This window comes from Ochotona princeps, chromosome Y (assembly GCF_030435755.1).
Source record: "Ochotona princeps isolate mOchPri1 chromosome Y, mOchPri1.hap1, whole genome shotgun sequence".
NCBI classification, from domain to species: domain Eukaryota; kingdom Metazoa; phylum Chordata; class Mammalia; order Lagomorpha; family Ochotonidae; genus Ochotona; species Ochotona princeps.
The window spans coordinates 10692005-10980362 of NC_080866.1; the positions used below are offsets into that span (position 1 = coordinate 10692005).

Below are 288358 nucleotides of genomic sequence, written 5' to 3' on the forward strand. Positions count from 1 at the left end.
TCACTGAACCCTAATCTTCTTTGGCCATCAGCCTCTGTCACCCACACCAAGATTCAAAAACTCTACAATTCCCCACCTACGTAGCCCTTTGAGAATAGCTAGTAAGATGAATGAGTGTATTAAAGGAACTGCCTGAGAAGAGAATATTGAACACCAACCTATGAAAAAAAAGGTCCTGGATCCATGATAATGTGGTGATTGCCAAGTGAAATATTCCGTATTACACAGAACACTGAATCCTACAGATGACACTACTATTACATATGATTGTATTAAACGTTACAAAGGAAAAAGCCAGACTTTGATGAAAGTGTGAATGGATGTCTAGATGGGTCCAGAGGCAAGGTCCAAACCTCAACAGTTTAAGAAGAAATTCCCTAATCAAATATTTAAACTGAACTTCAAAGGATCAATGAGTACCAGATGAATAACAGTTGCTCTAGTGGTTAAGACACTGGTGGAGGGGTCAGCACTGTGGCCACTACGTGTACCTTAACCTGTACTTTAAGCCATTACCTGTGATGCCCACATCCTGCATGAGCATGGGTTGGAGTCCTGGCTGCTCTACCTCTGATCCATTTCAAATAAATATTGGTAACAAAAAATCGTTGAGACATCACACTCCGTGTCAGAGTTCCTTCAGTATGACACAGAATGAATCATCCAGACAGATAGCCAATAAACCTAAATTCAAGTCAAATCATGCTATCCAGCAGATGGGCTTCACAGACAGTTTGCATAATATTTGACCTAATATCTACAAACTACACACTCTTCTCATCAGCATTTGGAACCTTTTCAGAATTAGACCACGTATCATGCTCCAAATCTAGTCTCAGCAAAAGTCAAAAGTATTTTCCCACCCTAACCATTGAAAAGCTGCCATGTAATACTGTCCAAAGCTTCTCTGGGTAGCCAAATGAGTACTGCTTCCCAAGCCCTTGCACGACCTGAGAAATTCTCCACTTAGACCTGGAACTGGCACCAACTCATCTGTAGTTCTGTGCAGCCAATCCTGGGAGCCACTGGTGTCCCTGTACTGGGTGTAGCATCTGTGTAGATGGATTCATAATTGTAGTATGTCTACCCATGACTGGTCAGGCCCTGAAACTTTGGACCTTTTCTCACTGTTTCTCCCCAGCCCCATCAGACACAATATGAATTCTCTACCCTCAGATACACCCAGCCAGCAAATGTTACTGGGGTCCTTGCAGTCTCAGGAGCATCGGCTTCTCCTATAATTAGCACATAGGGGAGAAACACACATGAATATGTGTTACTCATGATCACAGGCACATACATACATATGTCATTACAATTCCCTGACATGCACACAGGTGCACATTTCCATGACACCCACATAGTCATGCAAACACCTACATGTAAGTGCACCATATATCTGTTGGTCTTCAACCCTGAGGCTATAGAGCCTGGAAACAGCAAGTGGAGGTACCAGAAGATGCCATTTCTTGCAACAATATCAGAGCCAAAGTCAAAGAGAGGCCATCAAGCTTCACCGGAGATAAGATTCCTCTCCTAAACCCAGTGTGTGTTTAACAACAGGTTTCTCTCCCACAGTCCGTGAACAGATCCGCCTTTCATATACTCAAAAGAAATACAGGTTTACAGCTCCATCAAGTCTTAAGGAAACCTGATCTAGAACCTCTGTCTTAAACAGTAGTAGCTGTGGTGGCATGTAACTTGGTCTTCAGGTGTGTATGCAGACAACATTCATTAGCATGAAGAAAACAGGTTGGTGAAAGATGTGTCTAAGGGTCACAAGTCAACATCCCCCAAAAATCTCAGCAACACTCCTCTGATTCTCTAAGTCATTTCTCATGAGAGTGGAAACGTGCTTAAACATTTCTTCAGTCTGTATACTGTTGGAGAAATTCATGACTTTAATGTCTCAAGACTTCTCTGAACTAAAGGCTGCTGGCTTGTGTTGGCTGTTAGATGATTTTATCTCTCTTTCACTCTCCTTCTCCACAAACACGCTGCTTCCTCTCACATGTGTTCTCTAGTAAGCTGATGAGTGTAGTCTCAACCACACTCCCTGAAAGCATATGGCTTCTACCTTCTATGTCCTCTGGTGTGTGATGAAATGTAACTTCTGTGTGAAAACCCTCCTACACTCCCTTCAAATTGAGAGCTTCTCCCTTGTGAGTCTCTTGGTGCCTGGTGAGGTGTGATTTTTGTGTGAAGCATTGCCTGCATTATTTACACTCATTGGGTTTCTTCCCACTTTGCAAACTCTCTGGTGACAGATAATAATCTGTGACATATCACTGATGCCCTACAAACAATTGCCATACTCAGTCCCTACTCTGGGAATGCTACCTCTCACAGAAGATTTGAATGCTTCCTCTGCATTCACTGCCTAGCCTCTTGTGGGATCATCCTCTTTTTCTCACTCTCACTCGAGGCCTCCACTGACTTTTGGGTGGAGGCTGGAAGAAAAAAAGAATGGCCCTTATTTCTCCCTCAACATTTTTGTTTTTGAAATGGGTTTGGAATTTTTATGGACCTCTCGTCCTTAACTGTGTCATGGCATCTATGTGGATCAGATGGTGCCCATCCCCTTGAGAATGGTTCCCTGGTTACAGGAGCTGTCTTGCAGATGTTTCTGAGAAGTCCTAAGAGCAGGAACTAAGGATGGCATGTTGAATGAGGGACTTGTGACTGAAAACGACAAGCGAGCATAGGTAACCAGGATGGATCTCGGACTACATTGTGTCTTCCAAAATAAGATGGTTTGAGATTAGGACAGATACAGACAAACAGCCTGGCTACCTGCTTTCACTTGGGTTAAGCCTGTCCTACTATTTGTTCCTCATGTACTAGAAACAGCTGGCATCCACCAAGTGATCCTGTGTGATACGTCAATTATCTTCTTTTTTTTTTTAATTTCTATGACAGCTTTAGAAATCCAAAAGTTCTGTATCAGCAGATCTTTTCACAAATGAACCAGTCCAATGCAACCCAACTACCATTCTGTAGTTTCACTCTTAGACTTCCTTCATAGCTTAGACCTCAGGGACCTCTACCACATCTGTTGAGGATGTCCTCTTCATTCATGTTTCCCTGTACTTCTCTGTCCCCAAAGCCTTCACTTGGATCCCTGACACTTTGTCTGAAAAGTTACTTGAGGCTATCTTTTTGTGTTGAAAAGAACTCTGATCACTCAGGGTAGAATTTCCTTCTTGACACTCTTTATGAACAGGAAGAGCTCTATGAAGGAAGAAGCCACACAACAGAAGATCCACAAATTTGGAAGACACATTTTGTTTAAGATGAGAACCTATGAGTAGATCTGTGTTTCTCAATCCAAAATAAGTGCAACTTGATGTTTTGTGTTACTGCTCTGGCTAGGCAAGGGACAGTAATGCCCGTTTCTGAGTCTGAGACAACCTAACTACCACTGCCTCATGCCTACGCCAAGGATTGCTTTTCCTCCCTGTCACACAAATCATGTGAAAGACTATCGTCAGGTGTCATGCCTCTCTGTATTGACCAATCTCAGCGTTTGCCTATTTTCTATGCATTGGACCTTCCCACTTCCAAGATTACTCCATCCATTGACTGACTAGTTCTCTGAACCCAATTTCAGATACCCACTGCCCTCTGATAGATTTACACATAAGACTCTATCAACCTCAGTGAGATGACCCAAATCTCCACAAGAGTCTTTTTTTTTTTTTGAACTTTTATTTTATTTTATTTTTTTTATATATTTATTATTTAACTTCAGTAATTACATTGTATTATGTGACACAATTACATAGAGTCTTTTTTTACTCAGGAAAATCTAGACGGGGGAAAACAGCGTGGTGGTGAGGTGCGTTAAGCTTCAGACTGAAGTGCTGCCAGCCTGTATATATGATTGCTGGACTCGTAGCTATGCTGCCAGCCTGTATATATGATTGCTGGACTCGTAGCTATGCTGCTTCGGATCAACCCCCCTGAGAGTACATCTGGGAAAACAGCAGACTATGGCCTTAGTTTGTAGATGCCACTATGTGGGAAACCTGAAAGAAATTCTTTGGCCCTGACCTAAATCTCGTCCAGCCCTTGTTGTTGGGGCTATTTGGGAAATGAGCCAGCAGATAATGGATTTCTCTCTTCCCTGTTTGTAGCTTTTCAAGTAAATAGAAAGGTGTTTCTAAAGAGGCAAACAGACATGAAAACCAGACCTAATCTGAAACACTTGGCTGTGCTCATACTCATATTTCACTCAATTGTATTATTCAGCAAATCTCCATTTCCATGGACAGTCTTAAGCACAAAATTCACATGACAACATCCCATTGAAACAATGACTAAATAGAAACATATGCCTTTTTTTTGGAGGGGGCAGGGAGCATGGAGAAAATGTAAAATAAACTGTTCATGATCCAGAGGGAACTTCCATAGTAGAAGAGCTGCAAAGTGACCAAGACCTTGTTTTTTGTGTTGGGCCCTCTCCAAAGGGGGTGTTGTGGGATACTTTTGTGCACCAAGTATTTAACAAATAAAAGAACTAAATGAAAACGGTATCAATTGTTCCCAGGAGTCAAAGACATAAAAAATGTGTCAGGATTTGGTTACACTGGTTTAAGTCACTGACTATGACACTAGTATGCCGTAGAAGCATTAGATTGAGTTCTGGTTGCTCCATGTTCAATCTCCTGTGTGTTACTGTACCCAGGGAAAGAGCACAAGATGGTTCAAGTGCTGAAATACATGGGAGACCTAGATGCATTCCAGACTCCTGGCTCAAGCCAGAGATAGTTTTGGCAGGTGCAGCATTAAATCTAATTGCATTTATATATGTATATATATATATATATACATATATATTGTATTACATATTTATATATATCATATGCAGATACATGATTGGTGTAGAGACAGAGAGAAAATCTTCTGTCTTTTGATTCACTCCCCAGTGGCCACAATAACCAGAGATGTGTCCATTCAAAGTCTTGAGCCAGGAACTTCTTCCAGGGTCCCCCATGTGGGTGTAGTATCCCAAAGCTTGAAGCCATCCTCACGTGCTTTCCCAGACCACAAACAGGATTCTGGAAGGGATTTGGAGCAGTCAGGACATGAACCGGTGTCCATATGGGATCCCAGCATGTCCGAGGTGAGGACTTTAGCCATAGGATGCCAACTATGCCCTAGTGCAGCTTTTGGGGAATAAAACAGTAGGTGGTGATCTCTCCTTTCTATCTCTCTCTCTCTATCTCTGTGCTTGAGTCTCTTATAACTCTTCCTTTTATTTGATAAGTAAGTCTTTGTTTTTGCTAAATGGAAATCACATTTGAATTGAACTTTGGCAGCACTTACAATACATTTGACTCCTTAGAGTTGAATCACAAATATTCCCAAGGGGACTCCTTTGCTTATTTCAACACAACAGTGCTACTTACCTCTCACTGTTGTGAGCTCTTCCTTTTTCTTCCCTTCTTTTTCTTCTCGTTGCTTCCCTTGATACCCAGCTTCTGGCCATACTCATCCCCATACCATATTAGCAGCTCACAGCCTGGTTTGATGACCTGGCAGGTGTGGTAAAATATCTGCCTGTGGTACTGGAAGGCCACCAAATTCTGCTCCTCATCATTGAGGGCACAGTTCACATACCTGGAGTGGAGATAAATGCTGAGTTTGCATGCTCTGTCACGTTTAAATCTCATGTGTTCTGTAATAGCCTCCACCCTGCTTGAATCCCAATTCTGCAAGAGCTCTCCCTGCAAACATATACCTCTCTCATGAGATCACTGAATTCCCAGGTGCAAGTTGTAGATACAGTGTTCATTGTGATAAGTATGCTTTCTTCCTTCCTTCCTCACTAGTCATCCTCAAAACCCAAGCCCACCTTACTCCCACCTTGACTGCCATGAAGCACACAGAGTTTCCCTAAACTCCAAATTTCATTCAGTTTTCTGCTACAGAATTGGATGAGTGGACACACTCCTTACATCTAGCTTTCCACACATGCTCCACAACTCAGCTTTCCCAAAGGCAATCCTTTGGAGTCCTTTCTCTTGGATCTTTCTCCTGGATCTTGGGAGTCCAAGATCCAGATCCAGAAATGTAGAGGAGTCTTCATTGTTTCTTATCCTCTCACAAAATTGCTCACAGAAACCCTTGTCCAGATGCAGCTTCCTTCTCTCATCCACATCCCAGGTTTGGTTTTGTTTTGCTTAATTGATAAAGTGTAGTGTTTTATTTTTATTTGAGAGGCAGAGAAGCATACAGGACAAGGGGAAAAAGACAGAGATGCCAGGAGAATGGGTGGAATGGGGACACAGAAAGGACACAGTGGCAGGCAGGAGCTTCAACCAGGTCTTCCACATGGGCACAGAGGTCAAAGATTGAGGACATTCTCTAAAACTTACCTGGATGCATGGGGAAGCCACTGGTTTGGCAGTAGAGCAACCAGTACTTGGGATGCAGGCTTCACAGTCACTGCCTTAGCCCACTGCTTGTCAATGCCTGTCCCCAGAACCCAGCTGTTTACTCTTTTTTTTTTTATCTTTCACTGTCTCATCGATTGAAGGTCTTATGTCTGAAGTTGTTCTGACATTGTATAATTGTCAAAAGACTAAGAAACATTACTGGCAGGCGCCAATTACATGGAATCTCCATGTATTTAAGAAAATTTTGACAATGGAAGGGCTTAATCAATGCTAATTAGAGAAAGAGTGAGTCTAATGGCCCCAGTTGATCTAGATTCCTCAAGGCCCATCTTTGTGTTCTGTTTATTAGACATTGTGATTTATGTTATGGTAAGAAAGCAAGAATTAACAGCATCAAAGATGAAAAAGGCAACATAACAACAGACACCGCAACCATTAAGGACATAATTAGAAATTACTACAAAGCACTGTACTCCAACAAATCAGAAGACCAACAAGAAATGGAAAAGTTCTTAGGCTCACACCACCTGCCAAAACTTAGCCCAGAGGCAGCAAACGAACTGAACAAACCCATAACTGAAGCAGAGATTGAATCAGTGACTAAAGATCTCCCATCAAAGAAAAGCCAGGCCCTGATGAAAACGCTACAGAATTCTACAAAACATTCTGTACACAACTAACCCCAATCCTCTACAAACTCTTCAAAACAATAGAAAAGGAAGCAACCCTGACAAACTCGTTCTATGAAGTCAACATTACCTTAATCCGAAAACCAGACAGAAAACCAACAGAGAAAGAAAACTACAGACCTATCTCTTTGATGAATATTGATGCTAAGATTCTCAACAAAATCCTAGAAAATAGACTTCAAAAACACATCGGACAGATCATTCATTCAGATTAGGTAGGATTCATCCCTGGTATGCAGGAATGGTTCAACATCTGGAAATCCATAAATGTGATACACCACATCCAAAAACTGAAAAACCAGAATCACATGATCGTATCAATAGACGCAGAAAAAGCTTTCGACATAATCCAACACCACTTCCTGCTAAAAACCCTAACCTATGTAGGCATTGATATAATAAAGCACAACATAATCAAAGCGATATATGAAAAACCCAACGCCAGCATCATACTGAATGGAGAAATACTGGAAACCTTCCATTGAGATCTGGAACAAGACAGGGATGTCCACTTCCTCAAATACTACTCAACATAGTCCTAGAGGTACTCGCTGAGGCCATAAGACAAGAAAAAGCAATCAGAGGAATCCAAATGGGAAACAAGTCAAGCTCTCACTGTACACTCTCACCATACACTAAGATCAAATCTAAATGGATAACAGATCTAAACCTACATCAAGAAACCTTCAAACCTTTGGAAGAAAAGGTTGGAAATACTCTGCAAGATCTGGGGGTAGGTCCATACATCCTAAAAAGGACACCAAAGGCAATAGCAATCAAGACCAGAATAAACAAATGGGATTTCATCAAACTAAGAAGCTTCTGTACAGCCAGGGAAATAATCAACAAAGTAACAAAGCAACCCAAAGAATGGGAGAAGATATTCACGCACTACATAGGTGATAGAATATACAAAGAGCTACAAAACAACCAAAATGTCAAAACAAACAAGCCACTCAAGAAATGGGCATGGGAAATGGGCAGACACTTCACAAAAGAACAAACCCAACTGGCAAATAAACATACAAAAAAATGCTCAAGTTCCCTGGCTTTTAATTGATTGGGATGATACTCTGCTGGCTCTGCCTTCCGTCCAGAGAGGGTATGCCTAAGAAGCTGTTGAACTTGACTAGACAATAAGACGCTGGACTCTATGTTTGGTATATTCTTGCAATGGGGGATCTCAACTGAACTTGAACTGTGGTTATGCAACAAGGTGGAGGAATCCACCATGGTGGAAGGGTTTGGGGAGGGGTGGGGAGAATACCAGTACCTATGAATCTGTGTCACATAATACAATGTAATTAATGAATTTAAAATAAAATTTAAAAAAAAATGTAAAAAAAAATAAATAAAGCTATCTGGAGCGCACCAGATTATACTAACATGCATTCTGTCAGAAGAGCTCTAAATATGTTTCATACTGTCAAAGATCTGCATAGAAAGCTAATCCAACCCTCATGTGTGAGCTTTCATTTAATGCCCCCACAAAAGATCAAAATCAGTTTCCTCAGGACCAGCATGGTAGCATACTGGCCAAAGTTCTCACTTTGTATGCTCTGGGATCCATAGAGGTGCCATTTCTCATCTGAGCAACCCTGTGTCCCATCCTGCTCCCAGCTTGTGGCCTAAGGCAATGCTCAAGGATGGTCCAAGCCTTGAGATCCTGCACTGACTTAGGAGACCCGCAAGAGAATCCTCCTTTTTGGCTTCTGATTTTGTCACCTACGGCAATTGCAGCCACTTGGAAAATGAATCATTGGATTGAACATCTTACTCTCTGTCTTCCTCTCTGTATATCTGACATTCCATTAAGAAAAAAAAAAAAGCTTAAGACTGATGTAACTGAGGGTTCTAAAATTGAGGGACAGGAACAGTCTGAACTGAGCCTGAGAAGAAAGAACCGCGAGGAACACTGTGGGAAATTCCCCACAATCCCCTGGACTGAAAAAAGCGGCACACAGCAGAAAAAAGAACGCAAAATACTGGGATCAGAAACATGAGAAGGACAAAGAAGGAGCCACGGGCTGCAGAGACTCAAGTGAAATTGGTGAACAAAATTTGGGGAGCAAACCCTGGTGAGTTGTTAACACAGGAAAATGTCCACCATTAGCAGGAGGCCAAATCAGGTGACCGAAATTCTCAGGCAAACATAGATGAGTCACCAACACAGGGAAGTGCCCACCCATAGCAAGAAGAACCTGGGACAAAAAACACGGTGAAATTCAATCGAATCTGGGCAGGTTTGGATCTGGGCAGACAGGTCGGAGAGGGCAACAAAGCACAGAAACAGAGAACTTGTTTGATCCTGGTAGCTGGAGCTCCCAGCACTGGGTGGTGCCAATCCCAGGACCACAAGAAATTCACAGAAGGGACATTCAAAAGCTACTGTAATACCCGGCGATGTGGCCTAGCAACTAAAGTCCTTGCCTTGAATGCACCAGGATCCCATATGGACACCAGCTCTAATCCCGGCAGCTCCACTTCCCATTCAACTCCCTGCTTGAGGCCTGGGAAAGCAGTTGAAAATGGCACAAAGGTTTTGGAACCTGCACTCACATGAAAGACCCGGAAGAGTTTCCTGGTTCCCTAGCCTCAGATAGGCACAGCACCAGACATTGCAGTTCACTTTGGGGAGTGAATCATTGGACAGAATATCTTCCTCTCTATTCCTTCTCCACTCTGTATACCTGACTTTGTAATATAAATAAATAAATCTTTCCAAGAAAAAAAAAAAAAAGCTAACATAAATGCCAGTTTTAAAGAGCCCACAAAATCACAGACCTAAGTAGGGGGAGGGGAATTCAGACGCCACAAAGAAGAAAAAAGCAATCTAGGTCTACAAGACCTCAGGTCACCCAGTAGGTGGCAGTAGAGGTCAACCGATAGAAACCAGCAATGTCCATTATCACATAGACATGAGGCGAGGTCACAAAAAAATAAATGAGTCAGAGGAAGGAGCCAGTGCCACCTCAAAAAGTCACTGAAAGGCCTGGTCAATCACAGAGATTACAGATGAAGACTTTGAAGACCTATCCAAGAAGGAGTTCAGCAAAGTAATGATGAAACTCTTCAGAAACAATGAGAAACGATGGGAGGAAATTAAGGAATTCAAAAACCACATAATCACAGAAACAAAATTAGTCAGAGATCTGATCTTTGACCTGAAGCACAAAATTGAGAGCTTAGTCAACAGAATTATAGCAGCAGAAGGCAGGATATCCAAATTGGAAGATTCCCAGAATGAAAGCAGGAAGATTATTAACCAACTAGAGATACAACTGAGCAAAACCAACGAGGCAATGCAGGAGATGAATGCCAACATCAAGAAGTCAAATATCAGAGCTATAGTCCTTCCAGTAGGAGTAGAAAGAGAGACAGGCATACAATCGGTGCTCAATGAAATTATACAGGAGAATTTCCAAAACACTTGGAACATGAACCAAGTCCAAATCCAAGAAGGGCAGAGAACATCCCACAGATTTGACCCAAAAAGATCTTTACCCATATATGTGGTAATCAAGCTCCCGACTAACGAATACAAAGAGAGAATCCTAACGTTAGCATGAAGGAAAGGCTAGCTTACATTTAGAGGCAGGCCCATCAGGATCACTGCTGACTTCTCAGAACCGACACTCCAAGCAAGAAGGGAATGGAATAAAGTCTTTCAAATCCTGAAACAGAACAATTGTTAATAAACAATAATGTACTCAGTCAAGATCTTATTTACATTCGAGAATGAAATTACATACTTCTATAGAAAGGAGAAATTAGAAGAATGTGCCAGCACAAAACCAGCTCTACAAAATCTCTTTAGAAATGTGCCTCAGCCAGAGAAAAAGCAAGAAAACCATAAACAAGGATGGCAAATGGGAAGACATCCCCACCAAAGCCCAAGCAAGGAAGGACAATTAGATACCAACAACCTGAAAAACACACAAAACTCAGGACAAAACCGTAATCTCTAAATATTAACCCGAAACACAAATGGCCTAAATGCATCAGTCAAAAGACATAGATTAACAGATTGGATCAATAAACAGGACCTAATTATATGCTGCCTACCAGAGACGTATCTAAGCAGAAAAGATGCTAAGAAACTGAAAGTGAAGGGATGGAAAAAGCTATGTCATGCCAACCCATGAGAAAAAAAGGCAGCTGGTGTGGTACTAATTTCAGATGATATAGACTTCAACGTGACAAACATCAAAAAGGACACACACAGGCATTTTATACTGTTGAAAGGAAAGATCCATTAGGAAGTGATTATCATGCTTAACATTCATGCTGCAAGTCCAGATGCACCCAGCTATGTGAAACAATTACTTATAGTCACAAAGGAGATAGAGATGAACATGCAATAATCCTGGGAGATCTGAACACCCCATTGACACCAATAGATAGATCAAGGAGTCATAAGCTCAACAGAGAAGCTACAGAGCTCACACAAACAATAGAACAACTGGACGTAGTAGATATATACAGAACAGTTCATGCTAAGGCCACAGATTACACAATTTATTCAGCAGTGCATGTCACCGTCTCCAGCATAGACAACATGATAAGACACAAAGCAAGTCTAATTACCTTCAAAAATCAAAATTATACCATGTACCTTCTCAGAACATCACGGAATGAAACTGGAAATCAACAATTCAAAATGCCCCAGGAAATACATAAACTCTTAGAGATGGAATAAATGTTATTAAAGGATCAATGGGTTAGAGAAGAAAGTAAAGATGAGATACAAAATTATGGAAATCATTGAAAACTCACATACAGCAGCCCAAAACTTGTGGGACACCGCCAAACACTGTTACAGTAAGCTTATTGCAATTGGTGCTCATGCAAGGCCCAAGAAAGACATCAAATACAGGAATTAAGCACACACCTCCAAGAATTGGAAATACAGCAGCAAAATGACCCCACAAGCAACAGCAAACAAGAAATTTTCAAAGGAAGGGAGCAAATTAATCAAATAGAAATAAAAAACTATACACAAAATCCATGAATCAAAAAGCTGGTTTCTTGAGAAGATAAATAAAACAGACACCCCACTGGCCTGACTGACAAAGAAAACGCAAGACAAAGCAAGAATTAGCAGCATCAAAGCTGAAAAAGGCAATATAACAACAGACAATGCAACCAATAAGAAAAATATTTACAAATCACTACAAAGAACTGTACTCCAACAAATCAGAAAACCACCAGGAAATGGAAAGGTTCCCAGATTCCCACCACTTACCAAAATGAGCCTGTGAGGAAACAGAAGATCTGAATAAACTCATAACTGAAGCAGAGATAGAATCAGTGATTAAAGATCTCCTAACAAAGAAAAGTCCAGGTCCAGGTGGCTTCACCGTAGACCTCTACAAAACATTGCAACCAGAACTAACCCCAATCCTTTACAAGCTCTTCAAAACAATAGAAAAGGAAGCAACCCTGACAAACTCAATCTATGAAGCCAACATCACTTTAATCCCAAAACCAGATAGAGAATTAACCCAAAAGGAAAACTACAGACCAATCTCCCTGATCAACACTGATGCTCAGATTCTCATCAAAATCCTAGCCAATAAAATTCAAAAGCACATCGGACAGAGCATGCATCCACAGCAAGTAGGATTTATCCTGGGAATGAAGGGATGGTTCAACATACGGAAATCCATAAATGTGATACACCACATCCAAAAACTGAAGAACAAAAACCATATAATATTGTCAATAGATACAGAAAAAGCCTTTGACAAAATTCAAAATCACTGCATGTTCAAAATTCTAACCAGGGTAAGCATAGAAGGAGCAATCCACAACATAATCAAAGCAATATATGAAAAACCCAATGCCAGCATCATACTGAATGGAGAAAAACTGGATCCCTTCCCACTGAGATCTGGAACAAGACAAGGATGTCCACTATCACCACTGCTATTCAACATAGTCCTAGAGGTACTCGCCGAGGCCATAAGACAAGACAAACAAACCAAAGGAATCCAAATTGGACGTTCAAATGGGAAAGCAAGAATTCAAGCTTTCACCGTTTGCCAGTGACATGATCCTCTACATGAAGAACCAAGAGACTCAATACAGAGACTCCTAGAACTTCTGCAAGAATTTGGTAAAGTGGCAGGTTACAAAATTAATGAACAAAAATCAACAGCCATAGTGTATATGAACAGACCCAAAATGGAAGAAGATCTAACCAGCAAGATACCATTCCAAATAACAGAGAAAAGTATGAATCATCTAGGAATAAATCTAACCAAAAATGTAGGAGACCTTAATGAAGAAAATTATGAAATGCTTAAAAAAGAAATTGAGCAAGACCTCAAAAGATAAATCACCTCCCATGCTCCTGGAAGGGCAAAATCTATATCTTTAAAATACTTATACTACCAAAAGCAATATATACATTCAATGCAATCCCAATCAAATTGCCCAAAACAGTCTATATTGAACTGGATAAAAATGATACAAAGGTTCACCTGGAAACACAAAAAACCACGAATAGCTAGAACCATTCTTAAGGATAGGAACTTAACAGGGGGAATCCCAGTCCGGGACTTCTGGACATACTATAGGGCAGTGGTTATCAAAACAGCCTGGTACTGGCACAAAGATAGAGAGGAGGATCAATTATACAAAACAGAAACACCAGAAGGGAACCCACACAGATACAGCCAAATAATCTTTGACAAAAGACAGAGGACAATCCAAGCAAATGGGAAGGTCTCTTCAATAAATGCTGTTGGGACAACTGAATGATAGAATGTTAGGAGCCAGACTTATGGGCCTTGGACTTATAGCTGCTTAGTTCTTTCACTGCTTCAGTGAAGATAATTACTTCCAGGACAGCCCTCTCTTTTATTCCCTCCCCTAGAAAAGAAAGCATATATACGAGAAGTAACAATAAGGTAGAGGTATAATGGTCCGTGTGTGTCTTAGTCCAGCAGCCAGGGGCTACCAGCCCAGCATTCCCAATCCGCCCTCAGGGTTTTTGCGTTGCGTCCTGCAGGTTGGGACAATAGCTTGTAGAAACAAGAAGATAGACCCACATTTGTAACCATGCAGCAATTTCAAATCTAAATCCATAGAAGAATTAAACCCACACCCAGAAATCTTCAAACTTCTGGAAGAAAATGTTGGAAACACATTGCAAAATTTAGGTGTAGGCCCTGACTTCCTAAAAAGGACAGCAAAACCACTAGCAGTCAAGGCCAAAGTAAACAAATGGAACTTCAAAAAAACTAAGAAGCTTCTGTGCAGCAAGGAAAACAATCAACAAAGTAAAAAGCAACCCACAGAATGGGAGATCTTTGCACATTACATGGATGATATGGGGCTAATCTCCAGAATATACAAGGATCTCCAGAACAACCAAAACAGCAAAACAAACAAACCACTCAAGAAATGGGCAGATGTTTCACAAAGGAACAAACCCAAATGGCAAACAAACAAACATATGAAAAAAATACTGAAGTTCCTTGGCAATAAGGGAAATCCAAATTAAGGCAACAATGTGGTACCACCTGTCACCAGTAAGGATGGCACACATACAAAAACACCAACAGCATTTGCTGGCAAAGAAGTGGGGAAAAGGGAACCCTACTCCACTGCTGGTGGGGCTGCAAACTTGTACAACCTCTGTGGAAATCAGTATGGAGAACAGTCAAACAAATGAAAATCTGCATACCATACGATCTAATAATAGCACTCCTAGGAATATAACCAAAACACTTGCTACACAAGAAACCAACATGCATCCCTATGTTTATAGCAGCACAATCAATAATTGCAAAAACGTGGAAGCAATCAAAATGCTCATCAACAGAAGACTGGATAAGAAAGCTATGGCTCATTGACTCCAGCGAATACTACTTAACTATTAAAAGAACAAAATGGGTTTTTTTTTTGTGGCCAAATGGGTCCAACTGGAAACCATTATGCTAAGGGAAATGAGCCAATCCCAAAAGGTTAAATACCACATGTTTGCCTTACTATAAGGGTGTCAATCCAGAAAATGATACCCCTGTATTATAATATTATTATTAGTTTTTAAATTGTGCTGTTTTGGCTTCACCTCTTGATTTTTTTTAAGATTCATTTATTTTTATTGCAAAGTGAGATATACAGAGAGGAGGAGAGACAGAGAGGAAGATCTTCTGTCCGATGATTCACTTTCCAAGTAGGCTCAATGGCCAGTGCTGCGCTGATCCAAAGCTGGGAACCAGCGACCTCTTGCTTGTCTCCCACATGGGTGCAGGGTCCTAAAGTTTTGGCCCATCCTCAACTGCCTTCCCAGGCCACAAGCAGGAGGTTGGATGGAAAGTAGAGCGGCCAGCATTAGAACAGGAGCCCATATGGGATCCTGGGGAGTTCAAGGTGAGGACTTTAGCCACTAGGCCACACCACCAGTCCCTGTAACAGTGTTTTAACTTCAAGCAGTCTGTGTATCTAATGCATTAGGTCCAGGTGGCTTCACCGTAGACCTCTACAAAACATTGCAACCAGAACTAACCCCAATCCTTTACAAGCTCTTCAAAACAATAGAAAAGGAAGCAACCCTGACAAACTCAATCTATGAAGCCAACATCACTTTAATCCCAAAACCAGATAGAGAATTAACCCAAAAGGAAAACTACAGACCAATCTCCCTGATCAACACTGATGCTCAGATTCTCATCAAAATCCTAGCCAATAAAATTCAAAAGCACATCGGACAGAGCATGCATCCACAGCAAGTAGGATTTATCCTGGGAATGAAGGGATGGTTCAACATACGGAAATCCATAAATGTGATACACCACATCCAAAAACTGAAGAACAAAAACCATATAATATTGTCAATAGATACAGAAAAAGCCTTTGACAAAATTCAAAATCACTGCATGTTCAAAATTCTAACCAGGGTAAGCATAGAAGGAGCAATCCACAACATAATCAAAGCAATATATGAAAAACCCAATGCCAGCATCATACTGAATGGAGAAAAACTGGATCCCTTCCCACTGAGATCTGGAACAAGACAAGGATGTCCACTATCACCACTGCTATTCAACATAGTCCTAGAGGTACTCGCCGAGGCCATAAGACAAGACAAACAAACCAAAGGAATCCAAATTGGACGTTCAAATGGGAAAGCAAGAATTCAAGCTTTCACCGTTTGCCAGTGACATGATCCTCTACATGAAGAACCAAGAGACTCAATACAGAGACTCCTAGAACTTCTGCAAGAATTTGGTAAAGTGGCAGGTTACAAAATTAATGAACAAAAATCAACAGCCATAGTGTATATGAACAGACCCAAAATGGAAGAAGATCTAACCAGCAAGATACCATTCCAAATAACAGAGAAAAGTATGAATCATCTAGGAATAAATCTAACCAAAAATGTAGGAGACCTTAATGAAGAAAATTATGAAATGCTTAAAAAAGAAATTGAGCAAGACCTCAAAAGATAAATCACCTCCCATGCTCCTGGAAGGGCAAAATCTATATCTTTAAAATACTTATACTACCAAAAGCAATATATACATTCAATGCAATCCCAATCAAATTGCCCAAAACAGTCTATATTGAACTGGATAAAAATGATACAAAGGTTCACCTGGAAACACAAAAAACCACGAATAGCTAGAACCATTCTTAAGGATAGGAACTTAACAGGGGGAATCCCAGTCCGGGACTTCTGGACATACTATAGGGCAGTGGTTATCAAAACAGCCTGGTACTGGCACAAAGATAGAGAGGAGGATCAATTATACAAAACAGAAACACCAGAAGGGAACCCACACAGATACAGCCAAATAATCTTTGACAAAAGACAGAGGACAATCCAAGCAAATGGGAAGGTCTCTTCAATAAATGCTGTTGGGACAACTGAATGATAGAATGTTAGGAGCCAGACTTATGGGCCTTGGACTTATAGCTGCTTAGTTCTTTCACTGCTTCAGTGAAGATAATTACTTCCAGGACAGCCCTCTCTTTTATTCCCTCCCCTAGAAAAGAAAGCATATATACGAGAAGTAACAATAAGGTAGAGGTATAATGGTCCGTGTGTGTCTTAGTCCAGCAGCCAGGGGCTACCAGCCCAGCATTCCCAATCCGCCCTCAGGGTTTTTGCGTTGCGTCCTGCAGGTTGGGACAATAGCTTGTAGAAACAAGAAGATAGACCCACATTTGTAACCATGCAGCAATTTCAAATCTAAATCCATAGAAGAATTAAACCCACACCCAGAAATCTTCAAACTTCTGGAAGAAAATGTTGGAAACACATTGCAAAATTTAGGTGTAGGCCCTGACTTCCTAAAAAGGACAGCAAAACCACTAGCAGTCAAGGCCAAAGTAAACAAATGGAACTTCAAAAAAACTAAGAAGCTTCTGTGCAGCAAGGAAAACAATCAACAAAGTAAAAAGCAACCCACAGAATGGGAGATCTTTGCACATTACATGGATGATATGGGGCTAATCTCCAGAATATACAAGGATCTCCAGAACAACCAAAACAGCAAAACAAACAAACCACTCAAGAAATGGGCAGATGTTTCACAAAGGAACAAACCCAAATGGCAAACAAACAAACATATGAAAAAAATACTGAAGTTCCTTGGCAATAAGGGAAATCCAAATTAAGGCAACAATGTGGTACCACCTGTCACCAGTAAGGATGGCACACATACAAAAACACCAACAGCATTTGCTGGCAAAGAAGTGGGGAAAAGGGAACCCTACTCCACTGCTGGTGGGGCTGCAAACTTGTACAACCTCTGTGGAAATCAGTATGGAGAACAGTCAAACAAATGAAAATCTGCATACCATACGATCTAATAATAGCACTCCTAGGAATATAACCAAAACACTTGCTACACAAGAAACCAACATGCATCCCTATGTTTATAGCAGCACAATCAATAATTGCAAAAACGTGGAAGCAATCAAAATGCTCATCAACAGAAGACTGGATAAGAAAGCTATGGCTCATTGACTCCAGCGAATACTACTTAACTATTAAAAGAACAAAATGGGTTTTTTTTTTTGTGGCCAAATGGGTCCAACTGGAAACCATTATGCTAAGGGAAATGAGCCAATCCCAAAAGGTTAAATACCACATGTTTGCCTTACTATAAGGGTGTCAATCCAGAAAATGATACCCCTGTATTATAATATTATTATTAGTTTTTAAATTGTGCTGTTTTGGCTTCACCTCTTGATTTTTTTTAAGATTCATTTATTTTTATTGCAAAGTGAGATATACAGAGAGGAGGAGAGACAGAGAGGAAGATCTTCTGTCCGATGATTCACTTTCCAAGTAGGCTCAATGGCCAGTGCTGCGCTGATCCAAAGCTGGGAACCAGCGACCTCTTGCTTGTCTCCCACATGGGTGCAGGGTCCTAAAGTTTTGGCCCATCCTCAACTGCCTTCCCAGGCCACAAGCAGGAGGTTGGATGGAAAGTAGAGCGGCCAGCATTAGAACAGGAGCCCATATGGGATCCTGGGGAGTTCAAGGTGAGGACTTTAGCCACTAGGCCACACCACCAGTCCCTGTAACAGTGTTTTAACTTCAAGCAGTCTGTGTATCTAATGCATTACAATATTGTGATGTATAAAGGAACATACAATTAATGTGAGTCAGACTGCTTATGTTCTACATGAAAGAATTGTAAAATCAAATATACTTTTAAGACCCTAAGCTACTCAGAAATGGGGTGGAAAAACAGGGAAATCTTCCATCTCCTTAGAGTGTCTGAAGAAGGCATAAAGCATAACCTGTCAGAAACATAGCAGGTCATTCATAGACAATAGACTCAAATCAGCATTTAGCCATAGTTAAATTATAAAGATATATAGGGGAATCAAGAGCGATCCTGACAACCTCTTAACAGAGGTTGCACAGAGCAGGGGGGACCCCAGAGTAGAGTAGGTGGACAAGAGGAGGCTTGTATCCCAACCCTGAAACTCGGATTCTCACCAAAGACTATCAGTATGGGCACCAAGGACTACATCCTAACAGACTAGGAACACATGGGGCATTGGATTGTATTCTGAGGCTGAGAACTCCAAGGTCACCCAGCCCCATCTGGATCTATCACATGGGATGAAACAGGCCAAATTCCTTCCTCAACAGACCCAAGGTCATTGGAACAACAGGACCCAAGGAGTCCTGAGTGATTTGCAGAAACAGAAGAACAGCAAAGTTCCTTTGGGACTAGGAAGAGGAGCTTCTTTTGGTCCTTACTTAGTTCCAACATTGGATCCCCACCCTCTCTTGCAATGACCTTCAGGATTGCCCTGGAGCCTCACGCCACAAAATTCAATCAATCAATCAATCAATCAATCAATCAATCAATCAATCAAATAGAATAGAGAGTCAGAAAAATACAAGGAAAGCTTAAAACCAAACAGGATATGATCAGCGTGAATCCACATACACCTTACTAGATGGGATGCAAAGATTACTTACTCCTCACTAGGGTATGAATGATTTCTCTGCACACCCCTACTAAAATAGTTCTACACCTCAACTGTAAACAAAGGCCTGATTAGAATTATAAGCCAGTTTAAAACTTTCCTAAAATTTACCTAAAATTTTTGCTTCAGCAAAATTATGCATCAACACAATAAATAGCTAAATAATAAAATGAAAACAGATATGAAGCAGCTGAATAGTAGCCTATAGACACTTTTTTTGGCAGTTCTCAATGAGCCATGTTTATTTTGTCTCAACTTTACAATGGACAAGTGGGTGCTTCCAATAATTCTGCAAATTGTTTTATCTTTAGGCAGGGTATTATCCATTCTGACGCTGTAGCCTAGAATTTATCAGTAATACACTTATTTTGCAATTCTTTTCTTTTTTTTAAATAAGGCAAACATTTATTAAATTGTGATAAAAGCATTCCATCAAATTACAAAACCTGAGTAAGAAAAACAAGCGGCACATGCTTAACTGTAGTTGACATTCAAATAAAATTTGCATTCCCATAATATTATACAGTAATTAGAAAATACCAGCCAAAGTAATATTAGGATACTTTTACGTGCGGTCTCAACAAATTTGAACAGAAGCAAATTTTAACAAATGTAAATTTTGCAGTGAAACATAGCAGTAGATTAAGGATCTCAACATGTTTATTTTACTGCTATTTGACACTATGATACAAAAATAAGAGGATTTACTTGACATTTTTAATAAATATCTCATGGGCTGTTGAGTGCCTTACTGGTGAAAAGATTTAACTGGCTAATCTCTTCAATCCATTTTGTACATTTAGTAAGCATCAACTCTGCCCTACATAACTCTTAATGCAATTCACAGCACACAAATTGTTATCATATTAAATACATAATCAACTCGGACTTCTGAACAACGAGGAAATTAGTAAACCATCAAATGGACTGCTTACCATACACTTTCCTCATAACTAAATAACACACAAAAAATCAAAATAAGATTTGTCATCACTCTAAACTATTGCCAGCAACTGACGGAAACTGCCAATTTGCCATATTCATGTTCACAACATGCTAAATGTACTCTGCTGTTACTTCATCCATGGAATGCCTACATGCCTAGAACAGAGAATTCTCACCATCTCTTGCTGTGGGACCTGACTTGCAGCAATCTATATTTTAGATCAGAACTAATTATAAAGAAGTACAATAATTTTAACAGTAACATCAACCATCTTCTCAATAATTCCCATCTTTAACACTGCATATGCACTTTTACACATGCTGATTAAACTAAATGCACAGCTCTTTCAGCTACCTATAAATCATAGCATTTTACAAGGAAAATGACTGACTAATGCAAATTTAACAAATCAGTCACCGAATGAATAACAGCAGCAACAACGTCAACGACAAATTGTAACACCTTGATTAAGTAATGTGTCACTGAGTAGGAAGCACATGCTTAACTAAAAGGAAACACAGAAGTCTCTTAGGAACTATGTTTCCATCGCATACTCCATGGGCACTTGATGAACTCCACCTTTCCATGCTGGCTTCCTTATATGAGAGAGAATATATGGTATTAATTCTTTTGTGATTGACTCATTTCGCTGAGCATAATAGTTTCTAGTTGGGACCACATGGTTTTGAATAGAATAATATCATGCTTCTTGACAGCTGAATAATATTCCATTGAGTAGATGTACCACAGTTTTTTTTAACCACTCTTCCTTGGACGCACATCTGGTTTGTTTCCATGACATTGCTATTGTGGATTGTGCTGCTCTGAATATAGGATTACAGATCCCCTTTTCGTATGCAGATTTTACTTCTGTTGGGTATATTCCTAAGAGCGGGATTGCTGGGTCATATGGCAGGTTTATTTTCAATTTTCCAAGCACTCTCCATATGTATTTCCACAATGATTGTACTAGCCTACACTCCCACCAGCTGTGAAGGAGGGTGCCTTTCTCCCCACATCCACGCCAGCAGGTGTTGTTTTTCGAGTTCTGAATGTAGGCTAGTCTCACTGGAGTTAGGTGGTACCTCAAGGTGGTTTTCATTTGTATCTCTCTGATGGCTAGAGAGACTGAGCATTTTTCATATGTTTATTACCTATTTGTATCTGTTCTTTTGAGAAACATCTGTTCATTTCCTTTGCCCATTTTGCTACAGGGTTTATTTTTTCACTACCCTTGGGTTTCTGAAGCTCTTTGTAGATCCTAGATATTAGTCCCCTGTCACTTGTGTAGAATGCAAAATTTTTTTCCCATTCTGTTGGTTGTTTCTTCACTTTTTAAATTGTTTCCTTTACTGTACAGAAACTTTTTAGTTTGATATAGTCCCATTTGTTCATTTTGGATTTGATCGCCGTTGCTTTAGGCGTCTTTTCTAAGAAGTCTTTCCCTGTTCCTATATCTTGGAGTGTGCTTCCTATATTTTCCTTTAGTAGTTTAAGGTTTTCTGGGTGTAGGTTTCAATACTTGAGCCAATTAGAGCTGATTTTTGTATAGTGCGACAGGTACGGGTCCTGCTTCTTTATTCTGCAAGCTGCTATCCAGTTGTCCCAACAGCTTTTATTCAATAGACCAGGTTTTTTACCTGGATTGTTTTCTGTTTTCTTGTCAAAGATTAGTTGGCTATACATGTGTGGATTCCCTTCTGCTGTTTCTATTCTGTTCCATTGATCTTCTTCTCTGTCTCTGTACCAGTACCAGACTGTTTTGATAACCACTGCTCTATAGTATGTCTTGAGGTCTGGAATTGTGATTCCTCCAGTTTGATTTCTATTTTTCAGGACAGCTTTAGCTATTCGTGGTCTTTTGTGGTTCCAGATGAACTTCTGTATCATCTTTTCTATTTCTGAGAAGAATGTTGCTGGGATTTTTGATTGGGATTGCTTTGAATCTATATATTGCTTTTGGTAATATGGCCATTTTGATAATGTTGGTACTGCCAATCCAAGAACATGGTAAGGTTCTCCATTTTTCAAGATCTTCTTCTATTTCTTTTTTAAATGATTTATCGTTTTCATCGTAGAGGTCTTTCACATCTTTAGTTAACTTAATTCCTAGGTATTTAAGATTCCTTTCCTCTATTTTAAAGGGAACTGTACTTACAATTTCTTCCTCAGTGGCGGAATTATTTGTATACACTAGTACCATCGATTTGTGTTCATTAATTTTGTATCCTGCTACTTTGCCAAAGTCTATCATGAGTTCCAATAGTCTTTTGACTGAGTCTTTTGGTTCTCCTATATAGAGAATCATGTCATCTGCAAATAGTGATAATTTTAATTCCTCATTTCCAATTTGTATTGCTTTAATTGCTTTTTCTTGTCTAATAGCTCTGGCAAGGACTTCCAAAACTATATTGAAGAGTAGCAGTGAGAGTGGGCATCCCTGTCTAGTTCCAGATTTTAACGGGAAGGCTTCTAGTCTTTCCCCATTTAGTATGATACTGGCTTTGGGTTTATCGTAAATTGCTTTGATTATGTTGTAGAATGTTCCTTCTATGCCTATCTTATTTAGGGTTTTTAACATGAAGTGGTGCTGGATTTTATCAAATGTCTTCTCTGCATATATTGAGAGGATCATATGGTTTTTATGAGTCAACTTGTTGATGTGACGTATCACATTTATTTCAGATACCTTAGAAATACAAAGAATCATCAGGAACTATTATAAGCAACTATATGCGAAAAAATTAGAAAACTTAGAGGAAATGGACAGATTTTTGAACATATACAATCCACCAAAATTGAATCAAGAAGCAATTAACAATCTAAATAGCCCAATAACATGCACTGAGATTGAATCAACAATTAAAGCCCTCCCAACCAAGAAAAGCCTGGGACCAGATGGCTTCACTGCTGAATTCTACCAAACGTTTAAGGAGGAAATAGCCCCAATCTTACACAAGCTTTTTCAAACAATAGAAAAAGAGGCAATTCTTCCAAACTCGTTCTATGAACCTAATATCACTTTAATACCAAAGCCAGAGTGAGAAACAACAGAAAAAGAGAACTACAGACCGATATCCTTGATGAACATAGATGCAAAGATCTTCAATAAAACACTAGCCAACAGGATCCAACAATACATTAGGCAGTTTATTCACCCGGACCAGGTGGGATTCATCCCAGGTATGCAGGAATGGTTCAACATTCGCAATACAAGTCTTATTCTACAACTTATCCATCACTTAATGGGAGAAATACATCAAAGGATAAAAAAACTTAAAGTCCTAAGACAAAAATTTTAAACATTAAATCACCCTATAGCTGCAGGCTCTGCAACCTCATAAACAATCAAATAATCAAAAGTGTATCTTTATGATGTTAGTAAAATCATCCTATATTTCCTCCTGTTAAAAAATTATGAAACAGCTAAAACAACTACATTTTCTATGTTCTAAAGACTTGCAAAGACAGGTTAACCTTTAAGGTCACAGTGACTATATTTTTTTTCCCATAGCAGGATAGCCTTTAGGGTCACAGTAGCTATATTTTTTGTCATATCAGGAGGGCTTTTAGGGTCACAGTAACAGGATGGCCTTTAGAGTCACAGTAACAGGACAGCCTTTAGGGTCATAGTAGCTGTATGTTTTTGTCATAGCAGTTTCAGCCCATATTCCCATCACTTCCATTAGTTTGCTTTTTTTTATTTTATCAATTTCATTGCATTATGTGACACATTTTTTAATGCACTAGGATTCCCTCAACCCCTCCCGAAGCCCTCCCCCCACGGTGGATTGCTCCACCTTGTTGCATTTCCATAGTTCAAGTTCAGTTGAGATTCTTTCATTGGAGGTTTTGATCAATCATAAAGCTCAGCATCTTATTGTCCTGGTAGGTTCAATGGCTTCTTGGTGAGACCATCTCTGGTCTGAAGACAGAGCCAGCAGAGTATCATCCTAATCAGGTAAAAAACCCAACATAATATTTACAACCATTTATGACATTATGGCATTTATTGACATGGTATTGATTAACCAATATGTTACTAGGGAAATGCAGGTTCTCAACCACAACCTGTGGCTTCTTCATAGACATTTCAATTTTGGTTTATATTCAACCATGTTCTATATACCTTAAAATGGCTATAGATTGCTATTCAGCTCTCTTGTCTATTTTAATGTTAGTATTTAGCATCTTATAGCATTGAAGCATGATTTTGCTGACCCTAGTTCGTTTTTGGGTAGTCTAACTCTATAACTTTAACAGGACATATGTCAACAGTTAAGGTGAACGTTTTTGGGAGGGGTGTGCAGAGAAATATTCCATACCCTAGTGAAGAGTAACTGATCTTTGTGTCCCACCCAGTGAGGTATAAGTGCATCCTGGCTGACCACTACCTGTCTTTTTCTAAGCTATCCTAGTTGTTCTCTGTCTATCTGTTCTAGTTTGTTCATTTGTTTGTTTGGGGTTTCTGGAGCGATCCTGACCGTCCTTACGAAAGAGGGTGGGGACCCAAAGTTGGAAGCAGGAAAGGGCCAGAGAAAGCTCCTCTCCCTAGTTCTGAAGGAAGTTTACTGTTCTTCTGTTTCTGCGGACTGCTCAGGGATTCTGGCTGTCGTTCCAATGACCCTGGATCTTGCAAGGCAGGAATTGGTTTTCTTCCATCCCACATTGTAGATCCAAATGGGGGTGGTTGACCTCAGAGTTCTTGGCCTAAGAAGGCACTCCATTTCCTCCGTGGTCTCCTTGGCAGTAGGAATGTAGTCCTCGGCGCTCATACTGATAGTCCTTAGTGAGGCTCTGGGTGTCTTCAGGGTTGGGATACATGCCTCCTCCTGTCCCCCTGCTCCACTCTGGGGTCCCCCCCTGCTCTATGCGTATGACTTCCTGTTAAGAGGCTGTTAGGATTGCTCCTGATTCCCCCCACATGTCTTTGTAGTTTTGCTATTGTCTAATGCTGACTCAAGTCTGCTGTCTATGAGTTACCAGTTATGATCCTGATAGGTTATACTCCCCGTCTGCCTCACACCTACTAGGGTGATGTTAGATTTCTGTGCTCTCCCTCCTCATTTCCAAGTATCATAGGGCCTTACAAGTTTATTAGGTTTTACTATTCTTGATGTAGATCATAAGCAATCTGACTCATATCGATTGTTGTTTCACTGGTTACTTCACAAGGTCTTATTGCATGAGATACAGGCTGTTTGGGGTTGAAATAGTATTACTGTTTTCTGGATCAACATAATTTCATAACAGCTACATCAATCACAACAACAACAACACCAACAACAGATTATAGCACCCTGATAAAATAATGCGCCTCTGAGTAACCAACACATGCTTAACTAAAAGGAAACATAGAAGTCTTTTGGGAAAAATGATGCCATCATCTACTTCATGAGCACGTGATGAATTCTACTAGCGAAAAGAGATTATTTGGAAGCAACCATTCTGACATAAAAACATCAAAACATATCAGAAAGTGTTGCAGTCTGGCCTGACCCTGTGCGTCTTGTCCCAGTGCATACTTGTGCCAAGGGAGACAACTCTATCCTGACTAGATGCAGCCCCTTTCCAGCTCACGTGCCCCTTGGTGGGAACCTCCACCCAGCTACAGTGTTCCCTTAGACCCTCAACCGCAGCCTGTTCCCAGCCAGGGATCTGCCTGCCTGTGGTTGCTCTGAGTCAGCTTGGCCTAGCCCTTCAACTGTTACAAACTTAGCCTTAGACACTGTGGATCAGCGTCCGTGGCTCATGTAGACCAGTTGGCATAAAAACTTAGTCGGGCATGTCCTGTGCTTCACCCTGGTTACCAACCTTAATTGTGGGCTAAGGTGTGCTCTGTATTGCCCAGCGCACCCATTCCATTGGCATTTTAATACATTAACCAGCTGTTGATGCAGCTTTTCCCAGCCTTTCCGACCCCCAGTTCACCAGTGGGAGATATAATTCTCCTGGGGAACTTCACGTTTCTCCCCCTTTGAGCTCCTCCCGGATCCCGTTCACCTACATGCCACTGCGCTTTGGGCCAGTGCCGGTGCAATCAGCCCTCCCCTTTGCCCTGCTTGAGCTGGTGAACGTTGTAGTCCGGCCCACCCCACACCCCCTCAGAATGCACACTGTAGTGCCGCTGCCCAAACTAGTCCAGATTGCCGTCGGTTCTCAAATCTGTGGTCAAAGGCATGCTTCCCAGTCACACCTAGTTTAGTCCATCACCATTCCATCTCTAAAAGTGACCTGTGGGGCTGGAATTTCTATAGTGTTTGACCCTCGCCTCCCCAACTGAGTCTTCCCCCGATATGTTTCTCTGGCATGTTGTTAATGTCACAGTCCTGCTTAAGGTGACCGGACTCCGCTGGGTCAGTTCTGTTTCCAGCTCTGTCATCCACCTGGACCAACGGGTATTGTGTTCCAGCTCAATCCTACCGACTTCACACTCATTCCCACATAAATCAATGTGAGCTGTAGCCCTGTTGGGATGAATCGGCACAACCTCCACCCGATCTACACCAGTCCCTGCTTTCCATGCATGTGAGTGAGTTACCGCAGTCTTGTTCAGTCTGTTCTACCTCTCATTAAACTTTGGAAATTATTGATACATTTTGAAGCCCAACTCAACCGGACCAACCCTCTACCCATCCAGATAAATGCTGGCATGTGCGTTTCTGTTTAGCTACCTACCTCTATCTTGGTTTTGTGTTCATTAGAGGGGTAGTTACCTAAGAGGAAGATGCCTACTATCTCCTACTAGGCCACTCGAGCTTCTGGGTCTTAGTTTGGTTGGCCAAGGTTCCAATCCCTCCCCAATTCGTCCCACCTCTACCTTAAGGCAGAGGGGCGGAGCTAGCCCTCTAGCCCCGTTCCGAGGTTCCCTCATGGTGGGCTTACCCGGGGGGAGGTGGTAGCTCTTTGGCCTGGGAAATAGCCAGGGACCCCCTCACTGCCTTGCAGCAGTGGTCTTGGCATGCTGAGTCCTCGTTCTTGGATCCGGCCTGGCTGGGCCGCTCTCCCAGGGCCGTCCCGAGCCCTGGGGGGCAGCCAGCTGCCTCTACGCCAAGAATCCAATTCCTCCCCCACTCGCCCCACCTTTAGCTTATGGCCGAGGAGCGGAGCTAGCCCTCTAGCCTCATTTCGGAGATTCCCTCATGGTGGACTTAAAGGGGGCAGGTGGTAGCGCTTGGGCCTGGGAAATAGCCAGGGACCCCCTCACTGCCTTGCTACGGTGGTCTTGGCATGCTGAGTCCTCGTTCTTGAATCCGGCCTGGCTGGGCTGCTCTCTCAGGGCCGTCCCGAGCCCTGGGGGGCAGCCAGCTGCCTCTACGCCAAGATTCCAATCCCTCCCCCACTCTCCCCACCTCTACCTTATGCCCAAGGGGCGGAGCTAGCCCTCTAGCCCTGTTCCGGAGGTTGCCTCATGGTGGGCTTACGCAGGGGGAGGTGGTAGCTCTTGGGCCTAGGAATTAGCCAGGGACTCCCTCACTGCCTTGCGGCTGTGGTCTTGGCATGCTGAGTCCTCGTTCACAGATCCGTCCTGGCTGGGCTGCTCCCCCAGGGTCGCACTTCCATTAGTTTGTAAAATTCTTATCAAGCCATTTTTCTGAAAGCATGCTATATGTCTGGGTCAGATTTCAGAGCACTGGGTAGGCACACAATAAGGTGTCCAGAAATGACATGGGTTTAATTGTACTCCTGTGTACAGTTAAATGCCCCCTCACCAAGACATTATCAATAACATTAACTCTCAAGTGCATGTTGGTTACAAAAGCCATGGCACAGAGGCAAACAATGCCTCAATAGATTACAAAATTCTTAGTGGGGTGGTTGAGTGTCCATGTAGAAAGGGGGTGGAACTGTGTCAAGGTGGTCAGAGAGAAATCCACCAGGCCCTGCCAAGCAGGGGAGCTGTTCTCTTCACATCTTCGTGTTATTCACATCTACTGCACGGACCCCAGCAGGAAGGGGTCGATATTTGAGAGCATGATTCATTCTCTGTTTATAATCCCTCTTTCTTCTTTTAAGAAATGTGCACAAGCATCTAATAAATGCATTGCTTTTCTTCTGTTGCTGCTGTTGCAGATGCATTATTTCAGAAGCTTATATACACTTGATACATGCAGATTCAAACTCAATTAATCACGTTCAAATATTTTCTTGCATTCTCTCAATTTCTTCTTCCCTTGAATAGTTGTTCAAAATTTATATATGTTACAATATGTAATATATAATTAAAAATACATATATTTTAATATATACACATACACATATATAATGTATATGTATAAAGTATGTATGATATATGTATATATGTATGTGTATATCTATATATGTATATGTTATGTGTATATGTATATATGTGTGTGCATACGTATGTATTTATTTATAAATGTATATAATGTATGTATAACATATGTATAATATAAACATATAATGTATATGTATACTGTGTATGTGTAATGTATATGTATACATGCATATATAATTAAAATATATAACTCATATGGACCAGTAGGAGATAGTGTCACATTGGTGTGCCCTGGTTTATTCAGGAGAAACCACCTCTTTGAGATCAGCAGGGATTGTAGTGGCTGTGGTGCACACCTAGTTCTACAAGAGCACTGCTAGGTGATTGTATTATAAGGATAATGCATGTTCCTCTCTGACTTTGAGCCCAGTTTCTTGGGCACAAACTACGAAGGCAGGCCATTAATAACTGGTGCTGGGAACACCACTCCTCACCCTGCAGGAGGGGCAGATTCACAGAAACGAGAGAATTCCCAACATTTTGTGACTGTTGGAGTCTTCTATGCAAAGACTATGGGAATGCTGTGACTGCATGACAGTGTATGGTGTAAAGCTGGGTCTTTGGGCATTCAACATGTCTGACATCAAGGCTAAAAGATCTCTATGTATCCAAGGTGGATCATTGCAGGGCTCTGCACTTACAGGCCTACACTGAGGTTCTGTGTGCTGCAAGTGCTGATAGTTGTAGCCACTATGGGCTAATCATGGCTGTTGCTCTTCTGGAAAGAGAGGATGTGATACTGTGATTATGCCTTGATAATTCCCTCGATCGATACACCCCCAGATCTTCACTGAAGAAGTCACGCAACCAAGTCACAGAGAGTAGTTCAAAGATAAAAGCCATCAGAGGAAAAACCAAAAAGTACTTCTAGATATGCCTAAAAATAAATACAGAAATACAAGAAACAAAAACACAGAAGTGAGTAAGACTCCCTAAAAAGAACACAGCAATTCTTCAAAACTAGAGTATGAAAAGAGACATGAAATGCCTGATAGTGTCCCATTCACAAAGCTGAGAGAACTCTGTAAATACCTTGAAAAAAACTTAACCATGGAATTAAGGGATCTTTACAAAGCAAATTTTACAAACTAGGCACTGATTTTTTATTTAACCTCAGAGTTTGTTAGACTTTAATCTAATGTTTCTCACTTTGTTAAGATTCTCCTATATATTATCACCCTATACAGAAGATCATCTCGACAACAAAGGATCCTAAGGTGTTCTTCGAATATAGAATATGATGATCTGATAGAAACCCACAGCATGCTTTCATATCTTTCTGAAATATTTGCCATACAGTTTAGCTTATTGGCTGTGAGAAATCTGAGTGGAGAACATTTTACATTTCTCAGACTCATTCAACTATGTCATGAATCAGAGTAACTAGCAGAATTGAACTTACTCAAAACACACTTACAAGTCATTCCACTTTACAAGAAACCTAATTTTTTCAGATTTATCCCCCTATTTGTATGTCTGAGTAACAGAGCAAAGACCTGTTGGCTCTAAATTTCTTAGTCTTCAAACTAAACCAAAACATGGGTCCTCAAGATCCTGCATACTGCTACACACTCTTAGGGATGAAGAGAGAATTAACACATGGCAGCCTCTCAAGAAAACAGATAATTCTGGAGGGGTAAATGACTCTGTTAATTAAAAATTAACATATAAGGAAGTAGGGGGAGATAAAACGTAAAATAAATAAGGTGAAATATTTTGTAAGTTGTTGGGCGGATCCTCACTAATAGGGTAACCAAAATGAGATTAAAATAAAGTAAAGCAGAGTTAACATGAATAATTATCAGATGAATGTTGTAATCCTGGATTCAGAATTTTTCTACAGAAAATCCCTATGTTAGGAAAAAGGTGGATGGTGGATAATTTTAACTGATATGATATATGATTACATATAACAGAAGCAGAGAAATTGTTGCAATTTAAAATACTGCATAAATTATATGTACTTATGGTTTTGCCAGGAAAAAATCTCAATAAAAATTAAATGTTTAAAGTATAAAATATAAATATATAATTAAAAATACATAGATATACTATACAAGATATAACATGTATTATAATATAGTATTTATAATGGTTCCTTTTAAGGCATTGTTCATATTAAATTGTCAGGATATACTTAAATAGCAGAGTAATGAACTTAATGACTATTTTGGAAGGACAACACTATTGTGATGATAGAGGCAAAAATAGGCTGTGGAGTAGGGGTAAGAGGGAAAGTAAATCCTAGAGCCTATGGAACTGCATCACACACACAAAAAATATTAAACTGCATTTTTAAAAAAATTGTGTATGAAAACAAGTCTATCAGGTTGCTTCTCCCAGAAGTGAATATGGTACTGCAATGTGACTATTGGGCTGCCTCTAAGAATATGCCAAACACCAGGGACAGACGTGTGTAAAGATGACCACAGTTGGCCCCACTTTGAGAGATGGGAAATCTACTCTGTGTGTTCCTCCAAAGGAAAACCAGAGATGTGCATCTGCAGTCAGCCCTGCAGATGTTCTGTGACCTGCTCAATACAGACCTGTTCTCCCTGTAGCTGAGCTTCTGTGTGGCACTATTTCACTCTCAAAATATGTGCAACATCCACAGCTACGATAAGCCAAAGGCTGGAATCAGGATTCCATTTACATTTCTCAGGCAGGAGACAGACATCTAGACTCAGGAGCCATCACCTGCTGCCTCCCAGTTTATGTGTTAGTAGATATGTTGAAGCAGGATCAGAGGGAAACTAATATCCCTTCACACAAAAGGACATCCTCCCCAAGTGCATGTCCTCTCTTGTTAATAATTGGTTGTAGGATGTTAACGCACAGTATTACTCTATGCATCATGCTCCACTTGGCATGACTCAACACTGTGTGGGGTTATATGACAAAGCATCTATAGAAAATGTGAAATGACATATGTATCTCCAGGGCCAGGTCTGGCTTCAGTAAAGCATCACCCAGAATCCTAGAATTTCATTTGGGACATGATTGGAGTCTTGGTGCTCCTCTTCTGATCAAGCTTCCTGCTAATGTGACAGAATAGTGGACGAGAGCCAATGTGTTCTGGCACCTACACACCTGCAGGGAACATCATAATGGCCTACTCCTGGTTTTTGTAGCAATTTCAGGCTAAATCAGCAGATGAGAGACCTACTTTCCTCTATACTACCCCATCCCGTCTATTCCTTCCCACTCTCCCATTCTCCTTACCTATGTTATTCTTCCTCCTCCCTTTCCAGTCCCCACGTTACTCCTTCTAATAAAAATAAATGGCTTTAAATTATACACAGATTCAAAAATGTATGGCACCATAAAATAAAAAGCTTTCAGCTCCATTCCCAATGACATTATTTTTCTATACTCTTACGCAGATATGCCATAATTGGTGCACCTGCTCACACACTAACAAACCCTAGAAGAGTGTCCATCTTTTTGTTGCAATGGATAGGGTTTTTATATGGATATGCATGCACATGGTTGAGTATAGCAAGCAACTTAGCAAGCACAGCATAACACAATTTAGCAAGTTCTCAGAAAAGAGTGATCCCATCACCCACAAACATTGCAATCATCTTAGTTTGAGCACACAGCATGGCATTTATACACACAGAAAACTGCATGAGAATGTGTTTCTCAGGAAGTAAGCATTCTCACGAAGCAAGAAGTTACTGTATTGGGTTAGACCTGATTTGGTAATTACGTAGATTAAAGACAGCTGGAAAACAAAGTCATTCTGCATTTACCTTTGAAAATTTCACAAAATAAATTTGACAGAACCAGAAATCTATTATGATATATATATATATATACAAATAATATATATATTAGTATCTTTTTCAAAAGATATTTTTATTGGAAAATCAGATATACAGAGAGATGCAGAGACAGGGGAGAAGATCATCGGTTCACTTATTCACTCCCTAAGCAGTTGCAATGGCTGGAGCTAAGGCAACCCGAAGCAAGCAGCCTGGAGCTTCTTCCAGGTCTCCCCCATAGATCAAGGTTCCCAAGTCTTTCGAATGCCTTACCATGCTACAAGCAGGGAGCTGGGTGAGAAGCAGTGCCATTGAGATTAGAAATGGTGCCCAAATGGGTTCCCAGTGTAGGTCAGAGATGAAATTTTGGTGATTCCCAGCAATAGTAGACATAAACATTGGTGCAAGAAAAAAAAAAAAAAAACAAGAAAACTAAACCTAATGTACTTGTAAGGCCCCATGATACTTGGAAAAGGGGAGGAAGAACAGAGAAATCTACATCACCCTAGAAGGTGTGAGGCAGACGGGAAATATAACCTATCAGGATCATAACTGGTAACTCATAGAAACAGATTCGAATTAGCATTAGACAATAGTAAATATACAAAGGCATATGGGGGAATCAGGAGTAATCCTCACATCCTGTTAACAGGAGGGCATATGCATACAGCAGGGGGAACACCAGAGTGGTCAGGCAGACAGGAGGAGGTTTTTATCCCAAACATGAAGGCTCCCAGATACTCACCAAGGATTATCAGTACCAAGGAGCACCGAGGACTACATCCCTACTGCCAAGGAGACCATGAGGAAATGGAGTGCCTTCGGAGACCAAGAACTCTAAGGTAAACCACCCCCATTTGGATCTACCACATGGGACGGAAGAAGCGCAAATTCTGACTTGCAGGATCCAAGGTCATCGGAACAACAACCAGGAACCCTGAGTGGTCCGCAGACACAGAAGAACAGTAAACTTTCTTCGGGATGAGGGAGAGGAGCTTTCTCTGGTCCTTGCCTGCTTCCAACTTTGGTTCCCCAACCTCTCTCGTAATAACCATCAGGAGGGCTCCAGAAACCACTCAAAACAAACACATAAACAAACCAACAAACCAAACTAGAATAGTTAGACAGAGAAAAACAAGGAAAGCTTAGAAACAGACAGGAAACGGTTAGCATGGATGCACTTATAACTCACTGGGTGGGACACAAAGATTAGTTACTCCTCCACTAGGGTATGGAATATTTCTCTGCACATCCCTGTTAAACATGCTCACCTAAAATGTTGACATATATCCAGTAAGAATTATAGCGTTAGACCACCTGAAAAGCAGCCAGGTTCAGCGAAAACATGCTTCAATGCTATAAACTGCTAAAGACTAAAATGAAAATAGGCATACAGCTGAATAGCAATCTAAGCCATTTCAAGGTGTATAGAACACGGTTGAATATAAACCAAAATTGAAATGTCTATGAAGAAGTCACTGGATGTCGTTGAGAACCTGCATTTTCCTAGTAATGTATTGATTAATCATTACCATGTCAATTAATGCCATAATGTTCTAAATGGTTGGAAATATTATGTTGGGACTTTTAATTGATTGGGATGATACTCTGCCGGCTCTACCTTCAGCCCAGAGATGGTCTCATCAAGAAACCATTGAACTTACCAGGATAATAAGATGCTGGACTTTATGATTGGTCAAAAGCTCCAATGAAAGAATCTCAACTAAATTTGAACTGTGGAAATGCAACAAGGTGGAGCAATCCACCGTGGGGAGAGGGTTTGGGAAGGGGCAGGGAAAAATCCCAGTGCATAAAAAAAAAATGTATCACATAATGCAATGTAATTAATTAAAAAAAGGAAATGAAATAAAAATATGTTTTTTAAAAAATTAGCATTTGTTATATTAATCTATGCTCATTGTGACATTTAATACATCTCTTGAATTTAATTGTTCTCTTCTGCTAAACACTTTGTGGTTATTCAAGGCAAAGACATTCAAATTTGTATCTTTCTCTAAGTTGACGTTATTTTTTTCTGTCACTAATACTTTATCTACCCCTTCAGCTATAGATTCAAGTATTAAATATATGTATTTCCTGCTTTGATTCTGTACTGTAAAGTTCTCCCTTATTTTGCTTCATTGTTTTGTCATTTTTCTCCTAGCAATACAATTTCATTTCTTTATCATTTTCATTTTTAATGAATTGATTCATCAGGGTTAGCAAAGGTACACATTCACTACAACACAGACCAGGCAATGTGATATTAACAAAGGGCCCCTTCACCCTGAGCACCTAACAATCTCCTCAGGGTGATAGAGTATGGGTCCTTTGCAGTTGAGAGACCATGTCCACTAGCCTGAGAGAGCCCTTTGCCCTCAAGCCTGGTGTGCTGCAATAACCAACACTCAGCATGTCACCAATCACAGAGTTGCCCTTTGAATAAAGTCCAGGGCCAGTCCTAAACTGCCCAGCTTGAGAGATCCCAAGCCTCATTCACACAAATGCTCAGCCACTTTCCCAGGATTCAGTAACCTCAAAGTACCAAAGGCACATACTCTTCAGTCAGGTTCATAAGCTTCCCATCTTAGACTCCAACCCTGTTTCACCTGAGACCGCAAACTTTACCCACCTGTGGGGAAGCCCATCATTCTTCAGTACAAACCTGAAGGTCTGAAAGTTGACATGCTTGGCCCCCTCCTCACCCCCAAGGAGCCCTGAATTCCAGTATTCCATTAACTGCCTGTCTGCCCCACATTCTGGTTTCCATGACGATGCACCTCTCTTTGTTGAGACAGCAGATGTCTAGAGCTGTAGGAATTCAGTGAGGGCAGAGCCTGCCTGTTGATCACCATCCTGCTGGTACTTCAACCCATGGCTGGGTTCCGGGTTTTTCAGACCTAGCTCACAGCAAGCCCCTGCACCTTCCCTCTCTCAGAATTCTTGCCTGATGACAAACTCAGAGGAGTTGGAGTGGGATACCAGAATCACATGTGTCAAGGTTCCTGCCAAAGCAAGCTTGGACATAACCAGCTTCAGCACTGGGAAATCTGGAGGTGAGAGCCTTGGGCACAGTGCTGTGTTAGTGAGGTTGGCAAGGGAGGTTCAGGACAGATGTTTAGCATTGGCAGAGTAGACAACTGTATTTAGACGAGAGGACATGGCTGATACCTTGTTCTTCTGTAGCCACTGTGATTACACAGCAACCTCTCATGTCTTCTAACATTCCAAGATGCCTTCAAAAAATTTCCATGTAGTTCTCCAAAGAATAGGGTGCAAAGACTGGCAAGTCAGAGAAGACCTACTTTCAAAAAATGAAGTGGAAATATAGCATGTAAGTCACAAAGACCTATGCAGCATCAGCCCATTGTGCCTGTGTGTCTCCTCCCCTTGTCCCACCTGTTCAGGGATGAATATGGACAAGGATGTTTGTGTTCTGAATATACAGACCTCTCACCTGTACTCAATACTCCCAGTCCATCCTGGGAGTGCTATGAATCGCTTTTCCTTCCATTTCTCCTTCTAGGTGTATTGCCTAAAGGGAAGATTTTGCTTTAATCTAACTCTGAGAGCCCCCTCAACTGGCTTTCTTATGAGTGCTGGCACTCACAGCCCCTGGACAACACTGATGCTTTTGAGAATAGAGACCTAGTCAAGAAAGTGATGGCCAGGAGAAATAAGCAGCAACTGAAAACCATTCTTGGCATCAAACTCAGCAATATTTGATTAACACCATTTACTATCTTGAAAACAGTGCCCATCAGAGGCTGCTGACATAAGATCCTAGAACAGTAACTATGTTATTAATCAGACAAAAAGTGGAAAATGTATGAATGATCGACTGTCAACATGAAATAACTAATTCAAGACGAAAGTACAACCAAGCTTGTACATAAGTGGTTTGTGTATGTTGTTCAAAGTCAGAGAAAGGGAGAGAAAATGAGACAGAGAGATCTACCCATTTATTCACTCCCTAGTCTGTGCAGATGAACCTGGTCAACATTAGAGACTGGAAGCTTTCATTTGGGTAGAAGAAACCCAAGTATTAGGGCCATTGCTTCCTACTTCCCCAATTGCACCACTAGGTGAAGAAGTGAAAGTGACAGATGAAACTGAAACCAGTGCTCAAGAATGGGGTTGCTGATGTTGTAGACTACTTAAGCTGCTGTCCAAGGATTCATTGGAAGTGTTGATTTTTTTTCTTTCTGATGACAATGCTAGTTTTTCTTTTATTAACTCTCACAGGTTGTTAATGGAATTTTCAGGGTTTTCCCTGTGTAAGCTCATGCCAAATGCAAATGTAGAAAACATGTTGCTTTATTTCCAAATTGGAGAAGCTATTTCCTTGCCTCATTGTTCTGTCTAGGAAAAGTTTCAGATCAAATAATAGTAGCAAGTATGTAGAAACCATTCCTTGATCTGATCTTAGAGAAAAAAATTTCAATTTCTAAAAACTAAGTATGTAATTAATTACAGATTCTTCCATATTTTTATTTTCTTTTCAAGGAAATTTCCTTCTATTCCTAAATTGTTCATCAGTTACATTCTGAAAATCAAATTACTTTATTTAATTGAGCACAATAGACATAAGTCAGAGTGGAGGTGGAAATGAAGGATTTCTTTTGCTTTTTTGGGTCTGTTTTAAAGAAAAAATCTTCAACACATACACACACATCTTAGTGATAGTTAAAAGATATTTTCATGTCACATCTGGATCACAGGTAGAATCCTTACTCTCTGATCCAAAATTCTTTTCTGCTAAAAGTTTGCAAAGTTTTGAAATATTTATCAATGCTTTCTTGTCACCTTCTAGTCAAACCTCGTCGCATGACCTGCAAAAAAGAAACACACCAGACAGCAGAAGGTGAGTAGCTCTTAAAACCCTTTCACTAAAAGAAAATAATAATAAATCAATAAATAATGATCCTCCTAATTCCCTCACAGGTAAGAGAAGAAAGGACACCGTATACTATTAACTGTCTTCTTCCTGTGATGATCTTTGATAATAGCTTTCATAATAGATCTTTCATAATAGATCATGAACATTAAACAAGACAAGCCAAATAATCACTACTTCATCTGTTGTTTTCACGGTATTTCAGATTTTGTAAGGTTTATCATCAACACACACAGTTAAACCTTCCAACAACCCTATGAATCAGTTACTGAAATACTCTCCTTTAAACGTTGAGGAATGTGAGGTATAGTACTGTTAAATGTTTGAGATAAGAGTGGTGTCCACAAATTCATAGGGACTTTACTTAGAGCAGAGAAAGTCTGCAAGGGCCTAGTTGCTAAATCCTTACCTTGCACACCCTGAGGTCCCATGTGGAAGCCAGTTCATTTCCCAGCTGTTCCACTTCCCATCCAGTTCCCTGCTGATGGCCTGGGAAAGCAGTGGAGGATGGCCCAAAGCCTTACGACCATGGCACCACGTAGGAGACCTAGAGGAGGCTCCTGGTTCTGGGCTTCAGATTAGCCTGGCTCTGGCTGTAGCCATCACTTGGGAATGATCCAGTGGATTGATAATATTTGTCTCTCCTTCCCTCTGGAAATGTTCCCTTAGAAGAACCATACAATTTTAAGGGAGAGAGAGAGAGAGAACATCTAAGCCTGAAGACTCCAGGGTTTAACGTGGAGAATGTATCAAACAGGCAGTAACTTAAACTTCCCTCTGTGTTCACTCATACATTAAAAAGAATTGTATCTTAAACTCATGTCCTCATTCTTGTAGGACAAAACAACCTCCTCTTTCTCTGGGTACTAAGTAAGCAGTCCTTTCAATGTTTGCAATTATTTTTGTTTCCTGTTGCTTCAGCAATACAATGTGACTTATGAGTTTCCAGTTGATTACAGATACTTCTCCAAAATTTTGGCAGAGTTTAGGTCATGAAGAACTTCCCGATATTTTCTGGAAAATTCATTCAACATTTTCTTTTATTTATTTATTTATTTATTTATTTATTTATTTATTTATTTATTTATTTATTTAATCATTTATTTTTTATTACAGCCAGATATATACAGAGGAGAGACAGAGAGGAAGATCTTCCGTCCGATGATTCACTCCGCAAGTGAGCCGCAATGGGCCGATGCGCGCCGATCCGATGCTTGGAACCTGGAACCTCTTCCGGGTCTCCCACGCTGGTGCAGTGTCCCCATGCATTGTGCCTTCCTCAACTGCTTTCCCAGGCCACAAGCAGGGAGCTGGATGGGAAGTGGAGCTTCCGGGATTAGAACCGGCGCCCATATGGGATCCCGGGGCTTTCAAGGCGAGGACTTTAGCCGCTAGGCCATGCCGCCGGGCCCCAACATTTTCTGATGAAACAGAAAAGCAAGTCCATGGAATTCTAAAAATATATATATCTTATATACATCTGCTATATATATTATATGTGTGATATATGTATGTATGACTTGGGTTTCAGCTATAAAAACATGGTAAAATGGTCGTAGCACTATAGATATTACTAAATCAAATAAATGAGTATGTAATATCTCAAAATGAACTTTAGCTACATGTATGCAAATTTGCAGGTCAAGAAGAGTAGCTGTGGAGAAGTATCTAACAGTACACCTGGGCTCAAGTCAATTGATATAGGCACCAGCTTATCCAATCCCCAAATCAAATATGCTCAGGATATTGTCATTTTCAGCTTTTTTCACCATCTTACTTTTTGAACAATCATCTGATTTCACCTTTTTCTAAGCTCATGTATGCCACCAAATTCTCCAGTTGTATTTCATCCTGTCTTTGCTTTCCTATATTTTCCCTTCACGTTCCACAGGTTGATAAGACAAACTTTTCTTTTATTATTATTATTATTTATTATTTAACTTCATTAATTACATTGTATTATGTGACACAGTTACATAGATACTTGGGTTCTCCCTACTCCTCCCCAAACCCTCCCACCATGGTGGATTAATCCACCTTGTTGCATAACCACAGTTCAAGTTCAGTTGAGATTTCCTCATTGCAAGCGTATACCAAACATAGAGTCCAGCATCTTATTGTCCAGTCAAGTTCAACGGCTTCTTAGGTATACCCTCTCTGGTCTAAAGACAGAGCCAGCAGATTATCATCCCAGTCAATTGGAAGCTCCAACATAAAATCAGCAAAAATTTACATCATTATGGAATTAATTGACATAGTAATCAGTAACCAACATGTTAAAAGTAAATGCGAGTTCCCAGCCAACTTCGGTGACCACCTCACCTATACTTCAATTTTAGTTTATACACAACATATAATATTCAAAACATAACATCTTATACGTAACATCATATCATCTTAAATTAAGGAAAACATGTGGTATTTAACCTTTTGGGAAGACATACTTTTCTAAAGAAGCCCTACCGACATGCTTCACAAATTTTGTTCTCCAGATTATCTTTCTAAATGTTCACTCCTTTTCCACTTTCACTTATGCAGAGGAAATTGAAAACCATCTGGAGAGAAACAGCCTCAAATGATGTGATCTATCCCCAAATACACTAGAAACACAGACATAGCTTTTCCCTTCAGTATTCAATCACCTCACATAGTTCCCTTGTTTGCTGATACTTTAAAGAATGCCATGTACCTGAAAACACTTTGCAATCCCAAAGGACAACTGGACTAAACAGTGAGTTTAAGAAAACATGCTACTTTCTCATTAAAGGGAAAGTCCAGCGGGCCTTTACATAATGAAATCAGTACGAAGGAATCATCAGGAACAGAAAATTCACTAAACACAACTGGCTCAAAGAAGGGCTGGAAAGCAGTGTTCCATCCTAAGGAATCAAACAGCTCAGGACAGCACTCTACACAAAAACTTGGTAAGAAAATAATTTCAGGAGTTGTCTCTCTAGGCCCACTAGGAAGCCCAAGGAGGGTGAGGCTTGATGAGGATGGTCAAGCTGTGAGGGATGCAATTGCATGCTTGGGTCACACTCAACACAAAACAAATAGAGCCTCTAGAAACATGATTATATTTTAAGCTCTTTGGGGATTATCCAAAAAAAAAAAAAAAAAGGTGGGATCAGGTTACTTAGCCTATATGCAAAACCTTTACAGAGAGAAAGTCAGTTGTCCTAGGAGTGAAGATGCCAGTTACTATGCCTGTTTCCTATGGCAGAGTGCCTGGGTTCCAGAACTGACCCTATCTCTGACTCTAGCAAATTGTTGATATACAACTTAGTAACACTTAGTGAGGAGATAAGTGCTTGAGGTCTTACAACCCCCTGGGAAAACTGAATAAAGCTTTCTGATCTGAGACTGATTTGGGTGCTATCCAGGTTACTCAAAAAGTGAACCTCCCCACCTCTCTCTGCCTTCTGTATGCTCTGATTCCCTCAACTGCTGTGTCAATCTCTAGATGTGTCTTTCTTTGCTGTTTAAATAAACAGATATTCAAACCTCAGGGGAAATGAATTAAAACCAGAGATTGTAATGAAAAACAAATCTCCATGCAGTTTTTCCTTGTCTTGAAAGCCTTTTATTTTATTAGAAACATTAAACCCAAAAGAACTGATAACTTCACTGACTTAGTCTCTCCATCTCAGAACTCAGAAGAAAGGATGAGAATGAAGAATTTCAGATGTACAACTTGAAAGGAAGAAAAGGTCAGACATACAAAGAGTTCAGTGAGATTGAGGATGATGACTACCTGTGTAAGTGACCCTTTGGCACATCCACAAAGAAAAAACCCATAGTCTGAATTGAAATTCCACTTGTAATTTGGTCTTACATCATTCTGTCTTCTGGTAACTTGGGGTGCAAGACTGAGACTGAGTGATGTGAGCAATTGGCTGCTTCTGATGTTCTCTATACCCAGCAACGTTTGTTGTTCTTTCCTAATCCCTTCTACTCTCATCTTTAGATTGTGAGAAGTGTCAGACTTACTTCCCGAAGAGCTGTGCTGCTCATGGACCCCCCATGTTTCTATAGCACAATCCAGTGGAAAAGGGACATCCTAGTCATGCTCTCCTCAGTTTGCCTACTAGACGTCGAGTTGGCCCATATAGCATTCCAGAGGCTGGGCTTGGAGTATTTAATGAAGCATCTGATCTGCCTTTGGGGCTGCACTTTGGTCCTTTTGATGGCAAGATCACAAAAGTGGAAGAGGAAGCCGACAGTGGGTACAGTTGGCATGTAAGAAGCACATCCCTTTCCAGTCTGATGGCTTTTCAACTGCCTAGCATGAGACTGGTTCATGTGTCCTTCTACACATTTATGGCATGAGTTGAGCCAACATGATCAACCAGGCTGTAAAGATTAGCATAGGGCTCGGCGTCGTGGCCTTGTGGCTAAAGTCCTCACTTTGAACCTGCTGGGATCAAACCTGGGCACTCTTTCTAATCCCAGCAGTTCCACTTTCCATCCAGCTCCCTACTTGTGGCCTAGGATAGCAGTTGAGGATGGCCCAAAGCCTTGGCACCCTGCATCTGCATGGGAGACCCCAAAGAGTTTCCTGGTTCCCTGCTTCAGATCGGCACATTTCTGGCTGTGGTGGTTAGTTGGGGGAGTGGCTCATCAGATGGTAGATCTTTCTCTCTCTCTGTCTCCTCCTCTCTGTACATGTTACTAATAAAACCAAATAATTCCAAAAATAAATAAATATTAGCCTAGAGAAAATCACTTGTCTGTTAACAATACAGCAGTGGCAATCTCCTCTATGGGCTTCTACTGTAGGGAAATAAACCAGAATAAATGTGTTCCAACACTATGTAAAGTCTCAACATGTGTTGGAGTCATGTAATGTCACAGAACATGAGGATAGAGTTGTTAATAATTCTGCTGAACTGCACCCATTTCAGAAACATATTAACCTATTTTTTTGAAACTCAGATAGCCAAGGGCAGGAACAGCTATGAGTACGTGGATGGGAAGGATACTTCTTTGGCCAATTGGATGAGGTAAGAGCCATGGCATGTTACAACTAGAAGAGGATATTTCTTTCCAAGACAAGATCACTTTCCTTTCTCCTTTACTTTCCTCCGTGACTTTTGCATCATATGTCCTCTTTCATGTTTATTCTAATGACCTGTGAATGTCATGACCTGTTTCTAAAAGCATATTCTATATAAATACTATTTCTTTTTTTATTCATTAATTACATTGCATTATGTGACAGTTTCATAGGTACTTGGATTCTCCCCACTCCTCCCCAAACCCTCCCACCATAGTGGATTCCTCCACATTTTGCATAACCACAGTTCAAGTTCAGTTGAGATTCCTCCATTGCAAGCATATACCAAACATAGAAACCCACATCTTATTGTCCAGCCAAGTTCAATGGCTTCTTAGGCATACCCTCTCGGGACGGAAGGCAGAGCCAGCAGAGTATCATCCCAATCAATTAAAAGCCAGGGAACTTGAGCATTTTTTCGTATGTTTATTTGCCATTTGGGTTTGTTCTTTTGTGAAGTGTCTGCCCATTTCCCATGCCCATTTCTTGAGTGGCTTGTTTGTTTTGACATTTTGGTTGTTTTGTAGCTCTTTGTATATTCTATCATCTATGTAGTGCGTGAATATCTTCTCCCATTCTGTGGGTTACTTTGTTACTTTGTTGATTATTTCCCTGGCTGTACAGAAGCTTCTTAGTTTGATGAAATCCCATTTGTTTATTCTGGTCTTGATTGCTATTGCCTTTGGTGTCAACTTTAGGAAATATGGACCTACCCCCAGATCTTGCAGAGTATTTCCAACCTTTTCTTCCAAAGGTTTGAAGGTTTCTTGATGTAGGTTTAGATCTGTTATTCATTTAGATTTGATCTTAGTGTATGGTGAGAGTGTACAGTGAGAGCTTGACTTGTTTCCCATTTGGATTCCTCTGATTGCTTTTTCTTGTCTTATGGCCTCAGCGAGTACCTCTAGGACTATGTTGAGTAGTATTTGAGGAAGTGGACATCCCTGTCTTGTTCCAGATCTCAATGGGAAGGTTTCCAGTGTTTCTCCATTCAGTATGATGCTGGCATTGGGTTTTTAATATATTGCTTTGATTATGTTTTGGTTTATTCCATCAATGCTTACCTTGGTTAGGGTTTTTAGCAGGAAGTGGTGTTGGATTATGTCGAAAGCTTTTTCTGCGTCTATTGACACGATCATGTGATTCTTGTTTTTCAGTTTTTGGATGTGGTGTATCAAATATATGGATTTCGGATGTTGAACCATCCCAGCATCCCAGGGATGAATCCTACCTAATCTGAATGAATGATCTGTCCGATGTGTTTTTGAATTCAATTGGCTAGGATTTTGTTGAGAATCTTAGCATCAATATTCATCAAAGAGATAGGTCTGTATTTTTCTTTCTCTGTTGGTTTTCTGTCTGGTTTTCGGATTAAGGTAATGTTGACTTCATAGAACGAGTGTGTCAGGGTTGCTTCCTTTTCTATTGTTTTGAAGAGTTTGTAGAGGATTGGGGTTAGTTGTGTTCAGAATGTTTTGTAGAATTCTGTAGTGTTTTCTTCAGGGCCTGGCTTTTCTTTGATGGGAGATCTTTAATCACTGATTCAATCTCTGCTTCAGTTATGGATTTGTTCAGTTCGTTTGTTGCCTCTGGGCTAAGTCTTGGCAGGTGGTGTGAGCCTAAGAACTTTTCCATTTCTTGTTGGTCTTCTGATTTGTTGGAGTACAGTGCTTTGTAGTAATTTCTATTTATGTCCTTAATGGTTGCGGTGTCTGTTGTTATGTTGCCTTTTTCATCTTTGATGCTGTTAATTCTTGCTTTCTTACCATAACATAAATCACAATGTCTAATAAACAGAACACAAAGATGGGTCTTGAGGAATCTAGATCCACTGGGGCCATTAGACTCACTCTTTCTCTAATTAGCATTGATTAAGCCCTTCCAGTGTCAAAAATTTCTTAAATACATGGAGATTCCATGTAATTGGCGCCTGCCAGTAATGTTTCTTAGTCTTTTGACAATTATACAATGTCAGAACATCTTCAGACATAAGACCTTCAATCGATGAGACAGTGAAAGACAAAAAAAACAAAAAAAAAAAAAAAGGAGGAAACAGCTGGGTTCTGGGGACAGGCATTGACATGCAGTGGGCTAAGGCAGTGACTGTGAAGCCTGCATCCCAAGTACTGGTTGCTCTACTGCCAAACCAGTGGCTTCCCCATGCATCCAGGTAAGTTTTAGAGAATGTCCTCAATCTTTGACCTCTGTGCCCACGTGGAAGACCTGGTTGAAGCTCCTGCCTGCCACTGTGTCCTTTCTGTGTCCCCATTCCACCCATTCTCCTGGCACCTCTGTCTTTTTCCCCTTGTCCTGTATGCTTCTCTGCCTCTCAAATAAAAATAAAACACTAAACTTTATCAATTAAGCAAAACAAAACCAAACCTGGGATGTGGATGAGAGAAGGAAGCTGCATCTGGACAAGGGTTTCTGTGAGCAGTTCAGTGAGAGGATAAGAAACAATGTAGACTCCTCTACATTTCTGGATCTGGATCTTGGACTCCCAAGATCCAGGAGAAAGATCCAAGAGAAAGGACTCCAAAGGATTGCCTTTGGGAAAGCTGAGTTGTGGAGCATGTGTGGAAAGCTAGATGTAAGGAGTGTGTCCACTCATCCAATTCTGTAGCAGAAAACTGAATGAAATTTGGAGTTTAGGGAAACTCTGTGTGCTTCATGGCAGTCAAGGTGGGAGTAAGGTGGGCTTGAGTTTTGAGGTGACTAGTGAGGAAAGAAGGAAGAAAGCATACTTATCACAATGAACACTGTATCTACAACTTGTACCTGGGAATTCAGTGATCTCATGAGAGAGGTATATGTTTGCAGGGAAAGCTCTTGCAGAATTGTGATTCAAGCAGGGTGGAGGCTATTACAGAACACATGAGATGTGAACGTGGCAGAGCATGCAAACTCAGGATTTATCTCCACCCCAGGTATGTGAACTGTGCCCGGAATGATGAGGAGCAGAATTTGGTGGCCTTCCAGTACCACAGGCAGATATTTTACCACACCTGCCAGGTCATCAAACCAGGCTGTGAGCTGCTAATATGGTATGGGGATGAGTATGGCCAGAAGCTGGGTACCAAGGGAAGCAACGAGAAGAAAAAGAAGGGAAGAAAAAGGAAGAGCTCACAACAGTGAGAGGTAAGTAGCACTTTTTTCCTGAGGAAAAAAGACACTTGTGGAGATTTGGGTCATCTCACTGAGGTTGATAGAGTCTTATGTGTAAATCTATCAGAGGGCAGTGGGTATCTGAAATTGGGGTCAGAGAACTAGTCAGTCAATGGATGGAGTAATCTTGGAAGTGGGAAGGTCCAATGCATGAAAAATGGGGATACGCTGAGATTGGTCAATACAGAGAGGCATGACACCTGACGATAGTCTTTCACATGATTTGTGTGACAGGGAGGAAAAGCAATCCTTGGCATAGGCATGAGGCAGTGGTAGCTAGGTTGTCTCAGACTCAGGAACGGGCATTACTGTCCCTTGCCTAGCCAGAACAGGAACACAAAACATCAAGTTGCACTTATTTTGGGTTGAGAAACACATATCTACTCATAGGTGCTCATCTTTAACAAAATGTGTCTTCCAAATTTGTGGATCTCCTGTTGTGTGGCTTCTTCCTTCATAGAGCTCTTCCTGTTCATAAAGAGTGTCAAGAAGGAAATTCTACCCTGAGTGATCAGAGTTCCTTTCAAACACAAAAAGATAGCCTCAAGTAACTTTTCAGACAAAGTGCCAGGGATCCAAGTGAAGGCTTTGTGGGACAGAGAAGTACAGGGAAACATGAAGGAAGAGGACATCCTCAACAGACGTGGTAGAGGTCCCTGAGGTCTAAGCTATGAAGGAAGTCTAAGAGTGAAACTACAGAATGGTAGTTGGGTTGCATTGGACTGGTTCATTTGTGAAAAGATCTGCTGATACAGAACTTTTGGATTTCTAAAGCTGTCATAGAAATTAAATAAAAAGAAGATAATTGACGTATCACACAGGATCACTTGGTGGATGCCAGCTCTTGCTAGTACATGAGGAACAAATAGTAGGACAGGCTTAACCCAAGTGAAAGCAGGTAGCCAGGCTGCTTGTCTGTATCTGTGCTAACCTCAAACCATCTTATTTTAGAAGACACAATGTAGTCCGAGATCCATCCTGGTTACCTATGCTCGCTTGTCGTCTTCAGTCACAAGTCCCTCATTCAACATGCCATCCTTAGTTCCTGCTCTTAGGACTTCTCAGAAACATCTGCAAGACAGCTCCTGTAACCAGGGAACCATTCTCAAGGGGATGGGCACCATCTGATCCACATAGATGCCATGACACAGTTAAGGACGAGAGGTCCATAAAAATTCCAAACCCATTTCAAAAACAAATAAGCAGAGGAAGAAATAAGGGCCATTCTTTTCTTCTTCCAGCCTCCACCCAAAAGTCAGTGGAGGCCTCGAGTGAGAGTGAGAAAAAGAGGATGATCCCACAAGAGGCTAGGCAGTGAATGCAGAGGAAGCATTCAAATCTTCTGTGAGAGGTAGCATTCCCAGAGTAGGGACTGAGTATGGCAACTGTTTGTAGGGCATCAGTGATATGTCACAGATTATTATCTGTCACCAGAGAGTTTGCAAACTGGGAAGAAACCCAATGAGTGTAAATAATGCAGGCAATGCTTCACACAAAAATCACACCTCACCAGGCACCAAGAGACTCACAAGGGAGAAGCTCTCAATTTGAAGGGAGTGTAGGAGGGTTTTCACACAGAAATTACATTTCATCACACACCAGAGGACACAGAAGGTAGAAGCCATATGCTTTCAGGGAGTGTGGTTGAGACTACACTCATCAGCTTACTAGAGAACACATGTGGGAGGAAGCAGCGTGTTTGTGGAGAAGGAGAGTGAAAGAGAGATAAAATCATCTAACAGCCAACACAAGCCAGCAGCCTTTAGTTCAGAGAAGTCTTGAGATATTTAAGTCATGAATTTCTCCAACAGTGTACAGACTGAAGAAATGTTTAAGCACGTTTCCACTTTCATGATGAGAAATGGGTTAGAGAAACAGACGAGTGTTGCTGAGATTTTTGGGGGATGTTGACTTGTGACCCTTAGACACATCTTTCACCAACCTGTTTTCTTCATGCTAATGAATGTTGTCTGCATACACACCTGAAGACCAAGTTACATGCCACCACAGCTACTACTGTTTAGGACAGAGGTTGTAGATCAGTTTTCCTTAAGACTTCATGGAGCTGTAAACCTGTATTTCTTTTGGGTATATGAAAGGCGGATCTGTTCACGGACTGTGGGAGAGAAACCTGTTGTTAAATACACATTGGGTTTAGGAGAGGAATCTTATCTCCAGTGAAGCATGATGGCCTCTCTTTGACTTTGGCTCTGATATTGTTGCAAGAAATGGCATCTTCTGGTACCTCCGCCTGCTGTTTCCAGGCTCTATAGCCTCAGTGCTGAAGACCAACAGATGTATGGTGCACTTACATGTAGGTGTTTGCATGACTATGTGGGTGTCTGTCTGGATGATTCATTCTGTGTCATACTGAAGGAACTCTGACACGGAGTGTGATGTCTAAATGATTTTTTGTTACCAATATTTATTTGAAATGGATCAGAGGTAGAGCAGCCAGGACTCCAACCCATGCTCATGCAGGATGTGGGCATCACAGGTAATGGCTTAAAGTACAGGTTAAGGTACAGGTAGTGGCCACAGTGCTGGCCCCTCCAAAAGTGTCTTAACTAGAGCAACTGTTATTCATCTGGTACCCATTTATCCTTTGAAGTTCAGTTTAAATATTTGATTAGGGAATTTCTTCTTAAACTGTTGAGGTTTGGACCTTGCCTCTGGACCCATCTAGACATCCATTCACACTTTCATCAAAGTCTGGCTTTTTCCTTTGTAGCGTTTAATGCAATCATATGTAATAGTAGTGTCATCTGTAGGATTCAGTGTTCTATGTAATACGGAATATTTCACTTGGCAATCACCACATTCTCATGGATCCAGGACCTTTTTATTCATAGGTTGGTGTTCAATATTCTCTTCTCAGGCAGTTCCTTTAATACATACGTTCATCTTACTAGCTATTCTCAAAGGGCTACGTAGGTGGGGAATTGTAGAGTTTTTGAATCTTGGTGTGGGTGACAGAGGCTGATGGCCAAAGAAGATTAGGGTTCAGTGATTTGGGAAGCAAAAAGTGAGTGAGGCGGAAATTCTCCGAACAGTCATGGAATGAGGCTGCCCCCCACCTCCCACTACTACAACGTTCTATCTCCACCCTAAAGTAAGTCATGGGACAATCATGTATTCATAGATGGAATCATTTCACTAGGCAATTCATTCTATTAGGTAAACATCAACTCACAAACCCAGTACCAGAATGATTTTGCAGAATGAGAATGCTGAGGAGAACTGTCACATTTTAATTGCATGAGGCTTCAGCATGGAGATGACTGTGTTCTCCCAAGGCACGTCACTGAGTACCAGGAACATCCTCCAACGTGGACAAGAACTACAAATGCTCCTTTCAGTCTCTGCAAAGGAGGTTCCCTCTGCATAGGCCAACACTATTTCTTTTTGTTACTTATTTCCCTTCTTTTCCTTGGCTTCCATTTCCATGCAGCTTCTTTCCATGCACTTGCTCCTCCTTCTAAATAATCCTGATGCTCATCTCTGTAGGGGCCATGAAACCAGAAAATCGCCATGGGGGCAAAGTGCATGTTATGATTGAACTGTCAGTTGTAAGTTTCCTTCCTCTTGCCTAACAGCTGTGCACTGAACAATCTCACAGATTTCATAGAATTGGAGCCAGACGATTTGTGTATAAGGCATATTGTGAAAGCAAAGAGATTTCTTCCTCCCAAAGACACTCTGGTTTTGGAAGGCCTGCCCACTGCTCCACCCGCATGCTGGTCCATTGAGAGCAGTCAAGGCATATGCTTTTTTCTTTACTGTGGAAGAATCTTCATTTTTACAAAACAAAGCCAGGCCCAGCACGGTAGCCTAGAGTCCTCACTTGCACAGGCCAGGATATCATATGGGTGCTGGCTCTAATACCAGTGGTCCACTTCACTTCCCATCCAGCACCCTGTGTGTGGCCTGGGAAGCAGTCAAGCATAACCTAAAGCCTTGGGACCCTGCATGCACATGGGAGACCTAGAAGAAGCTCCTGGCTCCTGGTTTCAGGTCAGCTCAGATCTGGGCATTGTGGTCACTTTGAGACTGAATCATTGAACAGAAGATCTCTGTCTTTCCTCCTCTCTGTTTATCTGCCTTGTCAATAAAGGAGGCTGAATGTGACTTCTCTCCTTGACTACTCCCTTCCTGCAGATTCAGCAATAAAAACAAAAAAAAAGAGAGAATGTGGAAATTGTGATCTCACCTAATGTCCTGTAGCCCTTGACCCTATTCATCCTAATCACCTATGTAAAAAATCACCAAAAATAGGAGAATATAAATAAAAATCCAAAACTAGGAGAAGATGACAAAGGAAAGCTTTGCTGAGATGTTATCCTGAACTCACAATCTTTGCTTTCAGAATTTGGAATATATCACACCATTCTCTTCTGGCCTATAGTCTGCTGTGAGAGATCAGCTATGAATTTAATTGTACTTCCTCTATATGTCAATTGATCTTTTTTTTTTTTTTTCTTGACTGCATTGAAGGATTTCTTCTTTGTGTTCCATTGACTAGAGCTTGATTATCTTGCACTGTGGTCAAGATTACTTTTGGTCAAAACACCTGTAGGGTGTTCTGTGCCCTTCCTGGATGTTAATGTCCATTCTTTCTGCAGTTTATGAAATTTCTCATTTGTTATTTCATTGAATTTGTTGTTTAAAATAGATTTATTTTATGTTTATTGGGAAGTCAAATATATAGAGCAGGAGAGTCAGAGGAAGATCTTCTGCCTGTTGACTCACTTCCCAAGCATCAGTGATGGCAGGAGCTGAGTTGATTCGAAAACAGGATCCGGGAGCCTCTTCTAGGTCTCCAGTCTGGGTGCAGCATCGCATGGTTTGGACCATCCTTCACTGTTTTCCAAGGACACAAGCCAGGAGCTGTAGGGTAAGTCAGGTCGTGGGTATTAGAACTAGTGTCCTATGAGTTCTTGATGCATGAAAAATGATGATTCTGAACGCTAGACTACCATGCCAGGCGCATTGAATTCATTTCTTTGATAAAGATTTATTTATTTTTGTTACAAAGTCATATATACAGAGAGGAAGAGAGACAGAGAGGAAGATCTTCCATCCAATTATTTACTCCACAAGTTAGTGCAACAGCTGGAGCTGAGTCAATCCATAGCCAGGAGCCAGGTGTTTCTTCTGGGTCTCCCACATGGCTGCAGGATCCCAGAACTTTGGACTGTGCTCGACTCTTACCCAGGCCACAAGCAGAGAGCCGGATGGGACGTGGAGCTGCCAGGATTAGAACCAGCACCCACACGGGACCCCGGGCGCCACCAAGATGAGGAACCCAGCTGTTAGCACATGCTGCTTGGCCCATTGAATGCATTTTTAAACAGAACTTCTCTTTCTGCACCTTCTAGGATTTCTATAACTCTTCTATGTGGGCCTTTTAATAGTGTGTCTTACTTCTTAAATATATTTTCTTCTTTTATAGCTTTACCCAGCTCTGCTTTCACCTTTTAATTGTTTTCCCATTGTAATAAGAAATATCTTTGAACTCTGAGATTATTCTTCTGCCACTGTCATTCTGTAGCCCCATTTTCTCAATGTAGTCCTCAGTTATCACTGAGGGAGCTAAAGGCTTTTCTTCCTTGGCAGGGGAGTCTTCAGTTATCTATGTTGTGATTTGGTCTCTGCTTTTACTCTTGAGCATTGTACTTCTCATTAGCTGATTCTTTTGCTTTTTTGTATATATTTTTATTTTGAAAATTTTGAATTTTGTGGTTCAATATTGTATAGACTGGGATTCTACCACACAGCACAACAAAAGCTTCCCCATAATTCCATAATTATGTCATAATTGCATCAGTCTCTTATTGAAGTGTGCCCAAGCGTTGCTGGTACAGACAATGTCAAACAGTTCAGCAACCCATTGTCTACATATTTCCAACAATTTTATTGGGAGCCCACCTTTTGTTTGGAAGCAAGAATGAATGTTGCATTGTTCCTCTCATTTCCATAAATGAGAAGCCATAAAACAAAGTCAAATACTGGTATGAATTAGAATAACAGCAACCAGGAATCACCACAGCAATTACAACACCATGGAAAAACCATCACTGATTAAACAACACAATTGTGACAAATCAAACCAACCAACCAACCAACAAACAAACAAACAAACCCGCGAAAGTCTCTTATGGCCTAGCAGCATGGCATAGCGGCTAAAGTCCTCACCGTGAGCGTGCCAGGGATCCCATATGAGCAACGGTTCTAATTCTGGCAGCTCCGTGTCCCATCCAGCTCCCTGTTTGTGGCCTGCAAAAGCAGTCAAGCATAGCCCAAAGCTTTGGGATCCTGCACCCGTGTGGGAGACATGGAGGAGGTTCCTGGCTCCTGGTTCTGGATCAGCACAGCATTGGCCCTTGAACTCACTTGGGGAATGAATCATCAGACGGAAGATCTTCCTCAATATCTCTGCTCCTCTTTGTATATCTGACTTTGCAATAAAAATTAACCAATCTTTATCAAAAATAAGTCTCTTGGGAAAAATGATGCCACCATGTAATCCACGAGGCAATGAGGAATTCAAATAAAGGAAAGAATGTATTTGGGATAATGAAACTGAAATCTAAAACATCAAAAGATGGGATGCAGCAAAAAAAAAAAATCTATAAATAAAACAGTCAAAAACTAACAAACTAACAAACAAATAAAACCCAGTATGAATCAGGTCACTGAAGTTATACTTTCCATGATGGCTTCTTTTTTTATTTATTTATTAATTTTGATTCATTTATTATATTGTATTATTTGACACAGTTTCATAGGTACTTGGATTCTCCTCACCACTCCCCAAACCCTCCAACCATGGTGGATTCCTACACCTTGTTGCATAACCACAGTTCAAGTTCAGTTGAGTTCCCCCATTGCATGCATATACCAAACATAGAGTCCAGCATCTTATTGTCCAGTCAGGAAAAGAATGTATCTGGGATAAATGTAACTGAGTTCTAAAACATTAAAAGATGGGATGCAGCAAAAAATTATAAATAAAATAGTCAAAAACTAACAAACTAACACATAAAAACCAGTATGGATCAGGTCATTGAAGTTATACTTTCCATGATGGTTTCTTAATATTAATGAGAACTATGTATTTGCTCTTCTGGGATTGATATATTTGACTGAGCATAATGGACTCTCCTTGGGACCACCTGGTTGTAAATGGCATAATTTTGTTCTTCTTAATAGATAATACTATTTCATGGAGTAGAAGCAGCACAGCTTCTTTAACTGTTCTTCTTTGGGAGCACATCTGGATTGTTTCCATGTCTTTGCCAGTGTAGATTTTGCTTCTGCAAATATAGGCCTATAGATCCCCTTCACATATGCAGATTTCATCCCTATTGGGTATATTCGTAGGAGCAGGAGAACTGTATCATATGGCAGACTTGTTTACAATTCTCCCAGCACTCTCTATACTGATTTCCACAATGGTTGCATTAGCCTACACTGCCACCAGCAGTGAAGGAGACTACTTTTCTCTCCACATCTTTGCCAGCAGGTATTGTTACTTGAGTTCTGAGTGTAGGCCAGTCTCACTGGAGTTAGCTGGTACTTCAACATGGCTTTCTTTTTTTTTTTTTTTTCATTTTTTTTTAATTATTTATTATTTAACTTCAGTAATTACATTGTATTATGTGACACAGTTACATAGATACTTGGGTTCTCCCCACCCCTCCCCAAGCCCTCCCACCATGGTGGATTCCTCCACCTTGTTGCATAACCACAGCTCAAGTTCAGTTGAGATTTCCCTATTGCAAGCGTATACCAAACATAGAGTCCAGCAACTTATTGTCCAGTCAAGTTCAACGGCTTCTTAGGTATACCCTCTCTGGTCTGAAGACAGAGCCAGCAGAGTATCATCCCAGTCAATTGAAAGCTCCAACATAAAATCAGCAAAAATTTACATCATTATAGAATTAATTGACATAGTAATGAATAACCAATATGTTAAAAGTAAATGCGAGTTCCCAGCCACCTTCTGTGACCACCTCACCTATACTTCAATTTTAGTTTATACACAACTTATAACATTCAAAACATAACATGTTATACATAACATCATATCATCTTAAATTAAGGCAAACATGTGGTATTTAACCTTTTGGGATTGGCTCATTTCCCTTAGCATTATGGTTTCCAGTTTGGTCCATTTGGCCACAAAGAACTGCATTTTGTTTTCTTTAATAGTTGAGTAGTATTCCATGGAGTAGATGAACCATAGCTTTCTTATCCAATCCTCTGTTGATGGGCATTTTGGTTGCTTCCATGTTTTTGCAATTACTGATTGTGCTGCTATGAACATAGGAGTGCATGTTGGTTTCTCATAGAACAAGTGTTCTGGATATATTCCTAGGAGTGCTATTGCTGGATCATACGGTATGTTGAATTTGAGTTGTTTGAATATTCTCCATACTGATTTCCATAGAGGCTGTACCAGCCTGCAGCCCCACCAGCAGTGGAGTAGGGTTCCCTTTTCCCCGCAACCTCGCCAACAAGTGTCGTTGGTGCTTTTGTTCATGTGGGCCAGTCTTACTGGCGTTAGGTGGTACCTCATTGATGTTTTAATTTGGATTTCCCTTATTGCCAGGGAACTTGAGCATTTTTTCATATGTTTATTTGCCATTTGGGTTTGTTCCTTTGTGAAGTGTCTGCCCATTTCCCGTGCCCATTTCTTGAGTGGCTTGTTTGTTTTGACATTTTGGTTGTTTTGTAGCTCTTTGTATATTCTGGAGATTAGCTCTCTATCACCTATGTAGTGTGCGAAGATCTTCTCCTATTCTGTGGGTTGCCTTTTTACTTTGTTGATTGTTTCTCTAGCTGTACAGAAGCTTCTTAGTTTGATGAGGTCCCAATTGTTTATTTTGGTCTTGATTTCTACTGCATCTGGAGTCTTTTTTAGGAAGTGAGGGCCTACCCCTAAGTGTTGCAGTGTGTTTCCAACATTTTCTTCCAAAAATTTGAAGGTTTCTGGATGTAGGTTTAGATCTTTTATCCATTTAGATCTGATCTTAGTGTATGGTGAGAGATGTGGATCTATCTTTTTGTTTCTGCAGGCTATCAACCAGTTCTCCCAACAGCATTTACTGAACAGACCTTCCCATTTGCCTGGATTGTCGTTTGTCTTTTTGTCAAAGATTATTTGGCTGTATCTGTGTGGGTTTCCTTCTGGCGTTTCTATTCTGCTCCATTGATCTTCCTCTCTATCTTTGTGCCAGTACCACGCTGTTTTGATAACCACTGCCCTATAGTATGTCCAGAGGTCCGGAACTGTGATTCCCGCTACTAAAACCCTGTTCTTCAGGATGGTTCTAGCTATCCGTGGTTTTTTGTGTTTCCAGATGAACCTTTGGATCATTGTTTCCAGTTCCATGAAGAATGTTTTGGGCAATTTGATTGGGATTGCGTTGAATGTATATATTGCTTTTGGCAGTATAGACATTTTAATGATATTGATTTTACCTATCTAGGAGTATGGGATGTTACTCCATCTTTTGAGGTCTTGTTCAATTTCTTTTTTAAGCAGTTTGTAGTTTTCTTCAAATAAGTCTTCTACATTTTTGGTTAGATTTATTCCCAGATATTTCATACTTTTCTCTGTTATTTTGAATGGTATCTTGCTGGTTAAGTCTTTTTCCATCTTGGGGCTGTTCGCATACACTATGGCTGTTGATTTTAGTTCATTAATTTTGTACCCTGCCACTCTACCAAACTCTCGTACAAGTTCTAGCAGTCTCTGTATTGAGTCTCTTGGCTCTTCTACATAAAGAATCATATCATCTGCATATAGTGAGAGTTTGACTTCTTCATTTCCCATTTGGATTCCTCTGATTTCTTTTTCTTGTCTTATGGCCTCAGCGAGTACCTCTAGGACTATGTTGAATAGTAGTGGAGAAAGTGGGCATCCCTGTTTTGTTCCAGATCTCAGTGGGAAGGGTTCCAGCTTTTCTCCATTCAGTATGATGCTGGAGTTGGGTTTTTCATATATGGCTTTAATTATGTTGTGGATTTTTCCATCTATGCCTACCTTGGTTAGGGTTTTTAGTAGGAAGTGGTGTTGGATTTTGTCGAAAGCTTTTTCTGCATCTATTGATACTATCATGTGATTCTTGTTTTTCAGTTTTTGGATGTGGTGTATCACATTTATAGATTTTCGAATGTTGAACCATCCCTGCATTCCAGGGATGAATCCTACTTGATCTGGATGAATGATCTGTCCGATGTGTTTTTGAATTCTGTTGGCTAGGATTTTGTTGAGAATCTTAGCATCAATGTTCATCAAAGAGATAGGTCTGTAGTTTTCCTTCTCTGTTAGTTCTCTGTCTGGTTTTGGGATTAAAGTAATGTTGGCTTCATAGAATGAGTTTGTCAGGGTTGCCTCTTTTTCTATTGCTTTGAAGAGTTTGTAGAGGATTGGGGTCAGCTCTGTTCGGAATGTTTTGTAGAATTCTGGAGTGAAGCCGTCTGGGCCTGGGCTTTTCCTTGTTGGGAGGTCTTTAATCACTGATTCAATCTATACTTCAGTTATGGGTTTGTTCAGGTCGTTTGTTGCCTCTGGGCTAAGTTTTGCTAAGTGGTAGAAGTCTAAGAACTTTTCCATTTCTTGGTGATCTTCTGATTTGTTGGAGTACAGTGCTTTGTAGTAATTTCTAATTATGGCCTTAATGGATGCGGTGTCTGTTGTTATGTTGCCTTTTTCATCTTTGATGCTGTTAATTCTTGCCTTCTCTTGTTTTTTCTTTGTCAGTTGGGCCAGTGGGGTGTCTATCTTGTTTATCTTCTCAAAAAACCAGCTTTTTGATTCATTGATTTTGTGTATGTTTTTTTTAATTTCTATCTGGTTGATTTCCTCCCTTGTTTTGATGATTTCTTGTTTCCTATTGTGTGGGGGGCTCTTCTGCTGTTGTTTTTCCAGTTCCTGGAGGTGTGTGTTTAGTTCCTGTATTTGGCGCCTCTCTTGGGCCTTGACATGAGCTCCAATTGCGATGAGTTTACCCCGTAGAACTGCTTTGGCAGTGTCCCACAAATTTTGGAATGTTGTGTCAGAGTTTTCATTGGTTTCCATAAATTTTTTGATCTCATCTTTAATTTCTTCTCTGATCCATTGTTCGTTTAGTAGCATATTGTTCAGCCTCCAAGTGTTTCTGTATTTCCTGGGACATTTTGAATTGCTGATTTCCAGCTTCATTCCGTGGTGGTCTGAGAGGGTACATATTATGATTCCTATCTTTTTGAAGTTATTTAGGTTTGCTTTGTGTCCTATCATGTGGTCAATCCTGGAGAAGGTGCCATGCACTGCTGAAAAAAATGTATCATCTGTGGCCTTAGGGTAAAAAATTCTATAAATGTCAACCAAGTCCAGTTGTTCTATTGTTTGTATGAGTTCTGTTGTTTCTTTGTTGAGTTTTTGTTTTGTTGATCTGTCTATAGTTGTTAGTGGGGTGTTAAGATCACCCACTATTATTGTGTGCATATCTATGTCTCCCCTTAAGTCCGTGAGTAATTGCTTCACGTAGCTAGGTGCGTTTGAATTTGGTGCATATATGTTCACAATGGTAATTACTTCCTGATGGATCAGTCCTCTTCACCAATATATAATGTCCTTCCCTGTCCTTTTTGATGTGTGTCAGATTGAAGTCCACATCATCTGAAATTAAGACAGCTACCCCAGCCTTTTTTTCTCGTCCATTGGCATGAAATATCTGTTTCCAACCTTTCACTTTCAGCTTCTTCGAATCTCTTCTGGTTAGATGTGTCTCTTGTAGGCAACAGATAGTTGGGTGCTGTTTGATAATCCATTCTGTTAATCTATGCCTTTTGATTGGTGAGTTCAGGCCATTTGTGTTGAGAGTTAAAATTGAGAGGTTGTGATTTTGCCCTGCCATACTTGTTTTTGTGGGTGTTGATATCTGTGTTATTGCCCTTCCTTGTGTGGACTTTAGTGGGGAGATCTTCCTGTTTGCCATCTTTGCTTATGATTCACCTCCTTTTTTTCTGGAATTAGTGCATTTCTAAGGAGATTTTGTAGAGCTGGTTTTGTGCTGGCATATTCTTCTAATTTCTCTTTGCTGTGGAAGTATTTGATTTCGTTCTCAAATACAAATGAGATCTTTGCTGGGTACAATAGTCTTGGTTGACAGTTGTTCTGATTCAGGATTTGGAAGATCTTTGTCCATTCTCTTCTTGCTTGTAAAGTCTCTTCAGAAAAGTCAGCCGTGATCCTGATTGGTTTTCCCCGGTATGTGATCTTTTCTCTGCTTCGTACTTGTCTCAGGATTCTTTCTTTGTCTTCGTTGGAGTGGAACTTGAGCACCATATGTCTGGGTGAAGATCGCTTTGGGTCATATCTGCTGGGAGTCCTCTGACCGTCCTGGATTTGAGCTGGATTCATGTTCCAAGTGTTTTGAAAGTTTTCCTGTATAATTTCGTCGAGCACCATTTGCATTCCTGATTCTTTTTCTGCTCCTTCAGGAAGGCCAATAATCCTAATATTTGATTTTCTGAGGTTGTCTTTCATTTCTTGTATGGTCTTATTGGCTTTGTTCAGACTTGTCTCCAGCTGTTTAATGAACTGGGTGTGTTCGTTTTGTGTGTCTTCCGTTTCAGAGATCCTCTGTTCTGCTGTATTTGTTCTGTTGGTTAGGCTCTCAATTTTGTGCTCTAAGTCAAGGATTTTACTTTTCATTTGTTGTATTTCTGAGGCTATGTGGTTCTTGAATTCCTTGAAGTCCTCCCAATTCTTCTCATTGTCTCTGACATATTTTAACATTATTTTTTTGAATTCCTTGTCTGGTAGATCTTCTATGTCTTCATCTCGCATCTCCGAAATAGACATTGGCTTTCGATCCTTTATTGGTAGGGTGTTGGCACTCTCATCTGGATCATTACCTTTTCTGGTATTTCTTCCCATTGTGTTAGTGTTTCTTTTTTGAGAGACCTAGGCACCAGTGTGCTGAGGGGTCTCCAAGCACTATCCTGTAGAGATCGGAGTCTGCAAGCATGGAGTAGCAGGGTGTGGGAATTTTCAAGGCACTTTTGGTGCGTCTCCAGAACACTGGACCTCAGGGCGCCACTTCCAGGGCCCAGAGGATTCAAAGCGCACTCTCAGCTCGTCCCCTACAGGTATGCTACCTCAGGACGTGGGTAGTGAAGGCACTCTCTGTGCGCGCCCCCTGTGCACTGGATCACAGGGCTCGGAGCAAGGGACTATAGGGCGTGGGGTGTTCCAGGTGCTCTCTGGAAGCGCCTCCTGCGCAGGCCCGCCCACCCCAGCACTTGCAGGGGACCGACCGCCCCGGCGCTAGCAGGGAACTGCCCAGCCCAGAGGCGTGCTTGGGTTCCAGCTGAGTGCCAGACCGCAAAGTCACAGGGGAGTATCCAGTGTGCCTTTTGCCTTTCTCCCAGACACAGTTTTGGCAGTTTCAAGGCACTCGCTCTGTGTCTCTAGAAGCTGGAGTCTGGGGGGGGGGAGGGGCGGGGAGACGAGCACCAATTGTGTTCAGGCCCTGTGCGTGTCCCTGGGGGGCCAACTCCCGAAGCCTCCAACCCACCACTGTCCCCACCCAACTCACTCAAACCTCAGGTTCTTGCAGTCTGCCTCTTCCTCTGGTGGGAATCCTGGCCAACGGTGCGTCTCCCGACTGCTGCGTCTCGGCGGGTCGCGATGGAGCCTGGAGGGTGCGGCTGGTGCAGGTCCCGGGGCTTGGCGACCAGGGTGGGCAGATGCCAGCGGGTCCCGGTGATTCAGGGTCCTGGTGTCCACAGCGGGGCAGGTCTTGGCGAGTCCTGGTGACCAGAGTGAGCAGATGCCAGCGGGTCCCAATCACCGCCGGTCCTCACGGCCAGAGCGTCTGTGGGTCGGTCTTTGGGTGGGTCGGCGGCTTTCAGTGTCTGCACTCAGAGGTGACTCAGCAGGTCAGGAGCGGAAAGTCGTCTTCCCTGTCCTTTGCTTTGTTTTTCCCTGGTTGCTCTTCCGAGTTGTGTGGATTTTCTTGGCTCCACACTGTCCAGGGAACTTCATGTTCTTCTCCCTGTAGTTCTATGCTGCTCCACTTACGCTTTTGTCGCGTTCTAGCCCTCTTTGTCTGTGAGCTCTCTCACAGTCTTCCTCCTGTGTTGGCGATCTTGCGAGTCTCCTCCAACATGGCTTTCAATTAGATCTCTCCGATGGCTTGAGAGCCTGAGTATCTTTTTATATGTCAGTTAGCCATTTGAGTCTGTTCTATTGAAAAATGTCTGCTCAATCCTTTGCCCATTTCTTTACAGGCTTGTTTGCTTGTTTGCTTTTTATTGTCTCTGGGATTCTGTAGCCCTTTGTAAATCCTGGATATTAGTCTCCTATCACTTGTGTGGTGTGCAAATATTTCTCTGTTTCTGTTGGTTACTTCCTCCCTTTGATAATTGTCTCCTTTGCTGCACAGAAATTTTTTAGTTTGATGTAGTCCCATTTAAGGCATTTAAGGTTGCTCTCTTCTATGTTAAAGGGATCTGTACTTACAATTTCTTTCTCAGCCTTGAAATTGTTTGCGTACACAGTACCATTGACTTGTGCTCAGTAATTGTGCATCCTGCTTACTCTACCAAAATCTCTAATGAGTTCCAACAGTCTCTTGACTGAGTCTTTGGTTCTCGTATGTAGAGAATCATGTAGTCTTCAAGTAGGAATAATTTCAGTTCCTCATTTCCAGTTTGGATTCCTTTAATTCTGTTCTTTCTTGCCTGATGGCTCTGGTAAGGACTTCCAATACTATGGTGAAGAGTAGTGGTGACAGATGTCATCCCTAATTCTTGATTTTAGTGGATAGGTTTCCAATCTTTCTCCATTTAGTATGATGCTGGCATTGGTTTTCTCGTATATTGCTTTGATTGAGTTGTGGAATGTTCCTTCTATGTCTCTCTTACTTAGGAGTTTCAGCATGAAGTGTGTTGGATTTTATCCAATGCCTTCTTTGCATCTATTGAGAAGATCATATGGTCTTTATTTTTAATTTGTGTATGTGCTGTATCATATTTATTGATTTGTGGATGTTGAACCATCCCACATGGTCCAGGTGAATGATCTGATGTGTCGTTGGATCTGGTTGGCTAGCATTTTGTTGAGGATCTCTGAATCTATGTTCATCAAGGATATCGGTCTGTAGTTCTCTTTTTCTGTTGTTTCTCTCTCTGGCTTTGGTGTTAAAGTGATATTGGATTCATAGAAAGAGTTTGGAAGATTTGCCTCTCTTTCTATTATTTGGAAAATCTTGTGGAGAATTGAGGAAAGTTCATCTTGAAACATTTGTTAGAGTTCAACAGTAAAGCCATCTGGTATAGGACATTTCTTGGTTGGAAGGGCTTTAATTACTGACGCAATTTCAATGCAATGGGATAGGTCTACTTAGGTTGTTAATTGCTTCTTGATTCAGTTTTGTTGGATTGTATGCGTCCAAAGATCTATCCATCTCTTTTAGATCTTGTGATTTGCTGCATATAGTTGCTTGTAATAGTTCCTGATGGGCTAGTGGGGAGTCTGTTTTGTTAAGTTTCTCAAAGAACCAGCTCTTTGATTCATTGTCTTATGTCTAGTTCTTTTATCTCTTGTTTGTTTATTCCTTCCCTTATTTGTTGTTTTTTTTTGTCTTGCTTCTAATATCAGGATTGAGTTGCTGTTGTTTTTCTAGCTTCTTGAACTGTAGGGCTATCCGATCTATTTGATGCTTTTCTAGTTTCTTGACATAAGCACTGATTGAAATGAACTTTTCTCTTAGCAACACATTGATTTCCCTTTGATTTCCTCACTAACCAACTACTCATTTAGTAACATATTATTTAGTGTGCATGTGTTAGCAAGTCTTGTTTGGTATTTTGAATTCTTAGTTTCTAGCTTCAGTTGAAGATTGTCTGAGAAGATGCTTGGTATAAGTTTAATTTTTAAAATTTGCCGAGGCTTATTTTGTGGCATGAAACATGGTCAATTCTGGAGACAGTTCCATGCTCTGAATAAAAAAAAAAGGCTTATTCTCTGTCTGTATGATGGACTGTTTGAGAGATATAAGCTAAGTCCATTTGCTTTAGAGTTTGGGTGAGTTCTGCTATTTCTTTCCTTAGTTTCTGTCTCCTTGACCTGTTCATTGATGCTAATGGAGTATTAAGATCCCCCACTATGATCATCTTGGAGTCTGTTTCTTCCATTAAAGCCATTAATATTCATTTCACATAGCTAGATGCTCTGGCATTTGGCACATATACATTTGTTATGATGATCTTCTTGCCGAATGGATCCTTGGATCATTATGTGTTGTCCATCTTTATGTCTTTAATGTTCTTCACATCAAAGCCTATGTCATCGGACATAAGAATGGCTACCCCTGCACATTTTTCCTTATGATTCACTTACAATATCTTCTCCCATCCTTTCACTTTCAATTGCCTCTGATCCTTGTTGGTGAGATGTGTCTCTTGTCAGCAGCAGATTGATGTATTTTGTTTTTTGATCTGGTCCTCTAATCTATGCCATTTGACTGATGAGTTTAAGCCATTTAAGTTCAGAGTTATTATGGTAAGGGGCAGTTTGGTCCTGTCATTTTAGCGATGGGTTGTTCCTTGAGTGAGTCTTCTTTAAGCCTTTTAGTGGGATGTTCTCCACATTTGCTTTTGCTTTTTGTAGTTGCTATCCCCTTTGACTTTCATCGGAACTTCTTTGAGTATCATTTGTGGGACATGTATAGAAGAGGCAAATTCTTGAAGTTTTTCTTTATTGTGGAAGAATTTTATTTCATTTTCAAAGACAAAGGAGAACTTTGCAGAGTACATTATTCTGGGCTGAACTTGTTTGCTTTTAGAATCTGGAATATGTCATTCCATTCTCTTCTGGCCCTGTGAGGTCAGCTGTGCTGATTGATTGATTGTGCTTCCTGTATAGATCACTTCATTTCTTTAAAGGTGAACACTTAAGGATTTTTTCCTTTTTGTTCAAATGAAGAGAGCACGATTTTCATATATTGGTGTGAAGTTCATTTTTAATCAACCCTGTTGAGAGTTTGGTGACCCTCCTGTATGTTGTTTTCCAATTCTGTCTCCAGATTAGGTTAGTTTCCCTTTATCATTTCATTAAATACAGCTTGAATCCCAACTTCTCCTTCTGTGCCTTCTGGAACTCCCATAACTCTCATGTTGGGCCTTTTAATCATATCTTTTAATTATTGAATACTTGTTTTAGCTTGACCCATCTCTGCTTCCGGGTTTTTTTTTTTTTTTAATTCTTCATGGTGACAGAAAATATCTTCCAATTCTAACATTCTTTCTTCTGCTTCATTATTTCCTTTTTTGATACTCTCCACTGTACTTTTAATTTGCTCCACTGTGTTCTTATTTTAATACATTGCCATTATTTCCTGTTTAACATATTCCTTAAATTCCTTGAACTCTTGTATGTGCTTCTCGTTGTTGGTCAGGCATTTTATAATGAGTTCTCTCTTGTCTTCCTCAATTAATTCTGAGGGTAGCAGAGGCTTTTGCTCCTTTGCTGGAGAGTCTTCAGTAACATTCATAGTGCCTCTGTCTTTTCTTCTCTCTTTTGCCATTGCCATTCTGGTTGGTAGGTTCTTCTCCTTAATGCAGATTCCTAAGATGCATTACGTGCATGTCTGCGAGTTGATTTCTATGTTCACTCAGTGCCCAAGATTAGGAAAATGCCAGTTCACCTGAATAACAAACACACACACAAAAGCAAAAAGCAAAAAACTCTACATGACCTAATTATCTGGTTACAGAAAATGGGTGGACACCACAGTGAGCTCTGTCAGAGATCTGGCACTCCCTGAATGCCGCCAATGCCAAGTACAGGCCGATGCTTGACAAAGACCAACATGCCCTCTCCTATCAGAGCTCAAGCAGGGCTGATGCCAGCGCCCATGCCAGTGGGGGTATAAAAACGTTGTCTCCACTACCCTGCTTGTCTTTCCCACTTGAGACCCTCTCTGCTCCTGTGCATTCCTCCACCACAAGAGATAGGCCCAGGAACAGACTTCTCTTTGCATAATGAAGGTCTGTTTGTACTTAGTTGGTATTTTCTTTCTTTAGCACTTCTAACAGAAAATGTGGAACATCTACTCCACAGAACACTACACAACCACTAAAAAGATTTTGTCATTTTCCCATCTATTGAAGGGCATTGCAATTTCTCATGTTGTTTGGTGTATGAATTCAATTCTACCACACTTTAATGTTATTTGGATAGCCATCTTCAAAGCTACTTTTCTAGTTTTATGGTTTATGGTTTCCGAAGTGCTAGAGAATATGCTGAGACTCAGGTTAACATTGGGAAAAACTGCTTAATATTCTTCCAAACCAGCAAACTATTACATGTTCCACCAGCAATGAGTGAGAATTTCTATTTCTGTCATGCTTTATTGAAGTTTTAATTTGTGTTAGGAGTGCTCTTGACTCTTTTGATTGGTGTGCATTACTGCTGTATTTTCTGTGTGTCTTTTCCTTATGAAAGGATGTTGAGTGTTGCTTTGTGTCTTTCCTGGAAAGCTGCAAACCTTGTAATTGAGTAGCTGTTTAGATATTTTTTTTTTCTTTTTCGTTTGTCTTTTTCAGTGTTGAATGTAAAGTGTCTTTCTTTGTTTCTAAAGTGTAACTTACTTATTTGAAAGCCAGAGACGTCTCCGAAGTACTGCTTCATTCCCCAAATCACTGCAATGTCCAGAGCTGAGCAATTAGGAGACTGGGAACCCAGAGCTCCTTGCAGTTCTCTCATGTGCATTTAAGGACACAAAGGCTTGAGTCATCATCTGCTGCCTTCCCATGCTCGTTAGCAGGGATCTGACTCAGAAATAGAGCAGCAGGACGTGAAAGATGGGGGTTTTCTTTATATGAAATGTCCAAGTAATAGGCAGACCCAAATTGAAATAGGGATGTGGGATGAGAATGAAGGATATTTAATGGCAACCAAGACATTTTTCACAAAGAGATCTTACAGCAAAAGACAACAGTGACTGAAAAGAATTAAATTTTGCAAGAGGAAGAGATTTTCTTAGTATTTAATATTTACTAATTTGAAAGTTATGGTGAAAACTTCCACAATCTGTCCGTTGTCTTTATTACCGAGATAGTGAGAAGTAACTATACACATTCCGCATGTACTGCTCGAAGCCAGCCCTGCTCTACTAATCCCCTAAATGTTAAATGGAGGAAAGTAGTTTCTTTCTGCAAATCAAAGCGCTTGAAAATTCCACTTATCACTTAAGGGATCCATGTGATTTATACTGCAAAATCCTACACTACTTACTGAAAAATAATACTGAAAAAGTAAGGGATCCACATGATACAGACTGCAAAATCATGACAGTACATTATCAAACAAGCATATGAAAGCTCCTGGGACTCTTTAGCCACCTGAATCTAATGTGGATAACACACAAAGTACAACTTGGACAATAATTTTATGTTTTGTATCTTGGCAGGGTTTTAAAGAAATGAATAACAACTCAACATTACCTATGGAGCCTCGCTAAGTTACTAAACAATCCTGCAAAAGAGTATTCATTCTACCATCACAACAGAATTATTCGAAAGGAAGACACTAGAAATGTGTTCTGTCCAGAAGTTAATGGCTTAGAGATCAGTTACCAATCAAAATAAGCATCTGGCGATATTTAGTGTGCGACTAATTTGCCATTAGACAAATTACATCTTTCTTTTTTTATCTCTGTTTGTTTCTGTCATATAAAAGCCACTGGTGAATCTTTCTTATTCTCATTTGTATCTCTTGCAGAATGCAAACTTTTACTGATTTTCACTGGATCTTACGACATGTGCAAATAATATTGTGTATTTGATTTTCACATATTTCATGGGTTACAACAAATTATTGTTAGAAGAACGTAGTACTAAGTCGTACAGTTCAATTTGAATTCAGATTGTGCAGCTAGTTGAGTTCGGATACAGCACTTTGAATCTCTGCAAGAATTGATTCTATAGCATGGGTCCTGACGATGGATAGTGAAGGTGCCCATTTAAAGTGATATTGCAACACTTAAGACAACACTCGCTGATACATCGGTCATAATCTTCAATTTCATGAATGCTTTTTCTATTGATGTTATCTCTTGTTCTGTGGTGCACACGCTAACAACCCTGAACTAGTGCCCACACATAGTGAATCAGCTTACAAGTCTACGCTGTGACTCTGCACCATACAATGACTCCTACACAGTTACTCAAATCACACTCCAGTTTTCTGCCTCACACTTTGAAATCTCCAGGTCACACAGCCCCTGTGGATACTGTAGGAAGACTGTTCTCAAGTATCATAGGCACCCATCTTATCAGCCTAGTGCACTTCTCTCCATATGCCATTTTATGTCTTGATCACAACAAATGCATTATAGTACTAAAACACAAAACTCAAATTCCAAAGATTTTTGAATGTATGAGATGAAAATAGTGAAATTCAATAGGAACTAGATTAAGAAATGGGTAAGAAACACAGTTTTGCCTATGTTTACATACCTTTGCATATATAAACAGATAGCATAAAATAGAGAGCACTTGTAGAAATTATAACAGTAAGGATGAAACATTCCAGAGAGAAAGGAATCTGTGTAGTAGAGATTATCACACAAGACACACTGGAATGAAGTTGGGTAGGAAAATAATCCACAATGATCAGCAACTTGAGGAAATGACCAGTACCTATTCTGACACAAGTAATAATTAACCAAGTGCTGCACTCAACAATGCAGAATTACAATTATTTCGCGAGAAGAATGTGGGAAGAAATTCTCCCTGATCAATGTGCAAAGGACACAAATTAGGTACTGAAATGCTTATGGAAAAATGATAATATCAGATTGTTAGTTTTCAATAATAAACCCATTTGCAAATGGCCTTTAAAGTCTTAAACCAAAAGATTCTACTTACCTACCATATTAAATAAAAAGACAGTCCATTTGCTGTCTCTAAGTATTGCAACTCACCAATGGAAATACACAGATACAGAGTGAAATAGTGGTAGAGAAATTCCATGTCAATGGAGAAAAACGACATCAGTCATTCAGATATCAGAAAAAAATCATAAAAGAAACGAAGATGCGTTTCAGTAAAAGATAATGCTATATTCAATATAGAGAAATACTTTTAGAAGGTATATATGGACCAACATCATGGCACCACCTTATTTAAAGCATTTCTTAATATATGTAAAGTAGGACAAAGGATTCAATACAACTATAGTCAAACATTTAGATATTTCAGCTTCATCACACTCACACACACACACACACACACGCATCAAAAACGAGAGAAATAGTATATACTACGGAAAAAGATACCTAAGACTGTGAAAATTGAATTGTAGAATGTTTACTTTGTGACCACCATTAAATGAAAAGGAACCAACAGTTAATGAAACTGTAGGAAGTGTGCAAAGAAAGAGAACTGCAATAACATTCTCCTGGAAGAATAACCGGCCATGGCAGATATCAAAAGAAAAACTGAAACATGCCTGGAAGTGAATGAATGTAACAACACAGCAAGTCACAACTTGCAACAAAAAAAATGAATAAGATAAGCTCACACCTATATTGATAATCAGAAAAGTAACTAATAAATGATCTCTTAATGCCACATAAACCTTAATCAAGAGAAATTCTCAACAAATACTAGCTAATCCTATCCCTCATCTCACTAAGAACATTACCCACTTAGAGAATGTATGAAAGTTGTGCAGCGATTATTCCTATATAAGATCAATAAATATTACACAAGACTACAACCTATTAAACAAATGAAAGCATTGCTTAACTCAATAGACCCAGGAAAAACATTGGTTGTAATATAATAGGCTTTTGTGCTGAAAACATAAAGCAAAGTTGGAAATGAACAATGTTTCTCAAAATGAGCAATGCTTTCAACACACATAGCTCAATATCATATTGAATAGGGAAAAATCTGTAGATACATGCTAGTATCCTGGGACAAGGAAAATGCACGCTTTCTTTCCAGTTAGCAAATAGAATCCTGGATATTTTAATCAAAGAAATGAATATCAAGTGGATACAAAGTGTAAGAGAGGAAGTCAGGAGAATATTGGGGCACATCAAACTATTATCTGCACAAGGGAATGCAGACTACCATAAGACTACTACTAGAGTTCACAGGAAAGTATAGTGGAATTGTTAGGTAGAAAATCATCGGGGTGCGCGATAGGAAAAAGATGGCATATTGCAGAAAGCTGGTGTAGGGTGGAGTAGGGAAAGAGGGGAACCAATCCAGCAGAGAAACACGCCAGGTAAACCAAAATTGTAGGGAGAAGAGCGGGAAGGTCACTGGAGTTCACTAAAGCAAGAAGATCTACACAGCGTGAAGGAACAGCCACAAAAAGTGGGAAAGAAAATACAGCACGCAGCAAGAAACCTGGTGAGTCACGATCCCAGGCAGGGGTAAGGAGGCAGAGTCTCAACGTTCCAGGGAAAACAGAGGTGGCTGGAAGGATAGGCGCCCACACCGACAGGAGCACCATTCCACTGGCGGGCAGGAGCCCCAAGAGGAGGCTACTGGACTGATCATAGGGGTCATCATCCCCTGCGGAAGTGGAGGACAAGCAGGGGAGATTTCCCAGAAGCTTTCCTCCCAATTGTTTAGCAGCTTTGAGAGAGTGCAGAGGGAACTGGATTTGCGCTGTAGAACTGGGGCTTAGAAATCCCCATATCAGCTCCGAACACTGGACTGGCTGCTAGAGAATCCAGTGGATCCTTTTGCTGGGCTCAGCCTGAGCTCCAGAGGCTGGGCAACACTCAGCAGAACCTCACAACCTGGGCAGAAGAGCAAACTAGTAGGGGCACGGCTGCACGCCCCTCACAGCTCTGTCCCTCTCAGGGCTCCGCTTCCACCATTGAGAAAGTGCAACTGACAAAGTAGCTTCATATAGGTGCCAGGGCTGTGAATTCAAAGCAGAGAACAGCCACTGCCTCAGGCAGAATCCCCTGCTGGGCTCAGCTGGAGAGGCCAAACCAGAACTAGCTCAGTGGAATGGGCCAGACAGGTTCTTCCAGCAGGACCCTGCTCAAAAAAGCCTGTCTGCCCAGTGGCGGAAGGCAGTGTTGCACCGTTCAGCGGAGCAGCGCTTCTGAGTGGGAATTCTGGAGAGCAAAGTTCGGCAGCGCTGAGGCCAGCAGAAATTTCCCACCCAGCCTGGGGTTGGGGATTTCAAGTTTTGAGTAGCAGAGGCACTTGCGGTGCTAATCTTAAACCCTGAAGGAGTGTATGGGCTCGGCACTGAGGCAGAAAACCCCACTGTGCTAGGCTTGTGACCCAGAGCCTACGTGTGGCTCGGCAGAGCGAATCTCAGTGGGGCAACGCCTTGGAATGGGAGCTGTAGGGGGAGGAGCCCAACACTAGGGCTGGCCCACAAAGCCTCCTGACCCAGCTCGGGGCTGTGATCTACAGACCCTGAACAGCAAGTAGCTGGTGACTCAGGCAGTACGCCCTGCCAGGCTCAGCTGGAGACCCCAAACAAGAGCCGTCTCAGCGGAATCGACTTGACAGGCTCTCCCAGTGGCAGCCCGCTCAGAAAAGTCTGCCTGCCCTGTGGCGGGAAGGGGTGTTGCACCTCTCAGTGGAGCAGCACTTCTGAGTGGGAATTCTGGAGAGCAGAGTTTGGGGGCGCTGAGGCCCGCAGAAATTTCCAACCCAGCCCGGGGTTGGGGATTTCAAGTTTCGAGCAGCAGAGGCACTTGCGGTGCTAATCTTAAGCCCTGAAGGAGTGTATCGGCTCGGCACTGAGGCAGAAGTCCTCAGTGGGGCAACGCCTTTGAGAGGGAGCCTCAGGATAAGGGGCCTGGCACTAGGGCTGGCCCACAAAGCCTTCTAACCCAGCTCAGAGCTGTAGATTACAAACTCTGAGCAGCATGCAGCTGGTGACTCAGGCAGCACCCACTGCTCTACTCAGCTGGAGCCTCAGAGGTGGTGGTGCATGTAGGACAACTCCTAACCAACTAGCTGCAACGGAGCCAGGTGGCAGAAATATAAACCCAGGCACAAACGAAGCAACCCAACAACAACCACACCATCACCTGCTGTGCCCAATAGAGTAAGAAATATAACGCTTATGCCAGCACCCCATACAGCAGCAGCTAGATCACACCTCCTACAGATTACAGCACTGAGGGCAACGGCTGTGGACAAACAAGTCAGACGCTAAAATCCCAAAACAACAAGAAGCAAAAACACAATGAGGAGAAGTATCAGAAAAATGACCCAGAGGAATGATCAAGCACTCCCTCCTAACACAGCCAAAAGCTAATCTCAATACATGAGATGCAAGATGAAGACATAGATGAAATACCAGATAAAGACTTTAAGAAACAAGTGATGAAATACATCAGAGACAGTGAGAAGTGCTGGGAAGTGTCCAAGGTATTCGAAACCCATGTCACTGCAGAAATAAATCAAGTCAAAAAGGGAATCCTTGATATAGAACACACAATTGAAAGCCTAACCAACAGAATGAACACAGCAGAGGACAGAATATCAGAATTGGAAGACAATCAGAATGAAAGGCAGCAGCTCATCAAACAGGTGGAGACAAATCTAGAGAAAGCCAATAGGTCCATACAGGAAACGAAAGACAACCTCAAAAAGTCAAATATTAGAATAATAGGCCTTCCCGAAGGAGTGGAAAAGGAGACAGGTTTGCAAAATGTGCTCAATGAGATAATACAGGAGAACTTCCAGAACACAGGAAATATAAATCCAGCACAAATCCAGGAAGGACAAAGAACCCCCAGCAGATTTGATCCAAACAGATGCTCACCCAGACCTGTGGTCCTCAAGCTACCTTCAAGTGAATACAAGGAAACTATTCTAAGACAAGTAAGAAAAAAGGATAAGATTACTTTCAGAGGAAGGCAAATCAGAATCACAGCCGACCTATCAGAAGAAACGCTGCAAGCAAGGTGAGAATGGGGTAAAAACTCTCAAATTCTGAAACAAAACAACTGCCAACCAAGAAAAATGTACCCAGCAAAGCTCTCATTTGTATTTGGCCCAAACTGGAAACCATAATGCTAAGGGAAATAAACCATACCCAAAAGGTTAGATACCACATGTTTGCCTTAATTTAAGATGATATGATGTTAAGCATAACATGTTATGTTATGGATATTATGTCATATGTAGTATATAAACTAAAATTGAACTGTGAATGGGGGGTCACAGAAAGTGGTTAAGAAACCGCATTTATTTTTTTAAAAAATAAAGCAAACATTTATTAAATTGTGATAAAAGCATTCCATCAAATTACAAAACCTGAGTAAGAAAAACAAACGGCACATGCTTAACTGTAGTTGACATTCAAATAAAATTTGCATTCCCAAAATATTATACAGTAATTAGAAAATACCAGCCAAAGTAATATTAGGATACTTTTACGTGCGGTCTCAACAAATTTGAACAGAAGCAAATTTTAACAAAGGTAAATTTTGCAGTGAAACATAGCAGTAGATTAAGGATCTCAACATGTTTATTATACTGCTTTTGACACTATGATACAAAAATAAGAGGATTTACTTGACATTTTAATAAATATCTCATGGGCTGTTGAGTGCCTTACTGGTGAAAGATTTAACTGGCTAATCTCTTCAATCCATTTTGTACATTTAGTAAGCATCAACTCTGCCCTACATAACAATTAATGCAATTCACAGCACACAAATGGTTATCATATTAAATACATAATCAACTCGGACTTCTGAACAACGAGGAAATTAGTAAACCATCAAATGGACTGCTTACCATACACTTTCCTCATAACTAAATAACACACAAAAAAATCAAAATAAGATTTGTCATCACTCTAAACTATTGCCAGCAACTGATGGAAACTGCCAATTTGCCATATTCATGTTCACAACATGCTAAATGTACTCTGTTGTTACTTCATCCATGGAATGCCTACATGCCAAGAACAGAGAATTTTCACCATCTCTTGCTGTGGGACCTGACTTGCAGCAATCTATATTTTAGATCAGAACTACTTATAAAGAAGTACAATAATTTTAACAGTAACATCAACCATCTTTTCAATAATTCCCATCTTTAACCCTGCATATGCACTTTTACACATACTGATTAGACTAAATGCACAGCTCTTTCAGCTACCTATAAATCATAGCATTTTACAAGGAAAATGACTGACTAATGCAAATTTAACACATCAATCACAGCATGAATAACAACAGCAACAACATCAACGACAAATTGTAACACCTTTATTAAGTGATGCGTCACTGAGTAGGCAGCACATGCTTAACTAAAAGGAAACACAGAAGTCTCTTAGGAACTATGTTTCCATCGCATACTCCATGGGCACTTGATGATATTATTCTATTCAAAACCAGGTGGTCCCAACTAGAAACTATTATGCTCAGCGAAATGAGTCAATCACAAAAGAATAAATACCATATATTCTCTCATATAAGGAAGCCAACATGGAAAGGTGGAGTTCATCAAGTGGCATTTATTTTTAACATGTTGACTGCTCAATACTATGTCAATTAATTCCATAACAATGTTAATTGTTGCTGATGGTATATTAGTGATTTTATTTGATTGGGATGATACCCTGCTGTCTCTGCCCTCAGACAAGAGAGGGTCTACCCAATAAGTAGTTGGACTTGACTAGACTATAAGATGTTGGACTCTATGCTTGGCATATACTTGCAAGAGGGAATTTCAACTGAACTTGAGCTATGGTTATGCAACAAGGTGGAGGAACCCTCCATGGGGAGATTGTGGGGGGAGAATCCCGGATTCTATGTAATTACAACAAAATGTAATTAATGAATAAATTTAATTAAAAAAAGAACCAATGAAATCAACCAAAGCAAAAAAAAAAAAAAAAAAAAAAAAAAGAAAGTGAAGTGATGGAAAAACAGATTTCATGCCAATGGAGGAGAAAAAAGGCTGGCCTAGCTGTCCTAATCTCAGATGATTTAAACTTCAAGCTGACACACATCAAAAAGGACAAAGAAGGACATTATATATTGGTGAAGGGATTGATCCACCAGGAAGTAATTACAATCGTGAATATATATACACCTATTTCCAATGCACCTAGTTTGTAAGCAATTACTTACAAACTTAAGGGGAAACATAAATATACACGCAATAATAGTGGGTGATCTTAACACCCCACTAACAACTATAGACAGATCAACAAAACAAAAGCTCAAAAAAGAAACAACAGAGATTATATAAACATTAGAACAACTGGACTTAGTAGACATTTATAGAACTTTTTACCCCATGGCCACAGATTATACATTTTTTTCAGCAGTGCATGGCACCTTCTCCAGGACCGACCACATGATAGGACACAAAGCAAATCTAAATAACTTCAAAAAGATAGGACTCATACCATGTACCGTCTCAGACCACCACGGAATGAAACTGGAAATCAGCAATTCAAAATGCTCAAGGAAATACAGAAACTCTTGGAGGTTGAACAATATGCTATTAAACAAACAATGGGTCAGGGAAGAAATTAAAGATGAGATCAAAAAACTTATGGAAACCAATGAAAACTCTGACACAACATTCCAAAACTTGTGGGACACGGCCAAAGCAGTTCTATGGGATAATTCGTTGCAATTGGAGCTCATGTCAAGGCCCAAGAAAGGCACCAAATACAGGAACTAACCATACACCTCCAGGGTTTGGAAACAACAGCAGAAGAGGCCCAAACACAACAGGAAACAAGAAATCATCAAAACAAGGGAGGAAATCAACCAGATAGAAATAAAAAAAAAACACACACACAAAATCAATGAATCAAAAAGCTGGTTTTTTGAAAAGGTAAACAAAATAGACACCCCACTGGCCTGACTGACAAAGAAAAAGCAAGAGAAAGCAAGAATTAACAGCATCAAAGGTGAAAAAGGCAACATAACAACAGACATTACAACCATTAAGAACATAATTAGAAATTACTACAAAGCACTGTACTCCAACAAATCAGAAGACCACCAAGAAATGGAAGGTTCTTAGACTCACACCACCTGCAAAACCTGAGCCCAGAGGCAACAAATGAATTGAACAAACCCATAACTGAAGTGGAGATTGAATCAGTGATTAAAGATCTCCCAACAAAGAAAAGCACAGGCCCAGATGGCTTCACTGCAGAATTCTACAAGACATTCCCAACAGAACTGACCCCAATCCTCTACAAACTCTTCAAAACAATAGAAAAGGAAGCAACCCTTCCAAACTCATTCTCTGAAGCCAACATTAGCTTAATCCCCAAACCGGACAGAGATCCAACCAAGAAGGAAGACTACAGACCTATCTCTCTGATGAACATTGATGCTAAGATACTCAACAAAATCGTAGCCAATAGAATTCAAAAAATCATCCGACAGATCATTCATTCAGATCAAGTAGGATTCATCCCCGAAACGCAGGGGTGGCTCAACATAAGGAAATCCATTGAATGTGATACACCACATCCAAAAACTGCAAAACAAGAACCCTATAATAGTATTAATAGATACAGAAAAAGCTTTCAACAAAATCCAACACCACTTCCTGCAAAAAAACCCTAACCAAGGTAGGCATAGATGGAAAAATCCACAACATAATCAAAGCAATTTATGAAAAACCCAATGCCAGCATCATACTGAATGGAGAAAAACTGGAACCCTTCCCGCTGAGATCTGGAATAAGACAAGGATGTCCACTTTCTCCACTGCTATTCAACATAGTCCTAGAGGTACTCGCTGAGGCCATAAGAAAAAGAAAAAGAAATCAAAGGAATCCAAATGGGAAATGAAGAAGTCAAGTTTCACTATACGCAGCTGACATGATTCTTTATATAGAAGAGCCAAGAGGCTCAAAACAGAGACTCCTAGAACTTATACGAGAGTTTGGTAGTGTTGCAGGGTACAAAATTAATGAACCAAAATCAACAGCCATAGTGTATGCGAACAGCCCTTAGTTGCAAAAGACATAACCAGCAAGATACCATTCAAAATAACAGAGAAAAGTATGAAGCATCTGAGAATTAATCTAACCAAAATTGTAGGAGACCCATTTCAGGAAAACTACAAACCACTTAAAAAAGAAATTGAACAAGACCTTGAAAGATGGAGTAACATCCCATGCTCCTGGATAGGTAAAATCAATATCATTAAAATGTCTATATTGCCAAAGGCAATATAACCATTCAGCGCAATTCCAAATCAAATTGCCCAAAAAAAAAAAAAAATTCTTCATGGAACTGGAAACAATGATCCAAAGGCTCATCTGGAAACACAAAAAACCACGAATAGCCAGAACCATCCTGAAGAACAGGGTTTTAGTAGCGGGAATCACAGTTCCAGACCTCTGGACATACTATAGGGCAGTGGTTATCAAAACAGTCTGGTACTGGCACAAAGGTAGAGAGGAAGATCAATGGAGCAGAATAGAAACACCAGACGGGAACCTACACAGATACAGATAAATAATCTTTAATAAAAGACAAAAAATAATCCTGGCAAATCGGAAGATCTGTTCAATCAATGCTGTTGGGACAACTGGTTGATAGCCTGTAGAAAAAAAAGCTAGACCTGCATCTCTCACCATACACCAAGATCAAATCTAAATGGATAAAAGATCTAAACCTACATCCAGAAACCTTCAAACTTTTGGAAGAAAATGTTGGAAATACTGTGCAAGATCTAGGGGTAGGTCCCTACTTCCTAAAAAGGACTCCAAAAGCACTAGATATCAAGACCAGAATAAACAAATGGGACCTCATCAAACTAAGAAGCTTCTGTACAGCAAAGGAAACAATCAATAAAGCAAAAAAGCAGCCCACAGAATGGGAGAAGATCTTCACGCACTACGTAGGGAATAGAGGGCTAATCTCCAGAATATACAAAGAACTACAAAACAGCCAAAACACCAAAACAAACAAGCCACTCAAGAAATGGGCGTGGGAAATGGGCAAACAATTCACAAAGCAACAAAGCCAAATGGCAAATAAACATATGAAAAAATGCTCAAGTAACCTGGCAATAAGGGAAATCCAAATTAAAACATCAATGAGGTACTACCTAACACCAGTAACACCGGCCCACGTGAATAAATGCACCAACAACACTTGCTGGCAAAGTTGCTGGGAAAAGGGAACCCTACTCCACTGCTGGTGGGGCTGCACGCTGGTACAGCCTCTATGGAAATCAGTATGGAGAACATTCAAACAACTCAAAATCAACATACCGTATGATCCAGCAATAGCACCCCTAGAAATATATCCAAAATGCCTGTTTTACAAGAAACCAACATGCACTCCTATGTTCATAGCAGCACAATCAGTAATTGCAAAAACATGGAAGCAGCCAAAATCCCCATCCGCAGAGGATTGGATAAGAAAGCTATGGTTCATCTACTCCAGGGAATACTACTCAGCTATTAAAAAAAACAAAATGCAGTTCTTTGTGGCCAAATGGGCCCAACTGGAAACCATAATGCTAAGGGAAATGAGCCAATCCCAAAAGGTTAAATACCACAGGTTTGCCTTAATTTAAGATGATATGATGTTATGCATAACATGTTATGTTATGTATGTGATATGTTGTGTATCAACTAAAATTGAAATGTCAATGAGGTGGTCACAGAAGGTGGTTAAGAACTCGCATTTACTTTTACCATATTGGTTACTCAGTACTATGTCACTTAATTTCATAATGATGTAAATTTTTGCTGATGGTGTGTTGGGACTTTTAATTGATCTGGATGATACTCTGCTGGCTCTGTCTTCAGACCAGAGAGGGTATACCTAAGAAGCCATTGAACTTGACTGGACAATAAGATGCTGGACAATATGTTTGGTGTATGCTTGCAATGCGGGAATCTCAACTGAGCTTGAGCTGTGGTTATGCAACAAGGTGGAGGAATCCACCATGGTGGGAGGGTTTGGGGAGGGGAGGAGGGAATCCCAGTACCTATGAAACTGTGTCACATAATACAATGTAATTAATGAATTAAAATAATAATTAAAAAATAACAAAATAAATAAAATATAATAAACTTGTTACACATAAAAAAAAAGAAAATAATTCCACTGAAGTTAGCAAACATTGATAAACAAGCTGTCCTATGACTGCGAAAGAAACCCAATCCAATTCAAGTATGATGAAGAGAGATAAACTCACGAATCATAAAACCAACTCCTTCTAGAAAGTTGGACATGTAGCTAGATGAGCAGACTATGATGAGGACACATGAAACAAACAAAAGCAGGGTTGTACGAGTGCTCCCAAATCTCTCAACGTCTCAATGAAAGAACAATTGCATGATTCAAAATAGCAACTCTAAGGAAACTCAGTGAGTTACAATAAAGAAGTGCAAATAGACAAGAACATCAATCCAAGATATCAATGAAAGATAGTAACTTGATTAAGCTGATTAGGAATAGCCATAAGATTCAGCAGAAAATAGCCTCTATCAGTGAACATAATAGGATTGATAGTTTTAGCAGCAGAATCGACAAACTGGATAAACTGCTGCTTGTCAAAATGTCTCCTTCTATCAGTTGTAGCCTCATAGGAACAAAGCTTGATGACTGCCTCAGAAGAATAATATGCTCATAGTTTCAGTACTATATGAAGACTGGTGTTTTCTTTTAACTATTTATTTATTTATTTATTTCTATTGGAAAGGCAGATTTACAGTGTGAAGGAGATTCAGAGTGAAAGATTGACCATCGAATGCTTCAGTCCCAAATAAGCCCCAATATCCAGAGCTGAATCTAGCCAATCTGAAGGTAAGAACTCAAAGCTTCTTCCTGATTTCCCACTTGGGAGCAGGGTCACAGGCTTTGGGCCATCCAGTACTGTTTTCCCAGGTCACAACAGGGTGCTTAGTGGCAATTTCAGCAGCCAGGTCACTAACCAGCATCCATGTGTGATCACAGCACATGCAAAGTATGGTTGTACTTTTTGGGCCAACACATCAGATTCAAAGTCAGTTGTCTTTATGTCAATATCCTCAATAATTTAAAAATACTCTAGGACTTCTGCATACCAATTTATAAGAAATACATGGTATTTCTTAACAGTATTTAAGGTTCCTGCATACTCTTTTTTGAGGTTCTCTGGGCAACACTTCCCTGTAGGCCTTCTAGATGAAGCTTCCATCACAATAAAACAAAGTGAAAGGTGTCTTAAGATTATAACTGCTGTTGTCTTGAGAAAGTAGATTCAAACTAAAGCAAGTAAATATTCTATCTCTTGAATATGTGTGTCTTCTGTTTTTAAAATGTTAATTCTTTGTCAACAAGAGAAAGTGACAGAGACAGCATAAAAGAGGGACATATGGGCAACAGTTAAAGGCTGAAAGACTAGATATTCACCTTGCACATGACACTGAAATCCACATAGGAGCTGCTCCATCTTCTCCTGGCAGGTGGCCAAACTCCAGCTCCCAAGAACTGCATCAAGATCAGGTTGTTCTTCCTCAGCAATCCCTATCTCTCTAACACAGTGAATGTTAAGGAATATCGAGCTAACATCAATGGTGAGATGTTTCTCAGAGAGTACACATAGGACATGAGTGACAGGTAACTGGCGATGTGATTCTATCCTGTCCTGCATACTTCTCTTCCTGTTGGAAATAGAGCATGCTGTTCCTATCCACATCTCTTCTTGCAGTGAATACCACCAATTTCACTGGAGTGACGGGAAACTTTTGTAAGCTTTTTTTTATTATTATTATTAATTACATTGCATCATGTGACACAGATTCATAGGCTCTGGGATTCCCCCATGCCCTCCCCATGCCCTCCTCCCTTGGTGGGTTCCTCCAACTTGTTGCAGTATTACAGTTCAAATTCAGTCAAGATTCTTTCGTTGTAATCATATACCAAGCATAGGGTCCAGCATCTTATTGTCCAGATCAATTCAACAGTTTGTTGGGGAGACCTTCTCTGGTCTGAAGGTAGAACGGGCAGAATATCGTCCTTATCAATTACAAGCCCCAGCACAACATCAACAACATTGTACAACATTATAGAATTAATTGATATAGTATTGAATAATCAATACATTATAACAGTGCAAGTTCTGAACCACCTCCTGTGATTACTTCATTGACACTTCAGCATTTTGTTTGTACTTAGCCCCGGCTGCTATACACTTTAAAGTGTCTATAGGCTACTATTCAGCTGTCTCATGTCTGTTTTCATTTTATAATTTAGCTGTTTATTGTGTTGATGCATAATTTTGCTGAACTTGGTAAGTTTTAACATACTTTAAAAACTGACTTATAATTCTAATCAGGCCTTTGTTTACAGTTGAAGTGTAGAACTGTTTTAGTAGGGGTGTGCAGGGAAATTGCCCATACCCTAGTGAGGAGTAAGTAATCTTTGCGTCCCATCTAGGAAGGTGTATGTGGACCACGATGATCATATCCTGTTTGGTTCTAAGCTTTCCTTGTATTTTTCTCACTTTCTATTATATTTGATTGATTGATTGAATTTTGTGGTGTGAGGCTCCAGGGCAATCCTGAAGGTCATTGCAAGAGAGGGTGGGGATCCAATGTTGGAACTAAGTAAGGACCAAAAGAAGCTCCTCTTCCTAGTCCCAAAGGAACTTTGCTGTTCTTCTGTTTCTGCAAATCACTCAGGACTCCTTGGGTCCTGTTGTTCCAATGACCTTGGGTCTGTTGAGGAAGGAATTTGGCCTGTTCCATCCCATGTGATAGATCCAGATGGGGCTGGGTGACCTTGGAATTCTCAGCCTCAAAAGGTACTCCAATGCCCCATGTGTTCCTAGTCTGTTAGGATGTAGTCCTTGGTGCCCATACTGATAGTCTTTGGTGAGAATCCGAGTCTTCAGGCTTGGGATACAAGCCTCCTTTTGTCCACCTGCTCCACTCTGGGGTCCCCCCCTGCTCTGTGCATATGACCTCCTGTTAAGAGGTTGTCAGGATTGCTCTTGATTCCCCTATATGTCTTTATAATTTAACTATGGCTTAATGCTGATTTGAGTCTATTGTCTATGAATGACCTGCTATGTTTCTGATAGGTTATGCTTTATGCCTTCTTCAGACACTCTAAGGAGATGGAAGATTTCCCTGTTTTTCCACCCCATTTCTGAGTAGCTTAGGGTCTTAAAAGTATATTAGGTTTTACAATTCTTTCATGTAGAACATAAGCAGTCTGATTCACATTAATTGTATGTTCCTTGATACATCACAATATCGTAATGCATTAGATACACAGACTGCTTGAAATTAAAATACTATTACAGGGCCTGGTGGCGTGGCCTAGTGGCTAAAGTCCTCACCTTGAACGCCCCTGGATCCCATAGGGCTCCTGTTCTAATGCTGGCCACTCTACTTTCCATCCAACTTCTTGCTTGTGGCCTGGGATAGCAGTTGAGGATGGCCCAAAACTTTAGGACCCTGCACCCATGTGGGAGACAAGCAAGAGGTTGCTGGTTCCCGGCTTTGGATCAGCGCAGCACTGGCCATTGAGCCTACTTGGAAAGTGAATCATCGGACAGATCTTCCTCTCTGTTTCTCCTCCTCTCTGTATATCTCACTTTGCAATAAAAATAAATGAATCTTAAAAAAAATCAACAGATAAAGCCAAAACAGCACAATTTAAAAACTAATAATAATATTATAATACAGGGGTACCATTTTCTGGATTGACATCCTTTCACCTTATAGTAAGGCAAACATGTGGTATTTAACCTTTTGGGATTGGCTCATTTCCCTTAGCATAATGGTTTCCAGTTGGACCCATTTGGCCACAAAAAAAAACCCCATTTTGTTCTTTTAATAGTTAAGTAGTATTCGCTGGAGTCAATGAGCCATAGATTTCTTATCCAGTCTTCTGTTGATGAGCATTTTGATTGCTTCCACGTTTTTGCAATTATTGATTGTGCTGCTATAAACATAGGGATGCATGTTGGTTTCTTGTGTAGCAAGTGTTTTGGTTATATTCCTACGAGTGCTATTATTAGATCATATGGTATTGTTTGAGTGTTCTCCATACTGATTTCCACAGAGGTTGTACAAGTTTGCAGTTCCACCAGCAGTGGAGTAGGGTTCCCTTTTCGCAACATCCTTACCAGCAAGTGCTGTTGGTGTTTTTTTGTATCTGTTCCATACTTACTGGTGTTAGGTGGTACCCCATTGTTGTCTTAATTTGGATTTCCCTTATTGCCAAGGAACATGAGCATTTTTTCATGTTTGTTTGGTTACCATTTGGGTTTGTTCCTTTGTGAAACATCTGCCCATTTCTAGAGTGGTTTGTTTGTTTTTCTGTTTTGGTTGTTCTGGAGATCCTTGTATATTCTGGAGATTAGCCCCATATCACCTATGTAGTATGAAAAGGTCTCCCAGTTTTGGGTTGCTTTTTTACTTTGTTGATTGTTTCCCTTGCTGTACAGAGGTTTCTTCGTTTTTTTGAAGTCCCATTTGTTTACTTTGGCCTTGATTGTTAGTGCTTTTGGTGTCCTTTTTAGGAAGTCAGGGCCTACACCTAATCTTGCAATGTGTTTCCAACATTTCCTTCCAAAAGTTCAAAGATTTCTGGGTGTGGGTTTAGGTCTTCTATCCATTTAGATTTGAACTTGGCGCATGGTTAAAAATGTGGGTCTATCTTCTTGTTTCTACAGGCTATCAACCAGTTGTCCCAACAGCATTTATTGAAGAGTCCTTCCCATTTGCTTGGGTTGTCCTCTGTCTTTTTCTCAAAGATTATTTTCCTGTATCTGTGTGGGTTTCCTTCTGGTATTTCTATTCTGTACCATTGATCCTCCTCCCTATATTTGTGTCAGTACCAGGTTGTTTTGATAACCACTGCCCTATAGTATGTCCAGAGGTCCTGGATTGTGATTCCCCCTATTAAGTTCCTATTTTTCAGAGTTGTTCTAGCTATTCATGGTTTTTTGTGTTTCCAGGTGAACCTCTGTATCATTTTATCCAGTTCAATGTAGATTGTTTTGGGCAATTTGATTGGGATTGTGCTGAATGTATGTATTGCTTTTGGTAGTATAGGCATTTTAATGATATTGAGTTTGCGATCCGAGGGAAATGGGAGGTTGTTTTATCTTTTGAGGTCTTGCTCAATTTCTTTTTTAAGCATTTCATAATTTTCTTCATTAAGGTCTCCTACATTTTTGGTTAGATTTATTCCTAGATGATTCATACTTTTCTCTGTTATTTGGAATGGTATCTTGCTGGTTAGATCTTCTTCCATTTTGGGGCTGTTCGTTTACACTATGGCTGTTGATTTTTGTTTATTTATTTTTTACCCTGCCACTTTACCAAATTCTTGCAGAAGTTCTAGGAGTCTCTGTATTGAGTCTCTTGGTTCTTCTAGGTAGAAGATCATGTCAGCTGCAAACGGTGAAAGCTTGAATTCTTGCTTTCCCCATTTGAACGTCCAATTTGGATTCCTTTGATTTGTTTGTCTTGTCTTATGGCCTCTGCGAGTACCTCTAGGACTATGTTGAATAGCAGTGGTGATAGTGGACATCCTTGTCTTGTTCCAGATCTCAGTGGGAAGGGATCCAGTTTTTCTCCATTCAGTATGATGCTGGCATTGGGTTTTTCATATATTGCTTTGATTATGTTGTGGATTGCTCCTTCTATGCTTACCCTGGTTAGAATTTTGAACATGAAGTGATGTTGGATTTTGTCGAAGGCTTTTTCTGTATCTATTGATAATATTATATGGTTTTTGTTCTTCAGTTTTTGGATGTGGTGTATTACACTTATGGATTTCTGTATGTTGAACCATCCCTTCATTCCCAGGATGAAACCTCCCTGGTCTGGATGAATGATCTGTCTGATGTGCTTTTGAATTTTATTGGCTAGTATTTTGATGAGAATCTGAGCATCAGTGTTGATCAGGGAGATTGGTCTGTAGTTTTCCTTTTGGGTTAATTAAAGTGATGTTGGCTTCATAGATAGAGTTTTTCAGGGTCGGTTCCTTTTCTATTGTTTTGAAGAGCTTGTAGAGGATTGGGTTTAGCTCTGGTTGCAATGTTTTGTAGAGGTCTACGGTGAAGCCATCTGGACCTGAGCTTTTCTTTGTTAGGATATCTTTAATCACTGATTCTATCTCTGCTTCAGATATATGTTTATTCAGATTTTCTGTCGCCTCTCAGGTACATTTTGGTAAGTGATGGGAATCTGGGAACCTTTCCATTTCCTGGTGGTTTTCTGATTTGTTGGAGTACAGTTCTTTGTGGTGATTTCTAAATATTTTCTTAATGGTTGCATTGTCTGTTGTCATATTGCCTTTTTCAGCTTTGATGCTGCTAATTCTTGCTTTCTCTTGCTTTTTCTTTGTCAGTCAGGTCAGTGGGGTGTCTATTTTATTTATTTTCTCAAGAAACCAGCTTTTTGATTCATGGATTTTGTGTATAGCTTTTTATTTCTATTTGATTAATTTCCTCCCTTCCTTTGAAAATTTCTTGTTTGCTATTGTTTGTGGTGTCGTTTTGCTGCTGTATTTCCAATTCTTGGAGGTGTGTGCTTAATTCCTGTATTTGATGTCTTTCTTGGGCCTTGACATGAGCACCAATTGCAATAAGCTTATTGTAACAGTGTTTGGCGGTGTCCCACAAGTTTTGGGCTGCTGTATCTGAGTTTTCAATGATTTCCATAATTTTGTATCTCATCTTTACTTTCTTCTCTAGCCCATCAATCCTTTAATAACATATTATTCCATCTCCAAGAGTTTATATATTTCCTGGGGCATTTTGAATTGCTGATTTGCAGTTTCATTCTGTGATGATCTGAGAAAGTACAGGGTATGATTCTGATATTTTGAAGGTAATTAGACTTGCTTTGTGTCTTATCATGTTGTCTATGCTGGAGACGGTGACATGCACTGCTGAATAAATTGTGTAATCTGTGGCCTTAGCATGAACTGTTTTGTATTTACCTACTAGGTCCAATTGTTCTATTGTTTGTGTGAGCTCTGTAGCTTCTCTGTTGAGCTTTTGTCTCATTGATCTATCTATTGGTGTCAATGAGGTGTTCAGATCTCCCAGGATTATTGCATGTTCATCTCTATCTCCTTTTGTGACTATAAGTAATTGTTTCACATAGCTGGGTGCATCTGGACTTGCAGCATGAATGTTAAGCATGATAATCACTTCCTAATGGATCTTTCCTTTCAACAGTATAAAATGCCTGTGTGTGTCCTTTTTGATGTTTGTCACGTTGAAGTCTATATCATCTGAAATTAGGACCACACCAGCTGCCTTTTTTTCTCATGGGTTGGCATGACATAGCTTTTTCCATCCCTTCACTTTCAGTTTCTTAGCATCTTTTCTGCTTAGATGTGTCTCTGGTAGGCAGCATATAATTAGGTCCTGTTTATTGATTCAATCTGTTAATCTATGTCTTTTGACTGATGCATTTAGGCCATTTGTGTTTCGGGTTAATATTTAGAGATTACGATTTTGTCCTGCATTGCGTGTGTTTTTCAGGTTGTTGGTATCTAATTGTCCTTCCTTGCCTGGACTTTAGTGGGGACGTCTTCCAATTTGCCATCCTTGCTTATGGTTTTCTTTCTTTTTCTCTGGCTGAGGCGCATTTATAAAGAGATTTTGCAGAGCTGGTTTTGTGCTGGCACATTCTTCTAATTTCTCCTTTCTATGGAAGTATGTAATTTCATTCTCGAATGCAAAGAAGATCTTGACTGAGTACATTATTCTTTGATAACAATTGTTCTGTTTCTGGATTTGAAAGACTTTATTCCATTCCCTTCTTGCTTGGAGTGTCGGTTCTGAGAAGTCAGCAGTGATCCTGATGCTCCTGCCTCTAAATGTAAGCTTGCCTTTGCTTCGTGCTAACGTCAGGATTCTCTCTTTGTATTCGTTAGTGGGGAGCTTGATTGCCACATATCTGGGTAAAGATCTTTGTGGGTCAAATCTGTGGGATGTTATCTGCCCTTCTTGGATTTGGACTTGGCTCATGTTCCAAGTGTTTTGGAAATTCTCCTGTATAATTTCATTGAGCACCGATTGTATGCCTGTCTCTCTTTCTACTCCTACTGGAAGGACTATAGCTCTGATATTTGACTTCTTGATGTGGCATTCATCTCCTGCATTGCCTCGTTGGTTTTGCTCAGTTGTATCTCTAGTTGGTTAATAATCTGCCTGCTTTCATTCTGGGAATCTTCCAATTTGGATATCCTGCCTTCTGCTGCTATAATTCTGTTGGCTAAACTCTCAATTCTGTGCTTCAGGTCAAGGATCTCATTTTTGACTAATTTTGTTTCTGTGATTATGTGGTTTTTGAATTCCTTAATTTCCTCCCATCGTTTCTCATTGTTTCTGAAAAGTTTCATCATTACTTTGCTGAACTCCTTCTCGGATAGGTCTTCAATGTCTTCATCTGTAATCTCTGCGATTGACCAGGACTTTCAGTGACTTTTTGAGGTGGCACTGGCTCCTTCCTCTGACTCATTTATTTTTTTGTGACCTCGCCTCATGTCTATGTGATAATGGGCATTGCTGCCTTTTATCGCTTGACCTCTGCTGCCACCAAGTGATTGACCTGAGGTCTTGCAGAGCTAGATTTTTTTTTTTTTCTTCTTTGTGGCATCTGAATTTCCCTCCCCCGACTTAGATCTGTGGTTTTGTGGCCTCTTTAAAACTGGAATTTATGTTAGCCTTTTTTTTTTTTCTTGGAAAGATTTATTTATTTATAGTACAAAGTTAGGTATACAGAGAGAAGAAGGAATACAGAGGAAGATATTCTGTCCGATGATTCACTCCCCAAGTGAGCCGCAATGTCTGGTGCTGTGCCGATCCGAGGCTAGGGAACCAGGAAACTCTTCCAGGTCTTTCATGTGAGTGCAGTGTCCGACTTTTTCAACTGCTTTCCCAGGCCTCAAGCAGGGAGTTGAATGGGAAGTGGAGCTGCCGGGATTAGAGCAGGTGTCCATATGGGATCCTGGTGCATTCAAGGCAAGGACTTTAGTTGCTAGGCCACACCACCGGGCCCTACGGTAGCTTTGAATGTCCCTTCTGTGAATTTCTCATGGCCCTGGGATTGGCACCACCCATTGCTGGGAGCTCCAGCTACCAGGATCAAAACAGTTCTTTGTTTCTGTGCCTTGTTGCCCTCTCCGACCTGTCTGCCCAGATCCAAACCTGCCCAGATTCGATTGAATTTCACCGTGTTTTTGTCCCAAGTTCTTTCTGCTATGGGCAGGCACTTCCCTGTGTTGGCGACTCATCTATGTTCACTCCCAGAATTTCGCTCACCCGATTTGGCCTCCTGCTAAGGGTGGACATTTCCCTGTATTAGCAACTCACCAGGGTTTGCTCCCCTAATATCAGTCGCCGATTTCACTTGAGTCTTTACAACCCCGGGCTCCCTCTTTGTCCTTCTCATGTTTCTGATCCCAGTATTTTGCATTCTTATTTCTGCTGTGTGCTGCCATTTTCAGTCCAGGGGATAGTGGGGAATTTCTCATAGTGTTCCCCAAGGTTCTTTTCCTTTCGGGCTCACTTCAGACTGCTCCTGTCCCTGAATTTTAGAACCCTCGGTTACATCAGTCTCAAGCTTCCAGTTCCAATGAAAGCTCCCAGTTCCAACGAAACTGTATCACATAATACAATGTAATCAATGAATAAAAAATAAAATACTAAAAAAAGAGAAATCGTATTTATTTTTTAACATGTTGGCTGCTCAATACTATGTCAATTAATTCCATAACGATGTTAATTGTTGCTGAAAATATGTTAGTGGTTTTATTTGACCGGGATGATACTCTGTTGGCTATGCCCTCAGACCAGAGAGGGTCTCCCCAATCAGTAGTTGGACTTGACTGGACTATCAGATGTTGGACTCTATGCTTAGCATATGCTTGCTAAGAAGGTATCTCACTGAACTTGAGCTATGGTTACGCAACAGGGTGGAGGAACCCACCATGGGGGGAGGATATGTGGAATTGGGTGGGAGAATCCCAGTTCCTGCGAAATTACAACACAATGTAATGAATGAATAAATTTAATAAAATAAAATAAACCAAATCCCTTTGGTGCATGCTAGGTGGACTTATGTTTCAGTGACACACTTTCAAGTAATTTGTATTCCATGTAATTTACCTTGGCCAAAGCTTTTCTTTCATTAACAATCTGTTGACTTTGAAATAAGTTTTACGCTATGTAAGTGTAAGTGTAAGTGTAAGGAAGTGAGAGAGATTATTTTGTCTGGTTTATACTCTCCAAAATATTTAATGGTTAGGGTTGCACCAGTCAAACTAGAAGATGTGTTATAACCTTTATTCCAGTTACAAGTTCCTAATAATAATTAGCTAACAAAGACAAGTGAAATAACCCATAACTGGCACTGCACAGCAGATCTGCACTGCAATGCCTCAATCGATTACAGAATTCTTAGTGCAGTTGTTGAGTGTCTGTGCAAAAAGGGGGTGAAGCTGTGTCAAGGTGGTTAGGGAGACACCCACCAGACCCTGCCAAACTGCTGGCAGCTACCCTAGGTCCTGCCAAACAAGGGAGCTGTTCTCTTCACACCTTTGAAGTTGCTGTGTTATCCAAACCTACTGCATGGAGCCCAGCAACTAAATCAGCCTATACTAAAATTCTACAAAAGGTTATTCTCACTTCAATTTAAGTCTATCTTCCAGTTTCCTTTGACAATCTCCATCAGTTAACTCCTATTGTTAGATATGAGAAGTCTGTGTGTAAGTGTTTCAATGTATGTGGTGAGGTCGTGCTTGTTGTTGGAATGCATCCAACAAGGTAAATCGGGGGTGACAGATTCAAGGTTGGGGATGTGTCAAAAAGAGGATCTAGGAACGGGGGAACAGGGCCTCTCACCCAGCATACATGGTACCACCACTGAGTCCTCCAAGGGGTTTTCATCCACTCCTTGAGGAAAGGCGAACAACCGTGGTCAGTCTAATCAGTTAACCAAGGTCAGACGGTACTCTTTATCTCTTCTGCATTTTAATAGTGCTTTGACAAAGCTCCCTTGTTAATTTTCTTTGAACTTCCTGCTTACATTCATGATCTAATTCTGAGTTGTGTTTGAGTTATTGCTTTATAAGTATGTAGGAACTGAAACCCTGAAAATAAATCTTGATAGCTCTCCAGGCAAAGACCCCTGCCCCTTTCTTTTTGATTGTTCTTCTCCCCAATGACGCACAAGGCAAACTTGCAGCATTTGTTGAGATTTTTACAGTCATCAGGAATAGGTCAGTCATTTGTGTGAGAAAGAAACTCAAACTCAAACTTCCTCATGAACAGCAGGAAATATGTTTCTTGGCCATCACCTATTCCTTTCTAGGGTGTACAACTGTAAAAATGTGGATCCAAAGAGGGATATGGCAAGATAAGAATATCAGTAGAGCATGTCATTGATCCAGGAATTTCACTGAGATATGTCTTTCCCTATTTCTCTATTGAAGACAAAATTTTTAAAGAACATATATGTTTAACATGCTAAATAATTTATTTCAATGTAAGGAGAAATGTATCAGAATAAGATGATAGGATAACTCAAGTTTGGATTCACTTTTTATATATATTCAATTAGGTTTCAACTTCTCTTCCATCTGTGTAGTTATATTATCCTATCCAAATTTCAAAGCAATTCCGAAAGTTTAGTATTTGTTTTTTCAGAATATTCTGTTGCAAATATGTGGAATATTAATATGCAGTGACAAAGAAGAAAAAATGAGAAAATAGTTCTCCTCTCAATTTTCAAATCTCCAGCATACACCTGACCTTGCATATATTACAAGATTATAATGTCAAGAAAAACTAAAAATTCAAGAGACTTATTCCATCAAGATTGCAGCATTCCTTTATTGACCATAGGATGAAATGTACATTTGACTCAGATTACAGGAAAATGCCAAGTCCTTTATCATCAATATATCACAGGTTAATATGTGGGGAATTCTGGTTAGATTACTTGCCATACACAAGGGAAATTAGGCCAGATTCAATTAACTTTACTCACAACTGTTGCAGTGATTTGTCAGCATTGTAAGTCTTACGTGTCTGATAATTTTCTAATTTGGATGTGGAAATTGTCTTCTTTACCAAATTTTGTGGGCTACAGTTTGAATTGTTCTTTGGAACAATCTGCTGAATCAGCCTCACAGCGTCATTCATTCTGTTTCCATGTTGGTGGTTCAAATAAAAACAAGATATCATTTTAACATGTAAACCTTGGCATGTGGTTTCAGCTGCACATGGCCTTATAATGAATTCAGTAACAATCAATGTCCTACATCATGTGGGTAACACTGAACTGCAAAAAAGTGCTTCCTCACAACTCAGAATTGATGTTCAGGGACTCCAAGAGCAGTTAAAGGGAAAAGCCAGATGTATTGAGCTTTCCTTCTTTAGGAAATTCACAAAGTGCTAGAAAATCACTTTTCTTTACAAAACTATCAAGATTTGAGAGCATGATTCATTCTGTTTATAATCCTGCTTTCTTTTTTTAAGAAATGTGCACAAGCATCTAATAAATGCATTGCTTTTCTTCTGTTGCTGCTGTTGCAGGTGCTTTATATGAGAAGCTCACATATACTTGATACATGCAGATTCACACTCAATTAATCACGTTCCAATATTTTCTTGCATTCTCACAATTTCTTCTTCCCTTGAATAGTTGTTCAAAATTTATATATGTTACAATATGTACTATATAATTAAAAATACTTATATTTTTAATATATATACATATATACACATATAATGGGTATGTGTAATGTATATGTATAATGTATGTATAATATATGCATATATGTATGTTATATGTATATGTATATGTATATATGTCTATATGTATATAATGTGTATAATATATACATATAACGTATATGTATGATGTATATGTATAATGTAAATGTGTATATATATATATCTATATCTATCTATCTATATATATATATAATTAAAATATATAACTCATATGGACCCTTAGGAGATAGTGTTACTTTGGTGTGCCCTGGATTATTCAGGAGAAACCACCTCTTTGAGATCAGCAGGGATTGTAGTGGCTGTGGTGCACACCTAGTTCTACAAGAGCACTGCTAGATGATTGTATTATAAGGATAATGCATGTTCCTCACTGACTTTGAGCCCAGTTTCTTGGGCACAAACTATGAAGCCAGGCCATTCATAACTGGCATTGGGAACACCACTCCTCACCCTGCAGGAGGGGCAGATTCACAGAAATGAGAGAATTCCCAACATTTTGTGACTGTTGGAGTCTTCTATGCAAAGACTATGGAAATGCTGTGACTGCATGACAGTGTATGGTGTAAAGCTGGGTCTTTGGGCATTCAACATGTCTGACATCAAGGCTAAAAGATCTCTATGTATCCAAGGTGGATCATTGCAGGGCTCTGCACTTACAGGCCTACACTGAGGTTCTCTGTGCTGCAAGTGCTGACAGTTGTAGCCACTATGGGCTAATCATGGCTGTTGCTCTTCTGGAAAGAGAGGATGTGATACTGTGATTATGCCTTGATAATTCCCTCGATCGATACACCTCCAGATCTTCACTGAAGAAGTCACGCAACCAAGTCACAGAGAATAGTTCAAAGATAAAAGCCATCAGAGGAAAAACCAAAAAGTACTTCTAGATATGCCTAAAAATAAATACAGAAATACAAGAAACAAAAACACAGAAGTGAGTAAGACTCCCTAAAAGGAACACAGCGATTCTTCAAAACTAGAATATGAAAAGAGACATGAAATGCCTGATAGTGTCCCATTCACAAAGCTGAGAGAACTCTGTAAATACCTTGAAAAAAACTTAACCATGGAATTAAGGGATCTTTACAAAGCAAATTTTACAAACTAGGCACTGATATTCCATTTAACCTCAGAGTTTGTTAGACTTTAATCTAATGTTTCTCACTTTGTTAAGATTCTCCTATATATTATCACCCTAGACAGAAGATCATCTCGACAACAAAGGGTTCTAAGGTGTTCTTCAGGTATAGAATATGATGATCTGATAGAAACCCACATCATGCTTTCATATCTTTCTGAAATATTTGCCATACAGTTTAGCTTATTGGCTGTGAGAAATCTGAGTGGAGAACATTTTACATTTCTCAGACTCATTCAACTATGTCATGAATCAGAGTAACTAGCAGAATTGAACTTACTCAAAACACACTTACAAGTCATTCCACTTTACAAGAAACCTAATTTTTTCAGATTTATCCCCCTATTTGTATGTCTGAGTAACAGAGAAAAGACCTGTTGGCTCTAAATTTCTTAGTCTTCAAACTAAACCAAAACATGGGTCCTCAAGATCATGCATACTGCTACACACTCCTAGGGATGAAGCGAGAATCTAACACACGGCAGCCTCTCAAGAAAGCAGACAATTCTGGAGGGATAAATGACTCTATTAAATAAAAATTAACATATAAGGAAGTAGGGGGGGATAAAAAGTAAAATAAAAAAGATGAAATATTCTGTAAGTTGTTGGCCTGATCCTCACTGACAGGGTAACCAAAATGAGATTGAAATAAAGTAAAGCAGAATTAACATGAATAATTGTCAGATGAATGTTGTAATCCTGGATTCAGAATTTTTCTTCAGAAAATCCCTATGTTAAGAAAACAGTGGATCATTTTAAATGATATGTTATATGAATACATATAACAGAAGCAGAGAAATGTTTCAATTTAAAATACTGCATAAATTACATGTACTTATGGTTTTGCCAGGAAAAAATCTCAATAAAAATTAAATGTTTAAAGTATAAAATATAAATATATAATTAAAAATACATAGATATACTATACAAGATATAACATGTATTATAATATAGTATTTATAATGGTTCCTTTTAAGGCATTGTTCATATTAAATTGTCAGGATATACTTAAATAGCAGAGTAATGAACTTAATGACTGTTTTGGAAGGACAACACTATTGTGATGATAGAGGCGAAAACAGGCTGTGGAGTACGGGTAAGAGGGAAGGTAAATGCTAGAGCCTATGGAACTGCATCACACACACAAAAAATATTAAACTGCATTTTTTAAAATTTGTGTATGAAAACAAATCTATCAGGTTGCTTCTCCCAGAAGTGGATATGGTACTGCAATGTGACTATTGGGCTGCCTCTAAGAATGCGCAAATCACCAGGGACAGACGTTTGTAAAGATGACCACAGTTGGCCCCACTTTGAGAGATGGGAGATCTACTCTGTGTATTCCTCCAAAGGAAAACCAGAGATGTGCATCTGCAGTCAGCCCTGCAGTTGTTCTGTGACCTGCTAAATGCAGACCTGTTCTCCCTGTAGCTGAGCTTCTGTGTGGCACTATTTCACTCTCAAAATATGTGCAACATCCACAGCTACGATAAGCCAAAGGCTGGAATCAGGATTCCATTTACATTTCTCAGGCAGGTGACAGACATCTAGACTCAGGAGCCACCACTTGCTGCCTCCCAGTTTATGTGTTAGTAGATATGTTGAAGCAGGATCAGAGAGAAACTAATATCCCTTCACACAAAAGGACATCCTCCCTTCCAGTCCAAGTGCATGTCCTCTCTTGTTAATAATTTGTTGTAGGATGTTAACGCACGGTATTACTCTATGCATCATGCTCCACTTGGCATGACTCAACACTGTGTGGGAATATGACAAAGCATCTATAGAAAATGTGAAATGACATATGTATCTCCAGGGCCAGGTCTGGCATCGGTAAAGCATCACCCACAATCCTAGAATTTCATTTGGGACATGATTGGAGTCTTGGTGCTCCTCTTCTGATCAAGCTTCCTGCTAATGTGACAGAATAGTGGAAAATAGCCAATGTGCTCTGGCACCTACACGCCTGCAGGGAACATCATAATGGCCTACTCCTGGCTTTTGTAGCAATTTCGGGCTGAATCAGCAGATGAGAGACCTACCTTCCTCTATCCTACCCCAGCCCATCTATTCCTTCCCACTCTCCCTTTCTCCTTACCTACCTTATTCTTCCTCCTCCCTTTCCAGTCCCCACGTTACTCCTTCTAATAAAAATAAATGGCTTTAAATAATACACAGATTAAAAAATATATGGCAGCATAAAATAAAAAGCTTTCAGCTCCATTCCCAATGCCATTATTTTTCTATACTCTTACACAGATATGCCATAATGCACCTGCTCACCCACTGACAAACCCTAGAAGAGTGTCCCTCTTTTTGTTGCAATGGATAGGGCTTTTATATGGATATGCATGCACATGGTTGAGTATAGCAAGCAACTTAGCAAGCACTATATAACACAATTTAGCAAGTTCTCAGAAAAGAGTGATCCCATCACCCACAAACATTGTAATCATCTTAGTTTGAGCACACAGCATGGTATTTATCCACACAAAAAACTGCATGAGAATGTGTTTCTCAGGAAGCAAGAAGCATTCTCACGAAGCAAGAAGTTACTGTATTGGGCTAGACCTGATTTGGTAATTACGTAGATTAAAGACAGCTGGAAAACAAGGATATATATATACAATATATATAACATTTATTATATTTATTATATTTATTATATATATATTTTTTTTTTTTAAAAGATATTTTCATTGGAAAATCAGATATACAGAGAGACGCAGAGACAGGGCAAAAGATCATCGGTTCACTTATTCACTCCCTAAGCAGCTGCAATGTTTGGAACTAAAGCAACCCGAAGCAAGCAGCCAGGAGCTTATTCCAGGTCTCCCCCATATATGAAGGGTCCCACATCTTTCAAATGTCTTACCATGCTACAAGCAGAGAGCTGGGTGAGAAGCAAGGCCACTGGGATTAGAAATGGTGCCCAAATGGACTCCCAGTGTAGGTCAGAGATGAATTTCTGGTGATTCTCAGCAATAGTAAGCATAAATATTAAGGCAAGACAAAAAAAAAAAAACAAGAAATTTAAACCTAATGTACTTGTAAGGCCCCATGATACTTGGAAAAGGGGAGGGAGAACAGAGAAATCTACATCACCCTAGAAGGTGTGAGGCAGACGGGAAATATAACCTATCAGGATCATAACTGGTAACTCATAGAAACAGATTCAGATTAGCATTAGACAATAGTAAATATACAAAGGCATATGGGAGAATCAGGAGTAATCCTCATAACCTCTTAACAGGAGGGCATATGCATAGAGCAGGGGGGACCTCAGAGTGGTCAGGTGGACAGGAGGAGGCTTTTATACCAACCCTTAATACTCCCAGATACTCACCAAGGACTATCAGTACCAAGGAGCACCGAGGACTACATTCCTACTGCCAAGGAGACCATGAGGAAATGGAGTGCCTTCGGAGACCAAGAACTCTGAAGTCAACCACCCCCATTTGGATCTACCACATGGGATGGAAGAAGCCCAAGTCCTGCCTTGCAGGATCCAAGGTCATCGGAACAACAACCAGGAACCCTGAGTGGTGGGCAGACACAGAAGAACAGTAAACTCTCTTCGGGATGAGGGAGAGGAGCTTTCTCTGGTCCTTGCCTGCTTCCAACTTTGGGTCCCCAACCTCTCTCGTAATAACCATCAGGAGGGCTCCAGAAACCACTCAAAACAAACACACAAACAAACCAACAAACCAAACTAGAATAGATAGAAAGAGAACAACAAGGAAAGCTTAGAAACAGACAGGAAATGGTTAGCATGGATGCACTTATAACTCACTGGGTGGGACACAAAGATTAGTTACTCCTCACTAGAGTATGGGACATTTCTCTGCACACCCCTGCTAAACATGCTCACCTAAATTGTTGAAATATATCCAGTTAGAATTATAGAGTTAGACCACCTGAAAAACAGCCAGGTTCAGCGAAAACATGCTTCAATGCTATAAACTGCTAAAGACTAAAATGAAAATAGGCATGAGACAGCTGAATAGCCATCTAAACCATTTTAAGCTGTATAGAACACGGTTGAATGTAAACCAAAATTGAAATGTCTATGAAGAAGTCACAGGATGTGGTTGAGAACCTGCATTTTCCTATTAACATATTGATTAACCAATACCATGTCAATTAATGCCATAATGTTGTAAATGATTGGAAATATTATGTTGTGGCTTTTAATTGATTGGGATGATACCCTGCTGGCTCTACCTTCAGACCAGAGATGGTCTCACCAAGAAACCATTGAACTTACCAGGACAATAAGATGCTGCAAGTTATGATTGGTCAAAAGCTCCAATGAAAGAATCTCAACTGAATTTGAACTATGGAAATGCAACAAGGTGGAGCAATCCACCGCGGGGGGAGGGTTTGGGGAGGGGCAGGGAAAAATACCAGTGCATAAAAAAAAATGTATCACATCATGCAATGTAATTAATTTAAAAAAAAATAAAATGAAATAAAAATCTGTTTTTTAAAAAATTAGCATTTGTTATATTTCTCTATGCTCATTGTGACATTTAATACATCTCTTGAATTTACTTGTTCTCTTCCGCTGAACACTTTTGTGGTTATTCAAGGCAAAGACATTCAAATTTGTATCTTTCTCTAAGTTGACATTTTTTTCTGTCACTAACACTTTATATTCTCCTTCAGCTATAGCCTCAAGTATTAAATATATGTATTTCCTGATTTGATTCTGTTCTGTAAAGTTCTCCCTTATTTTGCTTCACTTTTTGTCATTTTTCTCCTAGCAATACAATTTCCTTTCTTTATCAGTTTCATTTTTAATGAATTGATTCATCAGGGTTAGCAAAGGTACACATTCACTACAACACAGACCTGGCAATGTGATATTAACAACAGAAAATAGACTCCACAACTCACAGGTACAATCATAATGCTATAACTAATGGCTTAGGACTTGAGAATGAGACCCATACCACTGCCAGAGCAATACAATTGAGAGCTATCATCGCACACTTCTAGGAAGTAACACATGCACAGTCTCCAGAATTCAAGGAAACAAGATACATCTAATCCCAAGGTTCAAAGGGAAAGTCCCTACCTCAGAGCCCTGCCTCCAATAAAATAATTAACACATTGCCTCTAGCCTTTCAGAAAGCAGTACACATGGAGAGGTGCTGAACACCAAAGAATATGCATTAGTTCAGATACTGACATTTCAGAAAATAGCACACATATACACCCTGAACTCCCAGGAACCATCACACACATAGACACGGGCACACGCAGAAACAGCCCACATGTGCTTCAGCATACCCAGGACACAATACACAACATGGATTTTGACTTTTCAGGACACAGTTGCTTCTGCCTGGAGTTGACCTACTGAAAACAAGTCTGGCTTTGGTTCCAGAAAGGCCCAGCATAAATGCAGCATCCTGAAGTTGAAGCTTGACTTGAGCTTGACTCTTGGAGGTCTTACTATTCCCTGAGTAGGACACAGATGTGCTGTGCACAGGGCCAGGACTTGGGTGCGAGTAAACTCAGCTCCACCCAAACCAACAGGACCCAAGGCTGAGGTAACCATGACTGATAGTCGTGGCTCCTTCCTCTGCCGTGCACCATCAGTTCCTAGATTGCCAACCAGCACTACTGCTTTCATCATAGCATCATCGGAAAGCAGTACCATACAGAATATTCACACTTCATGCTGGCATTTTCTGTAATCCCAGACGTGTCACAGGAGGGGACAGCAATGGCTAAAAGCACTTGGGAGAGCAGGAATAATAGACCAGAGCCCAGGCAATGGCATTGTAGTGTGACCCCTTTCTCCTTAGCCTGTGCCACAGGCCCCTTCACCCTGAGCACCTACCAATCTCCTCAGGGTGATAGAGTATGGGTCCTTTGCAGTTGAGAGGCCATGTCCACTAGCCTGAGAGAGCCCTTTGCCCTCAAGCCTGGTGTGCTGCAATAACCCCACACCCAGCATGTCACCAATCACAGAGTTGCCCTTTGAATAAAGTCCAGGGCCAGTCCTAAACTGCCCAACTTGAGAGATCCCAAGCCTCATTCACACAAATGCTCAGCCTCAAATAATGCATACACTTACCCAGGCTTCAGTAACCTCAAAGTACCAAAGGCACATACTCTTCAGTCAGGCTCATAAGCTTCCCATCTTAGACTCCAACCCTGTTTCACCTAAGACCGCAAACTTTATCCACCTGTGGGGAAGCCCATCATTCTCAGTACAAACCTGAAGGTCTGCAAGTTGACATGCTTGGCCCCCTCCTCACCCCCAAGGAGCCCTGAATTCCAGTATTCCATTAACTGCCTGTCTGCCCCACATTCTGGTTTCCATGACGATGCACCTCTCTTTGTAGAGACAGCAGATGTCTAGAGCTGTAGGAATTCAGTGAGGGCAGAGCCTGCCTGTTGATCACTATCCTGCTGGTGCCACAGCCCATGGCTGGGTTTCTGGTTTTCAGACCTAGCTCAGAGCAAGCCCCTGCATCTTCCCTCTCTCAGAATTCTTGCTTGATGACAGACTCAGAGGAGTTGGAGTGGGATACCAGAATCACATGTGTCAAGGTTCCTGCCAAAGCAAGCTTGGACACACCCAGCTTCAGCACTGGGAAATCTGGAGGTGAGAGCCTTTGGCACAGTGCTGTGTTAGTGAGGTTGGCACAGGAGGTTCAGGACAGATGTTTAGCATTGGCAGAATAGACAACTGTATTTAGACCAGAGGACATGGCTGATACCTTGTTCTTCTGTAGCCACTGTGATTACACAGCAACCTCTCATGTCTTCTAACATTCCAAGATGCCTTCAAAAATGTTTCCATGTAGTTCTCCAAGGAATAGTGTGCAAATATTGGCAAGTCAGAGCAGACCTACTTTCAAAAATGAAGTGGAAATATAGCATGCAAGTCACACAGACCTATGCAGCATCAGCCCATTGTGCCTGTGTGTTTTCCCTCCCCTTGTCCCACCTGTTCAGGGATGAATATGGACAAGGATGTTTGTGTTCTGACCATGCAGACCTCTCACCTGTACTCAATACTCCCAGTCCATCCTGGGAGTGCTATGAATCACTTTGCCTTCCACTTCTTCTTCTAGGTGTATTGCCAAAAGGGAAGATTTTGCTTTAATCTAACTCTGAGAGCCCCCTCAACTGGCTTTCTTATGAGTGCTGGCACTCACAGCCCCTGGACAACACTAATGCTTTTGAGAATAGAGGCCTAGTCAAGAAAGTGAGGGCCAGGAGAAATAAGCAGCAACTGAAAACCATTCTTGGCATCAAACTCAGCAATATTTGATTAACACCACTTACTATCTTGAAAACAGTGCCTGTCAGAGGCTGCTGACATAAGATCCTAGAACAGTAACTATGCTATTAATCAGACAAAAAGTGGAAAATGTATGAACAGTTGACACTTAACATGAACTAACTAATTCAAGACGGAAGTACAACCAAGCTTGTACATAAGTGGTTTGTGTATGTTGTTCAAAGTCAGAGACAAGGAGTGAAAAAGAGACAGAGAGATCTACCCATTTATTCACTCCCTAGTCTGTGCAGATGAACCTGGTCAACATTAGAGACCAGAAGCTTTCATTTGGGTAGAAGAATCCCAAGTATTAGGGCCATTGCTTCCTACTTCCCCAATTGCAACACCAGGTGATGAAGTGAAAGTGACAGGTGGAACTGAAACCAGTGCTCAAGAATGGGGTTGCTGATGTTGTAGACTACTCAAACTGTCGCCCAACAATTCATTGGAAGTGTTGACTTTCTTTCTTTCTGATGACTATGCTATTTTTTTTTAAGTCTCACAGGTTGTTAATGGAATTTTCAGGGTTTTCCATGTGTAAGCTCATGCCAAATGCAAATGTAGAAAACATGTTGCTTCATTTCCAAATTGGAGAAGCTATTTCCTCACCTCATTTTTCTGTCTAGGAAAAGTTTCAGATCAAATAATAGTAGCAAGTATGTAGAAACCATTCCTTGTTTCTGATCTTAGAGAAATTATTTTCAATTTCTAAAAACTAACTATGCAATTAATTACAGATTTTTCCATATGATTTTTACTTTCTTTTCAAGGAAATTTCTTTCTGTTCCTAAATTGTTCATCAGTTACATTCTGAAAATCAAATTACTTTATTTAATTGAACACAATAGACATAAGTCAGAGTGGAGGTGGAAATGAAGGATTTCTTTTGTTTTTTCGGTCTGTTTTAAAGATAAAAATCTTCAACACATACACATACATCTTAGTGATAGTTAAAAGATATTTTCATGTCACATCTGGATCACAGGTAGAATCCCTACTCTCTGATCCAAAATGCTTTTCTGGTAAGAGTTTGCAAAATTTTGAAATATTTATCAATGCTTTCTTGTCACCTTCTAGTCAAACCTCGTCGCATGACCTGCAAAAAGAAACACACCAGACAGCAGAAAGTGAGTAGCTCTTAAAATCCTTTCACTAAAAGAAAATAATAATAAATCATTAAATAATGATCCTCTTAAGTCCCTCACAGGTAAGCGAAGAAAGGACACGATATACTATTAACTGTCTTCTTCCTCTCATGATCTTTCATAATAGCTAACATGATCAGGAACCTTAAACAAGACAAGCCAAATAATCGCTACTTCTTGTGTTGTTTTCACAGTTTTTCAGATTTTGTAAGGTTTATCATCAACACACACAGTTAAACCTTCCAACAACCCTATGAATCAGTTACTGAAATACACTCCTTTAAATATTGAGGAATGTGAGGTATAGTACTGTTAAGTGTTTGAGATAAGAATGGGTGTCCACACCTTCATAGGGACTTTATTTAGAGCAGAGAAAGTCTGCAAGGGCCTAGTGGCTAAATCCTCACCTTGCACACTCCGAGGTCCCATGTGGAAGCCAGTTCATTTCCCAGCTGTTCCACTTCCCATCCAGTTCCCTGCTGATGGCCTGGGAAAGCAGTGGAGGATGGTCCAAAGCCTTACGACCATGGCACCACGTGGGAGACCTGGAGGAGGCTCCTGGTTCTGGGCTTCAGATCAGCCTGGCTCTGGCTGTAGCCATCACTTGGGAATGATCCAGTGGACTGATAATAGTTGTCTCTCTTTCCCTCTGGAAATGTTCCTTACGAATTAACATGAAATCTTACTGGAGAGAGAGAGAGAGAACCTCCAAGCATGAAGACTCCAGGCTTTAATGCTGAGAATGTATCAAACAGGCAGTAACTTAAACTTCCCTCTGTGTTCACTCATACATTAAACAGAATTGTATCTTGAACTCATGTCCTCATGCTTGTAGGACAAAACAACCTCCTCTTTCTCTGGGTACTAAGTACGCAGTCCTTCCAATGTTTGCAATTATTTTTGTTTCCTGTTGCTTCAACAATACAACGTGACTTTTGAGTGTCCAGTTGATTACAAATATTTCTCCAAAATTTTGGCAGAGTTTGGGTCATGAAGAACTTCCCCAAATTTTCTGGAAAATTCATTCAACATTTTCTGATAAAACAGCGATTCATAACTGCAGCGATTCATAACTGCAGAACTATTAACACCACTCGAACACATATCTCAGAGCATGCCCCACATCCGGGACTTAGGGTGGTCGGGAAATCGGGTGGGTCTTCTCCCTCAATATCCCCCTTTACCTCAGATACATGATGGAAACAATATGGACATAATAGCCTTACCCACTTTCCTATCGCCCTGAACCTTTTTTTTCCTTCTTTTTCCTTTAACTGTAATTAACTATGTAAAGATTGTCAACAATACAATAAAAAAATCTTTAAAAAAAAGATATATATATCTTATACATATCTGCTATATGTATCATATGCATGATATATGTATGTATGACTTGGGTTTCAGCTATAACAACATGGTAAACTGGCCGTAGCACTATAGGTATTACTAAATCAAATTAATGAGTATGTAATATCTCAAAATGAACTTTAGCTACATGTATGCCAATTTACAGGTCAACAAGAGTAGCTGTGGAGAAGTATCTAACAGTACATCTGGGTTCAAGCCAATTGATATAGGCACCAGCTTATCCAATCCCCAAATCAATTAAGCTCAGGATATTGTCCTTTGCAGCTTTTATCACCATCTTAATTTTTGAACAATCATCTGATTTCACCTCTTTCTAACCTCATGTATGCCACCAAATTCTCCAGTTGTATTTCATCCTGTCTGTGCTTTCCTATATTTTCCCTTCACGGTCCACAGGTTGATAAGACATACTTTCCTAAAGAAGCCCTACCAACCTGCTTTCACTAATATTGTCCTCCAGATTATCTTTCTAAATCTTCTCCTCTTTTCCACTTTCATTTGTCCAGAGGAAATTGAAAACCATCTGGAGAGAAACAGCCTCAAATGATGTGATCTATCCCCAAATACACTAGAAACACAGACACTGCTTTTCCCTTCAGTATTCAATCACCTCACATAGTTCCCTTGTTTGCTGATACTTTAAAGAATGCCATGTACCTGAAAACACTTTGCAATCCCAAAGGACAAATGCACTGAACAATGAGTTTAAAAATCATGTTACTTTCTCATTAAAGGGAAAGTCCAGCGGGCCTTTACATAATGAAATCAGTACAAAGCAATCATCAGGAACTGCAAATTTACTAAACACAACTGGCTCAAAGAAGGGCCGGAAAGCAGTGTTCCATCCTAAGGAATCAAACAGCTCAGGACAGCACTCTACACAAAAACTTGGTAAGAAAATAATTTCAGGAGTTGTCTCTCTAGGCCCACTAGGAAGCCCAAGGAGGGTGAAGCTTGATGAGGATGGTCAAGCTGTGAGGGATGCAATTGCATGCTTAGGTCACACTCAACACAAAATAAATAGAGCCTCTAGAAACATGATTACATTTTAAGCTCTTTGGGGATTATCTAAAAAAAAAAAGGTGGGATCAGGTTACTTAGCCTGTATGCAGACACTTCATAGAGAGAAAGTCAGTTGTTCTAGGAGTGAAGATACTAGTTAATATGCCTGTTTCCCATGGCAGAGTGCCTGGGTTCCAGAACTGACCCTATCTCTGACTCTAGCAAATTGTTGATATACAATCTAGTAACACTTGGTGAGGAGATAAGTGATTGAGGTCTTACAACCCCCTGGGAAAACTGAATAAAGCTTTCTGATCTGAGACTGATTTGGGTGCTATCCAGGTTACTCAAAAAGTGAACCTCGCCACCTCTCTCTGCCTTCTGTATGCTTTGATTCTCTCAACGGCTGTGTCAATCTCTAGATGTGTCATTCTTTGCTGTTTAAGTAAACAGATATTCAAACTTCAGGGGAAATGAATTAAAACCAGAGATTGTAATGAAAAACAAATGTCCATGCAGTTTTTCCTTGTCTTGAAAGCCCTTTATTTTATTTGAAACATTAAACCCAAAAGAACTGATAACTTCACTGACTTAGTCTCTCCATCTCAGAACTCAGAAGAAAGGATGAGAATGAAGAATTTCAGATGTACAACTTGAAAGGATGAAAGGGTCAGACATACAAAGAGTTCAGTGAGACTGAGGATGATGACTACCTGTGTAAGTGACCCTTTGGCACATCCACAAAGAAAAAATCCCATAGTCTGAATTGAAATTCCACTTGTAATTTGGTCTTACATCATTCTGTCTTCTGGTAACTTGGGGTGCAAGACTGAGACTGAGTGATGTGAACACTTGGCTGCTTCTGATGCTCTCTATAACCAGCAACGTTTGGTATATGTTCCTCATCCCTTCCACTCTCATCTCCAGATTGTGAGAAGTGTCAGATCTGCTTCCTGAAGAGCTGTGCTGCTCATGGACCTCCCTGCCCCGTGTTTCTAAAGGACAATCCAGTGGAAAAGGGACATCCTAGTCGTGCTCTCCTCAGTGTGCCCACTGGACTTCGAGTTGGCCCATCGAGCATTCCGGAAGCTGGGCTTGAAGTATTTAATGAAGCATCTGATCTGCCTTTGGGGTTGCACTTTGGCCTTTTTGAGGGCATGATCACAGAAGTGGAAGAGGAAGCTGACAGTGGGTACAGCTGGCAGGTAAGAAGCACATCCCTTTCCAGTCTGATGGCTTTTCACCTGCCTAGCATGAGACTGGTTCATGTGTCCTTCTACACATTATGGCATGAGTTGAGCCAACATGATCAGCCAGGCTGTAAAGATTAGCATAGGGCTCGGCGTCGTGGCCTTGTGGCTAAAGTCCTCACTTTGAACCTGCTGGGATCAAAACTGGGCACTCTTTCTAATACCAGCAGTTCCACTTGCCATCCAGCTCCCTGTTTGTGGCCTAGGATAGCAGTTGAGGACAGCCCACGCTTGGCACCCTGCATCTGCATGGGAGACCCCAAAGAGTTTCCTGGTTCCCAGCTTCGGATCGGCACAGTACCGGCTGCTGTGGTTAGTTGGGGGAGTGGCTCATCAGATGGTAGACCTTCCAATCTCTCTCTCTGTCTCCTCTTCTCTGTACATCTGACTTAGTAATAAAAATAAATAATTCCAAAAAATAAATAAATATTAGCCTAGAGAAAATCACTGGGCTGTTAAAAATAAAGCAGTGGCAATCTCCTCCTTGGGCTTCTACTGTAGGGAAATAAACCAGAATAAATGTGTTCCAACACTATGTAAAGTCTCAACATGTGTTGGACTCATGTAATGTCACAGAACATGAGGATAGAGTTGTTAATAATTCTGCTGAACTACACCCATTTCAGAAATGTATTAACTATTTTTTTGAAACTCAGATAGCCAAGGGCAGGAACAGCTATGAGTACGTGGATGGGAAGGATACTTCTTTGGCCAATTGGATGAGTAAGAGCCATGGCATGTTACAAATATACAGGATATTTCTCTCCAAGACAAGATCACTTTCCTTTCTCCTTTACTTTCCTCCGTGAATTTTGCATCATATGTCCTCTTTCATGTTTATTCTAATGACCTGTGAATGTCATGACCTGTTTCTAAAAGCATATTCTATATGAATACTATTTCATTTTTATTCATTAATTACATTGCATTATGTGACCCAGTTTCATATGTACTTGGATTCTCCCCACTCCTCCCCAAACCCTTCCACCATAGTGGATTCCTCCACATTTTGCATAACCACAGTTCAAGTTCAGTTGAGATTCCTCCATTGCAAGCATATACCAAACATAGAAACCCGCATCTTATTGTCCAGCCAAGCTCAACGGCTTCTTAGGCATACCCTCTCTGTTAGGAAGGCAGAGCCAGCAGAGTATCATCCCAATCAATTAAAAGCCAGGGAACTTAAGCATTTTTTCGTATGTTTATTTGCCAGTTGGGTTTGTTCTTTTGTGAAGTGTCTGCCCATTTCCCATGCCCATTTCTTGAGTGGCTTGTTTGTTTTGACATTTTGGTTGTTTTGTAGCTCTTTGTATATTCTATCACCTATGTAGTGCGTAAATATCTTATCCCATTCTGTGGGTTACTTTGTTACTTTGTTGATTATTTCCCTTGCTGTACAGAAGCTTCTTAGTTTGATGAAATCCCATTTGTTTATTCTGGTCTTGATTGCTATTGCCTTTGGTGTCCTTTTTAGGAAGCATGGACGTAACCCCAGATTTTGCAGAGTATTTCCAACCTTTTCTTCCAAAGGTTTGAAGGTTTCTTGATGTAGGTTTAGATCTGTTATCCATTTAGATTTGATCTTAGTGTATGGTGAGAGGGTACAGTGAGAGCTTGACTTGCTTCCCATTTGGATTCCTCTGATTGCTTTTTCTTGTCTTATGACCTCAGCGAGTACCTCTAGGACTATGTTTAATAGTATTGGAGGAATTAGACATCCCTGTCTTGTTGCCGATCTCAGTGGGAAGGTTTCCAGTGTTTCTCCATTCAGTATGATGCTGGCGTTGGGTTTTTCATATATCGCTTTGATTATGTTGTGGTTTATTATATCAATGCCTACCTTGGTTAGGGTTTTTAGCAGGAAGTGGTGTTGGATTATGTCAAAAGCTTTTTCTGCGTCTATTGATTCTTGTTTTTCAGTTTTTGGATGTGGTGTATCACATATATGGATTTCCGGATGTTGAAACATCCCAGGATCCCAGGGATGAATCCTACCTAATCTGAATGAATGATCTGTCCGATGTGTTTTTGAAGTCTATTTTCTAGGATTTTGTTGAGAATCTTAGCAACAATATTCATCAAAGAGATAGGTCTGTAGTTTTTTTCTCTGTTGGTTTTCTGTCTGGTTTTCGGATTAAGGTAATGTTGACTTCATAGAACGAGTTTGTCAGGGTTGCTTCCTTTTCTATTGTTTTGAAGAGTTTGTAGAGGATTGGGGTTAATTCTGTTCGGAATGTTTTGTAGAATTCTGTAGCGATTTCGTCAGGGCCTGGCTTTTCTTTGATGGGAGATCTTTAATCACTGATTCAATCTCTACTTCAGTTATGGGTTTGTTCAGTTCGTTTGTTGCCTCTGGGCTAAGTTTTGGCAGGTGGTGTGAGCCTAAGAACTTTTCCATTTCTTGTTGGTCTTCTGATTTGTTGGAGTACAGTGCTTTGTAGTAATTTCTAATTATGTCCTTAATGGTTGCGGTGTCTGTTGTTATGTTGCCTTTTTCATCTTTGATGCTGTTAATTCTTGCTTTCTTACCATAACATAAATCACAATGTCTAATAAACAGAACACAAAGATGGGCCTTGAGGAATCTAGATCAACTGGGGCCATTAGACTCACTCTTTCTCTAATTAGCATTGATTAAGCCCTTCCAGTGTCAAAAATTTCTTAAATACATGGAGATTCCATGAAATTGGTGCCTGGCAGTAATGTTTCTTAGTCTTTTGACAATTATACAATGTCAGAACAACTTCAGACATAAGACCTTCAATCGATGAGACAGTGAAAGAAAAAAAAAAAAAAAAAGGAGGAAACAGCTGGGTTCTGGGGACAGGCATTGTCATGCATTGGGCTAAGGCAGTGACTGTGAAGCCTGCATCCCAAGTACTGGTTGCTCTACTGCCAAACCAGTGGCTTCCCCATGCATCCAGGGAAGTTTTGGAGAATGTCCTCAATCTTTGACCTCTGTGCCCATGTGGAAGTCCTGGTTGAAGTTCCTGCCTGCCATTGTGTCCTTTCTGTGTCCCCACTCCACCCGTTCTCCTGGCATCTCTGTCTTTTGCCCCTTGTCCTCTATGCTTCTTTGCTTCTCAAATACAAATAAAAATTAAATACTAAACTTTATCAATTAAGCAAAACAAAACCAAACCTGGGATGTGGATGAGAGAAGGAAGCTGCATCTGAACAAGGGTTTCTGTGAGCAGTTCAGTGAGAGGATAAGAATCAAGGAAGACTCCTCTACATTTCTGGATCTGGATCTTGGACTCCCAAGATCCAGGAGAAAGATCCAAGAGAAAGGACTCCAAAGGATTGCCTTTGGGAAAGCTGAGTTGTGGACCATGTGTGGAAAGCTAGATGCAAGGAGTGTGTCTACTCATCCAATTCTGTAGCAGAAAACTGAATGAAATTTGGAGTTTAGGGAAACTCTGTGTGCTTCATGGCAGTCAAGGTGGGAGTAAGGTGGGCTTGGGTTTTGAGGATGACTAGTGAGGAAGGAAGGAAGAAAGCATACTTATCACAATGAACACTGTATCTACAACTTGCACCTGGGAGTTCAGTGATCTCATGACAGAGGAATATGTTTGCAGGGAGAGCACTTGCAGAATTGTGATTCAAGAAGCGTGGAGGCTATTACAGAACACATGAGAATTGAACGTGACAGAGCATGCAAACTCAGGATTTATCTCCACCCCAGGTATGTAAACTGTGCCCGGAATGATGAGGAGCAGAATTTGGTGGCCTTCCAGTACCACAGGCAGATATTTTACCGCACCTGCCAGGTCATCAAACCAGGCTGTGAGCTGCTAATATGGTATGGGGATGAGTATGGCCAGAAACTGGGTATCAAGGGAAGCAAAGAGAAGAAAAAGAAGGGAAGAAAAAGGAAGAGCTCACAACAGTGAGAGGTAAGTAGCACTGTTGTGTTGAAATAAGCAAAGGAGTCCCCTTGGGAATATTTGTGATTCAACTCTAAGGAGTCAAATGTATTGTAAGTGCTGCCAAAGTTCAATTCAAATGTGATTTCCATTTAGCAAAAACAAAGACTTACTTATCAAATAAAAGGAAGAGTTATAAGAGACTCAAGCACAGAGATAGAGAGAGATAGAAAGGAGAGATCACCACCTACTGTTTTATTCCCCAAAAGCTGCACTAGGGCATAGTATGGTATCCTATGGCTAAAGTCCTCACCTCGGACATGCTGGGATCCCATATGGACACCGGTTCATGTCCTGACTGCTCCAAATCCCTTCCAGAATCCTGTTTGTGGTCTGAGAAAGCACGTGAGGATGGCTTCAAGCCTTGGGATCCTATCCCCACATGGGGGACCCTGGAAGAAGTTCCTGGCTCAAGACTTTGAATGGACACATCTCTGGTTATTGTGGCCACTGGGGAGTGAATCAAAAGACAGAAGATTTCCTCTCTGTCTCTACACCAATCATGTATCTGCATATGATATATATAAATATCTAATATAATGTATATCTATATCTATATATACATATATAAGTGCAATTAGACCTAATGCTGCACCTGCCAAAACTATCTCTGGCTTGAGCCAGGAGTCTGGAATGCATCTAGATCTTCCATGTATTTCAGCACTTGAACCATCTTGTGCTCTTTCGCTGGGTACAGTAACACACAGGAGATTGAACATGGAGCAACCAGAGCTCAATCTAATGCTTCTACGGCATACTAGTGTCATAGTCAGTGACTTAAACCAGTGTAACCAAATCCTGACGCATTTTTTGTCTTTGAATCCTGGGAACAATTGATACCGTTTTCATTTAGTTCTTTTATTTGTTAAATACTTGGTGCACAAAAATATTCCACAACACCCCTTTTGGAGACGGCCCAACAAAGAAAACTAGTTCTTGGTCACTTTGCAGCTCTTCTACTATGGAAGTTCCCTCTGGATCATGAACAGTTTATTTTACATTTTCTCCATGCTCCCTGCCCCCTCCAAAAAAAAGGCATCTGTTTCTATTTGGTCATTGTTTCAATGGGATATTGTCATGTGAATTTTGTGCTTAAGACTGTCCGTGGAAATGGAGATTTGCTGAATAATACAATTGAGTGAAATATGAGTATGAGCACAGCCAAGTGTTTCAGATTAGGTCTGGTTTTCATGTCTGTTTGCCTCTTTAGAAAGACTTTTCCATTTACTTGAAAAGCTACAAACAGGGAAGCTAGAAATCCATTATCTGCTGGCTCACTTCCCAAATAACCACAACAAGGGCTGGACCAGATTTAGGTCAGGGCCAAAGAATTTCTTTCAAGTTTCGCACATAGTGGCATCTACAAACTAAGGCCATAGTCTGCTGTTTTCCCAGATGTACTCTCAGGGGGGTTGCTCCGAAGAAGCATAGCTACGAGTCCAGCAATCATATACACAGGCTGGCAGCACTGCAGTCTGAAGCTTAATGCACCTCACCACCACGCTGTTTTCCCCCGTCTAGATTTTCCTGAGTGAAAAAAGACACTTGTGGAGATTTGGGTCATCTCACTGAGGTTGATAGTCTTATGTGTAAACCTATCAGAGGGCAGTGGGTATCTGAAATTGGGGTCAGAGAGCTAGTCAGTCAATGGATGGAGTAATTTTGGAAGTGGGAAGGTCCAATGCATGGAAAATAGGCAAAAGTTGAGATTGGTCAATACAGAGAGGCATAACACATGAGGATAGTCTTTCACATGATTTGTGTAACAGGGAGGAAAAGCAATCCTTGGCGTAGGCATGAGGCAGTGGTAGTTAGGTTGTCTCAGACTCAGGAGACAACCTTGCCTAGCCAGAGCAGAAACACAAAACATCAAGTTGCACTTATTTTGGGTTGAGAAACACAGATCTACTCATAGGTGCCCATCTTAAACAAAATGTGTCTTCCAAATTTGTGGATCTCCTGTTGTGTGGCTTCTTCCTTCATAGAGCTCTTCCTGTTCATAAAGAGTGTCAAGAAGGAAATTCTACCCTGAGTGATCAGAGTTCCTTTCAACACAAAAAGATAGCCTCAAGTAACTTTTCAGACAAAGTGCCAGGGATCCAAGTGAAGGCTTTGGGGGACAGAGAAGTACAGGGAAACATGAAGGAAGAGGACATCCTCAACAGATGTGGTAGAGGTCCCTGAGGTCTAAACTGTGAAGGAAGTTTAAGAGTGAAACTACAGAATGGTAGTTGGGTTGCATTGGACCGGTTCATTTGTGAAAAGATCTGCTGATACAGACCTTTTGGATTTCTAAAGCTGTCCTAGAAATTTTTTAAAAAAAGAAGATAATTGATGTACCACACAGGATCACTTGGTGGATGCCAGCTGTTGCTAGTACATGAGGAACAAATAGTAGGACAGGCTTAACCCAAGTGAAAGCAGGTAGCCAGGCTGTTTCTCTGTATCTGTCCTAACCTCAAACCATCTTATTTTGGAAGACACAATGTAGTCAGAAATCCATTCTGGTTACCTATGCTCGCTTGTCGTTTTCAGTCACAAGTCCCTCATTCAACATGCCATCCTTAGTTACTGCTCTTAGGACTTCTCAGAAACATCTGCAAGACAGCTCCTGTAACCAGGGAACCATTCTCAAGGGGATGGGCACCATCTGATCCACATAGATGCCATGACACAGTTAAGGACAAGAGGTCCATAAAAATCCCAAACCCATTTCAAAAACAAAAAAACAGAGGGAGAAATAAGGGCCATTCTTTTTTTCTTCCAGCCTCCACCCAAAAGTCAGTGGAGGCCTCGAGTGAGAGTGAGAAAAAGAGGATGATCCCACAAGAGGCTAGGCAGTGAATGCAGAGGAAGCATTCAAATCTTCTGTGAGAGGTAGCATTCCCAAACAGAGTAGGGACTGAGTATGGCAACTATTTGTAGGGCATCAGTGATATGTCACAGATTATTATCTGTCACCAGAGAGTTTGCAAACTGGGAAGAAACCCAATGATTGTGAATAATGCAGGCAATGCTTCACACAAAAATCACACCTCACCAGGCACCAAGAGACTCACAAGGGAGAAGCTCTCAATTTGAAGGGAGTGTAGGAGGGTTTTCACACAGAAATTACATTTCATCACACACCAGAGGACACAGAAGGTAGAAGCCATATGCTTTCAGGGAGTGTGGTTGAGACTACACTCATCAGCTTACTAAAGAACACATGTGAGAGGAAGAAGCAGCGTGTTTGTGGAGAAGGTGAGTGAAAAGAGATAAAATCATCTAACAGCCAACACAAGCCAGCAGCCTTTAGTTCAGAGAGGTCTTGAGCTATTGGAGTCATGAGTTTCTCCAACAGTGTACAGACTGAAGAAATGTTTAAGCACGTTTCCACTTTCATGATGAGAAATGGGTTAGAGAAACAGAGGAGTGTTGCTGAGATTTTTGGGGGATGTTGACTTGTGACCCTTAGACACATCTTTCACCAACCTGTTTTTTTCATGCTAATGAATGTTGTCTGCATACACACCTGAAGACCAAGTTACATGCCACCACTGCTATTACTGTTTAGGACAGAGGTTGTAGATCAGGTTTCCTTAAGACTTCATGGAGCTGTAAACCTGTATTTCTTTTGGGTATATGAAAGGCGGATCTGTTCACGGACTGTGGGAGAGAAACCTGGTGTTAAACACACACTGGGTTTAGGAGAGGAATCTTATCTCCAGTGAAGCATGATGGCCTCTCTTTGACTTTGGCTCTGATATTGTTGCAAGAAATGGCATCTTCTGGTACCTCCGCCTGCTGTTTCCAGGCTCTATAGCCTCAGTGCTGAAGACCAACAGATGTATGGTGCACTTACATGTAGGTGTTTGCATGACTATGTGGGTGTCATGGAAATGTGCACCTGTGTGCGTGTCAGGGAATTATAATGACATATGTATGTATGTGCCTGTGATCATGAGTAACACATATTCATGTGTGTTTCTCTCCTATATGCTAATTATAGCAGAAGCCGATGCTCCTGAGACTGCAAGGACCCAGGTAACATTTGCTGGCTGGGTGTGTCTGAGGGTAGAGAATTCATATTGTGTCTGATGGGGCTGGGGAGAAACAGTGAGAAAAGGTCCAAAGTTTCAGGGCCTGACCAGTCATGGGTAGACACACTACAATTATGAATCCATCTACACAGATGCTACACCCAGTACAGGGACACCAGTGGCTCCCAGGACGGGCTGCACAGAACTACAGATGAGTTGGTGCCAGTTCCAGGTCTAAGTGGAGAATTTCTCAGGTCGTGCAAGGGCTTGGGAAGCAGTACTCATTTGGCTACCCAGAGAAGCTTTGGACAGTATTACATGGCAGCTTTTCAATGGTTAGGGTGGGAAAATACTTTTGACTTTTGCTGAGACTCGATTTGGGGCATGATACGTGGTCTAATTCTGAAAAGGTTCCAAATGCTGATGAGAAGAGTGTGTAGTTTGTAGATATTAGGTCAAATATTATGCAAACTGTCTGTGAAGCCCATCTGCTGGATAGCATGATTTGACTTGAATTTAGGTTTATTGGCTTTCTGTCTGGATGATTCATTCTGTGTCATACTGAAGGAACTCTGACACGGAGTGTGATGTCTCAATGATTTTTTGTTACCAATATTTATTTGAAATGGATCAGAGGTAGAGCAGCCAGGACTCCAACCCATGCTCATGCAGGATGTGGGCATCACAGGTAATGGCTTAAAGTACAGGTTAAGGTACAGGTAATGGCCACAGTGCTGGGCCCTCCACCAGTGTCTTTACTAGAGCAACTGTTATTCATCTGGTACTCATTGATCCTTTGAAGTTCAGTTTAAATATTTGATTAGGGAATTTCTTCTTAAACTGTTGAGGTTTGGAACTTGCCTCTGGACCCATCTAGACATCCATTCACACGTTCATCAAAGTCTGGCTTTTTCCTTTGTAACGTTTAATACATTCATACGTAATAGTAGTCTCATCTGTAGGATTCAGTGTTCTGTGTAATACGGAATATTTCACTTGGCAATCACCACATTATCATGGATCCAGGACCTTTTTTTTCATAGGTTGGTGTTCAATATTCTCTTCTCAGGCAGTTCCTTTAATACATACGTTCATCTTACTAGCTATTCTCAAAGGGCTACGTAGGTGGGGAATTGTAGAGTTTTTGAATCTTGGTGTGGGTGACAGAGGCTGATGGCCAAAGAAGATTAGGGTTCAGTGATTTGGGAAGCAAAAAGTGAGTGAGGCGGAAATTCTCCGAACAGTCATGGAATGAGGCTGCCCCCCACCTCCCACTACTACAACGTTCTATCTCCACCCTAAAGTAAGTCATGGGACAATCATGTATTCATTGATAGAATCATTTCACTAGGCAATTCATTCTATTAGGTAAACATCAACTCACAAACCCAGTACCAGAATGATTTTGCAGAATGAGAATGCTGAGGAGAACTGTCACATTTTAATTGCATGAGGCTTCAACATGGAGATGACTGTGTTCTCCCAAGGCACGTCAATGAGTACCAGGAACATCCTCCAACGTGGACAAGACCTACACATGCTCCTTTCAGTCTCTGCAAAGCAGGTTCCCTCTGCATAGGCCAACACTATTTCTTTTTGTTACTTATTTCCCTTCTTTTCCTTGGCTTCCATTTCCATGCAGCTTCAAACATATAGAGCAAGAGAGTCAGAGGAAGATCTTCTGCCTGTTGACTCACTTCCCAATCATCAGTGATGGCAGGAGCTGAGTTGATTTGTAAACAGGAGCCAGGAGCCTCTTCTAGGTGTCCTGTCTGGGTGCAGCATCGCATGGTTTGGCAATCCTTCACTGTTTTCAAGAACACAAGCCAGGAGCTGTAGGGTAAGTCAGGTCGTGTGTATTAGAACTAGTGTCCTATGAGTTCTTGATGCATGAAAAATGATGATTCTGAACGCTAGACTACCATGCCAGGCGCATTGAATTCATTTCTTTGATAAAGATTTATTTATTTTTGTTACAAAGTCAGATATACAGAGAGGAAGAGAGACAGAGAGGAAGATCTTCCATCCAATTATTCGCTCCACAAGTTAGTGCAACAGCTGGAGCTGAGTCAATCCATAGCCAGGAGCCAGGTGTTTCTTCTGGGTCTCCCACATGGGTACAGGATCCCAGAACTTTGGACTGTGCTCGACTGCTTACCCAGGCCACAAGCAGAGAGCCGGATGGGAGGTGGACCTGCCAGGATTAGAACCAGCACCCACACGGGACCCCGGGCACCACCAAGATGAGGAATCCTGCTGTTAGCACATGCTGCTTGGCCCATTGAGTGCATTTTTAAACAGAACTTCTCTTTCTTCACCTTCTAGGATTTCTATAACTCTTCTATGTGGGCCTTTTAATAGTGTGTCTTACTTCTTAAATACCTTTTCTACTTTTATAGCTTTACCCAGCTCTGCTTTCACCTTTTAATTGTTTTCCCATTGTAATAAGAAATATCTTTGAACTCTGAGATTATTCTTCTGCCACTGTCATTCTGTAGGCCCATTTTCTCAATGTAGTCCTCAGTTATCACGGAGGGAGCTAAAGGCTTTTCTTCCTTGGCAGGGGAGTCTTCAGTTATCTATGTTGTGATTTGGTCTCTGCTTTTACTCTTGACCATTGTACTTCTCATTAGCTGATTCTTTTGCTTTTTTGTATATATTTTTATATTGAAAATTTTGAATTTTGTGGTTCAATATTGTATAGACTGGGATTCTACCCCACAGCACAAAAAAAAACTTCCCCATAATTCCATAATTATGTCATAATTGCATCAGTCTTTTATTGAAGTGTGCCCAAGCATTGCTGGTGCAGACAATGTCAAATAGTTCAGCAACCCATTGTCTACATATTTCCAACAATTTTATTGGGAGCCCACCTTTTGTTTGGAAGCAGGAATGAATGTTGCATTGTTCCCCCACATCTGGATATGATAGGCCCCAGTACTTCATCCTTGTACATTTCCATAAATGAGAAGTCGTGAAAACAGGTCGAATACTATTATGAATTAGAATAACAGCAACCAGGAATCACCACAGCAATTACAACACCACTGATTAAACAACACAAGTGTGACAAAACAAATTAACAAACAAACAAACAAACAAACAAAACGCGAAAGTCTCTTATGGCCCAGCAGCTTAGATTAGCAGCTAAAGTCCTCACCGTGAGCATGCCTGGGATCCCATGTGAGCAACAGTTCTAATTCCGGCAGCTCCACTTCCCATCCAGCTCCCTGTTTGTGGCCTGCAAAAGCAGTCAAGCATAGCCCAAAGCTTTGGGATCCTATACCCGAGAGGAAGACAGGGAGGAGGTTCCTGGCTCCTTGCTCTGGATCAGCACAGCATTGGCCCTTGAGCTCACTTGGGGAGTGAATCATCAGACGGAAGATCTTCCTCAATATCTCTCCTCCTCTTTGTATATCTGACTTTGCAATAAAAATTAACCAATGTTTATCAAAAATAAGTCTCTTGGGAAAAATGATGCCACCATGTAATCCACGAGGCAGTGAGGAATTCAAATAAAGGAAAGAATGTATTTGGGATAATGAAACTGAAATCTAAAACATCAAAAGATGGGATGCAGCAAAAATTAATAAATAAATAAATAAAACAGTCAAAAACTAACAAACTAACAAACAAATAAAACCCAGTATGGATCAGGTCACTGAAGTTATACTTTCCATGATGGCTTCTTTTTATTTATTTATTAATTTTAATTCATTTATTGTATTGTATTACGTGACATAGTTTCATAGGTACTTGGATTCTCCTCACCACTCCCCAAACCCTCCAACCATGGTGGATTCCTACACCTTGTTGCATAACCACAGTTCAAGTTCAGTTGAGATTCCCCCATTGCAAGCATATACCAATCATTGAGTCCGGCATCTTATTGTCCAGTCAGGAAAAGAATGTATCTGGGATAAATGTAACTGAGTTCTAAAACATTAAAAGATGGGATGCAGCAAAAAAAATAAATAAAGTAGTCAAAAACTAACAAACTAACAAACACATAAAAACCAGTATGGATCAGGTCATTGAAGTTATACTTTCCATGATGGTTTCTTAATATTAGTGAGAACGTATGTATTTGCTCTTCTGGGATTGATATATTTGACTGAGCATAATGGACTCTCCTTGGGACCACCTGGTTGTAAATGGCATAATTTTGTTCTTCTTAATAGATAATACTATTTCATGGAGTAGAAGTAGCACAGCTTCTTTAACTGTTCTTCTTTGGGAGCACAACTGGATTGTTTCCATGTCTTTGCCAGTGTAGATTTTGCTTCTGCAAATATAGGCCTATAGATCCCCTTCACATATGCAGATTTCATCCCTATTGGGTATATTAGTAGGAGCAGGAGAACTGTATCATATGGTAGACTTGTTTACAATTCTCCCAGCACTTTCTATACTGATTTCCACAATGGTTGCATTAGCCTACACTGCCACCAGCAGTGAAGGAGACTACTTTTCTCTCCACATCTTTGCCAGCAGGTATTGTTACTTGAGTTCTGAGTGTAGGCCAGTCTCACTGGAGTTAGCTGGTACTTCAACATGGCTTTCAATTAGATCACTCTGATGGCTTGAGAGCCTGAGTATCTTTTTATATGTCAGTTAGCCATTTGAGTCTGTTCTATTGAAAAATGTCTGCTCAATCCTTTGCCCATTTCTTTACAGACTTGTTTGCTTGTTTGCTTTTTATTGTCTCTGGGATTCTGTAGCCCTTTGTAAATCCTGGATATTAGTCTCCTATCACTTGTGTGGTGTGCAAATATTTCTCTGCCTGTGTTGGTTAGTTCCTCACATTACTAACTGTCTCCTTTGCTGCACAGAAATTTTTTAGTTTGATGTAGTCCCATTTAAGGCATTTAAGGTTGCTCTCTTCTATGTTAAAGGGATCTGTACTTACAATTTCTTTCTCAGCCTTGAAATTGTTTGCGTACGCAGTGCCATTGACTTGTGCTCAGTATTTGTGTATCCTGCTACTCTGCCAAAATCTCTAATGAGTTCCAACAGTCTCTTCACTGAGTCTTTGGTTCTTGTATGTAGAGAATCATGTAGTCTTCAAGTAGCAACAATTTCAGTTCCTCATTTCCAGTTTGGATTCCTTTAATTCTGTTCTTTCTTGCCTGATGGCTCTGGTAAGGACTTCCAATACTATGGTGAAGAGTAGTGGTGACAGATGTCATCCCTGTCTAATTCTTGATTTTAGTGGATAGGTTTCCAATCTTTCTCCATTTAGTATGATGCTGGCATTGGTTTTCTCGTATATTGCTTTGATTGTGTTGTGGAATGTTCCTTCTATGTCTCTCTTACTTAGGAGTTTCAGCATGAAGTGTGTTGGATTTTATCCAATGCCTTCTTTGCATCTGTTGAGAAGATCATATGGTTTTATTTTTAATTTGTGTATGTGCTGTATCATATTTATTGATTTGTGGATGTTGAACCATCCCATATGGTCCAGGTGAATGATCTGATGTGTCGTTGGATCTGGTTGGCTAGCATTTTGTTGAGGATCTCTGAATCTATGTTCATCAAGGATATCGGTCTGTAGTTCTCATTTTTCTGTTGTTTCTCTCTCTGACTTTAGTGTTAAAGTGATATTGGATTCATAGAAAGAGTTTGGAAGATTTGCCTCTCTTTCTATTATTTGGAAAATCTTGTGGAGAATTGAGGAAAGTTCATCTTGAAACATTTGTTAGAGTTCAACAGTAAAGCCATCTGGTATAGGACATTTCTTGGTTGGAAGGGCTTTAATTACTGACGCAATTTCAATGCAATGGGATAGATCTACTTAGGTTGTTAATTGTTTCTTGATTCAGTTTTGTTGGATTGTATGCGTCCAAAGATCTATCCATCTCTTTTAGATCTTGTGATTTGCTGCATATAGTTGCTTGTAATAGTTCCTGATGGGCTAGTGGGGAGTCTGTTTTGTTAAGTTTCTCAAAGAACCAGCTCTTTGATTCATTGTCTTATGTCTAGTTCTTTTATCTCTTGTTTGTTTATTCCTTCCCTTATTTTGTTGTGTTTTTTTTTTTTTTTTTTTTTTTTTTGTCTTGCTTCTAATATCAGGATTGAGTTGCTGTTGTTTTTCTAGCTTCTTGAACTGTAGGGCTAGCCGATCTATTTGATGCTTTTCTAGTTTCTTGACATAAGCACTGATTGAAATGAACTTTTCTCTTAGCAACACATTGATTTCCCTTTGATTTCCTCACTAACCAACTACTCATTTAGTAACATATTATTTAGTGTGCATGTGTTAGCAAGTCTTGTTTGGTGTTTTGAATTCTTAGTTTCTAGCTTCAGTTGAAGATTGTCTGAGAAGATGCTTGGTATAAGCTTAATTTTTAAAATTTGCCGAGGCTTATTTTGTGGCATGAAACATGGTCAATTCTGGAGACAGTTCCATGCTCTGAATAAGAAAAATGCTTATTCTCTGTCTGTATGATGGACTGTTTGAGAGATATAAGCTAAGTCCATTTGCTTTAGAGTTTGGGTGAGTTCTGCTATTTCTTTCCTTAGTTTCTGTCTCCTTGATCTGTTCATTGATGCTAATGGGGTATTAAGATCCCCCACTATGATCATCTTGGAGTCTGTTTCTTCCATTAAAGCCATTAATATTTGTTTCACATAGCTAGACGCTTTGGCATTTGGCACATATACATTTGTTATGATGATCTTCTTGCCGAATGGATCCTTGGATCATTATGTGTTGTCCATCTTTATGTCTTTAATGTTCTTCACATCAAAGCCTATGTCATCGGACATGAGAATGGCTACCCCTGCATATTTTTCCTTATGATTCACTTACAATATCTTCTCCCATCCTTTCACTTTCAATTGCCTCTGATCTTTGTTGGTGAGATGTGTCTCTTGTCAGCAGCAGATAGATGCATTTTGTTTTTTGATCTGGTTCTCTAATCTATGCCATTTGACTGATGAGTTTAAGCCATTTAAGTTCAGAGTTATTATGGTAAGGGGCAGTTTGGTCCTGTCATTTTAGCGATGGGTTGTTCCTTGAGTGAGTCTTCTGTTAGCCTTTTAGTGGGATGTTCTCCACATTTGCTTTTGCTTTTTGTAGTTGCTATCCCCTTTGACTTTCATGGGAACTTCTTTGAGTATCATTTGTGGGGCATGTATAGAAGAGGCAAATTCTTGAAGTTTTTCTTTATTGTGGAAGAATTTTATTTCATTTTCAAAGACAAAGGAGAACTTTGCAGAGTACATTATTCTGGGCTGAACTTGTTTGCTTTTAGAATCTGGAATATGTCATTCCATTCTCTTCTGGCCTGTAGTGTTTGCCCTGTGAGGTCAGCTGTGCTGATTGATTGATTGTGCTTCCTGTATAGGTCACTTCATTTCTTTAAAGGTGAACACTTAAGGATTTTTTCCTTTTTGTTCAAATGAAGAGAGCACGATTTTCATGTATTGGTGTGAAGTTCATTTTTAATCAACCCTGTTGAGAGTTTGGTGACCCTCCTGTATATTGTTTTCCAATTCTGTCTCCAGATTAGGTTAGTTTCCCTTTATCATTTCATTAAATACAGCTTGAATCCCAACTTCTCCTTCTGTGCCTTCTGGAACTCCCATAACTCTCATGTTGGGCCTTTTAATCATATCTTTTAATTATTGAATACTTGTTTTAGCTTGACCCATCTCTGCTTCCGGTTTTTTTTTTTTTTATTATTTCTTCATGGTGACAGAAAATATCTTCCAATTCTAACATTCTTTCTTCTGCTTCATTCTTTCTATTTTTGATACTCCACTCTGTGCTTTTAATTTGCTCCACTGTGTTCTTATTTTAATTCATTGCCATTATTTCCTGTGTAACATATTCCTTAAATTCCTTGAACTCTTGTATGTGCTTCTCGTTGTTGGTCAGGCATTTTATAATGAGTTCTCTCTTGTCTTCCTCAATTTACTCTGAGGGTAGTAGAGGCTTTTGTTCCTTTGCTGGAGAGTCTTCAGTAACATTCATAGTGCCTCTGTCTTTTCTTCTGTTTTTGCCATTGCCATTCTGGCTGGTAGGTTCTTCTCCTTAATGCAGATTCCTAAGATGCATTACCTGAATGTCTGCGAGCTGATTTCTATGTTCACTCAGTGCCCAAGATTAGGAAAATGCCAGTTCACCTGAATAACAAACACACAAACAAAAGCAAAAAGCAAAAAGCTCTACATGGCCTAATTATCTGGTTACAGAAAATGGGTGGACACCACAGTGAGCTCTGTCAGAGATCTGGCACTCCCTGAAGGCTGCCAATGCCATGTACAGGCCGATGCTTGACAAAGGCCAACATGCCCTCTCCTATCAGAGCTCAAGCAGGGCTGATGCCAGCGCCCATGTCAGTGGGGTTATAAAACCGTTGTCTCCATTACCCTGCTTGTCTTTCCCACTTGAGACCCTCTCTGCTCCTGTGCATTCCTCCACCACAAGAGATAGGCCCAGGAACAGACTTCTCTTTGCATAATGAAGGTCTGTTTGTACTTAGTTGGTATTTTCTTTCTTTAGCACATCTAACAGAAAATGTGGAACATCTACTCCACAGAACACTACACAACCACTAAAAAGATTTTGTCATTTTCCCATCTATTGAAGGGCATTGCAATTTCTCATGTTGTTTGGTGTATGAATTCAATTCTACCACACTTTAATGTTATTTGGATAGCCATCTTCAAAGCTATTTTTCTAGTTTTATGATTTATGGTTTCCGAAGTGCTAGAGAATATGCTGAGACTCAGGTTAACATTGGGAAAAAATGCTTAATATTCTTCCAAACCAGCAAACTATTACATGTTCCACCAGCAATGAGTGAGAATTTCTATTTCCGTCATGCTTTATTGAAGTTTTAATTTGTGTTAGGAGTGCTCTTGACTCTTTTGATTGGTGTGCATTACTGCTGTATTTTCTGTGTATCTTTTCCTTATGAAAGGATGTTGAGTGTTGCTTTGTGTCTTTCCTGGAAAGCTGCAAACCTTGTAATTGAGTAGCTGTTTAGATATTTTTTTTTTCTCTTTTTCATTTGTCTTTTTCAGTGTTGAATGTAAAGTGTCTTTCTTTGTTTCTAAAGTGTAACTTACTTATTTGAAAACCAGAGACGTCTCCGAAGTACTGCTTCATTCCCCAAATCACTGCAATGTCCAGAGCTGAGCAGTTAGGAGACTGGGATCCCAGAGCTCCTTGCAGTTCTCTCATGTGCATTTAAGGACACAAAGGCTTGAGCCATCATCTGTTGCCTTCCCATGCTCGTTAGCAGGGATCTGACTCAGAAATAGAGCAGCAGGACGTGAAAGATGGGGGTTTTCTTTATATGAAATGTCCAAGTAATAGGCAGACCCAAATTGAAATAGGGATGTGGGATGAGAATGAAGGATATTTAATGGCAACGAAGACATTTTTCACAAAGAGATCTTACAGCAAAAGACAACAGTGACTGAAAAGAATTAAATTTTGCAAGAGGAAGAGATTTTCTTAGTATTTAATATTTACTAATTTGAAAGTTATGGTGAAAACTTCCACAATCTGTCCGTTGTCTTTATTACCGAGAAAGTGAGAAGTAACTATACACATTCCACATGCACTGTTCTAAGCCAGCCCTGCTTTACTCATCCCCTAAACGTTAAATGGAGGAAAGTAGTTTCTTTCTGTAAATCATCCCCTAAATGTTAAATGGAGGAAAGTAGTTTATTTCTGCAAATCAAAGCGCTTGAAAATTCCACTTATCACTTAAGGGATCCATGTGATTTATACTGCAAAATCCTACACTACTTACTGAAAAATAATACTGAAAAAGTAAGGGATCCACATGATACAGACTGCAAAATCATGACAGTATATTATCAAACAAGCTTATGAAAACTCCTGGGACTCTTTAGCCACCTGAATCTAATGTGGATAACACACAAAGTACAACTTGGACAATAATTTTATGTTTTGTATCTTGGCAGGGTTTTAAAGAATATGAATAACAACTCAACATTACCTATGGATTCTCGCTAAGTTACTAAACAATCCTGCAAAAGAGTATTCATTCTACCATCACAACAGAATTATTCGAAAGGAAGACACTAGAAATGTGTTCTGTCCAGAAGTTAATGGCTTAGAGATCAGTTACCATTCAAAACAAGCATCTGGCGATATTTAGTGTGCGACTAATTTGCCATTAGACAAATTACATCTTTCTTTTTCTTTTATCTCTGTTTGTTTCTGTCATATAAAAGCCACTGGTGAATCTTTCTTTGTCTCATTTGTATCTCTTGCAGAATGCAAACTTTCACTGATTTTCACTGGATCTTACGACATGTGCAAATACTATTGTGTATTTGATTTTCACATATTTCATGGGTTACAACAAATTATTGTTAGAAGGATGTAGTACTAAGTCGTACAGTTCAATTTGAATTCAGATTGTGCAGCTAGTTGAGTTCGGATACAGCACTTTGAATCTCTGCAAGAATTGATCCTATAGCATCGGTCCTGACGATGGATAGTGAAGGTGCCCTTTTAAAGTGATATTGCAACCCTTAAGACAACACTTGCTGATACATCGATCATAATCTTCAATTTCATGAAAGCTTTTTCTATTGATGTTATCTCTTGTTCTGTGGTGCACACGCTAACAACCCTGAACTAGTGCCCACACATAGTGAATCAGCTTACAAGTCTATGCTGTGACTCTGCAGCATACAATGACTCCTACACAGTTACTCAAATCACACTCCAGTTTTCTGCCTCACATTTTGAAATCTCCAGGTCACACAGCCCCTGTGGATACTATAGGAAGACTGTTCTCAAGTATCATAGGCACCCATCTTATCAGCCTAGTGCACTTCTCTCCATATGCCATTTTATGTCTTGACCACAACAAATGCATTATACTACTGAAACACAAAACTCAAATTCCAAAGATTTTTGAATGTATGAGATGAAAATAGTGAAATTCAATAGGAACTAGATTAAGAAATGGGTAAGAAACACAGCTTTGCCTATGTTTACATACCTTTGTATATATAAACAAATAGCATAAAATAGAGAGCACTTGTAGAAATTTTAACAGTAAGGATGAAACATTCCAGAGAGAAAGGCATCTGTGTAGTAGAGATTATCACACAAGACACACTGGAATGAAGTTGGGTAAAATTTATAAACACCTGAATAATGATATAAACTAACAGCAAGTGAAACCAAACGATGTAAGGTGCACCAAATGACCTTTTCCATCTGTGACTGCTCATTATCCAGTCAAGCGCATCAAGAGAATGACCATTCTCTTTCTGTCTTCAATTCCTAAGCGCCTGGTGAATTTCATCTCTAACCTGGCTGCTACTGGTGTTTTGACTATCCCTGGAGTTTGGATGGCATACCTGTTTGTTGACTGCCACATGTATATCTGATTTCTGCTGTGCTGCTGTGCTCTTGTCACTTCTGCTGTATGCAGGGGATTCCAGGTATTCCACTGCTCTTGGCCAGATTTCTTTTCCTGGAATCTGCCCTTTGTGATTCACCCTCACTTATGATTCTCCTTCAGTTAAACCTGTCTGCACCTTAGACTGTCATCTTTCCCCTTCAATGCTTAGATTCTGGAAGAAACAAAATCCAGCTCAAAATTTACACCCCACATCTGTGGCAGGCAGTTGAATGCAAAAAGAAAACACAATGAAAATCAGGTAGGAAAATAATCCAAAATGATCAGCAACTTGAGGAAATGACCAGTACCTATTCTGACACAAGTAATAATTAACCAAGTGCTGCACTCAACAATGCAGAATTACAATCAATTCTCAAGAAGAATTTGGGAAAAAATTCTCCCTGATCAATGTGCAAAGGACACAAATTAGGTACTGAAATGCTTATGGAAAAATGATAATATCAGATTGTTAGTTTTCAATAATAAACCCATTTGCAAATGGCCTTAAAGTCTTAAACCAAAAGATTATACTTACCTAACGTATTAAATAATAAGACAGTCCATTTGCTGTCTCTAAGTATTGCAACTCACCAATGGAAATACACAGATACAGAGTGAAATAGTGGTAGAGAAATTCCATGTCAGTGGAGAAAAACGGACATCAGTCATTCAGATATCAGAAAAAAATCATAGAAGAAACGAAGATGTGTTTCAGTAAAAGATAATGCAATATTCAATATAGAGAAATTCTTTCAGAAGGTATATATGGACCAACATCATGGCACCACCTTATTTAAAGCATTTCTTAATACATGCAAAGTAGCACAAAGGATTCAATACAACTATAGTCAAACATTTAGATATTTCAGCTTCATCACACTCACACACACACACACACACACACACACACACATCAAAAACCAGAGAAATAGTATATACTATGGAAAAAGATACCTAAGACTGTGAAAACTGAATTGTCGAGTGTTTACTTTGTGACCACCATTAAATGAAAAGGAATCAACAGCTAATGAAACTGTAGGAAGTGTGCAAAGAAAGAGAACTGCAATAACATGCTCCAGGAAGAATAACTGGCCATGGCAGATATCAAAAGAAAACTGAAACATGCCTGGAAGTGAATGAATGTAACAACACAGCAAGTCACAACTTGCAACAAAAAATGAATAAGATAAGCTCACACCTATATTGATAATCAGAAAAGTAACTAATAAATGATCTCTTAATGCCACATAAACCTTAATCAAAAGAAATTCTCAACAAATACTAGCTAATCATATCCCTCATCTCACTTAGAACATTACCCACTTAGAGAATGTATGAAAGTTGTGCAGCGATTATTCCTATATAAGATCAATAAATATTACACAAGACTACAACCTATTAAACAAATGAAGGCATTGCTTAACTCAATAGACCCAGGAAAAACATTGGTTGTAATATAATAGGCTTTTGTGCTGAAAACATAAAGCAAAGTTGGAAATGAACAATCTTTCTCAAAATGAGCAATGCTTTCAGCACACATAGCTCAATATCATATTGAATAGGGAAAAATCTGTAGATACATGCTAGTATCCTGGGACAAGGAAAATGCACACTTTCATTCCAGTTAGTAAATAGAATCCTGGATATTTTAATCGAAGAAATGAGTATCAAGTGGATACAAAGTGTAAGAGAGGAAGTCAGGAGAATATTGGGGCACATCAAACTATTATCTGCACAAGGGAATGCAGACTACCATAAGACTACTACTAGAGTTCACAGGAAAGTGTAGTGGGATTGTTAGATAGAAAATCATCGGGGTGGTGGATAGGAAAAAGATGGCCTATCGCAGAAAGCTGGTGTAGGGTGGAGTAGGGAAAGAGGGGAACCGATCCAGCAGAAAAACACGCCAGGTAAACCAAAATTGTAGGGAGAAGAGCAGGAAGGTCACTGGAGTTCACTAAAGCAAGAAGATCTACACAGCGTGAAGGAACAGCCACAAAAAGTGGGAAAGAAAATACAGCACGCAGCGAGAAACTTGGTGAGTCACGATCCCAGGCAGGGGTAAGGAGGCAGAGTCTCAACGTTCCAGGGAAAACAGAGGTGGCTAGAAGGATAGGCGCCCACACCGACAGGAGCACCAGTCCACTGGAGGGCAGGAGCCCCAAGAGGAGGCTACTGGACTGATCATAGGGGTCATCATCCCCTGCGGAAGTGGAGAACAAGCAGGGGAGATTTCCCAGAAGCGTTCCTCCCAACTGTTTAGCAGCTTTGAGAGAGTGCAGAGGGAACTGGAGCTGTGCTGTGGGACTGGGGCTTAGAAATCCCCATATCAGCTCCGAACACTGGATTGGCTGCTAGAGAATTCAGTGGATCGTATTGCTGGGCTCAGCCTGAGCTCCAGAGGCTGGGCAACACTCAGCAGAACCTCACAACCTGGGCAGAGGAGCAAACTAGTAGGGGCACGGCTGCACGCCCCTCAGAGCTCTGTGCCTCTCAGGGCTCCGCTTCCACCATTGAGAAAGTGCAACTGAGAAAGTAGCTACATATAGGTGCCAGGGCTGTGAATTTGAAGCAGTGAACAGCCACTGCCTCAGGCAGAATCCTCTGCTGGGCTCAGCTGGAGAGGCCAAACCAGAACCTGCTCAGTGGAATGGGCCAGACAGGTTCTCCCAGCAGGAGCCCGCTCAAAAAAGCCTGTCTGCCAGTGGCCGAAGGCGGTGTTGCACCTTTCAGCGGAGCAGCGCTTCTGAGTGGGAATTCTGGAGAGCAAAGTTCGGCAGCGCTAAGGCCAGCAGAAATTTCCCACCCAGCCTGGGGTTCGGGATTTCAAGTTTCAAGCATCAGAGTCTTCTGCTAGGCTCACTTCAAGCCCTGAAGGAGAATCTTGGCTTGGCACTGAGGCAGAAACTCCCCCTGTGCTAGGCTTGTGACCCAGAGCCGAGGTGCGGCTCGGCAGAGTGAATCTCAGTGGGGCAACTCCTTGGAATGGGAGCTGTAGGGGGAGGGGCCCAACACTAGGGCTGGCCCACAAAGCCTCCTGACCCAGCTCGGGGCTGTGATCTACAGACCCTGAACAGCAAGTAGCTGGTGACTCAGCTGGAGACCCCAAACCAGAGCCGGCTCAGCAGAATCGACCTGACAGGCTCTCCCAGTGGCAGCCCGCTCAGAAAAGTCTGCCTGCCCTGTGGCGGGAAGCGGTGTTGCACCTCTCAGTGGAGCAGCACTTCTGAGTGGGAATTCTGGAGAGCAGAGTTTGGTGGTGCTGAGGCCCACAGAAATTTCCAACCCAGCCCGGGGTTGGGGATTTCAAGTTTCGAGCAGCAGAGGCACTTGCGGTGCTAATCTTAAGCCCTGAAGGAGTGTATCGGCTCGGCACTGAGGCAGAAGTCCTCAGTGGGGCAACGCCTTTGAGAGGGTGCCGCAGCGGAAGGGGCCTGGCACTAGGGCTGGCCCACAAAGCCTTCTGACCCAGCTCAGGGCTGTAGATTACAAACTCTGAGCAGCATGCAGCTGGTGACTCAGGCAGCACCCACTGCTCTACTCAGCTGGAGCCTCAGAGGTGGTGGTGCACGTAGGACAACTCCTAACCAACTAGCTGCAACGGAGCCAGGTGGCAGAAATATAAACCCAGGCACAAATGAAGCAACCCAACAACAACCACACCATCACCTGCTGTCCCCAATAGAGTAAAAAATATAACGCTTATGCCAGCACCCCATACAGCAGCAGCTAGATCACACCTCCTACAGATTACAGCACTGAGGGCAACGGCTGTGGACAAACAAGTCAGACACTAAAATCCCAAAACAACAAGAAGCAAAAACACAATGAGGAGAAGTACCAGAAAAATGACCCAGAGGAAAGATCAAGCACTCCCTCCTAATACAGTCAAAAACTAATCTCAATATCTGAGATGCAAGATGAACACATAGAGGAAATACCAGATAAGGACTTTAAGAAACTAGTGATGAAATACATCAGAGACAGTGAGAAGTGTTGGGAAGTGTCCAAGGTATTCGAAACCCATGTCACTGCAGAAATAAATCAAGTCAAAAAGGGAATCCTTGATATAGAACACAAAATTGAAAGCCTAACCAACAGAATGAACACAGCAGAGGACAGAATATCAGAACTGGAAGACAATCAGAATGAAAGGCAGCAGCTCATCAAACAGGTGGAGACAAATCTAGAGAAAGCCAATAGGTCCATACAGGAAATGAAAGACAACCTCAAAAAGTCAAATATTAGAATAATAGGCCTTCCTGAAGGAGTGGAAAAGGAGACAGGTTTGCAAAATATGCTCAATGAGATAAGACAGGAGAACTTCCAGAACACGGGAAATATAAATCCAGCACAAACCCAGGAAGGACAAAGAACAACCAGCAGATTCGATCCAAACAGATGCTCACCCAGACCTGTGGTCCTCAAGCTACCTTCAAGTGAATACAAGGAAACTATTCTAAGACAAGTAAGAAAAAAGGATAAGATTACTTTCAGAGGAAGGCAAATCAGAATCACAGCCGACCTATCAGAAGAAACGCTGCAAGCAAGGTGAGAATGGGGTAAAAACTCTCAAATTCTGAAACAAAACAACTGCCAACCAAGAATAATGTACGCAGCAAAGCTCTCATTTGTATTGGGGCCAAACTGGAAACCATAATGCTAAGGGAAATAAACCATACCCAAAAGGTTAGATACCACATGTTTGCCTTAATTTAAGATGATATGATGTTAAGTATAACATGTTATGTTATGGATATTATGTCATATGTAGTATATAAACTAAAATTGAACTGTGAAAGGGGGGTCACAGAAAGTGGTTAAGAAACTGCATTTATTTTTTTAGAAAATAAAGCAAACATTTATTAAATTGTGATAAAAACATTCCATCAAATTACAAAACCTGAGTAAGAAAAACAAACGGCACATGCTTAACTGTAGTTGACATTCAAATAAAATTTGCATTCCCAAAATATTATACAGTAATTAGAAAATACCAGCCAAAGTAATATTAGGATACTTTTATGTGCAGTCTCAACAAATTTGAACAGAAGCAAATTTTAACAAAGGTAAATTTTGCAGTGAAACATAGCAGTAGATTAAGGATCTCAACATGTTTATTTTACTGCTATTTGACACTATGATAGAAACATTAGAGGATTTACTTGACATTTCTAATAAATATCTCATGGGCTGTTGAGTGCCTTACTGGTGATAAGATTTAACTGGCTAATCTCTTCAATCCATTTTGTACATTTAGTAAGCATCAACTCTGCCCTACATAACTCTTAATGCAATTCACAGCACACAAATGGTTATCATATTAAATACATAATCAACTCGGACTTCTGAACAATGAGGAAATTAGTAAACCATCAAATGGACTGCTTACCATACACTTTCCTCATAGCTAAATAACACACAAAAAATCAAAATAAGATTTGTCATCACTCTAAACTATTGCCAGCAACTGACGGAAACTGCCAATTTGCCATATTCATGTTCACAACATGCTAAATATACTCTGTTGTTACTTCATCCATGGAATGCCTACATGCCTAGAACAGAGAATTCTCACCATCTCTTGCTGTGGGACCTGACTTGCAGCAATCTATATTTTAGATCAGGACTACTTATAAAGAAGTACAATAATTTTAACAGTAACATCAACCATCTTTTCAATAATTCCCATCTTTAACACTGCATATGCACTTTTACACATACTGATTAGACTAAATGCACAGCTCTTTCAGCTACCTATAAATCATAGCATTTTACAAGGAAAATGACTGACTAATGCAAATTTAACAAATCGGTCACCGAATGAATAACAGCAGCAACAACGTCAATGACAAATTGTAACACCTTTATTAAGTGATGTATCACTGAGTAGGCAGCACATGCTTAACTAAAAGGAAACACAGAAGTCTCTTAGGAACTATGTTTCCATCGCATACTCCATGGGCACTTGATGATATTATTCTATTCAAAACCAGGTGGTCCCAACTAGAAACTATTATGCTCAGCGAAATGAGTCAATCACAAAAGAATAAATACCATATATTCTCTCATATAAGGAAGCCAACATGGAAAGGTGGAGTTCATCAAGTGCGCATTTATTTTTAACATGTTGACTGCTCAATACTATGTCAATTAATTCCATAACGATGTTAATTGTTGCTGATGGTATATTAGTGCTTTTATTTGACCTGGATGATGCCCTGCTGTCTCTGCCCTCAAACCAGAGAGGGTCTACCCAATAAGTAGTTGGACTTGACTGGACTATAAGATGTTGGACTCTATGCTTGGCATATACTTGCAAGAGGGAATTTCAACTGAACTTGAACTATGGTTATGCAACAAGGTGGAGGAACCCTCCATGGGGAGATTGTGGGGGGAGAATCCCGGATTCTATGTAATTACAACAAAATGTAATTAACGAATAAATTTAATTAAAAAAAATAAGCAATGAAATCAACCAAAGCAAAAAAAAAAAAAAAAAAAAAAAAAAGAAAAAGAAAGAAAGTGAAGCGATGGAAAAATACATTTCATGCCAATGGATGAGAAAAAAGGCTGGCGTAGCTGTCCTAATCTCAGATGATTTAAACTTCAAGCTGACACACATCAAAAAGGACAGAGAAGGACATTATATATTGATGAAGGTATTGATCCACCAGGAAGTAATTACAATCGTGAACATATATACACCTAATTCCAATGCACCTAGCTACATGAAGCAATTACTTACAGACTTAAGGGGAGACATAGATACACACACAAAAATAGTGGGCGATCTTAACACTCCGCTAACAACTATAGACAGATCAACAAAACAAAAACTCAACAAAGAAACAACAGAGCTAATATAAGCATTAGAACAACTGGACTTAGTAGACATTTATAGAACTTTTTACCCCATGGCCACAGATGATGCATTTTTTTCAGCAGTACATGGCACCTTCTCCAGGATCGGCCACATGATAGGACACAAAGCAAATCTAAATAACTTCAAAAAGATAGGACTCATACCATGTACACTCTCAGACCACCACGGAATGAAACTGGAAATCAGCAATTCAAAATGCTCAAGGAAATACAGAAACTCTTGGAGGTTGAACAATATGCTATTAAAGAAACAATGGGTCAGGGAAGAAATTAAAGATGAGATCAAAAAACTTATGGAAACCAATGAAAACTCTGAAACAACATTCCAAAACTTGTGGGACACGGCCAAAGCGGTGCTATGGAATAATTCGTTGCAATTGGAGCTCATGTCAAGGCCCAAGAGAGGCACCAAATGCAGGAACTAACCATACGTCTCCAGGGTTTGGATAAACAACAGCAGAAGAGGCCCACACACAACAGGAAACAAGAAATCATCAAAACAAGGGAGGAAATCAACCAGATAGAAATAAAAAAAAAAAAAACATACACAAAATCAATGCGTCAAAAAGCTGGTTTTTTGAAAAGGTAAACAAAATAGACACCCCACTGGCCTGACTGACAAAGAAAAAGCAAGAGAAAGCAAGAATTAACAGCATCAAAGGTGAAAAAGGCAACATAACAACAGACATTACAACCATTAAGAACATAATTAGAAATTACTACAAAGCACTGTACTCCAACAAATCAGAAGACCACCAAGAAATGGAAGGTTCTTAGACTCACAAAACATGCAAATCCTGAGCCCAGAGGCAACAAATGAATTCAACAAACCCATAACTGAAGTGGAGATTGAATCAGTGATTAAAGATCTCCCAACAAAGAAAAGCACAGGCCCAGATGGCTTCATTGCAGAATTCTACAAGACATTCCCAACAGAACTGACCCCAATCCTCTACAAACTCTTCAAAACAATAGAAAAGGAAGCAACCCTTCCAAACTCATTCTCTGAAGCCAACATTACCTTAATCCCCAAACCGGACAGAGATCCAACCAAGAAGGAAGACTACAGACCTATCTCTCTGATGAACATTGATGCTAAGATACTCAATAAAATCCTAGCCAATAGAATTCAAAAAATCATCCGACAGATCATTCATCTGGATCAAGTAGGATTCATCCCCGAAATGCAGGGGTGGCTCAACATAAGGAAATCCATAAATGTGATACACCACATCCAAAAACTGCAAAACAAGAAGCCTATAATAGTATCAATAGATACAGAGAAAGCTTTCAACAAAATCCAACACCACTTCCTGCAAAAAAACCCTAACCAAGGTAGGCATAGATGGAAAAATCCACAACATAATTAAAGCAATTTATGAAAAACCCAATGCCAGCATCATACTGAATGGAGAAAAACTGGAACCCTTCCTGCTGAGATCTGGAATAAGACAAGGATGTCCACTTTCTCCACTGCTATTCAACATAGTCCTAGAGGTACTCGCTGAGGCCATAAGAAAAAGAAAAAAAATCAAAGGAATCCAAATGGGAAATGAAGAAGTCAAGCTTTCACTATACGCAGATGGCATGATTCTTTATATAGAAGAGCCAAGAGTCTCAACACAGACTCCTAGAACTTATACGAGATTTTGGTAGTGTGGCAGGGTACAAAATTGACGAACCAAAATCAACAGCCATAGTGTATGCAAACAGCCCTTAGTTACAAAAGACATAACCAACAAGATACCATTCAAAATAACAGAGAAAAGTATGAAGCATCTGAGAATTAATCTAACCAAAATTGTAGGAGACCTATTTCAGGAAAACTACAAACCACTTAAAAAAGAAATTGAACAAGACCTTGAAAGATGGAGTAACATCCCATGCTCCTGGATAGGTAAAATCAATATCAGTAAAATGTCTATATTGCCAAAGGCAATATATACATTCAGCACAATTCCAATCAAATTGCCAAAAAAAAAAAAAAATTCTTCATGGAACTGGAAACAATGTTCCAAAGGCTCATCTGGAAACACAAAAAACCACGAATAGCCAGAACCATCCTGAAGAACAGGGTTTTAGTAGCGGGAATCACAGTTCCAGACCTCTGGACATACTATAGGGCAGTGGTTATCAAAACAGCCTGGTACTGGCACAAAGGTAGAGAGGAAGATCAACGGAGCAGAATAGAAACACCGGACGGGAAACTACACAGATACAGCCAAATAATCTTTGACAAAAGACAAACAATAATCCTGGCAAATCGGAAGATCTGTTCAATAAATGCTGTTGGGACAAATGGTTGATAGCCTGTAGAAACAAAAAGATAGACCCACATCTCTCAACATACACCAAGATCAAATCTAAATGGACTAAACATCTAAACCTAGATCCAGAAACCTTCAAACTTTTGGAAGAAAATGTTGGAAATACTCTGCAAGATCTAGGGGTAGATCCCTACTTCCTAAAAAGGACTCCAAAAGCACTAGAAATCAAGACCAGAATAAACAAATGGGACCTCATCAAACTAAGAAGCTTCTGTACAGCAAAGGAAACAATCAATAAAGCAAAAAAGCAGCCCACAGAATGGGAGAAGATCTTCATGCACTACCTAGGGAATAGAGGGCTATATCCAGAATATACAAAGAACTACAAAACAGCCAAAACACCAAAACAAACAAGCCACTCAAGAAACGGGCGTGGGAAATGGGCAAACAATTCACAAAGGAACAAACCCAAATGGCAAATAAACATATGAAAAAATGCTCAAGTAACCTGGCAATAAGGGAAATCCAAATTAAAACATCAATGAGGTACCACCTAACACCAGTAACACTGGCCCACGTGAATAAATGCACCAACAACACTTGATGGCAAAGTTGCGGGGAAAAGGGAACCCTACTCCACTGCTGGTGGGGCTGCAGGCTGGTACAGCCTCTATGGAAATCAGTATGGAGAACATTCAAACAACTCAAAATCAACATACCGTATGATCCAGCAATAGCACCCCTAGAAATATATGCAAAACGCCTGTTTTACAAGAAACCAACATGCACTCCTATGTTCATAGCAGCACAATCAGTAATTGCAAAAACATGGAAGCAGCCAAAATCCCCATCCGCAGAGGATTGGATAAGAAAGCTATGGTTCATCTACTCCAGGGAATACTACTCAGCTATTAAAAAAAACAAAATGCAGTTCTTTGTGGCCAAATGGGCCCAACTGGAAACCATAATGCTAAGGGAAATGAGCCAATCCCAAAAGGTTAAATACCACAGGTTTGCCTTAATTTAACATGATATGATGTTATGCATAACATGTTATGTTATGTATGTGATATGTTGTGTATCAACTAAAATTGAAATGTCAATGAGGTGGTCACAGAAGGTGGTTAAGAACTTGCATTTACTTTTTTTTTTTTTTTTTTTTTTATATATAATCCATTTTATTGTATTGTTGTTGACAATCTTTACATAGTTAACTATAGTTGAAGGAAAATCAAGAAAGAGAAGGAAAAAAAAAAAAAAAAGGTTCAGGGGGATAGAGTCCAGCTACTTATTGTCCAGATGGGTTGAACAGTTTCTTGGGGAGACCATTTCTGGTCTGAAGTTTGAGCTGGCAGAATATCATCACAGTCAATTAAGAGTCCCAATATAACATCAACAGCAATTTGCAATGTTATGGAATTGACATGGTTTTGAGTAACCAGTGTATTAAAAAGAAAAAAAATAAATTAAAAAAAAAAAAAAGGAAAACAAGTCCTAGCCACAACCTATGATTAGCTCATTGACATTTCAATTTAGTTCATATACAGGACCGGCTGCTCTATACCTTAAAATGGCCATAAGGCACCATTCAGCTGTTTCGTGTCCATTTCATCTTAGTATTTAGCCAGTTGTTGTGTTGAAGTAAAATTTTGCTGATCTTGGCAGATTTTAGGATAATCCAGACTGGCTTGTAACTCTAACAAGATATATGTCAACATTTTAGGTGCAGAACATTTTTTTTGGGGGGGGGGTGCAGGAAAATCCTCAACACCATGGTGAGGAGTAAAACTAATCTTTGTGACCCACCCAGCGAGGCATGAGCCAATCCATGCCAGCTCTTTCCTGTCAGATTTCAAGTTCTACTTTCTGTTGTTTATTTATTTTAGGGTTTTTTTTTTTTTTTTTTTTTTTTTTTTTTTTTTTTTTTTTTAGTTTGTATGATTGTTTGTTTGCTGTGAGGGGTTTTCGAAGCGATCCCGATGGTCATTGCGAGGGAAGGGGGGTCCAGAGGTGGAGCCAGGCTCGGACCAGAGAAAGCTCTCCTCCCTCGTCCCGAAGGACGTTTATTGTTCTTCTGTTTCTGCAGACCACTCAGGGCTTCTGGTTGTCTTTCTGATGACGTTGGTTTCTGCACGGTAGTGTTTGGACTTCTTCCATCCCCTGTGGAAGCTCTGGTTGGGGGTGGGTGACCTCAGAGTACTCGGCCTCCAAGGGCATCCAATTCCCTGTGGCCTCCTTGGCAGTTGGGATATAGTCCTTGTTGCTCGTATTAATAGTTTGTGGTGAAGGTCTGGGAGTCTTCATGGTTGGGATCCAAGCTTCCTCCTTACCACCTGCTCCACTCTGGAGTGCTCCCCTACTCCACGCACATGACCTCCTGTTAAGAGGTTGTCAGGATCGCACCCGATTCCCCCCTCATGCATTGGTATAGTAGTTTTAGTGTTGTTTAGTGCCGCTTTGAGTCTGTTATCTATGAATTACCAGATTTGATCTTGATAGGCTATATTGTACTTTTTTCTCACTCTTTTTATGGTCCTGAAAGATTTCCCTGCACTCCCCCCCATTACAGGTTAACATAGCGTATTGAGGGTATAGTAGGTTTTACAGATTTTCGATGTAGATCTTAAGTATTCTGACATTAATTGTTGTTTTATAGATTATATCGCCTTATCTTATTGCATTGGATACAGGTTGTTAGAGATTGCACTAATATTACAATATACAGGTACTATTTTCCAAGTTGTTCTCTTTTCATCTCAGATTAAGGCAAACATGTGGTATTTAACCTTTTGGGATTGGTTCATTTCTCTTAGCATGATGGATTCCAGTCGGGCCCATTTGTCCACAAAGAACTGCATTTCGTTTTTTTTAATAGCTGAGTAGTATTCCATGGAGTAGATGAACCATAGCTTTCTTAGCCAGTCTTCCACTGATGGGCATTTTGGCTGCTTCCAGGTTTTTGCGATTGTAGATTGTGCTGCTATGAACATAGGCGTGCATGTTGGTTTCTTGAGTAGAAGATGTTTTGGATATATTCCAAGGAGTGCTATTGCTGGATCATATGGTATGTTGATTTTCAGTTGTTTGAGTATTCGCCAAACTGATTCCCATAGAGGCTGTACAAGTCTGCACTCCCACCAGCAGTGGAGAAGGGTTCCCTTTTCCCCACATCCTCGCCAGCAAGTGTTGGTGGTATTATGTATGTGTGCCATCCTTACTGGAGTTAGGTGATACCTCATTGTTGTCTTCATTTGGATTTCCCTTATTGCCAGGGAACTTGAGCATTTTTTCATATGCTTGTTTGCCATTTGGGTTTGTTCTTTTGTGAAGTGTTTGCCCATTTCCCGTGCCCATTTCTTGAGCAGTTTGTTTGTTCTGTTGTTTTGGTTTCTCTGTAGCTCTTTGTATATTCTGGAGATTAGCCCTCTATCACCTATGTCATGTGCGAAGATCTTCTCCCATTCTGTGGGTTGCCTTTTTACTTTATTGATTGTTTCTCTAGCTGTACAGAAGCTTTTTAGTTTGATGAGGTCCCAATTGTTTATTTTGGTCTCAATTTCTACTGCATTTGGCGTCTTTTTTAGGAAGTGAGGGCCTACCCCTAAGTGTTGCAGTGTGTTTCCAACATTTTCTTCCAAAAGTTTGAAGGTTTCTGGATGTAGGTTTAGGTCTTTTATCCATTTAGATTCAATCTTGGTGTATGGTGAGAGATGTGGGTCTATCTTTTTGTTTCTGCAGGCTATTAACCAGTTGTCCCAACAGCATTTATTGAACAGACCTTTCCATTTGCTTGGGTTGTTGTCTGTCTTTTTGCCGAAGATTAATTGACTGTATCTGTGTGGGTTTCCATCTGTTGTTTCTATTCTGCTCCACTGATCTTCCTCTCTATCTTTGTGCCAGTACCAGGCTGTTTTGATGACCACTGCCCTATAGTATGTCCATAGATCCGGTACTGTGATTCCCCCTGTTAAGTGCCTGTTCTTCAGAGTGGTTCTGGCTATTCGTGGTTTTTTGTGTTTCCAGATGAATCTGTGTATCATTTTTTCCAGTTCGATGAAGAATGCTGTGGGTAATTTGATTGGGATTGCATTGAATGTATATATTGCTTTTGGTAGTATAGACATTTTGATGATACTAATTTTGCCTATCCAGGAGCATGGGATGTTGTTCCATCTTTCGAGGTCTTGTTCTATTTGATTTTTGAGTGTTTTGTAATTTTCTTCATAAAGGTCATCTACGCTTTTGGTTAAATTTATTCCCAGATATATCATGCTTTTCTCTGTTATTTTGAATGGTAGCTTGTTGGTTAGATCTTCTTCCATCTTGCGGCCATTTGCATACACCATGGCTATTGATTTTTGTTCATTTATCTTATATCCTGCCACTCTGCCAAATTCTCGTATGAGTTCTAGGAGTCTTTGTATTGAGTTTTTTGGTTCTTCTATGTAGAGAATCATGTCGTCTGCGAATAGTGAAAGCTTGACCTCTTCATTTCCAATTTGGATTCCTTTGATTTCTTTGTCTTGTCTTATGGCTTCTGCAAGTACCTCTAGGACTATATTGAATAGCAGTGGTGATAGTGGGCAGCCTTGTCTTGTTCCAGATCTCAGTGGGAAGGGATCCAGTTTTTCTCCATTTAGTATGATGCTGGCATTGGGTTTTTCATATATTGCTTTGATTATGTTGTGGATTGTTCCTTCTATCCCCACCCTGGTTAGGGTTTTTAACATGAAGGGGTGTTGAATTTTGTCGAAGGCTTTTTCTGCATCTATTGATACTCTTATATGGTTTTTGTTTTTCAGTTTTTGGATGTGATGTATCACATTTCTGGATTTTCTTATGTTGAACCATCCCTTCATTCCCTGGATGAAACCTACTTGGTCTGGGTGGATGATCTGTCTGATGTTTTTTTTGTATTCTATTGGCTAGGATTTTGTTGAGAATCTTAGCGTCAACGTTCATCAGAGAGATCGGTCTGTAGTTTTCCTTCTCTGTTAATTCTCTATTCGGTTTGGGGATTAAAGTGATATTGGCTTCATAGAATGAGTTTGGAAGAGTTGCTTCCTTTTCTATTGTTTTGAAGAGCTTGTAAAGGATTGGGTTTAGCTCTGGTTGGAATGTTTTGTAGAATTCTGTGGTAAAACCATCTGGGCCTGGGCTTTTCTTTGTTGGGAGCTCTTTAATCACTGATTCTATCTCTGATTCAGTAATGGGTTTATTCAGGTCTTCTGTTGCTTCTGGGGTGAGTTTTGGTAAGTGGTGGGAGTCTAGGAATCTTTCGATTTCCAAGTGGTTATCGAATTTGTTGGCATATAGTTCTTTGTAATAATTTTCTAATTATTTCCTTAATGGTAGTAGTGTCTGTTGTTATGTTGCCTTTTTCATCTTTGATACTGCTAATTCTTGCTTTGTCTTGTTTTTTCTTTGTCAATCGGGCCAATGGGGTATCTATTTTGTTTATCCTCTCAAGGAACCAGCTTTTTGATTCATTTATTTTCTGAATGGTTTTTTTAATTTCTTTCTGATTTAGTTCTTGTCTTGTTTTGATAATTTCTTGTTTCCTCTTGCTTGTGGGGTCTTTCTGCTGTTGCTTTTCCAGTTCCTGGAGGTGTGTCCTTAATTCTTGCATTTGTTGCCTTTCTTGGGCTTTGACGTGCTCACTTATTGCAATAAACTTACCACGCAACACTGCTTTGGAGGTGTCCCATAAGTGTTGGACTTTTGTATCTGGGTTTTCGTTGATTTCCATACATTTTTTGATCTCGTCTTTAATTTCTTCTCTAACCCATTGTTCGTTTAATAGCATATTGTTCAGCCTCCAGGAGTTTACATGTTTCCTGGGACATTTTGAGTTGTTGATTTCCAGTTTCACTCCATGATGGTCTGAGAAGGTACATGGTACGATTCTGATATTTTTGTAATTAGTTAAACTTGCTTTGTGTCCTATTATGTGGTCTATCCTGGAGAAGGTGCCATGCACTGCTGAGAAGAAGGTGTAGTCTGTGGCCTTAGGATGAAATATTCTATAGACGTCTACTAGGTCCGGTTGTTCTATTGTGTGTGTAGTCTGTGGCCTTAGGATGAAATATTCTATAGACGTCTACTAGGTCCGGTTGTTCCATTGTGTGTGTGAGATCTGTGGCTTCTCTGTTGAGCTTTTGCTGCGTTGATCTATCTATTGGTGTTAGTGGGGTGTTCAGGTCTCCCAGAAATATCGTATGTTCATCTATGTCTCCCTTTAAGTCCAAAAGTAGTTGTTTCACGTAGCTGGGTGCATCCGGGCTAGGAGCATAAATGTTAAGAATGGCGATTGGTTCTTGTTGGATCCTCCCTTTCAAGAAGATGTAGCGCCCTTCCCTATCCTTTTTGACATTTGTTACTTTGAAGTCCGTATCATCTGAGAATAGGACTGCCACACCAGCCTTTTTTTCTCGTCCATTGGCATGGAATATTTGTTTCCACCCTTTCACTTTAAGTTTCCTGAAGTTCCTTCTGGTTAGATGTGTTTCTTGCAAGCAGCATAGAGTTGGGTCCTGATTTTTAACCCAGTCTGCTAATCGGTGCCTTTTGAGTGATGAATTTAAGCCATTTGTGTTGAGGGTTAATATTGAGAAATTATAATTTTGCCGTGACATATACCTGTGTTTTTGAGGTTGTTGGTAATTGATTGTCGTTTCTGTGGATGGACTTTATTGAGATCTCCCTGATTGCCATCCTTGCTTATGGCTTGCTTCCTTTTTCTCTGGGAGTAGCGCATTTCTAAGGAGATTTTGTAGAGTTGGTTTTGTGTTGGCATATTCTTCTAATTTCTCTTTGCTGTGGAAGTATCTAGTTTCGTTCTCGTATACAAATGAAATCTTTGCTGGGTAGAGTATTCTTGGTTGACAGTTGTTCTCTTTCAGTACTTGAAAGATTTTGTTCCACTCTCTTCTTGCCTGGAGCGTCTGTTCTGAGAAGTCGGCAGTGATTCTGATGGTCCTGCCCCTAAATGTAAGCTTCTCTTTGGTTTGTGCTAACCTTAGGATTCTTTCTTTGTATTCATTGGAGGGTAGCTTGATTACCACGTGTCTTGGGGAGGATCGTTTTGGGTCCACCCTGTGGGGAGTCCTCAAGGTATTTAGGAAGTTCATGTTCATGTTGGGTTCATGTTCCAGGTATTTTGGAAGTTCTCCTGCATAATTTCCTCAAGTACTGGTTGTATGCCTGTCTCTCTTTCCACTCCTTCTGGGAGCCCCATTATTCTGATATTTGACTTCTTGATGTTGTCGTTCATCTCTTGGATCGTCTTGGTTGCCTTGTGTAGTTGTGACTCTAGTTGGTTAATAATCTGCCTGTTTTCATTCTGGGAATCTTCCAAGTCGGATATCCTGTTTTCTGCTGCTATAATTCTGTTGGCTAAGCTCTCAACTTTGTTCTTCAAGTCTAGGATCTCGTTTTTGAGCGATTTTGTTTCTGTGATTATGTGGTTTTTAAAATCTTTGAGCTCGTCCCATCGCTTTTCATTGTCTCTGAAGAGTTTTATAATTATTTTTCTGAACTCCTTATCAGAGACGTCTTCAATTTCTTCATCTGTAATCTCTGCGATTGACCAGGCTTTATGGTGGCTTTTTGGGGCGGAGCAAGCTGTGTCTACGTCACTAACTCTCTTATTCCTTCCCATATTTGTGACCCAAGGCGTTGCTGGATTCTCACCCTAGTCTAGTGTTTGTTTTTGAGAGACCCAGGCACCAGCTTGCTGAGGGGTCTCCAAGCGCTATCCTGTAGAGATCCGAGCGTGTAGGTGTGGAGTAGCAGGGTGCGGGAATTTTCAAGGCACTTTTGGTGCGTCTCCAGTACACTGGACAACAGGGCGCCACTTCCAAGGCCCAGCAGATTCAAAGCGCACACTCAGCTTGTCCCCTACACGTATGAGACCACAGGACGTGGGGGAATGAAGGCACTCTGTGTGCGCCCCCTTTGCGCAGGAACACAGGGCACAGAGGATTCTAGGTGCTTTCTCAGTGTGTCCCCAGTGTCAGGGACTGCAGGGCGTGGAGGTTCCAGGCGCTCTCTGGGAACGCCTCCTGCACGCGGGTCCGCAGTGCCCTCCTGGTGTGTTTTCCAAGCACAGGACTGTAGGGCGTGGGTTGTTCCAGATGCTCTCTAGAAGCACCTCATGCGCAGGTCCGCCCACCCCAGCAGCACGGGACCGCCCACCCGAGTGCAGGGGACCGCCCGCCCCAGCGCTTGTACAGGACTGCCCAGCCCAGAGGCACATCCGGGTCCGCACAGTCCAGAGGTGTGGGTTCCTGTGGGTCAGTACCGCCTAGCTGTGTGCCAGTCTGCAAGGCACGGGGGAGTATTCAGTGTGCCTTCTGCCTTTCTCCTCAGCTCACAGGACCACTGTGCGTCAACTCCAAGACAGTTTTGGCAGTTTTAACGCACTTGCCTTGTGTCCCCAGAGGCTGGAGTCGCCCGGGGGGGGGGGGTTGGAGGGGTGGGGAGATGAGTACCAAGGATGTTCAGGGTCTGTGCCTGCCGCTGGAGAGTTAACTCCCGGAGCCTCCGACCCACTGCTGCCCCTACCCAGCATAGTACATACCCTTACATAGTACATACCCTTACATAGTACATATTGTAACATATATAAATATTGAACAACTATTTAAGGGAAGAAGAAATTGAGAGAATGCAAGAAAATATTGGAACGTGATCAATTGAGTGTGAGTCTGCTTGTATCAAGTGTATATGAGCTTCTCAAATAAAGCATCTGCAACAGCAGCAACAGAAGAAAAGCAATGCATTTATTAGATGCTTGTGCACATTCCTTAAAAAACAAAGCAGGATTATAAACAGAATGAATCATGCTCTCAAATCTTGATAGTTTTGTAAAGAAAAGTGATTTTCTAGCACTTTGTGAATTTCCTAAAGAAGGAAAGCTCAGTACATCTGGCTTTTCCCTTTAACTGCTCTTCGAGTCCCTGAATATCAATTCTGAGTTGTGAGGAAGCACTTTTTTGCAGTTCAGTGTTACCCACATGATGTAGGACATTGATTGTTACTGAATTCATTATAAGGCCATGTGCAGCTGAAACCACATGCCAAGGTTTACATGTTAAAATGATATCTTGTTTTTATTTGAACCACCAACATGGAAACAGAATGAATGACGCTGTGAGGCTGATTCAGCAGATTGTTCCAAAGAACAATTCAAACTGTAGCCCACATAATTTGGTAAAGAAGACAATCTCCTCATCCAAATTAGAAAATTATCAGAGACGTAAGATTTACAATGCTGACAAATCACTGCATCAGTTGTGAGTAAAGTTAATTTAATCTGGCCTAATTTCCCTTGTGTATGGCAAGTAATCTAACCAGAATTCCCCACATATTAACCTGTGATATATTGACGATAAAGGACTTGGCATTTTCCTGTAATCTGAGTCAAATGTACATTTCATCCTATGGTCAATAAAGGAATGCTGCAATCTTCATGGAATAAGTCTCTTGAATTTTTAGTTTTTCTTGACATTATAATCTTGTAATATATGCAAGGTCAGGTGTATGCTGGAGATTTGAAAATTGAGAGGAGAACTATTTTCTCATTTTTTCTTCTTTGTCACTGCATATTAATATTCCACATATTTGCAACAGAATATTCTGAAAAAACAAATACTAAACTTTCGGAATTGCCTTTGAAATTTGGATAGGATAATATAACTACACAGATGGAAGAGAAGTTGAAACCTAATTGAATATATATAAAAAGTGAATCCAAACTTGAGTTATCCTATCATCTTATTCTGATACATTTCTCCTTACATTGAAATAAATTATTTAGCATGTTAAACATATATGTTCTTTAAAAATTTTGTCTTCAATAGAGAAATAGGGAAAGACATATCTCAGTGAAATTCCTGGATCAATGACATGCTCTACTGATATTCTTATCTTGCCATATCCCTCTTTGGATCCACATTTTTACAGTTGTGCACCCTATGGCCAAGAAACATATTTCCTGCTGTTCATGAGGAAGTTTGAGTTTGAGTTTCTTTCTCACACAAATGACTGACCTATTCCTGATGACTGTAAAAATCTCAACAAATGCTGCAAGTTTGCCTTGTGCGTCATTGGGGAGAAGAACAATCAAAAAGAAAGGGGCAGGGGTCTTTGCCTGGAGAGCTATCAAGATTTATTTTCAGGGTTTCAGTTCCTACATACTTATAAAGCAATAACTCAAACACAACTCAGAATTAGATCATGAATGTAAGCAGGAAGTTCAAAGAAAATTAACAAGGGAGCTTTGTCAAAGCACTATTAAACTGCAGAAGAGATAAAGAGTACCGTCTGACCTTGGTTAACTGATTAGACTGACCACAGATGTTCGCCTTTCCTCAAGGAGTGGATGAAAACACCTTGGAGGACTCAGTGGTGGTACCATGTATGCTGGGTGAGAGGTCCTGTTCCCCCGTTCCTAGATCCTCTTTTTGACACATCCCCAACCTTGAATCTGTCACCCCCGATTTACCTTGTTGGATGCATTCCAACAACAAGCACGAAATCACCATATACATTGAAACACTTACACACAGACTTCTCATATCTAACAATAGGAGTTAACTGATGGAGATTGTCAAAGGAAACTGGAAGATAGACTTAGATTAAAGTGAGAATAGCCTTCTTTTTTGAATTATAGTATAGGCTGATTTAGTTGCTGGGCTCCATGCAGTAGGTTTGGATAACACAGCAACTTCAAAGGTGTGAAGAGAACAGCTCCCTTGTTTGGCAGGACCTAGGGTAGCTGCCAGCAGTTTGGCAGGGTCTGGTGGGTGTCTCTCTAACCACCTTGACACAGCTTCACCCCATTTTGCACAGACACTCAACCACTGCACACAGTTATGGGTTATTTCACTTGCCTTTGCCTAGCTAATTATTATTAGGAACTTGTAACTGGAATAAAGGTTATAACACATCTTCTACTTTGACTTTTGCAACCCTAACCATTAAATATTTTGGAGAGTATAAACCAGACAAAATAATCTCTCTCACTTCCTTACACTTACACTTACACTTACATAGCGTAAAATTTATTTCAAAGTCAACAGATTGTTAATGAAAGAAAAGCTTTGGCCAAGGTAAATTACATGGAATACAAATTACTTGAAAGTGTGTCACTGAAACATAAGTCCACCTAGCATGCACCAAAGGGATTTGGTTTATTTTATTTTATTAAATTTATTCATTCATTACATTGTGTTGTAATTTCGCAGGAACTGGGATTCTCCCCCCCAATTCCCCATATCCTCCCCCCATGGTGGGTTCCTCCACCCTGTTGCATAACCATAGTTCAAGTTCAGTGAGATACCCTCTTAGCAAGCATATGCTAAGCATAGAGTCCAACATCTGATAGTCCAGTCAAGTCCAACTACTTATTGGGGAGACCCTCTCTGGTCTGAGGGCATAGCCAACAGAGTATCATCCTGGTCAAATAAAACCACTAACATATTATCAGCAACAATTAACATCATTATGGAATTAATTTACATAGTATTGAGCAGCCAACATGTTAAAAAATAAATGCGATTTCTCTTTTTTTAATATTTTATTTTTTTATTCATTGATTACATTGTATTATGTGATACAGTTTCGTTGGAACTGGGAGCTTTCATTGGAACTGGAAGCTTGAGACTGATGTAACCGAGGGTTCTAAAATTCAGGGACAGGAGCAGTCTGAAGTGAGCCCGAAAGGAAAAGAACCTTGGGGAACACTATGAGAAATTCCCCACTATCCCCTGGACTGAAAAAGGCAGCACACAGCAGAAATAAGAACGCAAAATACTGGGATCAGAAGCATGAGAAGGACAAAGAGGGAGCCCCGAGCTGCAGAGACTCAAGTGAAATTGGCGAGTGATATTTGGGGAGCAAACCCTGGTGAGTTGCTAATACAGGGAAATGTCCACCCTTAGCAGGAGGCCAAATCAGGTGAGCGAAATTCTGGGAGCGAACATAGATGAGTTGCCAACACAGGGAAGTGCCTGCCCATAGCAGAAAGAACTTGGGAGAAAAACACGGTGAAATTCAATCGAATCTGGGCAGGTTTGGATCTGGGCAGACAGGTCGGAGAGGGCATCAAGGCACAGAAACAAAGAACCTGGGCAACTCTGGTAGCTGGAGCTCCCAGCAATGGGTGGTGCCAATCCCAGGGCCATGAGAGGTTCACAGAAGGAACATTCAAAGCTACCGTAGGGCCCGGTGGTGTGGCCTAGCAACTAAAGTCCTTGCCTTGAATGCACCAGGATCCCATATGGACACCGGCTCTAATCCCGGCAGCTCCACTTCCCATTCAACTCCCTGCTTGAGGCCTGGGAAAGCAGTTGAAAAAGTCAGACACTGCACTCACATGAAAGACCCGGAAAAGGATCCTGGTTCCCTAGCCTCGGATCGGCACAGCACCAGGCATTGCGGCTCACTTGGGGAGTGAATCATCGGACAGAATATCTTCCTCTGTATTCCTTCTTCTCTCTACATGCCTGACTTTGTAATATAAATAAATAAATAAATAAATCTTTGCAAGAAAGAAAAAAAGGCTAACATAAATTCCAGTTTTAAAGAGCCCACAAAACCACAGACTTAAGTCGGGGGAGGGAAATTCAGATGCCACAAAGAAGAAAAAAAAATCTAGGTTTGCAAGACCTCAGGTCAATCACTTGGTGGCAGCGTGGTCAAGCGATAGAAGCCAGCAATGCCCATTATCACATAGACATGAGGCGAGGTCACAAAAATAAATGAGTCAGAGGAAGGAGCCAGTGCCACCCCAAAAGGTCACTGAAAGGCCTGGTCAATCGCAGAGATTACAGATGAAGACATTGAAGACCTATCTGAGAAGGAGTTCAGCAAAGTAATGATGAAACTTTTCAGAAACAATGAGAAACGATGGGAGGAAATTAAGGAATTCAAAAACCACATAATCACAGAAACAAAATTAGTCAAAAATGAGATCCTTGACCTGAAGCACAGAATTGAGAGTTCAGCCAACAGAATTATAGCAGCAGAAGGCAGGATATCCAAATTGGAAGATTCCCAGAATGAAAGCAGGAAGATTATTAACCAAGTAGAGATACAACTGAACAAAACCAACGAGGCAATGCAGGAGATGAATGCCAACATCAAGAAGTCAAATATCAGAGCTATAGTCCTTCCAGTAGGAGTAGAAAGAGAGACAGGCATACAATCGGTGCTCAATGAAATTATACAGGAGAATTTCCAAAACACTTGGAACATGAGCCAAGTCCAAATCCAAGAAGGGCAGAGAACATCCCACAGATTTGACCCAAAAAGATCTTTACCCATATATGTGGTAATCAAGCTCCCCACTAACGAATACAAAGAGAGAATCCTGACGTTAGCACGAAGCAAAGGCAAGCTTACATTTAGAGGCAGGAGCATCAGGATCACTGCTGACGTCCCTGAACAGACACTCCAAGCAAGAAGGGAATGGAATAAAGTCTTTCAAATCCAGAAACAGAACAATTGTTAACAAAGAATAATGTACTCAGTCAAGATCTTCTTTGCATTCGAAAATGAAATTACATACTTCCATAGAAAGGAGAAATTAGAAGAATGTGCCAGCATAAAACCAGCTCTGAAAAATCTCTTTAGAAATGCGCCTCAGCCAGAGAAAAGAAAGAAAACCATAAGCAAGGATGGCAAATGGGAAGACGTTCCCACTAAAGTCCAGGCAAGGAAGAACAATTAGATACCAACAACCTGAAAAACACACGCAATGCAGGACAAAAGGGTAACCTCTAAATATTAACCCCAAACACAAATGGCCTAAATGCATCAGTCAAAAGACATAGATTAACAGATTGAATCAGTAAACAGGACCTAATGATATGCTGCCTACCAGAGATGCATCCAAGCAGAAAAGATCCTAAGAAACTGAAAGTGAAGGGATGGAAAAAAGATGTTTCATGCCAACCCATGAGAAAAAAAGGCTGCTGTAGTGGTCCTAATCTCAGATGATATAGACTTCAACGTGACAAACATCAAAAAGGACACACACAGGCATTTTATACTGTTGAAAGGAAAGATCCATTAGGAAGTGATTATCATGCTTAACATTCATGCTGCAAGTCCAGATGCACCCAGCTATGTGAAACAATTACTTATAGGTGTAAAGGGAGATAAAGATGAACATGCAATAATCCTGGGAGATCTGAACACCTCATTGACACCAATAGATAGATCAATGAGACAAAAGCCCAACAGAGAAGCTACAGAGCTCACACAAACAATAGAACAATTGGACCTAGTAGATATATACAAAACAGTTCATGCTAAGGCCACAGATTACACAATTTATTCAGCAGTGCATGTCACCGTCTCCAGCATAGACAACATGATAAGACACAAAGCAAGTCTAATTACCTTCAAAATATCAGAATCATACCATGTACCTTCTCAGATCATCACAGAATGAAACTGCAAATCAGCAATTCAAAATGCCCCAGGAAATATATAAACTCTTGGAGATGGAATAATATGTTATTAAAGGATTGATGGGCTAGAGAAGAAAGTAAAGATGAGATACAAAATTATGGAAATCATTGAAAACTCAGATACAGCAGCCCAAAACTTGTGGGACACCGCCAAACACTGTTACAATAAGCTTATTGCAATTGGTGCTCATGTCAAGGCCCAAGAAAGACATCAAATACAAGAATTAAGCACACACCTCCAAGAATTGGAAATACAGCAGCAAAACGACGCCACAAACAATAGCAAACAAGAAATTTTCAAAGGAATGGAGGAAATTAATCAAATAGAAATAAAAAGCTATACACAAAATCCATGAATCAAAAAGCTGGTTTCTTGAGAAGATAAATAAAATAGACACCCCACTGGCCTGACTGACAAAGACAAAGCAAGAGAAAGCAAGAATTAGCAGCATCAAAGATGAAAAAGGCAATATAACAACAGACATTGCAACCATTAAGAAAATATTTAGAAATCACCACAAAGAACTGTACTCCAACAAATCAGAAAACCACCAGGAAATGGAAAGGTTCTCAGATTCCCATCACTTACCAAAATATACCTGAGAGGCGACAGAAAATCTGAATAAACCTATATCTGAAGCAGAGATAGAATCAGTGATTAAAGATATCCTAACAAAGAAAAGCCCAGGTCCAGATGGCATCACCGTAGACCTCTACAAAACATTGCAACCAGAGCTAACCCCAATCCTCTACAAGCTCTTCAAACCAATAGAAAAGGAAGCAACCCTGACAAACTCAATCTATGAAGCCAACATCACTTTAATCCCAAAACCAGATAGAGAATTAACACAAAAGGATAACTACAGACCAATCTCCCTGATCAACACTGATGCTCAGATTCTCATCAAATTCCTAGCCAATAAAATTCAAAAGCACATCACACAGATCATTCATCCAGACCAGGGAGGTTTCATCCTGGAATGAAGGGATGGTTCAACACACAGAAATCCATAAATGTAATACACCACATCCAAAAATTGAAGAACAAAAACCATATAATATTATCAATAGATACAGAAAAAGCCCTCGACAAAATCCAACATCACTGCATGTTCAAAATTCTAACCAGGGTAAGCATAGAAGGAGCAATCCACAACATAATCAAAGCAATATGTGAAAAACCCAATGCCAGCATCATACTGAATGGAGAAAAACTGGATCCCTTCCCACTGAGATCTGGAACAAGACAAGGATGTCCACTATCACCACTGCTATTCAACATAGTCCTAGAGGTACTCGCAGAGGCCATAAGACAAGACAAACAAACCAAAGGAATCCAAATTGGACGTTCAAATGGGAAAGCAAGAATTCAAGCTTTCACCGTTTGCTGGTGACATGATCTTCTACATAGAAGAACCAAGAGACTCAATACAGAGACTCCTAGAACTTCTGCAAGAATTTGGTAAAGTGGCAGGGTAAAAAATAAATGAACAAAAATCAACAGCCATAGTATATACGAACAGCCCCCAAATGGAAGAAGATCTAACCAGCAAGATACCATTCAAAACAACAGAGAAAAGTATGAATCATCTGGGATAAATCTAACCAAAAATGTAGGAGACCTTTATGAAGAAAATTATGAAATGCTTAAAAAAGAAATTGAGCAAGACCTCAAAAGATAAAACAACCTCCCATGCTCCTGGGAGGGCAAAATCAATATCATTAAAATGCCTATACTACCAAAAGCAATACATACATTCAGCGCAATCCCAATCAAATTGCCCAAAACAGTCTATATTGAACTGGATAAAATGATACAAAGGTTCACCTGGAAACACAAAAAACCATGAATAGCTAGAACCACTCTGAAAAATAGGAACTTAATAGGGGGAATCACAATCCAGGACCTCTGGACATACTATAGGGCAGTGGTTATCAAAACAGCCTGGTACTGGCACAAATATAGAGAGGAGGATCAATGGTACAGAATAGAAATACCAGAAGGAAACCCACACAGATACAGCCAACTAATCTTTGAGAAAAAGACAGAGGACAATCCAAGCAAATGGGAAGGACTCTTCAATAAACGCTGTTGGGACAACTGGTTGATAGCCTGTAGAAACAAGAAGACAGACCCACATTTTTAACCATGCGCCAAGTTCAAATCTAAATGGATAGAAGGACCTAAACCCACACCCAGAAATCTTTGAACTTTTGGAAGGAAATGTTGGAAACACATTGCAAGATTAGGTGTAGGCCCTGACTTCCTAAAAAGGACACCAAAAGCACTAGCAATCAAGGCCAAAGTAAACAAATGGGACTTCAAAAAAACGAAGAAACTTCTGTACAGCAAGGGAAACAATCAACAAAGTAAAAAAGCAACCCAAAACTGGGAGACCTTTTCATACTACATAGGTGATATGGGGCTAATCTCCAGAATATACAAGGATCTCCAGAACAACCAAAACAGAAAAACAAACAAACCACTCTAGAAATGGGCAGATGTTTCACAAAGGAACAAACCCAAATGGTAACCAAACAAACATGAAAAAATGCTCATGTTCTTTGGCAATAAGGGAAATCCAAATTAAGACAACAATGGGGTACCACCTAACACCAGTAAGTATGGAACAGATACAAAAAAACACCAACAGCACTTGCTGGTAAGGATGTTGGGAAAAGGGAACCCTACTCCACTGCTGGTGGAACTGCAAACTTGTACAACCTCTGTGGAAATCAGTATGGAGAACACTCAAACAAATGAAAATCTGCATACCATACGATCTAATAATAGCACTCCTAGGAATATAACCAAAACACTTGCTACACAAGAAACCAACATGCATCCCTATGTTTATAGCAGCACAATCAATAATTGCAAAAACGTGGAAGCAATCAAAATGCTCATCAACAGAAGACTGGATAAGAAATCTGTGGCTCATTGACTCCAGCGAATACTAATTAACTATGAAAAAAAACAAAATGCGGGTTTTTTTTGTGGCCAAATGGGTCCAACCGGAAATCATTATGCTAAGGGAAATGAGCCAGTCCCAAAAGGTTAAATACCACATGTTTGCCTTACTATAAGGTGAAAGGATATCAATCCAGAAAATGGTACCCCTGTATTATAATATTATTATTAGTTTTTAAATTGTGCTGTTTTGGCTTCATCTCTTGATTTTTTTTAAGATTCATTTATTTTTATTGCAAAGTGAGATATACAGAGAGGAAGAGAGACAGAGAGGAAGATCCTCTGTCTGATGATTCACTTTCCAAGTAGGCTCAATGGCCAGTGCTGTGCTGATCCAAAGCCGGGAACCAGCGACCTCTTGCTTGTCTCCCACATGGGTGCAGGGTCCTAAAGTTTTGGGCCATCCTCAACTGCTATCACAGGCCACAAACAAGAAGTTGGATGGAAAGTAGCGTGGCCAGCATTAGAACAGGAGCCCATATGGGATCCTGGGGCGTTCAAGGTGAGGACTTTAGCCACTAGGCCACGCCACCAGGCCCTGTAATAGTATTTTAACTTCAAGCAGTCTGTGTATCTAATGCATTATGATATTGTGATGTATCAAGGAACATACAATTAATGTGAATCAGACTGCTTATGTTCTACATGAAAGAATTGTAAAACCTAATATACTTTTAAGACCCTAAGCCACTCAGAAATGGGGTGGAAAAACAGGGGAAATCTTCCATCTCCTTAGAATGTCTGAAGAAGGCATAAAGCATAACCTATCAGAAACATAGCAGGTCATTCATAGACAATAGACTCAAATCAGCATTAAGCCATAGTTAAATTATAAAGACATATAGGGGAATCAAGAGCGATCCTGACAACCTCTTAACAGGAGGTCATATGCACAGAGCAGGGGGGAACCCCAGAGTGGAGCAGGTGGACAAGAGGACGCTTGTATCCCAAGCCTGAAGACTCGGATTCTCACCAAAGACTATCAGTATGGGCACCAAGGACTACATCCTAAGAGACTAGGAACACATGGGGCATTGGAGTGCCTTCTGAGGCTGAGAACTCCAAGGTCACCCAGCCCCATCTGGATCTATCACATGGGATGCAACAGGCCAAATTCCTTCCTCAACAGACCCAAGGTCATTGGAACAACAGGACCCAAGGAGTCCTGAGTGATTTGCAGAAACAGAAGAACAGCAAAGTTCCTTTGGGACTAGAGAGAGGAGCTTCTTTTGGTCCTTACTTAGTTCCAACATTGGATCCCCACCCTCTCTTGCAATGACCTTCAGGATTGCCCTGGAGCCTCACACCACAAAATTCAATCAATCAATCAATCAATCAATCAATCAATCAATCAATCAATCAATCAATCAAACAGAATAGAAAGTGAGAAAAATACAAGGAAAGCTTAGAACCAAACAGGATATTATCATCGTGGATCCACATACACCTTACTAGATGGGATGCAAAGATTACTTACTCCTCACTTTGTATGGGCTATTTCCCTGCACACCCCTACTAAAACAGTTCTACACTTCAACTGTAAACAAAGGCCTGATTAGAATTATAAGCCAGTTTTTAAACTATGCTAAAATTTACCAGGTTCAGCAAAATTATGCATTCACACAATAAACAGCTAAATTATAAAATGAAAACAGACATGAGACAGCTGAATAGTAGCCTATAGACACTTTAAAGTGTATAGCAGCCGGGGCTGAGTACAAACAAAATGCTGAAGTGTCAATGAAGTAATCACAGGAGGTGGTTCAGAACTTGCACTGTTATAATGTATTGATTATTCAATACTATATCAATTAATTCTATAATGTTGTACAATGTTGTTGATGTTGTGCTGGGGCTTGTAATTGATAAGGACGATATTCTGCCAGTTCTACCTTCAGACCAGAGAAGGTCTCCCCAACAAACTGTTGAATTGATCTGGACAATAAGATGCTGGACTCTATGCTTGGTATATGATTACAACGAAAGAATCTTGACTGAATTTGAACTGTAATACTGCAACAAGTTGGAGGAACCCACCAAAGGAGGAGGGCATGGGGAGGGCATGGGGGAATCCCAGAGCCTATGAATCTGTGTCACATGATGCAACGTAAATAATAATAAAAAAAAAAGCTTACAAAATTTCCTGTCACTCCAGTGAAATTGGTGGTATTCACTGCAAGAAGAGATGTGGATAGGAACAGCATGCTCGATTTCCAACAGGAAGAGAAGTATGCAGGACAGGATAGAATCACATCGCCAGTTACCTGTCACTCATGTCCTATGTGTACTCTCTGAGAAACATCTCACCATTGATGTTAGCTCGATATTCCTTAACAATCACTGTGTTAGAGAAATAGGGATTGCTGAGGAAGAACAACCTGATCTTGATGCAATTCTTGGGAGCTGGAGTTTGGCCACCTGCTAGGAGAAGATGGAGCAGCTCCTGTGTGGATTTCGGTGTCATGTGCAAGGTGAATATCTAGTCTTTCAGCCTTTAACCGTTGCCCATATGTCCCTCATTTATGCTGTCTCTGTCACTTTCTCTTGTTGACAATTAATTAACATTTTAAAAACAGAAGACACACATATTCAAGAGATAGAATATTTACTTGCTTTAGTTTGAATCCACTTTCTCAAGACAACAGCAGTTATAATCTTAAGACACCTTTCAGTTTGTTTTATTGTGATGGAAGCTTCATCTAGAAGGCCTACAGGGAAGTGTTGCCCAGAGAACCTCAAAAAAGAACATGCAGGAACCTTAAATACTGTTAAGAAACACCATGTATTTATGAATTGGTACGCAGAAGTTCTAGAGTATTTTTAAATTATTGAGGATATTGACATAAAGACAACTGACTTTGAATCTGGTGTGTTGGCCCAATTAGTACAACCATACTTTGCATGTGCTGTGATCACACATGGATGCTGCTTAGTGACCTGGCTGCTGAAATTGCCACTGAGCATCCTGTTGTGACCTGGGAAAACAGTACTGGATGGCCCAAAGCCTGTGACCCTGCTCCCAAGTGGGAAATCAGGAAGAAGCTTTGAGTTCTTGGCTTCAGATTGGCTAGATTCAGCTCTGGATATTGGGGCTTATTTGGGACTGAAGCATTCGATGGTCAATCTTTCACTCTGAATCTCTTTCACACTGTAAATCTGCCTTTCCAATATAAATAAATAAATAAATAGTTAAAAGAAAACACCAGTCTTCATATATTACTGAAACTATGAGCATATTATTATTCTGAGGCAGTCATCAAGTTTTGTTCCTATGAGGCTACAACTGATAGAAGGAGACATTTTGACGAGCAGCAATTTATCCAGTTTGTCGATTCTGCTGCTAAAACTACCAATCCTATTATGTTCACTGATAGAGGCTATTTTCTGCTGAATCTTATGGCTATTCCTAATCAGCTTAATCAACTTACTATCTTTCATTGATGTCTTGGATTGATGTTCTTGTCTATTTGCCCTTCTGTATTGTAACTCACTGAGTTTCCTTAGAGTTGCTATTTTGAATCATGCAATTGTTCTTTCACTGAGACGTTGAGAGATTTGGGAGCACTCGTACAACCCTGCTTTTATTTGTTTCATGTGTCCTCATCATAGTCTGCTCATCTAGCTACATGTCCAACTTTCTAGAAGGAGTTGGTTTTATGATTCGTGAGTTTATCTCTCTTCATCATACTTGAATTGGATTGGGTTTCTTTTGCAGCCATAGGGCTGCTTGTATATCAACATTTGCTAACTTCAGTGGAATTATTTTCTTTTTTTTATGTGTAACAAGTTTATTTTATTTTATTTATTTTGTTATTTTTTAATTATTATTTTAATTCATTAATTACATTGTATTATGTGACACAGTTTCATAGGTACTTGGATTCCCTCTTCCCCTCCCCAAACCCTCCCACCATGGTGGATTCCTCCACCTTGTTGCATAACCACAGTTCAAGTTCAGTTGAGATTCCCGCATTGCAAGCATATACCAAACATAGAGTCCAGCATCTTATTGTCCAGTCAAGTTCAACGGCTTCTTAGGTATACCCTCTCTGGTCTGAAGACAGAGCCAGCAGAGTATCATCCAGATCAATTAATAGCCCCAACATACCATCAGCAAAAATTTACATCGTTATGGAATTAAGTGACATAGTACTGAGTAACCAATATGTTAAAATTAAATGCGAGTTCTTAACCACCTTCTGTGACCACCTCATTGACATTTCAATTTTAGTTGATACACAACATATCACATACATGACATAACATGTTATGCATAACATCATATCATCTTAAATTAAGGCAAACATGTGGTATTTAACCTTTTGGGATTGGCTCATTTCCCTTAGCAGTTTGGCCCATTTGGCCACAAAGAACTGCATTTTGTTTTCTTTAATAGCTGAGTAGTATTCTCTGGAGTAGATGAACCATAGCTTTCTTATCCAATCCTCTGCGGATGGGGATTTTGGCTGCTTCCATGTTTTTGCAATTACTGATTGTGCTGCTATGAACATAGGAGTGCATGTTGGTTTCTTGTAAAACAGGCGTTTTGCATATATTTCTAGGGGTGCTATTGTTGGATCATATGGTATGTTGATTTTGAGTTGTTTGAATGTTCTCCATATTGATTTCCATAGAGGCTGTACCAGCCTGCAGCCCCACCAGCAGTGGAGTAGGGTTCCCTTTTCCCAGCAACTTTGCCAGCAAGTGTTATTGGTGCATTTATTCACGTGGGCCGGTGTTACTGGTGTTAGGTGGTACGTCACTGATGTTTTAATGTGGATTTCCCTTATTGCCAGGTTACTTGAGCATTTTTTCATATGTTTATTTGCCATTTGGCTTTGTTGCTTTGTGAATTGTCTGCCCATTTCCCGTGCCCATTTCTTGAGTGGCTTGTTTGTTTTGGTGTTTTGGCTGTTTTGTAGTTCTTTGTATCTTCTGGAGATTAGGCCTCTATCACCTACGTAGTGCACAAAGATCTTCTCCCATTCTGTGGGCTGCTTTTTTGCTTTATTGATTGTTTCCTTTGCTGTACAGAAGCTTCTTAGTTTGATGAGGTCCCATTTGTTTATAATCGTCTTGATTTCTAGTGCTTTTGGATTCCTTTTTAGGAGGTAAGGACCTACCCCTAGATCTTGCACAGTATGTCCAACATTTTCTTCCAAAAGTTTGAAGGTTTCTGGATGTAGGTTTAGATCTTCTATCCATTTAGATTTGATCTTGGTGTATGTTGAGAGATGTGGGTCTATCTTTTTGTTTCTACAGGCTATTAACCAGTTGTCCCAACAGCATTTATTGAACAGACCTTCCGATTTGCCAGGATTATTGTTTGTCTTTTGTCAAAGATTATTTGGCTGTATCTGTGTAGGTTCCCGTCTGGTGTTTCTATTCTGCTCCATTGATCTTCCTCTCTACCTTTGTGCCAGTACCAGGCTGTTTTGATAACCACTGCCCTATAGTATGTCCAGAGGTTTGGAACTGTGATTCCCGCTACTAAAACCCTGTTCTTCAGGATGGTTCTGGCTATTCGTGGTTTTTTGTGTTTCCAGATGAACCTTTGGATCATTGTTTCCAGTTCCATGAAGAATTTTTTTTTTTTTTTTTTTTTTTTGGCAATTTGATTGGAATTGCGCTGAATGTATATATTGCCTTTGGCAATATAGACATTTTAATGATATTGATTTTACCTATCCAGGAGCATAGGATGTTACTCCATCTTTCAAGGTCTTGTTCAATTTCTTTTTTAAGTGGTTTGCAGTTTTCCTCAAATAGGTCTCCTACATTTTTGGTTAGGTTAATTCTCAGATGCTTCATACTTTTCTCTGTTATTTTGAATGGTATCTTGCTGCTTAGGTCTTTTCCAACTTGGGGCTGTTTGCATACACTATGGCTGTTGATTTTGGTTCGTTAATTTTGTGCCCTGCCACACTACCAAACTCTCGTATAAGTTCTAGGAGTCTCTGTTTTGAGCCTCTTGGCTCTTCTATATAAAGAATCATGCCATCTGCATATAGTGAAAGCTTGACCTCTTCATTTCCCATTTGGATTCCTTTGATTTCTTTTTCTTGTCTTATGGCCTCAGCGAGTACCTCTAGGACTATGTTGAATAGCAGTGGAGAAAGTGGACATCCTTGTCTTATTCCAGATCTCAGCGGGAAGGGTTCCAGTTTTTCTCCATTCAGTATGATGCTGGTATTGGGTTTTTCATATATGGCTTTAATTATGTTGTGGATTTTTCCATCTATGCCTACCTTGGTTAGGGTTTTAGCAGGAAGTGGTGTTGGATTTTGTTGAAAGCTTTTTCTGTATCTATTGATACTATTACAGGGTTCTTGTTTTGTAGTTTTTGGATGTGGTGTATCACATTTATGGATTTCCTTATGTTGAGCCACCCCTGCATTCCGGGGATGAATCCTACTTGATCCGGATGAATGATCTGTCGGATGATTTTTTGAATTCTATTGGCTAGGATTTTGTTGAGTATCTTAGCATCAATGTTCATCAGAGAGATAGGTCTGTAGTCTTCCTTCTTGGTTGGATCTCTGTCTGGTTTGGGGATTAAGGTAATGTTGGCTTCAGAGAATGAGTTTGGAAGGGTTGCTTGCTTTTCTATTGTTTTGAAGAGTTTGTAGAGGATTGGGGTCAGTTCTGTTGGGAATGTCTTGTAGAATTCTGCAATGAAGCCATCTGGGCCTGTGCTTTTCTTTGTTGGGAGATCTTTAATCACTGATTCAATCTCCACTTCAGTTATGGGTTTGTTCAATTCATTTGTTGCCTCTGGGCTCAGTTTTTGCAGATGGTGTGAGTCTAAGAACCTTCCATTTCTTGGTGGTCTTCTGATTTGTTGGAGTACAGTGCTTTGTAGTAATTTCTAATTATGTTCTTAATGGTTGCAATGTCTGTTGTTATGTTGCCTTTTTCACCTTTGATGCTGTTAATTCTTGCTTTCTCTTGCTTTTTCTTTGTCAGTCAGCCAGTGGTGTGTCTATATTGTTTATCTTTTCAAAAAACCAGCTTTTTGATTCATTGATTTTGTGTGTGTGTTTTTTCTTAAATTTCTATCTGTTTGATTTCCTCCCTTGTTTTGATGATTTCTTGTTTCCTGTTGTGTGTGGGCCCCTTCTCTGCTGTTTCTTATCCAAATCCTGGAGGTGTATGGTTGGTTCCTGTATTTGGTGCCTCTCTTGGGCCTTGACATGAGCTCCAATTGCAACGAATTATTCCGTAGCACTGCTTTGGCCGTGTCCCACAAGTTTTGGAATGTTGTGTCAGAGTTTTCATTGGATTTCATAATTTTTTTATCTCATCTTTAATTTCTTCCCTGACCCATTGTTTAATTTCATATTGTTCAACCTCCAAGAGTTTCTGTATTTCCTTGAGCATTTTGAATTGCTGATTTCCAGTTTCATTCCGTGGTGGTCTGAGAGGGTATATGGTATGAGTCCTATCTTTTTGAAGTTATTTTGATTTGCTTTGTGTCCTATCATGTGGTCGATCCTGGAGAAGGTGCCATGCACTGCTGAAAAAAATGTATCATCTGTGGCCATGGGGTAAAAAGTTCTATAAATGTCTACTAAGTCCAGTTGTTCTAATGTTTATATTAGCTCTGTTGTTTCTTTGTTGAGTTTTTGTTTTGTTGATCTGTCTATAGTTGTTAGCGGAGTGTTAAGATCGCCCACTATTATTGTGTGTATATCTATGTCTCCCCTTAAGTCTGTAAGTAATTGCTTCACGTAGCTAGGTGCATTGGAATTAGGTGTATATATGTTCACGATTGTAATTACTTCCTGGTGGATCAATACCTCCATCAATATATAATGTCCTTCTCTGTCCTTTTTGATGTCTGTCAGCTTGAAGTTTAAATCATCTGAGATTAGGACAGCTATGTCAGCCTTTATTCTCGTCCATTGGCATGAAATGTGCTTTTTCATCCCTTCACTTTCTTTTCTTTTTTTGTTTGTTTTGCATTGGTTGATTTCATTGGTTCTTTTTTTAAATTAAATTTATTCATTAATTACATTGTGTTGTAATTACATAGAATCCGGGATTCTCCCCCCACAATCTCCCCATGGAGGGTTCCTCCACTTTGTTGCATAACCATACTTCAAGTTCAGTTGAAATTCCCTCTTGCAAGTATATGCCAAGCATAGAGTCCAACATCTTATAGTCCAGTCAAGTCCAACTACTTATTGGGTAGACCCTCTCTGGTTTGAGGGCAGAGACAGCAGGGCATCATCCCAGTCAAATAAAAGCACTAATATACCATCAGCAACAATTAACATCGTTATGGAATTAATTGACATAGTATTGAGTAGTCAACATGTTAAAAATAAATGCGCACTTGATGAACTCCACCTTTCCATGTTGGCTTCCTTATATGAGAGAATATATGGTATTTATTCTTTTGTGATTGACTCATTTCGCTGAGCATAATAGTTTCTAGTTGGGGCCACCTGGTTTTGAATAGAATAATATCATCAAGTGCCCATGGAGTATGCGATGGAAACATAGTTCCTAAGAGACTTCTGTGTTTCCTTTTAGTTAAGCATGTGCTGCCTATTCAGTGACACATCACTTAATAAAGGTGTTACAATTTGTCGTTGACGTTGTTGCTGTTGTTATTCATGCTGTGATTGATGTGTTAAATTTGCATTAGTCAGTCATTTTCCTTGTAAAATGCTATGATTTATAGGTAGCTGAAAGAGCTGTGCATTTAGTCTAATCAGTATGTGTAAAAGTGCATATGCAGGGTTAAAGATGGGAATTATTGAAAAGATGGTTGATGTTACTGTTAAAATTATTGTACTTCTTTATAAGTAGTTCTGATCTAAAATATAGATTGCTGCAAGTCAGGTCCCACAGCAAGAGATGGTGAGAATTCTCTGTTCTAGGCATGTAGGCATTCCATGGATGAAGTAACAACAGAGTATATTTAGCATGTTGTGAACATGAATATGGCAAATTGGCAGTTTCCGTCAGTTGCTGGCAATAGTTTAGAGTGATGACAAATATTATTTTGATTTTTTGTGTGTTGTTTAGTTATGAGGAAAGTGTATGGTAAGCAGTCCATTTGATGGTTTACTAATTTCCTCGTTGTTCAGAAGTCCGAGTTGATTATGTAATTAATATGATAACCATTTGTGTGCTGTGAATTGCATTAAGAGTTATGTAGGGCAGAGTTGATGCTTACTAAATGTACAAAATGGATTGAAGAGATTAGCCAGTTAAATCTTTTCACCAGTAAGGCACACAACAGCCCATGAGATATTTATTAGAAATGTCAAGTAAATCCTCTTATTTTTGTATCATAGTGTCAAATAGCAGTAAAATAAACATGTTGAGATCCTTAATCTACTGCTATGTTTCACTGCAAAATTTACCTTTGTTAAAATTTGCTTCTGTTCAAATTTGTTGAGACCGCACGTAAAAGTATCCTAATATTACTTTGGCTGGTATTTTCTAATTACTGTACAATATTTTGGGAATGCAAATTTTATTTGAATGTCAACTACAGTTAAGCATGTGCCGTTTGTTTTTCTTACTCAGGTTTTGTAATTTGATGGAATGTTTTTATCACAATTTAATAAATGCTTGCTTTATTTAAAAAAAAAATAAATGCAGTTTCTTAACCACTTTCTGTGACCCCCCATTCACAGTTCAATTTTAGTTTATATACTACATATGACATAATATCCATAACATAACATGTTATGCTTAACATCATATCATCTTAAATAAAGGCGAACCTGTGGTATCTAACCTTTTGGGTATGGTTTATTTCCCTTAGCATTATGGTTTCCAGTTTGGCCCAAATACAAATGAGAGCTTTGCTGGGTACATTATTCTTGGTTGGCAGTTGTTTTGTTTCAGAATTTGAGAGTTTTACCCCATTCTCACCTTGCTTGCAGCGTTTCTTCTGATAGGTCGGCTGTGATTCTGATTTGCCTTCCTCTGAAAGTAATCTTATCCTTTTTTCTTACTTGTCTTAGAATAGTTTCCTTGTATTCACTTGAAGGTAGCTTGAGGACCACAGGTCTGGGTGAGCATCTGTTTGGATCGAATCTGTTGGGGGTTCTTTGTTCTTCCTGGATTTGTGCTGGATTTATATTTCCCGTGTTCTGGAAGTTCTCCTGTCTTATCTCATTGAGCACATTTTGCAAACCTGTCTCCTTTTCCACTCCTTCGGGAAGGCCTATTATTCTAATATTTGACTTTTTGAGGTTGTCTTTCATTTCCTGTATGGACCTATTGGCTTTCTCTAGATTTGTCTCCACCTGTTTGATGAGCTGCTGCCTTTCATTCTGATTGTCTTCCAGTTCTGATATTCTGTCCTCTGCTGTGTTCATTCTGTTGGTTAGGCTTTCAATTTTGTGTTCTATATCAAGGATTCCCTTTTTGACTTGATTTATTTCTGCAGTGACATGGGTTTTGAATACCTTGGACACTTCCCAGCACTTTTCACTGTCTCTGATGTATTTCATCACTAGTTTCTTAAAGTCCTTATCTGGTATTTCATCTATGTCTTCATCTTGCATCTCAGATATTGAGATTAGTTTTGGCTGCATTAGGAGGGAGTGCTTGATCTTTCCTCTGGGTCATTTTTCTGATACTTCTCCTCATTGTGTTTTTGCTTCTTGTTGTTTTGGGATTTTAGTATCTGACTTGCTTGTCCACAGCCGTTGCCCTCAGTGCTGTAATCTGTAGGAGGTGTGATCTAGCTGCTGCTGTATGGGGTGCTGGCATAAGCGTTATATTTCTTACTCTATTGGGGACAGCAGGTGATGGTGTGGTTGTTGTTGGGTTGCTTCGTTTGTGCCTGGGTTTATATTTCTGCCACCTGGCTCCGTTGCAGCTAGTTGGTTAGGAGTTGTCCTACGTGCACCACCACCTCTGAGGCTCCAGCTGAGTAGAGCAGTGGGTGCTGCCTGAGTCACCAGCTGCATGCTGCTCAGAGTTTGTAATCTACAGCCCTGAGCTGGGTCAGAAGGCTTTGTGGGCCAGCCCTAGTGCCAGGCCCCTTCCGCTGCGGCACCCTCTCAAAGGCGTTGCCCCACTGAGGACTTCTGCCTCAGTGCTGAGCCGATACACTCTTTCAGGGCTTAAGATTAGCACCGCAAGTGCCTCTGCTGCTCGAAACTTGAAATCCCCAACCCCGGGCTGGGTTGGAAATTTCTGCGGGCCTCAGCACCACCAAACTCTGCTCTCCAGAATTCCCACTCAGAAGTGCTGCTCCACTGAGAGGTGCAACACCGCTTCCCGCCACACGGCAGGCAGACTTTTCTGAGCGGGCTGCCACTGGGAGAGCCTGTCAGGTCGATTCCGCTGAGCCGGCTCTGGTTTGGGGTCTCCAGCTGAGCCTGGCAGGGTGTACTGCCTGAGTCACCAGCTACTTGCTGTTCAGGGTCTGTAGATCACAGCCCCGAGCTGGGTCAGAAGGCTTTGTGGGCCAGCCCTAGTGTTGGGCCCCTCCCCCTACAGCTCCCATTCCAAGGCGTTGCCCCACTGAGATTCACTCTGCCGAGCCGCACCTCGGCTCTGGGTCACAGGCCTAGCACAGTGGGGGTTTCTGCCTCAGTCCCAAGCCGAGATTCTCCTTCAGGACTTGAAGTTAGCACAGCAGAGGACTCTGATGCTTGAAACTTGAAATCCCCAACCCCAGGCTGGGTGGGAAATTTCTGCTGGCCTCAGCGCTGCCGAACTTTGCTCTCCAGAAATTCCCACTCAGAAGCGCTGCTCCGCTGAAAGGTGCAACACCGCCTTCCGCCACTGGGCAGACAGGCTTTTCTGAGCGGGCTCCTGCTGGGAGAACCTGTCTGGCCCATTCCACTGAGCCGGTTCTGGTTTGGCCTCTCCAGCTGAGCCCAGCAGGGGATTCTGCCTGAGGCAGTGGCTGTTCACTGCTTCGAATTCACAGCCCTGGCACCTATATGAAGCTACTTTCTCAGTTGCACTTTCTCAATGGTGGAAACGGAGCCCTGAGAGGCACAGAGCTGTGAGGGGCGTGCAGCCGTGCCCCTACTAGTTTGCTCTTCTGCCCAGGTCGTGAGGTTCTGCTGAGTGTTGCCCAGCCTCTGGAGCTCAGGCTGAGCCCAGCAAAAGGATCCACTGGATTCTCTAGCAGCCAGTCCAGTGTTCGGAGCTGAGATGGGGATTTCTGAGCCCCAGTCCCACAGCGCAGCTCCAGTTCCCTCTGCACTCTCTCAAAGCTGCTAAACAGTTGGGAGGAACGCTTCTGGGAAATCTCCCCTGCTTGTCCTCCACTTCCGCAGGGGATGATGACCCCTATGATCAGTCCAGTAGCCTCCTCTTGGGGCTCCTGCCCTCCAGTGGACTGGTGCTCCTGTCGGTGTGGGCGCCTATCCTTCCAGCCACCTCTGTTTTCCCTGGAACGGTTGAGACTCTGCCTCCTTACCCCTGGCTGGGATCGTGACTCACCAGGTTTCTTGCTGCGTGCTGTATTTTCTTTCCCACTTTTTGTGGCTGTTCCTTCACGCTGTGTAGATCTTCTTGCTTTAGTGAACTCCAGTGACCTTCCCGCTCTTCTCCCTACAATTTTGGTTTACCTGGCGTGTTTCTCTGCTGGATCGGTTCCCCTCTTTCCCTACTCCACCCTACACCAGCTTTCTGCGATAGGCCATCTTTTTCCTATCCCCCACCCCGATGATTTTCTATCTAACAATTCCACCATACTTTCCTGTGAACTCTAGTAGTAGTCTTATGGTAGTCTGCATTCCCTTGTGCAGATAATAGTTTGATGTGCCCCAATATTCTCCTGACTTCCTCTCTTACACTTTGTATCCACTTGATACTCATTTCTTCGATTAAAATATCCAGGATTCTATTTACTAACTGGAAAGAAAGCGTGCATTTTCCTTGTCCCAGGATACTAGCATGTATCTACAGATTTTTCCCTATTCAATATGATATTGAGCTATGTGTGTTGAAAGCATTGCTCATTTTGAGAAACATTGTTCATTTCCAACTTTGCTTTATGTTTTCAGCACAAAAGCCTATTATATTACAACCAATGTTTTTCCTGGGTCTATTGAGTTAAGCAATGCTTTCATTCGTTTAATAGGTTGTAGTCTTGTGTAATATTTATTGATCTTATATAGGAATAATCGTTGCACAACTTTCATACATTCTCTAAGTGGGTAGTGTTCTTAGTGAGATGAGGGATATGATTAGCTAGCATTTGTTGAGAATTTCTTTTGATTAAGGTTTATGTGGCATTAAGAGATCATTTATTAGTTACTTTTCTGATTATCAATATAGGTGTGAGCTTATCTTATTCATTTTTTGTTGCAAGTTGTGACTTGCTGTGTTGTTACATTCATTCACTTCCAGGCATGTTTCAGTTTTCTTTTGATATCTGCCATGGCCTGTTTTTCTTCCAGGAGCATGTTATCGCAGTTCTCTTTCTTTGCACACTTCCTACAGTTTCATTAACTGTTGATTCCTTTTCATTTAATGGTGGTCACAAAGTAAATAGTCTACATTTCAGTTTTCACAGTCTTAGGTATCTTTTTCCATAGTATATACTATTTCTCTGGTTTTTGATGTGTGTGTGTGAGTGTGATGAGTGTGAGTGTGATGAAGCTGAAATATCTAAATGTTTGACTATAGTTGTATTGAATCCTTTGTCCTACTTTGCATGTATTAAGAAATGCTTTAAATAAGGTGGTGCCATGATGTTGGTCCATATATACCTTCTGAAAGAATTTCTCTATATTGAATATTGCATTATCTTTTACTGAAACACATCTTCGTTTCTTCTATGATTTTTTTCTGATATCTGAATGACTGATGTCCGTTTTTCTCCACTGACATGGAATTTCTCTACCACTATTTCACTCTGTATCTGTGTATTTCCATTGGTGAGTTGCAATACTTAGAGACAGCAAATGGACTGTCTTATTATTTAATACGTTAGGTAAGTATAATCTTTTGGTTTAAGACTTTAAGGCCATTTGCATATGGGTTTATTATTGAAAACTAACAATCTGATATTATCATTTTTCCATAAGCATTTCAGTACCTAATTTGTGTCCTTTGCACATTGATCAGGGAGAATTTCTTCTCACATTCTTCTCGCGAAATGATTGTAATTCTGCATTGTTGAGTACAGCACTTGGTTAATTGTTACTTGTGTCAGAATAGGTACTGGTCATTTCCTCAAGTTGCTGATCATTTTGGATTATTTTCCTACCTGATTTTCATTGTGTTTTCTTTTTGCATTCAACTGGCTGCCATAGATGTGGGGTGTAATTTTTGAGCTGGATTTTGTTTTTTCCAGAATCTAAGTATTGAAGGGGAAAGATGACAGTCTAAGGTGCAGACAGGTTTAACTGAAGGAGAATCATAAGTGAGGGTGAATCACAAAGGGCAGATTCCAGGAAAAGAAATCTGGCCAAGAGCAGTGGAATACCTGGAATCCCCTGCATGCAGCGGAAGTGACAAGAGCACAGCAGCACAGCAGAAATCAGATATACATGTGGCAGTCAACAAACAGGCATGCCATCCAAACTCCAGGGATAGTCAAAACGTCAGCAGCAGCCAGGTTAGAGATGAAATTCACTGGGAGCTTAGGAATTGAAGACAGAAAGAGAATGGTCATTCTCTTGATGCACTTGACTGGATATGAGCAGTCACAGATGGAAAAGGTCATTTGGTATATTTGGCATGCACCTTACATCGTTTGGTTTCACTTTTGTTAGTTTATATCATTATTCAGGTGTTTATAAATTTTACCCAACTTCATTCCAGTGTGTCTTGTGTGATAATCTCTACTACACAGATGCCTTTCTCTCTGGAATGTTTCATCCTTACTGTTAAAATTTCTACAGGTGCTCTCTATTTTATGCTATTTGTATATATATACAAAGGTATGTAAACATAGACAAAGCTGTGTTTCTTACCCATTTCTTAACCTATTTCCTATTGAATTTCACTATTTTCATCTCATACATTCAAAAATCTTTGGAATTTGAGTTTTGTGTTTTAGTAGTATAATGCATTTGTTGTGGTCAAGACATAAAATGGCATATGGAGAGAAGTGCACTAGGCTGATAAGATGGGTGCCGATGATACTTGAGAACAGTCTTCCTACAGTATCCACAGGGGCTGTGTGACCTGGAGATTTCAAAGTGTGAGGCAGAAAACTGGAGTATGATTTGAGTAACTGTGTAGGAGTCATTGTGTGGTGCAGACACAGCGTAGACTTGTAAGCTGATTCACTATGTGTGGGCACTAGTTCAGGGTTGTTAGCGTGTGCACCACAGAACAAGAGATAACACTAATAGAAAAAGCATTCATGAAATTGAAGATTATGACCGATGTATCAGCGAGTGTTGTCTTAAGGGTTGCAATATCACTTTAAATGGGCACCTTCACTATCCATCGTCAGGACCCATGCTATAGGATCAATTCTTGCAGAGATTCAAAGTGCTGTATCCGAACTCAACTAGCTGCACAATCTGAATTCAAATTGAACTGTACGACTTAGTACTACATCCTTCTAACAATAATTTGTTGTAACCCATGAAATATGTGAAAATCAAATACACAATAGTATTTGCACATGTCGTAAGATCCAGTGAAAATCAGTAAAAGTTTGCATTCTGCAAGAGATACAAATGAGACAAAGAAAGATTCACCAGTGGCTTCTATGTGAAAGACACAAACAGAGATAAAAAAGAAAGATGTAATTTGTCTAATGGCAAATTAATCGCACATTAAATATCGCCAGATGCTTATTTTGATTGGTAACTGATCTCTAAGCCATTAACTTCTGGACAGAACACATTTCTAGTGTCTTCCTTTCGAATAATTCTGTTGTGATGGTAGAATGAATACTCTTTTGCAGGATTGTTTAGTAACTTAGTGAGGCTCCATAGGTAATGTTGAGTTGTTATTCATATTCTTTAAAACCCTGCCAAGATACAAAACATAAAGTTATTGTCCAAGTTGTACTTTGTGTGTTATCCACATTAGATTCAGGTGGCTAAAGAGTCCCAGGAGTTTTCATAAGCTTGTTTGATAATATACTGTCATGATTTTGCAGTCTGTATCATGTGGATCCCTTACTTTTTCAGTATTATTTTTCAGTAAGTAGTGTAGGATTTTGCAGTATAAATCACATGGATCCCTTAAGTGATAAGTGGAATTTTCAAGCGCTTTGATTTGCAGAAATAAACTACTTTCCTCCATTTAACATTTAGGGGATGATTTGCAGAAAGAAACTACTTTCCTCCATTTAACGTTTAGGGGATGAGTAAAGCAGGGCTGGCTTAGAACAGTGCATGTGGAATGTGTATAGTTACTTCTCACGTTCTCGGTAATAAAGACAACGGACAGATTGTGGAAGTTTTCACCATAACTTTCAAATTAGTAAATATTAAATACTAAGAAAATCTCTTCCTCTTGCAAAATTTAATTCTTTTCAGTCACTGTTGTCTTTTGCTGTAAGATCTCTTTGTGAAAAATTTCTTCATTGCCATTAAATATCCTTCATTCTCATCCCACATCCCTATTTCAATTTGGGTCTGCCTATTACTTGGATATTTCATATAAAGAAAACCCTCATCTTTCACGTCCTACTGCTCTATTTCTGAGTCAGATCCCTGCTAACGAGCATGGGAAGGCAGCAGATGATGACTCAAGCCCTTGTGTCCTTAAATCCACATGAGAGAACTGCAAGGAGCTCCGGGCTCCCAGTCTCCTTACTGCTCAGCTCTGGACATTGCAGTGATTTGGGGAATGAAGCAGTACTTCAGAGACGTCTCTGGCTTTCAAATAAGTAAGTTACACTTTAGAAACAAAGAAAAACACTTTACATTCAACACTGAAAAAGACAAATGAAAAAGAGAAAAAAATATATCTAAACAGCTACTCAATTACAAGGTTTGCAGCTTTCCAGGAAAGACACAAAGCAACACTCAACATCCTTTCATAAGGAAAAGATACACAGAAAATACAGCAGTAATGCACACCAATCAAAAGAGTCAAGAACACTCCTAACACAAATTAAAACTTCAATAAAGCACGACAGAAATAGAAATTCTCACTCATTGCTGGTGGAACATGTAATAGTTTGCTGGTTTGGAAGAATATTAAGCAGTTTTTCCCAGTGTTAACCTGAGTCTCAGCATATTCTCTAGCACTTCGGAAACCATAAATCATAAAACTAGAAAAATAGCTTTGAAGATGGCTATCCAGATAACATTAAAATGTGGTAGAATTGAATTCATACACCAAACAACATGAGAAATTGCAATGCCCTTCAATAGATGGGAAAATGACAAAATCTTTTTAGTGGTTGTGTAGTGTTCTGTGGAGTAGATGTTCCACATTTTCTGTTAGATGTGCTAAAGAAAGAAAATACCAACTAAGTACAAACAGACCTTCATTATGCAAAGAGAAGTCTGTTCCTGGGCCTATCTCTTGTGGCAATGGCAAAAGACAGAAGAAAAGACAGAAGCACTGTGAATGTTACTGAACACTCTCCAGCAAAGGAGCAAAAGCCTCTACTACCCACAAAGTTAACTGAGGAAGACAAGAGAGAACTCATTATAAAATGCCTGACCAACAACAAGAAGCACATACAAGAGTTCAAGGAATTTAAGGAATATGTCACACAGGAAATAATGGCAATGAATTAAAATAAGAACACAGTGGAGCAAATTAAAAGCAAAGAGGGGAGTATCAAAAATAGAAAGAATGAAGCAGAAGAAAGAATGTTAGAATTGGAAGATATTTTCTGTCACCATGAAGAAATAAGAAAAAAAAAAAAAAACCTGGAAGCAGAGATGGGTCAAGCTAAAACAAGTATTCAATAATTAAAAGACATGATTAAAAGGCCCAACATGAGAGTTATGGGAGTTCCAGAAGGCACAGAAGGAGAAGTTGGGATTCAAGCTGTATTTAATGAAATGATAAAGGGAAACTAACCTAATCTGGAGACAGAATTGGAAAACAATATACAGGAGGGTCACCAAACTCTCAACAGGGTTGATTAAAAATGAACTTCACACCAATACATGAAAATCGTGCTCTCTTCATTTGAACAAAAAGGAAAAAATCCTTAAGTGTTCACCTTTAAAGAAATGAAGTGACCTATACAGGAAGCACAATCAATCAATCAGCACAGCTGACCTCACAGGGCAAACACTACAGGCCAGAAGAGAATGGAATGACATATTCCAGATTCTAAAAGCAAACAAGTTCAGCCCAGAATAATGTACCCTGTAAAGTTTTCCTTTGTCTTTGAAAATGAAATAAAATTCTTCCACAATAGAGAAAAACTTCAAGAATTTGCCTCTTCTAAACATGTCCCACAAATGATACTCAAAGAAGTTCCCATGAAAGTCAAAAGGGGATAGCAACTACAAAATGCAAAAGCAAATGTGGAGAACATCCCACTAAAAGGCTAACAGAAGACTCACTCAAGGAACAACCCATCGCTAAAATGACAGGACCAAACTGCCCCTTACCATAATAATGCTGAACTTAAATGGCCTAAACTCATCAGTCAAATGGCATAAATTAGAGGACCAGATCAAAAAACAAAATACATCAATCTGCTGCTGACAAGAGACACATCTCACCAACAAAGATCAGAGGCAATTGAAAGTGAAAGGATGGGAGAAGATATTGTAAGTGAATCATAAGGAAAAATGTGCAGGGGTAGCCATTCTTATGTCCGACGACATAGGCTTTGATGTGAAGAACATTAAAGACATAAAGATGGACAACACAAAATGATCCAAGGATCCATTCGGCAAGAAGATCATCATAACAAATGTATATGTGCCAAATGCCAAAGCATCTAGCTATGTGAAACAAATATTAATGGCTTTAATGGAAGAAACAGACTCCAAGATGATCATAGTGGGGGATCTTAATACCCCATTAGCATCAATGAACAGATCAAGGAGACAGAAACTAAGGAAAGAAATAGCAGAACTCACCCAAACTCTAAAGCAAATGGACTTAGCTTATATCTCTCAAACAGTCCATCATACAGACAGAAAATAAGCCTTTTTTTTTTTTATTCAAAGCATGGAACTGTCTCCAGAATTGACCATGTTTCATGCCACAAAATAAGCCTCGGCAAATTTTAAAAATTAAATTTATACCAAGCATCTTCTCAGACAATCTTCGACTGAAGCTAGAAACTAAGAATTCAAAACACCAAACAAGACTTGCTAACACATGCACACTAAATAATATGTTACTAAATGAGTAGTTGGTTAGTGAGGAAATCAAAGGGAAATCAATGTGTTGCTAAGAGAAAAGTTCATTTCAATCAGTGCTTATGTCAAGACACTAGAAAAGCATCAAATAGATCGTCTAACCTTACAGTTCAAGAAGCTAGAAAAACAACAGCAACTCAATCCTGATATTAGAAGCAAGAAAAAAAAAACAACAAAATAAGGGAAGGAATAAGCAAAAAAGAGATAAAAGAACTAGACATAAGACAATGAATCAAAGAGCTGGTTCTTTGAGAAACTTAACAAAACAGACTCCCCACTAGCCCATCAGGAACTATTACAAGCAACTATATGCAGCAAATCACAAGATCTAAAAGAGATGGATAGATCTTTGGACACATACAATCCAACAAAACTGAATCAAGAAGCAATTAACAACCTAAGTAGACCTATCCCATTGCATTGAAATTGCGTCAGTAATTAAAGCCCTTCCAACCAAGAAATGTCCTATACCAGATGGCTTTACTGTTGAACTCTAACAAATGTTTCAAGATGAACTTTCCCCAATTCTCCACAAGATTTTCCAAATAATAGAAAGAGAGACAAATCTTCCAAACTTTTTCTATGAATCCAATATCACTTTAACACCAAAGCCAGAGAGAGAAACAACAGAAAAATGAGAACTACAGACCGATATCCTTGATGAACATAGATTCAGAGATCCTCAACAAAATGCTAGCCAACCAGATCCAACGACACATCAGATCATTCACCTGGACCATATGGGATGGTTCAACATCCACAAATCAATAAATATGATACAGCACATACACAAATCAAAAATAAAAACCATATGATCTTCTCAACAGATGCAAAGAAGGCATTGGATAAAATCCAACACACTTCATGCTGAAACTCCTAAGTAAGAGAGACATAGAAGGAACATTTCACAACACAATCAAAGCAATATACGAGAAAACCAATGCCAGCATCATACTAAATGGAGAAAGATTGGAAACCTATCCACTAAAATCAAGAATTAGACAGGGATGACATCTGTCACCACTACTCTTCACCATAGTATTGGAAGTCCTTACCAGAGCCATCAGGCAAGAAAGAACAGAATTAAAGGAATCCAAACTGGAAATGAGGAACTGAAATTGTTGCTACTTGAAGACTACATGATTCTCTACATACGAGAACCAAAGACTCAGTCAAGAGATTGTTGGAACTCATTAGAGATTTTGGCAGACTAACAGGACACACAAATACTGAGCACAAGTCAATGGCACTGCGTACGCAAACAATTTCAAGGCTGAGAAAGAAATTGTAAGTACAGTTCCCTTTAACGTAGAAGAGAGCAACCTTAAATGCCTTAAATGGGACTACATCAAACTAAAAAAATTCTGTGCAGCAAAGGAAACAATTATCAAAGGGAGGAAGTAACCAACAGAAACAGAGAAATATTTGCACACCACACAAGTGATAGGAGACTAATATCCAGGATTTACAAAGGGCTACAGAATCCCAGAGACAATAAAAAGCAAACAAGCAAACAAGCCTGTAAAGAAATGGGCAAAGGATTGAGCAGACATTTTTCAATAGAACAGACTCAAATGGCTAACTGACATATAAAAAGATACTCAGGCTCTCAAGCCATCAGAGAGATCTAATTGAAAGCCATGTTGAAGTACCAGCTAACTCCAGTGAGACTGGCCTACACTCAGAACTCAAGTAACAATACCTGCTGGCAAAGATGTGGAGAGAAAAGTAGTCTCCTTCACTGCTGGTGGCAGTGTAGGCTAATGCAACCATTGTGGAAATCAGTATAGAGAGTGCTTGGAGAATTGTAAACAAGTCTGCCATATGATACAGTTCTCCTGCTCCTACGAATATACCCAATAGGGATGAAATCTGCATATTTGAAGGGGATCTATAGGCCTATATTTGCAGAAGCAAAATCTACACTGGCAAAGACATGGAAACAATCCAGATGTGCTCCCAAAGAAGAACAGTTAAAGAAGCTGTGCTGCTTCTACTCCATGAAATAGTATTATCTATTAAGATGAACAAAATTATGCCATTTACAACCAGGTGGTCCCAAGGAGAGTCCATTATGCTCAGTCAAATATATCAATCCCAGAAGAGCAAATACATAGTTCTCATTAATATTAAGAAACCATCATGGAAAGTATAACTTCAATGACCTGATCCATACTGGTTTTTATGTGTTTGTTAGTTTGTTAGTTTTTGACTATTTTATTTATATTTTTTTGCTGCATCCCATCTTTTAATGTTTTAGAACTCAGTTACATTTATCCCAGATACATTCTTTTCCTGACTGGACAATAAGATGCTGGACTCAATGATTGGTATATGCTTGCAATGGGGGAATCTCAACTGAACTTGAACTGTGGTTATGCAACAAGGTGTAGGAATCCACCATGGTTGGAGGGTTTGGGGAGTGGTGAGGAGAATCCAAGTACCTATGAAACTGTGTCACATAATACAATATAATAAATCAATCAAAATTAATAAATAAATAAAAAAGAAGCCATCATGGAAAGTATAACTTCAGTGACCTGATCCATATTGGGTTTTATTTGTTTGTTAGTTTGTTAGTTTTTGACTGTTTTATTTATTTATTTATTTATTTATTTATTTATTTATTTATTTATTTATTTATTTTTGCTGCATTCCGTCTTTTGATGTTTTAGATTTCAGTTTCATTATCCCAAATACATTCTTTCCTTTATTTGAATTCCTCACTGCCTCGTGGATTACATGGTGGCATCATTTTTCCCAAGAGACTTATTTTTGATAAAGATTGGTTAATTTTTATTGCAAAGTCAGATATACAAAGAGGAGCAGAGATATAGAGGAAGATCTTCCGTCTGATGATTCATTCCCCAAGTGAGTTCAAGGGCCAATGCTGTGCTGATCCAGAGCCAGGAGCCAGGAACCTCCTCCATGTCTCCCACATGGGTGCAGGATCCCAAAGTTTTGGGCTATGCTTGACTGCTTTTGCAGGCCACAAACAGGGAGCTGGATGGGAAGTGGAGCTGCCGGAATTAGAACCGTTGCTCATATGAGATCCCGGGCACGCTCACGGTGAGGACTTTAGCCCCTAGGCCACACTGCTTGGCCATAAGAGACTTTCGCGTTTTTTTTTGTTTGTTTGTTTGTTGGTTGGTTTGTTTTGTCACACTTGTGTTGTTTAATCAGTGGTGGTTTTTTCATGGTGTTGTAATTGCTGTGGTGATTCCTGGTTCCTGTTATTCTAATTCATACCAGTATTTGACTTTGTTTTATGGCTTCTCATTTATGGAAATGAGGGGAACAATGCAACATTCATTCGTGCTTCCAAACAAAAGGTGGGCTCCCAATAAAATTGTTGGAAATATGTAGACAATGGGTTGCTGAACTGTTTGACATTGTCTGCACCAGCAATGCTTGGGCACACTTCAATAAGAGACTGATGCAATTATGACATAATTATGGAATTATCTGGAAGTTTTTGTTGTGCTGTGTGGTAGAATCCCAGTCTATACAATATTGAACCACAAAATTCAAAAATTTCAAAAAATATATACAAAAAAGCAAAAGAATCAGCTAATGAGAAGTACAATGCTCAAGAGTAAAAGCAGAGACCAAATCACAACATAGATAACTGAAGACTCCCCTGCCAAGGAAGAAAAGCCTTTAGCTCCCTCCGTGATAACTGAGGACTACATTGAGAAAATGGGCCTACAGAATGACAGTGGCAGAAGAATAATCTCAGAGTTCAAAGATATTTCTTATTACAATGGGAAAACAATTAAAAGGTGGAAGCAGAGCTGGGTAAAGCTATAAAAGGAGAAAAGGTATTTAAGAAGTAAGACACACTATTAAAAGACCCACATAGAAGAGTTATAGAAATCCTAGAAGGTGCAGAAAGAGAAGTTCTGCTTAAAAATGCATTCAATGGGCCAAGCAGCATGTGCTAACAGCTGGGTTCCTCATCTTGGTGGCGCCCGGGGTCCCGTGTGGGTGCTGGTTCTAATCCTGGCAGCTCCACGTCCCATTCGGTTCTCTGCTTGTGGCCTGGGTAAGCAGTCAAACACAGTCCAAAGTTCTGGGATCCTGCAGCCATGTGGGAGACCCAGAAGAAACACCTGGCTCCTGGCTATGGATTGACTCAGCTCCAGCTGTTGCACTCACTTGTGAAGTGAATCATCGGACGAAAGATCTTCCTCTCTGTCTCTCTTCCTCTCTGTATATCTGACTTTGTAACAAAAATAAATAAATCTTTATCAAAGAAATGAATTCAATGGGTCTGGCATGGTAGTCTAGCGTTCAGAATCATCATTTTTCATGCATCAAGAACTCATAGGACACTAGTTCTAATACACATGACCTGACTTACCCTACAGCTCCTGGCTTGTGTCCTTGGAAAACAGTGAAGGATGGCCCAAACCATGCTATGCTGTACCCAGACTGGAGACCTACAAGAGGCTCCCGGATCCTGTTTTCAAATCAACTCAGCTCCTGCCATCACTGATGCTTGGGAAGTGAGTCAACAGGCAGAAGATCTTCCTCTGACTCTCCTGCTCTATATATTTGACTTCCCAATAAACATAAAATAAATCTATTTTAAACAACAAATTCAATGAAATAACAAATGAGAAATTTCACAAACTGCAAAAAGAATAGACATTAACATCGAGAAAGGGCACAGAACACCCTACAGGTGTTTTGATCAAAACTAATCTTGACCACAATGCAAGATAATCAAGCTCTAGTCAATGGAACACAAAGAAGAAATCCTTCAATGCAGTCGAGAAAAAAAAAAAAAAAGATCAATTGACATATAGAGGAAGTACAATTAAATTCATAGCTGATCTCTCACAGCAGACTATAGGCCAGAAGAGAATGGTGTGATATATTCCAAATTCTGAAAGCAAAGATTGTGAGTTCAGGATAACATCTCAGCAAAGCTTTTCTTTGTCATCTTCTCCTAGTTTGGGATTTTTATTTATTTTCATTTTTGGTGATTTTTTACATAGGTGATAAGGATGAATAGGGTCAAGGGCTACAGGACAATGGGTGAGATCACAATTTCCACGTTCTCTCTTTTTTTCTTTTATTGCTGAATCTGCAGGAAGGGAGTAGTCAAGGAGAGAAGTCACATTCAGCCTCCTTTATTGACAAGGCAGATAGAGAGGAGGAAAGACAGAGATCTTCTGTTCAATGATTCAGTCTCAAAGTGACCACAATGCCCAGATCTGAGCCGATCTGAAACCAGGAGCCAGGAGCTTCTTCTAGGTCTCCCATGTGCATGCAGGGTCCCAAGGCTTTAGGCCATGCTCGACTGCTTCCCAGGCCACATACAGGGTGCTGGATGGGAAGTGAAGTGGACCACTGGGATTAGAGCCAGCACCCATATGAGATCCTGGCCTGTGCAAGTGAGGACTCTAAGCTACCGTGCTGTGCCTGGCTTTGTTTTGTAAAAATGAAGATTCTTCCACAGTAAAGAAAAAAGAATATGCCTTGACTGCTCTCCATGAGCCAGCATGCAGGTGGAGCAGTGGGCAGGCCTTCCAAAACCAGAGTGTCTTTGGGAGGAAGAAATGTCTTTGCTTTCACAATATGCCTTATACACAAATTGTCTGGTTCCAATTCTATGAAATCTGTGAGATTGTTCGGTGCACAGCTGTTAGCTAAGAGGAAGGAAATTTACAACTGACAGTTCAATCATAACATGCACTTTGCCCCCATGGCGATTTTCTGGTTTCATGGCCCCTACAGAAATGAGCATCAGGATTATTTAGAAGGATGAGCAAGTGCATGGAAAGACGCTGCATGGAAATGGAAGCCAAGGAAAAGAAGGGAAATAAGTAACAAAAAGAAATAGTGTTGGCCTATGCAGAGGGAACCTGCTTTGCAGAGACTGAAAGGAGCATGTGTAGTTCTTGTCCACGTTGGAGGATGTTCCTGGTACTCAGTGACGTGCCTTGGGAGAACACAGTCATCTCCATGCTGAAGCCTCATGCAATTAAAATGTGACAGTTCTCCTCAGCATTCTCATTCTGCAAAATCATTCTGGTACTGGGTCTGTGAGCTGATGTTTACCTAATAGAATGAATTGCCTAGCGAAATGATTCTATCAATGAATACATGATTGTCCCATGACTTACTTTAGGGTGGAGATAGAACGTTGTAGTAGTGGGAGGTGGGGGGCAGCCTCATTCCATGACTGTTCGGAGAATTTCCGCCTCACTCACCTTTTGCTTCCCAAATCACTGAACCCTAATCTTCTTTGGCCATCAGCCTCTGTTACCCACACCAAGATTCAAAAACTCTACAATTCCCCACCTATGTAGCCCTTTGAGAATAGCTAGTAAGATGAATGAGTGTATTAAAGGAACTGCCTGAGAAGAGAATATTGAACACCAACCTATGAAAAAAAAGGTCCTGGATCTATGATAATGTGGTGATTGCCAAGTGAAATATTCCGTATTACACAGAACACTGAATCCTACAGATGACACTACTATTACATATGATTGTATTAAACGTTACAAAGGAAAAAGCCAGAGTTTGATGAAAATGTGAATGGATGTCTAGATGGGTCCAGAGGCAAGGTCCAAACCTCAACAGTTTAAGAAGAAATTCCCTAATCAAATATTTAAACTGAACTTCAAAGGATCAATGAGTACCAGATGAGTAACAGTTGCTCTAGTGGTTAAGACACTGGTGGAGGGGTCAGCACTGTGGCCACTACCTGTACCTTAACCTGTACTTTAAGCCATTACCTGTGATGCCCACATCCTGCATGAGCATGGGTTGGAGTCCTGGCTGCTCTACCTCTGATCCATTTCAAATAAATATTGGTAACAAAAAATCATTGAGACATCATACTCCGTGTCAGAGTTCCTTCAGTATGACACAGAATGAATCATCCAGACAGAAAGCCAATAAACCTAAATTCAAGTCAAATCATGCTATCCAGCAGATGGGCTTCACAGACAGTTTGCATAATATTTGACCTAATATCTACAAACTACACACTGTTCTCACCAGCATTTGGAACCTTTTCAGAATTAGACCACGTATCATACCCCAAATCGAGTCTCAGCAAAAGTCAAAAGTATTTTCTCACCCTAACCATTGAAAAGCTGCCATGTAATACTGTCCAAAGCTTCTCTGGGTAGCCAAATGAGTACTGCTTCCCAAGCCCTTGCACGACCTGAGAAATTCTCCACTTAGACCTGGAACTGGCACCAACTCATCTGTAGTTCTGTGCAGCCAATCCTGGGAGCCACTGGTGTCCCTGTACTGGGTGTAGCATCTGTGTAGATGGATTCATAATTGTAGTGTGTCTACCCATGACTGGTCAGGCCCTGAAACTTTGGACCTTTTCTCACTGTTTCTCCCCAGCCCCATCAGACACAATATGAATTCTCTACCCTCAGACACACCCAGCCAGCAAATGTTACCTGGGTCCTTGCAGTCTCAGGAGCATCGGCTTCTCCTATAATTAGCATATAGGAGAGAAACACACATGAATATGTGTTACTCATGATCATAGGCACATACATACATATGTCATTACAATTCCCTGACATGCACACAGGTGCACATTTCCATGACACCCACATAGTCATGCAAACACCTACATGTAAGTGCACCATACATCTGTTGGTCTTCAACCCTGAGGGTATAGAGCCTGGAAACAGCAGGTGGAGGTACCAGAAGATGCCATTTCTTGCAACAATATCAGAGCCAAAGTCAAAGAGAGGCCATCATGCTTCACTGGAGATAAGATTCCTCTCCTAAACCCAGTGTCTGTTTAACAACAGGTTTCTCTCCCACAGTCTGTGAACAGATCCGCCTTTCATATACTCAAAAGAAATACAGGTTTACAGCTCCATGAAGTCTTAAGGAAACCTGATCTAGAACCTCTGTCTTAAACAGTAATAGCAGTGGTGGCATGTAACTTGGTCTTCAGGTGTGTATGCAGACAACATTCATTAGCATGAAAAAAACAGGTTGGTGAAAGATGTGTCTAAGGGTCACAAGTCAACATCCCCCCAAAATCTCAGCAACACTCCTCTGTTCTCTAACCCATTTCTCATGAGAGTGGAAACGTGCTTAAACATTTCTTCGGTCTGTACACTGTTGGAGAAACTCATGACTCCAATAGCTCAAGACCTCTCTGAACTAAATGCTGCTGGTTTGTGTTGGCTGTTAGATGATTTTATCTCTCTTTCACTCTCCTTCTCCACAAACACGCTGCTTCCTCCCACATGTGTTCTCTACTACGCTGCTGAGTGTAGTCTCAACCACACTCCCTGAAAGCATATGGCTTCTACCTTCTGTGTCCTCTGGTGTGTGATGAAATGTAACTTCTGTGTGAAAACCCTCCTACACTCCCTTCAAATTGAGAGCTTCTCCCTTGTGAGTCTCTTGGTGCCTGGTGAGGTGTGATTTTTGTGTGAAGCATTGCCTGCATTATTCACAATCATTGGGTTTCTTCCCAGTTTGCAAACTCTCTGGTGACAGATAATAATCTGTGACATATCACTGATGCCCTACAAACAGTTGCCATACTCAGTCCCTACTCTGTTTGGGAATGCTACCTCTCACAGAAGATTTGAATGCTTCCTCTGCATTCACTGCCTAGCCTCTTGTGGGATCATCCTCTTTTTCTCACTCTCACTCGAGGCCTCCAATGACTTTTGGGTGGAGGCTGGAAGAAAAAAAGAATTGCCCTTATTTCTCCCTCTGCTTTTTTGTTTTTGAAATGGGTTTGGAATTTTCATGGACCTCTTGTCCTTAACTGTGTCATGGCAACTATGTGGATCAGATGGTGCCCATCCCCTTGAGAATGGTTCCCTGGTTACAGGAGCTGTCTTGCAGATGTTTCTGAGAAGTCCCAAGAGCAGTAACTAAGGATGGCATGTCAAATGAGGGACTTGTGACTGAAAACGACAAGCGAGCATAGGTAACCAGGATGGATTTCTGACTACATTGTGTCTTCCAAAATAAGATGGTTTGAGGTTAGGACAGATACAGAGAAACAGCCTGGCTACCTGCTTTCACTTGGGTTAAGCCTGTCCTACTATTTGTTCCTCATGTACTAGAAACAGCTGGCATCCACCAAGTGATCCTGTGTGATACGTCAATTATCTTCTTTTTTTTTTTTTAATTTCTATGACAGCTTTAGAAATCCAAAAGGTCTGTATCAGCAGATCTTTTCACAAATGAACCAGTCCAATGCAACCCAACTACCATTCTGTAGTTTCACTCTTAGACTACCTTCATAGCTTAGACCTCAGGGACCTCTACCACATCTGTTGAGGATGTCCTCTTCATTCATGTTTCCCTGTACTTCTCTGTCCCCCAAAGCCTTCACTTGGATCCCTGGCACTTTGTCTGAAAAGTTACTTAAGGCTATCTTTTTGTGTTGAAAAGAACTCTGATCACTCAGGGTAGAATTTCCTTCTTGACACTCTTTATGAACAGGAAGAGCTCTATGAAGGAAGAAGCCACACAACAGGAGATCCACAAATTTGGAAGACACATTTTGTTTAAGATGAGCACCTATGAGTAGATCTGTGTTTCTCAACCCAAAATAAGTGCAACTTGATGTTTTGTGTTACTGCTCTGGCTAGGCAAGGGACAGTAATGCCCGTTCCTGAGTCTGAGACAACCTAACTACCACTGACTCATGCCTACGCCAAGGATTGCTTTTCCTCCCTGTCACACAAATCATGTGAAAGACTATCGTCAGGTGTCATGCCTCTCTGTATTGACCAATCTCAGCGTTTGCCTATTTTCCATGCATTGGACCTTCCCACTTCCAAGATTACTCCATCCATTGACTGACTAGCTCTCTGACCCCAATTTCAGATACCCACTGCCCTCTGATAGGTTTACACATAAGACTCTATCAACCTCAGTGAGATGACCCAAATCTCCACAAGAGTCTTTTTTACTCAGGAAAATCTAGACGGGGGAAAACAGCGTGGTGGTGAGGTGCGTTAAGCTTCAGACTGCAGTGCTGCCAGCCTGTATATATGATTGCTGGACTCGTAGCTATGCTGCTTCTGAGCAACCCCCCTGAGAGTACGTCTGGGAAAACAGCAGACTATGGCCTTAGTTTGTAGATGCCACTATGTGCGAAACCTGAAAGAAATTCTTTGGCCCTGACCTAAATCTGGTCCAGCCCTTGTTGTTGGGGCTATTTGGGAAATGAGCCAGCAGATAATGGATTTCTCTCTTCCCTGTTTGTAGCTTTTCAAGTAAATAGAAAAGTCTTTCTAAAGAGGCAAACAGACATGAAAACCAGACCTATTCTGAAACACTTGGCTGTGCTCATACTCATATTTCACTCAATTGTATTATTCAGCAAATCTCCATTTCCATGGACAGTCTTAAGCACAAAATTCACATGACAACATCGCATTGAAACAATGACTAAATAGAAACATATGGCTTTTTTTTTTTGGAGGGGGCGGGGAGCATGGAGAAAATGTAAAATAAACTGTTCATGATCCAGAGGGAACTTCCATAGTAGAAGAGCTGCAAAGTGACCAAGACCTTGTTTTTTGTGTTGGGCCCTCTCCAAAGGGGGTGTTGTGGGATACTTTTGTGCACCAAGTATTTAACAAGTAAAAGAACTAAATGAAAACGGTATCAATTGTACCCAGGAGTCAAAGACATAAAAAATGGGTCAGGATTTGGTTACACTGGTTTAAGTCACTGACTATGACACTAGTATGCCGTAGAAGCATTAGATTGAGCTCTGGTTGCTCCATGTTCAATCTCCTGTGTGTTACTGTACCCAGGGAAAGAGCACAAGATGGTTCAAGTGCTGAAATACATGGGAGACCTAGATGCATTCCAGACTCCTGGCTCAAGCCAGAGATAGTTTTGGCAGGTGCAGCATTAAATCTAATTGCATTTATATATGTATATATATATACATATATATTATATTACATATTTATATATATCATATGCAGATACATGGTTGGTGTAGAGACAGAGAGGAAATCTTCTGCCTTTTGATTCACTCCCCAGTGGCCACAATAACCAGAGATGTGTCCATTCAAAGTCTTGAGCCAGGAACTTCTTCCAGGGTCCCCCATGTGTGTGTAGTATCCCAAGGCTTGAAGCCATCCTCACGTGCTTTCCCAGACCACAAACAGGATTCTGGAAGGGATTTGGAGCAGTCAGGACATGAACCGGCGTCCATATGGGATCCCAGCATGTCCAAGGTGAGGACTTTAGCCATAGGATGCCATACTATGCCCTAGTGCAGCTTTTGGGGAATAAAACAGTAGGTGGTGATCTCTCCTTTCTATCTCTCTCTATCTCTGTGCTTGAGTCTCTTATAACTCTTCCTTTTATTTGATAAGTAAGTCTTTGTTTTTGCTAAATGGAAATCACATTTGAATTGAACTTTGGCAGCACTTACAATACATTTGACTCCTTAGAGTTGAATCACAAATATTCCCAAGGGGACTCCTTTGCTTATTTCAACACAACAGTGCTACTTACCTCTCACTGTTGTGAGCTCTTCCTTTTTCTTCCCTTCTTTTTCTTCTCGTTGCTTCCCTTGATACCCAGCTTCTGGCCATACTCATCCCCATACCATATTAGCAGCTCACAGCCTGGTTTGATGACCTGGCAGGTGCGGTAAAATATCTGCCTGTGGTACTGGAAGGCCACCAAATTCTGCTCCTCATCATTGCGGGCACAGTTCACATATCTGGGGTGGAGATAAATGCTGAGTTTGAATGCTCTGTCACGTTCAAATCTCGTGTGTTCTGTAATAGCCTCCACCCTGCTTGAATCCCAATTCTGCAAGAGCTCTCCCAGAAAACATACACCTCTCTCATGAGATCAGTGAACTCCCAGGTACAAGTTGTAGATACAGTGTTCATTGTGATAAGTATGCTTTCTTCCTTCCTTCCTCACTAGTCATCCTCAAAACTCAAGCCCACCTTACTCCCACCTTGACTGCCATGAAGCACACAGAGTTTCCCTAAACTCCAAATTTCATTCAGTTTTCTGCTACAGAATTGGATGAGTGGACACACTCCTTACATCTAGCTTTCCACACATGCTCCACACCTCAGCTTTCCCAAAGGCAATCCTTTGGAGTCCTTTCTCTTGGATCTTTCTCCTGGATCTTGGGAGTCCAAGATCCAGATCCAGAAATGTAGATGAGTCTTCATTGTTTCTTATCCTCTCACAGAACTGCTCACAGAAACCTTTGTCCAGATACAGCTTCCTTCTCTCATCCACATCCCAGGTTTGGTTTTGTTTTGCTTAATTGATAAAGTTTAGTGTTTTATTTTTATTTGAGAGGCAGAGAAGCAAAGAGGACAAGGGGAAAGAGACAGAGATGCCAGGAGAACGGGTGGAATGGGGACACAGAAAGGACACAGTGGCAGGCAGGAGCTTCAACCAGGTCTTCCACGTGGGCACAGAGGTCAAAGATTGAGGACATTCTCCAAAACTTCCCTGGATGCATGGGGAAGCCACTGGTTTGGCAGTAGAGCAACCAGTACTTGGGATGCAGGCTTCACAGTCACTGCCTTAGCCCACTGCTTGTCAATGCCTGTCCCCAGAACCCAGCTGTTTACTCTTTTTTTTTTTTTTATCTTTCACTGTCTCATCGATTGAAGGTCTTATGTCTGAAGTTGTTCTGACAGTGTATAATTGTCAAAAGACTAAGAAACATTACTGCCAGGCACCAATTTCATGGAATCTCCATGTATTTAGGAAATTTTTGACACTGGAAGGGCTTAATCAATGCTAATTAGAGAAAGAGTGAGTCTAATGACCCCAGTTGATCTAGATTCCTCAAGGCCCATCTTTGTGTTCTGTTTATTAAGCATAGTGATTTATGTTATGGTAAGAAAGCAAGAATTAACAGCATCAAAGATGAAAAAGGCAACATAACAACAGACACCGCAACCATTAAGGACATAATTAGAAATTACTACAAAGCGCTGTACTCCAACAAATCAGAAGACCAACAAGAAATGGAAAAGTTCTTAGGCTCACACCACCTGCCAAAACTTAGTCCAGAGGCAGCAAACGAACTGAACAAACCCATAACTGAAGTAGAGATTGAATCAGTGATTAAAGATCTCCCATCAAAGAAAAGCCAGGCCCTGACGAAAACGCTACAGAATTCTACAAAACATTCCGAACACAACTAACCCCAATCCTCTACAAACTCTTCAAAACAATAGAAAAGGAAGCAACCCTGACAAACTCGTTCTATGAAGTCAACATTACCTTAATCCGAAAACCAGACAGAAAACCAACAGAGAAAGAAAACTACAGACCTATCTCTTTGATGAATATTGATGCTAAGATTCTCAACAAAACCCTAGAAAATAGAATTCAAAAACACATCGGACAGATCATTCATTCAGATTAGGTAGGATTCATCCCTGGAATGCAGGAATGGTTCAACGTCCGGAAATCCATATATGTGATACACCACATCCAAAAGCTGAAAAACAAAAATCACATGATCATATCAATAGACGCAGAAAAAGCTTTCGACATAATCCAACACCACTTCCTGCTAAAAACCCTAACCAAGGTAGGCATTGATGGAATAAACCACAACATAATCAAAGCGATATATGAAAAACCCAACGCCAGCATCATACTGAATGGAGAAACACTGGAACCCTTCCCATTGAGATCTGGAACAAGACAGGGATGTCCACTTCCTCCAATACTATTCAACATAGTCCTAGAGGTACTCGCTGAGGCCATAAGACAAGAAAAAGCAATCAGAGGAATCCAAATGGGACACAAATCAAGCTCTCACTGTACACTCTCACCATACACTAAGATCAAATCTAAATGGATAACAGATCTAAACCTACATCAAGAAACCTTCAAACCTTTGGAAGAAAAGGTTGGAAATACTCTGCAAGATCTGGGGGTAGGTCCATACTTCCTAAAAAGGACACCAAAGGCAATAGCAATCAAGACCAGAATAAACAAATGGGATTTCATCAAACTAAGAAGCTTCTGTACAGCCAGGGAAATAATCAACAAAGTAACAAAGTAACCCACAGAATGGGAGAAGATATTCACGCACTACATAGGTGATAGAATATACAAAGAGCTACAAAACAACCAAAATGTCAAAACAAACAAGCCACTCAAGAAATGGGCATGGGAAATGGGCAGACACTTCACAAAAGAACAAACCCAAATGGCAAATAAACATACGAAAAAATGCTCAAGTTCCCTGGCTTTTAATTGATTGGGATGATACTCTGCTGGCTCTGCCTGCCGTCCAGAGAGGGTATGCCTAAGAAGCCGTTGAACTTGGCTGGACAATAAGATGCGGGTTTCTATGTTTGGTATATGCTTGCAATGGAGGAATCTCAACTGAACTTGAACTGTGGTTATGCAAAATGTGGAGGAATCCACTATGGTGGGAGGGTTTGGGGAGGAGTGGGGAGAATCCAAGTACCTATGAAACTGTGTCACATAATGCAATGTAATTAATGAATAAAAAAAAAATAGTATTTATATAGAATATGCTTTTAGAAACAGGTCATGACATTCACAGGTCATTAGAATAAACATGAAAGAGGACATATGATGCAAAAGTCACGGAGGAAAGTAAAGGAGAAAGGAAAGAGATCTAGTCTTGGTGAGAAATATCCTGTATAGTTGTAACATGCCATGGCTCTTACCTCATCCAGTTGGCCAAAGAAGTATCCTTCCCATCCACGTACTCATAGCTGTTCCTGCCCTTGGCTATCTGAGTTTCAAAAAAATAGGTTAATACGTTTCTGAAATGGGTGCAGTTCAGCAGAATTATTAACAACTCTATCCTCATGTTCTGTGACATTACATGACTCCGACACATGTTGAGACTTTACATAGTGTTGGTACACATTTATTCTGGTTTATTTCCCTACAGTAGAAGCCCATAGAGGAGATTGCCACTGCTTTATTTTTAACAGCCCAGTGATTTTCTCTAGGCTAATATTTATTTATTTTTTGGAATTATTTATTTTTATTACAAAGTCAGATGTACAGAGAAGAGGAGACAGAGAGAGAGATTGGAAGGTCTACCATCTGATGAGCCACTCCCCCAACTAACCACAGCAGCCGGTACTGTGCCGATCCGAAGCAGGGAACCAGGAAACTCTTTGGGGTCTCCCATGCAGATGCAGGGTGCCAAGGCGTGGGCTGTCCTCAACTGCTATCCTAGGCCACAAACAGGGAGCTGGATGGCAAGTGGAACTGCTGGTATTAGAAAGAGTGCCCAGTTTTGATCCCAGCAGGTTCAAAGTGAGGACTTTAGCCACAAGGCCACGACGCCGAGCCCTATGCTAATCTTTACAGCCTGGCTGATCATGTTGGCTCAACTCATGCCATAATGTGTAGAAGGACACATGAACCAGTCTCATGCTAGGCAGGAGAAAAGCCATCAGACTGGAAAGGGATGTGCTTCTTACCTGCCAGCTGTACCCACTGTCAGCTTCCTCTTCCACTTCTGTGATCTTGCCCTCAAAAGGACCAAAGTGCAGCCCCAAAGGCAGATCAGATGCTTCATTAAATACTCCAAGCCCAGCTTCCGGAATGCTCGATGGGCCAACTCGAAGTCCAGTGGGCACACTGAGGAGAGCACGACTAGGATGTCCCTTTTCCACTGGATTGTCCTTTAGAAACACGGGGGGTCCATGAGCAGCACAGCTCTTCAGGAAGCAGATCTGACACTTCTCACAATCTGGAGATGAGAGTGGAAGGGATGAGGAACATATATCAAACGTTGCTGGCTATAGAGAGCATCAGAAGCAGCCAAGTGCTCACATCACTCAGTCTCAGTCTTGCACCCCAAGTTACCAGAAGACAGAATGATGTAAGACCAAATTACAAGTGGAATTTCAATTCAGACTATGGGATTTTTCTTTGTGGATGTGCCAAAGGGTCACTTACACAGGTAGTCATCATCCTCAGTCTCACTGAACTCTTTGTATGTCTGACTCTTTCTTCCTTTCAAGTTGTACATCTGAAATTCTTCATTCTCATCCTTTCTTCTGAGTTCTGAGATGGAGAGACTAAGTCAGTGAAGTTATCAGTTCTTTTGGGTTTAATGTTTCAAATAAAATAAAGGGCTTTCAAGACAAGGAAAAACTGCATGGACATTTGTTTTTCATTCCAATCTCTGGTTTTAATTCATTTCCCCTGAAGTTTGAATATCTGTTTATTTAAACAGCAAAGAAAGACACATCTAGAGATTGACACAGCAGTTGAGAGAATCAGAGTATACAGAAGGCAGAGAGAGGTGGGTGGGTTCACTTTTTGAGTAACCTGGATAGCACCCAAATCAGTCTCAGATCAGAAAGCTTTATTCAGTTTTCCCAGGGGGTTGTAAGACCTCAATCACTTATCTCCTCACCAAGTGTTACTAAGTTGTATATCAACAATTTCCTAGAGTCAGAGATAGGGTCAGTTCTGGAACCCAGGCACTCTGCCATGGGAAACAGGCATATTAACTAGTATCTTCACTCCTAGGACAACTGACTTCCTCTCCATGAAGTGTCTGCATATAGGCTAAGTAACCTGATCCCACTATTTTTTTTTTTTTAGATATTCCCTAAAGAGATTAAAATGTAATCATGTTTCTAGAGGCTCTATTTATTTTGTGTTGAGTGTGACCCAAGCATGCAATTGCATCCCTCACAGCTTGACCATCCTCATCAAGCTTCACCTTCCTTGGGCTTCCTAGTGGGCCTAGAGAGACAGCTCCTGAAATTATTTTCTTACCAAGTTTTTGTGTAGAGTGCTGTCCTGAGCTGTTTGATTCCTTAGGATGGAACACTGCTTTCCGGCCCTTCTTTGAGCCAGTTGTGTTTAGTAAATTTGCAGTTCCTGATGATTCCTTCGTACTGATTTCATTATGTAAAGGCCCGCTGGACTTTCCCTTTAATGAGAAAGTAACATTTTTTTAAACTCATTGTTCAGTGCATTTGTCCTTTGGGATTGCAAAGTGTTTTCAGGTACATGGCATTCTTTAAAGTATCAGCAAACATGCGAACATATGAGGTGATTGAATACTGAAGGGAAAAGCAGTGTCTATGTTTCTAGTGTATTTGGGGATAGATCACATCATTTGAGGCTGTTTCTCTCTAGATGGTTTTCAATTTCCTCTGCACAAATGAAAGTGGAAAAGGGGAGAACATTTAGAAAGATAATCTGGAGGACAATATTAGTGAAAGCAGGTTGGTAGGGCTTCTTTAGGAAAGTATGTCTTATCAACCTGTGGACCGTGAAGGGAAAATATAGGAAAGCACAGACAGGATGAAATACAACTGGAGAATTTGGTGGCATACATGAGGTTAGAAAAAAAATTAAGATGGTGATAAAAGCTGAAAAGGACAATATCCTGAGCTTAATTGATTTGGGGATTGGATGAGCTGGTGCCTATATCAATTGGCTTGAACCCAGATGTACTGTTAGATACTTCTCCACAGCTACTCTTGTTGACCTGTAAATTGGCATACATATAGCTAAAGTTCATTTTGAGATATTACATACTCATTAATTTGATTTAGTAATATCTATAGTGCTACGACCAGTTTACCATGTTTTTATAGCTGAAACCCAAGTCATACATACATATATCATATATATGATACATATAGCAGATATGTATAAGATATATATATCTTTAGAATTAATTGGACTTGCTTTTCTGTTTTATCAGAAAATGTTGAATGAATTTTCCAGAAAATTTGGGGAAGTTCTTCATGACCCAAACTCTGCCAAAATTTTGGAGAAATATTTGTAATCAACTGGACACTCAAAAGTCACGTTGTATTGTCGAAGCAACAGGAAACAAAAATAATTGCAAACATTGGAAGGACTGCGTACTCAGTACCCACAGAAAGAGGATGTTGTTTTATCCTACAAGAATGAGGACATGAGTTCAAGATACAATTCTGTTTAATGTATGAGTGAACACAGAGGGAAGTTTAAGTTACTGCCTGTTTGATACATTCTCAGCATTAAAGCCTGGAGTCTTCAGGCTTGGAGGTTCTCTCTCTCTCTCTCCAGTAAGATTTCATGTTAATTCGTAAGGAACATTTCCAGAGGGAAAGAGAGACAACTATTATCAGTCCACTGGATCATTCCCAAGTGATGGCTACAGCCAGAGCCAGGCTGATCTGAAGCCCAGAACCAGGAGCCTCCTCCAGGTCTCCCACGTGGTGCCATGGTCGTAAGGCTTTGGGCCATCCTGCACTGCTTTCCCAGGCCATCAGCAGGGAACTGGATGGGAAGTGGAACAGCTGGGAAATGAACTGGCTTCCACATGGGACCTCGGAGTGTGCAAGGTGAGGATTTAGCCACTAGGCCCTTGCAGACTTTCTCTGCTCTAAGTAAAGTCCCTATGAATTTGTGGACACCACTCTTATCTCAAACACTTAACAGTACTATACCTCACATTCCTCAACGTTTAAAGGAGAGTATTTCAGTAACTGATTCATAGGGTTGTTGGAAGGTTTAACTGTGTGTGTTGATGATAAACCTTACAAAGTCTGAAATACCGTGAAAACAACACAAGAAGTAGCGACACAAGAAGTCTTGTTTAAGGTTCCTGATCATGTTAGCTATTACGAAAGATCATGAGAGGAAGAAGACAGTTAATAGTATACGGTGTCCTTTCTTCTCTTACCTGTGAGGGACTTAAGAGGATCATTATTTATTGATTTATTATTATTTTCTTTTAGTGAAAGGGTTTTAAGAGCTACTCACCTTCTGCTGTCTGGTGTGTTTCTTTTTGCAGGTCATGCGATGAGGTTTGACTAGAAGGTGACAAGAAAGCATTGATAAATATTTCAAAACTTTGCAAACTCTTAGCAGAAAAGAATTTTGGATCAGAGAGTAGGGATTCTACCTGTGATCCAGATGTGACATGAAAATATCTTTTAACTATCACTAAGATGTATGTGTATGTGTTGAAGATTTTTATCTTTAAAACAGACCCAAAAAACAAAAGAAATCCTTCATTTCCACCTCCACTCTGACTTATGTCTATTGTGTTCAATTAAATAAAGTAATTTGATTTTCAGAATGTAACTGATGAACAATTTAGGAACAGAAAGAAATTTCCTTGAAAAGAAAATAAAAATCATACGGAAAAATCCGTAATTAATTGCATAGTTAGTTTTTAGAAATTGAAAATAATTTCTCTAAGATCAGAAACGAGGAATGGTTTCTACATACTTGCTACTAATATTTGATCTGAAACTTTTCCTAGACAGAACAATGAGGTGAGGAAATAGCTTCTCCAATTTGGAAATGAAGCAACATGTTTTCTACATTTGCATTTGGCATGAGCTTACACATGGAAAACCCTGAAAATTCCATTAACAACCTGTGAGACTTAATAAAAAAAAATAGCATAGTCATCAGAAAGAAAGAAAGTCAACACTTCCAATGAATTGTTGGGCGACAGTTTGAGTAGTCTACAACATGAGCAACCCCATTCTTGAGCACTGGTTTCAGTTCCACCTGTCATTTTCACTTCATCACCTGGTGGTGCAATTGGGGAAGCAGGAAGTAATGGCCCTAATACTTGGGATTCTTCTACCCAAATGAAAGCTTCCGGTCTCTAATGTTGACCAGGTTCATCTGCACAGACTAGGGAGTGAATAAATGGGTAGATCTCTCTGTCTCTTTTTCGCTCCCTGTCTCTGACTTTGAACAACATACACAAACCACTTATGTACAAGCTTGGTTGTATTTCCGTCTTGAATTAGTTAGTTCATGTTAAGTGTCAACTGTTCATACATTTTCCACTTTTTGTCTGATTAATAGCATAGTTACTGTTCTAGGATCTTATATAAGTCAGCCTCTGACAGGCACTGTTTTCAAGATAGTAAATGGTGTTAATCAAATATTGCTGAGTTTGATGCCAAGAATGGTTTTCAGTTGCTGCTTATTTCTCCTGGCCCTCACTTTCTTTATAGGCCTCTATTCTCAAAAGCATTAGTGTTGTCCAGGGGCTGTGAGTGCCAGCACTCATAAGAAAGCCAGTTGAGGGGGCTCTCAGAGTTAGATTAAAGCAAAATCTTCCCTTTAGGCAACACACCTAGAAGAAGAAGTGCTAGGCAAAGCGATTCATAGCACTCCCAGGATGGACTGGGAGTATTGAGTACAGGTGAGAGGTCTGCATAGTCAGAACACAAACATCCTTGTCCATATTCATCCCTGAACAGGTGGGACAAGGGGAGGGGAAACACACAGGCACAATGGGCTGATGCTGCATAGGTCTGTGTGACTTGCATGCTATATTTCCACTTCATTTTTGAAAGTTGGTCTGCTCTGACTTGCCAATCTTTGCACACTATTCCTTGGAGAACTACATGGAAACATTTTTGAAGGCATCTTGGAATGTTAGAAGACATGAGAGGTTGCTGTGTAATCACAGTGGCTACAGAAGAACAAAGTATCAGCCATGTCCTCTGGTCTCGATACAGTTGTCTATTCTGCCAATGCTAAACATCTGTCCTGAACCTCCTGTGCCAACCTCACTAACACAGCAATGTGCCCGAGGCTCTCACCTCCAGATTTCCCAGTGCTGAAGCTGGGTGTGTCCAAGCTTGCTTTGGCAGGAATCTTGACACATGTGATTCTGGTATCCCACTCCAACTCCTCTGAGTCTGTCATCAAGCAAGAATTCTGAGAGAGGGAAGATGCAGGGGCTTGCTCTGAGCTAGGTCTGAAAACCAGGAACCCAGCCATGGGCTGTGGCACCAGCAGGATAGTGATCAACAGGCAGGCTCTGCTCTCACTGAATTCCTACAGCTCTAGACATCTGCTGTCTCAACAAAGAGAGGTGCATCGTCATGGAAACCAGAATGTGGGGCAGACAGGCAGTTAATGGAATACTGGAATTCAGGGCTCCTTGGGGGTGAGGAGGGGGCCAAGCATGTCAACTTGCAGATCTTCAGGTTTGTACTGAGAATGATGGGCTTCCCCAAAGGTGGATAAAGTTTGCGGTCTCAGGTGAAACAGGGTTGGAGTCTAAGATGGGAAGCTTATGAGCCTGACTGAAGAGTATGTGCCTTTGGTACTTTGAGGTTACTGAAGCCTGGGTAAGTGTATGCATTATTTGAGGCTAAGCATTTGTGTGAATGAGGCTTGGGATCTCTCAAGTTGGGCAGTTTAGGACTGGCCTGGACTTTATTCAAAGGACAACTCTGTGATTGGTGACATGCTGGGTGGGGGTTATTGCAGCACACCAGGCTTGAGGGCAAAGGGCTCTCTCAGGCTAGTGGACATGGTCTCTCAACTGCAAAGGACCCATACTCTATCACCCTGAGGAGATTGGTAGGTGCTCAGGGTGAAGGGGCCTGTGGCACAGGCTAAGGAGAAAGGGGTCACACTACAATGTCACGGCCTGGGCTCTGGTCTATTATTCCTGCTCTCCCAAGTGCTGTTAACCATTGTTGTCCCCTCCTGTGACACGTCTGGGATTACAGAAAATGCCAGTATGAAGTGTGAATATTCTGTATGGTACTGCTTTCTGATGATGCTATGATGAAAGCAATAGTGCTGGTTGGCAATCTAGGAACTGATGGTGCACGGCAGAGGAAGGAGCCACGACTATCAGTCATGGTTACCTCAGCCTTGGGTCCTGTTGGTTTGGGTGGAGCTGAGTTTATTCGCACCCAAGTCCTGGCCCTATGCACAGCACATCTGTGTCCTACTCAGGGAATAGTAAGACCTCCAAGAGTCAAGCTCAAGTCAAGCTTCAACTTCAGAATGCTGCATTTATGCTGGGCCTTTCTGGAACCAAAGCCAGACTTGTTTTCAATAGCTCAACTCCAGGCAGAAGCAACTGTGTCCTGAAAAGTCAAAATCCATGTTGTGTATTGTGTCCTGGGTATGCTGAAACACATGTGGGCTGTTTCTGGGTGTGCCAGTGTCTATGTGTGTGATGGTTCCTGGGAGTTCAGGGTGTATATGTGTGCTATTTTCTGAAATGTCAGTATCTGAACTAATGCATATTCTTTGGTGTTCAGCACCTCTCCATGTGTACTGCTTTCTGAAAGGCTAGGGGCAATGTGTTAATTATTTTATTGGCGGCAGGGCTCTGAGTTAGGGGCTTTCCCTTTGAACCTTGGGATTAGATGTATCTTGTTTCCTTGAATTCTGGAGACTGTGCATGTGTTACTTCCTAGGAGTGTGCGGTGATAGCTCTCACTTGTATTGCTCTGGCAGTGGTATTGGTCTCATTCTCAAGTCCTAAGCCATTAGTTATAGCATTATGATTGTACCTGTGAGTTGTAGAGTCTATTTTCTGTTGTTAATATCACATTGCCAGGTCTGTGTTGTAGTGAATGTGTACCTTTGCTAACCCTGATGAATCAATTCATTAAAAATGAAACTGATAAAGAAAGGAAATTGTATTGCTAGGAGAAAAATGACAAAAAGTGAAGCAAAATAAGGGAGAACTTTACAGAACAGAATCAAATCAGGAAATACATATATTTAATACTTGAGGCTATAGCTGAAGGAGAATATAAAGTGTTAGTGACAGAAAAAAATGTCAACTTAGAGAAAGATACAAATTTGAATGTCTTTGCCTTGAATAACCACAAAAGTGTTCAGCGGAAGAGAACAAGTAAATTCAAGAGATGTATTAAATGTCACAATGAGCATAGAGAAATATAACAAATGCTAATTTTTTAAAAAACATATTTTTATTTCATTTTCTTTTTTTTTAAATTAATTACATTGCATTATGTGATACATTTTTTTTTATGCACTGGGATTTTTCCCTGCCCCTCCCCAAACCCTCCCCCCCATGGTGGATTGCTCCACCTTGTTGCATTTCCATAGTTCAAATTCAATTGAGATTCTTTCATTGGAGCTTTTGACCAATCATAACTTGCAGCATCTTATTGTCCTGGTAAGTTCAATGGTTTCTTGGTGAGACCATCTCTGGGCTGAAGGTAGAGCCAGCAGGGTATCATCCCAATCAATTAAAAGCCACAACATAATATTTCCAATCATTTACAACATTATGGCATTAATTGACATGGTATTGGTTAATCAATATGTTAATAGGAAAATGCAGGTTCTCAACCACATCCTGTGACTTCTTCATAGACATTTCAATTTTGGTTTACATTCAACCGTGTTCTATACACCTTAAAATGGCTTAGATGGCTATTCAGCTGTCTCATGCCTATTTTCATTTTAGTCTTTAGCAGTTTATAGCATTGAAGCATGTTTTCGCTGAACCTGGCTGTTTTTCAGGTGGTCTAACTCTATAATTCTAACTGGATATATTTCAACAGTTTAGGTGAGCATGTTTAGCAGGGGTGTGCAGAGAAATGTTCCATACCCTAGTGAGGAGTAACTAAACTTTGTGTCCCACACAGTGAGTTATAAGTGCATCCATGCTAACCATTTCCTGTCTGTTTCTAAGCTTTCCTTGTTGTTCTCTGTCTATCTATTCTAGTTTGGTTTGTTGGTTTGTTTGTGTGTTTGTTTTGAGTGGTTTCTGGAGCCCTCCTGATGGTTATTACGAGAGAGGGTGGGGACCCAAAGTTGGAAGCAGGCAAGGACCAGAGAAAGCTCCTCTCCCTCGTCCCGAAGAAAGTTTACTGTTCTTCTGTGTCTGCGGACCACTCAGGGTTCCTGGTTGTTGTTCCGATGACCTTGGATCCTGCAAGGCAGGACTTGGGCTTCTTCCATCCCATGTGGTAGATCCAAATGGGGGTGGTTGACCTCAGAGTTCTTGGTCTCTGAAGGCACTCCATTTCCTCATGGTCTCCTTGGCAGTAGGGATGTAGTCCTCGGTGCTCCTTGGTACTGGTAGTCCTTGGTGAGTATCTGGGAGTATTAAGGATTGGTATAAAAGCCTCCTCCTGTCCGCCTGACCATTCTGAGGTCCCCCCTGCTCTATGCATATGCCCTCCTGTTAAGAGGTTGTTAGGATTACTCCTGATTCCCCCATATGCCTTTGTATATTTACTATTGTCTAATGCTAATTCGAATCTATTTCTATGAGTTACCAGTTATGATCCTGATAGGTTATATTTCCCGTCTGCCTCACACCTTCTAGGGTGATGTAGATTTCTCTGTTCTCCCTCCCCTTTTCCAAGTATCATGGGGCCTTACAAGTACATTAGGTTTAATTTTCCTGTTTTTTTTTTTTTTTCTTGCCTTAATATTTATGCTTACTATTGCTGGGAATCACCAGAAATTCATCTCTGACCTACACTGGGAGTCCATTTGGGCACCATTTCTAATCCTAGTGGCCCTGCTTCTCACCCAGCTCCCTGCTTGTAGCATGGTAAGGCATTTGAAAGATGTGGGACCCTTCATATATGGGGGAGACCTGGAAGAAGCTCCTGTCTGCTTGCTTCGGGTTGCTTTAGCTCCAAACATTGCAGCTGCTTAGGGAGTGAATAAGTGAACCGATGATCTTCTCCCCTGTCTCTGCGTCTCTCTGTATATCTGATTTTCCAATGAAAATGTCTTTAAAAAAGATATATATATATATATATATATATATATATATATATATATATATATATATATATATATATATATTTATTTTCCAGCTGTCTTTAATCTACGTAATTACCAAATCAGGTCTAGCCCAATACAGTAACTTCTTGCTTTGTGAGAATGCTTACTTCCTGAGAAACACATTCTCATGCAGTTTTCTGTGTGTATAAATACCATGCTGTGTGCTCAAACTAAGATGATTACAATGTTTGTGGGTGATGAGATCACTCTTTTCTGAGAACTTGCTAAATTGTGTTATACAGTGCTTGCTAAGTTGCTTGCTATACTCAACCATGTGCATGCATATCCATATAAAAGCCCTATCCATTGTAACAAAAAGAAGGACACTCTTTTAGGGTTTGCCAGTGGGTGACCAGGTGCACCAATTATGGCATATCTGTGTAAGAGTATAGAAAAATAATGTCATTGGGAATGGAGCTGAAAGCTTTTTATTTTATGCTGCCATATATTTTTGAATCTGTGTATTATTTAAAGCCGTTTATTTTTATTAGAAGGAGTAACGTAGGGACTGGAAAGGGAGGAGAAAGAATAAGGTAGGTAAGGAGAAAGGGAGAGTGGGAAGGAATAGACAGTCTGGGGTAGGATAGAGGAAAATAGGTCTCTCATCTGCTGATTCAGCCCGAAATTGCTACAAAAGCCAGGAGTAGGCCATTATGATGTTCCCTGCAGGTGTGTAGGTGCCAGAGCACATTGGCTATCTTCCACTATTCTGTCACATTAGCAGGAAGCTTGATCAGAAGAGGAGCACCAAGACTCCAATCATGTCCCAAATGAAATTCTAGGATTCTGGGTGATGCTTTACCGATGCCAGACCTGGCCCTGGAGATACATATGTCATTTCACATTTTCTATAGATGCTTTGTCATATTCCCACTCAGTGTTGAGTCATGCCAAGTGGAGCATAATGGATAGAGTAATACCGTGCATTAACATCCTACAACCAATTATTAACAAGAGAGGACATGCACTTGGACTGGAAGGGAGGATATCCTTGTGTGAAGGGATAGTAGTTTCTCTCTGATCCTGCTTCAACATATCTATTAACACATAAACTGGGAGGCAGCAGGTGGTGGCTCCTGAGTCTAGATGTCTGTCACCTGCCTGAGAAATGCAAATGGAATCCTGATTCCAGCCTTTGGCTTATCGTAGCTGTGGATGTTGCACATATTTTGAGAGTGAAATAGTGCCACACAGAAGCTCAGCTACAGGGAGAACAGGTCTGCATTGAGCGGGTCACAGAACAACTGCAGGGTTGACTGCAGATGCACATCTCTGGTTTTCCTTTGGAGGAACACACAGAGTAGATCTCCCATCTCTCAAAGTGGGGCCAACTGTGGTCATCTTTACACACGTTTGTCCCTGGTGATTTGCGTATGTTTAGAGGCAGCCCAATAGTCACATTGCAGTACCATATCCACTCCTGGGAGAAGCAACCTGATAGATTTGTTTTCATACACAAATTTTAAAAAATGCAGTTTAATCTTTTTTTGTGATGCAGTTCCATAGGCTCTAGCATTTACCTTCCCTCTTACCTGTACTCCACAGCCTGTTTTCGCCTCTATCATCACAATAGTGTTGTCCTTCCAAAATAGTCATTAAGTTCATTACTCTGCTATTTAAGTATATCCTGACAATTTAATACGAACAATGCCTTAAAAGGAACCATTATAAATACTATATTATAATACATGTTATATCTTGTATAGTATATCTATGTATTTTTAATTATATATTTATATTTTATACTTTAAACATTTAATTTTTATTGAGATTTTTTTTCCTGGCAAAACCATAAGTACATGTAATTTATGCAGTATTTTAAATTGCAACATTTCTGTGCTTCTGTTATATGTATTCATATAACATATCATTTAAAATGATCCACTGTTTTCCTAACATAGTGATTTTCTGAAGAAAAATTCTGAATCCAGGATTACAACATTCATCTGACAATTATTCATGTTAATTCTGCTTTACTTTATTTCAATCTCATTTTGGATACCCTGTCAGTGAGGATCAGGCCAACAACTTACAGAATATTTCACCTTTTTTATTTTACTTTTTATCCCCCCCTACTTCCTTATATGTTAATTTTTATTTAATAGAGTCATTTATCCCTCCAGAATTGTCTGCTTTCTTGAGAGGCTGCCGTCTGTTAGATTCTCGCTTCATCCCTAGGAGTGTGTAGCAGTATGCAGGGTCTTGAGGACCCATGTTTTGGTTTAGTTTGAAGACTAAGAAATTTAGAGCCAACAGGTTTTTGCTCTGTTACTCAGACATACAAATAGGGGGATAAATCTGAAAAAATTAGGTTTCTTGTAAAGTGGAATGACTTGTAAGTGTGTTTTGAGTAAGTTCAATTCTGCTAGTTACTCTGATTCATGACATAGTTGAATGAGTCTGAGAAATGTAAAATGTTCTCCACTCAGATTTCTCACAGGCAATAAGCTAAACTCTATGGCAAATATTTCAGAAAGATATGAAAGCATGCTGTGGGTTTCTATCAGATCATCTTATAGTATACTTGAAGAACACCTTAGGATCCTTTGTTGTCGAGATGATCTTCTGTCTAGGGTGATAATATATAGGAAAATCTTAGCAAAGCACGAAACATTAGATTAAAGTCTAACAAACTCTGAGGTTAAATGGAATGTCAGTGCCTAGTTTGTCAAATTTGCTTTGTAAAGATCCCTTAATTCCATGGTTAAGTTTTTTTTGAGGTATTTACAGAGTTCTCTCAGCTTTGTGAATGGGACCCTATCAGGCATTTCATGTCTCTTTTCATATTCTAGTTTTGAAGAATCGCTGTGTTCCTTTTAGGGAGTCTTACTCACTTCTGTGTTTTTGTTTCTTGTATTTCTGTATTTATTTTTAGGCATATCTAGAAGTACTTTTTGGTTTTTCCTCTGATGGCTTTTATCTTTGAACTACTCTCTGTGACTTGGTTGCGTGACTTCTTCAGTGAAGATCTGGGGGTGTATCGATCGAGGGAATTATCAAGGCATAATCACAGTATCACATCCTCTCTTTCCAGAAGAGCAACAGCCATGATTAGCCCATAGTGGCTACAACTGTCAGCACTTGCAGCACATAGAACCTCAGTGTAGGCCTGTAAGTGCAGAGCCCTGCAATGATTTACCTTGGATACATAGAGATCTTTTAGTCTTGATGTCAGACATGTTGAATGCCCAAAGACCCAGCTTTACACCATACACTATCATGCAGTCACAGCATTCCCATAGTCTTTGCATAGAAGACTCCAACAGTCACAAAATGTTGGGAATTCTCTTGTTTCTGCGAATCTGCCCCACCTGCAGGGTGAGGAGTGGTGTTCCCAGCGCCAGTTATGAATGGCCTGCCTTCGTAGTTTGTGCCCAAGAAACTGGGCTCAAAGTCAGTGAGGAACATGCATTATCCTTATAATACAATCATCTAGCAGTGCTCTTGTAGAACTAGGTGTGCACCACAGCCACTACAATCCCTGCTGATCTCAAAGAGGTGGTTTCTCCTGAATAAACCAGGGCACACCAAAGTAACACTATCTCCTACTGGTCCATATGAGTTATAGATTTTTAATTATATATATATATATATACACACACATATACATCATACATATACATCATACATATACGTTATATGTATATATTATACACACATCACATACATATATACATATATACATATACATATAACATACATATATACATATATTATACATACATTATGCATATACATTACACATATCCATTATATGTGTATATATGTATATATATTAAAGGTATATGTATTTTTTTATTGTTGATTATTTTGCATTATGTGACAGTTTCATAGGCTCTGGGTATCCCCCTCTCCCTCCCCCTCCCCTCCCCCCTGGTGGATTCCTCCACCTTGATGCAGTATTACACTTCAAATTCAATCAAGATTCTTTCATTGCAAACATATACCAAACATAGAGTCCAGCTACTTATTGTCCACATGGGTTGAACAGTTTCTTGGGGAGACCATTTCTGGTCTGAAGTTTGAGCTGGCAGAATATCATCACAGTCAATTAAGAGTCCCAATATAACATCAACAGCAATTTGCAATGTTATGGAATTGACATGGTTTTGAGTAACCAGTGTATTAAAAAGAAAATAAATAAATTAAAAAAAAAAAAAAAAAAGGAAAACAAGTCCTAGCCACAACCTATGATTAGCTCATTGACATTTCAATTTAGTTCATATACAGGACCGGCTGCTCTATACCTTAAAATGGCCATAAGGCACCATTCAGCTGTTTCGTGTCCATTTCATCTTAGTATTTAGCCAGTTGTTGTGTTGAAGTAAAATTTTGCTGATCTTGGCAGATTTTAGGATAATCCAGACTGGCTTGTAACTCTAACAAGATATATGTCAACATTTTAGGTGCAGAACATTTTTTTTTGGGGGGGGGGTGCAGGAAAATCCTCAACACCATGGTGAGGAGTAAAACTAATCTTTGTGACCCACCCAGCGAGGCATGAGCCAATCCATGCCAGCTCTTTCCTGTCAGATTTCAAGTTCTACTTTCTGTTGTTTATTTATTTTAGGGTTTTTTTTTTTTTTTTTTTTTTTTTTTTTTTTTTTTTTTTTTTAGTTTGTATGATTGTTTGTTTGCTGTGAGGGGTTTTCAAAGCGATCCCGATGGTCATTGCGAGGGAGGGGCGTCCAGAGGTGGAGCCAGGCTCGGACCAGAGAAAGCTCTCCTCCCTCGTCCCGAAGGACGTTTTTGTTCTTCTGTTTCTGCAGACCACTCAGGGCTTCTGGTTGTCTTTCTCATGACGTTAGTTTCTGCACGGTAGTGTTTGGACTTCTTCCATCCCCTGTGGAAGCTCTGGTTGGGGGTGGGTGACCTCAGAGTACTCGGCCTCCGAGGGCATCCAATTCCCTGTGGCCTCCTTGGCAGTTGGGATATAGTCCTTGTTGCTCGTATTAATAGTTTGTGGTGAAGGTCTGGGAGTCTTCATGGTTGGGATCCAAGCTTCCTCCTTACCATCTGCTCCACTCTGGAGTGCTCCCCTACTCCACGCACATGACCTCCTGTTAAGAGGTTGTCAGGATCGCACCCGATTCCCCCCTCATGCATTGGTATAGTAGTTTTAGTGTTGTTTAGTGCCGCTTTGAGTCTGTTATCTATGAATTACCAGATTTGATCTTGATAGGCTATATTGTACTTTTTTCTCACTCTTTTTATGGTCCTGAAAGATTTCCCTGCACTCCCCCCCATTACAGGTTAACATAGTGTATTGAGGGTATAGTAGGTTTTACAGATTTTCGATGTAGATCTTAAGTATTCTGACATTAATTGTTGTTTTATAGATTATATCGCCTTATCTTATTGCATTGGATACAGGTTGTTAGAGATTGCACTAATATTACAATATACAGGTACTATTTTCCAAGTTGTTCTCTTTTCATCTCAGATTAAGGCAAACATGTGGTATTTAACCTTTTGGGATTGGTTCATTTCTCTTAGCATGATGGATTCCAGTCGGGCCCATTTGTCCACAAAGAATTGCATTTCGTTTTTTTTAATAGCTGAGTAGTATTCCATGGAGTAGATGAACCATAGCTTTCTTAGCCAGTCTTCCACTGATGGGCATTTTGGCTGCTTCCAGGTTTTTGCGATCATAGATTGTGCTGCTATGAACATAGATGTGCATGTTGGTTTCTTGAGTAGAAGATGTTTTGGATATATCCCAAGGAGTGCTATTGCTGGATCATATGGTATGTTGATTTTCAGTTGTTTGAGTATTCGCCAAACTGATTCCCATAGAGGCTGTACAAGTCTGCACTCCCACCAGCAGTGGAGAAGGGTTCCCTTTTCCCCACATCCTCGCCAGCAAGTGTTGGTGGTATTATGTATGTGTGCCATCCTTACTGGAGTTAGGTGGTACCTCATTGTTGTCTTCATTTGGATTTCCCTTATTGCCAGGGAACTTGAGCATTTTTTCATATGCTTGTTTGCCATTTGGGTTTGTTCTTTTGTGAAGTGTTTGCCCATTTCCCGTGCCCATTTCTTGAGCAGTTTGTTTGTTCTGGTGTTTTGGTTTCTCTGTAGCTCTTTGTATATTCTGGAGATTAGCCCTCTATCACCTATGTCGTGTGCGAAGATCTTCTCCCATTCTGTGGGTTGCCTTTTTACTGTATTGATTGTTTCTCTAGCTGTACAGAAGCTTTTTAGTTTGATGAGGTCCCAATTGTTTATTTTGGTCTCGATTTCTACTGCATTTGGCGTCTTTTTTAGGAAGTGAGGGCCTACCCCTAAGTGTTGCAGTGTGTTTCCAACATTTTCTTCCAAAAGTTTGAAGGTTTCTGGATGTAGGTTTGGGTCTTTTATCCATTTAGATTCGATCTTGGTGTATGGTGAGAGATGTGGGTCTATCTTTTTGTTTCTGCAGGCTATTAACCAGTTGTCCCAACAGCATTTATTGAACAGACCTTTCCATTTGCTTGGGTTGTTGTCTGTCTTTTTGTCGAAGATTAATTGACTGTATCTGTGTGGGTTTCCATCTGTTGTTTCTATTCTGCTCCACTGATCTTCCTCTCTATCTTTGTGCCAGTACCAGGCTGTTTTGATGACCACTGCCCTATAGTATGTCCATAGATCCGGTACTGTGATTCCCCCTGTTAAGTGCCTGTTCTTCAGAGTGGTTCTGGCTATTCGTGGTTTTTTGTGTTTCCAGATGAATCTGTGTATCATTTTTTCCAGTTTGACGAAGAATGCTGTGGGTAATTTGATTGGGATTGCATTGAATGTATATATTGCTTTTGGTAGTATAGACATTTTGATGATACTAATTTTGCCTACCCAGGAGCATGGGATGTTGTTCCATCTTTCGAGGTCTTGTTCTATTTGATTTTTGAGTGTTTTGTAATTTTCTTCATAAAGGTCATCTACGCTTTTGGTTAAATTTATTCCCAGATATTTCATGCTTTTCTCTGTTATTTTGAATGGTAGCTTGTTGGTTAGATCTTCTTCCATCTTGCGGCCATTTGCATACACCATGGCTATTGATTTTTGTTCATTTATCTTGTATCCTGCCACTCTGCCAAATTCTCGTATGAGTTCTAGGAGTCTTTGTATTGAGTTTTTTGGTTCTTCTATGTAGAGAATCATGTCGTCTGCGAATAGTGAAAGCTTGACCTCTTCATTTCCAATTTGGATTCCTTTGATTTCTTTGTCTTGTCTTATGGCTTCTGCAAGTACCTCTAGGACTATATTGAATAGCAGTGGTGATAGTGGGCAGCCTTGTCTTGTTCCAGATCTCAGTGGGAAGGGATCCAGTTTTTCTCCATTTAGTATGATGCTGGCATTGGGTTTTTCATATATTGCTTTGATTATGTTGTGGATTGTTCCTTCTATCCCCACCCTGGTTAGGGTTTTTAACATGAAGGGGTGTTGAATTTTGTCGAAGGCTTTTTCTGCATCTATTGATACTATTATATGGTTTTTGTTTTTCAGTTTTTGGATGTGATGTATCACATTTATGGATTTTCTTATGTTGAACCATCCCTGCATTCCCTGGATGAAACCTACTTGGTCTGGGTGGATGATCTGTCTGATGTTTTTTTGTATTCTATTGGCTAGGATTTTGTTGAGAATCTTAGCGTCAACGTTCATCAGGGAGATCGGTCTGTAGTTTTCCTTCTCTGTTAATTCTCTATTCGGTTTGGGGATTAAGGTGATATTGGCTTCATAGAATGAGTTTGGAAGAGTTGCTTCCTTTTCTATTGTTTTGAAGAGCTTGTAAAGGATTGTGGTTAGCTCTGGTTGGAATGTTTTATAGAATTCTGTGGTAAAACCATCTGGGCCTGGGCTTTTCTTTGTTGGGAGCTCTTTAATCACTGATTCTATCTCTGATTCAGTAATGGGTTTATTCAGGTCTTCTGTTGCTTCTGGGGTGAGTTTTGGTAAGTGGTGGGAGTCTAGGAATCTTTCCATTTCCAAGTGGTTATCGAATTTGTTGGCATATAGTTCTTTGTAATAATTTCTAATTATTTCCTTAATGGTAGTAGCGTCTGTTGTTATGTTGCCTTTTTCATCTTTGATACTGCTAATACTTGCTTTGTCTTGTTTTTTCTTTGTCAATCGGGCCAATGGGGTATCTATTTTGTTTATCCTCTCAAGGAACCAGCTTTTTGATTCATTTATTTTCTGAATGGTTTTTTTAATTTCTTTCTGATTTAGTTCTTGTCTTGTTTTGATAATTTCTTGTTTCCTCTTGTTTGTGGGGTCTTTCTGCTGTTGCTTTTCCAGTTCCTGGAGGTGTGTCCTTAATTCTTGCATTTGTTGCCTTTCTTGGGCTTTGACGTGCGCACTTATTGCAATAAACTTACCACGCAACACTGCTTTGGAGGTGTCCCATAAGTGTTGGACTTTTGTATCTGGGTTTTCGTTGATTTCCATAAATTTTTTGATCTCGTCTTTAATTTCTTCTCTAACCCATTGTTCGTTTAATAGCATATTGTTCAGCCTCCAGGAGTTTACATGTTTCCTGGGACATTTTGAGTTGTTGATTTCCAGTTTCACTCCGTGATGGTCTGAGAAGGTACATGGTACGATTCTGATATTTTTGTAATTAGTTAAACTTGCTTTGTGTCCTATTATGTGGTCTATCCTGGAGAAGGTGCCATGCACTGCTGAGAAGAAGGTGTAGTCTGTGGCCTTAGGATGAAATATTCTATAGACGTCTACTAGGTCCGGTTGTTCTATTGTGTGTGTGAGATCTGTGGCTTCTCTGTTGAGCTTTTGCTGCGTTGATCTATCTATTGGTGTTAGTGGGGTGTTCAGGTCTCCCAGAATTATCGTATGTTCATCTATGTCTCCCTTTAAGTCCAAAAGTAGTTGTTTCACGTAGCTGGGTGCATCCGGGCTAGGAGCATAAATGTTAAGAATGGCGATTGGTTCTTGTTGGATCCTCCCTTTCAAGAAGATGTAGCGCCCTTCCCTATCCTTTTTGACATTTGTTACTTTGAAGTCCGTATCATCTGAGAATAGGACTGCCACACCAGCCTTTTTTTCTCGTCCATTGGCATGGAATATTTGTTTCCACCCTTTCACTTTAAGTTTCCTGAAGTTCCTTCTGGTTAGATGTGTTTCTTGCAAGCAGCATAGAGTTGGGTCCTGATTTTTAACCCAGTCTGCTAATCGGTGCCTTTTGAGTGATGAATTTAAGCCATTTGTGTTGAGGGTTAATATTGAGAAATTATAATTTTGCCGTGACATATACCTGTGTTTTTGAGGTTGTTGGTAATTGATTGTCGTTTCTGTGGATGGACTTTATTGAGATCTCCCTGATTGCCATCCTTGCTTATGGCTTGCTTCCTTTTTCTCTGGGAGTAGTGCATTTCTAAGGAGATTTTGTAGAGTTGGTTTTGTGTTGGCATATTCTTCTAATTTCTCTTTGCTGTGGAAGTATCTAGTTTCGTTCTCGTATACAAATGAAATCTTTGCTGGGTAGAGTATTCTTGGTTGACAGTTGTTCTCTTTCAGTACTTGAAAGATTTTGTTCCACTCTCTTCTTGCCTGGAGCGTCTGTTCTGAGAAGTCGGCAGTGATTCTGATGGTCCTGCCCCTAAATGTAAGCTTCTCTTTGGTTTGTGCTAACCTTAGGATTCTTTCTTTGTATTCATTGGAGGGTAGCTTGATTACCACGTGTCTTGGGGAGGATCGTTTTGGGTCCACCCTGTGGGGAGTCCTCTGGCCTTCCTGAATTTGGATTGGGTTCATGTTCCAGGTATTTTGGAAGTTCTCCTGCATAATTTCCTCAAGTACTGGTTGTATGCCTGTCTCTCTTTCCACTCCTTCTGGGAGCCCCATTATTCTGATATTTGACTTCTTGATGTTGTCGTTCATCTCTTGGATCGTCTTGGTTGCCTTGTGTAGTTGTGACTCTAGTTGGTTAATAATCTGCCTGTTTTCATTCTGGGAATCTTCCAAGTCGGATATCCTGTTTTCTGCTGCTATAATTCTGTTGGCTAAGCTCTCAACTTTGTTCTTCAAGTCTAGGATCTCGTTTTTGAGTGATTTTGTTTCTGTGATTATGTGGTTTTTAAAATCTTTGAGCTCGTCCCATCGTTTTTCATTGTCTCTGAAGAGTTTTATAATTATTTTTCTGAACTCCTTATCAGAGACGTCTTCAATTTCTTCATCTGTAATCTCTGTGATTGACCAGGCTTTATGGTGGCTTTTTGGGGCGGAGCAAGCTGTGTCTATGTCACTAACTCTCTTATTTCTTCCCATATTTGTGGCCCAAGGTGTTGCTGGATTCTCACCCTAGTCTAGTGTTTGTTTTTGAGAGACCCAGGCACCAGCTTGCTGAGGGGTCTCCAAGCGCTATCCTGTAGAGATCCGAGCGTGCAGGTGTGGAGTAGCAGGGTGCGGGAATTTTCAAGGCACTTTTGGTGCGTCTCCAGTACACTGGACCACAGGGCGCCACTTCCAAGGCCCAGCAGATTCAAAGCGCACACTCAGCTTGTCCCCTACACGTATGAGACCACAGGACGTGGGGGAATGAAGGCACTCTGTGTGCGCCCCCTTTGCGCAGGAACACAGGGCACAGAGGATTCTAGGTGCTTTCTCAGTGTGTCCCCAGTGTCAGGGACTGCAGGGCGTGGAGGTTCCAGGCGCTCTCTGGGAACGCCTCCTGCACGCGGGTCCGCAGTGCCCTCCTGGTGTGTTTTCCAAGCACAGGACTGTAGGGCGTGGGTTGTTCCAGATGCTCTCTAGAAGCGCCTCCTGCGCAGGTCCGCCCACCCCAGCAGCACGGGACCGCCCACCCGAGTGCAGGGGACCGCCCGCCCCAGCGCTTGTACAGGACTGCCCAGCCCAGAGGCACATCCGGGTCCGCACAGTCCAGAGGTGTGGGTTCCTGTGGGTCAGTACCGCCTAGCTGTGTGCCAGTCTGCAAGGCACGGGGGAGTATTCAGTGTGCCTTCTGCCTTTCTCCTCAGCGCACAGGACCACTGTGCGTCAACTCCAAGACAGTTTTGGCAGTTTTAACGCACTTGCCTTGTGTCCCCAGAGGCTGGAGTCGCCCGGGGGGGGGGGTTGGAGGGGTGGGGAGATGAGTACCAAGGATGTTCAGGGTCTGTGCCTGCCGCTGGAGAGTTAACTCCCGGAGCCTCCGACCCACTGCTGCCCCTACCCAGCATAGTACATACCCTTACATAGTACATACCCTTACATAGTACATATTGTAACATATATAAATATTGAACAACTATTTAAGGGAAGAAGAAATTGAGAGAATGCAAGAAAATATTGGAACGTGATTAATTGAGTGTGAGTCTGCTTGTATCAAGTGTATATGAGCTTCTCAAATAAAGCACCTGCCACAGCAGCAACAGAAGAAAAGCAATGCATTTATTAGATGCTTGTGCACATTTCTTAAAAAAACAAAGCAGGATTATAAACAGAATGAATCATGCTCTCAAATCTTGATAGTTTTGTAAAGAAAAGTGATTTTCTAGCACTTTGTGAATTTCCTAAAGAAGGAAAGCTCAGTACATATGGCTTTTCCCTTTAACTGCTCTTCGAGTCCCTGAATATCAATTCTGAGTTGTGAGGAAGCACTTTTTTGCAGTTCAGTGTTACCCACATGATGTAGGACATTGATTGTTACTGAATTCATTATAAGGCCATGTGCAGCTGAAACCACATGCCAAGGTTTACATGTTAAAATGATATCTTGTTTTTATTTGAACCACCAACATGGAAACAGAATGAATGACGCTGTGAGGCTGATTCAGCAGATTGTTCCAAAGAACAATTCAAACTGTAGCCCACATAATTTGGTAAAGAAGACAATCTCCTCATCCAAATTAGAAAATTATCAGAGACGTAAGATTTACAATGCTGACAAATCACTGCATCAGTTGTGAGTAAAGTTAATTTAATCTGGCCTAATTTCCCTTGTGTATGGCAAGTAATCTAACCAGAATTCCCCACATATTAACCTGTGATATATTGACGATAAAGGACTTGGCATTTTCCTGTAATCTGAGTCAAATGTACATTTCATCCTATGGTCAATAAAGGAATGCTGCAATCTTGATGGAATAAGTCTCTTGAATTTTTAGTTTTTCTTGACATTATAATCTTGTAATATATGCAAGGTCAGGTGTATGCTGGAGATTTGAAAATTGAGAGGAGAACTATTTTCTCATTTTTTCTTCTGTGTCACTGCATATTAATATTCCACATATTTGCAACAGAATATTCTGAAAAAACACATACTAAACTTTCAGAATTGCCTTTGAAATTTGGATAGGATAATTTAACTACACAGATGGAAGAGAAGTTGAAACCTAATTGAATATATATAAAAAGTGAATCCAAACTTGAGTTATCCTATCATCTTATTCTGATACATTTCTCCTTACATTGAAATAAATTATTTAGCATGTTAAACATATATGTTCTTTAAAAATTTTGTCTTCAATAGAGAAATAGGGAAAGACATATCTCAGTGAAATTCCTGGATCAATGACATGCTCTACTGATATTCTTATCTTGCCATATCCCTTTTGGATCCACATTTTTACAGTTGTGCACCCTATGGCCAAGAAACATATTTCCTGCTGTTCATGAGGAAGTTTGAGTTTGAGTTTCTTTCTCACACAAATGACTGACCTATTCCTGATGACTGTAAAAATCTCAACAAATGCTGCAAGTTTGCCTTGTGCGTCATTGGGGAGAAGAACAATCAAAAAGAAAGGGGCAGGGGTCTTTGCCTGGAGAGCTATCAAGATTTATTTTCAGGGTTTCAGTTCCTACATACTTATAAAGCAATAACTCAAACACAACTCAGAATTAGATCATGAATGTAAGCAGGAAGTTCAAAGAAAATTAACAAGGGAGCTTTGTCAAAGCACTATTAAACTGCAGAAGAGATAAAGAGTACCGTCTGACCTTGGTTAACTGATTAGACTGACCACAGATGTTCGCCTTTCCTCAAGGAGTGGATGAAAACCCCTTGGAGGACTCAGTGGTGGTACCATGTATGCTGGGTGAGAGGTCCTGTTCCCCCGTTCCTAGATCCTCTTTTTGACACATCCCCAACCTTGAATCTGTCACCCCCGATTTACCTTGTTGGATGCATTCCAACAACAAGCACGACCTCACCACATACATTGAAACACTTACACACAGACTTCTCATATCTAACAATAGGAGTTAACTGATGGAGATTGTCAAAGGAAACTGGAAGATAGACTTAGATTAAAGTGAGAATAGCCTTCTTTTTTGAATTATAGTATAGGCTGATTTAGTTGCTGGGCTCCATGCAGTAGGTTTGGATAACACAGCAACTTCAAAGGTGTGAAGAGAACAGCTCCCTTGTTTGGCAGGACCTAGGGTAGCTGCCAGCAGTTTGGCAGGGTCTGGTGGGTGTCTCTCTAACCACCTTGACACAGCTTCACCCCATTTTGCACAGACACTCAACCACTGCACACAGTTATGGGTTATTTCACTTGCCTTTGCCTAGCTAATTATTATTAGGAACTTGTAACTGGAATAAAGGTTATAACACATCTTCTACTTTGACTTTTGCAACCCTAACCATTAAATATTTTGGAGAGTATAAACCAGACAAAATAATCTCTCTCACTTCCTTACACTTACACTTACACTTACATAGCGTAAAATTTATTTCAAAGTCAACAGATTGTTAATGAAAGAAAAGCTTTGGCCAAGGTAAATTACATGGAATACAAATTACTTGAAAGTGTGTCACTGAAACATAAGTCCACCTAGTACACACCAAAGGGATTTGGTTTATTTTATTTTATTAAATTTATTCATTCATTACATTGTGTTGTAATTTCGCAGGAACTGGGATTCTCCCCCCCAATTCCCCATATCCTCCCCCCATGGTGGGTTCCTCCACCCTGTTGCATAGCCATAGTTCAAGTTCAGTGAGATACCCTCTTAGCAAGCATATGCTAAGCATAGAGTCCAACATCTGATAGTCCAGTCAAGTCCAACTACTTATTGGGGAGACCCTCTCTGGTCTGAGGGCATAGCCAACAGAGTATCATCCCGGTCAAATAAAACCACTAACATATTATCAGCAACAATTAACATCATTATGGAATTAATTGACATAGTATTGAGCAGCCAACATGTTAAAAAATAAATGTGATTTCTCTTTTTTTAATATTTTATTTTTTTATTCATTGATTACATTGTATTATGTGATACAGTTTCGTTGGAACTGGGAGCTTTCATTGGAACTGGAAGCTTGAGACTGATGTAACAGAGGGTTCTAAAATTCAGGGACAGGAGCAGTCTGAAGTGAGCCCGAAAGGAAAAGAACCTTGGGGAACACTATGAGAAATTCCCCACTATCCCCTGGACTGAAAAAGGCAGCACACAGCAGAAATAAGAACGCAAAATACTGGGATCAGAAGCATGAGAAGGACAAAGAGGGAGCCCCGAGCTGCAGAGACTCAAGTGAAATTGGCGAGTGATATTTGGGGAGCAAACCCTGGTGAGTTGCTAATACAGGGAAATGTCCACCCTTAGCAGGAGGCCAAATCGGGTGAGCGAAATTCTGGGAGCGAACATAGATGAGTTGCCAACACAGGGAAGTGCCTGCCCATAGCAGAAAGAACTTGGGAGAAAAACACGGTGAAATTCAATCGAATCTGGGCAGGTTTGGATCTGGGCAGACAGGTCGGAGAGGGCATCAAGGCACAGAAACAAAGAACCTGGGCAACTCTGGTAGCTGGAGCTCCCAGCAAAGGGTGGTGCCAATCCCAGGGCCATGAGAGGTTCACAGAAGGGACATTCAAAGCTACCGTAGGGCCCGGTGGTGTGGCCTAGCAACTAAAGTCCTTGCTTTGAATGCACCAGGATCCCATATGGACACTGGCTCTAATCCCGGCAGCTCCACTTCCCATTCAACTCCCTGCTTGAGGCCTGGGAAAGCAGTTGAAAAAGTCAGACACTGCACTCACATGAAAGACCCGGAAAAGGATCCTGGTTCCCTAGCCTCGGATCGGCACAGCACCAGGCATTGCGGCTCACTTGGGGAGTGAATCATCGGACAGAATATCTTCCTCTGTATTCTTTCTTCTCTCTACATGCCTGACTTTGTAATATAAATAAATAAATAAATAAATCTTTGCAAGAAAGAAAAAAAGGCTAACATAAATCCCAGTTTTAAAGAGCCCACAAAACCACAGACTTAAGTCGGGGGAGGGAAATTCAGATGCCACAAAGAAGAAAAAAAAAATCTAGGTTTGCAAGACCTCAGGTCAATCACTTGGTGGCAGCGTGGTCAAGCGATAGAAGCCAGCAATGCCCATTATCACATAGACATGAGGCGAGGTCACAAAAATAAATGAGTCAGAGGAAGGAGCCAGTGCCACCCCAAAAGGTCACTGAAAGGCCTGGTCAATCGCAGAGATTACAGATGAAGACATTGAAGACCTATCTGAGAAGGAGTTCAGCAAAGTAATGATGAAACTTTTCAGAAACAATGAGAAACGATGGGAGGAAATTAAGGAATTCAAAAACCACATAATCACAGAAACAAAATTAGTCAAAAATGTGATCCTTGACCTGAAGCACAGAATTGAGAGTTCAGCCAACAGAATTATAGCAGCAGAAGGCAGGATATCCAAATTGGAAGATTCCCAGAATGAAAGCAGGAAGATTATTAACCAAGTAGAGATACAACTGAACAAAACCAACGAGGCAATGCAGGAGATGAATGCCAACATCAAGAAGTCAAATATCAGAGCTATAGTCCTTCCAGTAGGAGTAGAAAGAGAGACAGGCATACAATCGGTGCTCAATGAAATTATACAGGAGAATTTCCAAAACACTTGGAACATGAGCCAAGTCCAAATCCAAGAAGGGCAGAGAACATCCCACAGATTTGACCCAAAAAGATCTTTACCCATATATGTGGTAATCAAGCTCCCCACTAACGAATACAAAGAGAGAATCCTGACGTTAGCACGAAGCAAAGGCAAGCTTACATTTAGAGGCAGGAGCATCAGGATCACTGCTGACGTCCCTGAACAGACACTCCAAGCAAGAAGGGAATGGAATAAAGTCTTTCAAATCCAGAAACAGAACAATTGTTAACAAAGAATAATGTACTCAGTCAAGATCTTCTTTGCATTCGAGAATGAAATTACATACTTCCATAGAAAGGAGAAATTAGAAGAATGTGCCAGCATAAAACCAGCTCTGAAAAATCTCTTTAGAAATGCGCCTCAGCCAGAGAAAAAGAAAGAAAACCATAAGCAAGGATGGCAAATGGGAAGACGTTCCCACTAAAGTCCAGGCAAGGAAGAACAATTAGATACCAACAACCTGAAAAACACACGCAATGCAGGACAAAAGGGTAACCTCTAAATATTAACCCCAAACACAAATGGCCTAAATGCATCAGTCAAAAGACATAGATTAACAGATTGAATCAGTAAACAGGACCTAATGATATGCTGCCTACCAGAGATGCATCCAAGCAGAAAAGATCCTAAGAAACTGAAAGTGAAGGGATGGAAAAAAGATGTTTCATGCCAACCCATGAGAAAAAAAGGCTGCTGTAGTGGTCCTAATCTCAGATGATATAGACTTCAACGTGACAAACATCAAAAAGGACACACACAGGCATTTTATACTGTTGAAAGGAAAGATCCATTAGGAAGTGATTAGCATGCTTAACATTCATGCTGCAAGTCCAGATGCACCCAGCTATGTGAAACAATTACTTATAGGTGTAAAGGGAGATAAAGATGAACATGCAATAATCCTGGGAGATCTGAACACCTCATTGACACCAATAGATAGATCAATGAGACAAAAGCCCAACAGAGAAGCTACAGAGCTCACACAAACAATAGAACAATTGGACCTAGTAGATATATACAAAACAGTTCATGCTAAGGCCACAGATTACACAATTTATTCAGCAGTGCATGTCACCGTCTCCAGCATAGACAACATGATAAGACACAAAGCAAGTCTAATTACCTTCAAAATATCAGAATCATACCATGTACCTTCTCAGATCATCACAGAATGAAACTGCAAATCAGCAATTCAAAATGCCCCAGGAAATATATAAACTCTTGGAGATGGAATAATATGTTATTAAAGGATTGATGGGCTAGAGAAGAAAGTAAAGATGAGATACAAAATTATGGAAATCATTGAAAACTCAGATACAGCAGCCCAAAACTTGTGGGACACCGCCAAACACTGTTACAATAAGCTTATTGCAATTGGTGCTCATGTCAAGGCCCAAGAAAGACATCAAATACAAGAATTAAGCACACACCTCCAAGAATTGGAAATACAGCAGCAAAACGACGCCACAAACAATAGCAAACAAGAAATTTTCTTTTTTTTTTTTTTTATATATATAATCCATTTTATTGTATTGTTGTTGACAATCTTTACATAGTTAACTATAGTTGAAGGAAAATCAAGAAAGAGAAGGAAAAAAAAAAAAAAAAAGGTTCAGGGGGATAGGGAGGTGGGCAATGCTATTATGTCCATATTGTTTCCATCATGTATCTGAGGTAAAAGGGGGTATTGAGGGAGAAGCCCCACCCGGTTTCCCGCCCACCCCAAGTCCCATATGTGGGGCATGCTCTGAGATATGTGCTCAAGTGGAGTTAATAGTTCTCCAGTTATGAGTCACTGCCAGTTTCGCTCGATGAGGTGGTCCACTGATTGATATGGTCCATCATGAAGTCACCATTTGTCCCATATTTCGCTGCCAACATGTAGCTGAGATGAATGATTGTCCTATTCTGTCTTCTGTCTTTTCTTGGTTAGAATTCTGAGTCCAGCAGTTCAAGTGGGGAGCTCTCCAAAGATACTTTGAGGTATTCCCAGACCAGATTCTTGTATGTTCTAGCAAGCACAGGGCCCGGCACAGTCCATCACCCTGATCAGCTGGTGGTTGCAATTGCTGTGTTGGTTCTGTTTTCAGTCCCGAGTTGCACTGGAACCAATGGGTGTTGCAGTCCAGTCTGGTTCGGCCCTTACATCAACCAGTGGGAGCTGCAGCCTAGTCTGGGCGACCCACAATAACCCCCACCAAGCCTGCCCCCTACCCTGGTTTGCCAATTTGTGTAGCAGAAGACCAGTCTGTCCCCCATCCCATTTGGCTCTGGTACTTGTCAATGGGTATTGAAGCTTAGTTCTATCTAATCGACTCAACCATCCAGCCCTCACAGATGTTGTTGAGTGCCTCTGTCTAGCCATCCCAGGCCCCGTCCTAGTTTTCATGCCCTCCCACGGGAATAGTGACCCAAGAAGGGGGAACCCACTTTTTCCCTCCCAGGTCTCTCTGTCCCGGTTTATGCACTCTTTAGGTGGTCCTGTGATTTGACTCGACAGAATTAGTCCCCAGTGCCAGCTTCTGCCAGCTGATGCTGTGGCCCTGATCTTGTCCACATGCAGCGCACAGGTGTTGTAGCCCTGCTTAGTCGTGTCTGTCTCTATCCCAGCCAACACTCTCCAGTGGGAGTGGTTGTCCAGCGAGGGGACCAGCCCCTTAACCCCCCCGCCAGCTCTGCCCCTCCCTTCCTGGATCTCACGTGTGCTGGATGGGTGTTGCATTCATATCCAGTACAGGCAACCACGCCCTGGCGTTCCAGGATGTGTACTGGTTTTGTCGCAACCAAACCCGGCCCATTCCACACTCTGTTCTGGTGATCGGATTTGCCAGAGGATGACATGAACTGATTCAGCCTGGCCTGCTCCTGACCCATGCCGAATGCATGCCAGTGGGAAACTTTCCATGGCCTATTCTGGGCTGTTTCCAATCATGCTTCTCGCGCTTACCTGCAGGGACTGTGTCCTGCCAGAGGAGTTGCCCAGGCTCCTCCATCAGAACCCCTCCCAATGCCAGATTTTGCGCTTGCCAGGGGGTTCTTGAGCCAACCCTACTCAGTTCACCTCCTGTCCTAGCAGGAACAGTGGCTTTTCCTGGCTGGCTTTCACCCCATTCTGACTCTTGTTGTTGGATGTTTCAGCCCAGCCATGGCTCGTCCATACCCACATACAGCTCACACATGGCTCAGAAGGGGATTGAGACCCAGCCTAGTCAGTCCCACATCTACCCTGTTTCTCCATAACACCAGATGGTGCTGGGATCTGAACCGGCCTGGTGCATCCAATCCCAGCCCACACTAGTGCCTCGGGTGACTGCAACTGTTTCCTAGATAGAACGCAGCCCCGTTTCCAGCACATACACCCCTTGGTGGGAACCTCATCCCAGCTGTGGCTTCCCAGATTGGGACCGTTCCTAGCTGTAAATCACACACCTGCACGTGGTTGCTCCGAGGACCATTAGGTGCCAGCCTGCTACACAAGCCGGAGCTTATCTTTTACTTGATAGGTGTTCAAAGCTCAGCATTGTTAAGGGATTGGAAGTTCTTCAAAGGAAAAGTTACTGGCATTGGGAATCTTTAGGATTGACTCAGATCCCAGAAACAGTGGGGTCACTCTAGAGCTATCTCAGCAGCGATTCAGATGTCCAATACCCCAGAGCTCCCCGGCCGGGCGGCCAGTAGGCACAGCCTGGCGCCAAATGGCGCACAGGCCGCCCTGGCCCAGCCCGCCATGAGCCATGGGCACATGGCGGACTGGGTTCGGGATCCGAGCTAGACGTCCTCTCCCGCAGCCCTCGGCTCGCCTCTGGCAGCCGGAAGTTAAATCCTGCAGGCCCGAGGTTGCGCCCCTCCCCAATCCCGTTCACCCACCACCCAATGAGGGTGTTGGGTGGGTCCCGGACATGCCCAGTCACGGAGGCCTCCCCCCTCGGCGTACTCACCCCAGAAGGAAGCAGGCCGCACCCAGGCATGTCCGGGCCCAGCCCGCCATGAGCCATGGGCACATGGCGGACTGGGTTCGGGATCCGAGCTAGACGTCCTCTCCCGCAGCCCTTGGCTCGCCTCTGGCAGCCGGAAGTTAAATCCTGCAGGCCCGAGGTTGCGCCCCTCCCCAATCCCGTTCACCCACCACCCAATGAGGGTGTTGGGTGGGTCCCGGACATGCCCAGTCACGGAGGCCTCCCCCCTCGGCGTACTCACCCCAGAAGGAAGCAGGCCGCACCCAGGCATGTCCGGGCCCAGCCCGCCATGAGCCATGGGCACATGGCGGACTGGGTTCGGGATCCGAGCTAGACGTCCTCTCCCGCAGCCCTCGGCTCGCCTCTGGCAGCCGGAAGTTAAATCCTGCAGGCCCGAGGTTGCGCCCCTCCCCAATCCCGTTCACCCACCACCCAATGAGGGTGTTGGGTGGGTCCCGGACATGCCCAGTCACGGAGGCCTCCCCCCTCGGCGTACTCACCCCAGAAGGAAGCAGGCCGCACCCAGGCATGTCCGGGCCCAGCCCGCCATGAGCCATGGGCACATGGCGGACTGGGTTCGGGATCCGAGCTAGACGTCCTCTCCCGCAGCCCTGCATTTACTTTTAACATATTGGTTACTCAGTACTATGTCACTTAATTTCATAATGATGTAAATTTTTGCTGATGGTATGTTGGGACTTTTAATTGATCTGGATGATACTCTGCTGGCTCTGTCTTCAGACCAGAGAGGGTATACCTAAGAAGCCATTGAACTTGAATGGACAATAAGATGCTGGACTCTATGTTTGGTATATGCTTGCAATGCGGGAATCTCAACTGAACTTGAACTGTGGCTATGCAACAAGGTGGAGGAATCCACCATGGTGGGAGGGTTTGGGGAGGGGAGGAGGGAATCCAAGTACCTATGAAACTGTGTCACATAATACAATGTAATTAATGAATTAAAATAATATTAAAAAATAACAAAATAAATAAAATGAAATAAACTTGTTACACATAAAAAAAAAGAAAATAATTCCACTGAAGTTAGCAAACATTGATAAACAAGCAGCCCTATGGCTGCAAAAGAAACCCAATCCAATTCAAGTATGATGAAGAGAGATAAACTCACGAATCATAAAACCAACTCCTTCTAGAAAGTTGGACATGTAGCTAGATGAGCAGACTATGATGAGGACACATGAAACAAATAAAAGCAGGGTTGTACGAGTGCTCCCAAATCTCTCAACGTCTCAATGAAAGAACAATTGCATGATTCAAAATAGCAACTCTAAGGAAACTCAGTGAGTTACAATAAAGAAGTGCAAATAGACAAGAACATCAATCCAAGATATCAATGAAAGATAGTAACTTGATTAAGCTGATTAGGAATAGCCATAAGATTCAGCAGAAAATAGCCTCTATCAGTGAACATAATAGGATTGATAGTTTTAGCAGCAGAATCGACAAACTGGATAAACTGCTGCTTGTCAAAATGTCTCCTTCTATCAGTTGTAGCCTCATAGGAACAAAGCTTGATGACTGCCTCATAATAATATGCTCATAGCTTCAGTAATATATGAAGACTGGTGTTTTCTTTTAACTATTTATATTTTCTTATATTGGAAAGGCAGATTTACAGTGTGAAGGAGATTCAGAGTGAAAGATTGACCATCGAATGCTTCAGTCCCAAATAAGCCCCAATATCCAGAGCTGAATCTAGCCAATCTGAAGGCAAGAACTCAAAGCTTCTTCCTGATTTCCCACTTGGGAGCAGGGTCACAGGCTTTGGGCCATCCAGTACTGTTTTCCCAGGTCACAACAGGGTGCTCAGTGGCAATTTCAGCAGCCAGGTCACTAACCAGCATCCATGTGTGATCACAGCACATGCAAAGTATGGTTGTACTTATTGGGCCAACACACCAGATTCAAAGTCAGTTGTCTTTATGTCAATATCCTCAATAATTTAAAAATACTCTAGGACTTCTGCATACCAATTTATAAGAAATACATGGTATTTCTTAGCAGTATTTAAGGTTCCTGCATATTCTTTTTTGAGGTTCTCTGGGCAACACTTCACTGTAGGCCTTCTAGATGAAGCTTCCATCACAATAAAACAAACTGAAAGGTGTCTTAAGATTATAACTGCTGTTGTCTTGAGAAAGTAGATTCAAACTAAAGCAAGTAAATATTCTATCTCTTGAATATGTGTGTCTTCTGTTTTTAAAATGTTAATTCTTTGTCAACAAGAGAAAGTGACAGAGACAGCATAAAAGAGGGACATATGGGCAGCGGTTAAAGGCTGAAAGACTAGATATTCACCTTGCACATGACACTGAAATCCACATAGGAGCTGCTCCATCTTCTCCTAGCAGGTGGCCAAACTCCAGCTCCCAAGAATTGCATCAAGATCAGGTTGTTCTTCCTCAGCAATCCCTATCTCTCTAACACAGTGATTGTTAAGGAATATCGAGCTAACATCAATGGTGAGATGTTTCTCAGAGAGTACACATAGGACATGAGTGACAGGTAACTGGCGATGTGATTCTATCCTGTCCTGCATACTTCTCTTCCTGTTGGAAATAGAGCATGCTGTTCCTATCCACATCTCTTCTTGCAGTGAATACCACCAATTTCACTGGAGTGACGGGAAACTTTTGTAAGCTTTTTTTTGTTATTATTATTAATTACATTGCATCATGTGACACAGATTCATAGGCTCTGGGATTCCCCCATGCCCTCCCCATGCCCTCCTCCCTTGGTGGGTTCCTCCAACTTGTTGCAGTATTACAGTTCAAATTCAGTCAAGATTCTTTCGTTGTAATCATATACCAAGCATAGAGTCCAGCATCTTATTGTCCAGATCAATTCAACAGTTTGTTGGGGAGACCTTCTCTGGTCTGAAGGTAGAATTGGCAGAATATCGTCCTTATCAATTACAAGCCCCAGCACAACATCAACAACATTGTACAACATTATAGAATTAATTGATATAGTATTGAATAATCAATACATTATAACAGTGCAAGTTCTGAACCACCTCCTGTGATTACTTCATTGACACTTCAGCATTTTGTTTGTACTCAGCCCCGGCTGCTATACACTTTAAAGTGTCTATAGGCTACTATTCAGCTGTCTCATGTCTGTTTTCATTTTATAATTTAGCTGTTTATTGTGTTGATGCATAATTTTGCTGAACTTGGTAAATTTTAGCATAGTTTAAAAACTGACCTATAATTCTAATCAGGCCTTTGTTTACAGTTGAGGTGTAGAACTGTTTTAGTAGGGGTGTGCAGGGAAATAGCCCATACAAAGTGAGGAGTAAGTAATCTTTGCGTCCCATCTAGTAATGTGTATGTGGACCACGATGATCATATCCTGTTTGGTTCTAAGCTTTCCTTGTATTTTTCTCACTTTCCATTATTTGATTGATTGACTGAATTTTGTGGTGTGAGGCTCCAGGGCAATCCTGAAGGTCATTGCAAGAGAGGGTGGGGATCCAATGTTGGAACTAAGTAAGGACCAAAAGAAGCTCCTCTTCCTAGTCCCAAAGGAACTTTGCTGTTCTTCTGTTTCTGCAAATCACTCAGGACTCCTTGGGTCCTGTTGTTCCAATGACCTTGGGTCTGTTGAGGAAGGAATTTGGCCTGTTCCATCCCATGTGATAGATCCAGATGGGGCTGGGTGATCTTGGAATTCTCAGCCTCAAAAGGTACTCCAATGCCCCATGTGTTCCTAGTCTGTTAGGATGTAGTCCTTGGTGCCCATACTGATAGTCTTTGGTGAGAATCCGAGTCTTCAGGCTTGGGATACAAGCCTCCTTTTGTCCACCTGCTCCACTCTGGGGTTCCCCCCTGCTCTGTGCATATGACCTCCTGTTAAGAGGTTGTCAGGATCGCTCTTGATTCCCCTATATGTCTTTATAATTTAACTATGGCTTAATGCTGATTTGAGTCTATTGTCTATGAATGACCTGCTATGTTTCTGATAGGTTATGCTTTATGCCTTCTTCAGACATTCTAAGGAGATGGAAGATTTCCCTGTTTTTCCACCCCATTTCTGAGTAGCTTAGGGTCTTAAAAGTATATTAGGTTTTACAATTCTTTCATGTAGAACATAAGCAGTCTGATTCACATTAATTGTATGTTCCTTGATACATCACAATATCGTAATGCATTAGATACACAGACTGCTTGAAATTAAAACTATTACAGGGCCTGGTGGCGTGGCCTAGTGGCTAAAGTCCTCACCTTGAACGCCCCTGGATCCCATATGGGCTCCTGTTCTAATGCTGGCCACTCTACTTTCCATCCAACTTCTTGCTTGTGGCCTGGGATAGCAGTTGAGGATGGCCCAAAACTTTAGGACCCTGCACCCATGTGGGAGACAAGCAAGAGGTCGCTGGTTCCCGGCTTTGGATCAGCGCAGCACTGGCCATTGAGCCTACTTGGAAAGTGAATCATCGGACAGAAGATCTTCCTCTCTGTTTCTCTTCCTCTCTGTATATCTCACTTTGCAATAAAAATAAATGAATCTTAAAAAAAATCAACAGATAAAGCCAAAACAGCACAATTTAAAAACTAATAATAATATTATAATACAGGTGTACCATTTTCTGGATTGACATCCTTTCACCTTATAGTAAGGCAAACATGTGGTATTTAACATTTTGGATTGGCTCATTTCCCTTAGCATAATGGTTTCCAGTTGGACACACTTGGCCACAAAAAAAAACCCCATTTTGTTCTTTTAATAGTTAAGTAGTATTCGCTGGAGTCAATGAGCCATAGATTTCTTATCCAGTCTTCTGTTGATGAGCATTTTGATTGCTTCCACGTTTTTGCAATTATTGATTGTGCTGCTATAAACATAGGGATGCATGTTGGTTTCTTGTGTAGCATGTGTTTTGGTTATATTCCTACGAGTGCTATTATTAGATCATATGGTATTGTTTGAGTGTTCTCCATACTGATTTCCACAGAGGTTGTACAAGTTTGCAGTTCCACCAGCAGTGGAGTAGGGTTCCCTTTTCCCAACATCCTTACCAGCAAGTGAAGTTGGTGTTTTTTTGTATCTGTTCCATACTTACTGGTGTTAGGTGGTACCCCATTGTTGTCTTAATTTGGATTTCCCTTATTGCCAAGGAACATGAGCATTTTTTCATGTTTGTTTGGTTACCATTTGGGTTTGTTCCTTTGTGAAACATCTGCCCATTTCTAGAGTGGTTTGTTTGTTTTTCTGTTTTGGTTGTTCTGGAGATCCTTGTATATTCTGGAGATTAGCCCCATATCACCTATGTAGTATGAAAAGGTCTCCCAGTTTTGGGTTGCTTTTTTACTTTGTTGATTGTTTCCCTTGCTGTACAGAGGTTTCTTCGTTTTTTTGAAGTCCCATTTGTTTACTTTGGCCTTGATTGTTAGTGCTTTTGGTGTCCTTTTTAGGAAGTCAGGGCCTACACCTAATCTTGCAATGTGTTTCCAACATTTCCTTCCAAAAGTTCAAAGATTTCTGGGTGTGGGTTTAGGTCTTCTATCCATTTAGATTTGAACTTGGCGCATGGTTAAAAATGTGGGTCTATCTTCTTGTTTCTACAGGCTATCAACCAGTTGTCCCAACAGCATTTATTGAAGAGTCCTTCCCATTTGCTTGGGTTGTCCTCTGTCTTTTTCTCAAAGATTATTTTCCTGTATCTGTGTGGGTTTCCTTCTGGTATTTCTATTCTGTACCATTGATCCTCCTCTCTATATTTGTGCCAGTACCAGGCTGTTTTGATTACCACTGCCCTATAGTATGTCCAGAGGTCCTGGATTGTGATTCCCCCTATTAAGTTCCTATTTTTCAGAGTGGTTCTAGTTATTCATGGTTTTTTGTGTTTCCAGGTGAACCTTTGTATCATTTTATCCAGTTCAATGTAGACTGTTTTGGGCAATTTGATTGGGATTGCGCTGAATGTATGTATTGCTTTTGGTAGTATAGGCATTTTAATGATATTGAGTTTGTGATCTGAGGAAAATGGGAGGTTGTTTTATCTTTTGAGGTCTTGCTCAATTTCTTTTTTAAGCATTTCATAATTTTCTTCATTAAGGTCTCCTACATTTTTGGTTAGATTTATTCCTAGATGATTCATACTTTTCTCTGTTATTTGGAATGGTATCTTGCTGGTTAGATCTTCTTCCGTTTTCGGGCTGTTCGTTTACACTATGGCTGTTGCTTTTTGTTCATTTATTTTTTACCCTGCCACTTTACCAAATTCTTGCAGAAGTTCTAGGAGTCTCTGTATTGAGTCTCTTGGTTCTTCTAGGTAGAAGATCATGTCACTGGCAAACGGTGAAAGCTTGAATTCTTGCTTTCCCATTTGAACGTCCAATTTGGATTCCTTTGATTTGTTTGTCTTGTCTTATGGCCTCTACGAGTACCTCTAGGACTATGTTGAATAGCAGTGGTGATAGTGGACATCCTTGTCTTGTTCCAGATCTCAGTGGGAAGGGATCCAGTTTTTCTCCATTCAGTATGATGCTGGCATTGGGTTTTTCATATATTGCTTTGATTATGTTGTGGATTGCTCCTTCTATGCTTACCCTGGTTAGAATTTTGAACATGAAGTGATGTTGGATTTTGTCAAAGGCTTTTTCTGCATCTATTACTACTATTACATGGTTTTTGTTCTTCAGTTTTTGGATGTGGTGTATTACATTTATGGATTTCTGTATGTTGAACCATCCCTTCATTCCCAGGATGAAACCTCCCTGGTCTAGGTGAATGATCTGTCTGATGTGCTTTTGAATTTTATTGGCTAGGATTTTGATGAGAATCTGAGCATCAGTTTTGATCAGGGAGATTGGTCTGTAGTTGTCCTTTTGTGTTAATTCTCTATCTGGTTTTGGGATTAAAAGTGATGTTGGCTTCATAGATTGAGTTTCTCAGGGTTGCTTCCTTTTCTATTGTTTTGAAGAGTTTGTAGAGGATTGGGGTCAGTTCTGTTTGGAATGTCTTGTAGAATTCTGCAGTGAAGCCATCTGGATCTGGGCTTTTCTTTGTTAGGATATCTTTAATCACTGATTCAATCTCTGCTTCAGATATAGGTTTATTCAGATTTTCTGTGGCCTCTCAATTACATTTTGGAAGTGATGGGAATCTGGGAACCTTTCCATTTCCTGGTGGTTTTCTGATTTGTTGGAGTACAGTTCTTTGTGGTGATTTGTAAATATTTTCTTAATGGTTGCATTGTCTGTTGTTATATTGCCTTTTACATCTTTGATGCTGCTAATTCTTGCTTTCTCTTGCTTTGTCTTTGTCAGTCAGGTCAGTGGGGTGTCTATTTTATTTATCTTCTCAAGAAACCAGCTTTTTGATTCATGGATTTTGTGTATAGCTTTTTATTTCTATTTGATTAATTTCCTCCATTCCTTTGAAAATTTCTTGTTTGCTATTGTTTGTGGGGTCGTTTTGCTGCTGTATTTCCAATTCTTGGAGGTGTGTGCTTAATTCCTGTATTTGATGTCTTTCTTGGGCCTTGACATGAGCACCAATTGCAATAAGCTTACTGTAACAGTGTTTGGCGGTGTCCCACAAGTTTTGGGCTGCTGTATCTGAGTTTTCAATGATTTCCATAATTTTGTATCTCATCTTTACTTTCTTCTCTAGCCCATCAATCCTTTAATAACATATTATTCCATCACCAAGAGTTTATATATTTCCTGGGGCATTTTGAATTGCTGATTTGCAGTTTCATTCTGTGATGATCTGAGAAGGTACATGGTATGATTCTGATATTTTGAAGGTAATTAGACTTGCTTTGTGTCTTATCATGTTGTCTATGCTGGAGACGGTGACATGCACTGCTGAATAAATTGTGTAATCTGTGGCCTTAGCATGAACTGTTTTGTATATACCTACTAGGTCCAGTTGTTCTATTGTTTGTGTGAGCTCTGTAGCTTCTCTGTTGAAATTTTGTCTCATTGATCTATCTATTGGTGTCAATGAGGTGTTCAGATCTCCCAGGATTATTGCATGTTCATCTTTATCTCCCTTTACGCCTATAAGTAATTGTTTCACATAGCTAGGTGCATCTGGACTTGCAGCATGAATGTTAAGCATGCTAATCACTTCCTAATGGATCTTTCCTTTCAACAGTATAAAATGCCTGTGTGTGTCCTTTTTGATGTTTGTCACGTTGAAGTCTATATCATCTGAAATTAGGACCACTACAGCAGCCTTTTTTTCTCATGGGTTGGCATGAAACATCTTTTTTCCATCCCTTCACTTTCAGTTTCTTAGGATCTTTTCTGCTTGGATGCATCTCTGGTAGGCAGCATATCATTAGGTCCTTTTTACTGATTCAATCTGTTAATCTATGTCTTTTGACTGATGCATTTAGGCCATTTGTGTTTGGGGTTAACATTTAAAGATTACGATTTTGTCCTGCATTGCGTGTGTTTTTCAGGTTGTTGGTATCTAATTGTCCTTCCTTGCCTGGACTTTAGTGGGGACGTCTTCCCATTTGCCATCCTTGCTTATGGTTTTCTTTCTTTTTCTCTGGCTGAGGCGCATTTCTAAAGAGATTTTGCAGAGCTGGTTTTGTGCTGGCACATTCTTCTAATTTCTCCTTTCTATGAAAGTATGTAATTTCATTCTCGAATGCAAAGAAGATCTTGACTGAGTACATTATTCTTTGTTAACAATTGTTCTGTTTCAGGATTTGAAAGACTTCATTCCATTCCCTTCTTGCTTGGAGTGTCTATTCTGAGAAGACAGCAGTGATCCTGATGGGCCTGCCTCTAAATGTAAGCTTGCCTTTGCTTCGTGCTAACGTCAGGATTCTCTCTTTGTATTCGTTAGTGGGGAGCTTGATTACCACATATCTGGGTAAAGATCTTTGTGGGTCAAATCTGTGGGATGTTCTCTGCCCTTCTTGGATTTGGACTTGGCTCATGTTCCAAGTGTTTTGGAAATTCTCCTGTATAATTTCATTGAGCACCGATTGTATGCCTGTCTCTCTTTCTACTCCTACTGGAAGGACTATAGCTCTGATATTTGACTTCTTGATGTGGCATTCATCTCCTGCATTGCCTCGTTGGTTTTGCTCAGTTGTATCTCTAGTTGGTTAATAATCTGCCTGCTTTCATTCTGGGAATCTTCCAATTTGGATATCCTGCCTTCTGCTGCTATAATTCTGTTGACTAAGCTCTCAATTTTGTGCTTCAGGTCAAGGCTCAGATTTCTGACGAATTTTGTTTCTGTGATTATGTGGTTTTTGAATTCCTTAATTTCCTCCCATCGTTTCTCATTGTTTCTGAAAAGTTTCATCATTACTTTGCTGAACTCCTTCTCGGATAGGTCTTCAATGTCTTCATCTGTAATCTCTGCGATTGACCAGGCCTTTCAGTGACTTTTTGAGGTGGCACTGGCTCCTTCCTCTGACTCATTTATTTTTTTGTGACCTCGCCTCATGTCTATGTGATAATGGGCATTGCTGGCTTCTATCGCTTGACCTCTGCTGCCACCAAGTGATTGACCTGAGGTCTTGCAGACCTAGATTTTTTTTTTTTTCTTCTTTGTGGCATCTGAATTTCCCTCCCCCTACTTAGGTCTGTGGTTCTGTGGGCTCTTTAAAACTGGGATTTATGTTAGCCTTTTTTTTTTCTTGGAAAGATTTATTTATTTATTTATATTACAAAGTCAGGCATGCAGAGAGAAGAAGGAATACAGAGGAAGATATTCTGTCCGATGATTCACTCCCCAAGTGAGCCGCAATGCCTGGTGCTGTGCCGATCCGAGGCTAGGGAACCAGGAACCTCTTCCGGGTCTTTTATGTGAGTGGAGGGTCCGATTTTTTCAACTGCTTTCCCAGGCCTCAAGCAGGGAGTTGAATGGGAAGTGGAGCTGCCAGGATTAGAGCCAGTGTCCATATGGGATCCTGGTGCATTCAAGGCAAGGACTTTAGTTGCTAGGCCACACCACCAGGCCCTACGGTAGCTTTGAATGTCCCTTCTGTGAATTTCTTATGGCCCTGGCATTGGCACCACCCATTGCTGGGAACTCCAGCTACCAGAGTTGCCCAGGTTCTTTGTTTCTGTGCCTTGTTGCCCTCTCCGACCTGTCTGCCCAGATCCAAACCTGCCCAGATTCGATTGAATTTCACCGTGTTTTTCTCCCAAGTTCTTTCTGCTATGGGCAGGCACTTCCCTGTGTTGGCGACTCATCTATGTTCGCTCCCAGAATTTCGCTCACCCGATTTGGCCTCCTGCTAAGGGTGGACATTTCCCTGTATTAGCAACTCACCAGGGTTTGCTCCCCAAATATCACTCGCCAATTTCACTTGAGTCTTTACAACCCCGGGCTCCCTCTTTGTCCTTCTCATATTTCTGATCCCAGTATTTTGCGTCCTTATTTCTGCTGTGTGCTGCGTTTTTCAGTCCAGGGGATAGTGGGGAATTTCTCATAGTGTTCCCCAAGGTTCTTTTCCTCTCGGGCTCACTTCAGACTGCTCCTGTCCCTGAATTTTAGAACCCTCGGTTACATCAGTCTCAAGCTTCCAGTTCCAATCAAAGCTCCCAGTTCCAACGAAACTGTATCACATAATACAATGTAATCAATGAATAAAAAAAATAAAATATTAAAAAAAGAGAAATCGTATTTATTTTTTAACATGTTGGCTGCTCAATACTATGTCAATTAATTCCATAACGATGTTCTTTGTTGCTGAAAATATGTTAGTGGTTTTATTTGACCGGGATGATACTCTGTTGGCTATGCCCTCAGACCAGAGAGGGTCTCCCCAATAAATAGTTGGACTTGACTGGACTATCAGATGTTGGACTCTATGCTTAGCATATGCTTGCTAAGAAGGTATCTCACTGAACTTGAGCTATGGTTACGCAACAGGGTGGAGGAACCCACCATGGGGGGAGGATATGTGGAATTGGGTGGGAGAATCCCAGTTCCTGCGAAATTACAACACAATGTAATGAATGAATAAATTTAATAAAATAAAATAAATCAAATCCCTTTGGTGCATACTAGGTGGACTTACGTTTCAGTGACACACTTTCAAGTAATTTGTATTCCATGTAATTTACCTTGGCCAAAGCTTTTCATTAACAATCTGTTGACTTTGAAATAAGTTTTATGCTATGTAAGTGTAAGTGTAAGTGTAAGTGTAAGGAAGTGAGAGAGATTATTTTGTCTGGTTTATACTCTCCAAAATATTTAATGGTTAGGGTTGCAAAAGTCAAAGTAGAAGATGTGTTATAACCTTTATTCCAGTTACAAGATCCTAATAATAATTAGCTAGGCAAAGGCAAGTGAAATAACCCATAACTGGCACTGCACAGCAGATCTGCACTGCAATGCCTCAATCGATTACAGAATTCTTAGTGCAGTGGTTGAGTGTCTGTGCAAAAAGGGGGTGAAGCTGTGTCAAGGTGGTTAGGGAGACACCCACCAGACCCTGCCAAACTGCTGGCAGCCACCCTAGGTCCTGCCAAACAAGGGAGCTGTTCTCTTCACACCTTTGAAGTTGCTGTGTTATCCAAACCTACTGCATGGAGCCCAGCAACTAAATCAGCCTATACTAAAATTCTACAAAAGAATGATATTCTCACTTTAATCGAAGTCTATCTTCCAGTTTCCTTTGACAATCTCCATCAGTTAACTCCTATTGTTACATATGAGAAGTCTTTGTGTAAGTGTTTCAATGTATGTGGTGAGGTCGTCCTTGTTGTTGGAATGCATCCAACAAGGTAAATCGGGGGTGACAGATTCAAGGTTGGGGATGTGTCAAAAAGAGGATCTAGGAACGGGGGAACAGGGCCTCTCACCCAGCATACATGGTACCACCACTGAGTCCTCCAAGGGGTTTTCATCCACTCCTTGAGGAAAGGCGAACAACCGTGGTCAGTCTAATCAGTTAACCAAGGTCAGATGGTACTCTTTATCTCTTCTGCATTTTAACAGTGCTTTGACAAAGCTCCCTTGTTAATTTTCTTTGAACTTCTTGCTTACATTCATGATCTAATTCTGAGTTGTGTTTGAGTTATTGCTTTATAAGTATGTAGGAACTGAAACTCTGAAAATAAATCTTAATAGCTCTCCAGGCAAAGACCCCTGCCCCTTTCTTTTTGATTGTTCTTCTCCCCAATGACGCACAAGGCAAACTTGCAGCATTTGTTGAGATTTTTACACTCGTCAGAATAGGTCAGTCATTTGTGTGAGAAGGAAACTCAAACTCAAACTTCCTCATGAACAGCAGGAAATATGTTTCTTGGCCATCACCTATTCCTTTCTAGGGTGCACAACTGTAAAAATGTGGATCCAAAGAGGTATATGGCAAGAGAAGAATATCAGTAGAGCATGTCATTGATCCAGGAATTTCACTGAGATATGTCTTCCCCTATTTCTCTATTGAAGACAAAATTTTTAAAGAACATATATGTTTAACATGCTAAATAATTTATTTCAATGTAAGGAGAAATGTATCGGAATAAGATAATAGGATAACTCAAGTTTGGATTCACTTTTTATATATATTCAATTAGGTTTCAACTTCTCTTCCATCTGTGTAGTTAAATTATCCTATCCAAATTTCAAAGGCAATTCCAAAAGTTTAGTATGTGTTTTTTCAGAATATTCTGTTGCAAACATGTGGAATATTAATATGCAGTGACACAGAAGAAAAAATGAGAAAATAGTTCTCCTCTCAATTTTCAAATCTCCAGCATACACCTGACCTTGCATATATTACAAGATTATAATGTCAAGAAAAACTAAAAATTCAAGAGACTTATTCCATCAAGATTGCAGCATTCCTTTATTGACCACAGGATGTAATGTACATTTGACTCAGATTACAGGAAAATACCAAGTCCTTTATCATCAATATATCACAGGTTAATATGTGGGGAATTCTGGTTAGATTACTTGCCATACACAAGGGAAATTAGGCCAGATTAAATTAACTTTACTCACAACTGATGCAGTGATTTGTCAGCATTGTAAATCTTACGTCTCTGATAATTTTCTAATTTGGATGAGGAGATTGTCTTCTTTACCAAATTATGTGGGCTACAGTTTGAATTGTTCTTTGGAACAATCTGCTGAATCAGCATCTCACAACATCTCACAGCGTCACTCATTCTGTTTCCATGTTGGTGGTTCAAATAAAAACAAGATATCATTTTAACATGTAAACTTTGGCATGTGGTTTCAGCTGCACATGGTCTTATAATAAATTCAGTAACAATCAATGTCCTACATCATGTGGGTAACACTGAACTGCAAAAAAGTGCTTCCTCACAACTCAGAATTGACGTTCAGGGACTCGAAGAGCAGTTCAAGGGAAAAGCCAGATGTACTGAGGTTTCTTTCTTTAGGAAATTCACAAAGTGCTAGAAAATCACTTTTCTTTACAAAACTATCAAGATTTGAGAGCATGATTCATTCTGTTTATAATCCTGCTTTGTTTTTTTAAGAAATGTGCACAAGCATCTAATAAATGCATTGCTTTTCTTCTGTTGCTGCTGTGGCAGGTGCTTTATTTGAGAAGCTCATATGCACTTGACACATGCAGACTCACACTCAATTAATCACTTTCCAATATTTTCTTGCATTCTCTCAATTTCTTCTTCCCTTAAATAGTTGTTCAATATTTATATATGTTACAATATGTACTATATAATTAAAATACATATACCTTTAATATATATACATATATACACATATAATGGATATGTGTAATGTATATGCATAATATATGCAATATATATGTATGTATGTATGTTATATGTATATGTATATGTATATGTATATGTATATGTATATGTATATATGTATGTGATGTGTGTATAATATATACATATAACGTATATGTATGATGTATATGTGTATATATATATATAATTAAAAATATATAACTCATATGGACCAGTAGGAGATAGTGTTATTTTGGTGTGCCCTGGTTTATTCAGGAGAAACCACCTCTTTGAGATCAGCAGGGATTGTAGTGGCTGTGGTGCACACCTAGTTCTACAAGAGCACTGCTAGATGATTGTATTATAAGGATAATGCATGTTCCTCACTGACTTTGAGCCCAGTTTCTTGGGCACAAACTACGAAGGCAGGCCATTCATAACTGGTGCTGGGAACACCACTCCTCACCCTGCAGGAGGGGCAGATTCACAGAAATGAGAGAATTCCCAACATTTTGTGACTGTTGGAGTCTTCTATGCAAAGACTATGGGAATGCTGTGACTGCATGACAGTGTATGGTGTAAAGCTGGGTCTTTGGGCATTCAACATGTCTGACATCAAGGCTAAAAGATCTCTATGTATCCAAGGTGGATCATTGCAGGGCTCTGCACTTACAGGCCTACACTGAGGTTCTGTGTGCTGCAAGTGCTGACAGTTGTAGCCACTATGGGCTAATCATGGCTGTTGCTCTTCTGGAAAGAGAGGATGTGAAACTGTGATTATGCCTTGATAATTCCCTCGATCGATACACCTCCAGATCTTCACTGAAGAAGTCACGCAACCAAGTCACAGAGAGTAGTTCAAAGATAAAAGCCATCAGAGGAAAAACCAAAAAGTACTTCTAGATATGCCTAAAAATAAATACAGAAATACAAGAAACAAAAACACAGAAATGAGTAAGACTCCCTAAAAGGAACACAGCGATTCTTCAAAACTAGAATATGAAAAGAGACATGAAATGCCTAATAGGGTCCCATTCACAAAGCTGAGAGAACTCTGTAAATACCTCAAAAAAAACTTAACCATGGAATTAAGGGATCTTTACAAAGCAAATTTTACAAACTAGGCACTGATATTCCATTTAACCTCAGAGTTTGTTAGACTTTAATCTAATGTTTCGTGCTTTGCTAAGATTTTCCTATATATTATCACCCTAGACAGAAGATCATCTCGACAACAAAGGATCCTAAGGTGTTATTCAAGTATAGTATAAGATGATCTGATAGAAACCCACAGCATGCTTTCATATCTTTCTGAAATATTTGCCATAGAGTTTAGCTTATTGCCTGTGAGAAATCTGAGTGGAGACATTTTACATTTCTCAGACTCATTCAACTTTGTCATGAATCAGAGTAACTAGCAGAATTGAACTTACTCAAAACACACTTACAAGTCATTCCACTTTACAAGAAACCTAATTTTTTCAGATTTATCCCCCTATTTGTATGTCTGAGTAACAGAGCAAAAACCTGTTGGCTCTAAATTTCTTAGTCTTCAAACTAAACCAAAACATGGGTCCTCAAGATCCTGCATACTGCTACACACTCCTAGGGATGAAGCGAGAATCTAACACACGGCAGCCTCTCAAGAAAGCAGATAATTCTGGAGGGATAAATGACTCTATAAAATAAAAATTAACATATAATGAAGTAGGGGGAGATAAAAAGTAAAATAAAAAAGGTGAAATATTTTGTAAGTTGTTGGGCGGATCCTCACTGACAGGGTAACCAAATGAGATTGAAATAAAGTAAAGCAGAATTAACATGAATAATTGTCAGATGAATGTTGTAATCCTGGATTCAGAATTTTTCTTCAGAAAATCACTATGTTAGGAAAACAGTGGATCATTTTAAATGATATGTTATATGAATACATATAACAGAAGCAGAAAAATTATTACAATTTAAAATACTGCATAAATTACATGTACTTATGGTTTTGCCAGGAAAAAATCTCAATAAAAATTAAATGTTTAAAGTATAAAATATAAATATATAATTAAAAATACATAGAAATACTATACAAGATATAACATGTATTATAATATAGTATTTATAATGGTTCCTTTTAAGGCATTGTTCATATTAAATTGTCAGGATATACTTAAATAGCAGAGTAATGAACTTAATGACTATTTTGGAAGGACAACCCTATTGTGATGATCGAGGCAAAAATAGGCTGTGGAGTACAGGTAAGAGGGAAGGTAAATGCTAGAGCCTATGGAACTGCATCACAAAAAAAGATTAAACTGCATTTTTTAAAATTTGTGTATGGAAACAAATCTATCAGGTTGCTTCTTCCAGGAGTGGATATGGTACTGCAATGTGACTATTGGGCTGCCTCTCAGAATACGCAAATCACCAGGGACAGACGTGTGTAAAGATGACCACAGCTGGCCCCACTTTGAGAGATGGGAGATCTACTCTGTGTGTTCCTCCAAAGGAAAACCAGAGATGTGCATCTGCAGTCAGCCCTGCAGTTGTTCTGTGACCTGCTCAATGCAGACCTGTTCTCCCTGGAGCTGAGCTTCTGTGTGGCACTATTTCACTCTTAAAATATGTGCAACATCCACAGCTACGATAAGCCAAAGGCTGGAATCAGGATTCCATTTACATTTCTCAGGCAGGTGACAGACATCTAGACTCAGGAGCCATCACCTGCTGCCTCCCAGTTTATGTGTTAATAGATATGTTGAAGCAGGATCAGAGAGAAACTACTATCCCTTCACACAAGGACATCCTCCATTCCAGTCCAAGTGCATGTCCTCTCTTGTTAATAATTGGTTGTAGGATGTTAATGCACGGTATTACTCTATGCATTATGCTCCACTTCGCATGACTCAACACTGTGTGGGAATATGACAAAGCATCTATAGAAAATGTGAAATGACATATGTATCTCCAGGGCCAGGTCTGGCATCAGTAAAGCATCACCCAGAATCCTAGAATTTCATTTGGGACATGATTGGAGTCTTGGTGCTCCTCTTCTGATCAAGCTTCCTGCTAATGTGACAGAATAGTGGACGAGAGCCAATGTGCTCTGGCACCTACACACCTGCAGGGAACATCATAATGGCCTACTCCTGGCTTTTGTAGCAATTTCGGGCTGAATCAGCAGATGAGAGGCCTACTTTCCTCTATCCTAACCCAGCCTGTCTATTCCTTCCCACTCTCCCTTTCTCCTTACCTACCTTATTCTTTCTCCTCCCTTTCCAGTCCCCACGTTACTCCTTCTAATAAAAATAAATGGCTTTAAATAATACACAGATTCAAAAATATATGGCAGCATAAAATATAAAGCTTTCAGCTCCATTCCCAATAACATTATTTTTCTATACTCTTACACAGATATGCCATAATTGGTGCACCTGCTCACCCACTGACAAACCCTAGAAGAGTGTCCCTCTTTTTGTTGCAATGGATAGGGCTTTTATATGGATATGCATGCACATGGTTGAGTATAGCAAGCAACTTAGCAAGCACTGTATAACACAATTTAGCAAGTTCTCAGAAAAGAGTGATCTCATCACCCACAAACATTGTAATCATCTTAGTTTGAGCACACAGCATGGTATTTATACACACAGAAAACTGCATGAGAATGTGTTTCTCAGGAAGTAAGCATTCTCACAAAGCAAGAAGTTACTGTATTGGGCTAGACCTGATTTGGTAATTACGTAGATTAAAGACAGCTGGAAAACAAGGATTTATATATATATAGAGAAATATATATATAAATCTTTTTTATATATAAAACAAGGATATATATATATATAAGTATATATATATAAATCTTTTTTAAAGATATTTTCATTGGAAAATCAGATATACAGAGAGATGCAGAGACTGGGGAGAAGATCATCGGTTCACTGATTCACTCCCTAAGCAGCTGCAATGTCTGGAGCTAAAGCAAACCGAAGCAAGCAGACAGGAGCTTCTTCCCGGTCTCCCCCATAGATGAAGGGTCCCACATCTTTCAAATGCCTTACCATGCTACAAGCAGGGAGCTGGGTGAGACGCAGGGCCACTGGGATTAGAAATGGTGCCCAAATGGACTCCCAGTGTAGGTCACAAATGAATTTCTGGTGATTCCCAGCAATAGTAAGCATAAATATTAAGGCAAGAGAAAAAAAAAACAAGAAAATTAAACCTAATGTACTTGTAAGGCCCCATGATACCTGGAAAAGGGGAGGGAGAACAGAGAAATCTACATCACCCTAGAAGGTGTGAGGCAGACGGGAAATATAACCTTTCAGGATCATAACTGGTAACTCATAGAAACAGATTCGAATTAGCATTAGACAATAGTAAATATACAAAGGCATATGGGGGAATCAGGAGTAATCCTAACAACCTCTTAACAGGAGGGCATATGCATACAGCAGGGGGGCCTCAGAGTGGTCAGGCGGACAGGAGGAGGCTTTTATACCAACCCTTAATACTCCCAGATACTCACCAAGGACTATCAGTACCAAGGAGCACCGAGGACTATATCCCTACTGCCAAGGAGACCATGAGGAAATGGAGTGCCTTCGGAGACCAAGAACTCTGAGGTCAACCACCCCCATTTGGATCTACCACATGGGATGGAAGAAGCCCAAGTCCTGCCTTGCAGGATTCAAGGTCATCGGAACAACAACCAGGAACCCTGAGTGGTGCACAGACACAGAAGAACAGTAAACTTTCTTCGGGACAAGGGAGAGGAGCTTTCTCTGGTCCTTGCCTGCTTCCAACTTTGGGTCCCCACCCTCTCTCGTAATAACCATCAGGAGGGCTCCAGAAACCACTCAAAACAAACACACAAACAAACCAACAAACCAAACTAGAATAGATAGAAAGAGAACAACAAGGAAAGCTTAGAAACAGACAGGAAATGGTTAGCATGGATGCACTTATAACTCACTGGGTGGGACACAAAGATTAGTTACTCCTCACTAGAGTATGGAACATTTCTCTGCACACCCCTGCTAAACATGCTCACCTAAACTGTTGAAATATATCCAGTTAGAATTATAGAGTTAGACCACCTGAAAAACAGCCAGGTTCAGCGAAAACATGCTTCAATGCTATAAACTGCTAAAGACTAAAATTAAAATAGGCATGAGACAGCTGAATAGCCATCTAAGCCATTTTAAGGTGTATAGAACACGGTTGAATGTAAACCAAAATTGAAATGTCTATGAAGAATCCACAGGATGTGGTTGAGAACCTGCGTTTTCCTATTAACATATTGATTAACCAATACCATGTCAATTAATGCCATAATGTTGTAAATGATTGGAAATATTATGTTGTGGCTTTTAATTGATTGGGATGATACCCTGCTGGCTCTACCTTCAGCCCAGAGATGGTCTCACCAAGAAACCATTGAACTTACCAGGACAATAAGATGCTGCAAGTTATGATTGGTCAAAAGCTCCAATGAAAGAATCTCAATTGAATTTGAACTATGGAAATGCAACAAGGTGGAGCAATCCACCGTGGGGGGAGGGTGTGGGGAGGGGCAGGGAAAAATCCCAGTGCATAAAAAAAAATCTATCACATAATGCAATGTAATTAATTAAAAAAAAAGAAAATGCGATAAAAATATGTTTTTAAAAAAGTTAGCATTTGTTATATTTCTCTATGCTCATTGTGACATTTAATACATCTCTTGAATTTAATTGTTCTCTTCTGCTGAACACTTTTGTGGTTATTCAAGGCAAAGACATTCAAATTTGTATCTTTCTCTAAGTTGACGTTATTTTTTTCTGTCACTAATACTTTATCTTCCCCTTCAGCTATAGCCTCAAGTATTAAATATATGTATTTCCTGTTTTGATTCTGTACTGGAAAGTTCTCCCTTATTCTGCTTCACTTTTTGTCATTTTTCTCCTAGCAATACAATTTCCTTTCTTTATCAGTTTCATTTTTAATGAATTGATTCATCAGGGTTAGCAAAGGTACACATTCACTACAACACAGACCTGGCAATGTGATATTAACAGCAGAAAATAGACTCCACATGTCACAGGTACAATCGTAATGCTATAACTAATGGCTTAGGACTTGAGAATGAGACCAATACCACTGCCAGAGCAATACAAGTGAGAGCTATCACCGCACACTCCTAGGAAGTAACACATGCACAGTCTCCAGAATTCAAGGAAACAAGATACATCTAATCCCAAGGTTCAAAGGGAAAGTCCCTACCTCAGAGCCCTGCCTCCAATAAAATAATTAACACATTGCCCCTAGCCTTTCAGAAAGCAGTACACATGGAGAGGTGCTGAACACCAAAGAATATGCATTAGTTCAGATACTGACATTTCAGAAAATAGCACACATATACACCCTGAACTCCCAGGAACCATCACACACATAGACACTGGCACACCCAGAAACAGCCCACATATGCTTCAGCATACCCAGGACACAATACACAACATGGATTTTGACTTTTCAGGACACAGTTGCTTCTGCCTGGAGTTGAGCTATTGAAAACAAGTCTGGCTTTGGTTCCAGAAAGGCCCAGCATAAATGCAGCATCCTGAAGTTGAAGCTTGACTTGAGCTTGACTCTTGGAGGTCTTACTATTCCCTGAGTAGGACACAGATGTGCTGTGCATAGGGCCGGGACTTGGGTGCGAGTAAACTCAGCTCCACCCAAACCAACAGGACCCAAGGCTGAGGTAACCATGACTGATAGTCGTGGCTCCTTCCTCTGCCGTGCACCATCAGTTCCTAGATTGCCAACCAGCACTACTGCTTTCATCATAGCATCATCAGAAAGCAGTACCATACAGAATATTCACACTTCATACTGGCATTTTCTGTAATCCCAGACGTGTCACAGGAGGGGACAACAATGGTTAACAGCACTTGGGAGAGCAGGAATAATAGACCAGAGCCCAGGCCGTGACATTGTAGTGTGACCCCTTTATCCTAGGCCTGTGCCACAGACCCCTTCACCCTGAGCACCTACCAATCTCCTCAGGGTGATAGAGTATGGGTCCTTTGCAGTTGAGAGACCATGTCCACTAGCCTGAGAGAGCCCTTTGCCCTCAAGCCTGGTGTGCTGCAATAAATCCCACCCAGCATGTCACCAATCACAGAGCTGTCCTTTGAATAAAGTCCGGGCCAGTCCTAAACTGCCCAACTTGAGAGATCCCAAGCCTCATTCACACAAATGCTCAGCCTCAAATAATGCATACACTTACCCAGGCTTCAGTAACCTCAAAGTACCAAAGGCACATACTCTTCAGTCAGGCTCATAAGCTTCCCATCTTAGACTCCAACCCTGTTTCACCTGAGACCGCAAACTTTATCCACCTGTGGGGAAGCTCATCATTCTCAGTACAAACCTGAAGGTCTGCAAGTTGACATGATTGGCCCCCTCCTCACCCCCAAGGAGCCCTGAATTCCAGTATTCCATTAACTGCCTGTCTGCCCCACATTCTGGTTTCCATGACGATGCACCTCTCTTTGTTGAGACAGCAGATGTCTAGAGCTGTAGGAATTCAGTGAGGGCAGAGCCTGCCTGTTGATCACTATCCTGCTGGTGCCACAGCCCATGGCTGGGTTTCTGGTTTTCAGACCTAGCTCAGAGCAAGCCCCTGCACCTTCCCTCTCTCAGAATTCTTGCTTGATAACAGACTCAGAGGAGTTGGAGTGGGATACCAGAATCACATGTGTCAAGATTCCTGCCAAAGCAAGCTTGGACACACCCAGCTTCAGCACTGGGAAATCTGGAGGTGAGAGCCTCGGGCACATTGCTGTGTTAGTGAGGTTGGCACAGGAGGTTCAGGACAGATGTTTAGCATTGGCAGAATAGACAACTGTATTTAGACCAGAGGACATGGCTGATACTTTGTTCTTCTGTAGCCACTGTGATTACACAGCAACCTCTCATGTCTTCTAACATTCCAAGATGCCTTCAAAAATGTTTCCATGTAGTTCTCCAAGGAATAGTGTGCAAAGATTGGCAAGTCAGAGCAGACCTACTTTCAAAAATGAAGTGGAAATATAGCATGCAAGTCACACAGACCTATGCAGCATCAGCCCATTGTGCTTGTGTGTTTCCCCTCCCCTTGTCCCACCTGTTCAGGGATGAATATGGACAAGGATGTTTGTGTTCTGACCATGCAGACCTCTCACCTGTACTCAATACTCCCAGTCCATCCTGGGAGTGCTATGAATCGCTTTGCCTTCCATTTCTCCTTCTAGGTGTATTGCCTAAAGGGAAGATTTTGCTTTAATCTAACTCTGAAAGCCCTCTCAACTGGCTTTCTCATGAGTACTGGCACTCATAGCCCCTGGACAACACTGATGCTTTTGAGAATAGAGACCTAGTCAAGAAAGTGAGGGCCAGGAGAAATAAGCAGCAACTGAAAACCATTCTTGGCATCAAACTCAGCAATATTTGATTAACACCATTTACTCTCTTGAAAACAGTGCCCATCAGAGGCTGCTGACATAAGATCCTAGAACAGTAACTATGCTATTAATCAGACAAAAAGTGGAAAATGTATGAACAGTTGACACTTAATATGAACTAACTAATTCAAGACGGAAGTACAACCAAGCTTGTACATAAGTGGTTTGTGTATGTTGTTCAAAGTCAGAGACAGGGAGTGAAAAAGATACAGAAAGATCTACCCATTTATTCACTCCCTAGTCTGTGCAGATGAACCTGGTCAACATTAGAGACCAGAAGCTTTCATTTGGGTAGAAGAATCCCAAGTATTAGGGCCATTACTTCCTGCTTCCCCAATTGCACCACCAGGTGATGAAGTGAAAGTGACAGGTGGAACTGAAACCAGTGCTCAAGAATGGGGTTGCTGATGTTGTAGACTACTCAAACTGCCGCCCAACAATTCATTGGAAGTGTTGACTTTCTTTCTTTCTTTCTGATGACAATGCTATTTTTTTTATTAAGTCTCACAGGTTGTTAATGGAATTTTCAGGGTTTTCCATGTGTAAGCTCATGCCAAATGCAAATGTAGAAAACATGTTGCTTTATTTCCAAATTGGAGAAGCTATTTCCTCACCTCATTTTTCTGTCTAGGAAAAGTTTCAGATCAAATAATAGTAGCAAGTATGTAGAAAACATTCCTTGATCTGATCTTAGAGAAAAAAATTTCAATTTCTAAAAACTAACTATGCAATTAATTACAGATTTTTCAGTAGGATTTTTATTTTCTTTTCAAGGAAATTTCCTTCTATTCCTAAATTGTTCATCAGTTACATTCTGAAAATCAAATTACTTTATTTAATTGAGCACAATAGACATAAGTCAGAGGTGAGGTGGAAATGAAGGATTTCTTTTGCTTTTTGGGGTCTGTTTTAAAGAAAAAATCTTCAACACATACACACACATCTTAGTGATAGTTAAAAGATATTTTCATGTCACATCTGGATCACAGGTAGAATCCCTACTCTCTGATCCAAAATTCTTTTCTGCTAAAAGTTTGCAAAGTTTTGAAATATTTATCAATGCTTTCTTGTCACCTTCTAGTCAAACCTCGTCGCATGACCTGCAAAAAGAAACACACCAGACAGCAGAAGGTGAGTAGCTCTTAAAACCCTTTCACTAAAAGAAAATAATAATAAATCAATAAATAATGATCCTCTTAAGTCCCTCACAGGTAAGAGAAGAAAGGACACCGTATACTATTAACTGTCTTCTTCCTCTCATGATCTTTGATAATAGCTTTCATAATAGATCTTTCATAATAGATCATGAACATTAAACAAGACAAGCCAAATATTCACTACTTCTTCTGTTGTTTTCACAGTATTTCAGACTTTGTAAGGTTTATCATCAACACACACAGTTAAACCTTCCAACAACCCTATGAATCAGTTACTGAAATACTCTCCTTTAAACGTTGAGGAATGTGAGGTATAGTACTGTTAAATGTTTGAGATAAGAGTGGTGTCCACAAATTCATAGGGACTTTACTTAGAGCAGAGAAAGTCTGCAAGGGCCTAGTTGCTAAATCCTTACCTTGCACACCCTGAGGTCCCATGTGGAAGCCAGTTCATTTCCCAGCTGTTCCACTTCCCATCCAGTTCCCTGCTGATGGCCTGGTAAAGCAGTGGAGGATGGCCCAAAGCCTTAGGACCATGGCACCACGTGGGAGACCTGGAGGAGGCTCCTGGTTCTGGGCTTCAGATTAGCCTGGCTCTGGCTGTAGCCATCACTTGGGAATGATCCAGTGGATTGATAATATTTGTCTCTCCTTCCCTCTGGAAATGTTCCCTTAGAAGAACCATACAATTTTAAGGGAAAGAGAGAGAGAGAACATCTAAGCCTGAAGACTCCAGGGTTTAACGTGGAGAATGTATCAAACAGGCAGTAACTTAAACTTCCCTCTGTGTTCACTCATACATTAAACAGAATTGTATCTTGAACTCATGTCCTCATGCTTGTAGGACAAAACAACCTCCTCTTTCTCTGGGTACTAAGTAAGCAGTCCTTCCAATGTTTGCAATTATTTTTGTTTCCTGTTGCTTCGGCAATACAACGTGACTTATGAGTTTCCAGTTGATTACAGATACTTCTCCAAAATTTTGGCAGAGTTTAGGTCATGAAGAACTTCCCGATATTTTCTGGAAAATTCATTCAACATTTTCTGATGAAACAGAAAAGCAATTCCATGGAATTCTAAAAATATATATATCTTATACATTTCTGCTATATATATTATATGTATGATATATGTATGTATGACTTGGGTTTCAGCTATAAAAACATGGTAAAATGGTCGTAGCACTATAGATATTAATAAATCAAATAAATGAGTATGTAATATCTCAAAATGAACTTTAGCTACATGTATGCAAATTTGCAGGTCAAGAAGAGTAGCTGTGGAGAAGTATCTAACAGTACACCTGGGCTCAAGTCAATTGATATAGGCACCAGCTTATCCAATCCCCAAATCAAATATGCTCAGGATATTGTCATTTTCAGCTTTTTTCACCATCTTACTTTTTGAACAATCATCTGATTTCACCTTTTTCTAAGCTCATGTATGCCACCAAATTCTCCAGTTGTATTTCATCCTGTCTTTGCTTTCCTATATTTTCCCTTCACGTTCCACAGGTTGATAAGACAAACTTCTCTTTTTTTATTATTATTATTTACTATTTAACTTCATTAATTACATTGTATTATGTGACACAGTTACATAGATACTTGGGTTCTCCCCACTCCTCCCCAAACCCTCCCACCATGGTGGATTCCTCCACCTTGTTGCATAACCAAAGCTCAAGGTCAGTTGAGATTCCCCCATTGCAAGCGTATACCAAACATAGAGTCCAGCATCTTATTGTCCAGTCAAGTTCAACGGCTTCTTAGGTATACCCTCTCTGGTCTGAAGACAGAGCCAGCAGATTATCATCCCAGTCAATTGGAAGCTCCAACATACCATCAGCAAAATTTACATCATTATGGAATTAATTGACATAGTAATCAGTAACCAATATGTTAAAAGTAAATGCGAGTTCCCAGCCAACTTCTGTGACCACCTCACCTATACTTCAATTTTAGTTTATACACAACATATAACATTCAAAACATAACATGTTATACGTAACATCATATCATCTTAAATTAAGGCAAACATGTGGTATTTAACCTTTGGGAAGACATACTTTTCTAAAGAAGCCCTACCGACATGCTTTCACAAATTTTGTTCTGCAGATTATCTTTCTAACTGTTCTCTACTTTTCCACTTTCACTTATGCAGAGGAAATTGAAAACCATCTGGAGAGAAACAGCCTCAAATGATGTGATCTATCCCCAAATACACTAGAAACACAGACATAGCTTTTCCCTTCAGTATTCAATCACCTCACATAGTTCCCTTGTTTGCGGATACTTTAAAGAATGCCATGTACCTGAAAACACTTTGCAATCCCAAAGGACAAATGCACTGAACAATGAGTTTAAAAAAACATGTTACTTACTCATTAAAGGGAAAGTCCAGCGGGCCTTTACATAATGAAATCAGTATGAAGGAATCATCAGGAACTGCAAATTTACTAAACACAACTGGCTCAAAGAAGGGCCGGAAAGCAGTGTTCCATCAGCCATGTCCTCTGGTCTAAATACAGTTGTCTACTCAGCCAATGCTAAACATCTGTCCTGAACCTCCCTTGCCAACCTAACACAGCAATGTGCCAAAGGCTCTCACCTCCAGATTTCCCAGTGCTGAAGCTGGGTGTGTCCAAGCTTACTTTGGCAGGAACCTTGACACATGTGATTCTGGTATCCCACTCCAACTCCTCTGAGTTTGTCATCAGGCAAGAATTCTGAGAGAGGGAAGGTGCAGGGGCTTGCTGTGAGCTAGGTCTGAAAAACCCGGAACCCAGCCATGGGTTGAAGTACCAGCAGGATAGTGATCAACAGGCAGGCTCTGCCCTCACTGAATTCCTACAGCTCTAGACATCTGCTGTCTCTACAAAGAGAGGTGCATCGTCATGGAAACCAGAATGTGGGGCAGACAGGCAGTTAATGGAATACTGGAATTCAGGGCTCCTTGGGGGTGAGGAGGGGGCCAAGCATGTCAACTTTCAGACCTTCAGGTTTGTACTGAAGAATGATGGGCTTCCCCACAGGTGGATAAAGTTTGCGGTCTCAGGTGAAACAGGGCTAGAGTCTAAGATGGGAAGCTTATGGACCTGACTGAAGAGTATGTGCCTTTGGTACTTTGAGGTTACTGAATCCTGGGTACGTGGCTGAGCATTTGTGTGAATGAGGCTTGGGATCTCTCATGCTGTGCAGTTTAGGACTGGCCCTGGACTTTATTCAAAGGGCAACTCTGTGATTGGTGACATGCTGAGTGGGGGTTATTGCAGCACACCAGTCTTGAGGGCAAAGGGCTCTCTCAGGCTAGTGGAAATGGTCTCTCAACTGCAAAGGACCCCTACTCTATCACCCTGAGGAGATTGTTAGGTGCTCAGGGTGAAGGGGCCCTTTGTTAATATCACATTGCCTGGTCTGTGTTGTAGTGAATGTGTACCTTTGCTAACCCTGATGAATCAATTCATTAAAAATGAAAATGATAAAGAAATGAAATTGTATTGCTAGGAGAAAAATGACAAAACAATGAAGCAAAATAGGGAGAACTTTACAGTACAGAATCAAAGCAGGAAATACATATATTTAATACTTGAATCTATAGCTGAAGGGGTAGATAAAGTATTAGTGACAGAAAAAAATAACGTCAACTTAGAGAAAGATACAAATTTGAATGTCTTTGCCTTGAATAACCACAAAGTGTTTAGCAGAAGAGAACAAGTAAATTCAAGAGATGTATTAAATGCCACAATGAGCATAGAGAAATATAACAAATGCTAATTTTTTAAAAACATATTTTTATTTCATTTCCTTTTTTTAATTAATTACATTGCATTATGTGATACATTTTTTTTTTATGCACTGGGATTTTTCCCTGCCCCTTCCCAAACCCTCCCCCCGCGGTGGATTGCTCCACCTTGTTGCATTTCCACAGTTCAAATTTAGTTGAGATTCTTTCATTGGAGCTTTTGACCAATCATAAAGTCCAGCATCTTATTATCCTGGTAAGTTCAATGGTTTCTTGATGAGACCATCTCTGGGCTGAAGGTAGAGCCAGCAGAGTATCATCCCAATCAATTAAAAGTCCCAACATAATATTTCCAACCATTTACAACATTATGGCATTAATTGACATGGTAATGATTAATCAATACATTACTAGGAAAATGCAGGTTCTCAACGACATCCAGTGACTTCTTCATAGACATTTCAATTTTGGTTTATATTCAACCGTGTTCTATACACCTTGAAATGGCTTAGATTGCTATTCAGCTGTATGCCTATTTTCATTTTAGTCTTTAGCAGTTTATAGCATTGAAGCATGTTTTCGCTGAACCTGGCTGCTTTTCAGGTGGTCTAACGCCATAATTCTTACTGGATATATGTCAACATTTTAGGTGAGCATGTTTAGCAGGGATGTGCAGAGAAATGTTCCATACCCTAGTGGAGGAGTAACTAATCTTTGTGTCCCACCCAGTGAGTTATAAGTGCATCCATGCTAACCGTTTCCTGTCTGTTTCTAAGCTTTCCTTGTTGTTCTATGTCTATCTATTGTAGTTTGGTTTGTTGGTTTGTTTGTGTGTTTGTTTTGAGTGGTTTCTGGAGCCCTCCTGATGGTTATTACGAGAGAGGGTGGGGACCCAAAGTTGGAAGCAGGCAAGGACCAGAGAAAGCTCCTCTCCCTCATCCCGAAGAAAGTTTACTGTTCTTCTGTGTCTGCGCACCACTCAGGGTTCCTGGTTGTTGTTCCGATGACCTTGGATCCTGCAAGGCAGAATTTGCGCTTCTTCCATCCCATGTGGTAGATCCAAATGGGGGTGGTTGACCTCAGAGTTCTTGTTCTCCAAAAGCACTCCATTTCCTCATGGTCTCCTTGGCAGTAGGAATGTAGTCCTCGGTGCTCCTTGGTACTGATAATCCTTGGTGATTATCTGGGAGTCTTCATGTTTGGGATAAAAACCTCTTCCTGTCTGCCTGACCACTCTGGTGTTCCCCCTGCTGTATGCATATGCCCTCCTGCTAAGAGGTTATGAGGATTACTCCTGATTCTCCCATATGCCTTTGTATATTTACTATTGTGTAATGCTAATTCGAATCTGTTTCTATGAGTTACCAGTTATGATCCTGATAGGTTATATTTCCCGTCTGCCTCACACCTTCTAGGGTGATGTAGATTTCTCTGTTCTCCCTCCCCTTTTCCAAGTATCATGGGGCCTTACAAGTACATTAGGTTTAGTTTTCTTGGTTTTTTTTTTTTTTTCTTGCACCAATGTTTATGTTTACTATTGCTGGGAATCACCAAAATTTCATCTCTGACCTACACTGGGAACCCATTTGGACACCATTTCTAATCGCAATGGCACTGCTTCTCACCCAGCTCCCTGCTTGTAGCATGGTAAGGCATTCGAAAGACTTGGGAACCTTGATCTATGGGGGAGACCTGGAAGAAGCTCCGGGCTGCTTGCTTCGGGTTGCCTTAGCTCCAGCCATTGCAACTGCTTAGGGAGTGAATAAGTGAACCGATGATCTTCTCCCCTGTCTCTGCATCTCTCTGTATATCTGATTTTCAAATAAAAACATCTTTTGAAAAAGATACTAATATATATATTATTTGTATATATATATCATAATAGATTTCTGGTTCTGTCAAATTTATTTTGAGAAATTTTCAAAGGTAAATGCAGAATGACTTTGTTTTCCAGCTGTCTTTAATCTACGTAATTACCAAATCAGGTCTAACCCGATAGAGTAACTTCTTGCTTCGTGAGAATGCTTACTTCCTGAGAAACACATTCTCATGCAGTTTTCTGTGTGTATAAATACCATGCTGTGTGCTCAAACTAAGATGATTGCAATGTTTGTGGGTGATGGGATCACTCTTTTCTGAGAACTTGCTAAATTGTGTTATACAGTGCTTGCTAAGTTGCTTGCTATACTCAACCATGTGCATGCATATCCATATAAAAGCCCTATCCATTGTAACAAAAAGATGGACACTCTTCTAGGGTTTGTTAGTGTGTGAGCAGGTGCACCAATTATGGCATATCTGTGTAAGAGTATAGAAAAATAATGTCATTGGGAATGGAGCTGAAAGCTTTTTATTTTATGGTGCCATACATTTTTGAATCTGTGTATAATTTAAAGCCATTTATTTTTATTAGAAAGAGTAACGTGGGGACTGGAAAGGGAGGAGAAAGAATAAGGTAGGTAAGGAGAATGGGAGAGTGGGAAGGAATAGACGGGCTGGGGTAGTATAGAGGAAAGTAGGTCTCTCATCTGCTGATTTAGCCTGAAATTGCTACAAAAGCCAGGAGTAGGCCATTATGATGTTCCCTGCAGGTGTGTAGGTGCCAGAACACATTGGCTCTCGTCCACTATTCTGTCACATTAGCAGGAAGCTTGATCAGAAGAGGAGCACCAAGACTCCAATCATGTCCCAAATGAAATTCTAGGATTGTGGGTGATGCTTTACTGATGCCAGACCTGGCCCTGGAGATACATATGTCATTTCACATTTTCTATAGATGCTTTGTCATATTCCCACACAGTGTTGAGTCATGCGAAGTGGAGCATAATGTATAGAGTAATACTGTGCGTTAACATCCTACAACCAATTATTAACAAGAGAGGATATGCACTTGGGGAGGATGTCCTTGTGTGAAGGGATATTAGTTTCCCTCTGATCCTGCTTCAACATATCTACTAACACATAAACTGGGAGGCAGCAGGTGATGGCTCCTGAGTCTAGATGTCTGTCACCTGCCTGAGAAATGTAAATGGAATCCTGATTCCAGCCTTTGGCTTATCGTAGCTGTGGATGTTGCACATATTTTAAGAGTGAAATAGGGCCACACAGAAGCTCAGCTACAGGGAGAACAGGTCTGTATTGAGCAGGTCACAGAACATCTGCAGGGCTGACTGCAGATGCACATCTCTGGTTTTCCTTTGGAGGAACACACAGAGTAGATTTCCCATCTCTCAAAGTGGGGCCAACTGTGGTCATCTTTACACACGTCTGTCCCTGGTGTTTGGCATATTCTTAGAGGCAGCCCAATAGTCACATTGCAGTACCATATTCACTCCTGGAAGAAGCAACCTGATAGATTTGTTTTCATACACAATTTTTTAAAAAATGCAGTTTAATATTTTTTTGTGTGTGTGATGCAGTTCCATAGGCTCTAGGATTTACCTTCCCTCTTACCCCTACTCCACAGCCTATTTTTGCCTCTATCATCACAATAGTGTTGTCCTTCCAAAATAGTCATTAAGTTCATTACTCTGCTATTTAAGTATATCCTGACAATTTAATATGAACAATGCCTTAAAAGGAACCATTATAAATACTATATTATAATACATGTTATATCTTGTATAGTATATCTATGTATTTTTAATTATATATTTATATTTTATACTTTAAACATTTAATTTTTATTGAGATTTTTTCCTGGCAAAACCATAAGTACATGTAATTTATGCAGTATTTTAAATTGTAATAATTTTTCTGCTTCTGTTATATGTATTCATATATCATATCAGTTAAAATTATCCACCATCCACCTTTTTCCTAACATAGGGATTTTCTGTAGAAAAATTCTGAATCCAGGATTACAACATTCATCTGACAATTATTCATGTTAATTCTGCTTTACTTTATTTTAATCTCATTTTGGTTACCCTATTAGTGAGGATCCGCCCAACAACTTACAAAATATTTCACCTTATTTATTTTACGTTTTATCTCCCCCTACTTCCTTATATGTTAATTTTTAATTAACAGAGTCATTTATCCCTCCAGAATTATCTGCTTTCTTGAGAGGCTGCCATGTGTAGCAGTGTGTAGCAGTATGCAGGATCTTGAGGACCCATGTTTTGGTTTAGTTTGAAGACTAAGAAATTTCGAGCCAACAGGTCTTTGCTCTGTTACTCAGACATACAAATAGGGGGATAAATCTGAAAAAATTAGGTTTCTTGTAAAGTGGAATGACTTGTAAGTGTGTTTTGAGTAAGTTCAATTCTGCTAGTTACTCTGATTCATGACATAGTTGAATGAGTCTGAGAAATGTAAAATGTTCTCCATTCAGATTTCTCACAGGCAATAAGCTAAACTGTATGGCAAATATTTCGGAAAGATATGAAAGCATGTTGTGGGTTTCTATCAGATCAGATCATCATATTCTATATTTGAAGAACACCTTAGGATCCTTTGTTGTCGAGATGATCTTCTGTCTAGGGTGATAATATATAGGAAAATCTTAGCAAAGTGCAAAACATTAGATTAAAGTCTAACAAACTCTGAGGTTAAATAAAAAATCAGTGCCTAGTTTGTAAAATTTGCTTTGTAAAGATCCCTTAATTCCATGGTTAAGTTTTTTTCAAGGTATTTACAGAGTTCTCTCAGCTTTGTGAATGGGACACTATCAGGCATTTCATGTCTCTTTTCATACTCTAGCTTTGAAGAATTGCTGTGTTCTTTTTAGGGAGTCTTACTCACTTCTGTGTTTTTGTTTCTTGTATTTCTGTATTTATTTTTAGGCATATCTAGAAGTACTTTTTGGTTTTTCCTCTGATGGCTCTTATCTTTGAACTACTCTCTGTGACTTGGTTGCGTGACTTCTTCAGTGAAGATCTGGGGGTGTATCGATCGAGGGAATTATCAAGGCATAATCACAGTATCACATCCTCTCTTTCCAGAAGAGCAACAGCCATGATTAGCCCATAGTGGCTACAACTATCAGCACTTGCAGCACACAGAACCTCAGTGTAGGCCTGTAAGTGCAGAGCCCTGCAATGATTTACCTTGGATAGATAGAGATCTTTTAGCCTTGATGTCAGACATGTTGAATGCCCAAAGACCCAGCTTTACACCATACACTGTCATGCAGTCACAGCATTCCCATAGTCTTTGCATAGAAGACTCCAACAGTCACAAAATGTTGGGAATTCTCTCGTTTCTGTGAATCTGCCCCTCCTGCAGGGTGAGGAGTGGTGTTTCCAGCACCAGTTATGAATGGCCTGCCTTCGTAGTTTTTGCCCAAGAAACTGGGCTCAAAGTCAGAGAGGAACATGCATTATCCTTATAATACAATCACCTAGCAGTGCTCTTGTAGAACTAGGTGTGCACCACAGCCACTACAATCCCTGCTGATCTCAAAGAGGTGGTTTCTCCTGAATAACCAGGGCACACCAATGTGACACTATCTCCTACTGGTCCATATGAGTTATATATTTTTAATTATATATGCATATATACATATACATTACACATACACATTATACATATACATTATATGTTTATATTATACATATGTTATACATACATTATATACATTTATAAATAAATACATACATATGCACACACATATATACATATACGCATGGCATATACATATATAGATATACACATACATATATACATATATCATACATACATTATACATATACATTATATATGTTTATGTGTATATATTAAAATATATGTATTTTTAATTATATATTACATATTGTAACATATATAAATTTTGAACAACTATTCAAGGGAAGAAGAAATTGAGAGAATGCAAGAAAATATTTGAACGTGATTAATTGAGTTTGAATCTGCATGTATCAAGTGTATATAAGCTTCTCAAATAATGCATCTGCAACAGCAGCAACAGAAGAAAAGCAATGCATTTATTAGATGCTTGTGCACATTTCTTAAAAGAAGAAAGAGGGATTATAAACAGAGAATGAATCATGCTCTCAAATATCGACCCCTTCCTGCTGGGGTCCGTGCAGTAGATGTGAATAACACGAAGATGTGAAGAGAACAGCTCCCCTGCTTGGCAGGGCCTGGTGGATTTCTCTCTGACCACCTTGACATAGTTCCACCCCCTTTCTACATGGACACTCAACCACCCCACTAAGAATTTTGTAATCTATTGAGGCATTGTTTGCCTCTGTGCCATGGCTTTTGTAACCAACATGCACTTGAGAGTTAATGTTATTGATAATGTCTTGGTGAGGGGGCATTTAACTGTACACAGGAGTATAATTAAACCCATGTCATTTCTGGACACCTTATTGTGTGCCTACCCAGTGCTCTGAAATCTGACCCAGACATATAGCATGCTTTCAGAAAAATGGCTTGATAAGAATTTTACAAACTAATGGAAGTGCGACCCTGGGGGAGCAGCCCAGCCAGGACGGATCTGTGAACGAGGACTCAGCATGCCAAGACCACAGCCGCAAGGCAGTGAGGGAGTCCCTGGCTAATTCCCAGGCCCAAGAGCTACCACCTCCCCCTGCGTAAGCCCACCATGAGGCAACCTCTGGAACAGGGCTAGAGGGCTAGCTCCGCCCCTTGGGCATAAGGTAGAGGTGGGGAGAGTGGGGGAGGGATTGGAATCTTGGCGTAGAGGCAGCTGGCTGCCCCCCAGGGCTCGGGACGGCCCTGAGAGAGCAGCCCAGCCAGGCCGGATTCAAGAACGAGGACTCAGCATGCCAAGACCACCATAGCAAGGCAGTGAGGGGGTCCCTGGCTATTTCCCAGGCCCAAGCGCTACCACCTGCCCCCTTTAAGTCCACCATGAGGGAATCTCCGAAATGAGGCTAGAGGGCTAGCTCCGCTCCTCGGCCATAAGCTAAAGGTGGGGCGAGTGGGGGAGGGATTGGATTCTTGGCGTAGAGGCAGCTGGCTGCCCCCCAGGGCTCGGGACGGCCCTGGGAGAGCGGCCCAGCCAGGCCGGATCCAAGAACGAGGACTCAGCATGCCAAGACCACTGCTGCAAGGCAGTGAGGGGGTCCCTGGCTATTTCCCAGGCCAAAGAGCTACCACCTCCCCCCGGGTAAGCCCACCATGAGGGAACCTCGGAACGGGGCTAGAGGGCTAGCTCCGCCCCTCTGCCTTAAGGTAGAGGTGGGACGAATTGGGGAGGGATTGGAACCTTGGCCAACCAAACTAAGACCCAGAAGCTCGAGTGGCCTAGTAGGAGATAGTAGGCATCTTCCTCTTAGGTAACTACCCCTCTAATGAACACAAAACCAAGATAGAGGTAGGTAGCTAAACAGAAACGCACATGCCAGCATTTATCTGGGATGGGTAGAGGGTTGGTCCGGTTGAGTTGGGCTTCAAAATGTATCAATAATTTCCAAAGTTTAATGAGAGGTAGAACAGACTGAACAAGACTGCGGTAACTCACTCACATGCATGGAAAGCAGGGACTGGTGTAGATCGGGTGGAGGTTGTGCCGATTCATCCCAACAGGGCTACAGCTCACATTGATTTATGTGGGAATGAGTGTGAAGTCGGTAGGATTGAGCTGGAACACAATACCCGTTGGTCCAGGTGGATGACAGAGCTGGAAACAGAACTGACCCAGCGGAGTCCGGTCACCTTAAGCAGGACTGTGACATTAACAACATGCCAGAGAAACATATCGGGGGAAGACTCAGTTGGGGAGGCGAGGGTCAAACACTATAGAAATTCCAGCCCCACAGGTCACTTTTAGAGATGGAATGGTGATGGACTAAACTAGGTGTGACTGGGAAGCATGCCTTTGACCACAGATTTGAGAACCGACGGCAATCTGGACTAGTTTGGGCAGCGGCACTACAGTGTGCATTCTGAGGGGGTATGGGGTGGGCCGGACTACAACGTTCACCAGCTCAAGCAGGGCAAAGGGGAGGGCTGGATTGCACCGGCACTGGCCCAAAGCGCAGTGGCATGTAGGTGAACGGGATCCGGGAGGAGCTCAAAGGGGGAGAAACGTGAAGTTCCCCAGGAGAATTATATCTCCCACTGGTGAACTGGGGGTCGGAAAGGCTGGGAAAAGCTGCATCAACAGCTGGTTAATGTATTAAAATGCCAATGGAATGGGTGCGCTGGGCAATACAGAGCACACCTTAGCCCACAATTAAGGTTGGTAACCAGGGTGAAGCACAGGACATGCCCGACTAAGTTTTTATACCAACTGGTCTACATGAGCCACGGACGCTGATCCACAGTGTCTAAGGCTAAGTTTGTGACAGTTGAAGGGCTAGGCCAAGCTGACTCAGAGCAACCACAGGCAGGCAGATCCCTGGCTGGGAACAGGCTGCGGTTGAGGGTCTAAGGGAACACTGTAGCTGGGTGGAGGTTCCCACCAAGGGGCACATGAGCTGGAAAGGGGCTGCGTCTAGTCAGGATAGAGTTGTCTCCCTTGGCACAAGTATGCACTGGGACAAGACGCACAGGGTCAGGCCAGACTGCAACACTTTCTGATATGTTTTGATGTTTTTATGTCAGAATGGTTGCTTCCAAATAATCTCTTTTCGCTAGTAGAATTCATCACGTGCTCATGAAGTAGATGATGGCATCATTTTTCCCAAAAGACTTCTTTGTTTCCTTTTAGTTAAGCATGTGTTGGTTACTCAGAGGTGCATTATTTTATCAGGGTGCTATAATCTGTTGTTGGTGTTGTTGTTGTTGTGATTGATGTAGCTGTTATGAAATTATGTTGATCCAGAAAACAGTAATACTATTTCAACCCCAAACAGCCTGTATCTCATGCAATAAGACCTTGTGAAGTAACCAGTGAAACAACAATCGATATGAGTCAGATTGCTTATGATCTACATCAAGAATAGTAAAACCTAATAAACTTGTAAGGCCCTATGATACTTGGAAATGAGGAGGGAGAGCACAGAAATCTAACATCACCCTAGTAGGTGTGAGGCAGACGGGGAGTATAACCTATCAGGATCATAACTGGTAACTAATAGACAGCAGACTTGAGTCAGCATTAGACAATAGCAAAACTACAAAGACATGTGGGGGGAATCAGGAGCAATCCTAACAGCCTCTTAACAGGAAGTCATACGCATAGAGCAGGGGGGGACCCCAGAGTGGAGCAGGGGGACAGGAGGAGGCATGTATCCCAACCCTGAAGACACCCAGAGCCTCACTAAGGACTATCAGTATGAGCGCCGAGGACTACATCCCTACTGCCAAGGAGACCACGGGGGAAATGGAGTGCCTTCCTAGGCCAAGAACTCTGAGGTCAACCACCCCCATTTGGATCTACAATGTGGGATGGAAGAAAACCAATTCCTGCCTTGCAGGATCCAGGGTCATTGGAATGACAGCCAGAATCCCTGAGCAGTCCGCAGAAACAGAAGAACAGTAAACTTCCTTCAGAACTAGGGAGAGGAGCTTTCTCTGGCCCTTTCCTGCTTCCAAATTTGGGTCCCCACCCTCTTTCGTAAGGACGATCAGGTTTGCTCCAGAAACCCCAAACAAATGAACAAACTAGAACAGATAGACAGAGAACAACTAGGATAGCTTAGAAAAAGACAGGTAGTGGTCAGCCAGGATGCACTTATACCTCACTGGGTGGGACACAAAGATCAGTTACTCTTCACTAGGGTATGGAATATTTCTCTGCACACCCCTCCCAAAAACGTTCACCTTAACTGTTGACATATGTCTTGTTAAAGTTATAGAGTTAGACTACCCAAAAACGAACTAGGGTCAGCAAAATCATGTTTCAATGCTATAAGATGCTAAATACTAACATTAAAATAGACAAGAGAGCTGAATAGCAATCTATAGCCATTTTAAGGTATATAGAACATGGTTGAATATAAACCAAAATTGAAATGTCTATGAAGAAGCCACAGGTTGTGGTTGAGAACCTGCATTTCCCTAGTAACATATTGGTTAATCAATACCATGTCAATTAATGCCATAATGTCGTAAATGGTTGTAAATATTATGTTGGGTTTTTTACCTGATTAGGATGATACTCTGCTGGCTCTGTCTTCAGACAGAGATGGTCTCACCAAGAAGCCATTGAACCTACCAGGACAATAAGATGCTGAACTTTATGATTGATCAAAACCTCCAATGAAAGAATCTCAACTGAACTTGAACTATGGAAATGCAACAAGGTGGAGCAATCCACCGTGGGGGAAGGGTTTCGGGAGGGGCTGAGGGAATCCTAGTGCATTAAAAAATGTGTCACATAATGCAATGAAATTGATAAAATAAAAAAAAGCAAACTAATGGAAGTGATGGGAATATGGGCTGAAACTGCTATGACAAAAACATATAGCTACTATGACCCTAAAGGCTGTCCTGTTACTGTGACTCTAAAGGCCATCCTGTTACTGTGACCCTAAAAGCCCTCCTGATATGACAAAAAATATAGCTACTGTGACCCTAAAGGCTATCCTGCTATGGGAAAAAAATATAGTCACTGTGACCTTAAAGGTTAACCTGTCCTTGCAAGTCTTTAGAACATAGAAAATGTAGTTGTTTTAGCTGTTTCATAATTTTTTAACAGGAGGAAATATAGGGTGATTTTACTAACATCATAAAGATACACTTTTGATTATTTGATTGTTTATGAGGTTGCAGAGCCTGCAGCTATAGGGTGATTTAATGTTTAAAATTTTTGTCTTAGGACTTTAAGTTTTTTTATCCTTTGATGTATTTCTCCCATTAAGTGATGGATAAGTTGTAGAATAAGAATTGTATTGCGAATGTTGAACCATTCCTGCATACCTGGGATGAATCCCACCTGGTCCGGGTGAATAAACTGCCTAATGTATTGTTGGATCCTGTTGGCTAGTGTTTTATTGAAGAACTTTGCATCTATGTTCATCAAGGATATCGGTCTGTAGTTCTCTTTTTCTGTTGTTTCTCACTCTGGCTTTGGTATTAAAGTGATATTAGGTTCATAGAACGAGTTTGGAAGAATTGCCTCTTTTTCTATTGTTTGAAAAAGCTTGTGTAAGATTGGGGCTATTTCCTCCTTAAACGTTTGGTAGAATTCAGCAGTGAAGCCATCTGGTCCCAGGCTTTTCTTGGTTGGGAGGGCTTTAATTGTTGATTCAATCTCAGTGCATGTTATTGGGCTATTTAGATTGTTAATTGCTTCTTGATTCAATTTTGGTGGATTGTATATGTTCAAAAATCTGTCCATTTCCTCTAAGTTTTCTAATTTTTTCGCATATAGTTGCTTATAATAGTTCCTGATGATTCTTTGTATTTCTAAGGTATCTGAAATAAATGTGATACGTCACATCAACAAGTTGACTCATAAAAACCATATGATCCTCTCAATATATGCAGAGAAGACATTTGATAAAATCCAGCACCACTTCATGTTAAAAACCCTAAATAAGATAGGCATAGAAGGAACATTCTACAACATAATCAAAGCAATTTACGATAAACCCAAAGCCAGTATCATACTAAATGGGGAAAGACTAGAAGCCTTCCCGTTAAAATCTGGAACTAGACAGGGATGTCCACTCTCACTGCTACTCTTCAATATAGTTTTGGAAGTCCTTGCCAGAGCTATTAGACAAGAAAAAGCAATTAAAGCAATACAAATTGGAAATGAGGAATTAAATTATCACTATTTGCAGATGACATGATTCTCTATATAGGAGAACCAAAAGACTCAGTCAAAAGACTATTGGAACTCATAATAGACTTTGGCAAAGTAGCAGGATACAAAATTAATGAACACAAATCGATGGCACTAGTGTATACAAATAATTCCGCCACTGAGGAAGAAATTGTAAGTACAGTTCCCTTTAAAATAGAGGAAAGGAATCTTAAATACCTAGGAATTAAGTTAACTAAAGATGTGAAAGACCTCTACGATGAAAACGATAAATCATTTAAAAAAGAAATAGAAGAAGATCTTGAAAAATGGAGAACCTTACCATGTTCTTGGATTGGCAGTACCAACATTATCAAAATGGCCATATTACCAAAAGCAATATATAGATTCAAAGCAATCCCAATCAAAAATCCCAGCAACATTCTTCTCAGAAATAGAAAAGATGATACAGAAGTTCATCTGGAACCACAAAAGACCACGAATAGCTAAAGCTGTCCTGAAAAATAGAAATCAAACTGGAGGAATCACAATTCCAGACCTCAAGACATACTATAGAGCAGTGGTTATCAAAACAGTCTGGTACTGGTACAGAGACAGAGAAGAAGATCAATGGAACAGAATAGAAACAGCAGAAGGGAATCCACACATGTATAGCCAACTAATCTTTGACAAGAAAACAGAAAAAACAGCTCTAATTGGCTCAAGTATTGAAACCTACACCCAGAAAACCTTAAACTACTAAAGGAAAATATAGGAAGCACACTCCAAGATATAGGAACAGGGAAAGACTTCTTAGAAAAGACGCCTAAAGCAACGGCGATCAAATCCAAAATGAACAAATGGGACTATATCAAACTAAAAGTTTCTGTACAGTAAAGGAAACAATTTAAAAAGTGAAGAAACAACCAACAGAATGGGAAAAAAATTTTGCATTCTACACAAGTGACAGGGGACTAATATCTAGGATCTACAAAGAGCTTCAGAAACCCAAGGGTAGTGAAAAAATAAACCCTGTAGCAAAATGGGCAAAGGAAATGAACAGATGTTTCTCAAAAGAACAGATACAAATAGCTAATAAACATATGAAAAATGCTCAGTCTCTCTAGCCATCAGAGAGATACAAATGAAAACCACCTTGAGGTACCACATAACTCCAGTGAGACTAGCCTACATTCAGAACTCGAAAAACAACACCTGCTGGCGTGGATGTGGGGAGAAAGGCACCCTCCTTCACTGCTGGTGGGAGTGTAGGCTAGTACAATCATTGTGGAAATACATATGGAGAGTGCTTGGAAAATTGAAATTAAACCTGCCATATGACCCAGCAATCCCGCTCTTAGGAATATACCCAACAGAAGTAAAATCTGCATACGAAAAGGGGATCTGTAATCCTATATTCAGAGCAGCACAATCCACAATAGCAATGTCATGGAAACAAACCAGATGTGCGTCCAAGGAAGAGTGGTTAAAAAAAACTGTGGTACATCTACTCAATGGAATATTATTCAGCTGTCAAGAAGCATGATATTATTCTATTCAAAACCATGTGGTCCCAACTAGAAACTATTATGCTCAGCGAAATGAGTCAATCACAAAAGAATTAATACCATATATTCTCTCTCATATAAGGAAGCCAGCATGGAAAGGTGGAGTTCATCAAGTGCCCATGGAGTATGCGATGGAAACATAGTTCCTAAGAGACTTTTGTGTTTCCTTTTAGTTAAGCATGTGCTTCCTACTCAGTGACACATTACTTAATCAAGGTGTTACAATTTGTCGTTGACGTTGTTGCTGCTGTTATTCATTCGGTGACTGATTTGTTAAATTTGCATTAGTCAGTCATTTTCCTTGTAAAATGCTATGATTTATAGGTAGCTGAAAGAGCTGTGCATTTAGTTTAATCAGCATGTGTAAAAGTGCATATGCAGTGTTAGAGATGGGAATTATTGAAAAAATGGTTGATGTTACTGTTAAAATTATTGTACTTCTTTATAATTAGTTCTGATCCAAATATAGATTGCTGCAAGTCAGGTTTCCCAGCAAGAGATGGTGAAAATTCTCTGTTCTAGGCATGTAGGCATTCCATGGATGAAGTAACAGCAGAGTATATTTAGCATGTTGTGAACATGAATATGGCAAATTGGCAGTTTCCATCAGTTGCTGGCAATAGTTTAGAGTGATGACAAATCTTATTTTGATTTTTTGTGTGTTATTTAGTTATGAGGAAAGTGTATGTTAAGCAGTCCATTTGATGGTTTACTAATTTCCTCGTTGTTCAGAAGTCCGAGTTGATTATGTATTTAATATGATAACCATTTGTGTGCTGTGAATTGCATTAATTGTTATGTAGGGCAGAGTTGATGCTTACTAAATGTACAAAATGGATTGAAGAGATTAGCCAGTTAAATCTTTTCACCAGTAAGGCACTCAACAGCCCATGAGATATTTATTAAAAATGTCAAGTAAATCCTCTTATTTTTGTATCATAGTGTCAAATAGCAGTAAAATAAACATGTTGAGATCCTTAATCTACTGCTATGTTTCACTGCAAAATTTACCTTTGTTAAAATTTGCTTCTGTTCAAATTTGTTGAGACCGCACGTAAAAGTATCCTAATATTACTTTGGCTGGTATTTTCTAATTACTGTATAATATTATGGGAATGCAAATTTTATTTGAATGTCAACTACAGTTAAGCATGTTTTTTTTTTTTTTTTCTTACTCAGGTTTTGTAATTTGATGGAATGTTTTTATCACAATTTAATAAATGTTTGCCTTATTTTAAAAAAAAGAAAAGAATTGCAATATAAGTGTATTACTGATAAATTCTAGGCTACAGCGTCAGAATGGATAATACCCTGCCTAAAGATAAAACAATTTGCAGAATTATTGGAAGCACCCACTTGTCCATTGTAAAGTTGAAACAAAATAAACATGGCTCATTGAGAACTGCCAAAAAAAAGTGTCTATAGGCTTCTATTCAGCTGCTTCATATCTGTTTTCATTTTATTATTTAGCTGTTTATTGTGTTGATGCATAATTTTGCTGAAGCAAAAATTTTAGGAAAGTTTTAGGAAAGTTTTAAACTGGCTTATAATTCTAATCAGGCCTTTGTTTACACTTGAGGTGTAGAACTATTTTAGTAGGGGTGTGCAGAGAAATCATTCATACCCTAGTGAGGAGTAAGTAATCTTTGCATCCCATCTAGTAAGGTGTATGTGGATTCACGCTGATCATATCCTGTTTGGTTTTAAGCTTTCCTTGTATTTTTCTGACTCTCTATTCTATTTGATTGATTGATTGATTGATTGATTGATTGATTGATTGATTGATTGAATTTTGTGGCGTGAGGCTCCAGGGCAATCCTGAAGGTCATTGCAAGAGAGGGTGGGGATCCAGTGTTGGAACTAAGTAAGGACCAGAAGAAGCTCCTCTCCCTAGTCCCAAAGGAACTTTGCTGTTCTTCTGTTTCTGCAAATCACTCAGGACTCCTTGGGTCCTGTTGTTCCAATGACCTTGGGTCTGTTGAGGAAGGAATTTGGCCTGTTTCATCCCATGTGATAGATCCAGATGGGGCTGGGTGACCTTGGAGTTCTCAGCCTCAGAATACACTCCAATGCCCCATGTGTTCCTAGTCTGTTAGGATGTAGTCCTTGGTGCCCATACTGATAGTCTTTGGTGAGAATCCGAGTTTCAGGGTTGGGATACAAGCCTCCTCTTGTCCACCTACTCTACTCTGGGGTCCCCCCTGCTCTGTGCAACCTCTGTTAAGAGGTTGTCAGGATCGCTCTTGATTCCCCTATATATCTTTATAATTTAACTATGGCTAAATGCTGATTTGAGTCTATTGTCTATGAATGACCTGCTATGTTTCTGACAGGTTATGCTTTATGCCTTCTTCAGACACTCTAAGGAGATGGAAGATTTCCCTGTTTTTCCACCCCATTTCTGAGTAGCTTAGGGTCTTAAAAGTATATTTGATTTTACAATTCTTTCATGTAGAACATAAGCAGTCTGACTCACATTAATTGTATGTTCCTTTATACATCACAATATCATAATGCATTAGATACACAGACTGCTTGAAGTTAAAATACTATTACAGGGCCTGGTGGCGTGGCCTAGTGGCTAAAGTCCTCACCTTGAACGCCCCAGGATCCCATATGGGCTCCTGTTCTAATGCTGGCCGCTCTACTTTCCATCCAACCTCCTGCTTGTGGCCTGGGATAGCAGTTGAGGATGGCCCAAAACTTTAGGACCCTGCACCCATGTGGGAGACAAGCAAGAGGTCGCTGGTTCCCAGCTTTGGATCAGCGCAGCAGTGGCTAATGAGCCTATTTGGAAAGTGAATCATCAGACAGAGGATCTTCCTGTCTCTCCTCCTCTCTGTATATCTCACTTTGCAATAAAAATAAATGAATCTTAAAAAAAATCAAGAGATGAAGCCAAAACAGCACAATTTAAAAACTAATAATAATATTATAATACAGGGGTATCATTTTCTGGATTGACACACTTATAGTAAGGCAAACATGTGGTATTTAACCTTTTGGGATTGGCTCATTTCCCTTAGCATAATGGTTTCCAGTTGGACCTATTTGACCGCAAAAAAACTGCATTTCGATTTTTTAATAGTTAAGTAGTATTTCATGGAGTCAATGAGCCATAGCTTTCTTATCCAGTCTTCTGTTGATGAGCATTTTGATTGCTTCCACGTTTTTGCAATTATTGATTGTGCTGCTATAAACATAGGGATGCATGTTGGTTTCTTGTGTAGCAAGTGTTTTGGTTATATTCCTAGGAGTGCTATTAGTAGATCATATGGTATGCAGATTTTCATTTGTTTAAGTGTTCTCCATACTGATTTTCACAGAGGTTGTACAAGTTTGCAGCCCCACCAGCAGTGGAGTAGTGTTCCCTTTTCCCCACTTCTTTGCCTGCAAATGCTGTTGGTGTTTTTGTATGTGTGCCATCCTTACTGGTGACAGGTGGTACCACATTGTTGTCTTAATTTGGATTTCTCTTATTGCCAAGGAACTTCAGTATTTTTTTCATATGTTTGTTTGTTTGCCATTTGGGTTTGTTCCTTTGTGAAACATCTGCCCATTTCTTGAGTGGTTTGTTTGTTTTGCTGTTTTGGTTATTCTGGAGATCCTTGTATATTCTGGAGATTAGCCCCATATCACCCATGTTATGTGCAAAGATCTCCCATTCTGTGGGTTGCTTTTTACTTTGTTGATTGTTTTCCTTGCTGCACAGAAGCTTCTTAGTTTTTTTGAAGTTCCATTTGTTTACTTTGGCCTTGACTGCTAGTGCTTTTGCTGTCCTTTTTAGGAAGTCAGGGCCTACACCTAAATTTTGCAATGTGTTTCCAACATTTTCTTCCAGAAGTTCGAAGATTTCTGGGTGTGGGTTTAATTCTTCTATGCATTTAGATTTGAAATTGCTGCATGGTTACAAATGTGGGTCTATCTTCTTGTTTCTACAAGCTATTGTCCCAACCTGCAGGACGCAACGCAAAAACCCTGAGGGCGGATTGGGAATGCTGGGCTGGTAGCCCCTGGCTGCTGGACTAAGAAACACACGGACCATTATACCTCTACCTTATTGTTACTTCTTGTATATATACTTTCTTTTCTAGGGGAGGGAATAAAAGAGAGGGCTGTCCTGGAAGTAATTATCTTCACTGAAGCAATGAAAGAACTAAGCAGCTATAAGTCCAAGGCCCATAAGTCTGGCTCTTAACATTCTATCATCCAGTTGTCCCAACAGCATTTATTGAAGAGACCTTCCCATTTGCTTGGATTGTCCTCTGTCTTTTGTCAAAGATTATTTGGCTGTATCTGTGTGGGTTCCCTTCTGGTGTTTCTGTTTTGTATAATTGATCCTCCTCTCTATCTTTGTGCCAGTACCAGGCTGTTTTGATAACCACTGCCCTATAGTATGTCCAGAAGTCCCGGACTGGGATTCCCCCTGTTAAGTTCCTATCCTTAAGAATGGTTCTAGCTATTCGTGGTTTTTTGTTTTTCCAGGTGAAACTTTGTATCATTTTTATCCAGTTCAATATAGACTGTTTTGGGCAATTTGATTGGGATTGCGCTGAATGTATGTATTGCTTTTGGTAGTATAAGTATTTTAAAGATATAGATTTTGCCCTTCCAGGAGCATGGGAGGTGATTTATCTTTTGAGGTCTTGCTCAATTTCTTTTTTAAGCATTTCATAATTTTCTTCATTAAGGTCTCCTACATTTTTGGTTAGATTTATTCCTAGATGATTCATACTTTTCTCTGTTATTTGGAATGGTATCTTGCTGGTTAGATCTTCTTCCATTTTGGGGCTGTTCATATACACTATGGCTGTTGATTTTTGTTCATTAATTTTGTAACCTGCCACTTTACCAAATTCTTGCAGAAGTTCTAGGAGTCTCTGTATTGAGTCTCTTGGTTCTTCTATGTAGAGGACCATGTCACTGGCAAACGGTGAAAGCTTGAATGCTTGCTTTCCCATTTGAACGTCCAATTTGGATTCCTTTGATTTGTTTGTCTTGTCTTATGGCCTCGGCGAGTACCTCTAGGACTATGTTGAATAGCAGTGGTGATAGTGGACATCCTTGTCTTGTTCCAGATCTCAGTGGGAAGGGATCCAGTTTTTCTCCATTCAGTATGATGCTGGCATTGGGTTTTTCATATATTGCTTTGATTATGTTGTGGATTGCTCCTTCTATGCTTACCCTGGTTAGAATTTTGAACATGCAGTGATTTTGAATTTTGTCGAAGGCTTTTTCTGTATCTATTGACAATATTATATGGTTTTTTTTCTTCAGTTTTTGGATGTGGTGTATCACATTTATGGATTTCCGTATGTTGAACCATCCCTTAATTCCCAGGATAAATCCTACTTGCTGTGGATGCATGATCTGTCCGATGTGCTTTTGAATTCTATTGGCTAGGATTTTGATGAGAATCTGAGCATCAGTGTTCATCAGGGAGATTGGTCTGTAGTTTTCCTTTTGTGTTAATTCTCTATCTGGTTTTGGGATTAAAGTGATGTTGGCTTCATAGATTGAGTTTGTCAGGGTTGCTTCCTTTTCTATTGTTTTGAAGAGCTTGTAAAGGATTGGGGTTAGTTCTGGTTGCAATGTATTGTAGAGGTCTACGGTGAAGCCAGCTGAACCTGGACTTTTCTTTGTTAGGAGATCTTTAATCACTGATTCTATCTCTGCTTCAGTTGTGGGTTTATTCAGATCTTCTGTTTCCTCTCAGGTTCATCATGGTAAGTGGTGGGAATCTGGGAACCTTTCCATTTCCTGGTGGTTTTCTGATTTGTTGGAGTACAGTTCTTTGTAGTGATTTCTAAATATTTTTCTTATTGGTTGCATTGTCTGTTGTTATATTGCCTTTTTCATCTTTGATGCTGCTAATTCTTGCTTTCTCTTGCTTTTTCTTTGTCAGTCAGGCCAGTGGGGTGTCTGTTTTATTTATCTTCTCAAGAAACCAGCTTTTTGATTCATGGATTTTGTGTATAGTTTTTTATTTCTATTTGATTAATTTCCTCCCTTCCTTTGAAAATTTCTTGCTTGCTGTTGCTTGTGGGGTCATTTTGCTGCTGTATTTCCAATTCTTGGAGGTGTGTGCTTAATTCCTGTATTTGATGTCTTTCTTGGGCCTTACATGAGCACCAATTGCAATAAGCTTACTGTAACAGTGATTGGCGGTGTCCCACAAGTTTTGGGCTGCTGTATGTGAGTATTCAATGATTTCCATAATTTTGTATCTCTTCTTCAATTTCTTCTCTAACCCATTGATCCTTTAATAACATTTATTCCATCTCTAAGAGTTTATGTATTTCCTGGGGCATTTTGAATTGTTGATTTCCAGTTTCATTCCGTGATGTTCTGAGAAGGTACATGGTATGATTTTGATTTTTGAAGGTAATTAGACTTGCTTTGTGTCTTATCATGTTGTCTATGCTGAAGACGGTGCCATGCACTGCTGAAAAAATTGTGTAATCTGCGGCCTTAGCATGAACTGTTCTGTATATATCTACTAGGTCCAGTTGTTCTATTGTTTGTGTGAGCTCTGTAGCTTCTCTGTTGAGCTTATGACTCCTTGATCTATCTATTGGTGTCAATGGGGTGTTCAGATCTCCCAGGATTATTGCATGTTCATCTCTATCTCCTTTTGTGACAATAAGTAATTGTTTCACATAGCTGGGTGCATCTGGACTTGCAGCATGAATGTTAAGCATGATAATCACTTCCTAATGGATCTTTCCTTTCAACAGTATAAAATGCCCGTGTGTGTCCTTTTTGATGTTTGTCACGTTGAAGTCTATATCATCTGAGATTAGGACCACTACAGCAGCCTTTTTTTCTCATCGGTTGGCATGACATAGCTTTTTCCATCCATTCACTTTCAGTTTCTTAGCATCTTTTCTGGTTAGATACGTCTCTGGTAGGCAGCATATAATTAGGTCCTGTTTATTGACCCAATCTGTTAATCTATGTCTTTTGACTGATGCATTTAGGCCATTTGTGTTTCGGGTTAATATTTAGAGATTACGATTTTGTCCTGAGTTGCGTGTGTTTTTCAGGTTGTTGGTATCTAATTGTCCTTCCTTGCTTGGGCTTGTTTATGGTTTTCTTGCATTTTCTCTGGCTGAGGCACATTTCTAAAGAGATTTTGTACTGCTGGTTTTGTGCTGGCACATTCTTCTAATTTCTCCTTTCTATGGAAGTATGTAATTTCATTCTCGAATGTAAATAAGATCTTGACTGAGTACATTATTGTTTATTAACAATTGTTCTGTTTCAGGACTTGAAAGACTTTATTCCATTCCCTTCTTGCTTGGAGTGTCTGTTCTGAGAAGTCAGCAGTGATCCTGATGGACCTGCCTCTAAATGTAAGCTAGCCTTTGCTTCATGCTAACGTTAGGATTCTTTCTTTGTATTCGTTAGTGGGGAGCTTGATTTCCACATATATGGGTAAAGATCTTTTTGGGTCAAATCTGTGGGATGTTCTCTGCCCTTCTTGGATTTGGACTTGGCTCATGTTCCAAGTGTTTTGGAAATTCTCCTGTATAATTTCATTGAGCACCGATTGTATGCCTGTCTCTCTTTCTACACTTACTGGAAGGACTATAGCTCTGATATTTGACTTCTTGATGTGGCATTCATCTCCTGCATTGCCTCGTTGGTTTTGCTCAGTTGTATCTCTAGTTGGTTAATAATCTGCCTGCTTTCATTCTGGGAATCTTCCAATGTGGATATCCTGCCTTCTGCTGCTATAATTCTGTTGGCTAAGCTCTCAATTTTGTGCTTCAGGTCAAGGCTCAGATTTCTGACTAATTTTGTTTCTGTGATTATATGGTTTTTGAATTCCTTAAGTTCCTCCCATCATTTTTCATTGTTTCTGAAGAGTTTCATCATTACTTTGCTGAACTCCTTCTCGGATAGGTCTTCAATGTCTTCATCTGTAACCTCTGTGATTGACCAGGCCTTTCAGTGACTTTTTGAGGTGGCACTGGCTCCTTCCTCTGACTCATTTATTTTTTTGTGACCTCGCCTCATGTCTATGTGATAATGGACATTGCTGGTTTCTATCGGTTGACCTCTACTGCCACCTACTGGGTGACCTGAGGTCTTGTAGACCTAGATTGCTTTTTTCTTCTTTGTGGCGTCTGAATTCCCCTCCCCCTACTTAGGTCTGTGATTTTGTGGGCTCTTTAAACTGGCATTTATGTTAGCTTTTTTTTTTTTTGGAAAGATTTATTTATTTATATTACAAAGTTAGGTATACAGAGTGGAGAAGGAATAGAGAGGAAGATATTCTGTCTGATGATTCACACCCCAAAGTGAACTGCAATGTCTGGTGCTGTGCCTATCTGAGGCTAGGGAACCAGGAACCTCTTCCGGGTCTTTCATGTGAGTGCAGGTCCAAAACCTTTGTGCCATTTTCAACTGCTTTCCCAGGCCTCAAGCAGGGAGTTGAATGGGAAGTGGAGCTGCCGGGATTAGAGCTGGTGTCCATATGGGATCCTGGTGCATTCAAGGCAAGGACTTTAGTTGCTAGGCCACACCGCCGGGTATTACAGTAGCTTTTGAATGTCCCTTCTGTGAATTTCTTGTGGTCCTGGGATTGGCACCACCCAGTGCTGGGAGCTCCAGCTACCAGGATCAAACAAGTTCTCTGTTTCTGTGCCTTGTTGCCCTCTCCGACCTGTCTGCCCAGATCCAAACCTGCCCCAATTCGATTGAATTTCACAGTGTTTTTGTCCCAGGTTCTTCTTGCTATGGGTGGGCACTTCCCTGTGTTGGTGACTCATCTATGTTTGCCTGAGAATTTCGCTCACCCGATTTGGCCTCCTGCTAAGGGTGGACATTTCCCTGTGTTAACAACTCACCAGGGTTTGCTCCCCAAATTTTGTTCACCAATTTCACTTGAGTCTCTGCAGCCCATGGCTCCTTCTTTGTCCTTCTCATGTTTCTGATCCCAGTATTTTGCGTTCTTTTTTCTGCTGTGTGCCGCTTTTTTCAGTCCAGGGGATTGTGGGGAATTTCCCACAGTGTTCCTCGCGGTTCTTTCTTCTCAGGCTCAGTTCAGACTGTTCCTGTCCCTCAATTTTAGAACCCTCAGTTACATCAGTCTTAAGCTTTTTTTTTTTTCTTAATGGAATGTCAGATATACAGAGAGGAAGACAGAGAGTAAGATGTTTAATCCAATGATTCATTTTCCAAGTGGCTGTAATTGCCGTAGGTGACAAAATCAGAAGCCAAAAAGGAGGATCCTCTTGCGGGTCTCCTAAGTCAGTGCAGGATCTCAAGGCTTGGACCATCCTTGAGCATTGCCTTAGGCCACAAGCTGGGAGCAGGATGGGACACAGGGTTGCTCAGATGAGAAATGGCACCTCTACGGATCCCAGAGCATAGAAAGTGAGAACTTTGGCCAGTATGCACCCATGCTGGTCCTGAGGAAACTGATTTTGATCTTTTGTGGGGGCATTAAATGAAAGCTCACACATGAGGGTTGGATTAGCTTTCTATGCAGATCCTTGACAGTATGAAACATATTTAGAGCTTTTCTGACAGAATGCATGTTAGTATAATCTGGTGCGCTCCAGATAGCTGTATTTATTTATTTTTTTACATTTTTTAAAATTTTATTTTAAATTCATTAATTACATTGTATTATGTGACACAGTTACATAGATACTTGGGTTCTCCCCACCCCTCCCCAAACCCTCCCACCATGGTGGATTCCTCCACCTTGTTGCATAACCACAGTTCAAGTTCAGTTGAGATTCCCCCATTGCAAGCATATACCAAACATAGAGTCCAGCATCATATTGTCTAGTCAAGTTCAACGGCTTCTTAGGTATACCCTCTCTGGTCTGAAGACAGAGCCAGCAGAGTATCATCCAGATCAGTTAAAAGCTCCAACATACCATCAGCAAAAATTTACATCATTATGGAATTAATTGACATAGTACTGAGTAACCAATATGGTAAAAGTAAATGCGATTTCTTATCCACCTTCTGTGACCACCTCATTGACATTTCAATTTTGGTTTATACACAACATATAACATTCATAACATAACATGTTATACATAACATCATATCATCTTAAATTAAGGCAAACATGTGGTATTTAACCTTTTGGGATTTGCTCATTTCCTTTAGCATTATGGTTTCCAGTTTGGCCCATTTGGCCACAAACAACTGCATTTTGTTTTTTTTAATAGCTGAGTAGTATTCCATGGAGTAGATGAACCATAGCTTTCTTATCCAATCGTCTGCTGATGGGCACTTTGGCTGCTTCCATGTTTTTGCAATTACTGATTGTGCTGCTATGAACATAGGAGTGCATGTTAGTTTCTCATAAAACAAGTGTTCTGGATATATTCCTAGGAGTGCTATTGCCGGGTCATACGGTATGTTGTATTTGAGTTGTTTGAATGTTCTCCATACTGATTTCCATAGAGGCTGTACCAGCCTGCAGCCCCACCAGCAGTGGAGTAGGGTTCCCTTTTCCCCGCAACCTCGCCAACAAGTGTTGTTGGTGCTTTTATTCATGTGGGCCAGTCTTACTGGCGTTAGGTGGTACCTCATTGATGTTTTAATTTGGATTTCCCTTATTGCCAGGTTACTTGAGCATTTTTTCATATGTTTATTTGCCATTTGGGTTTGTTCCTTTGTGAAGTGTTTGCCCATTTCCAGTGCCCATTTCTTGAGTGGCTTGTTTGTTTTGACATTTTGGTTGTTTCATAGCTCTTTGTATATTCTGGAGATCAGCCCTCTATCACCTATGTCGTGTGCGAAGATCTTCTCCCATTCTGTGGGTTGCCTTTTTACTTTGTTGATTGTTTCTCTAGCTGTACAGAAGCTTCTTAGTTTGATGAGGTCCCAATTGTTTATTTTGGTCTTGATTTCTACTGCATTTGGAGTCTTTTTTAGTAAGTGAGGGCCTACCCCTAAGTGTTCCAGTGTGTTTCCAACATTTTCTTCCAAAAGTTTGAAGGTTTCTGGATGTAGGTTTAAATCTTTTATCCATTTAGATTTGATCTCAGCATATGGTGAGAGATGTGGGTCTATCTTTTTGTTTCTGCAGCCTATCAACCAGTTGTCCCAACAGTATTTATTGAACAGACCTTCCCATTTGCCTGGGTTGTCGTTTGTCTTTTTGTCAAAGATTATTTGGCTGTATCTGTGTGGGTCCCCATCTGGTGTTTCTATTCTGCTCCATTGATCTTCTTCTCTATTTTTTTGACAGTACCAGACTGTTTTGATAACCACTGCCCTATAGTATGTTCAGAGGTCTGGAACTGTGATTCCCCCTGCTAACTTCCTGTTCTTGAGAATGGTTCTAGCTATTCGTGGTTTTTTGTTTTTCCAGATGAACCTTTGAATCATTGTTTCCAGATCTGTGAAGAATGTTTTGGGCAATTTGCTTGGGATTGCGTTGAATGTATATATTGCCTTTGGCAATATAGACATTTTAATGATATTGATTTTACCTATCCAGGAGCATGGAATGTTACTCCATCTTTCAAGGTCTTGTTCAATTTCTTTTTTAAGTATTTTGTAGTTTTCCTCAAATAGGTCTCCAACATTTTTGGTTAGGTTAATTCCCAGATACTTCATGCTTTCCTTTGTTACTTTGAATGGTATCTTGCTGGTTAGATCTTTTTCCAACTTGGTGCTGTTAGCATACACTATGGCTGTTGATTTTTGTTCATTAATTTTGTACCCTGCCACTCTACCGAATTCTCATATAAGTTCTAGCAGTCTCTGTGTTGAGCCTTTTGGCTCTTCCATATAAAGAATCATGTCATCTGCGTATAGTGAAAGCTTGACTTCTTCATTTCCCATTTGGATTCCTTTGATTTCTTTTTCTTGTCTTATGGCCTCAGCGAGTACCTCTAGAACTATGTTGAATAGCAGCGGAGAAAGCGGACATCCCTGTCTTGTTCCAGATCTCAGTGGGAAGGGTTCCAGTTTTTCTCCATTCAGTATGATGCTGGCATTGGGTTTTGCATATATTGCTTTGATTATGTTGTGGATTTTTCCATCTATGCCTACATTGGTTAGGGTCTTTAGCAGGAAGTTGTGCTGGATTTTGTCGAAAGCTTTTTCTGCATCTATTGATACTATCATGTGATTCTTGTTTTTCAGTTTTTGGATGTGGTGTATCACATTTATGGATTTGCGAATGTTGAACCATCCCTGCATTCCAGGGATGAATCCTACTTGATCTGGATGAATGATCTGTCTGATGTGTTTTTGCATTCTGTTGGCTAGGATTTTGTTGAGAATCTTAGCATCAATGTTCATCAGAGAGATAGGTCTGTAGTTTTCTTTCTCTGTAGGATCTCTGCCCGGTTTTGGGATTAAGGTAATGTTGGCTTCATAGAATGAGTTTGGAAGGGTTGCTTCCTTTTCTATTGTTTTGAAGAGTTTGTAGAGGATTGGGGTTAGTTCTGTTCGGAATGTTTTGTAGAATTCTGGAGTGAAGCCGTCTGGGCCTGGGTTTTTCTTTGTTGGGAGGTCTTTAATCACTGATTCAATCTCTGCTTCAGTTATGGGTTTGTTCAGGTTGATTGTTGCCTCTGGGTTAAGTTTTGGCAGGTTGTGTGAGTCTAAGAACTTTTCCATTTCTTGTTGGTCTTCTGATTTGTTGGAGTACAGAGCTTTGTAGTAATTTCTGATTATGTTCTTAATGGTTGCAATGTCTGTTGTTATGTTGCCTTTTTCATCTTTGATGCTGTTAATTCTTGCTTTCTCTTGTTTTTTCTTTGTCAGACGGGCCAGCGGGGTGTGTATTTTGTTTATCTTTTCAAAACACCAGCTTTTTGATTCATTGATTTTGTGTATGGTTTTTTTAATTTCTATCTGGTTGATTTCCTCCCTTGTTTTGATGATTTCTTGTTTCCTGTTGTGTGTGGGGCTCATCTGTTGCTGCTTTTCCAATTCCTGGAGGTGTGTGGTTAGTTCCTGTATTTGGCGCCTCTCTCGGGCCTTGACATGAGCTCCAATTGCGATGAGTTTACCCCGTAGCACTGCTTTGGCCGTGTCCCACAAGTTTTGGAATGTTGTGTCAGAGTTTTCATTGGTTTCCATAAATTTTTTGATCTCATCTTTAATTTCTTCCCTGACCCATTGTTTAATTTCATATTGTTCAACCTCCAAGAGTTTCTGTATTTCTTTGGGCATTTTGAGTTGCTGATTTCCAGTTTCATTCCATGGTGGTCTGAGAGGGTACATGGTATGATTCCTATCTTTTTGAAGTTATTTAGATTTGCTTTGTGTCCTATCATGTGGTCGATCCTGGAGAAGGTGCCATGCACTGCTGAAAAAAATGTATAATCTGTGGCCTTAGGATAAAAAATTCTATAAATGTCTATCAAGTCCAGTTGTTCTAATGTTTGTACGAGCTCTGTTGTTTCTTTGTTGAGTTTTTGTTTTGTTGATCTGTCTATAGTTGTTAGCGGGGTGTTAAGATCTCCCACTATTATTGTGTGTGTATCTATGTCTCCCCTTAAGTCTGTAAGTAGTTGCTTCACGAAGCTAGGCGCATTGGAATTAGGTGCATATATGTTCACGATTGTAATTACTTCTTGATGGATCAGTCCCTTCACCAATATATAATGTCCTTCTCTGTGCTTTTTGATGTCTGTCAGCTTGAAGTCTAGGTCATCTGAGATTCGAACAGCTACGCCAGCCTTTTTTTTCTCGTCCATTGACATGAAATGTCTTTTTCCATCCTTTCACTTTAAATTTCTTACAGGATTTTCTGGTTAGATGTGTCTCTTGTAGGCAACATATAGTTGGGTGCTGTTTGATGATCCATTCCGTTAATCTATGCCTTTTGATTGGTGAGTTTAAGCCATTTGTGTTTAGAGATAATATTGAGAGGAATTGGTTTTGGCTGCCATGAGTGTAAGTGTGCAAGTGTGTATTTGCGACTATTAGAGTTTTTGATTGGTTGACTTTTCTTGTATGGATTTTAGTGGGGAGGTCTTCCCATTTGCCATCTTTGATTTTGGTTTGTATTTTTTCTTTCTGGGTTTAGCACCTTCCTGAGGAGATTTTCCAGAGCTGGTTTCGTGTTGATGTATTCTTCGAGTTTCTCTTTACTGTTGAAGTATTTGATTTCATTCTCAAATATAAATGAGAGCTTTGCTGGGTACATTATTCTTGGTTGGCAGTTGTTTTGTTTCAGGATTTGATAGGTTTTACCCCATTCTCTCCTTGCTTGCAGCGTTTCTTCTGATAGGTCGGCTGTGATCCTGATTTCCCTTCCCCTGAAAGTAATCTTATCCTTTTTTCTTACTTGTCTTAGAATGGTTTCCTTGTATTCACTTGAAGGTAGCTTGAGGACCACATGTCTGGGAGACGATTTGTTTGGGTCGTATCTACTGGGGGTTCTTTGTCCTTCCTGGATTTGTGCTGGATTTATATTTCCAGTATTCTGGAAGTTCTCCTGTATTATCTCATTGAGCACTCGTTGCAAGCCTGTCTCCTTTTCCACTCCTTCGGGAAGGCCTATTATTCTAATATTTGATTTTTTGAGGTTGTCTTTCATTTCCTGTATGGACCTATTGGCTTTCTCTAGATTTGTCTCCAACTGTTTGGTGAGCTGCTGCCTTTCATTCTGATTGTCTTCCAATTCTGATATTCTGTCTTCTGCTGTGTTCATTCTGTTGGTTAGGCTTTCAATTTTGTTCTCTATATCAAGGATTCCCTTTTTGACTTGATTTATTTCTGCAGTGATATGGTTTTCGAATGCCTTAGACTCTTCCCAGCACTTTTCACTCTCTCTGACGAATTTCATCATTAGCTTCTTAAAGTCCTTATCTGATAGTTCCTCTATGTCTTCATCTTGCATCTCAGATATTGGGATTAGTTTTTGGTTGTATTGGGAGGGAGTGCTTGAGCTTTCCTCTGGGTCATTGCTTTTTCTGATACTTCTCCTCCTTGTGTTTTTGCTTCTTGTTGTTTTGAGGTTTTAGCGGTGATTCAGCTGAGCCGGCTCTGGTTTGGGGTCTCCGGCTGAGCCCAGCAGGGCTTACAGCCTGAGTTACCAGCTGCTTTCAGGGTCTGTAGATCACAGCCCCAAGCTGGGTCAGGAGGCTTTGTGGGCCAGCCCTAGTGCCAGGCCCCTTCCCCTGTGGCTCCCTCTCAAAGGCAGTGCCCTATAGATTCACTCTGCCAAGCCGCACCTGGGCTTTGGGTCACAAGGCTAATACAGCGGGGGTCTCTGCCTCAGTGCTGAGCCGAGACTCTCCTTCAGGGCTTGAGGTTAGCACAGCAAGGGCTCCTGCTGCTCGGAGCCTAAAATCCCCAACCCTGGCCTGTGCTGGGCTGGAAATCTCCACTGCCCCAGTGCCAAACTCGGAAGCGCTGCTCCACTGAGGGCTGCAACACCACAGGCAGGTCTTTCCGAGCGGGCTCCTGCTGGGAAAACCTGTCCGGCCAGTTCAGCTGAGCCAGCTCCAGTCTGGCCTCTCTAGCTGAGCCCAGCTGGGGACTCTGCCCTGAAGAAGTCACTTCCTCAGCTGCACTCTCTCAAGGATGGAATCGGATCTCTGAGAGGCACAGAGCCCTTGAGGTGAGACATGCCCCCACTAGTCTGCTCCTCTGCCCAGGACGTGAGGCCCTGTCGAGCGTTGCCCAGCCTCTGGGGCTCCGGGCGAGTCCAGCAACAAGATCCACGGACTCTCCCCCAGCCAGTCCTCAGCTCGGAGCCGATATGGGTATCTCTGAGTCCCAGTCCCACAGCGCGGCTCCTGTTCCCTCTGCACTCTCCCACCGCCGCTGAGCAGCGGGTAGGCAAGCCTCTGGGAAATCTCCCCTGCTTTTCCTCCACTTCTGCAGGGATAATGCACCCAATGATCAGTCCAGTAGCCTCCTCTGGGGGCTCCTGCCTTCCAGGGGACTGGTGCCCCTGTCGGTGTGGGCGCCTATCCTTCCAGCCGCCTCTGTTTTCCCTGGGAAGGTTGAGCCTCTGCCGCCTTCCCCCTGCCTGGGATCGTGACTCACCAGGTTTCTCGCGGCATGCTGTATTTTCTTTCCTACTTTTTGCGGCTGTTCCTTCACGCTGTGTAGATCTTCTTGCTTTAGTGAACTCCAGTGACCTTCTCGCTCTTCTCCCTACAGTTTAGCGCCTCCTGGCCTGTTTCTCTGCTGGATCGGCTCCCCTCCTTCCCTACTCCACCCTACACCAGCTCTCTGCAGTCGGCCATCTTTTTTTTTTCTCTCCAGATAGCTTTAAATTTAGAATTTGATCTGTTGGAGATGCGTAAAAATGCTCAGAATTCTGGCATTTATGATATGACCTTCTCTGCCATGGCACTTGAAGGGAAATACAGAGGTCACAGTGAAACTTGTAGTAAAAAATGTGTTAGGGCCAGCGGCATGGCCTAGTCTCAAAAGTCCTCTCCTTGAAAGACCCGGGATCCCATATGGGCACCGGTTCTAATCCTGGCAGCTCAACTTCCCATCCAGGTCTCTGCTTGTAGCCTGGTAAAGCAGTCTAGGACGGCCCAAAGCTTTGGGACCCTGCACCGTATGGGAGACCCGGAAGAGGTTCCTGGTCCCGGCATTGGATTGGCGCATAACGGCCCATTGCGGCTCACTAAGGGAGTGAAACATCTGATGGAAGATCTTCCTCTTTGTCTCTCCACCTCTCTGTATATCCGACTTTCCAATATCAATAAAATCTTGAAAAAATGTGTTAATTTACAATAATATTGAATAAGCAACAAATTCTGTGATATATATGTCATTTGTGTTTTTGATTCTGTGCCAGACTGGGAAAAGTAATGTAGATCAAGTCCAGCTATTTGTGGGACTTCATGTGATAGAATGTGTCTGTTCCATGGATTTTACACCATGAGCTGAAATGAACAAACAGACTGAAATATTGCACTAGAGACATGAAGCTATTAAATTTCCAGTTAGCAAAACCATATATGCACATTTATTCACTGTTCATAGATGATCCTAGATGTGGAATTTTGTGGTAACATTTCTAGCTGTTTAAATTCATAGCCATACTCATGAGCATGTGTTAAAAAAATCACTCTTAGCATCTCACACAGACTCTATTGCATGTTTGTATCAGTGAGTGTTACAGCAATGTTAATTCATGAAGTTTCCAAGTAAAGTGGCCAATTCATCTTCTGTGTAGGCTAATGTAAATTATTTCAATGCTTGGAGATGTCAGACTAAAAATTATGAAACTCACCTGTAGCTTGCTAAAACTGTGCAAAGTTGCTACTCTTGTCTCTGGCTGCTGGATAAGAATGGCTAAACCTCAGATGGGAAATGGTATTCTCTGCCAAAGATGGAAAGGATCATTGGTATCTTTGGCATGCACCTTACATAGTTTGGTTTCACTTGTTGTTAGCTTTTACCATCATTCATTGGCAATGAAATTCAACACTTCAAAACCAGATTTGGTACCACTTGCCACAGTATTTACAAATCGATTTGTGTCACTCCTCTCCCTTATAATGACTCCATTGTCTCTCACAGAAATATTAAAGTTCACCTCCAAGTGTATGGAATGACACATCTCCTAGTCTTTGCATCCACAAATTAAATGCCCAGATTTCTGCCATCTCTCACTCTCAACTTCAGGCCATTAAATGGGATGTGTTGCTAATCAATTTTTGCAATCTCTTTCATCTTTCATTTCTGACAAGACATTTCCTCCATTTTCTCTTATTTTCAGAATCACACTAATTGCTCTCCTCTTTGTATTGTCTTTTGGCCCATTCATGTTCCAATGACTGAGCTCCATGATTCAAACACTCGCAGAGAACTCCACACGCTCAAATTTAATGATAAGAGTAGGGGAAGTGCTGGGGTACATGCAGTGGATGTGGCGGACAAAGGTGTGAAGATTATTTGTCCATTGCAGGCATGGCCTCAAGCAATTACCTGCTCTATGGCAGGGTCCGGTGGATGTCTCTACAACAACCTGAATGCAGCTCTAACTTCCTTTGCATGAACACACTGGACCACCCTGATGAAGAATTCAAACCCTTTCAGGCATTATTTGCTACCATAGAGTTGGCTTTATACTTAGTGTGTGCTTGGAGGATAAGGTCAATAATAACATCTTGCAAAAGGGCCTTTTATTATGTTTACTGCCTTGGCTGTCTCCATTGACCCCATGCTAATCAAGGGACTCGTATTTAGGGTTTCATTCTTGCCTTGTTCTTTAGATTCTCATTTGCTTTGTGATAAAAGATTTAGTTATAGCATAAGATTTGTACTAGGAACTTCTATTGATTTTAGGTGAAACCAATGGCAGAATTACACTTGGATACACCCTTTTGACATTGATGTCAAACATCTGTGTCAGAACTTGAGATTGCTTCTGTAAAATAAAGGGTGCAGCTTTCCCGCATTGTCCATTGTGATCCTGGAATTGTAGTGGTCTGTTTTATTCCTCTTGGTGCATCACCCATGCAGCCTTCTTGAATTCTGAACCCAGATGGAGCTGGACTCTGGCAAAAGAATTCTATGATGAACATTATAGAATACTAATTAAGCTAAACTAAATTAAATCATATCTAATGAAACCATATCAAAATAAACTAGATTAGAGATATACAGAAATTAAAGCATGGAGAAATTCACCATGTTTCTAGACTTGTATAATCAGCATCATGAAAATGTTCATATAGGGTAAAGGGTGGTTGTTTACCAAATAAATCCTCAATTTACACATGTCAGGACACACTATGGCTACCGATTTTAATCCTGGTTTCCATCCAGCTCCATGCTTGTGGCCTGGAAAAACAGGCAGGAATGGCCCAAAACCTTGGGACCCTGCAACTATGATCGAGACCAGGAAGAGGATCCTGGTTCCAGAATTTGGGTTGGCTCAGCTCTGCCTGCTGTTGCCACTTGGAGAGTGAATCAGCAGAGGGGCAATCTTCCTCTCTGTTTCTCCTCCTCTCTTTTCATCTGACTGTGCACTAAAATGCATATAAATATTTAAAGAACAGGTCTATATTACTAAAAGTAATGAAGCAATTCAAGAACTCCAATCAAATTCCAAACAACAATCTTCTCAGAAAAGACAAGAGATAATGAACAGCCAAGTCTAATCCTAGGAAAATAAAAGCTGAAGGGACCACAATTGCACACAAGACATAGATAGAACAAAGCAGTGCCATCAAAACAGTCTGGCAATGAGAACATTTTGCTGTTCAAGTTAAACAATGTAAAGATATTTAGAAAAATGTTACTTTTATCTTTTCTATGGTAAAACAGTCTTTTGCAAGACAACAGGTTCTTAAAACTGCACAATTTTGTTAAAAATAATCTTGAAATACTTCATTTAAACGAAATCCCTTTGGTGTGTACTATGTGGACTTATGTTTCAGTGACATACTTTCAAGTAATTTGTATTCCATGTAACTTACCTTGGCCAAAGCTTTTCTTTCATTAGCAATCTGTTGACTTTGAAATAAGTTTTACGCTATGTAAGTGTAAGTGTAAGGAAGTGAGAGAGATTATTTTATCTGGTTTATACTCTCCAAAACATTTAATGGTTAGGGTGGCAACAGTCAAACTAGAAGATGTGTTATAACCTTTATTCCAGTTACAAGTTCCTAATAATAATTAGCTAGGCAAAGACAAGTGAAATAACCCATAACTGGCACTGCACAGCAGTTCTGCACTGCAATGCCTCAATCGATTACAGAATTCTTAGTGCAGTGGTTGAGTGTCTGTGCAAAAAGGGGATGAAACTGTGTCAAGGTGGTTAGAGAGACACCCACCAGACCCTGCCAAACTGCTGGCAGCTACCCTAGGTCCTGCCAAACAAGAGAGCTGTTCTCTTCACACCTTTGAAGTTGCTGTGTTATCCAAACCTACTGCATGGAGCTCAGCAACTAAATCAGCCTATACTATAATTCTACAAAAGAATGATATTCTCACTTTAATGTAAGTGTACCTTCCAATTCCCATTGACATTCTCCATCAGTTAACTCTTATTGTTAGATATGAGAAGTCTGTGTGTAAGTGTTTCAATGTATGTGGTGAGGTCGTGCTTGTTGTTGGAATGCATCCAACAAGGTAAAATGGGGGTGACAGATTCAAGGTTAGGGATGTGTCAAAAAGAGGATCCAGGAAGAGGAGGCATAGGGCCTCTCACTCAGCATACATGGTAGATGGAGTTTGCAAAATTTTGAAATATTTATCAATGCTTTCTCATCACTTTCTAGTCAAAATTTGTCGCATGACCTGCAAAAAGAAACACACCAGACAGCAGAAGGTGAGTAGCTTTTAAAACCTATTCACTAAAAGAGATAATAATAAATCAATAAATAATATTCCTCTTAAGTCCCTCACAGGTAAGAAAGAAAGGTAACTGTCTTCTTCCTGTCATGATCTTTCATAATAGCTTTCATAATAGATCTTTCATAATAGATCATGAACATTAAACAAGACAAGCCAAATAATAGCTACTTCTTGTCTTGATGTCACAGAATTTCAGACTTTGTTTGTAAGTTTTATCATCAACACACACAGTTAAACCTTCCAACAACCCTATGAATCAGTTACTGAAATACACTCATTTAAACGTTGAGGAATGTGAGGTATAGTACTGTGAAATGTTTGAGATAAGAGTGGGTGTCCGCACCTTCATAGGGACTTTATTTAGAGCAGAGTCTCCAAGGGCCTAGTGGCTAAATCCTCACCTTGCACACGCCGAGGTCCCTTGTGGAAGCCAGTTCATTTCCCAGCTGTTCCACTTCCCATCCAGTTCCCTGCTGATGGCCTGGGAAAGCAGTGGAGGATGGCCCAAAGACTTAGGACTATGGCACCATGTGGGAGACCTGGAGGAGGCTCCTGGTTCTGGGCTTCAGATCAGCTTTGCTCTGGCTGTAGCCGTGACTTGGGAATGATCCAGTGGATTGATAATATTTGTCTCTCTTTCTCTCTGGAAATGTTCCTTACAAAGAAACACAAAATTTTAAGGGAGAGAGAGAGAGAGCATCCAAGCCTGAAGATTCCAGGCTTTAATGCTGAGAATGTATCAAACAGGCAGTAACTTAAACTTCCCTTTGTGTTCATTCATACAGTAAACAGAATTGCATCTTAAACTCATGTCCTCATTCTTGTAGGACAAAACAACCTCCTCTTTCTCTGGGTACTAAGTACGCAGTCCTTCCAATGTTTGCAATTATTTTTGTTTCCTGTTGCTTCGACAATACAACGTGACTTCTGAGTTTCCATTTGATTACAAATACTTCTCCAAAATTTTGGCAGAGTTTGCATCATGAAGAACTTCCCCAAATTTTCTGGAAAATTAATTCAACAATTTCTGATAAAACAGAAAAGCAAGTCCATGGAATTTTAAAGAAATATATATATATATATATATATATTCATACACACACACACACACACACATATATGTATCTGAAGACAGGAACCAGGAACATCTTCTGGGTTACTTATGCACGTGCAGTGTCCCAATGCATTGGGCTGTCCTCAATTGCTTTCCCAGGCCACAAGCAGGGAGCTGGATTGGATGTAGAGCTGCCAGGATTAGAACCGGTGCCCATATAATCCTGGGGTGTAAAAAGCGAGGACTTTAGTCACTAGGCCATGCCGCCGAGCCCAAGACATACTTTTCTAAAGAAGCCCTACCGACATGCTTTCCCAAATGTTGTTCTCCAGATTACCTATCTAAATGTCCTCCCCTTTTCCACTTTCACTTCTGCAGAGAAAATTGAAAACCATCTGGAGAGAAACCGCCTCAAATGATGTGATCTATCCCCAAATACACTAGAAACACAGACACTGCTTTTCCCTTCAGTATTCAATCACCTCACATAGTTCCCATGTTTGCTGATACATTAAAGAATGCCATGTACCTGAAAACACTTTGCAATTACAAAGAACAACTGGACTGAACAGAGAGTTTAAAAAAAAACATGTTACTTTCTCACTAAAGGGAAAGTCCAGCGGGCCTTTACATAATGAAATCAGTACGAAGGAATCATCAGGAACAGAAAATTCACTAAACACAACTGACTCAAAGAAGGGCCAGAAAGCAGTGTTCCATCTTAAGGAATCAAACAGCTCAGGACAGCACTCTACACAAAAACTTGGTAAGAAAATAATTTCAGGAGTTGTCTCTCTAGGCCCACTAGGAAGCCCAAGGAGGGTGAGGCTTGATGAGGATGGTCAAGCTGTGAGGGATGCAATTGCATGCTTGGGTCATACTCAACACAAAACAAATAGAGGCTCTAGAAACATGTATTTTAAGCTCTTTGGGGGATTATCTAAAAAAAAAATAATAATCGGGATCAGGTTGCTTATCTTATATGCAAAACCTTTATAGAGAGAAATTCAGTTGTCCTAGGAGTGAAGATGCCAGTACTATGCCTGTTTCCCATGGCAGAGTGCCTGGGTTCCAGAACTGACCCTATCTCTGACTCTAGCAAATTGTTGATATACAACTTAATAACACTTGGTGAGGAGATAAGTGCTTGAGGTCTTACAACCCCCTGGGAAAACTGAATAAAGCTTTCTGATCTGAGACTGATTTGGGTGCTATCCAGGTTACTCAAGGAGTGAACCTCCCCACCTCTCTCTGCCTTCTGTATGCTCTAATATTCTCAACTGCTGTGTCAATCTCTAGATGTATCATTCTTTGTTGTTTAAGTAAACAGATATTCAAACTTCAGGGGAAATGAATTAAAACCAGAGATTGGAATGAAAAACAAATGTCCATGCAGTTTTTCCGTGTCTTGAAAGCCCTTTATTTTATTTGAAACATTAAACCCAAAAGAACTGATAACTTCACTGACTTAGTCTCTCCATCTCAGAACTCAGAAGAAAGGATGAGAATGAAGAATTTCAGATGTACAACTTGAAAGGAAGAAAGAGTTAGACATACAAAGAGTTCAGTGAGATTGAGGATGATGACTACCTGTGTAAGTGACCCTTTGGCACATCCGCAAAGAAAAATCTGAATTGAAATTCCACTTGTAATTTGGTCTTACATCATTCTGTCTTCTGGTAACTTGGGGTGCAAGACTGAGACTGAGTGATGTGAGCACTTGGCTGCCTCTGATGCTCTCTATAGCCAGCAACATTTGATATACTTTCCTAATCCCTTCCACTCTCATCTCCAGATTGTGAGAAGTGTCAGATCTGCTTCCTGAAGAGCTGTGCTGCTCATGGACCCCCCGTGTTTCTAAAGGACAATCCAGTGGAAAAGGGACATCCTAGTCGTGCTCTCCTCAGTGTGCCCACTGGACTTCGAGTTGGCCCATCGAGCATTCCGGAGGCTGGGCTTGGAGTATTTAATGAAGCATCTGATCTGCCTTTGGGGTTGCACTTTGGTCCTTTTGAGGGCAAGATCACAAAAGTGGAAGAGGAAGCCAACAGTGGGTACAGCTGGCAGGTAAGAAGCACATCCCTTTCCAGTCTGATGGCTTTTCACCTGCCTAGCATGAGACTGATTCATGTGTACTTCTACACATTATGGCGTGAGTTGAGCCAACATGATCAACCAGGCTGTAAAGATTAGCATAGGGCTCGGCGTCATGGCCTTGTGGCTAAAGTCCTCAGTTAGAACCTGCTGGGATCAAAACTGGGCACTGTTTCTAATCCCAGCAGTTCCACTTGCCATCCAGCTCCCTGCTTGTGGCCTAGGATAGCAGTTGAGGACAGTCCAAATCCTTGGACCCTGCACCTGCATGGGAGATCCCAAAGAGTTTCCTGGTTTCCAACTTGGGATCAGCACAGCACTGGCTGTTGTGGTTAGTTGGGGGAGTGGCTCATCACATGGTAGGTGTCTCTCTCTCTCTCTCTCTCTCTCTCTCTCGTCCTCTCTGTACATCTGACTTAGTAATAAAAATAAATAATTCCAATAAATAAATAAATATTAGCATAGAAAATATCACTGGGCTGTTAAAAATAAAGCAGTGGCAATCTCCTCTATGGGCTTCTACTGTAGGGAAATAAACCAGAATAAATGTGTACCAACACTATGTAAAGAATCAACATGTGTTTGACTCATGTAATGTCACAGAACTTGATGATAGTGTTGTTAATACTTCTGACGAACTACCCCCATTTCAGAAACATATAAACCTATTTTTTTGAAACTCAGATAGCCAAGGGCATGAGCAGCCATGAGTACATGTATGGAAAGGATACTTCTTTTGCCAATTGGATGAGGTAAGAGCCATGGCATGTTACAACTACAGAGGATATTTCTCTCCAAGACAAGATCACTTTCCTTTCTCCTCTACTTTCCTCAGTGACTTTTACATTATATGTCTTCTTTCATGTTTATTCTAATGACCTGTGAATTTAATGACCAGTTTCTAAAAGCACATTCTATATAAACACTATTTCTTTTTTTATAAGATATCACTATGCTTAATAAACAGAGCACAAAATGGGCCTTGAGGAATCTAGATCAACTGGGGCCATTAGACACATCCTTTCTCTAATTAGCATTGATCAAACCTTTCCAGTGTCAAAAATTTCCTAAATACATGGAGATTCCATGAGATTGGTACCTGGCAGTAATGTTTCTTAGTCTTTTGACAATTATACACTGTCAGAACAACTTCAGACATAAGACCTTCAATCGATGAGACAGTGAAAGATAAAAAAAAAAAAAAAAAAAAAAGAGGAAACAACCGGGTTCTGGCAACAGTCATTGACATTCAGTGGGCAAAGGCAGTGACTGTGAAGCCTGCATCCCAAGTACTGGTTGCTCTACTGCCAAACCAGTGGCTTCCCTGCTTCGTACTTGTCTCAGGATTCTTTCTTTGTCTTCATTGGAGTGGAACTTGAGCACCATATGTCTGGGTGAAGATCGCTTTGGGTCATATCTGCTGGGAGTCCTCTGACCGTCCAGGATTTGGGCTGGGTTCATGTTCCAAGTGTTTTGGAAGTTTTCCTGTATAATTTCGTCGAGCACCATTTGCATTCCTGACTCTTTTTCCGCTCCTTCAGGAAGGCCAATAATCGTAATATTTGATTTTCTGAGGTTGTCTTTCATTTCTTGTATGGTCTTATTGGCTTTGTTCATATATGCACCAAATTCAAACGTGAAGCAATTACTCATGGACTTAAGGGGAGACATAGATATGCACACAATAATAGTGGGTGATCTTAACACCCCACTAATAACAATAGACAGATCAACAAAAAAAAAAACTCAACAAAGAAACAACAGAGCTCGTACAAACAATAGAACAACTGGACTTGGTTGACATTTATAGAATTTTTTACCCTAAGGCCACAGATTATACATTTTTTTCAGCAGTGCATGGCACCTTCTCCAGGATCGACCACATGATAGGACACAAAGCAAACCTAAATAACTTCAAAAAGATAGGAATCATACCATGTACCCTCTCAGACCACCACGGAATGAAGCTGGAAATCAGCAATTCAAAATGCCCCAGGAAATACAGAAACTCTTGGAGGCTGAACAATATGCTATTAAACGAACAATGGATCAGAGAAGAAATTAAAGATGAGATCAAAAAATTTATGGAAACCAATGAAAACTCTGACACAACATTCCAAAATTTGTGGGAAACTGCCAAAGCAGTGGTACGGGGTAAACTCATTGCAATTGGAGCTCATGTCAAGGCTCAAGAGAGGTGCCAAATACAGGAACTAAACACACACCTCTAGGAATTGGAAAAACAACAGCAGAAGTGCCCCACACACAATAGGAAACAAGAAATCATCAAAACAAGGGAGGAAATCAACCAGATAGAAATAAAAAAAACCATACACAAAATCAATGAATCAAAAAGCTGGTTTTTTGAGAAGATAAACAAGATAGACACCCCACTGGCCCGACTGACAAAGAAAAACAAGAGAAGGCAAGAATTAACAGCATCAAAGATGAAAAAGGCAACATAACAACAGACGTTACAACCATTAAGGCCATAATTAGAAATTACTACAAAGCACTGTACTCCAACAAATCAGAAGACCAACAAGAAATGGAAAAGTTCTTAGACTTCTACCACCTGCCAAAACTTAGTCCAGAGGCAACAAACGACCTGAACAAACCCATAACTGAAGTAGAGATTGAATCAGTGATTAAAGACCTCTCAACAAAGAAAAGCCCAGGCCCAGACAGCTTCACTCCAGAATTCTACAAAACATTCCGAACAGAACTGACCCCAATCCTCTACAAACTCTTCAAAACAATAGAAAAAGAAGCAACCCTGACAAACTCATTCTATGAAGCCAACATTACCTTAATCCCAAAACCAGACAGAGAACTAACAGGAAGGAAAACTACAGACCTATCTCTTTGATGAATATTGATGCTAAGATTCTCAACAAAATCCTATCCAACAGAATTCAAAAACACATCAGACAGATCATTCATCCAGATCAAGTAGGATTCATCCCTGGAATGCAGGGATGGTTCAACATTCGCAAATCCATAAATGTGATACACTACATGCAAAAACTGAAAAACAAGAATCACATGATAGTATCAATAGATGCAGAAAAAGCTTTCGACAAAATCCAACACCACTTCCTACTAAAAACCCTAACCAAGGTAGGCATAGATGGAAAAATCCACAACATAATTAAAGCCATATATGAAAAACCCAACGCCATCATCATATTGAATGGAGAAAAGCTGGAACCCGTCCCACTGAGATCTGGAACAAGACAGGGATGTCCATTTTCTCCACTACTATTCAACATAGTCCTAGAGGTACTCGCTGAGGCCATAAGACAAGAAAAAGCAATCAGAGGAATCCAAATGGGAAACGAAGAAGTCAAACTCTCACTATATGCAGATGATATGATTCTTTATGTAGAAGAGCCAAGAGACTCAATACAGAGACTGCTAGAACTTGTACGAGAGTGTGGTAGAGTGGCAGGGTACAAAATTAATGAACAAAAATCAACAGCCATAGTGTATGCAAACAGCCCCAAGATGGAAAAAGACTTAACCAGCAAGATACAATTCAAAATAACAGAGAAAAGTATGAAATATCTGGGAATAAATCTAACCAAAAATGTAGGAGACTTATTCGAAGAAAACTACATATTACTTAAAAAAGAAATTGAACAAGACCTCAAAAGATGGAGTAACATCCCATGCTCCTCGATAGGTAAAATCAATATCATTAAAATGTCTATACTGCCAAAAGCAATATATACATTCAATGCAATCCCAATCAAATTGCCCAAAACATTCTTCACGGAACTGGAAACAATGATCCAAAAGTTCATCTGGAAGCACAAAAAACCACTGATAGCTAGAACCATCCTGAAGAACAGGAAGTTAGCAGGGGGAATCACAGTTCCAGACCTCTGAACATACTATAGGGCAGTGGTTATCAAAACAGCGTGGTACTGGCACAAAGATAGAGAGGAAGATCAATGGAGCAGAATACAAACACCAGAAGGGAATCCACACAGATACAGCCAAATACTCTTTGACAAAAAGACAAACGACAACCCAGGCAAATGGGAAGGTCTGTTCAATAAATGCTGTTGGGACAACTGGTTAATAGCCTGCAGAAACAAAAAAATAGATCCACATCTCTCACCATACACTAAGATCAGATCTAAATGGATATCAGATCTAAACCTACATCCAGAAACCTTCAAACTTTTGGAAGAAAATGTTGGAAACACACTGCAACACTTAGGGGTAGGCCCTCACTTCCTAAAAAAGACTCCAAATGCAGTTGAAATCGAGACCAAAATAAACAATTGGGACCTCATCAAACTAAGAAGCTTCTGTACAGCTAGAGAAACAATCAACAAAGTAAAAAGGCAACCCACAGAATGGGAGAAGATCTTCGCACACGACATAGGTGATAGAGGGCTGATCTCCAGAATATACAAAGAGCTACAAAACAACCAAAATGTCAAAACGAACAAGCCACTCAAGAAATGGGCACGGGAAATGGGCAAACACTTTACAAAGGAACAAACCCAAATGGCAAATAAACATATGAAAAAATGCTCAATTAACCTGGCAATAAGGGAAATCCAAATTAAAACATCAATGAGGTACCACCTAACGCCAGTAAGACTGGCCCACATGAATAAAAGCACCAACAACACTTGTTGGCGAGGTTGCGGGGAAAAGGGATCCCTACTCCACTACTGGTGGGGCTGCAGGCTGGCACAGCCTCTATGGAAATCAGTATGGAGAATATTCAAACAACTCAAATTCAACATACCATATGATCCAGCAATAGCATTCCTAGGAATATATCCAGAACACTTGTTTTATGAGAAACCAACATGCACTCCTATGCTCATAGCAGCACAATCAGTAATTGCAAAAACATGGAAGCAACCAAAATGCCCATCAACAAAGGATTCGATAAGAAAGCTATGGTTCATCTACTCCAGGGAATACTACTCAGCTATTAAAAAAAACAAAATGCAGTTCTTTGTGGCCAAATGGGCCAAACTGGAAACCATAATGCTAAGGGAAATGAGCCAATCCCAAAAGGTTAAATACCACATGTTTGCCTTAATTTAAGATGATATGATGTTATGTATAACATGTTATGTTTTGAATGTTATATGTTGTGTATAAACTAAATTGAAGTATAGGTGAGGTGGTCACAGAAGGTGTCTGGGAACTCGCATTTACTTTCAACATGTTGGTTACTCATTACTATGTCAATTAATTCCATAATGATGTAAATTTTTCTGATGGTATGATGGAGCTTTCAATTGACTGGGATAATACTCTGCTAGCTCTGTTTTCAGACCAGAGAGGGTATACCTAAGAAGACGTTGAACTTGACTGGACAATAAGATGCTGGACTCTATGTTTGGTGTATGCTTGCAATGGGGGAATCTCAACTGAACTTGAGCTGTGGTTATGCAACAAGGTGGAGGAATCTACCATGGTGGGAGGGTTTGGGGAGGGGTGGGAGAACCCAAGTATCTATGTAACTGTGTCACATAATACAATGTAATTAATGAAGTTAAATAATAAAAAAAAAAAGAAGAGGCAAATTCTTGAAGTTTTTCTCTATTGTGGAAGAATTTTATTTCATTTTCAAAGACAAAGGAAAACTTTGCAGGGTACATTATTCTGGGCTGAACTTGTTTGCTTTTAGAATCTGGAATATGTTATTCCATTCTCTTCTGGCCTGTAGTGTTTGCCCTGTGAGGTCAGCTGTGCTGATTGATTGATTGTGCTTCCTGTATAGGTCACTTCATTTCTTTAAAGGTGAACACTTAAGGATTTTTTCCTTTTTGTTCAAATGAAGAGAGCACGATTTTCATGTATTGGTGTGAAGTTCATTTTTAATCAACCCTGTTGAGAGTTTGGTGACCCTCCTGTATATTGTTTTCCAATTCTGTCTCCAGATTAGGTTAGTTTCCCTTTATCATTTCATTAAATACAGCTTGAATCCCAACTTCTCCTTCTGTGCCTTCTGGAACTCCCATAACTCTCATGTTGGGCCTTTTAATCATGTCTTTTAATTATTGAATACTTGTTTTAGCTTGACCCATCTCTGCTTCCAGGTTTTTTTTTTTTCTTATTTCTTCATGGTGACAGAAAATATCTTCCAATTCTAACATTCTTTCTTCTGCTTCATTCTTTCTATTTTTGATACTCCCCTCTTTGCTTTTAATTTGCTCCACTGTGTTCTTATTTTAATTCATTGCCATTATTTCCTGTGTAACATATGGCTTAACTTCCTTGAACTCTTGTATGTTCTTCTTGTTGTTGGTCAGGCATTTTATAATGAGTTCTCTCTTGTCTTCCTCAGTTAACTTTGTGGGTAGTAGAGGCTTTTGCCCCTTTGCTGGAGAGTGTTCAGTAACATTCACAGTGCCTCTGTCTTTTCTTCTGTCTTTTGCCATTGCCATTCTGGTTGGTAGGTTCTTCTCCTTAATGCAGATTCCTAAGATGCATTACCTGCATCTCTGTGAGTTGATTTCTATGTTCACTCAGTGCCCAAGATTAGGAAAATGCCAGTTCACCTGAATAACAAACACACAAACAAAAGCAAAAAGCAAAAAAGCTCTACATGACCTAATTATCTGGTTACAGAAAATGGGTGGACACCACAGTGAGCTCTGTCAGAGATCTGGCACTCCCTGAAGGCCGCCAATGCCATGTACAGGCCGATGCTTGACAAAGGCCAACATGCCCTCTCCTATCAGAGCTCAAGCAGGGCTGATGCCAGCGCCCATGTTAGTGGGGGTATAAAACCGTTGTCTCCATTACCCTGCTTGTCTTTCCCACTTGAGACCCTCTCTTCTCTTGTGCATTCCTCCACCACAAGAGATAGGCCCAGGAACAGACTTCTCTTTGCATAATGAAGGTCTGTTTGTACTTAGTTGGTATTTTCTTTCTTTAGCACATCTAACAGAAAATGTGGAACATCTACTCCACAGAACACTACACAACCACTAAAAAGATTTTGTCATTTTCCCATCTATTGAAGGGCATTGCAATTTCTCATGTTGTTTGGTGTATGAATTCAATTCTACCACATTTTAATGTTATTTGGATAGCCATCTTCAAAGCTATTTTTCTAGTTTTATGATTTATGGTTTCCGAAGTGCTAGAGAATATGCTGAGACTCAGGTTAACATTGGGAAAAACTGCTTAGTATTCTTCCAAACCAGCAAACTATTACATGTTCCACCAGCAATGAGTGAGAATTTCTATTTCTGTCATGCTTTATTGAAGTTTTGTGTTAGGCGTGCTCTTGACTCTTTTGATTGGTGTGCATTACTGCTGTATTTTCTGTGTATCTTTTCCTTATGAAAGGATGTTGAGTGTTGCTTTGTGTCTTTCCTGGAAAGCTGCAAACCTTGTAATTGAGTAGCTGTTTAGATATTTTTTTTCTCTTTTTCATTTGTCTTTTTCAGTGTTGAATGTAAAGTGTTTTTCTTTGTTTCTAAAGTGTAACTTACTTATTTGAAAGCCAGAGACGTCTCTGAAGTACTGCTTCATTCCCCAAATCACTGCAATGTCCAGAGCTGAGCAGTTAGGAGACTGGGAGCCCGGAACTCCTTGCAGTTCTCTCATGTGGATTTAAGGACACAAGGGCTTGAGTCATCATCTGCTGCCTTCCCATGCTCGTTAGCAGGGATCTGACTCAGAAATAGAGCAGTAGGACGTGAAAGATGAGGGTTTTCTTTATATGAAATGTCCAAGTAATAGGCAGACCCAAATTGAAATAGGGATGTGGGATGAGAATGAAGGATATTTAATGGCAATGAAGAAATTTTTCACAAAGAGATCTTACAGCAAAAGACAACAGTGACTGAAAAGAATTAAATTTTGCAAGAGGAAGAGATTTTCTTAGTATTTAATATTTACTAATTTGAAAGTTATGGTGAAAACTTCCACAATCTGTCCGTTGTCTTTATTACCGAGATAGTGAGAAGTAACTATACACATTCCACATGTACTGTTCTAAGCCAGCCCTGCTTTACTCATCCCCTAAATGCTAAATGGAGGAAAGTAGTTTCTTTCTGCAAATCAAAGCGCTTGAAAATTCCACTTATCACTTAAGGGATCCATGTGATTTATACTGCAAAATCCTACACTACTTACTGAAAAATAATACTGAAAAAGTAAGGGATCCACATGATACAGACTGCAAAATCATGACAGTATATTATCAAACAAGCATATGAAAACTCCTGGGACTCTTTAGCCACCTGAATCTAATGTGGATAACACACAAAGTACAACTTGGACAATAACTTTATGTTTTGTATCTTGGCAGGGTTTTAAAGAATATGAATAACAACTCAACATTACCTATGGAGCCTCACTAAGTTACTAAACAATCCTGCAAAAGAGTATTCATTCTACCATCACAACAGAATTATTCGAAAGGAAGACACTAGAAATGTGTTCTGTCCAGAAGTTAATGGCTTAGAGATCAGTTACCAATCAAAATAAGCATCTGGTGATATTTAATGTGCGATTAATTTGCCATTAGACAAATTACATCTTTCTTTTTTATCTCTTTTGTGTCTTTCATATAAAAGCCACTGGTGAATCTTTCTTTGTCTCATTTGTATCTCTTGCAGAATGCAAACTTTCACTGATTTTCACTGGATCTTACGACATGTGCAAATAATATTGTGTATTTGATTTTCACATATTTCATGGGTTACAACAAATTATTGTTTGAAGGATGTAGTACTAAGTCGTACAGTTCAATTTGAATTCAGATTGTGCAGCTAGTTGAGTTCGGATACAGCACTTTGAATCTCTGCAAGAATTGATCCTATAGCATGGGTCCTGACGATGGATAGTGAAGGTGCCCATTTAAAATGATGTTGCAACCCTTAAGACAACACTCGCTGATACATCGGTCATAATCTTCAATTTCATGAATGCTTTTTCTATTAGTGTTATCTCTTGTTCTGTGGTGCACACGCTAACAACCCTGAACTAGTGCCCACACATAGTGAATCAGCTTACAAGTCTACGCTGTGACTCTGCACCACACAATGACTCCTACACAGTTACTCAAATCATACTCCAGTTTTCTGCCTCACACTTTGAAATCTCCAGGTCACACAGCCCCTGCGGATACTGTAGGAAGACTGTTCTCAAGTATCATCGGCACCCATCTTATCAGCCTAGTGCACTTCTCTCCATATGCCATTTTATGTCTTGACCACAACAAATGCATTATACTACTAAAACACAAAACTCAAATTCCAAAGATTTTTGAATGTATGAGATGAAAATAGTGAAATTCAATAGGAAATAGGTTAAGAAATGGGTAAGAAACACAGCTTTGTCTATGTTTACATACCTTTGTATATATATACAAATAGCATAAAATAGAGAGCACCTGTAGAAATTTTAACAGTAAGGATGAAACATTCCAGAGAGAAAGGCATCTGTGTAGTAGAGATTATCACACAAGACACACTGGAATGAAGTTGGGTAAAATTTATAAACACCTGAATAATGATATAAACTAACAAAAGTGAAACCAAACGATGTAAGGTGCATGCCAAATATACCAAATGACCTTTTCCATCTGTGACTGCTCATATCCAGTCAAGTGCATCAAGAGAATGACCATTCTCTTTCTGTCTTCAATTCCTAAGCTCCCAGTGAATTTCATCTCTAACCTGGCTGCTGCTGACGTTTTGACTATCCCTGGAGTTTGGATGGCATGCCTGTTTGTTGACTGCCACATGTATATCTGATTTCTGCTCTGCTGCTGTGCTCTTGTCACTTCCGCTGCATGCAGGGGATTCCAGGTATTCCACTGCTCTTGGCCAGATTTCTTTTCCTGGAATCTGCCCTTTGTGATTCACCCTCACTTATGATTCTCCTTCAGTTAAACCTGTCTGCACCTTAGACTGTCATCTTTCCCCTTCAATACTTAGATTCTGGAAAAAACAAAATCCAGCTCAAAAATTACACCCCACATCTATGGCAGCCAGTTGAATGCAAAAAGAAAACACAATGAAAATCAGGTAGGAAAATAATCCAAAATGATCAGCAACTTGAGGAAATGACCAGTACCTATTCTGACACAAGTAATAATTAACCAAGTGCTGTACTCAACAATGCAGAATTACAATCATTTCGCGAGAAGAATGTGAGAAGAAATTCTCCCTGATCAATGTGCAAAGGACACAAATTAGGTACTGAAATGCTTATGGAAAAATGATAATATCAGATTGTTAGTTTTCAATATTAAACCCATATGCAAATGGCCTTAAAGTCTTAAACCAAAAGATTCGACTTACCTAACGTATTAAATAATAAGACAGTCCATTTGCTGTCTCTAAGTATTGCAACTCACCAATGGAAATACACAGATACAGAGTGAAATAAGGTAGAGAAATTCCATGTCAATGGAGAAAAACGGACATCAGTCATTCAGATATCAGAAAAAAATCATAGAAGAAACGAAGATGTGTTTCAGTAAAAGATAATGCAATATTCAATATAGAGAAATACTTTTAGAAGGTATATATGGACCAACATCATGGCACCACCTTATTTAAAGCATTTCTTAATACATGCAAAGTAGGACAAAGGATTCAATACAACTATAGTCAAACATTTAGATATTTCAGCTTCATCACACTCACACACACACACACACACACACACATCAAAAACCAGAGAAATAGTATATACTATGGAAAAAGATACCTAAGACTGTGAAAACTGAATTGTCGAGTGTTTACTTTGTGACCACCATTAAATGAAAAGGAATCAACAGCTAATGAAACTGTAGGAAGTGTGCAAAGAAAGAGAACTGCAATAACATGCTCCAGGAAGAATAACTGGCCATGGCAGATATCAAAAGAAAACTGAAACATGCCTGGAAGTGAATGAATGTAACAACACAGCAAGTCACAACTTGCAACAAAAAATGAATAAGATAAGCTCACACCTATATTGAAAATCAGAAAAGTAACTAATAAATGATCTCTTAATGCCACATAAACATTAATCAAGAGAAATTCTCAACAAATGCTAGCTAATCTTATCCCTCATCTCACTAAGAACACTACCCACTTAGAGAATGTATGAAAGTTGTGCAGCGATTATTCCTATATAAGATCAATAAATATTACACAAGACTACAACCTATTAAACGAATGAAAGCATTGCTTAACTCAATAGACCCAGGAAAAACATTGGTTGTAATATAATAGGCTTTTGTGCTGAAAACATAAAGCAAAGTTGGAAATGAACAATGTTTCTCAAAATGAGCAATGCTTTCAACACACATAGCTCAATATCATATTGAATAGGGAAAAATCTGTAGATACATGCTAGTATCCTGGGACAAGGAAAATGCACGCTTTCTTTCCAGTTAGTAAATAGAATCTTGGATATTTTAATCGAAGAAATGAGTATCAAGTGGATACAAAGTGTAAGAGAGGAAGTCAGGAGAATATTGGGGCACATCAAACTATTATCTGCACAAGGGAATGCAGACTACCATAAGACTACTACTAGAGTTCACAGGAAAGTATAGTGGAATTGTTAGATAGAAAATCATCGGGGTGGGGGATAGGAAAAAGATGGCCTATCGCAGAAAGCTGGTGTAGGGTGGAGTAGGGAAAGAGGGGAACCGATCCAGCAGAGAAACACGCCAGGTAAACCAAAATTGTAGGGAGAAGAGCGGGAAGGTCACTGGAGTTCACTAAAGCAAGAAGATCTACACAGCGTGAAGGAACAGCCACAAAAAGTGGGAAAGAAAATACAGCACGCAGCAAGAAACCTGGTGAGTCACGATCCCAGCCAGGGGTAAGGAGGCAGAGTCTCAACCGTTCCAGGGAAAACAGAGGTGGCTGGAAGGATAGGCGCCCACACCGACAGGAGCACCAGTCCACTGGAGGGCAGGAGCCCCAAGAGGAGGCTACTGGACTGATCATAGGGGTCATCATCCCCTGCGGAAGTGGAGGACAAGCAGGGGAGATTTCCCAGAAGCGTTCCTCCCAACTGTTTAGCAGCTTTGAGAGAGTGCAGAGGGAACTGGAGCTGCGCTGTGGGACTGGGGCTCAGAAATCCCCATCTCAGCTCCGAACACTGGACTGGCTGCTAGAGAATCCAGTGGATCCTTTTGCTGGGCTCAGCCTGAGCTCCAGAGGCTGGGCAACACTCAGCAGAACCTCACAACCTGGGCAGAAGAGCAAACTAGTAGGGGCATGGCTGCACGCCCCTCACAGCTCTGTGCCACTCAGGGCTCCGCTTCCACCATTGAGAAAGTGCAACTGAGAAAGTAGCTTCATATAGGTGCCAGGGCTGTGAATTCGAAGCAGTGAACAGCCACTGCCTCAGGCAGAATCCCCTGCTGGGCTCAGCTGGAGAGGCCAAACCAGAGCTGGCTCAGTGGAATGGGCCAGACAGG

General features: G+C 40.5%; 1 protein-coding gene and 2 pseudogenes across 1 annotated transcript; 2 read left to right on the plus strand and 1 right to left on the minus strand.

Moving 5' to 3' along the window:
* Positions 1-5482: 5482 nt before the first annotated feature.
* Positions 5483-184778, minus strand: LOC131478753 (histone-lysine N-methyltransferase PRDM7-like; annotated as a pseudogene).
* On the plus strand, positions 30342-45658 carry LOC131478680 (histone-lysine N-methyltransferase PRDM7-like; annotated as a pseudogene).
* Positions 184779-270255: 85477 nt separating the features above from the next.
* On the plus strand, positions 270256-276690 carry LOC131478719 (histone-lysine N-methyltransferase PRDM7-like). Its single transcript, XM_058659294.1, has 3 exons — positions 270256-270364; positions 275636-275907; positions 276619-276690. The coding sequence occupies exons 1-3, from the start codon at positions 270256-270258 to the stop codon at positions 276688-276690; spliced, it is 453 nt and encodes a 150-aa protein (XP_058515277.1).
* Positions 276691-288358: the final 11668 nt, after the last annotated feature.

Excerpts from the sequence above, each read along its gene's own strand:
- LOC131478719 (XM_058659294.1), top strand. The coding sequence starts at position 270,256 with ATGACTGAGCTCCATGATTCAAACACTCGCAGAGAACTCCACACGCTC. Across the intron at positions 270,365-275,635 it reads AGTGGATGTGGCGGACAAAG|ATTGTGAGAAGTGTCAGATC; the intron begins GTGTGAAGATTA and ends TCTCATCTCCAG. Across the intron at positions 275,908-276,618 it reads ACAGTGGGTACAGCTGGCAG|ATAGCCAAGGGCATGAGCAG; the intron begins GTAAGAAGCACA and ends TTTGAAACTCAG.